Source organism: Chamaea fasciata, unplaced genomic scaffold (genome assembly GCF_029207755.1).
Source record: "Chamaea fasciata isolate MVZ Bird 193981 ecotype frontalis unplaced genomic scaffold, bChaFas1.0.hap1 SCAF_7, whole genome shotgun sequence".
NCBI classification, from domain to species: Eukaryota; Metazoa; Chordata; class Aves; order Passeriformes; family Sylviidae; genus Chamaea; species Chamaea fasciata.
In genome coordinates this window covers 5,871,850-6,128,921 of record NW_027094092.1, presented here as the reverse complement: position 1 = coordinate 6,128,921, position 257,072 = coordinate 5,871,850, and the positions used below count along the sequence as shown (strand labels likewise).

General features: G+C 39.2%; 8 protein-coding genes across 9 annotated transcripts; 6 read left to right on the top strand and 2 right to left on the bottom strand.

The window, feature by feature from the left end:
- The first annotated feature begins 3,866 nt into the window (after nt 1-3,866).
- On the top strand, nt 3,867-5,414 carry LOC136291610 (inositol 1,4,5-trisphosphate receptor-interacting protein-like 1). Its single transcript, XM_066186774.1, has one exon. It carries the CDS (start codon nt 3,882-3,884, stop codon nt 5,412-5,414), a length of 1,533 nt encoding a protein of 510 aa, XP_066042871.1. The 5' UTR covers nt 3,867-3,881.
- A 4,745-nt stretch (nt 5,415-10,159) lies between these two features.
- Nucleotides 10,160-11,707, top strand: LOC136291609 (inositol 1,4,5-trisphosphate receptor-interacting protein-like 1). Its single transcript, XM_066186773.1, has one exon. The coding sequence runs from the start codon at nt 10,175-10,177 to the stop codon at nt 11,705-11,707; it is 1,533 nt and encodes a 510-aa protein (XP_066042870.1). The 5' UTR covers nt 10,160-10,174.
- Nucleotides 11,708-16,446: 4,739 nt separating this feature from the next.
- Nucleotides 16,447-17,994, top strand: LOC136291608 (inositol 1,4,5-trisphosphate receptor-interacting protein-like 1). The gene has a single exon (XM_066186772.1). It carries the CDS (start codon nt 16,462-16,464, stop codon nt 17,992-17,994), a length of 1,533 nt encoding a protein of 510 aa, XP_066042869.1. The 5' UTR covers nt 16,447-16,461.
- A 4,745-nt stretch (nt 17,995-22,739) lies between these two features.
- Nucleotides 22,740-24,287, top strand: LOC136291607 (inositol 1,4,5-trisphosphate receptor-interacting protein-like 1). The gene has a single exon (XM_066186771.1). The coding sequence runs from the start codon at nt 22,755-22,757 to the stop codon at nt 24,285-24,287; it is 1,533 nt and encodes a 510-aa protein (XP_066042868.1). The 5' UTR covers nt 22,740-22,754.
- Nucleotides 24,288-29,013: 4,726 nt separating this feature from the next.
- On the top strand, nt 29,014-30,561 carry LOC136291606 (inositol 1,4,5-trisphosphate receptor-interacting protein-like 1). Its single transcript, XM_066186769.1, has one exon. It carries the CDS (start codon nt 29,029-29,031, stop codon nt 30,559-30,561), a length of 1,533 nt encoding a protein of 510 aa, XP_066042866.1. The 5' UTR covers nt 29,014-29,028.
- A 19,472-nt stretch (nt 30,562-50,033) lies between these two features.
- Nucleotides 50,034-221,290, top strand: ANO3 (anoctamin 3). 2 transcript variants are annotated; one of them, XM_066187291.1, is made up of 27 exons: nt 50,034-50,265; nt 135,601-135,813; nt 136,717-136,788; nt 149,787-149,923; nt 163,500-163,652; nt 165,338-165,438; nt 169,238-169,282; nt 174,865-174,996; nt 176,306-176,412; nt 177,802-177,857; nt 180,219-180,340; nt 181,563-181,697; nt 188,767-188,863; nt 195,680-195,740; nt 206,083-206,165; nt 207,097-207,237; nt 207,596-207,760; nt 209,098-209,134; nt 211,209-211,320; nt 212,541-212,598; nt 214,089-214,186; nt 215,667-215,812; nt 215,919-216,071; nt 216,712-216,859; nt 218,076-218,156; nt 218,986-219,091; nt 219,851-221,290. In XM_066187291.1, exons 1-27 carry the CDS (start codon nt 50,091-50,093, stop codon nt 220,031-220,033), a joined length of 3,117 nt encoding a protein of 1,038 aa, XP_066043388.1. In that variant the 5' UTR covers nt 50,034-50,090; the 3' UTR covers nt 220,034-221,290. The 2 variants fall into 2 exon arrangements, with proteins under 2 accessions (XP_066043388.1, XP_066043389.1); XM_066187292.1 differs by lacking the exons at nt 50,034-50,265; nt 135,601-135,813; nt 149,787-149,923 and having other exon boundaries at nt 136,757-136,788.
- Nucleotides 198,498-201,480, bottom strand: MUC15 (mucin 15, cell surface associated). The gene is given in 4 exon segments (XM_066188297.1): nt 198,498-198,658; nt 199,538-199,693; nt 200,879-201,247; nt 201,354-201,480. Coding segments are annotated over 4 exon segments (813 nt in total).
- A 7,684-nt stretch (nt 221,291-228,974) lies between the features above and the next one.
- On the bottom strand, nt 228,975-244,096 carry SLC5A12 (solute carrier family 5 member 12). The gene is made up of 15 exons (XM_066186823.1): nt 243,692-244,096; nt 241,704-241,769; nt 240,639-240,690; nt 239,288-239,355; nt 238,131-238,285; nt 236,817-236,957; nt 235,372-235,501; nt 234,941-235,029; nt 234,116-234,228; nt 232,933-233,000; nt 232,497-232,583; nt 231,692-231,870; nt 231,382-231,485; nt 230,989-231,110; nt 228,975-230,261 (listed from the first exon to the last, which is right to left on the bottom strand). The coding sequence occupies exons 1-15, from the start codon at nt 244,046-244,048 to the stop codon at nt 230,103-230,105; spliced, it is 1,890 nt and encodes a 629-aa protein (XP_066042920.1). The 5' UTR covers nt 244,049-244,096; the 3' UTR covers nt 228,975-230,102.
- Between the last annotated feature and the right edge of the window lie 12,976 nt (nt 244,097-257,072).

Below are 257,072 nucleotides of genomic sequence, written 5' to 3'. Positions count from 1 at the left end.
TCCTACCCCAGTTAAAACCCCTTGATTTATGTACTTGCTGGTTCTGGTTCCAACCCCAGTTCAAGTCCCAATTGATGTACTTACCCCTTTCCCCCAAAAGTTCATTGTTAAAGGGTTCTCCCCTGTTTTATATGCTTATTCTCCTACCTTTAGTCTTCTGTACCCCTTTGCCCCCTTCCAACTCGTCGGGTAATCCAGCCGCTGCTCCCTAGAAACCAACTCCCGGACTCCCAGGAGGCCTTGCGCAAATTTGCATATTGAAAATCATACTACGGCCCAAGAAAAACGACCCTTAAACAACGAGCCACGCCAAGAAGAATGAAAGACCCTCACACTATGGGAACAACCAAGACCCCAGGAGTCAGATTCAGCTTAAAGAGTGGGTCCCCGTAACTTAAACAGCACTCGAGCGAGAGGAACCCCCTAGACTACTGAGCCAACATTAGGTCTCTGGACGATCCCTGCGAGGATAGAGGCTTCAGTCCTGCCGGCAGCGACAGGCCTGCGTGATCCTCCTCCTGAGCGTCGACCATTGGAAGCAGCGGCGGCGGCGCGCACCCCGAACCCCCACCTCTAGGCCCTCCTCTAATAAAGGCATAAAGAAGGGAGCAGAAGGTCTCCTGGCCCTTTATTTACAACAGATGTATACATATTGTGTATACATATGATATACTCTAAAGCTTATCGATTACCATATCAAAAAGTAAAATCTAAAAAAGCCAAAATACTAATATAAATCATATATTAGTATAGATGGAAGTATATAAGTATATGTGGAAGTATGTAAATATTATATTAGTATATGTATCTCTTCATATAGAAGATACGAAATATGCTATTAGTATATCATGATCAAAATGATTCTTAAGGGTTGAATATGTAATTATGTTTAAACAACACAATACAGCACGTATTTAGTGTCGCTATCTCTTATGAAAGGTATGAATGCTCTTAGTGCATTTAGATCTGGAAAGATTTTTATGAAATAGATCTATTTCTACCATCTATAACATATGTATTACATATGTGTCATACATGTCTCTGTGTATATATATATATATATATATATATATATAAAATCTATGTTACATATAGGGTATTCTTTTTTTAAATTGAATTCAAGCCATAGATTGTGTCCCTGTCTGTTGAGGACACTTGATTATGTTCCATAGTTAGTGCATTTCTGAGTGGCAAGGCGGAAACGGCTTTGCCCTTGATTCAATAAACTACAATATTCCAGAATCTGGATCGTGCGAGACTTTCTTGATTTCAAGCCCACCTAGAGTATTGGTAAATCCCACAAGTTGTGAATGTGGGTTTGTGAACTCTGTCCTTGAAGTCAGCCAGACTGACAGTGCTGAACTGGTTGTACTGAGAAAGGAAGGCCAGCTGCCCCCGGCCCCTGTGATGACAGAGAATCACAGAACGGATTGGCTTGGAAGGCTCCTTAGAAATGATCTTGTTCCAGCCCTGCTGCCAAGGGCAGGGCCTCCTTCCACTGAGCCGCGTTGCTGCAGGCCCTGTCCAAGCCGGCCGCCCCAGCTGCTGTAGGCAGTGTGGGCCAGGGCCTCAGCAGCCTCAGAGGCAGGAATTTCTTCCACATCTGCAGCCTGACCCTGCCCTCTGTCAGTGGGAAGCCACTGGCCCTTGTGCTGTCAGTGAGGAGAAGGTTTAGAGTGAAAGTAGGTGAATGGAATGAAATCTAAATGCAAATGGAGTAGGGCAGGGCTGTTGATCTGCCTGAGGGTAGGAAGGCTCTGCTCAGGGGTCTGGTCAGGTGTCATTGATGGGTCAAGTGCACGTGTATGAGACACGAGAAGGCAAAGGGCTGGGTGCTGCGTTTGGCCTCTCCCAGCCCCTGCAGTGCTGTGGGCTGGGGGAAGAGGGGCTGGAAATTGGCAAGAAGCCAATGGCATCCCAGCTTCTGTCAGAAGCAGTGTGGCCTGCGGGAGCATAGCTGCGATTGTCCTCCCCCAGAGGGCAGCGGTGAGGCTGTACCTCGAATCCTGCCTTCTGTTTTGGTCCCCTGACAGGAAGAAAGACGTGCAGGTGCTTGAGTGTGTGCACAGAAGGGGAATGGAGCTGGGGAATGGAGCTGGGGAATGGCCTGGAGCACAAGTCTGATGAAGAAGGGCTGAGGGAGTTGTGGGTGTTTAGCAAAGTGGAAAAGTGCCTCACGGGGGACCTTATAGTTCTCCACAGCTCTCTGAAGGGAGGTTGTGGCCAGGTCAGGGTCATTATATCTGCCCGTGGAACAAGCCATATGACCAGAGGAAATGACCACAAGTTGTGCCACAGGAGCACAAGATTGGAGCCTTTCAGCAAAAGGATATCAGGCTCAGGAACAGGCTGCTCAGGGAAATGACTGAGTCAGCACCCCCAGAGGGATTTGAAAGTCATGTGGATGTGGCATTTGGGGGTGCGGCAGGTTGGTGGAGTAGGCAGCATTGAGTTGGCAGCTGCACCGTGTGATCTTCAGGGTCTTTTCCAAGCTGGACGAGTCAGAGATTTAACTGTAGCTCTGCATGGGGTCAAGTCTTGGACCCAATGATCCTCAAGGCTGCCTTGCAACATGGATATGTATGAGATTGCCAAGGGAGGGCAGCAGATGAGAAAGACAAAGGGAAGAGCAAGAGAAGTTCTTTGAAGAAGATTCACTCAAAGGCTGCCTTAAGCAGTCCACCAGGGCCACTGTGAGTGGCTGAGCTGGGGTGGGGACAAAGGGCGTGGCTGGCCTGGCTGTGGTTTACTGTGACACCTGTGACATCTCGGGGGACATGTCACAGTGGGAGCAGCTATTAAAGGCCCCAGCATGTAAGGCTGGCCCTGTATTGCTCGGGCAAGCGGTGAGTGCACACATGGCGGGGAGGCTGGGCTGGGGACAAGTCAGAGAGGCTGCAGCCGGGCTTGGGTTTTTCCCCTGCATGCAGGGACAGCCCCTCATGGCAGAGCCTTGGGCAGAGCACCGTGCCGTGTGGCGGTGCAAGAAGTTTATGTAAAGTTAACGTATTGCAGTTGTTCTATGTACTTTGGTTCCATGTATTTCAGTTCAGTTCACTGTACCCCAGTTCTATTTTTAGTCTCCCTCATGGCACAACCTCCCCCTCTGCCTCTCCCTGTCTCCCCAGTTACAGCATCCTATTGGCTACCCTTTCCCACCTTGGTTGCCTGTCTATCATCCCTCAGGGAGATTCCTCCTCCCTGCCAGTCACCCAGGGCCTGTCCCCCAGGTCTGGAAGCTTCGATAGGAGCTTCCAGGTGACTGGCTGGCTGGAGGGTTCTCCCCTCCCAGTCTTTTGCTACTGGTTTTTGTCAATGTCCGTTTTGCTAATGAATCCCCTCCTCCCTTTCCCCATTGGACCTGTGTAAACCCACCCTGAGTCTCACCTCTCGTTTAAAACCCCCTGTTGTCGGAGGCTCAAGGTCTCTCTGAGGCTCTGGGCTGAAGGCGAGGATCCCCTCAATAAAGCCAAAACCCAGTTGAATCCTCTGAAAGTCCCGCCTCTCATTGTCTCCACCACAGTTCAGTGGCAGAGCGGCTGGCATAAAGAGCCCACCGATACCCTGTGGGGGCGTGTCAGGGGCTAGCCTGGCACAGGAGGACACGCACCGCCGCAGTGCTGCTGCTGCTTGGGCAGTGGGACGTGCCCCGCTGCTTGCCTGCTGTCTGGGACCCTGTCCTTTGTGCCCCCAGATCCCTGGCATTGCCATCCCTGCATATCCCCACTGCCAGCTGCATCCCTGGCAGTGCCACTGAAGGCCTTCTGTCCCTCCTCCTGCAGGCCATGGATACCCGGGTACTGTGGTTCTTGCTCTTGCAAAGAGTGCTCCAGTACCCACAGCCCGTGGGTGACGGCTTGGACGAGGTTATATGTCTGCAGATGGAGGCGCGTGCAAAGCTGCAGGAAGAGGAGAAAATTCGTCTGGAGCGCGAGGTGGAGCAGCTGGTCCTGAGGCAAGGTGCTGGGGCCTGGGGAGACCTGCTCTGGCCTGCCTTGCAGCACGGGCAGGTTTGGGCTCTTGCTGGGCTCCTGCTCCTTCTCTTGGCCCTGTGGTCCATCTGGAGGAAAAGGAGCCTGAGGAGAGAGGAGCATGCAGAAGAAAATGGGGGTGCAAATGAAGAGGAAGGCAGAAACGTGGATGCAAACGAAGAAGCTGCTGGAAATGAAGAAGGCAATGATGAGAATGGGGAGGAAAACAATGATGATGGCAATGCCCAGGAAGGCAATGATGTTGCTGCAAATGCAGAAGGTGTTGTTGGAAATGAATTTGATAATCGTGATCCTTACGATGACATGGGAAGAAGGGTACTGGAGCACATTCGGTGGCCTGTACAGAACCTGAAGAAAGGATGCAAGTGGACAAGTGCCCTGATGGAAAACTATGCAATTTACTTTCGACTCGTCTTGTCCAATAGTTTCTTCCCAGTCCTGGAGCCAGCCATTGGGGTGGGCAGTGCCTTCGAAGGTTGGAGTCCCCGTGAGCAGGATGTTGTGTACCAGGTGCTGATCCCCATGACTTCTCCGCGAGGGCACAGCTTCCACGTGGAGCTGGACACTGCAGGGCAGACGCACGTGAGGAACTTCCGCATCCGCGTGCAGCGGGAGTGCACCTGCTCGAGGGAGCAGCGGGGAAAGAAGATGCAGTGCTTCCTGCACCCGCCCGAGGAGGAGCTGAGGAGCAATCAGGATTCCAGCCTCCTGGACACCCTGTGCACGGACTCCTACCTGGACGTGCAGAAAACTGCCCGCTGGTTCTGCCAGCTGGTGAGGGCGATCTGGCCGGCTTTGCCTCAGTCACACAATTGGCATTTAATGCTGCTGCCCTCCACACGCTCCTGCCAATTCAAGGTGAGCAACGGCAGAGAAAGCTACCGCATTGAGATGCTGTTTGGGGTGCGGCAAGGCTACTCTGACGTCTTTGTAAGCAGCCAGCCTAGGCATTACCACACCTCAAGCACAATCTGGACGGAGAGCTATGCCGTGGCTGAGATGAAGTTCTTCAAGTACATCGCCAGGCAGGCCCCCCCTGACAGCTTGCACCTGAAATGCCTTCAGTTCTTCATCCGTCTTCAGGTGGGCTTAGGTTTTTCTACCTATACCGCAAAGACTGTTTTCATGCACCTCCTGAATATCTTGCCCCCGTCATGGTGGAGGAGGAGACATTTTATGAGCAGACTATTAGATATGAGCAAGAGCCTGCGAGCATGTGTGCAAATGAGACAGCTCAACCACTTCATTGTGGGCAACCGGAGGCTTCCCGCGGGGATCAGTTTGCCCCCAGACGTCCTAACGGCCGGGAACTACAATCTCTTCCACGACCTGGTGATGGATCCGGTTGCCCACTCCCAGGCAATGAGTCAGTCCGTGGATCTGCACCGGTGGCTCATGCGAATCATTGACAATGAAGAGTGAACACAGAGCTGTGCTTGTGAGTCTGACACCTGGTGGCAGAGAAGCACCTGACAGTACATGGGAAAAGAGGGCCGAATGTGGGATACAGAGAAGGAAGGGAAAACGCTGCCTAGCTGCTCGAAGCCGTCAGCAGCAGCAGCAGCAGTGGCAGTGCCGTCTCAACGGTCTCCCCAGCACTGCATCCAGCGATGACAAGGTTGGCTCCAAAGATCAAGGACCACGCAAGAGGAAACACTGGTATTCCTCTTTTGGCTCTCTGGGCTCTGTGTGGAGAACCTACAGCCGGGGGAGAAGCTGACACAGACCTGAGTGTGCAGGACATGGAGAAGGAAGGCACTGCTCCATCGGGAGTGTCAGTTGCTGCCACACCTTTCATCCGGAGCAAAAGCACGCTCGGGGAGTCCAAGCTGATGGAGCTGAGGAGGCCGTGGCCAGGGCACTTGTGAGACAGAGTCCCATCACCACCAGAAGTGGGAGTGCCCCCACCTCCTTCTTCGAGTCCATTTTCCCTCCGAGAGCTTCACCTTGCGCAAAGATGCCGATGTCATAAGCCCAGACGAGTGAATGTTGGAAAGGAGCAGCGGTGGCATCATCTGGTTCAGGGCTGCTCCAGCAGGGTCTTCCTGATGTGCGTTGCAAAGGATCGCATCCACGTGGGTGTTGATGATCTCTGCTGAGGGAGACTCCACAATCTCTGGGCACTGCCCGAGATCAGTCAGTGGACGGTGTTTCTCCTCGTCCCTGGAAGGGAAACCTTTAGGCCAGCGTTGTACCAACTGTGTCGCAGCTGACCTGAAATTTTGTATAGATAAGGATCTAGGTCTTCATTTCATATAGCATTTCATATAGATATGTTATGAATAAAATTAATGTTCCTACCCCAGTTAAAACCCCTTGATTTATGTACTTGCTGGTTCTGGTTCCAACCCCAGTTCAAGTCCCAATTGATGTACTTACCCCTTTCCCCCAAAAGTTCATTGTTAAAGGGTTCTCCCCTGTTTTATATGCTTATTCTCCTACCTTTAGTCTTCTGTACCCCTTTGCCCCCTTCCAACTCGTCGGGTAATCCAGCCGCTGCTCCCTAGAAACCAACTCCCGGACTCCCAGGAGGCCTTGCGCAAATTTGCATATTGAAAATCATACTACGGCCCAAGAAAAACGACCCTTAAACAACGAGCCACGCCAAGAAGAATGAAAGACCCTCACACTATGGGAACAACCAAGACCCCAGGAGTCAGATTCAGCTTAAAGAGTGGGTCCCCGTAACTTAAACAGCACTCGAGCGAGAGGAACCCCCTAGACTACTGAGCCAACATTAGGTCTCTGGACGATCCCTGCGAGGATAGAGGCTTCAGTCCTGCCGGCAGCGACAGGCCTGCGTGATCCTCCTCCTGAGCGTCGACCATTGGAAGCAGCGGCGGCGGCGCGCACCCCGAACCCCCACCTCTAGGCCCTCCTCTAATAAAGGCATAAAGAAGGGAGCAGAAGGTCTCCTGGCCCTTTATTTACAACAGATGTATACATATTGTGTATACATATGATATACTCTAAAGCTTATCGATTACCATATCAAAAAGTAAAATCTAAAAAAGCCAAAATACTAATATAAATCATATATTAGTATAGATGGAAGTATATAAGTATATGTGGAAGTATGTAAATATTATATTAGTATATGTATCTCTTCATATAGAAGATACGAAATATGCTATTAGTATATCATGATCAAAATGATTCTTAAGGGTTGAATATGTAATTATGTTTAAACAACACAATACAGCACGTATTTAGTGTCGCTATCTCTTATGAAAGGTATGAATGCTCTTAGTGCATTTAGATCTGGAAAGATTTTTATGAAATAGATCTATTTCTACCATCTATAACATATGTATTACATATGTGTCATACATGTCTCTGTGTATATATATATATATATATATATATATATATATATAAAATCTATGTTACATATAGGGTATTCTTTTTTTAAATTGAATTCAAGCCATAGATTGTGTCCCTGTCTGTTGAGGACACTTGATTATGTTCCATAGTTAGTGCATTTCTGAGTGGCAAGGCGGAAACGGCTTTGCCCTTGATTCAATAAACTACAATATTCCAGAATCTGGATCGTGCGAGACTTTCTTGATTTCAAGCCCACCTAGAGTATTGGTAAATCCCACAAGTTGTGAATGTGGGTTTGTGAACTCTGTCCTTGAAGTCAGCCAGACTGACAGTGCTGAACTGGTTGTACTGAGAAAGGAAGGCCAGCTGCCCCCGGCCCCTGTGATGACAGAGAATCACAGAACGGATTGGCTTGGAAGGCTCCTTAGAAATGATCTTGTTCCAGCCCTGCTGCCAAGGGCAGGGCCTCCTTCCACTGAGCCGCGTTGCTGCAGGCCCTGTCCAAGCCGGCCGCCCCAGCTGCTGTAGGCAGTGTGGGCCAGGGCCTCAGCAGCCTCAGAGGCAGGAATTTCTTCCACATCTGCAGCCTGACCCTGCCCTCTGTCAGTGGGAAGCCACTGGCCCTTGTGCTGTCAGTGAGGAGAAGGTTTAGAGTGAAAGTAGGTGAATGGAATGAAATCTAAATGCAAATGGAGTAGGGCAGGGCTGTTGATCTGCCTGAGGGTAGGAAGGCTCTGCTCAGGGGTCTGGTCAGGTGTCATCGATGGGTCAAGTGCACGTGTATGAGACACGAGAAGGCAAAGGGCTGGGTGCTGCGTTTGGCCTCTCCCAGCCCCTGCAGTGCTGTGGGCTGGGGGAAGAGGGGCTGGAAATTGGCAAGAAGCCAATGGCATCCCAGCTTCTGTCAGAAGCAGTGTGGCCTGCGGGAGCATAGCTGCGATTGTCCTCCCCCAGAGGGCAGCGGTGAGGCTGTACCTCGAATCCTGCCTTCTGTTTTGGTCCCCTGACAGGAAGAAAGACGTGCAGGTGCTTGAGTGTGTGCACAGAAGGGGAATGGAGCTGGGGAATGGAGCTGGGGAATGGCCTGGAGCACAAGTCTGATGAAGAAGGGCTGAGGGAGTTGTGGGTGTTTAGCAAAGTGGAAAAGTGCCTCACGGGGGACCTTATAGTTCTCCACAGCTCTCTGAAGGGAGGTTGTGGCCAGGTCAGGGTCATTATATCTGCCCGTGGAACAAGCCATATGACCAGAGGAAATGACCACAAGTTGTGCCACAGGAGCACAAGATTGGAGCCTTTCAGCAAAAGGATATCAGGCTCAGGAACAGGCTGCTCAGGGAAATGACTGAGTCAGCACCCCCAGAGGGATTTGAAAGTCATGTGGATGTGGCATTTGGGGGTGCGGCAGGTTGGTGGAGTAGGCAGCATTGAGTTGGCAGCTGCACCGTGTGATCTTCAGGGTCTTTTCCAAGCTGGACGAGTCAGAGATTTAACTGTAGCTCTGCATGGGGTCAAGTCTTGGACCCAATGATCCTCAAGGCTGCCTTGCAACATGGATATGTATGAGATTGCCAAGGGAGGGCAGCAGATGAGAAAGACAAAGGGAAGAGCAAGAGAAGTTCTTTGAAGAAGATTCACTCAAAGGCTGCCTTAAGCAGTCCACCAGGGCCACTGTGAGTGGCTGAGCTGGGGTGGGGACAAAGGGCGTGGCTGGCCTGGCTGTGGTTTACTGTGACACCTGTGACATCTCGGGGGACATGTCACAGTGGGAGCAGCTATTAAAGGCCCCAGCATGTAAGGCTGGCCCTGTATTGCTCGGGCAAGCGGTGAGTGCACACATGGCGGGGAGGCTGGGCTGGGGACAAGTCAGAGAGGCTGCAGCCGGGCTTGGGTTTTTCCCCTGCATGCAGGGACAGCCCCTCATGGCAGAGCCTTGGGCAGAGCACCGTGCCGTGTGGCGGTGCAAGAAGTTTATGTAAAGTTAACGTATTGCAGTTGTTCTATGTACTTTGGTTCCATGTATTTCAGTTCAGTTCACTGTACCCCAGTTCTATTTTTAGTCTCCCTCATGGCACAACCTCCCCCTCTGCCTCTCCCTGTCTCCCCAGTTACAGCATCCTATTGGCTACCCTTTCCCACCTTGGTTGCCTGTCTATCATCCCTCAGGGAGATTCCTCCTCCCTGCCAGTCACCCAGGGCCTGTCCCCCAGGTCTGGAAGCTTCAATAGGAGCTTCCAGGTGACTGGCTGGCTGGAGGGTTCTCCCCTCCCAGTCTTTTGCTACTGGTTTTTGTCAATGTCCGTTTTGCTAATGAATCCCCTCCTCCCTTTCCCCATTGGACCTGTGTAAACCCACCCTGAGTCTCACCTCTCGTTTAAAACCCCCTGTTGTCGGAGGCTCAAGGTCTCTCTGAGGCTCTGGGCTGAAGGCGAGGATCCCCTCAATAAAGCCAAAACCCAGTTGAATCCTCTGAAAGTCCCGCCTCTCATTGTCTCCACCACAGTTCAGTGGCAGAGCGGCTGGCATAAAGAGCCCACCGATACCCTGTGGGGGCGTGTCAGGGGCTAGCCTGGCACAGGAGGACACGCACCGCCGCAGTGCTGCTGCTGCTTGGGCAGTGGGACGTGCCCCGCTGCTTGCCTGCTGTCTGGGACCCTGTCCTTTGTGCCCCCAGATCCCTGGCATTGCCATCCCTGCATATCCCCACTGCCAGCTGCATCCCTGGCAGTGCCACTGAAGGCCTTCTGTCCCTCCTCCTGCAGGCCATGGATACCCGGGTACTGTGGTTCTTGCTCTTGCAAAGAGTGCTCCAGTACCCACAGCCCGTGGGTGACGGCTTGGACGAGGTTATATGTCTGCAGATGGAGGCGCGTGCAAAGCTGCAGGAAGAGGAGAAAATTCGTCTGGAGCGCGAGGTGGAGCAGCTGGTCCTGAGGCAAGGTGCTGGGGCCTGGGGAGACCTGCTCTGGCCTGCCTTGCAGCACGGGCAGGTTTGGGCTCTTGCTGGGCTCCTGCTCCTTCTCTTGGCCCTGTGGTCCATCTGGAGGAAAAGGAGCCTGAGGAGAGAGGAGCATGCAGAAGAAAATGGGGGTGCAAATGAAGAGGAAGGCAGAAACGTGGATGCAAACGAAGAAGCTGCTGGAAATGAAGAAGGCAATGATGAGAATGGGGAGGAAAACAATGATGATGGCAATGCCCAGGAAGGCAATGATGTTGCTGCAAATGCAGAAGGTGTTGTTGGAAATGAATTTGATAATCGTGATCCTTACGATGACATGGGAAGAAGGGTACTGGAGCACATTCGGTGGCCTGTACAGAACCTGAAGAAAGGATGCAAGTGGACAAGTGCCCTGATGGAAAACTATGCAATTTACTTTCGACTCGTCTTGTCCAATAGTTTCTTCCCAGTCCTGGAGCCAGCCATTGGGGTGGGCAGTGCCTTCGAAGGTTGGAGTCCCCGTGAGCAGGATGTTGTGTACCAGGTGCTGATCCCCATGACTTCTCCGCGAGGGCACAGCTTCCACGTGGAGCTGGACACTGCAGGGCAGACGCACGTGAGGAACTTCCGCATCCGCGTGCAGCGGGAGTGCACCTGCTCGAGGGAGCAGCGGGGAAAGAAGATGCAGTGCTTCCTGCACCCGCCCGAGGAGGAGCTGAGGAGCAATCAGGATTCCAGCCTCCTGGACACCCTGTGCACGGACTCCTACCTGGACGTGCAGAAAACTGCCCGCTGGTTCTGCCAGCTGGTGAGGGCGATCTGGCCGGCTTTGCCTCAGTCACACAATTGGCATTTAATGCTGCTGCCCTCCACACGCTCCTGCCAATTCAAGGTGAGCAACGGCAGAGAAAGCTACCGCATTGAGATGCTGTTTGGGGTGCGGCAAGGCTACTCTGACGTCTTTGTAAGCAGCCAGCCTAGGCATTACCACACCTCAAGCACAATCTGGACGGAGAGCTATGCCGTGGCTGAGATGAAGTTCTTCAAGTACATCGCCAGGCAGGCCCCCCCTGACAGCTTGCACCTGAAATGCCTTCAGTTCTTCATCCGTCTTCAGGTGGGCTTAGGTTTTTCTACCTATACCGCAAAGACTGTTTTCATGCACCTCCTGAATATCTTGCCCCCGTCATGGTGGAGGAGGAGACATTTTATGAGCAGACTATTAGATATGAGCAAGAGCCTGCGAGCATGTGTGCAAATGAGACAGCTCAACCACTTCATTGTGGGCAACCGGAGGCTTCCCGCGGGGATCAGTTTGCCCCCAGACGTCCTAACGGCCGGGAACTACAATCTCTTCCACGACCTGGTGATGGATCCGGTTGCCCACTCCCAGGCAATGAGTCAGTCCGTGGATCTGCACCGGTGGCTCATGCGAATCATTGACAATGAAGAGTGAACACAGAGCTGTGCTTGTGAGTCTGACACCTGGTGGCAGAGAAGCACCTGACAGTACATGGGAAAAGAGGGCCGAATGTGGGATACAGAGAAGGAAGGGAAAACGCTGCCTAGCTGCTCGAAGCCGTCAGCAGCAGCAGCAGCAGTGGCAGTGCCGTCTCAACGGTCTCCCCAGCACTGCATCCAGCGATGACAAGGTTGGCTCCAAAGATCAAGGACCACGCAAGAGGAAACACTGGTATTCCTCTTTTGGCTCTCTGGGCTCTGTGTGGAGAACCTACAGCCGGGGGAGAAGCTGACACAGACCTGAGTGTGCAGGACATGGAGAAGGAAGGCACTGCTCCATCGGGAGTGTCAGTTGCTGCCACACCTTTCATCCGGAGCAAAAGCACGCTCGGGGAGTCCAAGCTGATGGAGCTGAGGAGGCCGTGGCCAGGGCACTTGTGAGACAGAGTCCCATCACCACCAGAAGTGGGAGTGCCCCCACCTCCTTCTTCGAGTCCATTTTCCCTCCGAGAGCTTCACCTTGCGCAAAGATGCCGATGTCATAAGCCCAGACGAGTGAATGTTGGAAAGGAGCAGCGGTGGCATCATCTGGTTCAGGGCTGCTCCAGCAGGGTCTTCCTGATGTGCGTTGCAAAGGATCGCATCCACGTGGGTGTTGATGATCTCTGCTGAGGGAGACTCCACAATCTCTGGGCACTGCCCGAGATCAGTCAGTGGACGGTGTTTCTCCTCGTCCCTGGAAGGGAAACCTTTAGGCCAGCGTTGTACCAACTGTGTCGCAGCTGACCTGAAATTTTGTATAGATAAGGATCTAGGTCTTCATTTCATATAGCATTTCATATAGATATGTTATGAATAAAATTAATGTTCCTACCCCAGTTAAAACCCCTTGATTTATGTACTTGCTGGTTCTGGTTCCAACCCCAGTTCAAGTCCCAATTGATGTACTTACCCCTTTCCCCCAAAAGTTCATTGTTAAAGGGTTCTCCCCTGTTTTATATGCTTATTCTCCTACCTTTAGTCTTCTGTACCCCTTTGCCCCCTTCCAACTCGTCGGGTAATCCAGCCGCTGCTCCCTAGAAACCAACTCCCGGACTCCCAGGAGGCCTTGCGCAAATTTGCATATTGAAAATCATACTACGGCCCAAGAAAAACGACCCTTAAACAACGAGCCACGCCAAGAAGAATGAAAGACCCTCACACTATGGGAACAACCAAGACCCCAGGAGTCAGATTCAGCTTAAAGAGTGGGTCCCCGTAACTTAAACAGCACTCGAGCGAGAGGAACCCCCTAGACTACTGAGCCAACATTAGGTCTCTGGACGATCCCTGCGAGGATAGAGGCTTCAGTCCTGCCGGCAGCGACAGGCCTGCGTGATCCTCCTCCTGAGCGTCGACCATTGGAAGCAGCGGCGGCGGCGCGCACCCCGAACCCCCACCTCTAGGCCCTCCTCTAATAAAGGCATAAAGAAGGGAGCAGAAGGTCTCCTGGCCCTTTATTTACAACAGATGTATACATATTGTGTATACATATGATATACTCTAAAGCTTATCGATTACCATATCAAAAAGTAAAATCTAAAAAAGCCAAAATACTAATATAAATCATATATTAGTATAGATGGAAGTATATAAGTATATGTGGAAGTATGTAAATATTATATTAGTATATGTATCTCTTCATATAGAAGATACGAAATATGCTATTAGTATATCATGATCAAAATGATTCTTAAGGGTTGAATATGTAATTATGTTTAAACAACACAATACAGCACGTATTTAGTGTCGCTATCTCTTATGAAAGGTATGAATGCTCTTAGTGCATTTAGATCTGGAAAGATTTTTATGAAATAGATCTATTTCTACCATCTATAACATATGTATTACATATGTGTCATACATGTCTCTGTGTATATATATATATATATATATATATATATAAAATCTATGTTACATATAGGGTATTCTTTTTTTAAATTGAATTCAAGCCATAGATTGTGTCCCTGTCTGTTGAGGACACTTGATTATGTTCCATAGTTAGTGCATTTCTGAGTGGCAAGGCGGAAACGGCTTTGCCCTTGATTCAATAAACTACAATATTCCAGAATCTGGATCGTGCGAGACTTTCTTGATTTCAAGCCCACCTAGAGTATTGGTAAATCCCACAAGTTGTGAATGTGGGTTTGTGAACTCTGTCCTTGAAGTCAGCCAGACTGACAGTGCTGAACTGGTTGTACTGAGAAAGGAAGGCCAGCTGCCCCCGGCCCCTGTGATGACAGAGAATCACAGAACGGATTGGCTTGGAAGGCTCCTTAGAAATGATCTTGTTCCAGCCCTGCTGCCAAGGGCAGGGCCTCCTTCCACTGAGCCGCGTTGCTGCAGGCCCTGTCCAAGCCGGCCGCCCCAGCTGCTGTAGGCAGTGTGGGCCAGGGCCTCAGCAGCCTCAGAGGCAGGAATTTCTTCCACATCTGCAGCCTGACCCTGCCCTCTGTCAGTGGGAAGCCACTGGCCCTTGTGCTGTCAGTGAGGAGAAGGTTTAGAGTGAAAGTAGGTGAATGGAATGAAATCTAAATGCAAATGGAGTAGGGCAGGGCTGTTGATCTGCCTGAGGGTAGGAAGGCTCTGCTCAGGGGTCTGGTCAGGTGTCATCGATGGGTCAAGTGCACGTGTATGAGACACGAGAAGGCAAAGGGCTGGGTGCTGCGTTTGGCCTCTCCCAGCCCCTGCAGTGCTGTGGGCTGGGGGAAGAGGGGCTGGAAATTGGCAAGAAGCCAATGGCATCCCAGCTTCTGTCAGAAGCAGTGTGGCCTGCGGGAGCATAGCTGCGATTGTCCTCCCCCAGAGGGCAGCGGTGAGGCTGTACCTCGAATCCTGCCTTCTGTTTTGGTCCCCTGACAGGAAGAAAGACGTGCAGGTGCTTGAGTGTGTGCACAGAAGGGGAATGGAGCTGGGGAATGGAGCTGGGGAATGGCCTGGAGCACAAGTCTGATGAAGAAGGGCTGAGGGAGTTGTGGGTGTTTAGCAAAGTGGAAAAGTGCCTCACGGGGGACCTTATAGTTCTCCACAGCTCTCTGAAGGGAGGTTGTGGCCAGGTCAGGGTCATTATATCTGCCCGTGGAACAAGCCATATGACCAGAGGAAATGACCACAAGTTGTGCCACAGGAGCACAAGATTGGAGCCTTTCAGCAAAAGGATATCAGGCTCAGGAACAGGCTGCTCAGGGAAATGACTGAGTCAGCACCCCCAGAGGGATTTGAAAGTCATGTGGATGTGGCATTTGGGGGTGCGGCAGGTTGGTGGAGTAGGCAGCATTGAGTTGGCAGCTGCACCGTGTGATCTTCAGGGTCTTTTCCAAGCTGGACGAGTCAGAGATTTAACTGTAGCTCTGCATGGGGTCAAGTCTTGGACCCAATGATCCTCAAGGCTGCCTTGCAACATGGATATGTATGAGATTGCCAAGGGAGGGCAGCAGATGAGAAAGACAAAGGGAAGAGCAAGAGAAGTTCTTTGAAGAAGATTCACTCAAAGGCTGCCTTAAGCAGTCCACCAGGGCCACTGTGAGTGGCTGAGCTGGGGTGGGGACAAAGGGCGTGGCTGGCCTGGCTGTGGTTTACTGTGACACCTGTGACATCTCGGGGGACATGTCACAGTGGGAGCAGCTATTAAAGGCCCCAGCATGTAAGGCTGGCCCTGTATTGCTCGGGCAAGCGGTGAGTGCACACATGGCGGGGAGGCTGGGCTGGGGACAAGTCAGAGAGGCTGCAGCCGGGCTTGGGTTTTTCCCCTGCATGCAGGGACAGCCCCTCATGGCAGAGCCTTGGGCAGAGCACCGTGCCGTGTGGCGGTGCAAGAAGTTTATGTAAAGTTAACGTATTGCAGTTGTTCTATGTACTTTGGTTCCATGTATTTCAGTTCAGTTCACTGTACCCCAGTTCTATTTTTAGTCTCCCTCATGGCACAACCTCCCCCTCTGCCTCTCCCTGTCTCCCCAGTTACAGCATCCTATTGGCTACCCTTTCCCACCTTGGTTGCCTGTCTATCATCCCTCAGGGAGATTCCTCCTCCCTGCCAGTCACCCAGGGCCTGTCCCCCAGGTCTGGAAGCTTCAATAGGAGCTTCCAGGTGACTGGCTGGCTGGAGGGTTCTCCCCTCCCAGTCTTTTGCTACTGGTTTTTGTCAATGTCCGTTTTGCTAATGAATCCCCTCCTCCCTTTCCCCATTGGACCTGTGTAAACCCACCCTGAGTCTCACCTCTCGTTTAAAACCCCCTGTTGTCGGAGGCTCAAGGTCTCTCTGAGGCTCTGGGCTGAAGGCGAGGATCCCCTCAATAAAGCCAAAACCCAGTTGAATCCTCTGAAAGTCCCGCCTCTCATTGTCTCCACCACAGTTCAGTGGCAGAGCGGCTGGCATAAAGAGCCCACCGATACCCTGTGGGGGCGTGTCAGGGGCTAGCCTGGCACAGGAGGACACGCACCGCCGCAGTGCTGCTGCTGCTTGGGCAGTGGGACGTGCCCCGCTGCTTGCCTGCTGTCTGGGACCCTGTCCTTTGTGCCCCCAGATCCCTGGCATTGCCATCCCTGCATATCCCCACTGCCAGCTGCATCCCTGGCAGTGCCACTGAAGGCCTTCTGTCCCTCCTCCTGCAGGCCATGGATACCCGGGTACTGTGGTTCTTGCTCTTGCAAAGAGTGCTCCAGTACCCACAGCCCGTGGGTGACGGCTTGGACGAGGTTATATGTCTGCAGATGGAGGCGCGTGCAAAGCTGCAGGAAGAGGAGAAAATTCGTCTGGAGCGCGAGGTGGAGCAGCTGGTCCTGAGGCAAGGTGCTGGGGCCTGGGGAGACCTGCTCTGGCCTGCCTTGCAGCACGGGCAGGTTTGGGCTCTTGCTGGGCTCCTGCTCCTTCTCTTGGCCCTGTGGTCCATCTGGAGGAAAAGGAGCCTGAGGAGAGAGGAGCATGCAGAAGAAAATGGGGGTGCAAATGAAGAGGAAGGCAGAAACGTGGATGCAAACGAAGAAGCTGCTGGAAATGAAGAAGGCAATGATGAGAATGGGGAGGAAAACAATGATGATGGCAATGCCCAGGAAGGCAATGATGTTGCTGCAAATGCAGAAGGTGTTGTTGGAAATGAATTTGATAATCGTGATCCTTACGATGACATGGGAAGAAGGGTACTGGAGCACATTCGGTGGCCTGTACAGAACCTGAAGAAAGGATGCAAGTGGACAAGTGCCCTGATGGAAAACTATGCAATTTACTTTCGACTCGTCTTGTCCAATAGTTTCTTCCCAGTCCTGGAGCCAGCCATTGGGGTGGGCAGTGCCTTCGAAGGTTGGAGTCCCCGTGAGCAGGATGTTGTGTACCAGGTGCTGATCCCCATGACTTCTCCGCGAGGGCACAGCTTCCACGTGGAGCTGGACACTGCAGGGCAGACGCACGTGAGGAACTTCCGCATCCGCGTGCAGCGGGAGTGCACCTGCTCGAGGGAGCAGCGGGGAAAGAAGATGCAGTGCTTCCTGCACCCGCCCGAGGAGGAGCTGAGGAGCAATCAGGATTCCAGCCTCCTGGACACCCTGTGCACGGACTCCTACCTGGACGTGCAGAAAACTGCCCGCTGGTTCTGCCAGCTGGTGAGGGCGATCTGGCCGGCTTTGCCTCAGTCACACAATTGGCATTTAATGCTGCTGCCCTCCACACGCTCCTGCCAATTCAAGGTGAGCAACGGCAGAGAAAGCTACCGCATTGAGATGCTGTTTGGGGTGCGGCAAGGCTACTCTGACGTCTTTGTAAGCAGCCAGCCTAGGCATTACCACACCTCAAGCACAATCTGGACGGAGAGCTATGCCGTGGCTGAGATGAAGTTCTTCAAGTACATCGCCAGGCAGGCCCCCCCTGACAGCTTGCACCTGAAATGCCTTCAGTTCTTCATCCGTCTTCAGGTGGGCTTAGGTTTTTCTACCTATACCGCAAAGACTGTTTTCATGCACCTCCTGAATATCTTGCCCCTGTCATGGTGGAGGAGGAGACATTTTGTGACCAGACTATTAGATATGAGCAAGAGCCTGCGAGCATGTGTGCAAATGAGACAGCTCAACCACTTCATTGTGGGCAACCGGAGGCTTCCCGCGGGGATCAGTTTGCCCCCAGACGTCCTAACGGCCGGGAACTACAATCTCTTCCACGACCTGGTGATGGATCCGGTTGCCCACTCCCAGGCAATGAGTCAGTCCGTGGATCTGCACCGGTGGCTCATGCGAATCATTGACAATGAAGAGTGAACACAGAGCTGTGCTTGTGAGTCTGACACCTGGTGGCAGAGAAGCACCTGACAGTACATGGGAAAAGAGGGCCGAATGTGGGATACAGAGAAGGAAGGGAAAACGCTGCCTAGCTGCTCGAAGCCGTCAGCAGCAGCAGCAGCAGTGGCAGTGCCGTCTCAACGGTCTCCCCAGCACTGCATCCAGCGATGACAAGGTTGGCTCCAAAGATCAAGGACCACGCAAGAGGAAACACTGGTATTCCTCTTTTGGCTCTCTGGGCTCTGTGTGGAGAACCTACAGCCGGGGGAGAAGCTGACACAGACCTGAGTGTGCAGGACATGGAGAAGGAAGGCACTGCTCCATCGGGAGTGTCAGTTGCTGCCACACCTTTCATCCGGAGCAAAAGCACGCTCGGGGAGTCCAAGCTGATGGAGCTGAGGAGGCCGTGGCCAGGGCACTTGTGAGACAGAGTCCCATCACCACCAGAAGTGGGAGTGCCCCCACCTCCTTCTTCGAGTCCATTTTCCCTCCGAGAGCTTCACCTTGCGCAAAGATGCCGATGTCATAAGCCCAGACGAGTGAATGTTGGAAAGGAGCAGCGGTGGCATCATCTGGTTCAGGGCTGCTCCAGCAGGGTCTTCCTGATGTGCGTTGCAAAGGATCGCATCCACGTGGGTGTTGATGATCTCTGCTGAGGGAGACTCCACAATCTCTGGGCACTGCCCGAGATCAGTCAGTGGACGGTGTTTCTCCTCGTCCCTGGAAGGGAAACCTTTAGGCCAGCGTTGTACCAACTGTGTCGCAGCTGACCTGAAATTTTGTATAGATAAGGATCTAGGTCTTCATTTCATATAGCATTTCATATAGATATGTTATGAATAAAATTAATGTTCCTACCCCAGTTAAAACCCCTTGATTTATGTACTTGCTGGTTCTGGTTCCAACCCCAGTTCAAGTCCCAATTGATGTACTTACCCCTTTCCCCCAAAAGTTCATTGTTAAAGGGTTCTCCCCTGTTTTATATGCTTATTCTCCTACCTTTAGTCTTCTGTACCCCTTTGCCCCCTTCCAACTCGTCGGGTAATCCAGCCGCTGCTCCCTAGAAACCAACTCCCGGACTCCCAGGAGGCCTTGCGCAAATTTGCATATTGAAAATCATACTACGGCCCAAGAAAAACGACCCTTAAACAACGAGCCACGCCAAGAAGAATGAAAGACCCTCACACTATGGGAACAACCAAGACCCCAGGAGTCAGATTCAGCTTAAAGAGTGGGTCCCCGTAACTTAAACAGCACTCGAGCGAGAGGAACCCCCTAGACTACTGAGCCAACATTAGGTCTCTGGACGATCCCTGCGAGGATAGAGGCTTCAGTCCTGCCGGCAGCGACAGGCCTGCGTGATCCTCCTCCTGAGCGTCGACCATTGGAAGCAGCGGCGGCGGCGCGCACCCCGAACCCCCACCTCTAGGCCCTCCTCTAATAAAGGCATAAAGAAGGGAGCAGAAGGTCTCCTGGCCCTTTATTTACAACAGATGTATACATATTGTGTATACATATGATATACTCTAAAGCTTATCGATTACCATATCAAAAAGTAAAATCTAAAAAAGCCAAAATACTAATATAAATCATATATTAGTATAGATGGAAGTATATAAGTATATGTGGAAGTATGTAAATATTATATTAGTATATGTATCTCTTCATATAGAAGATACGAAATATGCTATTAGTATATCATGATCAAAATGATTCTTAAGGGTTGAATATGTAATTATGTTTAAACAACACAATACAGCACGTATTTAGTGTCGCTATCTCTTATGAAAGGTATGAATGCTCTTAGTGCATTTAGATCTGGAAAGATTTTTATGAAATAGATCTATTTCTACCATCTATAACATATGTATTACATATGTGTCATACATGTCTCTGTGTATATATATATATATATATATATATATATATATATAAAATCTATGTTACATATAGGGTATTCTTTTTTTAAATTGAATTCAAGCCATAGATTGTGTCCCTGTCTGTTGAGGACACTTGATTATGTTCCATAGTTAGTGCATTTCTGAGTGGCAAGGCGGAAACGGCTTTGCCCTTGATTCAATAAACTACAATATTCCAGAATCTGGATCGTGCGAGACTTTCTTGATTTCAAGCCCACCTAGAGTATTGGTAAATCCCACAAGTTGTGAATGTGGGTTTGTGAACTCTGTCCTTGAAGTCAGCCAGACTGACAGTGCTGAACTGGTTGTACTGAGAAAGGAAGGCCAGCTGCCCCCGGCCCCTGTGATGACAGAGAATCACAGAACGGATTGGCTTGGAAGGCTCCTTAGAAATGATCTTGTTCCAGCCCTGCTGCCAAGGGCAGGGCCTCCTTCCACTGAGCCGCGTTGCTGCAGGCCCTGTCCAAGCCGGCCGCCCCAGCTGCTGTAGGCAGTGTGGGCCAGGGCCTCAGCAGCCTCAGAGGCAGGAATTTCTTCCACATCTGCAGCCTGACCCTGCCCTCTGTCAGTGGGAAGCCACTGGCCCTTGTGCTGTCAGTGAGGAGAAGGTTTAGAGTGAAAGTAGGTGAATGGAATGAAATCTAAATGCAAATGGAGTAGGGCAGGGCTGTTGATCTGCCTGAGGGTAGGAAGGCTCTGCTCAGGGGTCTGGTCAGGTGTCATCGATGGGTCAAGTGCACGTGTATGAGACACGAGAAGGCAAAGGGCTGGGTGCTGCGTTTGGCCTCTCCCAGCCCCTGCAGTGCTGTGGGCTGGGGGAAGAGGGGCTGGAAATTGGCAAGAAGCCAATGGCATCCCAGCTTCTGTCAGAAGCAGTGTGGCCTGCGGGAGCATAGCTGCGATTGTCCTCCCCCAGAGGGCAGCGGTGAGGCTGTACCTCGAATCCTGCCTTCTGTTTTGGTCCCCTGACAGGAAGAAAGACGTGCAGGTGCTTGAGTGTGTGCACAGAAGGGGAATGGAGCTGGGGAATGGAGCTGGGGAATGGCCTGGAGCACAAGTCTGATGAAGAAGGGCTGAGGGAGTTGTGGGTGTTTAGCAAAGTGGAAAAGTGCCTCACGGGGGACCTTATAGTTCTCCACAGCTCTCTGAAGGGAGGTTGTGGCCAGGTCAGGGTCATTATATCTGCCCGTGGAACAAGCCATATGACCAGAGGAAATGACCACAAGTTGTGCCACAGGAGCACAAGATTGGAGCCTTTCAGCAAAAGGATATCAGGCTCAGGAACAGGCTGCTCAGGGAAATGACTGAGTCAGCACCCCCAGAGGGATTTGAAAGTCATGTGGATGTGGCATTTGGGGGTGCGGCAGGTTGGTGGAGTAGGCAGCATTGAGTTGGCAGCTGCACCGTGTGATCTTCAGGGTCTTTTCCAAGCTGGACGAGTCAGAGATTTAACTGTAGCTCTGCATGGGGTCAAGTCTTGGACCCAATGATCCTCAAGGCTGCCTTGCAACATGGATATGTATGAGATTGCCAAGGGAGGGCAGCAGATGAGAAAGACAAAGGGAAGAGCAAGAGAAGTTCTTTGAAGAAGATTCACTCAAAGGCTGCCTTAAGCAGTCCACCAGGGCCACTGTGAGTGGCTGAGCTGGGGTGGGGACAAAGGGCGTGGCTGGCCTGGCTGTGGTTTACTGTGACACCTGTGACATCACGGGGGACATGTCACAGTGGGAGCAGCTATTAAAGGCCCCAGCATGTAAGGCTGGCCCTGTATTGCTCGGGCAAGCGGTGAGTGCACACATGGCGGGGAGGCTGGGCTGGGGACAAGTCAGAGAGGCTGCAGCCGGGCTTGGGTTTTTCCCCTGCATGCAGGGACAGCCCCTCATGGCAGAGCCTTGGGCAGAGCACCGTGCCGTGTGGCGGTGCAAGAAGTTTATGTAAAGTTAACGTATTGCAGTTGTTCTATGTACTTTGGTTCCATGTATTTCAGTTCAGTTCACTGTACCCCAGTTCTATTTTTAGTCTCCCTCATGGCACAACCTCCCCCTCTGCCTCTCCCTGTCTCCCCAGTTACAGCATCCTATTGGCTACCCTTTCCCACCTTGGTTGCCTGTCTATCATCCCTCAGGGAGATTCCTCCTCCCTGCCAGTCACCCAGGGCCTGTCCCCCAGGTCTGGAAGCTTCAATAGGAGCTTCCAGGTGACTGGCTGGCTGGAGGGTTCTCCCCTCCCAGTCTTTTGCTACTGGTTTTTGTCAATGTCCGTTTTGCTAATGAATCCCCTCCTCCCTTTCCCCATTGGACCTGTGTAAACCCACCCTGAGTCTCACCTCTCGTTTAAAACCCCCTGTTGTCGGAGGCTCAAGGTCTCTCTGAGGCTCTGGGCTGAAGGCGAGGATCCCCTCAATAAAGCCAAAACCCAGCTGAATCCTCCGAGAGTCCCGCCTCTCATTGTCTCCACCACAGTTCAGTGGCAGAGCGGCTGGCATAAAGAGCCCACCGATACCCTGTGGGGGCGTGTCAGGGGCTAGCCTGGCACAGGAGGACACGCACCGCCGCAGTGCTGCTGCTGCTTGGGCAGTGGGACGTGCCCCGCTGCTTGCCTGCTGTCTGGGACCCTGTCCTTTGTGCCCCCAGATCCCTGGCATTGCCATCCCTGCATATCCCCACTGCCAGCTGCATCCCTGGCAGTGCCACTGAAGGCCTTCTGTCCCTCCTCCTGCAGGCCATGGATATCCGGGTACTGTGGTTCTTGCTCTTGCAAAGAGTACTCCAGTACCCACAGCCCGTGGGTGACGGCTTGGACGAGGTTATATGTCTGCGGATGGAGGCGCGTGCAAAGCTGCAGGAAGAGGAGAAAATTCGTCTGGAGCGCGAGGTGGAGCAGCTGGTCCTGAGGCAAGGTGCTGGGGCCTGGGGAGACCTGCTCTGGCCTGCCTTGCAGCACGGGCAGGTTTGGGCTCTTGCTGGGCTCCTGCTCCTTCTCTTGGCCCTGTGGTCCATCTGGAGGAAAAGGAGCCTGAGGAGAGAGGAGCATGCAGAAGAAAATGAGGGTGCAAATGAAGAGGAAGGCAGAAACGTGGATGCAAACGAAGAAGCTGCTGGAAACGAAGAAGGCAATGATGAGAATGGGGAGGAAAACAATGATGATGGCAATGCCCAGGAAGGCAATGATGTTGCTGCAAATGCAGAAGGTGTTGTTGGAAATGAATTTGATAATCGTGATCCTTACGATGACATGGGAAGAAGGGTACTGGAGCGCATTCGGTGGCCTGTACAGAACCTGAAGAAAGGATGCAAGTGGACAAGTGCCCTGATGGAAAACTATGCAATTTACTTTCGACTCGTCTTGTCCAATAGTTTCTACCCAGTCCTGGAGCAAGCCATTGGGGTGGGCAGTGCCTTCGAAGGTTGGAGTCCCCGTGAGCAGGATGTTGTGTACCAGGTGCTGATCCCCATGACTTCTCCGCGAGGGCACAGCTTCCACGTGGAGCTGGACACTGCAGGGCAGACGCACGTGAGGAACTTCCGCATCCGCGTGCAGCGGGAGTGCACCTGCTCGAGGGAGCAGTGGGGAAAGAAGATGCAGTGCTTCCTGCACCCGCCCGAGGAGGAGCTGAGGAGCAATCAGGATTCCAGCCTCCTGGACACCCTGTGCACGGACTCCTACCTGGACGTGCAGAAAACTGCCCGCTGGTTCTGCCAGCTGGTGAGGGCGATCTGGCCGGCTTTGCCTCAGTCACACAATTGGCATTTAATGCTGCTGCCCTCCACACGCTCCTGCCAATTCAAGGTGAGCAACGGCAGAGAAAGCTACCGCATTGAGATGCTGTTTGGGGTGCGGCAAGGCTACTCTGACGTCTTTGTAAGCAGCCAGCCTAGGCATTACCACACCTCAAGCACAATCTGGACGGAGAGCTATGCCGTGGCTGAGATGAAGTTCTTCAAGTACATCGCCAGGCAGGCCCCCCCTGACAGCTTGCACCTGAAATGCCTTCAGTTCTTCATCCGTCTTCAGGTGGGCTTAGGTTTTTCTACCTATACCACAAAGACCATTGTCATGCACCTCCTGAACATCTTGCCCCTGTCATGGTGGAGGAGGAGACATTTTGTGACCAGACTAATAGGTATCAGCGAGAGCCTGCGAGCATGTGTGCAAATGAGACAGCTCAACCACTTCATTGTGGGCAACCGGAGGCTTCCTGCGGGGATCAGTTTGCCCCCAGACGTCCTAACGGCCGGGAACTACAATCTCTTCCACGACCTGGTGATGGATCCGGTTGCCCACTCCCAGGCAACGAGTCAGTATGTGGATCTGCACCGGTGGCTCATGCGAATCATTGACAATGAAGAGTGAACACAGAGCTGTGCTTGTGAGTCTGACACCTGGTGGCAGAGAAGCACCTGACAGTACATGGGAAAAGAGGGCAGAATGTGGGATACAGAGAAGGAAGGGAAAACGCTGCCTAGCTGCTCGAAGCCGTCAGCAGCAGCAGCAGCAGTGGCAGTGCCGTCTCAACGGTCTCCCCAGCACTGCATCCAGCGATGACAAGGTTGGCTCCAAAGATCAAGGACCACGCAAGAGGAAACACTGGTATTCCTCTTTTGGCTCTCTGGGCTCTGTGTGGAGAACCTACAGCCGGGGGAGAAGCTGACACAGACCTGAGTGTGCAGGACATGGAGAAGGAAGGCACTGCTCCATCGGGAGTGTCAGTTGCTGCCACACCTTTCATCCGGAGCAAAAGCACGCTCGGGGAGTCCAAGCTGATGGAGCTGAGGAGGCCGTGGCCAGGGCACTTGTGAGACAGAGTCCCATCACCACCAGAAGTGGGAGTGCCCCCACCTCCTTCTTCGAGTCCATTTTCCCTCCGAGAGCTTCACCTTGCGCAAAGATGCCGATGTCATAAGCCCAGACGAGTGAATGTTGGAAAGGAGCAGCGGTGGCATCATCTGGTTCAGGGCTGCTCCAGCAGGGTCTTCCTGATGTGCGTTGCAAAGGATCGCATCCACGTGGGTGTTGATGATCTCTGCTGAGGGAGACTCCACAATCTCTGGGCACTGCCCGAGATCAGTCAGTGGACGGTGTTTCTCCTCGTCCCTGGAAGGGAAACCTTTAGGCCAGCGTTGTACCAACTGTGTCGCAGCTGACCTGAAATTTTGTATAGATAAGGATCTAGGTCTTCATTTCATATAGCATTTCATATAGATATGTTATGAATAAAATTAATGTTCCTACCCCAGTTAAAACCCCTTGATTTATGTACTTGCTGGTTCTGGTTCCAACCCCAGTTCAAGTCCCAATTGATGTACTTACCCCTTTCCCCCAAAAGTTCATTGTTAAAGGGTTCTCCCCTGTTTTATATGCTTATTCTCCTACCTTTAGTCTTCTGTACCCCTTTGCCCCCTTCCAACTCGTCGGGTAATCCAGCCGCTGCTCCCTAGAAACCAACTCCCGGACTCCCAGGAGGCCTTGCGCAAATTTGCATATTGAAAATCATACTACGGCCCAAGAAAAACGACCCTTAAACAACGAGCCACGCCAAGAAGAATGAAAGACCCTCACACTATGGGAACAACCAAGACCCCAGGAGTCAGATTCAGCTTAAAGAGTGGGTCCCCGTAACTTAAACAGCACTCGAGCGAGAGGAACCCCCTAGACTACTGAGCCAACATTAGGTCTCTGGACGATCCCTGCGAGGATAGAGGCTTCAGTCCTGCCGGCAGCGACAGGCCTGCGTGATCCTCCTCCTGAGCGTCGACCATTGGAAGCAGCGGCGGCGGCGCGCACCCCGAACCCCCACCTCTAGGCCCTCCTCTAATAAAGGCATAAAGAAGGGAGCAGAAGGTCTCCTGGCCCTTTATTTACAACAGATGTATACATATTGTGTATACATATGATATACTCTAAAGCTTATCGATTACCATATCAAAAAGTAAAATCTAAAAAAGCCAAAATACTAATATAAATCATATATTAGTATAGATGGAAGTATATAAGTATATGTGGAAGTATGTAAATATTATATTAGTATATGTATCTCTTCATATAGAAGATACGAAATATGCTATTAGTATATCATGATCAAAATGATTCTTAAGGGTTGAATATGTAATTATGTTTAAACAACACAATACAGCACGTATTTAGTGTCGCTATCTCTTATGAAAGGTATGAATGCTCTTAGTGCATTTAGATCTGGAAAGATTTTTATGAAATAGATCTATTTCTACCATCTATAACATATGTATTACATATGTGTCATACATGTCTCTGTGTATATATATATATATATATATATATATAAAATCTATGTTACATATAGGGTATTCTTTTTTTAAATTGAATTCAAGCCATAGATTGTGTCCCTGTCTGTTGAGGACACTTGATTATGTTCCATAGTTAGTGCATTTCTGAGTGGCAAGGCGGAAACGGCTTTGCCCTTGATTCAATAAACTACAATATTCCAGAATCTGGATCGTGCGAGACTTTCTTGATTTCAAGCCCACCTAGAGTATTGGTAAATCCCACAAGTTGTGAATGTGGGTTTGTGAACTCTGTCCTTGAAGTCAGCCAGACTGACAGTGCTGAACTGGTTGTACTGAGAAAGGAAGGCCAGCTGCCCCCGGCCCCTGTGATGACAGAGAATCACAGAACGGATTGGCTTGGAAGGCTCCTTAGAAATGATCTTGTTCCAGCCCTGCTGCCAAGGGCAGGGCCTCCTTCCACTGAGCCGCGTTGCTGCAGGCCCTGTCCAAGCCGGCCGCCCCAGCTGCTGTAGGCAGTGTGGGCCAGGGCCTCAGCAGCCTCAGAGGCAGGAATTTCTTCCACATCTGCAGCCTGACCCTGCCCTCTGTCAGTGGGAAGCCACTGGCCCTTGTGCTGTCAGTGAGGAGAAGGTTTAGAGTGAAAGTAGGTGAATGGAATGAAATCTAAATGCAAATGGAGTAGGGCAGGGCTGTTGATCTGCCTGAGGGTAGGAAGGCTCTGCTCAGGGGTCTGGTCAGGTGTCATTGATGGGTCAAGTGCACGTGTATGAGACACGAGAAGGCAAAGGGCTGGGTGCTGCGTTTGGCCTCTCCCAGCCCCTGCAGTGCTGTGGGCTGGGGGAAGAGGGGCTGGAAATTGGCAAGAAGCCAATGGCATCCCAGCTTCTGTCAGAAGCAGTGTGGCCTGCGGGAGCATAGCTGCGATTGTCCTCCCCCAGAGGGCAGCGGTGAGGCTGTACCTCGAATCCTGCCTTCTGTTTTGGTCCCCTGACAGGAAGAAAGACGTGCAGGTGCTTGAGTGTGTGCACAGAAGGGGAATGGAGCTGGGGAATGGAGCTGGGGAATGGCCTGGAGCACAAGTCTGATGAAGAAGGGCTGAGGGAGTTGTGGGTGTTTAGCAAAGTGGAAAAGTGCCTCACGGGGGACCTTATAGTTCTCCACAGCTCTCTGAAGGGAGGTTGTGGCCAGGTCAGGGTCATTATATCTGCCCGTGGAACAAGCCATATGACCAGAGGAAATGACCACAAGTTGTGCCACAGGAGCACAAGATTGGAGCCTTTCAGCAAAAGGATATCAGGCTCAGGAAGAGGCTGCTCAGGGAAATGACTGAGTCAGCACCCCCAGAGGGATTTGAAAGTCATGTGGATGTGGCATTTGGGGGTGCGGCAGGTTGGTGGAGTAGGCAGCATTGAGTTGGCAGCTGCACCGTGTGATCTTCAGGGTCTTTTCCAAGCTGGACGAGTCAGAGATTTAACTGTAGCTCTGCATGGGGTCAAGTCTTGGACCCAATGATCCTCAAGGCTGCCTTGCAACATGGATATGTATGAGATTGCCAAGGGAGGGCAGGACAAAGGGAAGAGCAAGAGAAGTTCTTTGAAGAAGATTCACTCAAAGGCTGCCTTAAGCAGTCCACCAGGGCCACTGTGAGTGGCTGAGCTGGGGTGGGGACAAAGGGCGTGGCTGGCCTGGCTATGGTTTACTGTGACACCTGTGACATCATGGGGGACATGTCACAGTGGGAGCAGCTATTAAAGGCCCCAGCATGTAAGGCTGGCCCTGTATTGCTCGGGCAAGCGGTGAGTGCACACATGGCGGGGAGGCTGGGCTGGGGACAAGTCAGAGAGGCTGCAGCCGGGCTTGGGTTTTTCCCCTGCATGCAGGGACAGCCCCTCATGGCAGAGCCTTGGGCAGAGCACCGTGCCGTGTGGCGGTGCAAGAAGTTTATGTAAAGTTAACGTATTGCAGTTGTTCTATGTACTTTGGTTCCATGTATTTCAGTTCAGTTCACTGTACCCCAGTTCTATTTTTAGTCTCCCTCATGGCACAACCTCCCCCTCTGCCTCTCCCTGTCTCCCCAGTTACAGCATCCTATTGGCTACCCTTTCCCACCTTGGTTGCCTGTCTATCATCCCTCAGGGAGATTCCTCCTCCCTGCCAGTCACCCAGGGCCTGTCCCCCAGGTCTGGAAGCTTCAATAGGAGCTTCCAGGTGACTGGCTGGCTGGAGGGTTCTCCCCTCCCAGTCTTTTGCTACTGGTTTTTGTCAATGTCCGTTTTGCTAATGAATCCCCTCCTCCCTTTCCCCATTGGACCTGTGTAAACCCACCCTGAGTCTCACCTCTCGTTTAAAACCCCCTGTTGTCGGAGGCTCAAGGTCTCTCTGAGGCGCTGGGCTGAAGGCGAGGATCCCCTCAATAAAGCCAAAACCCAGTTGAATCCTCCGAGAGTCCCGCCTCTCATTGTCTCCACCACAGTTCAGTGGCAGAGCGGCTGGCATAAAGAGCCCACCGATACCCTGTGGGGGCGTGTCAGGGGCTAGCCTGGCACAGGAGGACACGCACCGCCGCAGTGCTGCTGCTGCTTGGGCAGTGGGACGTGCCCCGCTGCTTGCCTGCTGTCTGGGACCCTGTCCTTTGTGCCCCCAGATCCCTGGCATTGCCATCCCTGCATATCCCCACTGCCAGCTGCATCCCTGGCAGTGCCACTGAAGGCCTTCTGTCCCTCCTCCTGCAGGCCATGGATATCCGGGTACTGTGGTTCTTGCTCTTGCAAAAAGTACTCCAGTACCCACAGCCCGTGGGTGACGGCTTGGACGAGGTTATATGTCTGCGGATGGAGGCGCGTGCAAAGCTGCAGGAAGAGGAGAAAATTCGTCTGGAGCGCGAGGTGGAGCAGCTGGTCCTGAGGCAAGGTGCTGGGGCCTGGGGAGACCTGCTCTGGCCTGCCTTGCAGCACGGGCAGGGTTGGGCTCTTGCTGGGCTCCTGCTCCTTCTCTTGGCCCTGTGGTCCATCTGGAGGAAAAGGAGCCTGAGGAGAGAGGAGCATGCAGAAGAAAATGGGGGTGCAAATGAAGAGGAAGGCAGAAACGTGGATGCAAACGAAGAAGCTGCTGGAAATGAAGAAGGCAATGATGAGAATGGGGAGGAAAACAATGATGATGGCAATGCCCAGGAAGGCAATGATGTTGCTGCAAATGCAGAAGGTGTTGTTGGAAATGAATTTGATAATCGTGATCCTTACGATGACATGGGAAGAAGGGTACTGGAGCGCATTCGGTGGCCTGTACAGAACCTGAAGAAAGGATGCAAGTGGACAAGTGCCCTGATGGAAAACTATGCAATTTACTTTCGACTCGTCTTGTCCAACAGTTTCTTCCCAGTCCTGGAGCCAGCCATTGGGGTGGGCAGTGCCTTCGAAGGTTGGAGTCCCCGTGAGCAGGATGTTGTGTACCAGGTGCTGATCCCCATGACTTCTCCGCGAGGGCACAGCTTCCATGTGGAGCTGGACACTGCAGGGCAGACGCACGTGAGGAACTTCCGCATCCGCGTGCAGCGGGAGTGCACCTGCTCGAGGGAGCAGCGGGGAAAGAAGATGCAGTGCTTCCTGCACCCGCCCGAGGAGGAGCTGAGGAGCAATCAGGATTCCAGCCTCCTGGACACCCTGTGCACGGACTCCTACCTGGACCTGCAGAAAACTGCCCGCTGGTTCTGCCAGCTGGTGAGGGCGATCTGGCCGGCTTTGCCTCAGTCACACAATTGGCATTTAATGCTGCTGCCCTCCACACGCTCCTGCCAATTCAAGGTGAGCAACGGCAGAGAAAGCTACCGCATTGAGATGCTGTTTGGGGTGCAGCAAGGCTACTCTGTCGTCTTTGTAAGCAGCCAGCCTAGGCATTACCACACCTCAAGCACAATCTGGACGGAGAGCTATGCCGTGGCTGAGATGAAGTTCTTCAAGTACATCGCCAGGCAGGCCCCCCCTGACAGCTTGCACCTGAAATGCCTTCAGTTCTTCATCCGTCTTCAGGTGGGCTTAGGTTTTTCTACCTATACCGCAAAGACTGTTTTCATGCACCTCCTGAATATCTTGCCCCCGTCATGGTGGAGGAGGAGACATTTTGTGACCAGACTATTAGATATGAGCAAGAGCCTGCGAGCATGTGTGCAAATGAGACAGCTCAACCACTTCATTGTGGGCAACCGGAGGCTTCCCGCGGGGATCAGTTTGCCCCCAGACGTCCTAACGGCCGGGAACTACAATCTCTTCCACGACCTGGTGATGGATCCGGTTGCCCACTCCCAGGCAATGAGTCAGTCCGTGGTTCTGCACGGGTGGCTCATGCGAATCATTGACAATGAAGAGTGAACACAGAGCTGTGCTTGTGAGTCTGACACCTGGTGGCAGAGAAGCACCTGACAGTACATGGGAAAAGAGGGCAGAATGTGGGATACAGAGAAGGAAGGGAAAACGCTGCCTAGCTGCTCGAAGCCGTCAGCAGCAGCAGCAGCAGTGGCAGTGCCGTCTCAACGGTCTCCCCAGCACTGCATCCAGCGATGACAAGGTTGGCTCCAAAGATCAAGGACCACGCAAGAGGAAACACTGGTATTCCTCTTTTGGCTCTCTGGGCTCTGTGTGGAGAACCTACAGCCGGGGGAGAAGCTGACACAGACCTGAGTGTGCAGGACATGGAGAAGGAAGGCACTGCTCCATCGGGAGTGTCAGTTGCTGCCACACCTTTCATCCGGAGCAAAAGCACGCTCGGGGAGTCCAAGCTGATGGAGCTGAGGAGGCCGTGGCCAGGGCACTTGTGAGACAGAGTCCCATCACCACCAGAAGTGGGAGTGCCCCCACCTCCTTCTTCGAGTCCATTTTCCCTCCGAGAGCTTCACCTTGCGCAAAGATGCCGATGTCATAAGCCCAGACGAGTGAATGTTGGAAAGGAGCAGCGGTGGCATCATCTGGTTCAGGGCTGCTCCAGCAGGGTCTTCCTGATGTGCGTTGCAAAGGATCGCATCCACGTGGGTGTTGATGATCTCTGCTGAGGGAGACTCCACAATCTCTGGGCACTGCCCGAGATCAGTCAGTGGACGGTGTTTCTCCTCGTCCCTGGAAGGGAAACCTTTAGGCCAGCGTTGTACCAACTGTGTCGCAGCTGACCTGAAATTTTGTATAGATAAGGATCTAGGTCTTCATTTCATATAGCATTTCATATAGATATGTTATGAATAAAATTAATGTTCCTACCCCAGTTAAAACCCCTTGATTTATGTACTTGCTGGTTCTGGTTCCAACCCCAGTTCAAGTCCCAATTGATGTACTTACCCCTTTCCCCCAAAAGTTCATTGTTAAAGGGTTCTCCCCTGTTTTATATGCTTATTCTCCTACCTTTAGTCTTCTGTACCCCTTTGCCCCCTTCCAACTCGTCGGGTAATCCAGCCGCTGCTCCCTAGAAACCAACTCCCGGACTCCCAGGAGGCCTTGCGCAAATTTGCATATTGAAAATCATACTACGGCCCAAGAAAAACGACCCTTAAACAACGAGCCACGCCAAGAAGAATGAAAGACCCTCACACTATGGGAACAACCAAGACCCCAGGAGTCAGATTCAGCTTAAAGAGTGGGTCCCCGTAACTTAAACAGCACTCGAGCGAGAGGAACCCCCTAGACTACTGAGCCAACATTAGGTCTCTGGACGATCCCTGCGAGGATAGAGGCTTCAGTCCTGCCGGCAGCGACAGGCCTGCGTGATCCTCCTCCTGAGCGTCGACCATTGGAAGCAGCGGCGGCGGCGCGCACCCCGAACCCCCACCTCTAGGCCCTCCTCTAATAAAGGCATAAAGAAGGGAGCAGAAGGTCTCCTGGCCCTTTATTTACAACAGATGTATACATATTGTGTATACATATGATATACTCTAAAGCTTATCGATTACCATATCAAAAAGTAAAATCTAAAAAAGCCAAAATACTAATATAAATCATATATTAGTATAGATGGAAGTATATAAGTATATGTGGAAGTATGTAAATATTATATTAGTATATGTATCTCTTCATATAGAAGATACGAAATATGCTATTAGTATATCATGATCAAAATGATTCTTAAGGGTTGAATATGTAATTATGTTTAAACAACACAATACAGCACGTATTTAGTGTCGCTATCTCTTATGAAAGGTATGAATGCTCTTAGTGCATTTAGATCTGGAAAGATTTTTATGAAATAGATCTATTTCTACCATCTATAACATATGTATTACATATGTGTCATACATGTCTCTGTGTATATATATATATATATATATATATATATAAAATCTATGTTACATATAGGGTATTCTTTTTTTAAATTGAATTCAAGCCGTAGATTGTGTCCCTGTCTGTTGAGGACACTTGATTATGTTCCATAGTTAGTGCATTTCTGAGTGGCAAGGCGGAAACGGCTTTGCCCTTGATTCAATAAACTACAATATTCCAGAATCTGGATCGTGCGAGACTTTCTTGATTTCAAGCCCACCTAGAGTATTGGTAAATCCCACAAGTTGTGAATGTGGGTTTGTGAACTCTGTCCTTGAAGTCAGCCAGACTGACAGTGCTGAACTGGTTGTACTGAGAAAGGAAGGCCAGCTGCCCCCGGCCCCTGTGATGACAGAGAATCACAGAACGGATTGGCTTGGAAGGCTCCTTAGAAATGATCTTGTTCCAGCCCTGCTGCCAAGGGCAGGGCCTCCTTCCACTGAGCCGCGTTGCTGCAGGCCCTGTCCAAGCCGGCCGCCCCAGCTGCTGTAGGCAGTGTGGGCCAGGGCCTCAGCAGCCTCAGAGGCAGGAATTTCTTCCACATCTGCAGCCTGACCCTGCCCTCTGTCAGTGGGAAGCCACTGGCCCTTGTGCTGTCAGTGAGGAGAAGGTTTAGAGTGAAAGTAGGTGAATGGAATGAAATCTAAATGCCAATGGAGTAGGGCAGGGCTGTTGATCTGCCTGAGGGTAGGAAGGCTCTGCTCAGGGGTCTGGTCAGGTGTCATTGATGGGTCAAGTGCACGTGTATGAGACACGAGAAGGCAAAGGGCTGGGTGCTGCGTTTGGCCTCTCCCAGCCCCTGCAGTGCTGTGGGCTGGGGGAAGAGGGGCTGGAAATTGGCAAGAAGCCAATGGCATCCCAGCTTCTGTCAGAAGCAGTGTGGCCTGCGGGAGCATAGCTGCGATTGTCCTCCCCCAGAGGGCAGCGGTGAGGCTGTACCTTGAATCCTGCCTTCTGTTTTGGCCCCCTGACAAGAAGAAAGACGTGCAGGTGCTTGAGTGTGTGCACAGAAGGGGAATGGAGCTGGGGAATGGAGCTGGGGAATGGCCTGGAGCACAAGTCTGATGAAGAAGGGCTGAGGGAGTTGTGGGTGTTTAGCAAAGTGGAAAAGTGCCTCACGGGGGACCTTATAGTTCTCCACAGCTCTCTGAAGGGAGGTTGTGGCCAGGTCAGGGTCATTATATCTGCCCGTGGAACAAGCCATATGACCAGAGGAAATGACCACAAGTTGTGCCACAGGAGCACAAGATTGGAGCCTTTCAGCAAAAGGATATCAGGCTCAGGAACAGGCTGCTCAGGGAAATGACTGAGTCAGCACCCCCAGAGGGATTTGAAAGTCATGTGGATGTGGCATTTGGGGGTGCGGCAGGTTGGTGGAGTAGGCAGCATTGAGTTGGCAGCTGCACCGTGTGATCTTCAGGGTCTTTTCCAAGCTGGACGAGTCAGAGATTTAACTGTAGCTCTGCATGGGGTCAAGTCTTGGACTCAATGATCCTCAAGGCTGCCTTGCAACATGGATATGTATGAGATTGCCAAGGGAGGGCAGCAGATGAGAAAGACAAAGGGAAGAGCAAGAGAAGTTCTTTGAAGAGGATGTGTTATAGCAAAGCCTTTTCAACTGCAATTCAGGCAGCAACGTGTCATTGCTGAAGGCATTTGCTGCCCTACACTCTTCCCTGTGAATCCCGATATCTGCAGCTCACTTTCACACACCTTCTGCATTGCTGTGTCCAGGAAGCTAGAAATCACACAGATGGAAGTAACAGGACAGAAGTCGTTCTTCAGGTACCTCCTTCTCTTAGTAGCATTTAAGTGGTGGACTGTGGCTCTGTATCTTCTTTTGTAGATAGACCTGCTGTCAGTTGTTTTACTGTCACATCCTTGTAGCCAACTTCCAGAAGCTGCACTTATAGATAAAGTATGGAAGTAAAAGCCTGTGCAGAGCTTACATGGGCCTTGCCTCACATAAGCCACATCAAACTCGCTTGTGCACTTTCAGTTATTTATGCTGCATCTACCACTGTGTTATTTAGATCTTGGAGCCTCTAATGTTAGCACAATTGTTCCCACAGAAGGAAGGAAGGGGAGAAGGTAGCAGCACAAGTAACTCTCACTGAACTTCCTCCTTATGACTACCACCGTGAAAGCAGCTGGCAGGCCAGTGGTAGTCAAGCATGCTTTCCACCCAGTTGGCTGTGCGCACCAGCCTTTTACTCTGTGGCTTTGTTCTTTGCCTTTTGTATCCTGTTGCACTTTCATTGTCCTGGAGGTGAATCGTCGTCTACTTCTCGCACAAAACACTGTGATAGTAGCGAAGAGCTTGTATAGCTCTGAGTCGTGCATTTTTCCACTAAAAGCAAAGGAGGCCCATATTCTTCCTGTCTTCTGTTCTGAATCTACATGGAAAGCTTCTTGGCTACATCTGGCGCAGAGAACTGTGACAGGATGGCTGCACACACAAGCTGGGTGCTCTGCTGCTTCTTTCTTTGCCTTATGCAATTCATACAGAACTGAATCCCAGAAATGGTACTCAGCTTTGAAACTTTAAAGCACGCATGCTATACAGAACTACTGTTCTGTTTTGTGCAGAATTTTTTCTCAGTGTTAGGTACATTCAAATCCTTTCTGTTCCGCAGAGTCCAAACTGTCCATGTAGCTCTCGCTCAACTAAAGCAGAGGGAAACACTTGCTGGATTAATCATTCTGTGTCCAAGATGTTCAACACAGCACCAAAATCTAGGCAATGAGAAGGAGACATGAAGGACATGTTTGTGTCCTGGCACATTGTCCTGTGCACGACATCTCCCTGGATCTTTAGTCCTTGCAAGGCTGTAATGTGTGCGGTGGTACTTCAAGCTGAGAAGACCTGTGCAGAGAGAGTTGCCATCTGGAGTCACTTTGCAGGTTGTACAAGAAAGAGGACTGCCCTGTAAATGTGGTTCAACTACAAATTTCAATGGCTTTTTGGGGCAAGCTTCAGGCAACCTTGTTGTCCTGGTGCACTTCTCTGCTTGAGATGTCACCAAAAAGCTTTCCATTTAGATTCAGATGGTAAGAGAAGCAGAATAGGGGTATAGGTATTTCTAACTTTAAGTACATGGCCCAAGTGACTTTTGGGAACAGCGGTTCGCTTGAGCTCCTCACTGGCAGCAGAGTGTTCTGTGCATGAAGTAGAGGACGATTCGCTTCTGTGAGAATGTAAGCGCGACATGTTACAGAAGGCGAAGAACAAAGTCGCAGAGCTCAGCATACCAAGTTGCAAAAGTTCAGCAGCAACTCGTTCACAATTGGAGTCAGCTGGGAATGCTCTTTCTGCTTGAAAAAGTAGAGCACAGTTGTTGTTTTCATTACAAAACGGGAACTCCTGCGGGATATTTTCACCATGCAGTGATCGGAGCTGAAGGGGTCCCTTACACAGTTTTGATGATCAGTCCCTTTTGGTGGAGGCCAGCATTGGGAGACTGATTGGGCATCTGATATAGTCAACTCAAAACAGATGAATGGCGGACCAGGCGGTCAATGAAGAGTTTGCAGGGAAGGACAATTGAAAATCTCACCAGTCAATGGGATTTTCGGGGAGTAAACTTGAGAGGATACGCATGGAGGGTAGCCCAGGTAAAGCCAGATCCTGGCAAGAGGGATGACTTTTCTGAAATATCTCCAAAAAATCCCTTGTGAGAATGTTGAGGTAGTTTGCATTTTCTCCCAGAGGTATTTAAAGACAATCCATGCCAGGAGAGGCAATAAAGGGAGTCAAGAAGGGATCTCACTAATAGATGGTGTTGGTTTGTTGAGAAAGGATTGGTTGAAGCTGAATGTGGAGCAATATGGTTAAGGCAAGTAGCAGCAGAAGGCGTTTATCCTCAAGATTTGCCAGCTGATCCAGTGCCAGTTGCAGGGGGCTGCATTTAGACACTGTGGCAGGATGGGGACTGGCTCTAGTATATAGTGCATGGTGAAAAGGGTGAGCACCAAGAGGAGGAGCAAGGAATATCTGGGAAATTAGGATTATACATGGAAGGATTAGGATTTTCTTTTAAGGCTTTTGTTTGTGTCACTGGAGATACAAACGATTTTGAGCTGTGCAAGAATGGGCACCAACAGTAGTCAGGGTGGGAGCTAGAGAAAGGGCAGAATAAGCCCCTGGATGAACTAGTTAGAAAGATACAGCAAGTGTATGTAAGGAGGGATGAGGAAAAGGTGAAGGCAAAGGTGATGGCAGAGCTCTTACTGCCACGGAGGTATAAACCACACGGCCCAAGGGGGCCCCCAGGACAGAACAGACGGGATTGGCCACAAGGATGTGGCAGAGTCATTCCCTCCTCAGCAGGGGAGAACTGACCGCACAGTGTCTTTGGAAGGAATCTATCTGCAGGGACTATCTGCAGTATTCTATCTGCAGGGACACTGAAAGTGATATTGTCTGCAGAAACCACTGCATCTTCGGGAGGAGGAAGTGCAGCGATTAATGGAGATGGATTGTTAGGGGTGTCAGGGCTTCCTATTATACCAGAGACCCCCCACACTGGAGCCCTTGATAACATTTAGGGTGGGCCTGGACTGGGAGGAGGTGTTTCCTGATAGACACAGGGGCCTCTTGATCCACTTTGAATTTTATCCCTAAAGGGAAAAATTTCACCCACGAGGGATGATTTCAGATGATTGGCTTTAAGGCATTAACAGCATTGTGTGGCAAAAGCTAGTGTCTTCAAATGTGAAATAAGTTTATATTACATACGACTGGAGAGGAATTAATATTGCCCCTTGGTTGTTGTGCAAATTAAGTCTTTCAAATGGGCAGTGAAGTGCTTATGCAGATTCCTTCTCAGTTCAGTAACTGCTGCTGCCATTAAAAAAAGTCCTAGAACAAAAACCACAGTGCTGGGCATCTCTTTTCCCCTACAGTCTTAAACTGCACAACACACATTGTTGCTATGCTTTTTACTTTCAGCTGTATGTACTCATATTTTTTCCCTCTCACTGAGCCCAGCTCTATAATTTTAGTCTGGCCACAAAAAGTGACAGAGACAAACAGTTTTTGGGTTTAATATACACATCAAAGAATATCAACAATAGCACACCACCAGGGCTTTGAGTTTTCCTATCCTACCATATGTACTACCAATTTCTTTCTAACACACGGGTTTTAGAACAAACAGCTCTGGCAGCTTTCTTGTAAACTGCACTACACACACACTAGTGCTGTGTTGTTTCCAGCTCTATATATCTTTACATTTTTTCCCTTTTACAGAGTCCAGCCACAAAATTGAAAACATCTGGCAAAAATCTTGATCACAAAAAGACATCAGAAAAGTTTTGCCAGCTCCCCTTTTTACTTGCATCCTCTGAATTGTAAGACACATTAGGAGTTATGCAGTTTCCTACTGGACTGGATGTACTATTGTAGAGCTCAACTTCAGAACTTAACAGATTTAGTAAATTGTTATCATACAAAATATCTTAGAACAAAAAGCCAGAGTTTTTCACTTTCTTCTTTCAGCTTATAAACTGCACCACACACAGTTCTATGTGTTTTCTTCCTCAGCCCTAAATACAAACCTACATTTTCAGTCTTGCAGAGACTAGTTGCAAAATTAAAAACAAAAACATCCAGCAGCTAATGCCACAGAAAAATGTCCTGAATAAAGAGTGAGTGCTGGATCGAAATTTCCTTTTTCCACCTATAAACTGCACTGCCGACAATAAGACCATTCTCTTTTCTTCCCAGATATATTCAGGATCTCGTTCGGTCAGTCTTGCAGAGCCAGGATCCAAAAACACACACTTCCACTTACTGCTCCCAAACCAAAGTGCTAGGAGAAAAAGTTTTTGGCTTTTACCCTGCCTCTGTTGCCGTTCAACAGTTCCACTAGATGGTAGTGTTTAGTTGCAAAAAAGTAAATGGGCAATGGCTAACTAAGCAACTCGTAGTGCTGATCCAAAGCTGAAAAGGTCATTACTCAAACACAGTATGTCAGGACAGAAAGATGCTTGGTTTCAATTTCTGGATTCAACAAACAAAATTTATAGCTGAGTTCACCTATTGAATACAATCCAGGGCTTGCTTCCACAAAACAAGTGCCAGGTTAGAAAGCTGTAGCAGCCCTTCACCTACCATTGACAGCCAGAAGAGAACCAGAAACACTAGGGTTGGATACTTTCCCTCCCATGGAAAAGCACTTTCAAGCATGTTCAAGAGCACACCACCAAAATTTGAATAATATATCTAATAATGAATGTGTCCAAGGATTGCTCCAACACAACATTTTCAGGACAGAAAGATCTTAATGGCCTTTGCTTCCAATGGGCAGCGGCAGTAGACTAGTTGTTTCTTTTCCTAAGGAAAGGGACACCCAGTTTCGATATTTAGTGTACAGCTAACATTGAATATTTCCACTGTATTACTTCCATATAGAAAGTCCCTGGACATAAATGGTCTTGCTGGCCTTTACTTCCAATGAGCCTATTTTATCATCTACACCTGTGTTGAGGAATACATGAAGAGACACAACAGGAGCCATGTACTACCCTATGTTTGGATAGCAAAGGGCATGAAGACCAGTGGTGCCACCTAGATGGATGGACACTGGAGGTCTCAGGGGAAAGAGTTGAATCTGTGCACAGGTGGACTGCAAAGGTTTAAAACCCAAGGGGTTCCTCTGCTTGGGATCCCTTGTCAGAGGCACCCAGCTCGAACTGTTTCTGTGTTTCTTAATGGAACAGTTTGACACTATATTATAGAAAATCTAGTGTTAAACAGGTAAGGAGACCTGGTCTGTCTTGGGGGGGGTGGGGGGGAAAGGTGTAGGGAGTCAAACAAGGTACCCACAAGGCTCACTGGCATTGCCCACTACAAAGAGGCTCTTCTTCAGTCCCACCAGTTAAAGTATCTGGTAGTGGGAGGGTGACTACCAGAGGACTTCCGGAATAGCCTGAAAGGGAAGCTCCCTAACATAGAAATGTAGGAAATATGAGAAAACACTGAAATTCTTGAGATACTAGCCCACCTGTTCTTTTTCAAAAGTATTTCAATCATAGCTAAATTTGATAGCTCTTATACAAATCTAAATTCACAAGTTTGTATTTGTAAGAGACCAGAGAAAAGTCTGAGTGGCTCAAAACAACAAGGTGGGAAAGCAGTAGGGGAAAAGGGTGAGCTCTGCGTAGGTGGGACAGTTTGCTGGCCTCCTTTTCCCACTCCTGTCCTGGATCTTTGAGCTTTCTTGCACTTGGCTGCATAGAGATTGCTCATTTGGGAAGTCACCAGTAGGCGAGCACTGTAATGGGTGTAGCCGAACACATGGGACCTTTGTAAGCCCCAAAATGTTGCCAGAAATTTTGGCACTGTGTAATGCCCAAGGCACAAGATTTTGCAGCCAAAATTGACATTGACCTGCCTGGGACAGGGCCTTAGGGATCTGAAACTTAAAGAGCAGCAAGATGTGTGTCCTGTAGCTCACTCTCCAGCCTTGAATTTAAAGCAATTGACACAACACTGGATCTCTCTCTCTCCCCTCTCCCTTACCCTTACATTCTTCTTCTCGAAATGTATTTTAAGCCTGACAGAAAAAAAAATCAAAACATCAAAGATTCAAAACCTTGCCAAGTGTCTGATTCTATCTGGATATTCCAAAGTTGTCAAGTGCCTTATCCTGTCTGGATGTTCCAAAGTCTGCAAGCAAAAGTTCTTTATGTTGAAAACTCTGAGAACTTTTATTTTTCCTTCCTCACACCACCTACAGTATATCCAACTACCTTCCCCTAAATCCTCTGAAAAAGACCAAATATTTCCCTTACTAGAAGTCTTTCCTGAGGGAATTTCAGAAAGATTAAAATCTTGTCAAAATTAAATCAGGATTTAAAATATTGAAACCATTAAAGATGACCTTGAACTCTTTTTTTACCCATGCTGGAGCTGCCTAGATTTAACCCACACCTGTGAAAGAAAAATAACACTGATCATGCACTACACAGAACAGATTTCTTTTCATTTGAGAGAAAAAACGAATATAAGTACATAGAGAATGGTTGTCTATAATTATGACTTAAGCACCATTGTTATTGTTTGAAATTAAAAATTCTGCCTAAAAGTTTGCTTAGAATCATAACTTTCCTTTGGATATCAACAAGCTAATATTCTTGGAGATATGAAAGTAGATGTTTGCCCTTTATTTTAGTCAAGCAATGGTGTGTGTTATTGAATTATTGTATGGAATATTTGTAGAATAATTAATGGAGGTATTGAATAATACACGTTTGATTAACTAACCAGTCATTCAGTCCTTTCTCTTGAATGAGCTCCTGTTGTTGGGGATACTGTTGTACTATTTATTTTGTAGACATTCATTTACCAGAAGATATCACAGTGCAGACTGCAAGGAAAATGAAGTATGAAAGAAAGGGATGAAAAAAGGCAGAATTGTTGCCACTGCAATAGCTTTTTCAAGTTAAAGGGCTACAAGGAAAAAAAATAAAAAAGGGAATTGTGGATGGGTCCATCCTAAGCTAAAATTGATGTGCGACAATTTTCGTAAATTCTTACAAAAATTCTATGCATGTAGCTTTATCTGTTCTATCTAGGAATTTCTAGCAAGGCTGCCTTGTTTTTGTTATGGCTAGAGTTTAACAAACTTTGCAAAAGGCAATGCCACTAAACTGTAAACTAGATCTTAGGTCCTTTTCTTATTAACTAACTCAGTCTCTTCTTTGCTAAAGTACTTAAAAATTCTTTACTTATTTTAAAACTAACTTGCATTTCTACCTCATGTCTGTGTAGATTTATGTATTTTAGTTTTTCTGAAGGCTCTAATTCAATTCTCACATTTCTGGGCACTCCTGGGTCTGTGTGGATTTGGCCCAGGGGGATTCATACTCCAACACAGGGATAGCTGGTGGTTATAGACTGCCTTTCTTGTGTTCCTGGTTTTCAAAAATATTTTTTTATATAACCCTGAAAAAATCTTGTCAGAAGAATATTGCTTGTGTTAAAGCAGTTGTTCTGTGTATACTTTTAGAAGGTCGTAATGTACTTTGTGCCCTTTTGTACTTTTGAAAAAAAAATTAAAGGAATGTGTTTCTGAATAAAATAATACAGAATTGGTGTTTTCTTATTGAGATTTCTGTGATGTCAAGTACCTAATGTTAAATCCCTGTGCTATTAACAAACTGCTTGAACATTTCCCTGCATGAATGAAAAATAAAGTACAGTTTGAAGAGTATAGATGTTACTTGCAGACAAAATAAAAATGAGGAGAGCCCTAAGCCAAAAAATTATATTTTAAACACTTAGGATTATAAACCTTGTTTCTTTGCACTGCAATGACAGAGTATGTTCTGGTTCAATATTGTTTGTGTGCATAAATACACAATGGTAAGCTACATATATTGAAAATGTATATTGGTTTAAATTATCTTTAGACAATATATTCAGAAACCAGAAAGTCTAAAGATTGAACACCTTCGAGTTTGGGGTTTTTTTTTGACTGCAGATCATTAAATCTCCCTCTAGTAATTGAGTTTTCCCAAATTATTTTCCTATCTCACTTGGAAAATTTGGTGACTGTGTGTGCCATCTGTTTACTTAATGGTTTTGGTTTTAAGTCCACAGAGAGAATGATTATTGCTGTCTTATTCTAAGATAAAAGCTTACTAAATTATGCAAGTAATGTTGAGATCAAGAAACATTTTGCAGTAAATTTAAAGGGAATCGAAACTTGTTACCTGACAGTTAATTCAAAATTAAAACCTACTCTTTCCTCTCAGGAACACTAAATAAGAAAATGAAAGCCATAAAACTACACTTCCAAGATGGATTATTCAGTATTGCTTGGAAAGATATTTGCAAAATATACTCAAGTTAATTCTTCATCAGAATGTAGCCAAAATTACGTCACTTTTCTACCAGCTTAAAAATGATGGAGATTATGTAGTAAAATAATCACATTCCTGTAGTGCCTACATTGATTCAGCAGACTGTTCCTGGATTACTTATAGAAGATAGACAGTGTTTTCTTTCCTACCTCTTTATGTAATATGATTAACTGCTTCTGTCAGAATCCAAATTGTTAACTCTTCAATTAATAAAATAGGATCATCAAAAAGTCTGCTAAAGGAGAAATATTTTAAGAACTATCTTGGTTTTTAACATCATAATATCTTTATAGTCTCTTTTTCTATTTGGTACAAGAGGAATTGCTGATTTCTTATATGTAAATCAAATTAGTTCTCTATACATTGAGGTTGGGTTCAATAAGATTTCTTACTTCTTTCTTGCAGAATAATATTCATGTTTTTGAAATTACAGATGCTCGCATGCACCTTAGATTTTGTTTTAGAGTACCCACTGTCTTATTGTGGAACAAGGAAGTCTGCATTTTAAGTTGGTAATTGATTATTTAGATAGTGTATATAAATTTAGAAAGGTTAATTAGTCTTGGAGAATAAAGTAAATCAACATGATGGTTAGATTTCTCTGTGAGAAGAGGAAATACCTTTTTCTGAAAATGTCACTCTTTTGCTGAGTAACAAAGCATTTAACAATCGAAGCCCTACAGTGTAGCTGGGTGTTCAGGAAAATCCTGATCTTAATAGCCAACCAGTAAGTGCTGCTTTGTGTTATCTCTTATGAAGAAAGAACCCTAGAAAAATTATTGCATAACCTTTGCAGCAAATGAAATCCTGTATATGGTGTGGGGAACTGTCCCAAATGGGTGTACTTGAGATCACCCAAAAAATCACCAACAAGGGTATGAGCAAAAGTCAGATTTAGTATTAAATGACAAAGCACAACAGATTAGTTGGCCAGATTCACTCCACTTACAAAGGACAACTAAGGCATGACAAGGGAAGTGTTGTATTTCTCTGGGGAATGGTTTTTCCCCCCAAGACCCCTAATGTCTGTAACCATATGGTTTGACCTTTCCTTCCTTTCTTGACCTAATTGGCTGAGTGCCAGCCATCCTCCCTGAGTGAGAGACTAGATAAGACCCCTGTACTTCCTTGTTCTTTCTCTTGCCCCCTGGAACCCTTCAAGAATAAACGCCTTGGAATAATCCTGGGGTAAGAGCCTCCTTTGGAATCTTTTGTCCTGTCCCTCTGAGATATCCCTCCAAAGCCTCTCAAGAGCTAGTCCCGGAGGGGGCTGTGGGGGGATATTTACAGGGAAAGCAAGTAACAACAAAACCAAACAAAATCCAGGCAATCAGAACAGAAATTAGTTTAAAACTACCTAGGAGTGTGTGTGTGTGTGTGTGTGTGTGTGTATAAAGACAGTGTAAACAAGGATGAAAAGGAATGTGGCATAAAGCTTAACAACACTTAGACTTAACAGTACTTTAACTTAACTTATACCTTAATTTATAGCTTAACCTTTACAATATAACAGAGAAATAACACTTAACAGCATTTAGCCTAAGTTATAACTTTACCTAACTTCCAGATTTGTTGTAGTATATGCCCAAAGGGTATGCAGACAGACAGACACAGTCAGTGCAAGATAAAGTGCCTGTGGAAAAATCTCCCTCAGAGGTCAGTGAAAATACTCACTTCAGATGCTTTTGCATCTCCTGATGGGTGAAGAATCAGGCCTTGAGGAGTGAGAGTACCAGACCAGGACACATCGTGTTTCAGGGATCCTCCAGGTATAGCAAACCTGAGGGTTTGCTGGCTCTCAGAGGTGTCCCACTCAGAAGGACATTGCTGGCTGCAGGCCTGCTGCGGTCCAGGAGAACTCATCTTGGATTGCCATTAAAAGGTGGCAAGAGAGTGGGCTTTGGTTGTAACATCCTCGCCACAGTTTGGGTTGGCACTTTGTTTGAAAGTGTGAGATGTGTGAATGTTATTCCATTCAGGCCAGAGAAGCATTTTCCAAAGCTGGTCATGAGAAAAACAGAAGCTTGTTAGGAGTTCCTGGGAGCAGACAGTGTTTTGATAAACTCAGAAAGAGCTGAGCTAGGTGGTGTTTTCAAGAAGAAGGCCTAACAAGCTTTCCTCACATCACACTGCAGCCTGGAAAGGAGTGTGTGTGTGGGGGAATACAACACCACAGGAACCTACTTGCACATTCTTCATAATGGCTGCTTAGGGTCACACTGAGTTACACAGGTTCTTCAGTGAGTATTAAGACAACTATTTTTGTGCCTTCCTTACCTATATTCATTCACTTTTCTGTTTCTCTTGGAGTTCTTAGCAAGAACTCTGGGAAGGAGACCACTGGGCAAAGGGATTTTGTGTCAACTCTTTCTTTTCTCTTCTGCAGAGTGCTGTCCAGAAAGGGTATCTGACCCGTGATGTGGGGTGTCATTATTGTTTGTGTGTTGATGAGAATGATGGATGCATAAACTAGGAACAAGGTTTGCTCAAGAAATGCTCCAACAGAGTATGAGTAACAGCCTATAGATTTTGTCACAGAGCATCTGCTCAAAAAAGCTGTATCTTCCTATGTATACATATCCGGCACAGGGGAGGAAGTAAATATGGAATTTCTCACTTCTCATACAACAGTTATTCATAACTCATCATATTTTTCAACACACAAATTCAGCAAGGCCTTAGCAGTGAGGACAAACTTGATTAAGGTAAACCAGAAAAAGAGCTGAGGCTTCAATGCGCTCAGTGGTAGGAGCTAGATCTGCTTGCATGGTCTCAGGAAGGAAGAAACAAGGTGTGCTAGAGAAATATTAAGACATGCCTTTGTTGATGAGCTCCATGAATGTCTGTCTTATTCCTGAACATGGTTATGACAAGAGAGGATCAGCATGTCGCATCCATTCACCATTAAGGCTATAGTATTTTAGAGCAATCATTGTGAATGAACAGAACTCTGTCCAAGCAAAGTAGTCATGAATCTTGCCCCTTCCATTACACCAATTCCTGAACTCTGATGTGTTGGTCAAAATGAATGTAATATTAACACTTCTTGCTTGGAAGTATAAACAGTCAGTTCCCTTGTAATAAGTGAGCAAGCCCCACAAAAACACCTCAAAAAACAAAACTGAAAACAAGATTCTACTTTTTCATGCAAGCTGGAAAAATAATTTTGACATTATGTTATTTTTTTTTTATTTTGAGAAAAAAGTAGTTACAATGACTGAACTCTACAAATTAAATTATAAATTAAATTAAGTAACTTGGTTTGGTATAATAAAAGTTGAATGGCTTAGAATATTTACAATTACTTATCTCTGAAAAACATTGCCAGTGGCAAATAAATGTTGAGTTACACTTCACAACATGCAACTATTGAAATTTTGCAGGGTCAGCCGTATTATTTGAAAATGTGGCAGATATTTAGAAGCATGATACAACTGAAGAATAAGAAAACAATGTACACATGTGTCTAATGACCAGATTTATTAAATATCATTATTGTTTATAGAGCAACCTTATAAAAGTAAAGCAGCTTAGACAGAATTTGGACGAATAGCGTGTTCTAGTGCTTTTGGTTTGGTGAAGTATTTGTATATGTGCCTTTAAGTATGGAAATAAAGTCCTGAAAATGACTTCTGTTTCCATGATACTTAAAATACTTTTATATTCTATTTATATGAGGTATATTGAGATCTATATTTGTAAAACTAATATTTTTTAATTGCCTAAAGTGACAAGTCTTGGACAGTGCAGGGAGGAAGAAACAGAACAACTGAAAATTACTCGACAAATAAAAAAGAATTTAACCCAAGTAAGTTTTTGACATCAATTTGAGGAGAGGAAAGAGGGCATAGAAAGAAAAGCAAATATGCCAGAGGAAATGGGGCTTCACCTGCTCCCAGACTAGATTAGCTGTGCAAGATGAAAGTGGATGAGTAGTGTTGGTTCCTGAACCTCTGGTTTGCTTTAGTGTGAGAGAAAGATCTATAGTCATGTGCTGTCTTTCAGGTCTTCTACTGACCACTAACAAAATGCATTGTTTTTATATCACCACAAGGAAATTGAGTTCCACAGACATGGAACTAAAAATAAATTTAAAGTAATTGTTCTTGACAATACCTAATCATCTTCTCCATTTAAGAATGTCTCTTACCCTGCAGTAGAATTGTTTGATATTTCACAGGGTTTGCATATGCTGCATAGTGTGTATAGAGAATAGAACTCTTTGGGCACTATCTAGATTGCCAAAGGAACAGTACCCTCTCTATTGTTGTGTGCACAAATGTGTAGAATCGAAGAGAAAAAGCCCTGTGCAAATTAAGAAACAGTCTGCCAGAGACTGGAAGAAGTGATCTGTTTTAAAACACCCTTGGAGCTTGGGGTGGGTCGGGCCTTGCTCTGGCGAGGTAGTGCCCAGCCCCATGCCTCCCAGAACCACAGTGTCTGTCAGTCATGGCTCGCTGGAGGCAGCTCCCCAGTGTCACCTAACCCACTCCTGAGTGGCCAGGAGACCAGAAGTCCCACTTGGAAAGAAGTCCCAGGGTGGGCTTTAAGAAGCCTAGCCACAAGGCAAACACATTGTCCTTTAAACCCGCTTTCATCTTAGAGCCTTTCATCACTGGAACCCAAGATTTGTGTCTGTCTGTTTTTCTGTATCTTTCCTGCCTTTCTGTTTTTCTTCCTTTTTACTTTTTCTAACTCTCCTCTCATGGAATAAAACATCAAATGAGTTTAAAGGTTTTCTGTGCTCAATGGGCAGAAGTCTATGCTGTGATCAGTGATGTAATGTTGTATTTAGTCTTTTGACAGTGTTCCTTAATTTTTTATAAACCTTTGTGTAAACCTGTCGCCCTGATCTTTTTCAGCCTTCTAATGTTTGCATATTTGTAGTAGAGTTTTTCACAAATTTTCATGTAAACAAAGAGATTGTCTATCATTCCTCTCTTGAGGAGAGACAATTGATGAACTTCTAGTTTGACTAGTGGGATTGGAGAGGTGACAACCTCATCCTCCAATCTGTGGTCATTGTCCAAAATCTATATAAGTCAAAGTAAAAAAAATAAACTTCCTTCTTTTTGCCCTGACAACTTAACTGTGTGCATGTCGTTCTTTTCGTGTCCTATAGCGACATAAACCTTTGTGTAGTTTTTTACCTCTTATCTGAGTGGAATTTTCTCCTTTGCACCTACCCAGAGCAAAACAACCTTGGTTTAGCCCGAGGTTTGAGTGACTTGGGTGTAATGCAGTCACAGACTGCTGAGATGTAACATGCTCTTAATTGATTAACATGTTCAGAGTTACATGGGAAACTTAACAGCAGCACAGTAATGAGAGAAAAAAAAATTAAATCGCATAGACATTAATGTAACTGGAGAAACATTAACCCTTCAGATAAGGGTTTGTACAGGAAGTAAAATTGCTTGCATATCCCTGAAAAGTTACAAGAACCCAGAAAAAGCTAAGAAAAAATTCTTGGGACACTGAATATTGAAGAAATTATCCACTCTCTGGGCATTTGTGGTGTTCTACCTTTAGAGAATTAAGCTGCTTCTTTTTTTTACAAGTTACACTACACTGGACTCATTTATGTAGCACCTCTGTGTAAAATACATGTTTTAAATTTTTAGAAGCAAAAGTACAAGTACAATTTAAGCTATGAATTTTTATTTCTTTTTTAATGTAAATTGATAGAGCTCTTGTCTCCTGTAAAATGTCTGAAAAGTTTAGCAGCTACCATTTTCATTTGGGGAAGTTTCTTTCAGAAGACAAAGTAAGATTGCTTCAGCCAGCATAAATGACATAAGTAGAATTTCCATTTTTAAGAGGAACTGGAATAGAAGGCTATTTAAAAAAAAGATGCATTTTTCTTTTCAGATATTTTTGCCTTTTCCCTTTCTTGATGTAAGCCGTGCTGGGTTTGCCTTCCAAAACCCACATTTGTTTGTTTTTTTCCTGTTATATAACCCCTTATAAAGTTTTGTTCAGTGTTGTGACACTTGCGTCAAGCTTTTCCTGTCCCTGATGTGCATTAATTGAAGTGAAATGAAAGCAAAACTGTCACATATTTCTGGTCTCCTTGGAAAGCTTCCCCTCTGATGGATATTTACAATCCCATTTCCCTGTTTCTCTACTTATTAGTATTAGCCTTTTTTCCTCAGTTGGGTTCCTATCTGCAATCATATCCCATCTAGATATTATCGCATAGAAATTCCCTTAACCTAAATATTTAAAGCAATTTCCCACTGGTAAATTGATCTATTTATTTCTTTTAAAATATAACTGGGTCCCGTTTGAGGATATGTTTCCACTGCAAGCACATGGAACCTCCACCAGCTCCCTGCTTGCATTGAGATTATTGAGGATACCACCATCAGCAGCTCAGTTTCAAACCTGACATGTTTAAACCTGACGTTTCAACATTTTTCTGGTTGAGTTTAGGATTTTGGATCTGTCCTGCTTTTGCAGGACAAGGGAATGTTTAGTAAAATCTGCATGACTGCATAGATCTTTTGTTTTCCTTTGAATTATTTTCTTCTCTTTCTCACTGTGCAAAGAGAAAATAAGAAAGGGATAGCAAACTAATAGCTGGCGAATTGTACATCACCTTTTCTGTAGCTCAGGTTTGGCAATTTTTCTCATAGGGCCTGTTTTAATAACTAATTCATGCTTTATGTCCCCTGCTATTCTTAAGGGATTTAAGAGTTGGCAGTGTACTTCCAAGCCTCTTAATGCAGCGTTCCTTCCCCTGGAGCATCTCCTTGCCCCTGCCTGGCTGCTCTGCAATCTTCCAAGCATCTCCAAGAGGGTGACTCCTTCAGCACTGTTTGGAGTGCTCAGAGGTCTGCTGGCACAGGTTAGAAAGAGATGGATCATTTTCATCTCTTGAGTTCCGTTGATTTGCATTTAAGGAAACAAAAACAATATTTTAAAAGCTTGAAAGATTAAACCACTTTCCTTAATATTACTCTTGCTTAATATTTTCTTAGAAAGACACATTTTAATACTCAAGACTCTAAAATAATAAGCAGTGAAACTGTGAAGCATTTCTTACTCACTTTCAATGAATTAGATAGCTTTTGGTAATTTATTCTCCTACACACATCCCATACAACGACTTGAGTGTACACTAAGGAAACACAACTGTGGCACAAGTAACAAGGCACAGATGCCAGGATGGGTTGGGATGCACTCGGTCCCATTGGTCTTAGCCCCTCCCAGCTGGGGAACAAAGTGTGAGTTAGACTCTTAAAGTTAGGAAGTTCACAACTTAGCAGGCATACAAATGTCTCTGCTTATCCTTGCTATTTTCCTGGCAGCTATTTAGAAATGTCATAATGTGGTTGTCACTGCAAGAACAGAAGAGCTTTTTAAAGTAGTAGCTTCCTATTTTAAAGACAAGTTGCAATATTTAGCAGATGCTCCAGAGCTGGAAGAACAGCTTCATGGAAACAGTGTCTCTGTGACTGATTTAACAAAAAAACCCCAAACAAGCAACCAAAAAAAAACCAACCCCAACAACAAAAAAAAAACCCCAAACAACAACAACAACAACAACAAAAGCAACAAAAACCACCACCAAAACCAACCAAACAAACCTCTGAATGTTCTGCACTGTTGCAGTCTGTTTTTTTGTTTTTTCTTTGTGATAGGAAGTTATTTTTGGACTACAAGTTTGGGCAAGCTGAACTAAAACTAGCTTCTCCTTTTATTTGGATTTTGTTTTTAATTTGATGCCTACTGAAACTATCAAAATGTCAGCTGCTATAATTGAACTGGATAAGATTTCATCAGATGAGATTGAGAGCAAAAGGGATTCCAAGCCAGATTTTAAGCAAGGCAAATTCAGTCAATCCTGCGCTGATTATCATGGTTTTCAACTTCACTGCTCATCTTCTGCACCAGCTGGTAAGCATGCATTGATATAACTTTTTCCCTCAAATCTGTGTCTACTTACTCATGTAACATGTGGCAGATAAACTCTTAAGACTCAACAAGGAAAAACATAGGAATTGTTGCTATTCTGCCAGCGTTATAGAAATTAATTTTTAGTTCAGCTAAAGGGTAGAAAGAAATGATTATTTGAAAAGAATCTGTGTCTCCTGAACCCTCTAGCATATCGCAGGGGTAATCCAGGAGCTTTTTGCCTTAGTATTACAGGAAGATGAGCTTTGCATAGGAGATCATGTAGTTTTTGTATAAGTTAGAGCAGCCCGAGCTGCTGTGATAGGAGACTTTGCAAAGTGTGTCTATAAGCTGTGCTCTCTAGTGCCTATCACTGTGACTCCTTGACTGTTTTTTTTCTGGGTTTTTGTCATATGTAAAGAGGGAAATGCAAATTGCTTGTTTTTATATTGGGCAGGTGTCATGTATAGGTAGAATAGGTCCACAAAAATGTAGATTTTTGTGAGCATTGTGAAACTTGAATTTTTCAAAAAAATTCATAGTCATGAAAAATTCAGACTGTAGCTGCCATGGATTGTCTAATAGAACCAAGGAGACACATCTGAAGTTAATTAATGGAATCTCAGTTAATCCCTACAAGTCTTCTTAAGCATTGGATAGTTCTTCCCCTAGGAAATACCTTCTGAGAATGGCTACTCCTTTATCTTTTGGATTACATACGTATTAAGACTTTCACCACTCCCAAAGAATAATTTGATTTTTGTCATGTTTTCACTTGCCCAGAACAAAACACAGACTTGGCAAGTGGACAATATCTGAATGTAATTGACACTCTATATCCTGTGATAGGACAACTGAAGTGCAGTGGAAGTCTGCATATTTCAGATTGGCTGAAGTAGCTGAATATGTGAATAAAATGGTAATATTTTAAACTTTTTGACAAATGTTTGGAACATTTTCTAGTTATAAATTCAGTTCTTACACTTTAAAATGGTTGAATTGTTGGGATCATTCTTTAGCAAGAAAAGAAGATGGCCTGTGCTTTCCCTAATACAATTTTTCTAAGTTCTCTAAAGCCTTCAGTAACGTTTGTAAAACAGAATTTGCGTAGTCGATGCACTTCTGAAATTTTCTCTCATATGTCATCAGGGTTTGTAAGGTCAGGAATTAGGTGTCTGTCTGTTCTCCTGGGATCCTATTACATAATTTTTAAAATACCTCTCCTACCCCAAAGAAGTGTCACTAAGGAACTTGTGCATGTGCTAGGTGATTTGCTGAGCTATTTTCCTTAAATGACAAATGAACCTCTTTAGCCTATTTTGTTGGTAAAGAATTACGTGAACTTCCAGCATAAGCAACATACTATTGCTCAGAATTCTGCACAAAGGAGATAATAAAAAACCCACACTTCCTTGTTTGATTCTTTCATTCAGAAAAAATTATTATTTTCTTTTAAGAAAGATTTTGTCTTGCAAGTATTTGTTGCAAACACTATTTAATGTTCCTGAAACAGAAACAGTGCTAACAAACATCTCTGACAAATGTTTTGTCACAGTTTGGAGATTTTCTTGGTTTATATTTTTGCATCTTGAGCAGAATCAAATACTGATGTATTGTCTTAGCATTTTGGGGTGTTATAAATGATCACTTAAAGGAAATGCCATCTATTTTTTTTTTACCTTCTAAAATTTTCCTTGATATATTTATTTTAGCAGTCTTTTGGCAAGCCCTTTGTTGTTTCTAGTGTTATGCTGTGTTGGTTGAAGTCTGAATGGAGAAGTGTAAACAAGTCCTATTTGCCTTTCACATGTCTTTTCCTAAAAGGAACTTCTACTTGCTCAGCCATGGCTATTGATAAAAATAAACAACTCTTGGTTATAATACAATGACGGGCCCTATTTCTTCGAGTAGACTATTTACCGACAATGCTGTTTGTCAGGCAGAGGAAAATTTCAAGCTGTGGTAATTAACAGAATTTTCTCTCTTAGAATTTAGGTTTGGGTCGGTTTGGTTTGTTTGCTTGGATTTTTTCCAAATGGCAATATGAAAATGTCCAGGGAAATCAACATCCTACACCTGGGTGCTGCCCTGAGGTTTGCTAATGTTGGCTTCTCTGCCCCAGGGGATTCCAATTCCACAGCTGCAGCCTTGGGAACCTTATATTTAGTGTCAATGAACTTAAGATTTTCAAGTGGTTTTTTTAAAAAGATTTTTTTAAGGAGTCACATAAAATTGTTCGTATCAGCAACAAATGATTGGAAAAGGTATGTAAGCTATGAAAACATTAGGTACTCAGTGTTAACCTACAGAAAAGCCATAACAAAGAACACTTCCTTGTTCTTCTATCCACTTTGCTGTTCACAGTATTGTTTCTTTTGAGAGGCTTATTGTGTAGAATTTATTATGCAGTGCTTGTCATAAAATTCTCTTGGTATGTAAAGCAGAGAATTCAATATAGAGAGATTTCACTTAAGAAAAGCTTTCCATGTACTACAGAGGTGTTGCTAACTTTTAAACATAAGACCTACAAAAACTGAGTAAACTGGTATCCTGAAACACACTCTGATGTTCAAGAAATGTTGCTGGGACAGAAAAATATTAACCATATTTTTAATTCATTTAATTTTCAATTCTGATGCAGGTACCAATCCTGTGGTAATTTTTTTTGGGATCTGCACATACATCAAAATATACAGCATATTAATAACACTAAAATAAGAACAAAAGTATTGATAAGTTCTGAGTACAGCCTACAGATTTTTTTCCATGTAGAGCCTAATTGAAAACTTAAGGGGTTTATCACTTGCAGAAAAATAGTGGGACATTGGTTTAAGAAATGAAATACGTAACCAAGATCAGCTGATGAATACCCCAGGAACAGATCAGAGACTGTTGTTGGCTTCCAGGGTTCTTGGATTACCTGGACCCCAGGTGAAAACTTGAATGGGGCAGTGACACTTTAGACACAGCAGATAATGTGGGATTGGTAGGGATTGACATTTTAGAGATGTCAAGCAATCTTTAATAAATCAAGCTTACCTTGATTTTTAAGATACTTTCCCTGCAAAGAATTTTTAATGCAATATATAGCATTGAATGCAAGTGTCCCAGCCACAGCAGTTTTTCTTCACCAATGGAAAACAGTCTGTTCCTAATATAGAAATATAGAAAACCATTTATCTGCTGTACTGGCGAGAGTAGAATTTCCTCCAAGACCTGGTCTATTTGCTCTTCAGACTTCTTACTGTCAGCAAAGCTAATCTGAGTATTACAGATGGAAATATTTGTGCAGATTTAAACCCTATTATCCCAGATTTGGGATAATTTGCTTTTCTACTTCATCGCCTGTTCGTCTGGAAGAGGCTGAAAACACCTGACCTACAATCTTTATTGGCCAAGTCAGAGTACAGCATTCGAACTGTCCTGAAATTAGAAATGCATGAAATCATGTGGGTTTGCCTCTGTGACTTTTAGTAGAATGATACAATGCTAGAAAAACACCTGCTTGTTTTTGCCTTTCATGTGGCTCTTTCACTTGATGAGTTTTTTTGGGGCACCTTCTATGGTGAAGAGAAAGGAGGAAGAAGAGAATATTAGTTCATACAGCAATAGAGACTGGGGTGTAAATTTATTTAGTATGCCCTTGGTCTTCAGTGCTGGCAAGAGTCAATCTTTTTGCTACTGAGCTTAAAGATCCACCATGAGCTACAACTGGAAGATCTATTGCTCTTTGGCACTACCCTCTGAACTAAAATTTCATTAATAGTACACAATATGAGCCTTTATCTAAAGAATAATTCAGAGAGGCCTAACATACTCAGGCATTCAACTCTGCCCTGGGATTCACGACTTCAATCCTTACATGGCTTAGATAAATGGAAACTTAACTGAATATAAAAATTTAACTTTTCCCAGAGGCATAATTTCTCTTCTGTGTTCTTCCTTCATTTAATAGGCTATTTACTTTCAATGGAGAATGGGGTTGTTCAACAAACTCCAAGAAAAGATACTAGTGGTTTATAACAGATTTTATTTCCCAAACTATCTCAGTAGCAACAGAAGTATGTCTATATAAAGAATATGTTGACCTCACAGATCAAACTTTCCTTGATTTGAAGTGTGAGGTCAATACTTGCAAAACAGATGAGTGCAGGCTTGGTAACAACAGTGAAAAAATGGAACCAAGAGTGAAGTCTGAGCACTTCTCCTGTAGCACAGTGTATCTTACACTTGCAAAGCCTGAATACAATCATAAAATTCTAGTATCTTATGTTAGAAGTGGGTCTGTCTGCTTAAGTCCTTTTTTCTTGAATAATGAGCATAAATTGATAAGCAGGTGTCCAGTATATTAGAAGATACAAAATGACTCAATGTAGATGGGGAGGTCATTGAGGAATTTCATGTTTCTTAAAAGTTAAGTCTTGAGTTATGTGTTTATATGCAATTGTAACAACATGTTTAAAAAAAAAAAAACAAGTCTGAACCCTACGAGCATTTTAAGTAGAATGGACTGATGACCATGAATCAATAACTTTGGAAAGTAAAGGATTCTCCTCTGGTGATGCAGAATACAGTTGTATTTCATGTTTGAGCACTGAATTAACTGTAAATTCTGATGGCTGTGTCTAGAAAATATGCAGTCAGGAAACAAATTATGTCATTTATTACATTGTATGTAAGTTACTGCTTGCAGTGTTAGAAACCCTAAATATGGGTTGTTTCATTATTACATCACCAAAAATATATAGGAACTCTGGCAGACTATAAAGCCTTGTGATATTTGTATCAGCATTGTAATATTATCTACGTTAATCTGATTTAAAAAACCAAAACAGCAAACAAAGAAAAAACTTCCTGAAAACACAAGTCTGGTAAAATTTAGAAAGAACATCATGGGAGAGAAAGAATTCTATGGAGTTATCTATTCAGACAGCTGAATATTATAAATAGAAAGTTCTGAGTGGTTCTGGAAGACACAAGTGTCTTTTTCCAAAAGTACATAGTGAGAAAGGGTTAGGCTGCCTATTAGTCTCAGTCCTAAAATGTGCTGTTTTGCTGGTAAAATAATAAATTGGGAATGGTATCTTGAGGAATTATGTATCTCTATATGCAAAAGTTTTTGCAATCATTTAGATCTCTCTCATCTTTGTGCTCCTGCCTTTGGAGGGGAAGAGAGAAGGCATGTTGAATATTACTTATTTTAAGGTGTTGTTAGCAAGAAAGGTAATAAATTGTTTAACAAATTTGATTCAAAGGTAGATAATCATGTATGTTGAAGATGAACTGTTTCAGTCCTACCCGAGTGCTGAAATGCATGCTAATTTCTACAGCGCCTTCTCGATTTTTTTTCCTGATGCTTCCTTTTAGAAATTAAATTCTTTTATTAGCAATGTCTTCTCCTGGTAGGTATATTAACTGTTCCTTTCCCTAATTTGTTTTCCTCCCATTCTTTTCCTGATCTAATAAGGAATAACAGGCCAGTCATAGTGGGCATGGCACTGGAACTGTGAAAAGGAGGTCAAAACTGATTTTTGGTTTCCCTACTAGGCATTTAGAAAGAACTAAATATGAGAAATTCATAAAATCACTAAACTTGAGTCAGTCCACATTTAAGCTGTTTCTCATCTTATTTTGGTACACCGTTACCTTTTATATTCTAAAGGTTTTGATTCTGGCACTCAAAAAATATCCAAGGAAAACACGCTTGAAATATTAGTTTACTCAATCTTTCCTTCATCCAAAAAACATTGTGCTGAACCTGAAAAAGGGAACTAATGAATCACTTAAATGAACCATCAAAATCTCATGTTGCTACAGTCTAGATTCCTACTGTCTGATTCTCTTTTGTCCAAGGATGAGACATACAAGGTCTACATGCTTTCTCTTTCGGGATCCTGATTAAGGAAAGCTCTGTTAGTGTAGCTTTAAAGATAAAAATACTAATGAATAGAGGTTCTTGCCCTGTCAGCTTTGGCAAGACAAATTTTTTTTTTTTTTTAAACTCAATGCCAGTCTGACAGAATAAAGACTGGATTTAATAAAGCCAGACTTTCAGAAAAGCAGTTTCTGAAGTATATTAATCAAAGTACAATAATATTGGCCTGTGTGTTTCTTAGAAATGTCTGTCTTGAAAAATCCATGCACTCTGGAAGTTTTCTCCCATAAAATAAAAAAAAAAAATGGAAATAGAGAATATGAATTTGCTAGGATGGTTGGGTTTCCTGCTCTTTGAGACTCTATAGAACACCTAGTATGTGTTGCCAATTGTTGCTGCTCACTTCAATTGACTAAACTTTCTAGCAATACTAGATGGAAATTGGAGTAATTCAGGAATAAGGAACTCTGTGTCTGTATGTTTATACACCCTTTTATTTTTCTTTATAAAAACCTGAGGAGAGCATAATCTTCTCAATTCATAGGTAATCAAAATAAGTTGAATGAGGTTCATTCCAAATGTTGACATCTTATTCTTCTTGAGAGTGATTTTGGCTTGTCTTCTGACTAATTTAACTAAATGATGTAACCAATGCTCGGGGGGTTTTATCTTTTTTCTTCATTTCTAGAAGAACACAGTTTATACATTATTTTCACACAGGATATGACCGGCTTCTTCACTTACCTAAGGAAGGAAATAGTGAGGGCCACTCAAACAATACAAATTGTTTTTCCTAACTTATTTATAGACATTGTCATCCTCAAAATTCACAGAGGATGATAATACAATAGCTTTTTGGCATGTTCTCTTTCTGTTAATATTATTTGTTACAGTAGAATTAAGTGTGATGCCTATTACTTTCATTTTTATAAATTTTTCCTTCCTGCTTTTCTAATTTTGATTTCCATATGCTTTTCTTCTGAACTCCTTTGCTTTGCTGGGAAAAGCAAAGCACAGATAATGGGGAGGTGTGGGAGGGACTGTTATGTATTTTTGCCCTTCATAACCCAAAGGAATTCATATACAGAGTCAGGTCAAAATCACTTGTTTGAAATCCTGTTCTGGCAATGATCTCTATCCGCTATTTCAGAGGAAAAGAAAACAGGAAAGCATGTTGGTCAGGTTTCCAGGTTTCTATCTTCTAGGATATCCTACTACTTGATCCAACTTAGCGTGAGCACTGAGGTGTTGCAGGAGTTACGGCACTTATCTTGAGGAAAATCAGTTGCGCAAAATGCAGAGTTTAGGCACTTGAGGTAGATGTTCCTATATCACAGCCTTCACCTACTTCCAGCCTGGGGTTAAGGGGTACAAAATGAGTCTGGGGGAAAAAAAAGACTCTCTAGAGCTCATTGTCCTGTGATTATCCTAGAGAACCCTAATAACTAACACACGGAATTTAACTCATAATCTTGTTTTCCCATTTTGTCACCAATGTTGATTTGTTTCTTTCTGTATAGATCATATTTTTCAAAGTTTAGCAAGGTCTGTTACTCTCATTTTTCTTCACAACAAGAAGATATTCTCCTCTTCCTTTTGTTTTACTTGAAAAGTACTTTATAAAGCACTTGAAACAATCTTCCTCTCTGCTCAAATTCCTAACTTTTTTCCTGGCCTTTGCACAAAAGTAACTTTTCTCATCCGCCTCACCTGGCCATCAGTGTTTTTGGATTCAACTCATTTGGGACTTTTCACTTCACATTACTTTTTTGGTTAAATCAGTTTTCTCATTCCTTTCCACTTTCGAAGTGATAATTATTTGTAAGGATAGTGTATTTTAAACATGCATCTTTAGTAGCTTTCTTAAAACCAGTTGTTTATCTTTCAGTTCCTTTCAGTACCTTAACATTTATTATGCCACTTTTTTAATACTCTGACTTGTTTTTCATTTTGAGACTGCAGCTTTTTCTTGTGGTGCCACATGGATGAGTTTCCACAGAAACTATAAGGCTTTGTACTAACTTGGGCTAGAAAAAAATAACTGGACCTTAAGTTTTGACTTCCTTGTTTATTCTTCAGCCTTTCCCATTTGGCCCCTTTCATGCTGTTTCAGGGCTACCAGTAAGCTCTGTGTTTGTTACTATTTTCACATTTAAAAGAGGAAGAACATAATTGTGGAGACACTGTATTCAGTTTACAATCCCTCTGTCAACATTTGTAATTTTTCAATTCCTTTTAGATTATCTTTATATCTTAAAGGTTTAGTTCTTGTACTTCTTGCAGTCGGTACTGATATATTACAAGATGCCTTCTCACTGCAGGTTCTTTGGCATAATTTTAGGCATGATCTAGAATCAAAGAGGCAGAGTAATTGGAAGTGTTTGGCATAGTATTCAAACCAAGGATTGCTTGTAAAATTTCTACTAATCAAAAAATCAGACATGACCAGTATTGAGACTGGAGTTTCCAGTATTTTCTTAACATAGAAATTGTGGTCTGACAGTTGCACTGCAGATGAAGTTATTGAGGTGGTTTCTGTCTCTGCTTTATTTAGAAATAAGACTTGGAGCAAAAATTAACCTTTTAATATTTTCTTTTTTCTTATTACTGTGATTTAACCTCTGCAGGCAACCAAGTATCATGCAGCCATTTGTCACTCCTCCACCAATGGGATGGGGGGGAAAATCCAAAGGACAAAAATGAGAAAATTTGAGGGTTGAGATAAAGACAGTTTAATAGGTAAAACAAAAGCAGTGAATGCAAGAAAAGCAAAAAAAAGGAATTCATTCCCTGCTTTCCATAGGCAGGTGGTCAGCCATCTCTCAGAAAGCAGGGCTCCATCAGCTGTAATCATTACTTGGAGAAGACAGAAGCCATCACTCCAAATGTTCCCCATTTCTTCTTCCCCCTGCTTTATATACTGAGCATGATGTCATATGATATGGGATATCACTGGGTCAGTTGGGGTGAGCAGTCCTGGCTGTGTGCCTTCCCAACTCCTTGTGTGTCCCCATCCTACTCTCTGGTAAGAGAGGCAGAGGGAGCACCAGAAAAGTCATTTGCATTGTGTGAGCACTGCTCAGCAATAATGAAAACATCTCCATGTTATCAATCCTGTTTTCAGAGCAAATCCAGATGACAATCCCACACTAAGCAACATACTTATAAAACTGTAGTGAATTTACTCAAGAAGAATACAGAATTTTGGCTGGCAGAGCTTGGCAGCTCCATGTGGACGTTTTAGGACAAAAGCTGAAGAGTTGTGGAAAAGCTATTGTCTGTTGATGGTGAAGAAGCCCATCTCTAAGACTGAAAGCATGATTCAACAGTTTCTATAAAGAAATGAGCCTGGGATGTGCATGTGACTGATAGACTCTGTAATCAATCACTAAAAATAAATTAGCATTGTCTTACTTAGATAATGAAATATGTTGACATATTTTTTTTTAAATTTGATTTTTTAGGTTCTGGAAGCCCTCTTTGATTTACTTTACCAGAAATTACTATGTTAATATGATAGGTCTGAGAATTTGAGCCTCTGGTCTTAACATGCAATCTTTCTGCAGAACATAAAATTAATAGTTAGGCATAACTTCATGGCTAATTTATTTGTTTTGTGCATTCTCCTATCAATAAGCTTTCTGACTCCCTTTCTACTTAATTAACATGATGGGAGATTTGTACCTGGATATGTGACTGTACTGATCAATAGGTAATATGTGCTTTGGTTTTTTTACCTCTGTGTTCACAGAATCATTGATTCATTTCTTTGTATGAGTATTGTAAGAAACAAAAGCTCAGCCTGTGCTTCCTTGAAATCTTTGAGTTTCAAATTTGGACTATGTGATATCCAAGCCAGGTAGAATCTAATAGGATATCTAATATCCTCACTCTGAGATGATAAATTTTTGTATTAATGCAATAATAAAAAAAATTGAAATAATAAAAATAATATTGACATCAGCAACAGCAAAAACAACAGCAACAATAATAAATCAATCAATCAATCAATCAATCAATCAATCAAGTGTTCATTAGTGGTCCCTGCTGTTCAGTGGCTTCTTTGGAGTCCTTTGGCTTTCGTACATTTATTGAAGTATCTAAAGCTACTTCTAGTTTGCGTGGATTCTTTCTTTCTTCTTCTTTTTTTTTTTTTCCTGCCATAAACTGAACCCAGAGAAAGCTTGAGTAATCTGTCTCTATCAAAGAGAAAACTTTAAGCATTTTTTAATGCTTTCTCCTGCTAATATTACTTTTGCTGCCAATGTTCATATTCCTGTTTCTGTGCTATGATTCTCATCTTTCTTAATGAGAATTTGAAATAAATTTTGTGATTTATAGTTCAACACATCGTCTTTAATATGAGGAATGAAAAGAAACACATCCCTCTAAGGGTTAATGCATTTTCTTGAAAAAAAAATTTGTATGAATTCTAGATTTCTGCTGCAGTTGCATATAAGCTTTGTATAGCATTGTCAATAAGAAACCTCTAAATATATACAAACATGGTCTGTTTTGAGTTTAATTTAATCTACACAACCAGCAGCTCTCATCCATTAGGCTGATTTTCATATTGTTTCAATATTCAACTTAAATTAACATAAAATGGTGTGTAGGTGCTCCTGGGCTTTTGCATCTACGGGAATAGTGCTACAGGACCAACCTAGGAGGATGCTGGTGGCATGGTGCTGTTAGAACTCATGGTTAGTAGCCACTGACCTGTGTCAATTCTGAATCATACAGAGGATTTGTTTGGAGTGCCACATCGGGCATTTGGCGTAACAGAGATTGTTTAAATAACTCTGTTCCACGCTGTTAACAACATCATAGCCATCATGTGCTTGTGCCCACAATTGTTTAATTTGCTGGCAGATACATGACCTGAGAAGCTCAGCATGTTGAAGTTATGTGGAAAGTATTCTCATTCAATCGAAATTCCATTAACAGACATTCTTGTTTGCGGAGTTCCTTTTGTAGAAAGAATGGGGAAACAATTACAATGGCTGGGTTTTGCTAGTGGGAATTCACATGTTTTTTCTCATGTGTTAAACACTCTTTTATAGGCACCTCAGTCTGGGGGAGAGGGAGGGGAAGGAGATATTTTTGTACAGAAATAGCTGCTTTTAAAAATATAGACATGTTTATCTATGGCATGACAAATCAAGATGATCAAATGGGATTTCTTCCTGGAGGATTAACTACTTCTTTCTTTTCCCTATCCCCTTTTTTAAAGCTAAATGTTTAAACAGTCCAGGAAGTTTGATTTCTAAATCCCACTTCTTACTGAGTATTTTTATATTTGTCTTACACCAAAGTCTTGTTTAGGGCTAGTTCCATAATTACACCTGATTGAGGTTAGTCTTTTCATTTTCAGAATTTGGAATCTAATATTTGTGGTAATACATTCCTGCTACACGGTGGGTCAGATTCCAGAGGGATTGAGTTAGAACTTGTATTCAAATCATCTTTTCCAGATTAAAGCAGATTTACTTGTTTTCTCACTACTGACAGTTTCCAGTACACAAACTGAAAGACTTGTTTAACCTGAAGGAAGAATCTGTTGAAGGGAAAAAAACATAAATACATTGATGTTCAGTGATTATATGTTTTGATTATTACATTTCTTTGTTGGTTTTTAGTAAACGGAATAATTTTGGTTAATCTTGTTCTTATCATTAAAGATGTAGCTGCATTAAGTGTTTCAGGGAAAATCACAAGGTAGGTATATACTGTGTTATATCCTCTGTTAGCTGCTTTTTTCCTCTACACTACTACTGAAAATTAATCATCTTCTCTGATCTGAATGTGAGCACAAGCAGTTACCATTCTTCTGCACTACACTCTTTCTCATGTTGATTTTTTTCATAACACCAAAAAGTTTAAAAATCATCCCTGTTTTTTTCCTCCATCTTTTGATTTAAACAGCTATTTGTAATAATTTCTTGAAAACGGGAATGTTCATGTATCAGAGGAAGATTTATTTTTATCACTTAAATGCTTTTCAGAAGGATTTTAAAATTTGTTTCTTTTGTTTGGTTTGTGTGGAGGGTTTTGCCTTATTTTGAATTTATTTGATAGCATAGATATTAGCCCAAAGACTTGCAGGTATTGGCTGCATAGAAATTATTAATAGTCCTAGCTTATTTCCTTCTTTAAAACTCGAAGTCTCTCTTGATATATAATGATCACATGCTACATTCACACAATTTTGTGTAGCGTGGTAAAATTATAGACTTCTGTGCTTACATATTTATGTTCTTGCTTAAATCCACTTGAAGTGGGTCTGCATTTGATAAATTCTCCAAATCCTTCCTGCTCAGAAAAATTATCTGAATAGATTTCACATGACTTCAACTTTTTTGAAACACTCCTTGTTAAGGATAACATTCAATGGTCATGGTTTATCAAAAATTTCAACTGGCTGTGAGAAGTTAAAATTTTCATTATGTTGGTGTAATTTTTTCATTAGTTCTGCCCATTTTTATTCATGTGAGGTGTTGGTATATTTTGATCACACCCCACAAGGAAGCTTGAACAAAATTTATGTCCTGATTTTATCAAACAAATTAAATATCAAATAAACTCAAAAATTTTTGTGGCTTCACAACAATGTACAATATATTTTGCTTGACTTGATATAAATTATGTAAATCCTGGCAAAACAAGTTGCAGGCCTTACAAAGCTAATCAAATGAAGAAAAGCTACAATAATTTTTTCTTGTACTTAGATATAGGAATATCTAAAGTGTTAAAGAATGCCGTACAGATGGGAATAATTATTATTATGGAAATTTTAACTTTTTGGATATAGAACTGGAAATTAATACTGCCAAATATGTCAGGATTAATTGTAAACATTATACTGATTAGATTTTTTTTCCATCACTGGCTGACAAGCAAAAGGAGTATGATCTAGAAGAATAGAAAATAAAAACCTGTGGAAGTAACATATTATTTTTACCACAGTAATGTTGCTTTGATTTTTTTCAGCCTTCTGGTGTTTGTAGTGGAGTTTCTCACAAATTTTCATGTAAAGAAAAGTGATGCTTTAGAAACTGTTCTTGATGTTTACATACCTCTCAGGAGGAAGGAGAATTGATGGACTTCTGGTTTGACAAGTGTGGTTGGAGAGGTGGCAACCTTTATCCTCCAATCCTTGGTCATTGTTCAAAATCTATATAAACCCAAGTAAAAAATAAACCATCTTTTTTTTTTTTTTTTTTTTCCCCTGACGACTGACAGCATGCGTGTCCTTCATTTTGTGTCCTCTAGCAACCCAGTATTATGAAACACACATATGATATGGAGATACAGCAGTGAGAAGGTTTAATTCTTCACTTGGATAATATGTACCAAAATGTACACATATCTGAGGAAGAATTCAAAATAGAATCAAATTCGAAATGCTGCAGAATGCAAATGTTTTGTCTGTTGCAAATATGCCATTTAAAAAGAAAGTATTTATAAAGAGAAAACTGAAGCCTTAGAGGTAGCTGAAGAATTAAATGCAAAATATGGTTTCAGAAATGTAGATTATGTCAGGAAGAACTCTTAACTTCTGCTGTTTAAAATGAATTTCTTCACAAACATAATGTGAGCCAACTTGGGGAATAGAATATATATGAATTGGATGATCTCACTTAGCAGAAGAATTTTAAGTGCTAAGTTACAGTGAGAATGTAAGGAATGAATGTTGCCAAAATGGTATGTAATGTTGCAATATTAATCACATACTTTCCACTGAGCTTAAGCAAAGTGCAGAAAAGTAATGGAGTCTCCCCTTTGGGATTGTCAATGTTGGCAAACAAGAGAAAAAGGAAATACTTATTTGAAGCATGTATATCTGCTCTTGACTGTGCTATTGCACTCAGATACGTATGACTATGGGCTATCAGTGGCTAGAGGCAGTTCCTGTATTAAGGAAAATACATTTTATAATGTGTTTTTGGCCAGCTTGGTATCACTGGATCTTGATAGTTGGTCCCTGGAGACCCTTATGCTGTCCCATAGGAACATTACTGGCAAAGACAAAGTGGTGCCAAAAACTAAGATGCTGGAGGGACAGTGGTCCAAGAAGCAAAGCTTCCAGTTTAGATAGATTTGATCACATATATTTGATCATACCACTAATGTAAATTTTTTGTCTTCAATTTGGCCAGTAGTTCTTTGAATCACAGAGATTGTTTTCTCATTGGGAATTTCTCTGGCTCCCTTTTGTTGCCAGAGAGCAATACTTTGCACTGCAGAACCTCACCAGCCTTGACTGTGTTGTATTAATCAATTTAATTTATAATAGATAGTAGATAGTAAGTGTTGACTAAAATTTTGTCTTTTTTAACAGCCTTGTATCTAATGGTCCTAAATGGTGGCTTCCAGCATTTTGATATTGGACAAATGAGAACTCAAGAGGGTTTTTTTCTGTTTTTTTCCGCTCAACAGCCTTCCTATACAAAAGCTATAATTCCACGAATACCTTTGCAACTAAATTTAACTACGTACAAGTATGTCTCATGAAGCAATACTCAGATATTTTCAAATTTTTAAAAGTATTTGAGAAGTTCTGGTGGTGTTTGATTGATTTTCTTGATTGAAAACTAAATTGTCTTTGGAAATATTTTGGGTATCAGAAAAGCATTTTTCACTATTTTTACTAATGCAAACATTTTTTTTTCCTGTCCAGTCAGGTACAAGGCAGTTAAAGCTTATTCTTTTGCACCTATGCCTTTAAGTTCTGTATTTGCTTCATATAGTGTGAATTGTGATGTGTTTCTGCTTGCTGCTGTGTGGGGTTTTTGTTTGTTTTTTTAAATAGAGTTCAATATTTGAAAGAGGAGTTAGGTTGAAGGCTGTTTCTTTATTTGACTACCTTGAGGTTGTTCTTTTGGCTTTCCCTCTTCTCTTGCTTTGGAAACATGAAAGTGGTGTAAGAAAGGCTGACTGAATGACACCTCAGCTACTGCTCTAGTCCTTTTCCCAGGAGAGGCCCTGAGCAGATGTCACCAGCTATTTTCAGGTTTCTGGAGTCAATGGGGTAGTAGCCTGAAGGAACAAATGGTGGAACTAGTTGAAAAAGTGTCTTCCTCAAGTTTTTCCTGGCCTAAATGCCAGAATGGAATAAATAAGAATTGTTCATGCTGGGGTGTTGCTTAACTTGGCTTGATAGATGTCATATTTCAAAGGCCAGGCATGTCAACGGTTGATAAAATGCTCTCTACTTTTCAAATAAACAGAAACTCCTCTGTGTTTAGCTCTTGAAGGGAATTGAATAGAATACAATGAACAGTTTATGTAACATGTAAACCCCATGTTAGCCTTTTAAATCCAAGGTTGCTAACTGTGTAGAAAATGTCACAAAAAATTTATATACTTTCTCTCACATCATGTAGAATGCATGGATAATTTTATGAGGGCACGGTTTTCTTCTTGCCCGCTTGAGGCCTGAGCTCACAAACCGACTTCTGCTGTGGCTGCAAACACACAGGACTTTGCCTGTCAAAGCCACTGTCCCACTGTCACTTAGTGCTCCAGCAGCACTGTGTCCCAAGGACTAAGTCCTCTGCTGGGCTGGAACTTCTCTTTCTGGGGAGGTATGCTATCTGTTGGTGGCATGAGAATACTTGGGGTGAAAATATGTTTTGCTACAAACAATGCCCCAATGTATTCAAACCCTTCAGTGGATTTTGGAAGAGACTCAACATACATTAATAATGCAGCGGGGAATGACTGATGATGGAATGGAAAGCATTAAAGAAAACCCGTGCCATCTGGTATTGCTGGTACTTTGCAGGCACAATGACTTGCAGATTCCTGTACATGCTGCCTTTGAGAAGATGTGCAAATATTTCTCTCTGCCATTATCACTAAAAGCTGTAAATATGTTTGGGAGGAAGAGTATGGTCAAGATCAATCATGTACAGAGAAAAAAAAAAAAGAAAACCAAGATCTACTATGAAATAACCTGTAGCTGCTATCTACTTACAATTACAGCTTTGACAGTTTTTTTGCTGGCAATACTTGGTGTGTAGTACTTGCTTACTATTTTCCAAATGAGATCACATGAACTTCAATTTATATTATTACAATTTCAGCAAGTGCTGTTATGAGTTAATAAAAATGTCTGTAGTGTCTCTGGCTAAACCAAACATAGCTGTTTACACGATGGAACAACCAGGCATAGGAGATGGAGTTTCACAGTCCAGGGTGCAGGTCTTATGTTTTTGATTGTGATGATTTATGATCATCATAAATCATTATGATGATTTTACTAATTAATCAAAGATAAACAGGAAGATGTCTGATTCAGATAGAAAACATATTTCTGAATTCCAGTTTTATGATCTGTTGCTGCTTCATGCCCAGGCTTTTGTCTCAGTGTGCAAGTGCTCCTCAAGGCTTGGGGCTGGCATGGGGTGACGCTGCTCCCATGACACTTCTCTGGTCTTGGACTAGCAACTGGACTTCAGTTCACCTCAAACCAGCTGAAAGATTACTACTGCAGCTCTTTCAAGCCAGAGAAGGGAAAAAACTTTGTTGTGGTTTGACACTGGCCAAACTCCAGGCACCCATGAAAGCTGCTCACCCACCTGCCCCTGCTACAGCTGGGCAGAGGAGAGAAAATTTAACACAGGGTTCATGAGTTGAGATAAGGACCCGAAGAAAATGCTCCAAAGGCAAAACAGGCTGAACTTAGAGATACAAAGTGAATTTATTACTAACAAAATCAGAGCAGGATAATGAAAAGTAAAATAAGCCCTTAAAAACATATTTTTCCCCAACCGCTCCCTTCTTCCCACAGACAGGACAGGGAGACAGGGGGTGGGGTTTCGGTCAGTTCATCACCGAGGTTTTCTTTTGCTTGGTTAAGGTAGAGAATTTGTTCCCCTGTGAGACCATGGGGTCTCTCCCAGGAGAGACAGTTCTCCGCAAACCTCGCCAACGTGGTTCCAATCTTACAAGCAGCAGTCCTCCCAAAACTGCTGCAAGGTGAGTCCTTCCCACAGGCACACAATCCTCCCAAAACTGCTGCAATGTGGGTCACTCTTCCACGGGGTGCAGCCCTCCAAGGACAGGCTGCTCCAGCCTGGAAGCAGGGCCCTCTCTCCACCTGGTGATGTGCAAAAATTGCTCTTTAAGCAATTGCTTTAGAATGAAGACACAGCTAAAACAGATAGATTTCCTCAGACAAGGAGTAGTAATACTTTGCATCCTTCATTCAAGCATGAAGTGCCTGAAGCATCTCAAAGAGTATTAGAAATGTTAGTATGCATAATAGTGGTTAACTGAATATAAACCTAGGATTTTGCACAGCATCACAGAATAAGATGACAATGGTGAGGACAACTCAACTCTTTTAATTGCTCAATTAATTCAGGTGCAATAGTAGCAATATTAACAAAGATGTAAAATTAATGAAAGCTCTGTGTTCATTCATAAGGCATGATGAGTCTTTCATGGTTTCTATAGAGAAGAACAATGCTGCTTTATTTTGTTAACAATTCTGGGCAGGATTTTTCAACATTAAGTGTTTGCTTCTATCATTCAATGCTTTGCAGTGTCCTGTCCTTCAGGAATTTTTAGACTGCTGCCTCAAATTGTGCTGCTTCAGATATATGAAAGAAGAAACTGGGAAACAATGTAGTTTGAATCAAAGAGAGAATATCTCCAAAAACCTTTAATGTACATAGAAGTACTGTGAATTGTGAATACTTCTAAGACATTGCAAAGCTGTCAGGTAGAAAAATCAACCTGTTCTCTTTTTGGAAGTTTTCTTCAACTGAAGCATGTACTTCAAAAGAAACTTTCCCAATAACTTGCACAAAATCTTAGTATGAAGAAACACAATATTTAAAAAAATGTAATTGATGAAGACTCAGTACTTCCCTAGCAAAGGATCTCTTCCAAAGTTCTGGTCTCATTCCATGCTGTACCCTGTGGTGGGCTATATGCCATCTAATGACTTTTAAAAACAAAGATGTGATTTTAAAAAGCAAAATCAAATCACGAATACCAAAAGGAGTATTACCTTGAAAGTATCCACCATCTCTTGGTATTTGAAGGAACTTTTATTGTCTTGATATCCATAAATACCTTTGTCATTGAACACATAAGGGCATACACTTCAGCATTATTGTTCCACAGCTTTGGAAAACAGCTACTAGGTCAGCTGAGACTCCCTTGCCAACTTACCACATTCTGCTTCTTGAAAATGAGAGAGGCATGGGACTGTGGCAAGGGGCAGGGGGAACACCCAGGACTCTTCCTTTGGGTTTTTAAAATTCTGACTTGCAATGTATGGCACCTTGGGGTTAGGGGGCTTTTGGAACTAGCAATATTTTGAATTTTAACATATTCATGTCCTAATCTGTCACCATAAGGTACTGTTTCAGATCACTTGATTTTTAATGGCTTAACAAATTCCAATTCTCTTGTGATACAGGTGATACAGACTCACTGTTATCGAAGGTCAGCACTTTCCCCAGTCCAACCATTTGCAAACTGAATGGAAATGCCTATGTAACAGATGGCTGCTAGCCCCACTTCCATGATAAATAATCATGATTTCCTAGGATATTTCTTCATTTAAGTTAGTTCTTCTATATTTTTAAAAGAGAGCCATATGCCTGTTCCTGTGCTTAAACACTGATGTTTAAATGAATGTTAGTGTCCTCTCTCTGGTCTGGTTAGTGACATGAGCGTCATACACCATACTATTTTAAGTCATTAAATACTTGAAACAGGAATTAATGACCTAATTTTTCAGTGGTTGCTGGTTCTTTTCCTTATTTGAGTAACCAATATGTTCTTGCTGATATAGCTCAATTTTCAGAAGCCATTGCAGGGAGTTTGTGGCACTGGAATAGATTTCTGAGAACTGGTAAACACTGAAGCAAGAAGTTTGCATGAACTTGAACTGTAGGTGGCACATTATGAAAGGAAGGCAAATAGTCTAGCAATTACATCAAGGCATTAGGGTTTCCTGGTTCCCTTTTCCACTACTCTACAGTCCTGCTTGTGTGGCTTTGGGTAAATGAGGTGAGCTTTTAAAAGCTCAGTTTTCTCATACATGAACTGCTTTAGTACCCGTGGTCTCAGGATGCTGTGCGTCTCCTGCTTTTTAAGTTAAGAGTTTAATCTCTATGTATTTGTATATTGCTGCTATTGTTCATTATCAGTAGGTTCAAAAATGAGAGGGAATTGAATTACAAAAATGGACAATTGGTTGTAGAAAATACTACAAAATTTAATTGCAATTACAGATAATTTAGACAAGGAACAAATTCTGATACTAACTGCCAGAGGTGCAGAACTGAATGTTCAAATCAAGAGAAACTACTGGCCTATCTACAGAAAATATGTTTTATAGCTATTAATTATACTTTTTTTGCACCAGTAAAACTGGTGCTGAACTTACCATTTTTGGAGGTTTATTGTAATTCTGTATAAATGTATGTTAATTCATCTCAAGGGCCATGGCAAAATTCACTCTCATGAAATATATTTGGTTTTTATTGTTGAAATGAGACACTATTGACACAACTTGAAGCTGCTCAGCAAAAGATACACTGCATCTTCAAAATCTAGCAACCTATACAAAACAGTTTTGTTTATGCAAATATATTTTCTTCTGGCATTTTATGGGGGTTTTGGTTTTGCTTGTTTATTAGCTTGGGTTTTTTTCCATTTGATCTGCTTAGTAAAGTAATCAAATAAAGAGGATAATATTCATTCATTTAAACTGTACCAAAACAAATACTGAGATCCTTGCACGTGCTCCCTTTCCTAGCTATTAATAAACCTGGAGCTCCCTCTAGTGAGAGTTTAAACTACGATTTTTTTTTTTTTAAATAAGAATGTTTTAAAGTAAAATCAACTATTCCATTAGTCCATGAAGTAAAAACACATGAATGGATTGGACTGGGCCTCCCAATTTACAGTGTTAATTTCTGGTCAGCCAGAAGAGAAAGGGCTAGTCACCTGGGATCCCCTGATTTTAAGCCTGGGTTTTCCAGAGGAGTAACTGACTCTTTAATTGGTTAATCAAACTGTTAATATCTGCTATAACTTTTTTAGGGGAAAAAAACTTCACATCTGTGCTAAACTACCACACTCTGAAAGACTCTTATTTGAAAACCCTTTTCAAATAATCTTGTATAGGTAAAGTCTTTTGGGAAAGGTAAAAAAAATCTTAAATGCTTTCCATGTAGATGTCTGCATTTATAACACAGAGCCATCTGCTTCTTCTTTACCTTTGAACTGACTTTCCAGTGGGATTGATCCATGCAGTGAGTCAGTCCCTATCTCCTGGTTAGAAACCTGGGGCTTTTGTTTTTCCTTTTCGAACAGTTTAATGGCATGAAGTATAGGGGAAAAAGGGGCAGGGAGGGAGGAAACTGTGGAGGATTTTTTCTAATTGGATAGACCTTTGGAAGTCTGTCGAAAAGGAAATATTTTTGAGATAGTTAATTTTTGTGAGTTCCTAGTAGATACTGAGTTGATTTCGCATTTCCCAAGACTGTCTTCCTTCAACTTATGGACAAAGATCCAGTGTTTAGGTGCAGTTATTAAAATGTCCATTTCAGATTGTGTAACAATAGGATGGGCTGAAGTCCAATGGGAAAATTTAAATAATATGTTAACCTTTGTATTCATAATAAATTAAAAGAAATATGAATTTTATCATAATTTTATCATTTCTATGCACTGGTCCTGTAAATTTCATTACTTTTTAAAGATTTAGAGTTGGTGCAGTGGCATACTGGAACATATCAGGAAAAGAAATCTCTGGAATTGCTAAAAGAATTCTCCGTTATTTTTGGGTGAGAGAATTTGGACCGTAGTAAAGCTACTGTATCAGAAGGTATTTGCACTGTTACAAAAATGAAACATTTAATTTCAGAGACTGGAGAAAAACAGAATTAGGTCTCATAGTATTTTTAGGAACTGCATAAAAGTCTGATTTAAATGACTGACAGCATCACAGAAAAATTGTAAGGGAACTGAGGGACATATTCCAGGATGATATGTATTCACAGAATTAGTTTTTAGACCCTTTTTCTTTCTCTCACTTTCATTACTGTTCATAAATATGTAAAATGAAAAAAAAATAATAAAAGATAACTACTGTACAGTCCAAATTATGCTCTAGAGAAGATCAGGCTTAAGAATATGATGACAGTTCTCGACTACTAGTCTTTCACTCTCTGAATTGTGTATAATTACTTTTTTCTTTATTAGATTTTCCTGTGGGCTTGATATTTCTGGGTCTGAGAGATTTTAGCCTGCTAGCAGCTGCTAACTTTTTCCCAAGGAAAAATTTCTCAAGAAGGCTTTTTCTCAAAACAATCTTTCTCCAAGTGGTGTTTTGCTGTTTCTCTAGTTTAACCAATAAGACTAAAGAGGTGTCGTTCCTATTCCCCAGTCATGTTAAGTCTGTATTGGAACACCTTAAAAAAAGTAGTAACAACTAGACAATAAATACTTTTTCTATGCTCTTTGCCTTCTGAAATATTTAGAGTCTTTCATCTTTCCTTCGTGTCCTACAGCGACAGTCTTCCAAATTTTTTCTCTGGTGTGCTGGTTTAGCGCGGATGGTAAAAACCAGTTAGTGACTGACTTATTAAGACTGATGGCCAGATTGGCCAATTAAATATAGGTATACACCTCTGGGTCACACAGGTTTAAAATTTAAAATTTAATACTGCCTTTTTTTTTTTGCCCTTTATGATTGTTTAGATTTGTGGATTTTAGCCAAGGTGTTTGTGATGGACTGAGTAATATTGAATTAGAATCTATGATTCTTGTGATCCCATGAGATGATTGAACAGAGAGAGATGAGAAGCCCTCTGTGCCAGTGAAGAAGTGAGAAGACATCTCTGTTCCCTGAGATGAAGAATACTTTGCCTTTGGAGTTGTTCATCTTTAAAAAGTGACACCAGTATGCAGTATGCTTAAGTCCATGGCCCATAAGCAGCTTGGGAAACTGCTAAAGGGAGGGGAGTTCACAGAAGCAGGCTTTTTTCCCCCAAGCGGCTGTTTTTTGTTACAGTTGAAACCCACAAGAGAACTGCTCTAGGTGGTCAATGGGGGGAAGTTCCATGGTAAACTAAGAGAGATTCCTCTCCCTGAAGAACTGATGAAAGATTATTTTTAGATGGTGAAACTGACTGAAACTCCCAGGTTTTGTCTCTTTATGTTGTTCATGGGAAAGTGAACACTTTGTGCTACAAGGAAGAGTGTTTTGAAAGTTTCATTTTTTGGATTCTTATTTTCTTCTTTCAGTGTGTGTGTGTGTTAATAAATCTACCTTTATATCTTTAAGTTGGGCCTATTTTGCCTTTTTCTCCCAATCCTATCTCACAGCAGAATAGACACTTAAACCACCACACTAAATTTGGCAAACAGAGACAGGTGAATGTGAAACCACTACATCTGGATATTCACATTTAGATTCTAAAGTAGTTACATATAAACTCGGTGTTAACATTTGCCCCAATCCAATTTTTCCTTACTATCCTTCTTTGACAAGGAGTTTATGAATCCATTATTTATGAAAACTCCTTTCTATTTTCTTATAGCTCTAGTCTTTCAAGAGAGTTTAAACTTAATGTTCTCTTCACGAGGGACGAAGCTGTTTATAAATTTTGTTTTGAGGGTCATATTCCACCACATTTTCTAATTATTCAAAATATTAAGCATATAGCAGAAAATAGAAGTCTATAAAAACTTCTTACCTATCTTTCATTTGTGTATCTACATATATGTGTGTACATATTGCATCCCAACCTATTTTCCTAAGTATTTAGCTTCTTTTCCACGATTTTAAATATTTAATGTCCTATAATTTCCACTCTTTTTTCTTACCCGTTATAAACTACAGACTGTGTGTTTGGATCTTACTCAACTCTTCGGCCGTACAAAATGAAAGTAACTTGTATGTCAGTGAGTGCGTAATCAGCTTTTGCTTGTAACTATAAATGATATTCATGTAGATTAATTTTATTTTGCTCTCCAAATATGTCTTTCTTTTGGTAGACACTTACAGGAAAAATGGCATTGGAGAGATGCATGGGAGGTTTTTGCCAAGGTATTGCAGAAAACTTCAAAATTAGAAGTTAACTTCCTTTCTGATCTTCCAGCACCACATATGGTACCAATCCAGCCAAATTTCTTCTGTAAGCAGACACACCCAGATCAATCCCAGCCCTACCAGTGGGCATCCTCTTGTCTATTTGGCTGCTGGAGCCTAGTGCTGTGAGAATGCTTACACAAGCCCTCAGCTGAATGTAACTCACACTGAGCACAACTCCTCAGGAAAATTTCTGAATGTCTTTGGCATGTACATACCATTGCTTTTGCTTTAGCAAAGCAGCTGGGTGGGTCATGGCCAAGAATTGGAGAATGTAGAGGCTGCTGTAGCTGTCTGTGGTATTTGGAGTGCTATGTCTCATATAGTGTAGAGTAAACCTCTGGAATTCCATGTGTCTCCTATCTACCAGATGTTTCTTTTCCCCCCTCTCCTATAGAAGCAATTTTGGGAGCCACTGCTTTGTATAAATTATTAAATGTTTATCACAGCAATAATTTTCACTCAGCTGGAATAACATGACATCAAATACCTTCTCCTGTGGTCACATAAATATTCAATTGGTGTGAAATGGGCTTTGGGAGAGTGGAGATTTTAATTATTTCTTATACTTTCCGGAACCTTCACCATGGTACTTGCAGCTGTTTGGTACTGGTAGATGCAGTTCCATTAACAACCAAGGAAAAGGACAGGAAAACTGAATGCCCAGGTGTGGGTAGGGTACAGATAGATCCAAGACCAGGAAGGCTCAGAAAGGAAACATTTGAGGTTTTGTTGAAAATTATATTATCTCTAATATCTTGTCTCTCCCTTACTCCACTGATGTTAAAACAGGGCCTTTGTCCCTGGAGGACAAAACTCATGGATCATGACAGTATGCAGTTTTTAAATTGTTCCTTGCAATTACTTGTAACTGGATTATTTTCTGGTTTTAGTAGCTTCTGTTAAAAAGAAAAAAAAAAAAGTTGTAGTAAAATCTACATCCATGTTATTGTCATGTTACCTCTGTGGTATCTCTATTGTTCTCTCTATCCAGGCCTGTAAGGGAGGCTGCACTGATACACTTAATGGGTACTTCAACTCCTGTATCTTACCTTTTCTGAGAATAAATCCATTTCTGTGCATAAAACGCTCTAGGTGCTAGGCTGATAGAGTTCCAGAAGCATGGAGTTAATGTGAGCAGTCCCCTGGGAAAGAGGAAGGACAGTACTTGTGAGCTGTTCTCTGAGCCTTCAACTTTTTTTTTTTTAATTTCCATCAGGCATCCTTGAATATTCTTACACTGAAAGAAATACCCCATGGCATAAATAACTCAGATAAATTATTAGCTTATTTATCTAAAATAAATATAAAGCTCTGCAGGCAATTGCAGCATGCTTCTTTTTCCTGATGTGTCTCCCAAAATCTGCATCTCAAAGCATCAACATAAAACTGACAAGTGCCTCATATTCAAACAGAGTTATTGCACAGAGGTATCAGTGAGCATTTTCCTCCCACCACACTTGAGCGTTGTATTGCACATTTTATTTCTCCGGTACTGACAGAATGACAGAAATTAAAGAAAGAAAAAGGTTCAACCATCCAAGGCCACATTCCTTGTTTACCTCAGGTAAACCTGCTTGTTTACCTCACCTGCTGCTCCGTTCTGCGAACACAGACTCCTTTTGGCAGCAAATACACCTTCCTCATTGCATCTCCTTTCCTGCAGAACAATTCATCAGTGTCAAGATGAACTGATGTATGTTATTACCATTTTTCCTGCTACACGCCACCAGGGAAGTGGTCCAGATACATAATGCTTGTAGCAATAGGGATTGCTGCCTTTTTTTTTTGTGTACATTCCTAACAGGACAGGCAGTTTACAGAGGGTATGATGGGATTTTTCTTTAGGGATATGGAGAAGAAAAAAAGGGATGCCAGAGTCATGTAACTTTTAATGGAGCAGTGAAAAATTTTATCTCTGTGTAATTGTCAAGTTAGATTTGTTCTCTTACGGTTATTCAGACTTTGCTCAGAACCTGAATAGACTATGTATTGTTTTACAAGTAAGTTTTCTTTTTTCTTTTCTCCATTTGCATTGAATTACTCCATGAGCCATCAGCTAATAGGGAATGGATTTCTAATCTTTCTTTGCTCTAAATTTTACTTTTACCTAATTTCTCACATAATTTACTTCTACTTTTCTTAATGGGTATTTTTCTTGCAACCTCCTAAGCATAAAGCATCTTTAATGGGGTGCATTTCCTCTGTTTCTCACCCTCCATACAGCAGATATATGACGTGTTCTTACTGTTGCATATCATGCCAGCATTATTATATTGGTATGTGCTAGTATTATTGTTATGGTATGTTTATCACTGGAATAAATTTGCCCTAGTGAAAAGGGAATCTCTATTTTTGCAATATCCAGAATTCAGTTAAATTTTAAAATGCCAAGAAATTCTACTTGATTATTTTATTGGTGACTGAAAAGCAGATGTCTTCAGAATAATTAAGCATCTGCTTACCACTATTTTTTGTTAATATTTATTTCCAGATTAGTTTTTATTTGTTGCTATGTTAGATTTAGTTATATTATTGCCCTCTCTCCTTACCTGAGGAGACTAGGCCTAAATATAAAATGTGTGGTACCAAAGTACCATAGTCTTTAATATATCCAGTGTTTCACTGGACAATGAATAGTCAGATTTATTTACTTTATTCAGAAATATTTCTGTTTAGGCATTTAATAACCAAGTCCTATTCAGCCAAAAATAACCTGGTGCTATTTATATTGGCCAGAGATGTCAGTGTTACAGTGAAAATACATAGAAAAATAGTAACAGATAATTTTGGATAGTGGTATCAATGAAATAAAACAAACAAAATCCCCCCCCTCGTGTTTCTTAATAAGCCGTTATTTCTGTGAATTTTTACAGTTGGAGACCAGAAAACAATTGAGACAATTAACCTATTACTCCTGTTTGTTGGTGTTGAATTGATTGCTCTGACTGCGAGACATAAGGTGGAGACAGCCTGTAGCTGAGGGAGCAGCTCTGCCAATGTTTTTTTTAATAGCTCCATCATTATGATGTGACGGGAAGTAGTTTGTCATACACATCCAGTCATGTGATAGGAATCATCTTTTATTCAGAAGTTACATTTACATTTGAAAAATATGCATTGGATGCTATTATAAACTATTCCATAAACACTGGGCAATGAATTAGTTTGCTAGGGTGCAGCATACTAAATAATAAAATCAGCATGGAGTACCAGGCTTGCACAATTCCTTGACATATTTTTGCTGCCTTCTGTTAATTAACTCTTAATCACAAAATTGATGGCTTTTATTGTTATTGCCTTTACAATTTATTGTTAGTATGAACAGAATAATTGCTTGGAGGCATGACAAATCTCTCATACATATAAAATTTCATTTATATATATGAACACATCCTTATGTGTATATGTAAAAAATATGGTTTTGTCTGAAGTACCACTACACAATACAAAAATGTTATACTTGGAAATAGAAGACTGGCAGAGTGTTCAGAAAAAAAATTGTAAGGTGATTAACAGCATGAACACAAGGGTTTTAATAGCATCACAGAATTGTTGGGGTTGGAAAGGAAGTCTGGAAATCACCTAGTACAACCTTCCCCCAAAAGTAGGCTCGCCTCGAAAAAGTTGCACAGGATCACAACTAGGCAGGTTTTGAATATATTCAGAGGATGAGACTCCATAACTTTTCTAGCCAGCCTGTTCCACTGCTCTGTCACCCTCACAGTTAAGTGTTTTCCCTTATATTCTAATGGAGCCTCCTGTGTTTCAGTTTGTGACTGTTGCCCCTCGTCCTGTTGCTGGGCATCACTAAAAACAGTCTAGCCCCATCCTTTTGACACCTGCCTTAAGATATTTTGCATGCATTGATAAAATCCCTTCTTGTCCAACTCTTCTCCAGGCTAATGGTGGGCTCATGGTGAAATTGTTCTTTTGTGCTACCTCTTTGTTTCCTCTTTATAAGGACCTCACCATTTGTTAAGTTGCAGCATGTGTGGCTTCAGTTAGACCACTTAACTACACCCACGAAAACTTGGGCGCTACCAGTGGTCTGCAAAATATTTTTCTGAAGTAGTCAAAAACCCAACATTGCTTCTCTGAAGTTTGAAATAGATGGTAGATTGGCTAATACCTACCTACTTTCCCCATGAGCATGCTCGCTGGGTCAAGTGGTACATTTGCTGAGTTATTCTCTTTTCCTCTATGCATTTGGTGTTGGGGACATATCATTGAGTATTCTGCTCTACAGTTTTGGGGAACTGAAGGATCTGGTTCTAGTGACACAGTGTATACTTGCAACTGTGCAACTTACACAATATATCTGGAATATGGTTTACACTTCTAAAGGAATAAAACAGAGAAGAATGATAATTTTAAATAATATTTTAAAATAAATGTTTTGCCACCGTTCTTAAACCTCTGAACACTTATCATAAAGCCATCAAGCTCTTCTGTGGTGCTAACAGTATGTGCTTTTGAGATAAACAGCAAAACAAGAAGCATGTGATAGACTGATGTGAACAGGTATTTTCTTTTTGAGAAACTGCAGTCCTCGGATTTGAAAAACAGCTTTAAAAAGTACTATATATCTCTTGTTTTCAGTTCAGAGAGGGAAATAATATCTATTGATTTGAAGAGGAAAGCTTTTTTATAAATTTTAAATGCAAGACATTAAAATGATTATGTGAATTTGCTTTGGGTGCATTGAGATTGATAAATATCTTCCTGCTCTTGAGATATAGCATCTACATTGGTCAAAATTATGCAAAATAGGGTACAGTACAGTAAGTTTATGTTACTTCTGCAGCTGTAGTAGTCCAGAGCAACCCTCCCTCACAGAGCAGTACAAATGGTTGAACACTACTGAACAGTCTGTTGTAGCACTTTAGAACATGGGAAATCACAAAGCTACATACAAGCAAGAAGTAGGTATGAATTGATGTTTTTCTATTTTCTTTTTGTGACAAACATGGAAATAGAACTGATAACTAATGTCTCTTCATGCACTACCAGATCTATAATTTTCAGTGCATGCAAATAAATCGAAATAGCTGAAATTGCTACTTTCTTACACAAGACCATTTAAAATAATTTTTTAATTACAAGAACACATTCTCAGAGTAGCTGACATAACTTACTAAGAGCAATGAAGCATTGTGTAATTAATCAATATTAATCCACATTAACACAGTAATATTTACATTACAAAAATGCTGCTTTTTCTAAACATTTAGTATGGCTAGGATCCTACCTAATACAAAAGAAAAAGTAAACTCTGAAAGCTATGTCTGTAATATATGCTATTATTACTTTAATTTACATCCATCCTCTTCAGTACGACAAAAGCAAATCTAATTTGGCAGATTTGACACTTTCTTCAGGTTGTATAGAATCAGGTATTGACTAGCTGTTAAATTTATTTCACATGAAAGACTTTTAAAAATTGATTTGGAAATACAGAATTGTAAGTTGTCCTACCAATTTATAGGTAAATAACCTGTTATACTTAAATTGAAGATATCATATACTTCCAGCTTTTTGTTAATTTGGGTCTGCAAGGTTATATAAATTAATGTAGCCAGTGGGATGAGGTTAAGACTGAAAACCCAGCCTGAATTTAAACAGATGATAAAATCCAGTTGTTCAGTATTTGTATTTATGAATACCATATTCTGTTATTTGTGTCATATGTAATTAAGATAGTCAACTGTCCCTCATGAAGCAAGAAGAAAGTTTTATGAATTTTACCCTAATCTTGAGCTCCAATTCTCTTCCACATTTTTCACTTCTCTATTGAACCAATCTGAACTCAAAAACTAGTAACTATAAAGCAATAGAGTTACAAATTTCCCATTAGGCTGAGTAACACAAACTCTAGAAGGCAATTTTGGGAAGGAGCAACCATATTTCTCTGTTGAAATTGGATGGAATTTGAAAGTCTTTCTTCTTTGGGGTAGACCCTGGCAGCAAACTTGTTCCCTTTCCAATCCCCATGAACCTTAAGGATCATGCAGTACTGCAATTGCTTTGACTTTCTGGGTTGCAAATGCAACAAAACTATATTTACATTTTGAAACTTTTTTTTTTTCCTTAATTTACACAGAAACACATAAGCTTTTTAAAATTATTTGAAACTTTCAGAGATGTTGATAAATCATGGACCATGAACCAAATTAAAAGCAAATTGTGATTACAAATACATTACATTAGAAAATACTACCCCAGCTGTGTATTAGTCTCAAGTGTTTTGAAAATATACATAAAATACTCAGTTATGGAACAAAGCACTGTACTTTTGCCCTGCAATATTTTTTTTTTAAATATCATATTATTGCCCTTGGATGGGATGTTAGGGACACTCGTAGAAAACAATTTTATAAAACAGCATCTGCAATATTATTATTGCTTATTTTCTTGTTGTGCAATAGAATAGTTCTTTGCAGTTTAGCATATTGGCTTGCCAGGCCAGAAGGCACAATGCTAATTTTACTGCAAAACATAGTCTTCAGCATTAATGCTAGAAGGCATGAATCTTGTGGGAGTTTACCTTGCGTAGCCCAGCAGGTAAGTTCTGTGGTGGTGGAATTAAGAAGTCTGTGGGACAGGATAACCTTACCTCGGTATGTTTCTTCCAAAATGATGGGGAGGTGATTGATGCATGGTATGTACACATGTGGGCTTGCAGCTTGTTTGGCATTGATCCATGAGATGTCACTGTCAGAGCAAATACATTCCACATTTCTAACAGAAAGCTGGAATGAGAACATCGTACCCAGCATGGGATTTTGCAGTCATGAAGAAATGTCGTAATGCAACAGGAAGTAGGACCAAAGTTTTCTGTGAACATGACACTGAAAAGTTTCTGTGGATGCTAGTTAAAACACCCTGTTACAATTTCATTGATGATGCCGTAATAAAGAAACATTAATTATGAAAAATGAAGTAATTTTTAGCAACTCCTTTTGCTTTTGAAGATAACAGGTTGGCCAACAAAGAATGCAGGCATGTTGTGAGCTACATCCAAAGTTACCATATCTGAACTTCAGTGTTTCTTCAGCGTTTCATACCTGAACACAAGCTGGAAAGGAAAGGTTTGACATTGCTATGCAGCGACAATACATCACTGTGCTAAATGCTGCCCTGAGGATAGCCTAATGTTTCTGCTGAACAATTTTGATTGCATTATTGTAATCCTAAGACTTTCAGCTGTGGATTTTGACTTTGCTGTTCTGAGTTCTGGAAAAAAGTATAGCAGGAAGATTTGTCTTTCCTGAATGAATCATAACAATAAATTTCACTTCTTCTTGTGGAAGTAATGTGTTAAGCTCATATACTCTTGCCACACTTCTTCTGTCTTGATATGTGTGGGAGGTGTGGAAATAGATTAATGGCATACAGATAGGGGATTTCTTGCTGCTCCTTTTACTGGTGGTGGTGTTGATGATGCTGTTTTGTTTTGTGGGAGAGAGTAAAAAAAGGTAGTTGGGAAAAAGAGCAGATATGTGGCCAAAGAAATCCAAATAATAAGAACTAAGAGGTTCTACAAAGAATTAGCTTGAAGGTGATGAAAGACTTGGCTCTCAAAACTGCACTAAGTGGCAATAGAGGGTTAATCTCTAAACCAACAAGCTGACGACCCAGGAGACCAAATCTTCTGAGACAAGACAAGAAATTCTTCCTAAATCTAGGAAGAAATGCCTAAATGGTAGCTCTTTTTTTTTTCTTTTTTTTTTTTCTAATCTGTAATTTTAGAATATGCAGCTAAGGACTATGTCAACGTCTTGTTTCTAAAAGAATCTAGCACTGTAACTCTTGAAGCTCCTTGTACTAAGAACATGATACTCAAGAAACAATGAGCATGTTTGCAGAATAGGTTTACACAGTGGAAACAAATGAGATGATGGATAGTTTCATCACTGACAGTGATTTTTATTAGTACAGCTGATTGTTTTCTTCCTTACTTGAAAAATTAGGCTGTTAATCAGACACATGTTGCAGCAGTTTGATAGCTAGTACTGTAGAGTCCGAGGAGAATAATATTTCTTGCTGTTTGCTTCAGATAAAATGTGAAATAAGAAAACTGAGAAGTGTAATAGAAGAGAAAAATATCACAGTGTAGAAGTCTGCCTACCTGAAAAATTTGTATAAGTATGTAAATTGGATATTGCTATTAAAATTCTATTTTTCCTCTTCATCTGTTTCTTGACATTAGTATTTTCTTTATAATTTTTTTCCATTACAATGTAAGAGGTTTGTAGCAATGGACATTTCACTTGTTTTTCCACTTCTACATAGGTATGTTCCAAGGATTACAGTGTATACCAGGCCCAAGAATGAGGAACTCTTTAGAATTCTAGTTTAGCTTTTGACCCAGATATTTAACAACAGATTTGAGTTTCTTTGCTGAGGAAAAATAATTTTTATTAAACATATAGATTACAAGGTTTCTTTGTTTTTTTTCTTTCATGTTAGCTTGATAAATTAATCTCAAACTGCAGAAGTAACTCTGTTCAGGGAGATGACCAGGATGCAAACATGAATCTATAAAAGTAATCTATAAGCTTAAAAGTTAGCATGCATTTGCAGTGAGCTACAGAATTGAATCTCAAACACTTTAGATCACGCAGAAAACACAGTCAGTTCCATGGATATAAGAAAATTCTATCTATACCAAGAGAAAATATCTCTTAAATTACCATAGAAATGAAATATTAAAATATGGAAATCAGTGACTTTTCGACAGCTTGTGTCTTAGCAACACAAGGTAAAATCTTTATCAATACGTTGTTCATTAATCTACTACATACTTTAGCATGCTCCAAAATCTGCTTTCTAGACCTTCTCCATAGTAACTGAGAGCTTCATGAGAGATAATCATTGTGCTACTATCTATGACAAAATTCTCTCTGTTTTCAGTGAGATCAAAAAATTTGGAAACAACTTTATTGCAAATATTGAAGATGATTTTTTCATTGCAGAACTTTGAGTGGTACAGAACTGCTCTTCTTGAGAGGAGGACCAAACAATCCTGTAAACACTGATTTTTCATACTATTTAAATATATTACATAAAAATTGATAGCAAAATAAATAATTTTGGGTGCTGCTGTAAACATTTAATTCTCTTATTTGGACAACATTAACACTAAAGAATCACCCTATCTCAAAACCTTTCTTGCAAATTGATTACAAATTGTACTTCACAAGAGTTTTAGAAATTAGTATGTTTGAGAAAGGACATTTAATATCATCTTGCTATTTTGTCCTTTGAAAAGCTGCATAAGCATGTATTCAACAAAGTCCTTCACTGAATATATGAAAAATTAACTTTATGGTTTATTTTAATTACAATTTGAAATTGTGTGTCTACTTCTTGTTTTGAATCAATCTGGTTCCAGCTCCCTTGCATTTTATTTTTATTATATCCTTTATTATAGCCATTGCAGGCCCAACCTCCTGTTCCAAGCTTTACCATTGCCATCACCAGACTGGGTCAGACACTACTTTGTCAAGGCATATTTTGAAAACCTTCATGGAACGATGTTTCACCTCTTTTTGGGTTACACGTTCTGATGATGTATCACCAATGCTGTAAAAACTTGTTATTAGTGAGTGCTCAATCCGAACCTCTCATGCCATCATGTGTGGCTATTGTCACTAACCAGATCATTTAGCACTATAAAGAGTTTAGTACTGTAATCTTTGCAAGTGATTTCCCAGTAGTTATAGGCTCCTGGAACTCCTTAGTTTATTTTTCATATTAAATTAACCTACTTCATTCAACTTCTCACAATTTATTTATTGTAGACCCCTGACCCTCTTAAGCAGCATTTTATAGACCTATTCCAATTTTCTAACACCTTACCTGAATTGAGTGGGTGTGAAGTGGGAAAGCTAGACACAAAATTGTAGGTACAGCTACAGTGATGCCAATTAAAAGGCATTAATAACACTTTGATCTGCTGGCTACATTTCTCCAAAGGTTTCTTTATTTGTGATGCAAGTGCACAGTTGGCTGGTGTTCAAGGTAGTGCTTCCCATAATGTTCAAGTCCTTTCTACTAGAGCTGCTGCTCGGTTTGAATTGACGTATGGGGATTTTTCAGGTGTGGCATTTTGCACTTGCTGAACCTCATGAGTTTCTTTGGAGTAAGTTTCATTTTCTTTCTGAGCAATAGTTAACACTGGCCATAGTTAACTTTTGCGGTGGCTACATTTCTTAAGGGAATAATTGGCATAGGACACAACACAGGTGAATTAGGTTTTAATTTAGGGTTCTATTTCATCTGACTATCTGAAAAGCACTGTGGAAGTACAAAAATTACTTTAAAGCATTACGTTCTCAGCACCTGGTGTAGTGGCAAAACAACTCAGTCCTCCTGCTCTTATAATTTAAAAGTTTTACAGATCTCAAATAAGATTTCACAAGGCCAGATGTAATATGATGAAGCAAGACCAAATCTTATTTCCTTATCTCTTCTGACAAAGACTATCTCATGAAAAAGGATGTCTATCACAGAGAATTAATCTCACTGTCAAAACTAAACCCCTAAAACTCAAGTAAAAACTCAGTAAGATCAACCTTAAGCTTTAAAGTAATGATTTTGGTTCTGCTGATTGTCAAGGTAGAGGATTTTGATCTCGTTCTGTTTGATCCTGATCTCTCCATCTTTCATCTGTTTTAGAAAAGATTTATAAAAACTAACACAGAGATAAATGTGGGACATAGCATAATAAAACTAAATATTTCAGAAGAGAACATTCATTAGACAGTGCTTATGTAGGTAGATTTTTATTTCAATGAACTTCAGAGCCAATGTAGCCCGTGCATATGAAGCCTTAGAATGTGTGTGTTACCTACATATCTTAGCCATCGAGTCTTAATTGTTCTGTTATCTGCACTCAAAAAAGATCTTCAAACTCTCTTTATTTACCAAAGAACTATCTTTCAAGATCCTCATATGATCATATTTTACAATTATCAAGTTTAGTCAGTTGACAATGTGAAGCATTTAATTTAAAAATTACCATTGCAGAGGTATTTTTTCTTCTCTTTGCAGACCTTAATCCCAGCTGTCTTATCCATGGTTTCATGCATACATACCACCTACTGTTAGAAATAGAGCTTTATAATTACAATATATATATATAATTTTTCATTTTCTAGTCTCAGAATTTAATCCCTGTACAGGGTTTCTAAACACTGCCTTACCCTGGCTTTCTCTTCCCATCATTTTGTGTATTATTAGTGTCAGTGAAATCTACTTGAATCCAGGAGTTCTGTAAGTCCTTGTGGAGGATTGTGGACCAGAAATTAGAAGGATAGCCCTGAGTACCAGGCAGTTGACAGCTTCTTTTCCAAGAGTGAGCATGGTAATCTCTTTAATCTTTAATTTTAATTATGAGCCCCTCTTCTTTTCCTCTGCATTTTGTAATTATTATCATTGGAGAGCCAGTAATGGCCATCTTTTTTTTTGTGCTGGTAAGAGAAGTAGCATAATCTATACTGCTCTTCTACTTCATAGGTAATTCAAAAGGTGTCAGCCAAGGTTTCTCAAAGAAATAAATCTGCCCTAAAACCTGACAAAGGTTTAGACGATTACAGTGGAAGCACTACATTTGCTTTTTGCAGATTGCATATGTTTAGTAATGACTAAGTTCATAGTTTTTATTATACTCTCTTTTTTTTTCCTGGCTGACTTTCAGGGTATAGATTTGGTTTTAATCTCTATGAATCCACTCTGATGTCTACATTAAAGCTTGAAAGTAAACAACAAAGACTTTATTCTACCTCTTTTTTTAGCTTGTTTTTAATTTGCCAGAACTTGTTGATCAGCAAAAGCCTAAAAGACTAACTTATTTTGCCATCCAACATCTATAACGCTGTATCTCAGCAGGAAAAAGGTGCTGTCAGCAGCTTTTCTAATATTGCAGGAGTGCAGAGGAATGCCTCATCTATTACCTTCATTGTGCAGACAGCCACTGGAGACCAAAAAATGAGTAAGACACCCAGCACTACAGCTTCTGCATCTTTTCTTAAACTAACAGCAAACCTTCTGCAAATGTTGCAAACCAACCCAAAATGTGGTCAGCTATCCTAAGGAGGTAAGTTTATTTCTTCCCCTTATGGTATCAATTGGATGTGCCAACTGCATGTTATGTAGGACCAGTATCTATTATATTCTAAAAAAATGTGCTGGGGAATACCTCACCAGTTAGGATGCAATTTTTATTTTGCCTACCTTTTTACAAGAGCCCATGCATGGATGTATTGGTTTATATGGTTGGTTAATATGTTTTCATAGTGGAAAAATATTCTTACACACAAAAAACCCCCCTGTGTATCCATCTTGGTTGCTTAACTACACTGATATAGACAAAGAAGTACATACTATAAAATTGTACAGACTGGCCCGTAGTAAGGGGTGGAAATTATGTAATCTTTTAATCAGATGGTATACGACAAGCCCCAGTCAGCTATGTGGAAGTTCTGCCTTTACTGTCAGAAAAAAATCTGACAGCACACAAATGGAGCCACTAACTTTGAAGGAATGCTGTAGTAACCTGTGCTAGTTAGGTGATTGAATTAACTTCTGATGAGTAAATAATGTTTGCATTCCTAAATGGAGAAGAGGATACAGATGCTGCCAGATGCAGGCTAGAATGTGAACGAATTTAGGAGGACCAAAATCCCCAGATTATTGTGATAGGAAAAAAAAAAGTTAAAAATTAAACTCAAAACATTCTACAGGAATTGAATGATGCTATCATAAAATTTATTCAGAATCTAGAGAGAATAATGGGAGCAGAGAGCAACAAGGAAAGAAATAAAAACGTTTTAAGTTTGAATCTTCTGTTGTCTAGAATGAGCCACTTGGCATACACTATGGAGAAAGGGGAAATTATAACACAAATAACACAGAATTAGGCCACATCAGGCTTGAATGTGCAGTTTAATATCTTCTTGTAAAAAATTATCTGCAGTAAGTTCGAGACTCTTAAGTTGTATAAAATACATAGAAATAAAAAATGCCGGTGATGCAACTTAGGGACATGATGCAGGGACAGGGATGGAGGCGATGCAACCCGAACTCACAACGCTGAGATTTAAACGCAGCTGTAACTGCGCGAAGGAGGTGAAATTTTTATTTCGCCGCCCTCCACCTCAACAGGACCACCTGACGTCTCCTCATTGGAGACGAGGGTACAGGAGGGCGATAGGAGTAACACGGCCAAGACGTGACGGTGCTGTGGCCAGCTCGCCTCATTCGCGGGGTTTACACGCCCTGCCGCCGATTCCCGCGGACACAACTGGCATCCCCGGGGTCCGGGCGGAGGGACAGCCGCCCTCCCTTCGCCGCCCCGGGCCCGGCGTTACCGCCTCTCCCCACCCGCCGGCGCCACCCCCCGGCCTCCGCTGCGCGGCAGGCGGCCGGGCCCGGCCTCGCCGCTGGGTTCCCGCCCCCCCGCCGCAGCAGCCGGCGGGCTGGCAGCTCGGGGGCTGCCGTCCGCTAGGATGGTTCACCATTCGGGCTCCATCCAGTCCTTTCGCCAGCAGAAAGGTGAGTGTCCTCCCCTGGAGGCCATCGGGTGGCCATCCCCGCGCATCATTGCGCGCTGCGGGGAGGGTTGCACACAAACCCGCTCGTTTCTGGGGCTCCGTGCAGCGTCCCCCCGCGGGTGCCGGGTGTGTTCTGTGTGCCTGCCTGCTCGTGTCCGCGGCTGTCGGCATACGGGCTGCAGCCCGGGTCCTGCGCTGGAGGCGCACTGATGCTGTCGGATGCTCTGCTGGGCGCTGCGGTGGAGGGGCGGACGCCCGGCGGCGTGCAGTGGGCCGGGCCGAGCTGAGCCGGGCCGAGCCGAGCCGAGCCACAGAGCCGTCCCCGCCGCACCTGCCGGGGGCCGGAGGATCCCGGCCCGGCCTCGGCCCCACGTCGGCCCCGCCCCGCCTGAGTTTGTTCTTCCCGGACGGCGGTGCTGCTTTGGTTCTCAGGTGTTGTACGGGGGAATCCAAAGATGCCCGTGTGCGTGATACTGACAGGTCGTTCACCCTCTGGATACTCGAGGTCGTTCATCTGGTTGTTACTAGGTTTGGTTTAGTCTTCCTATCATCCTGTCATCCGAGTGGAAAAGCAGAGGAAGAATATTGGCTGTAACTGTGTGCAGGGCTCTGGTGATATAAGCAGATACAACTCAGGTTCAGTCGATGTGTTGGGTTGTTTTTTTTTTGTCTGGGAATTTAATTGTCAAACAAAAGCTCTTTGCCGATCAGCAAATATAAAGGTGAATTTCAGGTGGTGATTACCATCACTATAAAACTTGCATTGTGCTCATGTTAGAAAAAAAATAATTCTCTCAATGAACTTCATTTTTTCTTGATCATGGAGCCGATATTTTTACTATATTTTTTGTCTCTAATTCTACTTTGATGGATTAGATGAACCAAGATTTCTCTCCTTGTTCTCTTTCAGTCATTGACAAACTTTTTTTTTTTTTTTATTCTTATAATGCAGTATGCCAAAAATTATGATAGGAAATGGTATTCTTTATACATAAATCATGAGGTCACTTATTGAATTTTGCCTCATTCAAGTTCTTCTCTTTGACTGGTTAGTTTAAAATAAATAATTCAAAGCACTTTTTCCATTCTGGTAATCCCATAATAAATTTGCTTCCTTGCTGTAGAGGTTTTACATTTAATGCCAGTCTTGTGTGCAGTAATGAGTGGTGCTGTCTCAGACTGTAAAAAGTCTAGTTTAGTCAAGTTCAAAGGTAATTAATTAGTATAAATTTTTTTTTTCACCTGTCAAGTCTACATTTATAAAAGCATTAGAAGCCTTGAAGCCACAGTGTTAGTCCTTACTTTTTCAGAAGACAATATTTCTTACATTACTGCAATGATTAGCAAGCTCCAAAATCGTTGTCAAGACCCTTCAGAAAAAGTGCAGCTGTTCTATAATAATCTTTAAAAAAACCTACCCCAAAACTAACTTTTGGTGTTCTAGTTCAACTTGAACTGTGTTGAAGTTCTTGTAATTTTTAAAACTCTGTGTTTGCACAAGTCATAAAACTTTGTGAAAACGACGTGAGTTTTGCCAGTTACTTTTTGAGTAAGTTGTTATTCTCATGTCCTTATTGCTGAAGAAACCTTGACTGAGGTACCTTGCCAGTCTTTGCAAAAGAGAAGGTGCTTTTATGGAGCTGTGTGACCTGTACGGTATTGACTGACGTGACTGTCGCTTTCCCAAACTTCTCAAATGCAGCGTGCTTTGTACAAAAGGTACCCGAGTTCAGTCTGTTTTCCTCAGCCTAAAGCTCATAGGAATGGGGGAGGACCGTATGAAATCTTGATCAAAAGGCTACAGCAAAACTAAGCAAGCATAAATCGTAATCAAGAATTTGTCGTTTTATCGTGAGGTATTGAGAAGAAGCTGAACATCTGGTACTCTGAGGTTCACAGACACTGATCTCAGAAACAAAAAACATTGTGTCTTTTTTTTTTTTTGCTTTTAATTTAGTACTTTATATCAGTCTTTATTTAAAATTTAATATTTTGCTTACTGTTTGCTTACTGTTAACTTGCTGTTGCTGACATTTTGACTAAATGCATTGTTTGTTTTCCAGCTGCTCACAAAATAGTGCCCTAAATTCCCTTTCTTAACAGAATCAGTGGTAATCTTCATGAAATGGCCAAATGCCCATCACAGCTGTGTTTTGTATGCTTCACTTGCATTAAGACCAAGCTTCATTTTTTTTGGGGGGGGGGGGGGGCAGGGGAGGGGGGCATTGACAGGGCATTATTTTTATGTGGATTCTCAATCATATATGAAAAATATACATCAGGAAATCTCATAGTTCCTGAAAACATATAGAAAATAATTTTAAAGTCTTCAGAAACAGAACCTACCTATTGCCAGATAACATAATATTCAAACTCACTTGCTAAAGAGGAATAACTTTTAAAATGGGAGACAGAATGGGGTAGAGAGCATTTTTTCCCTCTTACCTACTCTGAGCACTTTGCTCTAGCTGAGAAGTTGTGGTTTCAGTACCAAAACTATTTTTACAAGATTTGGAGGAATAAGACTAAGTTGTCCGGTCTCTTGGGTGTCTAGGAGCCTTCAACAGGAAGGAGAAAAGAAAGAAAGAAAGAAAGAAAAAAAAATTATATCTCAAGGATTTGTTACTGTTTAGAATTTAGGTGTTGTTTTTCTTTAATTTATCTTTCCCTTCTTGGCAGAGTGAGGAGGTGTTCAGAGTAGGAGGCTGCTGCCATCGTTTTGTCTTGCTCTTTGTTCAAATTGTGTATGCAGAGTGAAACCCTCAGTTTCAAAGCCTGCAGCAGAGAGAGCTCAACATAGTGTTATAAAAAGGCACAAAAAGAGTTGAAAAAATGAATCTTATTCTTCTTCACCCCCACAACTCTTGTTCTTCTACTTGTATCCAAAGATAATGTCTATTAAGAAGAGCAGTGTCCTAGAGGTAGACCAGTCTGTGTCACTGCACAGCAGTGTGTTAGATCTGTTTAGCCATCTGTATAGTATTTTCTGGCTATTTTTAACCTCTGCTTTGGCAGAAGCTGTTATTTTCTGAAATTATTTCCCTCATTAATATTCTCAGATAAAAACCAAATTTATATATATATACCTTCATACTTTTTACTTTTTCGAAAGGTGATGCAACCTATGGCGTCTGAGGAATTATGTCAGAGGAAAGGGAAAGAAATGTTTATTATTTAGTAGCTTCTTCCTAACCATCCTTTACAAAAGAATAATGTCCTTCCTTAGAGATTAATATACAGATAATACATAGTGTATATTACTGTACATACTTCTTTAATATACAGGTTTGTTTAAAACTGGTAATTAATGAATAGTTATTCATAAAGGAGAAATAATATAGTGTTGATGAGGGCAAAGATAATCTCTACAGTAGTTTGTAGTTCAGTAATTCCAGGGAAAGACAACTAGTTAGGAATCATAATCTTTTACATGTAGGACATAAAAATATACTGCAGCCTTATGGTAGATCCTGTGTTTTCCATAGAAGATGCAGGGCAGGTGCTAAGCAGTTGCTTGTTTTATTAGGGGACTCTACTGAAAACTTATATTCTTCAGACAGAGAGGCAACCTAAATTTGCAAGAGGCTCTTGTAACAGATACTCAGTGGATGGGTTTGAATAAATCTGTGTTTAAGGTGCAGGTCAAGGCAATTACTATACTTTAAATTTTAAACATCTAGAACGTTTATCCTGATACACAGATTACAGTTTCTTGCATACTTTGCTGGATGCTTTTATTGACTAGTGTGACTTTTTAAATACCTCTATCAAAGCTTTTTAATGAAGGAGTTCAATGCTGGCAAAAAGAAAAGACGTTTGTGCTTTAAAGTTGAGTTGCTTTCATCTTGGTGTATGAGATTTAAGAATGTGGACTGCAGATTGAAATTCAGTGGCTAACTTGGGGTGCTTCCATGGTTCTAGTCAAGGAGTTCAATGAGGCAGGAAGGAGTTCTTTAACTTCAATACACATTAATTCTTTGAGAGTACTGATTTAGCCTCTCAAGGGATTTATCTTGGAATAGCTTGAATTGAGACTTCTGAAGAAATCGAGGATCTCCATAAAAGATGTGTTTCTAGATGTATTCCAGTTCTCATCTGTGCCACATATTTTGTTTCTTTTTATATATTGCCACTTGAAGTTGTAGTGTGATTTGGAGGGGTTGAGGAGTGGTTTGAGAATCTCTAATAGCTCTGCCTTCACAGGGTAGCTTGTTGATTCATTGACATTTTTGTTAAATCACTTTGAGCTACTTTGAGAACCATTGTTGTTGTAGAGTAGAGCTTTCTACTATGTTTGCTTTACTCTGATTTTAAGATCTTGATGACCTGCATTCTTTATAAAACAACCTGTGAAATTGATTTGCATTTCTTGTGAATTTAAATGAGAATTTGTAAACATCACATTTTATATTGCTCGAGAGTTTTAAGTATTCAGGAACTTGTACTTTTGATTAAGGATCTCATGGAGACTTCTCCAACGATGTTTGGTGCTTCTGTGGCATGAATAAACTTAATAATCTGAAGAGACTGCTGAAATTACAAAAGATGGAATTCTGTCACACAAAAATTTATGAGAGACTGTGACCCTTTGCCACTGTTCTCCAGAGCAGAAAGGCCAAGTTTTCATGTCACTGTGAATACAGCAATTTTTTTGGCCATAGCTCTTCAGTTTTCATTTCAAGGAGCACTAACATGTACAGAAAATTTCAAAGCTATACTCATTTTGACTCTGAAAGCTGAGAGCAATGCAATCCCTTAAAACAATACTATATTTAAACAGTGTTACTTAAAATGTTTTTTAGGGCACTGAAAGGCAAGGTCCAATGTTTAATAAGTCTTTATTTCCTTTTACTTCTTTTGCCTGATACTTCTCAACCTGGGATGCACTCCATCTTTTTCACTCAGGCACCTTTAAAGGGCACATAATATGTCTTTTTATGCCGGATTATACTGTTGTGGGTTGTAACTTCAAAAAATATAGAACTTTCTGAAAACAATCACTAAATGTGACATGTTAAACCTTGTATTATGCAACTGCATGAATGCTGTAGAAAAAAAAAGTAATTTTTTTTTTTTTTACTGAATGAATATTTTAAGTGAGAAAGCTAAGGATATCAGAAAATTTTGGGATGTCACATAACTCTGTCGGGCTACAGATGATGATGCTGTGATTAGATGTCTGTGCATTAACTTTCTACATTCTGTTTTAAGTATAGCTTGATAGAGTAGTATCTGTGGACAAACCTTGTACCTATTCCACAACTTTTCAAAATTTCCTGAATAAGGACCTGTGAAAATAGGCAACTCTTGTCACCACTCGTTTTCTTTAGAACCCTTGTGAGTTGTATTTCATTTGGTATCACCACAAAATTGAGAGTTCATGATCTGCCTTCATATTTTGGTGTATTTACTGTGCTTTTTGTCATTTTTGAAATCTGCTAAATGAGTAGGATAAATGAAACAGCCCTGTCAGTTTATATTCTGTTGTAGTAGTATTTTGAATTTATCAGTTTTTGTTGAAAAGTCTTGCAGCAAAATCTGCAGTAAGTCAACTTATTTTATGATTAGAGGTATTTTAAAGTTCCAACAACTGTGTGAAATTGAAACACTGTCTTAGCTAACAGTACCAAGAGCCTTGCTTTACAGTTAGTGCATATGAGTAAGTAGTAACTGGGAGAGTAATGAAAAAAATAGGCATCCATATTTTAGACATAGTGCGATGGCAGAAAGTGGATATGCTAAATTCACAAGTTTGCTGAGCAACAGGAAGATTACTTGTTTTCTGCTTCGCCTGTCTAAGCTGAAGAGAGTGTCTGTGTTGTCTTGAGCCAAACATGCAATGACATTTGCAGAAAGCATTGTATACGTGGTTACCTAGATTACAAATCGTTACCAAACATGTCTGGAGTTAGGTCAGTTCTGTATATTCTACAGCCTATGTTACAGTAGATTGTTTTTCAGAGACAGGTGAACTCAAAACCAAACTGCAGCGTACAGCAATTTGTTTTAACAACCCTGAGCTACAACAACTGCAAATTCATCACTGTTTTCTCAGAAAGAGATTCTGAGTCCGCCTCAGTTTGGATTATCATCTGTCATGTGAGGGCTTTTAGCCAGTGCAGTTACTTAAGGGAGGAGTTGTTCATTTGTCTGACTGGTAAGGTCACAGTTTAATTCACAGTATATTGGAGTATTTAAGTGAGGTGGTGAAGAAGGTGATACCTTAAGTTTTCCTTTTGGGTCATGTCTAATATTAATACATCAAGCAAATAGCAACATCTATTATGTAACTGTTTGATCTGCTTAAAGGTAGGATCTTCTGAGTGGGAAAAAAGATACTGTGAAAGCATGCTGAGTTAGATTCCATCTGCAACTCAGGAAAAGGAAGTGTGGTTTGAAGAGTATCTGCGGAAATACCTTTTGAACAACAAATTGCCACTATTCAAATGGTTTTCATTGATTTCTTTAGTAACAATGTAGGACAAAGCCCCACGTTTCTTGTTGCTTCTTGTCTGTTCTTCACACTGGATTCCTGTGTGGCCTCCTAGCGCAAGAAGGGTGTGCAAACAAAGGAATTTAGAGCTCACTCACATCTGCGTTGAGAAATTTTTAACTACATCACAGTTACACAAGAGTTGTAGCTAGTCACATATGCTCCAGATAGCTCCTGTGATGATGGCAAGCTCTGGAGTTAGAATATGTTTGAAATGTCATGTTCTGTTCTCTGCTTGTCTGGTTCAGTAGAATTACTCTTGCTCAAAAATTTCCTTACTCCTTACTGTTTAGTAGCTTCATCAATAGTATATCTTTATAATCCAGAAGGTCTAATGTATATAATGTTTGTTTTCTCTTACCTTTCTTGTTCATTAAACGCATGGAGTTAGTGCTTTTAATGAATTGATTTTCCTGAAGATTTAGTGGTGTTTTGTTTTGTTTTTGTTTTGGTTAGGTTTTGATTTTTTTTTTTTTTTTTTTTTGTGGGGGGAGGAAGTCTGTTTTTAGCTGTGGGCTATTTTGTTTTCTGTCCTGGGTTAAAGCACAGGTGTCTGCCAAGGAACGTGGGAACCTCCCTTGAAGTGGAAACCCTTCCCTCTAAACAATTACAACTTTTAAATCAAGGGGCTTTCAGGCAATGATATGGGAGAAGGAATAACAATTCTTTACTATATATTTATGTATAAGAAGGCGTACAAACAACAGCAGCAGCAACAACAAACAGAACCAGGCATGCGGTGACAGCGTCTCTCTGCTGTCAGGCGCTTTCCCCTTTGGTGCAGTTGCGGTCACGGCCAGCAGGGGCGCTGGTGGCGCCCGGCCGGGCAGGGCGGGGGCGGTGACTCCCCCGCGGTGGCAGCAGGGGGCGCTGTGGTGCATGCTGGGTAATGGTGGGAGGGATGGAAACGGGGCTTCCTGGAAATGGGCTGTAGCAGGAACCTCGGAGCAGCTGCTGGAATGGCAGAGGAGGGCACACCTGGGGTAGTGAACAGAAATGTAGCAGAAACTCTGCAGCCATAGCAGGAGCTGCAGGGTGTCCTGGTGGGCAGTGGTTGTTGCGTTAGTGTAGCGAGAAACCCAAAGCAGTGGCAGAAAACAGAGGGGCTGGGCGGCAGCAGCAGCTGGGCTCCCGCAAACAGCTGGGAGACAATCCCTCGGATCCCGCGGGGATTGGGGTCCTGAGTTTTCCCCTGAGGTACCTGAGTGAATGAAGAGGGTCCTTTCGAGTTTAATCGGGTGTTGAAAAAACGTTCCAGTTCAACAGCCACTCTTAGGAGCAAAGGCTCACCCATGATTGGAGAAGCAGTAAAGACGAATTCTCCCCATGGTAGTAACAACTGTTTCCCTCTGTCCCAAGAGTGAAAGAGAGCAAGGAGCTGAGCCCAGCCTCCTCACCCCCTAGCCAAAATCTCCTGGTATCTCTGCACTTCCCAAGAGAGAGCCCCCCAGCTAAGAGTGTAGCCAACTGCACCCTTTCTCTCCTCCTCCTCCCAGCCACATCCTTTACCTCTTAAGTACTGGTTGTTCCCATCTCTTAGGCAACAAATGGGGAACACTGAAGGAAAGGGAAAGGGAAAGGGAAAGGGAAAGGGAAAGGGAAAGGGAAAGGGAAAGGGAAAGGGAAAGGGAAAGGGAAAGGGAAAGGGAAAGGGAAAGGGAAAGGGAAAGGGAAAGGGAAGGGAGAGGGGAGGGGAGGGGAGGGGAGGGGAGGGGAGGGGAGGGGAGGGGAGGGGAGGGGAGGGGAGGGGAGGGGAGGGGAAGGGGAAGGGGAAGGGGAAGGGGAAGGGGAAGGGGAAGGGGAAGGGGAAGGGGAAGGGGAAGGGGAAGGGAAGGGAAGGGAAGGGAAGGGAAGGGAAGGGAAGGGAAGGGAAGGGAAGGGAAGGGAAGGGAAGGGAAGGAAAGGAAAGGAAAGGAAAGGAAAGGAAAGGAAAGGAAAGGAAAGGAAAGGAAAGGAAAGGAAAGGAAAGGAAAGGAAAGGAAAGGAAAGGAAAGGAAAGGAAAGGAAAGGAAAGGAAAGGAAAGGAAAGGAAAGGAAAGGAAAGGAAAGGAAAGGAAAGGAAAGGAAAGGAAAGGAAAGGCAAGGCTCTAACACTGTCCTTTAGCTTCCATTTTGGTGTGGTTGTTTTAAAACTTATCAAACAGTGAAAATGTTGGGAGAAGCAGGCAATCCTAGGAGTTTCCAGCATTTTTTGAATGAGCTGAGAGATCATAGGGAGGAACTTTTAAAATGTACGCACAAAAAGTTAAAAAATCCGGATATAGATGAGTGTATATTGATGAGTAGATCTGGAAATGGTCAGTGGGTGGATAAGTGGATAGATTTCACTGGATGTAGGGTTATCTACAAACTGAAGAGTATTTGAAGACTGTAAATGACTTGTTGGAAGAGGAATGACTTCAGGGAGAGAGAAATCAAGATGCTTGAGGATCATCAATTTACTACCACTACAAAAGATTCTTGTACTATGCAAAAGCAAGGAGTTTTCAGGTAGCATGTTTCTATTATATGCAGATGCTGTTCATTCAGCAAGCATCAATGCATGGCTCTTGCCATTGTGAGGTGCCTTGGTACACGGAGTTCACTAAAAAAAGTGGAAGAATTTTCAGAAAGATAAATAGTCTAGAGGAATGAATGAATGATAAAAAGATGCTTAAACATGTTCCTGTTAATAATTCATGCTGTGAGGATATGCAGGACTTTGAAGTTCCTGTTTCAGAAATCCAGCATCTAAATAAAATGAAAAAACAGAGTGGAAAAACAGCCCACCATAAAAGAGTAGTTCTCATTTCTGCTGTCCTTCCTGAAGTGTGGTTGGACTCAAAGGTATTTCACGGTGATAGATTTGATAATTATCTTGAGCATACTTGAACTTAAATAAACCTTTGCCATAAAGGTTTAGTCAGTATAGTCTGCACAGATGCCCCATATACCCTCACTGTTAACAGTAGGATTACAATAGATGTACTGGAGATTCTGATTGGATTTACTTTTATGGATTATGCTTTTATTAGTTACGAATAAGGAATGATGCCTCCTGTATCTCATTAGCAAGTGTAAATAGTGGATGAAGAGGAATTAATAAGATTACTTTAGCCATGCTCCAAAATAATGAGGAGAGCAGGCTATCAAGGTGAGTGAATAAGTACTTCCAAGTTTTTACCCTTGTGAAAAATGAGGTTCACTTTCTTAGTTAAATTTATAAAAAATAATTTAATTAAATAATAAGACAATTAAGAAACAGAAAGCAAAGGAATCTCGGCCGGGTGACTTGACATTCTGCCAGGAGCACACTTTACCGTTTCAGAACACTCCTTTAAAAGGATCAGCATGTTATATATTCAAAAGACCTCAATGCATTATTCAAACATTCCTTTGTGTTCAGATACCCTCCTGGTTTCAACTCCACCCAACCTGCCCCCAGTTTACTAATTTAGCATTTTATTACTCCTTGTAGATAAATTTCTTGGTGGCGCCTCTTGGTTGTCTCGTGTCCCATTCTCTGATAACAGAAGGATCAATAAATTCTTCCTTTGGAGCCTTGGGGGGGGGGGGGGTCTGTCTCAATTACCTTCATCCAGATAATTCCGGAATGTGGGAGGATTTTCTCTGTTCTCGCATTCAGCTGGTTTAGATGTTACAAAAACAGTCTTTACTTTAATATCATGCTATAGCCTAAGAAATATATATATATATATATATCACACTGCTTATTTCTAAGTGTTGTTAATAGCAGAAATAAAAGAAACTATATTAATACAATAAAACCTTTCCACATTATACATATAGCACTCATTTTATTATTTGTGAAAAGCCAACTTTATAACAGGCATTTATAATGCCCTGGTCTTTATCTCCTGGACTGTCAGAGGTTGTCCACATATGAGGCATGAAACAAACACCTTTTAGGATATTACTTTGAATTAAATATAATGTGTTGGTAGGGATTAATCAAAACTTCCTATTCTTTTGTAGTGTTGGAAAGGAGCATCTACAACTTTTTATATTGTAGGAAATTTGAAAGTAAACCTGAGATTGACTTGTATTTGAGCTGAGGCATTAAAAATATTTTGAAATATGCATTCATAAATGCTTATACTTTTAAATGAAGGGTTTTCTTTAGAGAGAAAAATGATTTTTCATGTCATGGTGACATTGATCTGTTTGTCAGTCTGACTGGGCTGCTTTCCATGGTTCCATGGTTCCTTGGTTGCCACTTGTAGCTTTTTGTTCAATTTTGGCATGTTGGTTCTGGAGTGTTATCGTAGAGGCCTACTTGTGCCATCATCTAGTTCATGTATAATCTATTTTACATTATTAATTTCATGCCTATGGCCATCATAGGTAATTGCTGTCAGTCTTTTCTGCCCAAGCAGAAGGAATCCAAATTTTTTGCGGCCTGGAATGGAAAAAAGGCAAAGCAAGGCATCAAGTAATGGATTAAACTGGTTATTCGGCATTTTTTCCCTTTAACAAGGGAAAAAAAAAAACAAACCAGAGAGAGGTGCTTTCAAAACAACTATCTCTTTAATTTTGCAAAGCATTTATACCAGTGGTAAACTGTCTGAGGCTTTCCAATTTCCTTTTCAACTTTCTAATATTTTGTGTAGAAGACTATGCTATTAGGAGCAGCATGTGACAGATATCTGTTATTTTGTGCTTCTTGGAGCCCTTTCATGGGCTTCTGAAGATGCAAGGTGGGAGTAAGTGACTAAAAAGAAGGTTAAATTTTTGTAAATTCAAATATGTGAATATGTTGAATATGTGAAGCTGTTTCTTCTACTGCACTCATCTGGTGATACTTTGCGTGACACTGGGACCTTAAAATAGCCCATTTCTACATGGTTATGAGATCTTTAGTTAATTTCCAGCATGCTTGTCAAGATGCCAAATGTCCATTTATATTTTATGTATCTGTCCATACTTCAGAAAAAGGAAGCAGTTGTCAGTGCGAAGATGCTAGCCTCAAGCCACCACTCTTACAATAATTATGTGAGCATTAATATGCAAAAATAAATTATTACAGCTGAATTAAAAGCAGAAGCTTTGTCCAGAACTTTTCAGAGATTTCATCAAGAATATCCTCAAAGTGTATACTTTCATGAAAAATACATTTAGTTAGACTTTTAGTTTAATTTAGCCTCTTCTGTCTTCATTGGGGTAATTTCCTCTTTCTTTTTTCTCTCTCCATTTGAAATACACTGTTTTCTGAAGGTGAAAGGCTGGCGGGGAGAGGGGCAACACCATTTTGTTGCTACTACTGTCATTATTTTTTTCCTGATTGTTAGGTGATTATTTAATACAGTTTCCACTAGAAATTGTGTAATAACATGGTTTTGGCTATGTGGTGTCCTTCCTATGCTGTTTTGCATTTGTCAGGAAAACTAATCCCTGATGTCAGAGGTTTGTGTCCAAAAAGGAGACAGAGGAGTTCTGTAACTTTATTCTAATAAAAGGTAGGGTCCTTTAAAGACCTTTAAAAGTCCTTTAAATAAAGACTCACATTACCTGTAGGGTCTCTCAAATTGTTAGAGGATGCAGCCTCCTTTTTATCCTAATTTCCTGGCCGCATTTCCCTCTCTCTTTCCCCATTGGCTGAGGTGCTTGAGAGGTACAGAATTCCTGAATCACCGAATACAGACCCCCGTCTAATGTGCATCCCTCTGCTTCTTTTTCTTTGTGTCTCTGTTCTTTTACTTTGAGTCCAGGAATTTAGTGTGACCTTGGGTGAGTAACAGTCTGTGTCAATTAGTGGAATTCCTGTGGAATTTGTATTTTCCCCCATTGCTTCTTTCACCCATCAGTATCTGGCTTTATCTACCAGCAGGTCCACAGTTTGTTTGTAAAAACACCTCCCTCTCATTCCTTTCACTTTTCATTTCATGTCTTTGTTTTTTTGGTCATGACCTACCTTTTGTACAAATAAGTTTTCCTCACTGATTCAGTTGAAATGTCATTTTCTACTTTGCTAAGTCACTACAAAATGCTTCTTCCTAAAAATGGAATATAAATATTGGATGACAGTACATTTTATGCCACACTATAATTGCTGAATGTCATGATTTGACATTGGGCAAACGCCAGATACCCATGAAAGTCGTTTGCTTACTTTCTTCTGCTACAGCTGGGGACAGGAGAGGGGAAAAAAAATTAATGGAAGGCTCATGAGTTGAGATAAGAACTGTGAGAAAACACTCTAAGGGCAAAATAGATTAAAATTTAAAGGTATAAGGTAAATTTATTATTAACAGAGTTATAGGAGGATAATGAGAAGTAAAATAAGCCTTTAAAACATCTTTTTTCCCTCTAGCCCCTCTTTCTTTCCTACTGATAGTGCAGGAAGACAGGGCATGGGGGTTTCGGTCAGTTCATCACTCAAAATCTTCTTCTCTTCACTCGGGGAGAGGAGTCTTCTCTCTGCTATGTCGTGGTGTCCCTCTCACGGCACACAGTCTTACCAAAACTGCTGTGGCGTGGGTCACTTGTCCACGGGGTGCAGTCTTTTTAGGCTAGGCTGCTCTAGTTTGGAAGGAAGGGCCCTCTCTCTCTGTGTCTGGAAGCAGGGGCTCTCTCTATTTGGGGCTCAGTAGATTACAGCTTTCTCTGGCACCCACCTGCTCCAGTGTGAGCACGTTTGTCATGGGCTGAGGATATTCTTGATGAAATCTATGAAATGTTGTGGACAAAGCAGCTGATTTGAATGCAACTGTCATAATTTCTGTCTGCACAGTAATGCTCACATAATTATTGTAAGTGGATCTCTGCATCCCCCGTGGACTTCATGCATTACAGCACGACAGTTTGTTTCACCATAGTCCTCATTACGGCTTGCAGAAGAATTTCGGCTCTGATGCTTGAAGCACCTCCTCCCTCTCTTTCATTTTCACTGACCTTGGTGCTGCCATGTTGTTTTTCCCTCACCTGTCCTCACTTCCTCCTCACATCAGTTAGCTTGACATCAGTAGACTGGTAAGGTAATGGAGCAGTTTATACTGAGTGCCATCATGCACCACTTACAGGATGGCCTGGGTATCAGACCCAGCCAGCATGGGTTTAGGAGGGGTAGGTCGTGTTTGACCAACCTGGTCTCCTTTTATGACCAGGTGACCCGCCTGGTGGATGCAGGAAAGGCTGTGGAGGTTGTCTGTTTGGACTTCAGCAAGGTCTTCAAGACTGTCTCCCACAGCACACTCCTGGAAAAGCTGGCAGCCCATGGCTTAGACAGGAGCACTCTTTGCTGGGTTAGGAACTGCCTGGATGGCTGGGCCCAGAGAGTGGTGGGGAACGGTGCTGCATCCAGCTGGCAGCCAGTCGCCAGTGGTGTCCCTTAGGGGTCTGTGCTGGGGCCAGTTCTGTTCAATATTTTTTACTGATGACATGGATGAGGGTATTGAATCTTTCATTAGTAGATTTTCAGATGACACTAAGCTGGGAGGGTGTGTCGATCTGTTGGAAGGTAGGAGGGCTCTGCAAGGAGACCTGGAACGATTGGATGGATGGGCAGAGTCCAGTAGAATGAAGTTTAGTAAGTCCAAGTGCTGAGTCCTGCATTTTTGCCACAATAACCCCCTGCAGTGCCACAGGCTGGGTACGGTGTGGCTGGACAGTGCCCAGGCAGAAAGAGACCTGGGGGCACTGGTGACAGTGACTGAACATGAGCCAGCGGAATTCCCTGGTGACCAAGAAGGCCAACGGCATCCTGGCCTGGATCAGGAATAGTGTGTCCAGCAGGAGCACGGAGGTCATTCTTCCCCTGTACTTGGCACTGGTGAGGCCACACCTTGAGTGTTGTGTCCAGTTTTGGCCCCTCAGATTAGGAAGGACGTTGAGACACTTGAGTGCATCCAGAGGAGGCAACGAGGCTGGTGAGGGGCTTGGAACACAAACCCTGTGAGGAACGACTTGAGGGAGCTGGGGTTGTTTAGCCTGGAGAAAAGGAGACTCAGAGGTGACCTTATCACTCTCTACAACCTCCTGGAAGGTGGCTGTAGTCAGGTGAGGATTAGTCTCTTTCTCCAGGCAGCAACTGACAGAATGAGAGGACAGTCTTAAGCTGCACCAAGGGAAGTACAGGTTGGATATTAGGAAAAAGTTTTTACAGAAAGGGTGATAAAAGTATTGGAATGGTCTGCCTGGGGAGGTGGTGGACCCTTTAAACACATCCCTGGATGTGTTTAAAGAAAGACTGGATGTGGCACTTGGTGCCATGGTTTAGTTGAGGTGTTAGGGCTGTGTTGAACTCAATGATCTTGGAGGTCTCTTCCAACCTAGTGATTCTGTGATTCTGTGATTCTTCTCTGACTAGAAAAATTGCTGCTCGTAAGTGTAATTTCCAACAAGTTCCACTAATTAAAAGACTCTTGCAGGATTCTGCAGCGCTGAGAGGTCCATTTCGTTCAGGTTCCCCATCAGGGAGTCACCCACCCGTTTTTGCCGTTGGCCACGTGGCCACCTCACAGGCACTGGTGGTTGCCGTGGTGTTGGTGCTGTTTAATGCTTCTCTTCATGCAGGACACTGGGAAGGAGAAGCTGCCACGGCCACCCCTGCCCTTTTGCTTGGGGTATGGCTAGCTACGGATGGCCAGGCAGGCAAAACTCGCTGTGTCCTGGTGCTGAGATGGCAGTGGCCATGGCAGTGTATTGCTGCAGGCCACGCCGGTGTGCTGGCAGCCTCAGAGGCAGCCACAATGCCTCCCACCCCTGGCAAAAAAATTGTGCATGGGTTGTTTTGATTTCCTTCTTAAATGTCACCACAGGGGCGTTGCCAACTTCTCTAATTGTGCCAGCAGCATGTCCATCTTCAGAGCCATCAGAGATTGGCTCTGTCGGACACGGTGGGAAGCTTCCAGCAGCTTCTCATAGAAGCCGCCTCTGTGGGACCTCCCACTGCTAAAAACCAGGCTGTGCCAAATCAACACACTGAGTTACCAATTCTGTGGATTTTTTTTTTTAATCCTTGCTAAAACTAGTCAGACAGCAGATCAACACTTGTATTACTATTGCAAGCTTTCTGCAAGTAATTCTGGATGTTGCTGGACAGGTGAGCTTCAACACTTACAGGTAAGTGTTGAAAAAAGCAGTTAATTATATCTTAGTAATAAGACTTTGCTTTTTAAATTTTTTTTTCGAAGAATTGGTATCAGGGATGCTGATAAGATTATAACTGCATATGAGGTCTTTGTATTCTAAGAAGTGAGCCAAAGTAATACATTTGATGAGAACAACTTTATTTTCTCTCCTTTTTGGGTGTTGTTTTGCCTGCAGATTGTCTGAATTTTAAAATTACTTAGCTGTGATGGTCCAGTTCTCTTCAGATTTGTAAAATACACTTCTATTTTTCATTTTTCACAATAAAAAATACCTAAGAATCTGACCAAAAATTACCATTATTGATAGTAGTGAAAAAGAATCTGAAAATACTGGTAATCTCCCTCTTTCCCTCTGTGGTTTTTTTTTCCCCCTTTTTTTGTATTAGTCCAACAATCTGGACATCCAATAGGTAAATACTCTATCACACTGCTTTGTAGAAGCAGATGGAGTCTGAAATATTGATGGTTCCTATCCAAGAGCCTGGACTGAAGGGAGGAAAGATCTGGGGGAAGAGAGGCTTCAGACACTGGGAAAGGGCAGAAGATCTAATCCTGCTAGTTATGTCTACGGCAACAATTTTTCCCAGTGCAGGAAAAAATACTACTCTTTGGAATAGGAAATAACATGTATAAAGGCCACATGTGAAGTTATTCTACAAAATATTATTGTTTTGTGATACTCTTCTTATTTTTCTCCCAGTTTAATGCAAATTTGCTTTGTCAATTTTTAAATAAAATTGTGTTGGAGGTTAGGATTTGCATCAATTTCAGTTCATGAAGAAGGAAGTCTTGAGGATGGCATTAGGGAGTATGTGACAGTTTCTTAAGGAACAGAGTTGTTTCACTGTCTCACGATTGTAGGTTCTGAATGAATATATGATGCAAAGTCAGTATGATGCAAAGCACAAATAGTGCTTTTTTCAGTAGTGGAAGTCATGCAGAAATTCAGTCCGTAATGGTGGGAAAGTGGTTGTTCTATAGGAAGTGCATTTTCTCTTCCTTGGTAAACAGGTGGTTTTTGCACTCAGTTGCTGTCTTGCTGTATTTGGAAGCTGTTGTTTCTTTGAGAGTAGTGGCAGTTGGCATATTGCATGCTTCTGTAACTGCAGAGGTCACACATCTTTTTCTATCGCCAAGTTTTCTGAAATGGGCATTCACATTTTTAATAAAAAAGGGCAGGAAAACCAGCACTTCTCAATAGATTACTTAGGTGAACCTAAGGTTGTAAGATGTAGAGAAACATCTCAGAGTTTCCATTTCTTCAGTCCTATAAAGCCTTTACATTTTTATGCCTAATCTTTAAAATAATTTTGCATATATACTATTAAACTCAAGAATTAGATACTTAAACAGTAAAATATCCCTTACAAACACTCTCAGTATAAAGAGACCATCTGCCTTATCAGCTTGCAGTATTAATCTTACAGATACAGGACGTTTAGCTTTGTAGTTTGAGAGGTGGAACTTCCAATATAAGCCACCTTGAATATCCTGGATGTCTGACTAGCAAAGGTAAGTTTCTTTGAGGAGGCTCTTTAAAAGTGGGTATGGCTGTCTCCATTCCTTTCCATATTCTATTTCCTTATTTCTTTCCTCTGCTAGTTTGCAGAATTTTTGAGATTCATATTTGACCATTTTTGACTTTTTATTGTTCCTTCTGTTTCCATATTTTGAAGCTTCATCATGAATGAATAAAAAATCTTCTGTCTTCATTCTGCTGTAGTTGCTGTATTAGCTTAACTCTTTACTCTTTCTTATGCTGAGGAAAGCTTCCAGAACTTTACGAGAAATTGGGTCAGAAAATGTCTCTGGAGGCATCTAGACTAAAGCTGCTCCAAACAGCCCAACTGTAACTAGGTCACATTGCTCAGGGCCTTATCCAGTCAGGTTTTGAAAATCTGTTCCACAATCCTCTGCATCCCTGTGTTTCATCACTCTCGCTGTGATGAATTGTTCCCTTATGACCAGTTGAAAATTTCTATGTTGGATCTTCTGACTGTTCTCAGTTGTCTTTTTCTTGGGCATCTATGTTGCTCTGCCTTCCCTACGTAATTCCCCTTTTAAGGTAGTGGAGTTACCTTCAGAGCGGCCATGATGTGCAGATAAGTTGTTTCTTAGACTGCTCTTCCTATTCTTTGCCCTCTAACTTCTTAAACATCTTTGGAACCCTTCACTGGACTGCCTTTAGTATCCTGTACAGAGGTGATACTGAAATTGACCAAAAAATCAATTTTCTAACACAATTTGTAGTGTTAAAAACCAGGCATTCTTTGTCAGTGCTGGACATGTTAGAAGGCTTTCTCCTTTAATCTAATGTGTATGACAAGACTTTCTGACAAGGTACTTATCCATCATAATCATACATATTCATTACAATGTACCTTCTAGCTAATACATAAACATCACTTCCCTAGAACTGATTTGCATGCATCTGCCTCCTGCTTGAAGTCCTTATATGGCCCTGGAGGATCCTCTAAAGGGGTCTCTGGTGGTTGTATTCAATGAAAGCTTCGATATTACAGGCAACCTTTCCTTGAACGTTTTGGGGGCGTGCGCTGCTGCTTCTTGTTACATAACTCACCAAAAAACCCACTGTAGTTCTCTTTATCTATTTCTCCACTGATTCCAGCTGTATTTATAATCCTTTGTGCATACCTTTGCATCCTTTTATCTCTTTTATTAGTTAGTCTTAAAGCTCTGTTTAGCAACTTCAGGGGAACTGAAAATTTATGTTCTCTATGTTATTTACCAGGAGCACCCCAAACCTGGATGCTGTTCGAGATGTGGCTGCAGGAGGGTCAACTAGAGAGGAGTAATGTCTTCCCTTGACCTCCTAGCTTTACACTTGTCAAAAAGTAGCTCAAGGAGGAATCAGCCTTTGTTTTTGCAAGTGCTCCACTGCCGACATCACTGGGAGCCAACCGGTTCAGAAGTGCAGTGCCAGTTATTATAGCTAATAGCCAGTGCCATGAATTTCTAAATTAAATTGTTTTGTTGGTTTCACCAGCAAAGTGAGGAGGAAGCCATTCAAAAGAAGTCTGTGTGGCTTTATCAGTTGCTGTGAATGATGAATGGTTTGGCTGCTGGAGCAGTTAATGTCTTGAGAAGCAAAAGCTTGTAAAGTATTTAAATAGGTAACAGGTCATCTATGAAACTTTGATTTCAAGGCTCCAAATACTGTATGCCTTCTAATTTGGAATTCTGGCTGTAATTGGAAGATCTTGTAGACATAGATGACTCAAAGAAGGGCAGATCACTACCTGTAGATGAGTTGTGGTGTTTTAATTTACTTTTAACCCAACACGCTGAATGAATTTGGCCTAAAAAGCTGCCATCAATAAAATAACTATCATTAAGTCATGTATCCTACTAGTAGCGAAACAAAGAGAGAGTAAATCCTCACCCTTCCTAAAGCAACTTTTCAAAGGTTTAGGGTTTCTGTTTGGCAGGAGTGAAAAAGACACTAGTGGAAGACTTTTCCATCAGTGTGACAATATGTCAGTCAAGAATAAGACTCTAGTGGTGATTTCAGTGCTTAAGAAAACTGAGTTCTTAGGACAAGTTGGCCACCTTCCTGGAGTGAAGTATAGAAATGTGCAGAGTTCACAGATAGAACTTTGGAAAAAGTTGAAGGCAACTGAATGCAGTAAAGAGGACTAGTTACACTGGACAAAAGCATTTGATGAGCCTCAAGACGTGTGAGATAGTGCCTGTAACCATTGTCAATTACCTTTGTGTGCAAACCAAGATGTTGTAGCTGTCTTTAGATGTAAGGCAAAATTGCAAACTAAAGCTTTTCCACAAGAAATCTGTTTTGTGGGCTTTTTTTCTTTTCCTCCAAATCTTTTCACTTGCTATGTTTTTGTTGTTGTTGTAGTTTTTGTTTTTTAAGTTCATCTTTTAAAATAATTAATTAAAAGCTGTAAGCACTACAAAACCATTCTATTACTGTCTATGAATCACACCCAGGATTCAAATAACTTAAAAGAGTATTAATGACTAAACCAGAAGTTGTAGTTATCTCTTTATTAATTATGTTTGAAAGAAAAGGAAAACTTTGTAATCAAAATGTTTTTAATGATTAATGTTAGTATTGATTCTATTGAACAGGCATCATTTTACTGGAACTTTACAAGAATTTTATTTTTGTATTTCAGTCAGATCAGGATTTCACTCGATCCATTTTTTTAATAAATCCAACATTTAATGTATGGAATGAGTTTCCAAATCACATGTGTAACATCCATTGTCATGACAGTGACTCAGTGAAGGCAGAGAATATCTTACATCTACTTTGAAGTTCTATTTATTAAGCATTCAAAAATAAATCTGCTTGCCTGCATTCAATGCCCATTCTGTCCTCTGGTCCTGACTGCAGATCTCCAAGAAAATTTCAGTTCTTTCAATGTGAGCTTTCTTGGCATTGCTTCTTTCAACCTTGTTTGACAAACTTAAAAGATGGGGAAGTGCAAATGATTTTTCATCCAGACAATTTTTTTTCTAGAAAAAAGGGAAGCTTTTAAGAAGTTAAAATGTTAGAGTAGCAGCACACTGAAGTTTTCTTTTATCCGATGTTTTCACTTCAGAGGTTCTTGTTCTCTAACTTGAAAATAGGAGCAATTTTTTTTTCAATTTAAATAAAATAATTTTCAGAGAAAAATGTGTGATTTCCATCACTCATGTCTATCAGAAAAAGCAGAGTTTAGATCAGTTGAAGGAAATATGTATATTTTTTTCAGACTAGTTGCTGTATGCAACATATGTAGTATTATGCATAGCCTAGTTCTAAATTGCATTGTCAGAGCTATTGGATAGAGAGCTGATCTTTTGCAACTGGCTCACTAAAATGTTGTATTAATATTGTGAGAAAGCGTGGTGCTTCTGGTTTAAGAAGATATTCCTGTAAGGTTGTTTTTCTTTTCTCTAGTGAGATAGGTAATATTTATTTTCATTGTCATCACTGTGTAAGCTTCAGCAACTAGTCTAGAAAGAAAAGAATTAAAATGCACAGTTCCTGTGATAGAGTGTTTCTGATGATAATGGGCAAAGGTTTTCTATCAGCAAAATGTAATTCCCTTAGTATCTTGAAACAACTTTCAAAATCCAGCGTAGGAAGATCGTGGAGACCGCTGGAATCACCGCAGCAGAAGATGTTTAATCTCTTGGCTTCTTTGCAAATATCAAGTGAGATTAATTTTTTATTTTATCTGAAGTTGAATCTAAGCAGTTAGTCAGATTAAGTGTTATGATGTTAATTCAGTATCAGGGTTAAAAATACATTTGGCGAATGGATTCATTTGGGAAATTTTGGGGTTTTTTTAATGGTGTAAGTAGAAATGTAGTTCTCATTGGAAGGCAGATTTACTTTTACAACCACCGTCTGAATTTCATATGGTAAGGAAAAATAATTATTTTACATAAAAGAAAGAAAAAAAGGACAAAGAATAGAGTTGAGATTCAATTTGGTTGTTTTTGTTTTTTTCTTTTCTTTTCTTTTCTTTTCTAGAATGTATTCCTATTTCTTTTGCTATTTTACCTGAAGGAATATGAAAGCAGAATTGTGGGTACAGCTGCAGAGCTTGCAGCTGACGCCAAGGAAAACTATGGAAGTTTTACAGTATCAAAGAGATGTTTCTATTGAATTGCCTCATAACATACACTTTATAAAAAGTTTATTTGTCCCTTTGGTAGTGGTCAAACTCTTGAACCCTTTTTTGAACAGAGAATATGTAAAAGTTATTCTCCAAACTCCTGTCATTCCTTTGTCTGTCCCTTGTGTAATAGCATCTTGTTCCTTCTTTTTTTTTCTTTATTTCCTTCTTTTTCCTCTTGTCTTTTAGGCTAAGAAAACTTACCTAGATGTCTTAGGCATTATTTGAAAAATAATCGTTCCATGGAACCAATTGCTGATTGATTTTTAATTGGTTGCTATTTAGTTTTGACTTATAGGCATGTAACTTTCCTTATCCTTTAGGATAACTATTTGTGTTGCATTCTTTTCATGCTTTTATTCAAGCAATATAAGTTAACAGAAAATCTCTCTTACAATTCAAACACTGAAATAGTTATCTATCCTTGTCTCCCCATTTGCTATTTGGAAATAGAGTTAAATCTTTACTGTGTTTGGAGAGGTTGTATTCTGTTTGTGTTTAGCATGTTGTCAGCACCATTACAAAGGCAAGAGGATTTTGTTTCTGCAAGTTTATAGTATAGTCTGTTTTTGTTAGAGCATATAAATATACAAAAAAATTATTTGTCGTGTCATATTTCCTCATGTTCCTCCCAAATTTTATGACTAATCTTCAAAATATTAGTTCTGAATATGTCAAAATGAAAGAAAACTTTAAGCACTATAATAATAATAATAATAATCATACTCATGTTTATGAGAATGAGCTGCTTTCTTGTCTGACACTTTAATTTCATATAATACTACAATTTAATAAAGATTTACAGATATTCCTTTGTAGTGAAATCCTCTTGATACGTTACTTCTAGAACGTAAATTTCCCCACCCTATTCTGTTTTTTACCTCTGAATACCAAAGAGAAACCATGCTTTAGCTTAACCTGATACCATGATTACCCTGTTCACATACATACTTTTTTGCTTCCCCATTAATTTACTTCTATTGAAATAGGAGAAAGATGCCTCACACATTGGGAAGGGTTTAATTTTCTGAAAGATGAAGCTCTGCTTTACTCCAGTAATGGATCTATATTCCCTGCCTTAACCATACTGGGTAACATGACTCTTCTATACCTTCCTCTGTCTCTCTCTCTATATAGATATATAAATTGCTGTTTAAATTGGTCAAACACTCGAACAGGCTTCCTAGAAAGGTGGGCAATGCCCCAGGCCTGTCAGTTTTTAAGAGGCATTTGGGCAGTGCCCTTCATGACATACTTCAGCTTTTGGTGAGCCCTGAAGTGGTCAGGTAGTGATCACACAAGATGATCGCTGTAGGCCCCTTCAAACTGAAATTATTCTATTTTTTTCCATTCCATTCAAATCTAATCTAAATTTCTTTTCTTCTGATGAGACTAGGGAGCTCTTCCCAGCTTGTTTTTCTCCGGCAGGGGCAGTTTTCTAGGTGTTTGAAGCTTAGAGTATTAACCAAGAATTTTGATGCTCTTTCATAATGCCCAAGGCATTGCACTTTCTCCTAATGCAGAAGCAGAATGTGCAAATCAGCCATCATCTTTAAACTGCTTTTATTTCACTGATGTCCTGGTGATACTGAAATCGTCCAAAGAATAAACTTTCTAACACAAATTGAATATTAGAAAGCAGGCATTCTTTATTACAGCACTGGACACATTCAAAGGATATCTCTTCCAATTGAATGTGTGTCATAAAGCCTTACAACAAGGTATTTACTCTATCATAATCATACATATTCATTACAATATGCTTCCTAGCTTATACATAAACATCACTTTTTCTAGAACCAGTTTACATGCCTCTGTCCCTTTACTGGAAGTCCTTTTATGGTTTTAGGGGTTCATCTAAAGAGGTTTCTGGTAGTCACATTGACTGAGATCCCACAAAATTGTAAGTGACCTTGCCTTAAACTTCTCCAAGGGCATGTGCTGTTGTTTCTTGTTATGTAACTTTGCCATAGAAACGACTTAGGTTCTTCATTATCTGTTTATCCACTGGTTCCAGCTATGTCCACTGCTGTGTCTCTACTTTTACATTCTTTTGTGTAATTTGTTAGTTAGTCTTCAAACTCTGTTTTGCAGCTGAAAATTTCTGTTCTTCCAGTTGTGTGTCACTGGGCAGCCCCAGGGAGATTCTCTTGTGGTACTTTAGATAATCTTGGAAACACAGTGATGGGTGTAAAGACAGCTCTGCAGCTGCCTTTTCATCAGTCTTCCATTTGCCTTCCTTCCCCTGCAAATGCTTCCGCCCCTCTGAAGGGCCTTTGAAGGCTTGGCATAATGTAATGACCTGACTGGGACAAAAGGCAGCCTGCAGCTTCTGTGGGTGGGGAGGACGGGAAAAGCAGAAAGGTCCATAGGTATGCCTCTGGTAGTCTAGCCAGGGCTGTGTCATTACAAATTATTCACAAACCTTCCAGGTATGGAAACAGAAATTAACATTGAAGGCAACTTTGTCATTTTACTTGGAAGACACTTATTTTCCTCCATTTGAAGTGTTCTTCATGGCTCATGAAGTGAAAGGAGGCATCTATAAATACAAATAATTAGAAAATAGTTGTGACGTCTCGTAAATCATAGTTTGTCATTGCTTTGTATGCTGATGCTCAGAAATGGTTGTCAACTGAACATTGCTGTCTTTATAATTAATATATCATCAGGATTTTTGTTCAAATGTACTTGAAAAGAGACTTTATACATTTTGTCTCTTTTCCTCTCTTTAAGGTTGTGTTTCTTTCAAATAGTTTATCAGCCCTGACAGTTTATTAAGAAGTTCTGTTCCTTTTCCTGCTATTTTCTTTATTTTGCTCTGATCTGTTATTTGTGATAGGAAAAAGGATTGCAGAGAAAGAAGGTCTACGACATAATTTTTTTACTTATGCTAATTTCATGTTAATGACAGTTGTTTACATATCTAACTATAAACAGTATGCTATATCCTGTAGAAGGACAAGAAGTTTTTTTATGAGGCTCAAATGCTAAGTAAATTTTGAATGAAATTAATTTTTATATATATGTAAAGGTCTTGTGAAAGTATTCCTGAAAAAAGATAATTATAGGGGTGTTCAGCCCCTTTATATTTTTATCTTTTTATCTTCAACCAAGATAAAAAAAATTATGGATGGTGGCAGCAAGAACTATTAGTGTTTAGTCTAGCTGACTAAACCTACACAATATAAACCCAGAAGAGCACTGTAGAATTTTGTCATAGCACCACATAAAATTTTAGACCCATTTTTTTTGTGGTCTTAATAAGTTTTTATAGAAAGGCAGATTTTAGCTGTCATTTTGATGTAACGATTTGCCTATGTGATAGAATGAGGAAAAGGATGGACAGTGAGAAATGGTTTGGAATTCTGTTAGCAACTGGTCTCATTGTCTTCTTCAGCATGACCCCTATTAGGGATAGGTGTTGGATTGAGAGCATTCCAGCGGGGAGAGCTGGAAGTGTATAGAAATGAAATGAAGTTCTTTAGTGGACGTTGTGTCTGCAGACCAATCTTCAGAAGATAACTCAAAATCAAAAAGACTTTAGACTAGCAAATCTCAAGGATTGATATATCCTTATTTCTGAAGTCCTGATATGGCTGATCCATCTACTGTGGTAGATGGATCAGAAATACCTTGTTATATTTCTTGGTTAGATGTTAGTCTGCTATTTAAGTAACTTTTTCCTGGGTCAGCGTCATTCTTGCACCTTCTTTGGTGCCTAGGTCCTCACGCTCTGCTGGGTGTTTAGAGTGGGCTTTTTAGTCAAGTTTCACTGTTCTGAATTGTGCTTCAGGAAAATTAGAAAAAAAAATAAATTGTTATATGAGTATTCATGTTAAATGAGTTAATTGCAAATTACAATTTTTGCAATCTCTTTAGTGCCAGCTATTCTTAATATTATATTCCCTTTTGGTTTACATCTTTAAAAAATTATCAATTTTTTCCCTCTTTTATGCATTAACATATACAGATATAGTTTTCAAATCCTTAAATGGAAGTAGTAATTTTAAAAATGTCAATAATCACTTCCAGAAAAAAGGTTTTCATGGATTTAACTTTGAGTCTGATTTTGTGCGGTATATGCTTCCTCTGTATTTAATTCCACAGAATTTATTATAATGTTAAATTCAGATAAGCTGCTTAGCATGTAAGAACTAATTGTAAATCTGAATTGAAAGCTGCAAATTTCAAATGTAAATTAAGAAATTCTTATGAGATTAATAACATCTATTAAACATGATTTTCTGTCTTTTCTTTCAGATGATCTAATTGATTTAACTGAATTTTAATTAATCAGGGTCATCTTGGTATTTCATAACTCTTATTAAAGTGTTTTAATATGCCTGATAAGTTCACTAGGATGCTTCATTTGAAAAAAGATAAGATCAATCTGTATACATTTATGCTGGGGATATGTGTTCAACGAAGGCATTATCAGGAAAGACCTTTTGTCACTCCTAATTTCTTGTGTGTGTATGTATTTAGTAAGACATGTATCCTGCAGGATGCATTGTTCTGCAATGTCTCATGAACCTATTGCAAATTAAATCTTTTTCCACCAAAGGTCAGAAGTGGTTGGAAGGATGTTCTATGTTTTTATGAAAGGAGATGCAGTGTATACTTTAAAAAGTGCCAGAATAATGGTTGAAATGTATTTGCATCAGGTGTGGAAAGAGAGAGATAAGAATTATGTTCTATATGACCAATTCTGTAATTTCATTAAGTTATAGAACATTAATAAAACACATTATGCATGCGAAGAAAAAGGATCTTCCAGTAATATTGAAATCTTTATCAGGTGCAAAGATGAACATAGAAGATTTGCATAGTTCTGTACATTTTGCTTAATTGTGTCTATTGAAAGGATATAATTTCCTCTTGAAATAATAAGCTTTGAAAGAGCATGGGTAACTTTTTTTTTTTTTCAAATATTTAACCATTAGAGTTTTGAAGTACTTTAGTAATAATCTCAACTTTCCCCGTGTAATTTAGGAAAACTATAAAATTACAGATTTTTAAAATGGCTCCGTACACCTCCATAGCATTGAGCTGCCTACGTGGGCCTAATCTTCAAGTAGCTGAGTTGAGTTTGGTCCAAAGGTTGCTGAAGGAGGTGAAAAAAAAGCTGTCTTTTTAACAGGCTTTACATTATATCTTGCTCCTTCCTTTAAGTGCCCTTTTTCACATGCTGACTCTCATCAGTCACTTAAAGCTACCATGAAACTGCACTGCAGCTTGAACAAGAAACAAAATGCTCAGTTCTTCAGGACTGGGAGCTCTAACAATCTGCAGACAAGTTCTCAGGTGAACAATAGTTGCACCACCATGAGCTGCCGACACACGATCAATGTGGCTTTCATATATGGCTATGAGCTACAAAATTGCATCTCAGTTTCTTTCAGTGTGAGCAAACAAATGTGCGAGAACAAAAACTGGACGTCACTTTCATGCGGCAAACTGGCATCTGAGGTTAAGGAGAATCCTCTCTTCTTCTAGGTATCCCAACTCATCAATTCTTCTGGGTCTCACATCAACATACTGTGTGCCTCTTTGTTAGCCTTTGTAACCTCAGATGTGAAGTCATCCAGATTTGTGTCTCACCCAAATGCATTTAGGAGAGAACTGTATATGGCTCTGCTTCTAGATAGTATTACTTTGCTTTGAGTTAGTTACCAGTTGACTTTATGTTAAAAATGTATCAATTTTAAAGCTTTTATTTTAAAAAGCTTGGAAGTTACGCTGGAGTTTTACAGTGATCTGTTAAATAAGCAAATTTAAAAATTGTGGTCCTAGGCTTCTGAGCTTGCTTCATCTTGTGAAAATTTAGAAAGTTTTTATCTTGGTCCAGATGGAGTTACAGTCTAGCTGATGGAACATAAACACTGTGTGTTTTGCAGTTTTGAAGGAATTTCTGTTCCTTGTTTTGTTCAAAGCAATTCCCCCACAACAAAAGCAGTGTTGTGTAGTTGCATTGTGCAGGATGGAGAAACACTGCTGCCTTCTCAAGGCGTCTCCTTCAGAAGCCGCTCAGAGCAGGCCACAGGAACACCCATTTCAAGTCCATGCACACACACACACACACGCCTCAGCAGAGGAAAGACAGGAAGGGCTTCCTGTATGGGATTTTCCAGCAAGGTTTATTTCAGCATGCTGAAGGGATCACGGGCAGAAAGCAGAGGACCGTGTGCTGCTCAGGGGTTAATTATGGGGTCAGTGGGCAATGGTCTGAGGGCACAGGGGCAGTACAAAGGGCAAGGCAGCCTACAGAGGGGTCTGAGGGGTGAACAACTGGGAAGGGCAGGCTTAAGTGGCCAATGGGAGAAACAATCCAAGGCAGTAGTTTTGCAAGGCACCATGAAGGAAATATTCTCTTTCAGCCTAATCAGGGAACTCTATGGTAAATCTTCCCAGGGCAAAGCCTGGAAGTTTCCCTGAGGTGGTTTTTAGGGTTCCCACAGTGTTGCCTATACTGAATAGAGGATACCAACGTCTCTGGCTGAGAAAACTGAAGTCTTACATGGCTGAGGCTCCTTAAGATAGGTTGTTTGTTCAGTAAACATTTTTAACCTTCTTCTGGTGTGCTGTGTTTTTTCAGTAATGGGATGACTGAAAAAAGTAAAAACTTTTTTAATTGACAACATTATTAATTAGGAGAAATAAATATTTGATACTTGATTGGTGTAGCCATTAGTAATGCCAGAGATTGTGGTCCCTTTCAGGCTTTTGATTCTTGAAACCCTATAGGGAGTGTTTTTAAAGTAGTAGTAAAATGCATGGACTTTTTCTGCGAAAGTTTGTCTAGACTTAAAAATAACCCTGTGACAGGGAAAAAAATATCACCATGGCAGTTGAAACCCAAACTATGAATATAGAGACTTCTTAGAAAAGAAATGTATTCAATTCCCTCAAGACTAGTCTTTGTTATTTATCTACAGTATAGGTGCTGCATACCTAGTAGTAGTTTCAGCTACCTAGCAGCACATAAACTGCAATCTGATGGAGATAATTATGTGAATCTGAGCTAATTGTGTCTGTTGAGTGAGTGTACCGAGTCTGTTTGGTGCATATTTCAATTTTTTTAGCCAAAAAAATTGAATACCAGTAGAAATAACTCAGCTTCAATTACTGAAGTAAAATTGTTACTTTTATAATAAAACGAACGATATTTTTGATGACACCCACAATCTCAAAAGATAGATGATTCAGAACCAGGGGATCCAAAATGTTTAGAAAGTACCAGCAAAGTAGGAAGTGTTAATGATTTACTTTGGAGCACTGTCTAATACTGTAAAACAGATGTATCTTACTTTACTCAGAAGTGTGCTTAGCATACAAAGTATTCCTGCCCAAACATCAGGCAGCAGTCTGTCACTACTTTAAATTAAAATACACAAAGGAATGATATACAATGACAAATACAGTCATCTCTACAGGTACTAAGGAATCTGAACACATGTGCTTCTCTTCAAGTTATCTGAAAATGTGAGAAGAGAGTAAGTTACATAACAGCTGCTATAATTCAGAGTAAAGGAAAAGTCTCTTCAGGGGTGATGTTAATGCTTGCAAGAGTGAAAACAAGCTTAAAGACAATCTGGCTGAGTACCAAATCCCATCTTCAATTGTCTTTCTCAACAGCATGGGTTCTGACCTCTTTTTCAAATAGAATAACTTGAAAAATGCATACATGCATAGTTGATTTTAAAATTGAGAATATGGGTTTTTTCAGGAAAAAATAGAGACCTTAAAGAGTAAATGGGATTACAGGATCTATCCAGTCTTGCATGTTACATCCAGGCATGCTGAATATTCCTTTGGGAATATTTGTCCTCCTTCTCTCACCTCAGCAATACTGAACCAAAAATAATACTACTGGAACACACTGAACCTGGAAACACATAAATAAGAAAAAATGTTTTCTTGAACAACTCTGTGTTGGCTTTCCATGTTTACTTCTAATGTCTCTGCAGTGGATAAGATGCCCTCAGCAGAGGGTCAAGACACAAGGGTAGGAATAGAATATCCCCTTTTGAAGGGGATACAGCTGATTTGCAGTATCTTCAGTTTGGAAAAGCACACTTAAGAATTAAGATATTTGATCTTAAGGTGGAAGGTGGATTAAGCTTTACACTTACCTGTAATCATGCATTTCTAAAATTGCTGATTTAGCTTTTAATGCAATTAGAAAGCAGGAGTAATAGCAATCATGGGGATATGAAGGGAAGAAAAACCCCATCATTTCTCTCTGTTTCATTTCGTTTTTTTTCAAATGTGAACTATGTTGCTGAGCGTATGCTCTAGGGACCTTTAACAGGTATTACCTCTAAATATTTTATAAAGGACATTGCAGATTGCCTTCCTGCTGCATGGTACTTAGTGTGCTTGTTTTTCAATAATTGATTTTTGGTGAAGAGGAAAAAAAATCAGCCATGGAAGTGATTCTCTGTGAGAAGCTGCTAGCAACTTCCTCTGTACCTGGTGGGACTGGTTGCTGGCTGGCTCTTAGAATTGGCATACTGCTAAGCCAATTAGAAAAGCTGGAAACTCCTCTCTGATAACATATTTAAGAGCAAAAAAATCTGTGAGAAGCTCTCTTGCTCCCTGCTCTCTATGGAGGAGTGGAGGGGCTGGCTGGGCCCCCCTTCCCAGCAGGGCTGGGGCCCCTTCCCAGTGACGGCCACTATGGGTTTTACCCACGCTTCTGAGGGCCAGCCTGGCAGAAACATGGCTAGTATTAATTAGCGAGACGGCATGATTGCCTGTGTCTTGAAAAATCAAAAAGGTTTTAATAATGAAGGAAAATGATACAAAAAACAAAAACTAAGCTGAACACAGTACAGAGACAAGTCTCCTACTTGCTACAACACCTCGAAAAGAGCGAAGCCTCTTTGTTCTCTCTCTTTAGTACTTAACAGCCTAGGTGGGTTTTTTGGTCCTTGGCCCAATGAGATGAACAACAGACTTTGAGTTACATTCTTGGAGTCCAATCCACACTTCTGTGCTGGCTCTGAGCCAATTACAATGAGAAACTCACAGAACTTCCCACCTAACTCCCTAAAATGTCTAAAGGTAAGGTGAGACTCTTTCCCTATTTGGAAGCACCTGCTGGAGGTGTAGGGATTGCATCACCACAGGCCGCTGGACCCCATCCTGGCAGAGCTGCTGAGCCAGAGTCCATCCCGGCGCTGCCCTTCAGCCAGGGTGGTGCCACGTGGCTGCGGTTGTTTTGGCATGGCTTGCAATGGACTTTATTTACTTATCTGCCTTTAACCAGCCGTGCTGCGGACAGAAAGACAAAAGCGGCAGTAGCGGCTTTTCTTTTTTCAGCGTCCCCCATGAAGAAAAGGTGCGGAGTGGAGCCTGGAGCTGTGTGGCTTGTGCAGTGCCAGCGGAGGCCACGCGACCTAGAGAAAAGCACAGTGAGCGAATTCCCTGATTGCAGAACCTGGACAAGGTCAACTTCTCAGTGCTGCAGAGCTCTATAAAAACTGTTTCAATTGATAGAACTTGAGAATAAACAAACCTACAAGCACCAATTCTCTCCCAAGTCAGAGAAAAGGAAAAGTGAGGACACGTGAGGAGAACAATATGGAGATACTAAGGTTGGTGCAAAAGAAGGAGGGAGAGCAGGAGGTGCTCCGAACGTCGAAGCTGAGATTCTTCTGCAAGCCATGGTGAGGACTATAATACAACAAACTTTTCTTGTAATGCATGAAGTGCATGGGGGGATGCAGCATTCAGCTGCAGCCCATGAGAAAAAGGCACTCATACTGGAGCATGTGGATGCTGAAAAACTGTAATCTGGTGAGAGGCTTGAACAGAAAGAGAGAAAGAACCCTCGCTTTCAGAAACAGAGAAAGAGGACCCTTGCTTTTATACTAGAACAGCTCATCCTTAAAAACTGCACCCCATAACTAAGTGGCCCATGAAAAGCAGTTGTGGAAAGACTGCAAGCCGGGGGAGGGAATTCATGTTGGAAGCAGGTTCTGGGTGGACTGTCAGCCATGAAAATTAAAACCACCTTAAACAAGTTCACAAAGAACTGTTTCCCAAAGGAAAGACTCCATGTATTGTTGTGGTTTAGGGCAGATATGGGAGGAAACCTCTGAATGGGGTTCCTCTGGAAAGCAAACCCAAATGGCACCTCCCTCCAGCTGGTCCAGGAAAAGAACTTCTTGAAGAAAAGTGGAAAAAACTATTTGTTTAACAGACAAAGTGCCCAAAAGCATAAAGCATGAATAATATGAAACAATAAAACTTTCTGTTATTCTGAAGTGAGATGGCAAATTCAGGAAGTCTTTGCTGTGGGTTGTAGCTCAGCTCCCTTGGTCTCTTATCAGCTCCTCTGGCGCTGGCAAATGCCGAGGTCCAGGCTCCCGTGGGCTGCAAGTGCCAGCTCTCGATGATCCTCTGGGTTTTTCAGTCCGGAGCAGGTTTAAACAGTCCCATGAAAAAGGGAAAAAAAAACCAAAACAGTCCAGGGAACTTCTCCACCCTACCTAGCTGAAACTAACTAAGAGCAAAGCAGATCTCTGTGCCGCAGTCTGTCCATGCCTCAGCTGAACACACCAGAGAAGGAATGCAGAGGAGTGAACGCCGTTTTCTCAAAACAGACTGTGCTCTTCGTCTTTCCCTGCTTCATCCTCAAAATGAGTCTTAAAGGTACAAAACACAACATGCAGCACAAACAGAAGAGATGACTGGGGATACAAGCATCATAAAGTCACCCTAGGACACACAGCAAAAGAGACTCCTCTCCTTAAGTGAACTGAAGGAAGATCTTATAAGTGGCAAACTGACTAAAAATCCCATATTTGTCTCCCTGCACTATCAGTGGGAAGGAAAGAAAGACTGGGGTGGGGAGGAAAGGTGTTCTGAAAGTTTATTTTAGTTCTCATTGTCCTCTTTTAATTCTGTTAATAAATCTTTTTATCTTTATACCTTTTAAAGTATTGGTCAGCGTCAACCCATCACTCTTAGATTCTAAATTATCTCACAATAAATCACTTATTATGTATCTAAATTTGAAGATTTTTAATTCCAGTCAGAACTGAATTCAACCATATTCTGTTACAATAATCGTAACCAAAATTTCTGAAGGCAAAATTGACGCTTTTGATAAAATGTACCTTAAACAACAAAAAATACATACCATATGAATGTGAGAATAGAATTGTATTTCACTTGTGCAATGAGCTAAGCCTTCCTATACACAGATTAGAAAAGAACAGGATAACTAAGGGTTTTAGTCCTTACTTTACTGAGCAGACAGCTAAATACAGTTGCCTTTGTTTTTCTCTGGTGAATACTTCTCAGTAGATGTAGGCTTTCAATCAGTTTTTCATACAGGAGAACTATGAAATTTCTCCATTCATCAGAGACTGTCAAGCTAGTGACAGACATGCAAGAAACCTAGTTTCTCTGATTCTGAGCTCTTATCTTCACATATCTGCACATAAGTAATGGGTGATGTAAGTTCATCTTACAAATTTGTTGAAAATAGTAAGAGGATTTCAATATGATTTACTGCTTTTGTTCTCCTGTAATGGATTCAAATTGATTTCCTTTACTCTTCATGCACTTGAAATGTTTTTCTTGCATTGCCATATAAAGCATAATGATTCTTGGTCTCAGCTGTACATACATTTTGTGTACTTTATGTTTTGTGTTCACCATCTTAGCAATATTTGGAGGCATTTTGAAATGCATATAACCACATAAATATATATTAGCAGTCTGAAGAAAAAGTTTTGAAGCCGCTAGTGTCACTTTTGTAGATAAGTACTTAAGGATTCTTAAATCTGGGATTGTTTGACTTACATGTTGAGCCATTAAATTCTCATGTAAAATGTGATATGAACATTTTCTTGATTATGGATTATTTTATCACAGAATTTAGCAGTAAACACATTTATTCTTACTGAAAGTGGAAGAGAACCAGTAAGTTGAGCATTGGGAAGGCTGGCTGTTCCTCAGCTTTGAAAGCACACAATAAAATAACGAAAGAACAAACCCCTCTAGGTGCTGAATTTCTGTTGTGTAATCAAGTTCTGAGAGGTTGGTCCATGATTTCCTTCTGAAAGAGTTAAAGCCTCTAACACAGTTTTGGTTCCTGAGAAAAAGCCTTCAAGTCCGTGAATTGTAGTGGAACTATTGTAAAAACTAGGCTATCTGCAGGCGTGGCTTTGTTTTTTTTAATCACACTCTTAAACCATGTGAGCACATCAGCAGGGACAGGTTCCTCCATTTTCTTCAGTCTTTTGTATTTCTCCTAATACTGTTGAATAGTGGTTTTGGTTTTTTGTGGGTTTTTTTGGTAGTTTTGGGTACCAGCGGCTGGAGAAAATCTTTACTGAGTTATCTGTTGAAGGCAACTTAAAAAAATAAACAAAAAACCATTATTTTAGCTTAACATTCAAGGTAAAGGGAGACTAGAACATGTGTGTTGAATTGAAACCAAGGAGCTTGTGGGCTTGTAGTGGTTTAAAACCGCTAGGAATTAAACACCAAATAAACCACTTCCTTTCCCTTTAGCCCTTCTGGTGAGAGAGGGACAAAAGCAGAGACTACGGGTTGAGATTGCACTTTACTGGCAATGAACAGCAATGGGAGAAGAAACAAACAGTAACAGCAACAATATTAATAATTAAAGTATACAAAAGAGAGGTTGATTTACAGACAAAAGGTGCTCACCATCTCAGTTTAATTTCACTTGTTGGCCGAGACAGAGGCATGATGGTGGATGTTTCCGCAGCTAGTGCCACATGGCCTCCCCAAAATAAAGGCAAGATGGTTAACACTCTCTGCAAACCAGCATTTCACTTCCCTGAGCCCAAGACAATGAAGAACAATCGTGGACAAATGCTGAAAAAAGGCAGTGTATGTTGCACTGCGCTGCTCACTTCCAGACCACTCTAGTACACAGTGTAGAAGATAACGTGTGTGTTATCTTTCATTACCCTGTGCAGAAGTTAAAACCCTGTACAAAAGTTAAAACTTCCCTGATTTTTTTTCTTATAATAATAAATTTCACATTTCTTCCTTTTGCTGGCAGAAGAAAAGAGTTGGTGAAAAGTGAAATTGAGTTCATAAGTAGTTTATAACTGAGGTAATAGCTATTAGGTTAAGTTTGATATTATATTAGTATTTTATATTATTGTATTAATATATTGTATATTATATTATTATAAATATTATAATAGTATTTAAGCGAATAGGTTAAGTTTAGTATTATTTCTGGAATTAGAATTTACAAAAAAAGGATGAAGAAAGAATTAAAAGGATGATGGTTCAAAGACTTGGCAGGAAAATGGGACTGATTCACACCTTTACAGTATATATTCTGTCAAAACTATGAACTGTGGAATCGATTATTTGTATTTCCTTTACTTTGTATTTGTACTCCGTCATACTTTTTCAGTGAGATATTGCCATACTGGCTTGGAGATTTTCTTCAGTCCTGTGGGTTGATTCTTTTTTGAGATTTTGGGGTGGTTTTCTTTGTTTTGACTGTGGGTTGGTTTTTTTGGATTTTTTTCTTTTTCCCCCGACTGATTTTTTTTTAATGAGGAGTTCCACTTGGAATGGGATGGCTTCTTTGGAGAACGAAGAAAGGCAGCTACACCTCTCCAGATTTCTTACTCACTAGTGTTTGTCTTACTAACTTAAAAAAAAAAAATCTTTATTTTAAGCAGTATTCTAATGCTATAAGATGCTTTCTTCTGACTGTCTCAACTCATTTTATTTAATTTGATTTTGCTCTTTAGGTTTTGTGCTGATTTTGCACTGTTTTTTACCTCTTCAATGAGAGATCTACATTCACAAAACTTGAAAATTCTTTTTTTCACATTAATTACAGAAATTATAATAAAGTACTATCTTATACCATGTTTTATGCTTCCTTCCGTAAAAGTTTGTATAAGTATTTTCAACCATTGAAACTGTGTTGTTTCAACTTGCATTTAAAAATGCAGCTTATTTTACACTGCAGTGTTTTACCCTCTGTGTTATGCATATGCCATAACCTGCCTGGCCACAAGCAGCACTACCCTGCTCAGCTTTGAAAGCATTGTTATAGGACTCCACTTTCTGCAGAGGGACTATCTATTCTGCACAATGCACAAAAATCTATCTTAAGCAATGTACAATGCTTTAAACTTCTGGTATGTTGTTCATCCATGCAAAACTGTGGGATCTCTCTTCATCTTAATATTTTTGATAAATGTGAAAATGTACACAGAGGGGTTTTTTATCACCAAAAATATTAAACTTTATTATTAATTTTTAATGATTTGTTTTCAAAGTTTATAATATTCTTATTTTTCCACCATCTCTTTAATTGCATCATTCCATCTATAAAGTATGTAGTAATTCTACTCAAAGAATACTGGGAGTTTTTTCTGAGGATACTTATTCTTCAGTACACTCAGATACAATTCATAGCAGAGTATTATCCCTCCAAAAATATTTCTGGCATGAATTCAGGTTTTAAATCAGTTTTACTGAAGCACTTTTCCCATGGAAATACTGTAAGCCTTAGCCAAGTAACTGTTCTGAGTACCTTCTGCCTACCTGCAATTCTCCACTGAAGTTTTGCAAGCATCAGGTTTTCAGTTGAATATAATCAACCTTATGGGAATTGAATAACAGGACCAAGAATTTGGCATTTGTTATAAACCACAGCTAGGTCTGTTTCTGTAAATGAAATCTAGGGACGGGGTTGGAGGAGAGGGAGGAGTGTTAGGGGTATTTTTTTCAGATCTGACTGGAAATATATGGAGCAGTATTGGTTATGACTGAAAATACAGTGACCAAAACAAGCAACTTCCCTTTTTATAAGTATATAAATGCCTAAGCACTCTTCAGGGCACAACCTCAAGCAGCACAATGAACATGATGTGTACCTAGTTAACTATCCATTCCTAATTTTGGATCAATTTTTGGAAGTGAAATACAAATTGAAGTAATCTGCAAGTTGCTTGTTTTGTCATCCAGTTCTCTTACAGAACTAAATTCCAGATAGATTTACACTCAAGTCTGAGAAATACTGTGTTTTAAGTTCTGATTTGCTCTGTTCAATGCATTATCCAATTAACCAAATGAAGACCTTATAAGGTTTTCTATATTGTTCTAAAAAGATATATAAAGGTGAGCAAAACCAGAACATTGTCTTTATATTCCTATTGACTCCTTCATTAAGTGCACAAAATAGCACAGCTTGGTAATGTACTTTGCCTTTTGTCTTACCTGATTATCTTCATTGTTACATGTTATAATCAGAATTAGGTCACCCACTTCTGATTTGTTGACTTCTAGTCTGATCAACCATGAGAGAATACAGAATGTGAGTAAAGACATTTCACAATTGATCTTTCCCACAGAGGAGCTGTTTGCTATCAGACCTTTAATCGCCTAAGGTGAAAAGGGAACGGAGCCACTTCGATATACAAATCAAAGAAACTCCTGCCATCCTGAGTTTTTTGTCTTTGTGGGCTGTCCACTTGATTTGCTTCGTCTTTTGCTTGGCTAACAAATAAGTATTAAAACCTAGATGAAAACCCTTGATGTCTATTCATTTTATGCTTGGTGCATTTAAGCTCTGTCTTGGTCTATTAAAAGGCAATATTGTGCATTCTTCCTTTTCTGTAATACCAGTGCCAGACTCCTGAGGCTGCTGTGAGAAAGCATTTTCTGAAGATTTCTGAGAATGAGGCCTGGGTGGTAGACTGCTTCAATGAGGATATTTAGCCTTCCAGAGATTTAATATGTTGTGGGGTTGAGGGGAGAAAATATAATGTTCTGTTGGTTTTCTAATGCTTTCTGGAAGATATGTTTATTGCAGCTTTTTAGATTTCCCAGACTAGTCAGCAGCCTTCTGAAGCCTTCTAATTCCCATGTTCAATTAAGGACAAAAATATATTACTTTATTTGCATGGAAGTATTATTGATTAGCCAGGCACCAATTTTATTTGGTTAAAGTTAGACTTTATTTTATGTAATACAAGATATTCATGGAGATAATCTTTATAAAAGGTATTGCACGAATCTTTAGAATTAAATCAATATTCAGAGCTATTTACTTTTCTTGATTATGCCTTTTATGGTAGGTAGACCCCCTTGGCAAAAAGCACCACTCTGCTTCTTCAAACTGTTCCTTTCTTTACAATGGTATTTCTCCCACTTTGTCAATAAAGATCCAAGGTATTGGTTGTTTTCTGTAAATCAAACACTTAAAAATGCTTAAAGTACATCTCACTTGCATGGATATTGTCAGGGAAGTGTATTATTTTGTTTGTTGGAGTGATCATGAGATAGTCTCATGTTTTGTACAAAATGAACAGTATTCTTTAATATTTTAATTTTTGTGTGAGTCCCCCTTTACTATGTGGTACTGAAAGCAACATTTTGTATTTAACTTCATTGCAGTTTTTGCAGACCAAAAAAAAAAAAAAAATAAGCATTTTTCCTTTACATTTTGATGCTTTTTAAAGTCCATAAACTAAAATTTGTTTCATTAAAAGTAATTTCCCTTTGGAGATGATGAGAGAATGAATTCTTAAAGCAGTTCTCGAACAGCTCTAAGGAAAGAATAGAATTGGGGCCCTTATTAGAAAATGAAGAAAATTGAATGAAGTAGTAAAAGTTGAGAATGTAAAAACTGCTATTTTCAAAATTTAGCTGAATCATATTGACTCTCAACTTGGTAATGTGATTGTTGTTGGATGGGAGTACTAACAGTTCTTATGTGCATACATGGCAAACCATGTCATACTGGGGGCCTAAAAGACTAAGAGCTATTGGGGCCAGCACATGGCCCCAGTGTGATAGAAGCCTTCATATTCTCCAAATTCTGTGTGCGTAACAGGATTCCTTAAAGACTTGATGAGCTAATGCCTTTATTTCCCCCCCAAACCCAAACTAGATTTTTAATTTTTTAATTGTCTTTCCATATAATGGACCTTAATTATCATAGAATCACAGAATGGTTTGGGTTGAAAGGTATCTTAAAGATAGTATCATTCCAACCTCTCTGCTGTGGGTAGAGATACCTTCCACTAGATCAGGTTGCTCAAACCCATCCAACCTTGAATGCTGCAAGGGATGGGGTATCCACAACTCCAGGCCATCTCTCCCAGTGTCTCATTACCTGCAGAGAAAAGAATTTCTTCCTGCCATCTAATCTAAATCTCTCATCTTTTAGTTTAAAACTGTTACCATTGTCCTATCACTTACCTGCCTGTATAAAATGTTGCTCTCCTTCAATTTGCAGTAACTTTTCTACAACTTGTAGATACATGAAATCATAGAATATTCTCAGTTGGAAGGGACCTATAAAGATCATCAAAGTCCAGCTCCAGGCCCTTCCTCAAAAATCACACCATGTGCCTGAGGGTATTGTACAAACACTTCTTGAACTCTGTCAGGCTGCAACCACTTCCTTGGGGAGCTTATTCCAGTGCCTAACTACCTCTGGATAAAGAACCTTTTCCTAATATCCAGCCTAAACCTCCCCTCACACAGTTTCAGTCCGTTCCCTTTAGGTCCTGTCACTGATCACCAGAAAGAAGAGATCAGAGTCTGCCCCTCCTCTTCCCCTAACAAGGAAGTTGTAGACTACAGTGACATCTCACCTCAGTCTTGTCCAGGCTGAACAGAACAAATGACCTCAGTCACTTCTGTGTGGCTTCCCGTAGGCCCTTTGCCATCTTCATAGCACTCCTTTGGATATTTTCTAGCAATGCGGCACCCGAAACTGCACATGGGGCTCAAGGTGAGGCTGCAGCAGCTCAAAGCAGAGTAGGAGAGTCACCTCCCTTGACTGCTTGGTGATGCTGTGCCTGATGCACCTCAGGACATGGTTGGCCCCTTCAGGCTGCCAGGGCACACTGTTAACTTATATTCAACTTGCCATTGTCCAGGACTTTCCCATGTCCCTTTCTACAGTGCTGTTGACTAGCCTCTCCTTTCCCAGTCTGTCCATACATCCAAGCTTGCCCCATCCCAGGTGCAGATTTTCCCTTGTTAAACTTCATGGAGTTGGTGATTGCTGATCTCTGTTCAAGTCTCTGCAAGGCTTCTCTACCTTCAAGGGAGTGAACAGCTCCTTCCAACTCAGTATCATTGGCAAACTTAGTATCCCTTCAATTTCTCTGCCCAAGTCCTTTACCAAGATGTTGAAGATCACAGAGCCAAAGATGGAGCCATGTGGAGCCCCACTATTGACCATTCACCAGCCTGATGTCACCCTATTCAGTATAGGTCCTTGTGCCCAACCTGTCAGCCTGTTGCTCACCCATTGCATGGTGAGTTTATCCGGCTGTGGAATGGACATTTTGTCCAGAAGGATACTGTGAGAGACAGTGTCAAAAGCTTTACTGAAATAAGAAAAGACTACAATAATGGTCTTCCCTTGATGAACCAGGTGAGTTACTTTGTCATAAAAAGAAATTAAGTGTGGCATGCAGGAGGTTCCCCTCATGAGAAGCCATGCTGGCTGTGACTGATTACTGCATTGTTCTTCAGGTGTTTTTCAGTAACTCCCTGAATAATCTTCTCCATATTTTTACCAGTGACTGAAGGGATACTGACAGGTCTGTAATTTCCAGGGTCATCCCTCTTGCCTTTGAAAATTGGGGCAAAACATTCCAGTCAACTCGAACCTCTCTTGATTCCCAAGATGGCTCAGAAATCATTGAGAGAGGCCTCACAATGATATTAGCTTGTCGTGACTATTCTCAGATGAATCTCATTAGGCCCCATACATGTATGGGGATCCAGCTGGAGCAGCAGATCCTGTGCAAGTCCAGGCTCAGCTGGGAGTTTATCATTCTCACAGCCATGGTCCTCCAGCTCAGGGTGCTGGGGGCCCCTTAGCATATCATTGGTGTTGAAGACAGAGGCAAAAAAGATGAGACATCTCTGCCTTTTCTGTGTCAATAAGAACATGTCTATACTTCTAAATTTTATTTCTCTAATCTTGTCAGTTAATGATGTAATTGCTATCAGAGAAAAGGTTTTTAAATTAATAGGCTTCAGTTTTTCATCTTAATTATCCTGATAGACACCACACGGGAGCAAGGCCAACCTTATTTTGTATTTAGAAGGAGAGTTTTGGGTACCTTTCAAGTGATTCTTTAATTCCGGCAGTTGAATTTTCTGCTGCTTCCACAAGGAGTTAGGTCTTTGCTCCATTGGCCTGAATTAGAGGTAATTAAAGGAAGTTCTGTAATTTCTCATCCTCCATGAAGGCACTGTAGAAGGTCTATGCCTGGGGGTTTTCTTGTTTGTTTGTTGTTTACTCCTTATTTGTTATAGTTATGACAAAAATAAGACCATGACTGTTGGAAAAAGATTTGCAATCCAAGTTGCAGAACATGAGAATTCTGTTTATAAACATAACTTAAATGGGAGAAATGTCTTCTGCATTCTTTAATTCTTAGATTTTGTTGCACTATTGGTTTGGTTCCCCTGGTGCAATTGAAATGCCTAGGTGAAAATGATGTCTGTAGAGAGTATGAAATAGAGTTCCAAATTAATGGGGATATCAAATGTCAACCCAAACACAAATATAAAATTCAGAAACTTAAACCCAGGAAAACAGTTATTCCTGAGTTTTCTTTTCTAGTAGAGTTCTCTAGAAATCACTTTCAACCATAGCTGGTATTTTTAGTAGTAACCTGGAAGTAACATCCAGAGGTCATGAGTACTGAATATCTCACCAAATGGAGAGCTGGCCAACAATAAGCATTTCAGAACAGAAGTTGGAGTCTTTCCCTGCAAAACAGTGTCTTGGGAATTTTTGTTTTTGCATGGGGCAACTGTTTATAAGTAAAAATTATTGTCCATGCAAGGCCTGTAGCCAAAACAGCTAATGGACTTCTAAGCTTTTGTCTTTGTGACTGTTACAGTGCTATTGGAAAGTTGAGTGCTGCTGTCTTGTCAACTCAAAGAAAAAAAGCTGAAATATTGATAGAGTTCAATTAAGCCTTCCTTATAGTGCTATACTGAAGTTCTTTCTAAATAGCTTATCAGAAAAATAAATTTAAAAAAAGAGGTGATCTCGTATAAAGACCTATGGACTATCAAAGTAATAGCTTTCTTTTAATCTAATGGATAAGGTATTGTCAAATAGAAGTTAGAAATTGAAGCTTGCACAAGATGTTAGTCCTGTTTACAAGATCTATGGGGAAAAATTCACCATCTCTGAAAACTATTACACCAGGTTGCAGTGTTTAAAATCATTAATTAAAGTAATAATGTATTTCTAAAGGTCCTGTTGTGTTTGTGTTTTCCTTGAGAACTTTCAGATAATTCCATCAGTTCCTTTGTGTTCCCCCAGCTCTGCTTCTAGATTGAAGGTTGTTTCTCGCATTTACAATTAATGGTATATGTTAATCTTTTTACTATACTTAAAACTGCAAAAGTTGAAGTGAATTATGGTATTTAATACAAGCAATCTTCAAAGGCATGATCGATTTATACAGGTGAGGCTTAATGCTATCATCAGTATTATTTGTGTAGAGGGATGGCATTGAAAAATACTATCATGATGACTTACTGTCATTCAGTTTGTAACTACTGGCCAGCCTTGAAGTTACACTCATCCAAATGGCTGTATTTAAAGCTTTCCTTAAGAGTAGTGTTGAACCTGATGATCTGTGGTTGCATTTGATCATCTTAAATGTCTTTTCCAACATAATGTAAAAGGCAGTTAAGATGATCTTAAAAGTGCACTTAAAATTTTGGATTCCAAAACTTTCATGAAATGCTGATAGTGTTGAAGAGAAACAGGGTTCATCTGTGTAGGTTTTTTCAGCCACATTTATAATGTGTCTCTTATTTTCTTTTTCTTCTGAAGAAAAAGATCAATTTTTTCCAACCATGATAAGATTTTTAAAGAGTGCTAGTATAATAACAATACTGCTGTAGTATTTTTTTCTCTGTAGGAATATAAAAGGAAGATAGAGTTTATCCAGTTTGATTCTACCTTTTATATTAAAAAAGGGAAGTATAGATGACTTACTCAGATGTAGGTCTAACACATTAAACCGAATATCCTTTATATGTGGGGAAATAGATAAGAAAACTTTTGCTGTTACTGAAATAAATTGTTATTATTCCTTATAAAGTATCTCTTGGTTATGGTTTTTCAGAATTTGACCAATTATTTGTCTTGGTTTAGGAAGACAGGTAGCTGCCAGGGAAAACTGGAGTTTTCCTTGGAATGGAGAATGTAAACCCCCTCCCTCCAAATTATTATCATTTTGCAATTAAGGGCTTTCAGGCAAAGATTTGGGAATAGGAATAACAGTTCTTTACTAGGAATATTAAGAATACAAATGTAATAGTACAAAAAACAAACAAAAAACTCCCCAAGCAAACAAACAAACAAACAAACAATCCTAGAAACCCTGACAGAGTCAGAAATACGACCTGACAGCCTGTTCGTCAGGGTGCTGGAAGCAGTCCAAAATAAGCTCTCCGGGAGTGGCAGATGTGGTTCTGTTGGAGCAGAGATTATCCTGTAGAAAAGGGTCCAGTGATGGCGAGATGGGTCCAGTCTTCCTCTGGGAATCCAGTGGAAAACCAGGATACCTGGTGTTCCTGGGCCTCAGTTTTTATCTAGGTAGGAAGGGTTGGCTCCCCCCACTGGGTGGAGCATCTCACAGTGGGATGATGTAATGTTTTCAGTCATGTGGTGAGCCTTAATGGCCCATTACAAGAAGATATCCCCCAGAGAGTGGACAGTTTGTGGAAGAGATAAGGAACACTGTCCCACCCGGTTTTAATAGCTGGCCCGTTAATAGAAGACACCCACCCCCTCCCCACTGGAGTTATGAGGAATGGGTTATGCAAGAAATAAAGAAAACATCTCCCTAACCAGTTTCAACAGATGGAAAAATAGAATAAACATTTTTCTGGTTACATAACCCCAAGACATTATCCTACATTTAAGTTTCGTTTGTAGAATGCAGCTACCACTCCGAGTAAGCTTATTCTTTAACAGTACCTATTACATCCACTGAGTATTGAAAAACGACATGATCTTAGAAACTGAGTTTTCACACTTGGCACTGTAAAAATGCTTTCACATTTAAAAGTAATGAAAAATGCTACAAGCTTTTCTTCATAATTTATGTGATTAAAAATTCTAATTGTAATGATGCCATTGACAACCATTTGAGATTTATCAGGTTCTCAGTCTGGTTAATGTGTTTTATGAATGACATTTAATTTTAATTAGTGATGTACAGTATATAAAAGCAAAGGCTTTATACAAATTTTTTACCATTAGGAAGGCATTTTTTTCAGACTTGTGATCACATGAATGTAGAAGCATGGAAGAAAAGGGGCTAATGTGTATGGCTCAAATACCAAAAGTCAGATGAATGTGGAGCCAGTCAAGAACTGTTGGTAAGAACAAGCTGTGAAAAGAACAGGAGGTAGCTGCTGAAGGGGGCCATACAGAGGTAGGCCATCTCTGGGACAAATGTCCTTGACCTGGAGATAAGCACGACACAGTAGGGCACAACAATGAGATTGTGAAGTGGATGTGATCTGTTGACCTAAGGTTGACTCAGTAGGGGAGGATAAAGATCACCAAAGACCCTTGAAGCCCTCCAAGCCCTTTCCAAAAAAGTCTAGAACAACAAGCTGCACTTGATAACTACTTTGCACAGAAAGTGAGAAATTTAGCTCCAGGGCAGGGGAGAACTTAAATGGGACCCTGCGCCGTGCTTCTAGGACCCTGGACACCCCATCAGTTTAATCAGCACTGGAGCCAGGATTGGTGATCTTTAAATTCTTCCTTTCTTTCTTTTTCCCTCTCCCTCTCTTTAAGCTCTCCCTCTCTCTCTTTTCTTTTACCCTACTTCTTACTCAACATCCACCGCTATGTGTTTATACTAGGAGATGAGGGACTAACGTAATGACTTCCATGCCAAGTGTGTAATTCACTAATAGAACTTCGTAAGATTTTGAAGACCCTCTGAGTTTTGCTGTTCCTTTTTAGCCATGAGCATCCGTGCATTTGCGTGTTCCCTTCCCTTTAGGGGTGGGGTGTCACAATAAGTAGTTGGTAAGGCTTGCATGCTGTTGAAATAGATTATAGATATTATTATATAGCATATCTGTAAAGCTGATATTATCTATTTGACTTGTATAGTCAAACTACTCCTTTTTTATGCTAAGATTTCTGCTGGATTAAATGGGGAATAGTTACTGGGCTGTTCTTTGTGAGGTTAGCACTGATCCAGACTTGCTTCCAGCACTGAGTTAACCATTAATGTGGACTAGCTTTCCTTAAACTTTCCTCATCTAAAATTAAGAGCAAATGAAAGACAATTTTTTTTTTCTTAATAGTACAAAAATTATCATCTGAGCTTGTATTTCACAGAATGAGGCATAGCAAAATTTTTCCTTTAGGTTTCTAATGGCAAAACCTGAAAGTGTCTTGAGAGGTTGCTTCATTTGGAGTCTCTCTAGATTGGCATAATATTGAGCATGCATTAAATTGTGCATACTAATTTGAAAACCAGAAAAGCTTATAATATTCTAGCTCCATCTTTCCTGGCCTATCAGACTGCTATGAGACATAATACAGCTCTCTGTCCTGGCTTTGAGCCATGTAGAGATTTGCCTCTGTAACAGGAATCCCCTTGGAAAAAGACTTTCCTAGGCAGAAGTGCTAAAATAAAAAAGGCAGGGTCTAATTAAACCATAAACATTAATCACTTTTTTCACCAACATGAGAAATTTTTACACTCATGCTATAATCATTTCCATGCTCATGCTAGCTGGCAGAGGAATGTTTTGTAGGGAAAGAACAAATAAATGGAGTTGTAATAGAAAAACAAGTCTAATGTTATTTTTGTGCTAGATGCATACATGTCTACTACTGCAGGTTAAAAGATCCCTGAACAAGCAAAGACTGTGTAACAAAATTCTAGTTGGAAAGATATAGTCTAGAAAATGATTTTATGAAAAAGAGAGGAAGGAATGAAAATAATTTCAGTAAATCAATTTAGTGACCCACTTGATGATGTCAGCTACACACTATTTGTGCTGGGTAAGCATTTGCATGCAACAGCAAGTGCCATCAAAACTAGCATGTCACAGTACTGGACTCTGACACAGTAGCAGAGTATGAATTAACTTTTCAAAATTTTAAGGTGGCTCATACCACTAGCATAACAGCAAATCTGCTATGAGATTACTTTGCTGTGACTCACTTTCTCCAAGCAGAAGCAGCATGGTATTAAGGAATCTGTTTGAAATGACATGGAGGAGTATAGAGTAAGAGAGACTAAAAGGGAATAATTTTCTTCTGATTTGAGGCATTACCTCATAAAACAATTATATTCTATTTTTTATACATATCACTTAAATTTGGGTTAAAATTAAATGCCAGTATGTGTTATTTGCCTTATCATAAATTTCTTTGGTTAGTAGTAATTCATCTTGCTACACTTCCTGACTCCAGTATAGATGAAAGAAACATTTCTCTTTGGCAACAGTAATAATTATGCAGTGGGGTCCATAGTTACTGGCAGCCTATCCCTGTTTAAGAAATCGATCATTAAAGCCATCCAGAGCAATTACAAGTATATGTCTTTATATATTATTCTTTATTACCCATTGCTGTGTCTAATTACTGTAGATTTTTGTCTAATAAACATGTCCATTTAAGAAGAACTATAAAGGAGATTGCATAGAAACCTTCAAAGTAGCACAACAAATGTGTGTGGCGTTGCTCTGCTCTGAACAAGGCATTGTCAAGGGTGCAACCAAGTGTCCGCTGTGTTCTCTGCTGGCATACAGCATCCTTTTATTAAGAAGCAGAGTTCTTTTCTGCATATACTTATTTAAAGACCTATGGCACCTTCTGGGGTAACAGAATCTTACCTGGTACTAAATATCTACCTTTACCTGGAACTACAAACTTAATTTGTCTGACCAAGAGCACTTGTGCTGTGCTGCAGAGCTGGAAAGAGTTATCCTAAGTCTAACGAAGTTCTGCATTTCTTGGTAAGCGAAACACACAGAACAAAAGCCTGTTCTGTGAGCTCAATGGAAGTTTTTAAAGGAAAGGCCCTTTTTAACCTTAGCTATTACAGTTAAATATGGGGGTGTCATGGGTTGAAACAGTGTCTCCTTGCTAGGACCTTAGAATTCTCTGGGAAGGACAGGGACCTATGGAGGGGGGCAGGTTTTGGGTTGACATGCAGTTCTGACCATTCTGAAAACGGAAGGCGACTTTTGGTAACACCCATATAAAAGCTGAAGCTGGGTTGGAGATTGCTCTCTTTGTCCCTTGTCTGGTGATCAGGTGACACGTGGGCAGCTGAGGAGAGCACTGCTCAGGTCCTGGCTGCCCCCAGGGTGGCTGGGCCTGGCTGGGACTCCGGGAGCTGCTGCCTGCAGAGGAGGCAGGGCCAGCTGAGCCCTTTTACCCCCTGGCTGCAGTGCAGCTCAGCAGGGCTGGCCGCGTGACTGGGGCTGTACCTCGGTTCCCTGAGTTGAGAAAGATCTTTTGTTTTTTTGTTTTGAAACAGCTAATTTTTAAAAAGTGCCACCCCAGTCTATGGGTCTATGGCCCATAGGTAGTCGTGGGAAAGGCTACGTGGTATGGGAAGTTCCGCAACTGCAGAAGTCCCTTGGGCAGGCTGCTTTTGTGTGAAAGATACTAAACCACAGGAATGACTTCTCTCTCTCAAAGACTGAATGAAAGACTGTTTTATAAGTGGCACTGACCTGGAGTTCTGACTTTTGCCTCTTTACATTGTTTGTAGAAAATGGACAGTTTATAGTGAGAGAAATGGTTGGTTTTAGAAATTAATTTGTGTGTTGTTTTCTTTTTTTTTCTTTTCCTATTTTCCTCTCTTAGCGTGTTTTAATAAAATCTATCTGGTTTTCCTTCTAAATTGAGCCTGCTTTTGCCTTTTTCTCCCAAAATCCTATCTCCCAGTTAGCAAACAAATTCGGCAAACATAAAACCACCACACAAATGGTGCCGAAACCCGGGATAAGCAAACCTAAACCACAACAGGGGGGTATCCTGCTAATCAAAGGATCTTCTTTGTAGACTCTGATGTTGAGGACCACATTTAGTGCAGGCAGCTGGATGTGGAGCTGCAGGACAGCTGCAGATTGAACTCGGGCTGTTGGGATCCCGAGAGTAGAGGCAGTGAACTAGTGACCCTGTGGGTAACAAAGGGCCCGGGGGACCTGTGGCTCCGGGCAGGTGGCACTCGGGACTCTCAGAAACAAGGAAGAAGCCGATGGCCTTGGCCCCAGGCTTTCGAGTGCTTGGACAGTGAGAGTATAAAACCTCAGCGTTTCCTTTTCTCCTCCTTGGAGGCACCCAGCTCGATCTGTTATTTGTTGCCACACAGTTAAATTATTTTAAGGACCCAGACCTCTGAGACTCTGCTATGAGAAACCTGGTGTTGAGCTGGTAGGGAAACCTTGTTCTGACCATATGACATTTAAACCGGGGGGCAGAGGAGGTGGGGCAGGTAGGTGATTTGCCCCAGGTTAACAAAGGGGCAGGGTCAGGAGAGGGGAGAAAGGGACAGGGGAGGGGAAAACCTGGGGTAAAAACCAAAATGAACCAGACACTGGGTGGGGTAACAGGAGCAAACCACAACTTATCAAAAACCCATCACCACAGGCCTTAGTCCCAGCTCAGGTGGTGCAGGTATGGCTTCCACAGTGGCTCTTGGGTGGTCACAGGAAACTTTAACACTTGCATTGAGTTTACATAAGAAAGAGACTTGCTGGGTCTGATGTCCTTCTTCAAGTGGCACAGATTTTGATGGGGAAAGTTCCTTGGAAGTTCCTGGCTCTCCAAGAAAGAGAAATGTTTAGATTACTTAATTATTTCTAGCCCAGCTGAGAGGTAAAATATATCACTGAGAAACTAAGATTTATAAAAATGTGCTGTAAAGTAAATTGTTCTGTCAAGCAGAGAAATAGTATAGTGAAAGAGACTAACTACTCTAGTGGACGTTGATTTTGCTCAGTGTTGAATTAATTTTTACAAGGATTGCGTGTGTCAATGCTCTTTATTGAATCAGGAGGGGTCTGTATCAGGAGTTTTTCTTCCATGTAAACTTAGGAAAGCAACCTAATTTGTGTGTCTCTCAGAAACAACTCTTAAGAGTAAAATCATTGTCACAGCTGCCTTGTTCTAACTGACCCTGGAATATCTGGGGTCTTTTTTGCCACATTTGTTTGTTGTTCTACGACGTTTTTTTCACAAAGGTTATCCAATAGGTGAAAGGATTAAGAGCACTGATCTATTTCCATAATGGTGAATGGGAAATTTTTGTAGCTTTGAAAAGAAAATGTAACTATTTACAGAATGGAATACTATTAGCATCTGGATTTTAGTTCATTAGGTTGGTTTTTGATAACTTCAAACCTTATAGCGTGATATTTTTGTTTATTTGAGGAGTTGCTTATGAAGTGATTTCATAATTAGCCATTTTTCTTTGTCATGGCCTAATATGGTAAAGCTTATTATTTTTCTTTTGTCTATTTCAGGTATGAATACAAGCAAGAGCGAGACAGTGAAAGAGCACCCATTAAAACCTTCTAGAAGATCTATGCCATGCCTCGCCCAGAGCCAAACACATCCTCAGAGCCTGAGCAAGCATTCATCATTTCTGCAGCCAAATCGTGTGCAGCCACAGCTCCAGCCCCAGCCTTTAAGTGCAGGGACATCAGCAGCTGCAGTGGATGTAGTGTCAGAACGAGGTAGGAGGTTCTTCTCTATCAGGAGTTTGTGCCAGCACTGATAAACTCTGATTTATTTTGATATCTTCGGTTTGTTGAAGAAATGTTTTTGCACAAAACATCTACACATACCGTATTAAAAGGTTCTTGAGTGGAACTTCATAGTGTTTGAAGTGAGTTTTAAATTAATTTTTATTTTTTTTCAATGATGATATTATTTCCGTCTCACTGGTAATAGGACAGGTCTTGGTCATTTGTGCTGGAGAAAAGTATGAAGGTTTCTGTTGTCTGTCCTAGAGAAACAAAGAATAAATATTAGTTTTTTGGCAAAAAAGTCTTTATATATGAACATGTAGGAGGAGATGCATTCATTCATGAGCAATAGAATCAGGGAAGAGTGGCATGGAAAGAATGAGAACAAACGGAGAAAATCCCTACAAATTTTAGCTTGTGTGGAATAAGGAGCTACTTTTATTTTAGGATTTCTAATTTAACAGATACACATGCCTTGTCAGAGAAACTAGTCTAGTTGGAATCCCAATCACTGGGGAGTGTCACAGATATGTCACCTGTTGCCAGCTATTGCCATCCTCTATTGCAGGATGTGTGTGAACCTTTGTAGAATAAATTAACTCATCTGGTAGTAGATTTTGGTAAGTGTTTCCTTAATGTTGATAGGCACTAGGCACCAATTATTGTTCTAGTGAGTTATTTGATTGAGTTAAACTTCTCTCAGGAGTAGACTGAAAGTCTTCATTAAATTTATCTTGCTTTTTTCTATTGATAGAAAGTGCTCTTCAAAATTTTAGTCCAAAGTTTTTTATTTGAACTACTGACACCTTTAAAAAAGTGATTTTTACAGTAAAGATTTTTTAACTTAAAAAATACTTGTGAATGCTGATACAGATACTGCATTTATTCCAGCTAAAGTGGTGGAGACTTTGGAAAACAACTTGTTTAAGCTGTCTAATACAGAATATGGTGATCCATTTTTAGGTAAGTTGTTGTCTGAAATGAAATAATGACATATTAATGATTCTTTGATTATACTCACAGTATTTAAGTGCAGAAAGGCCATACTTACTCTGAGCTTCCATTTTTTTGAAAGAGGAGACTAAGTGTGACTAAAGAAATGTGTGCTGTCATAGATTTGCTGATACTGTCCCACCTTTTAGACTAAAAGTAGGGACTAAAGACAGAGAAGTGTTGTACATTCAGTGTATCCTTTTCCAATAACAGTCCTTCATAAAACAAAAATTTTGAACAGTGTACTTGAAATTCCTTTGAAGTTGTTATTATTCACCTATTTTCCCTGTACATTATCTATTATCTATGCTGTATATTAACTGTTATCCTGGCTGCAGTTCTACTGTTGTTTTTGGTTTTAGATATTTTGTATATTTGCTTTAGACATTTACTTATAAAGAGCATTTCAATTTGGAAAGTAAAAAAAAAAAAAGAAGTAATGCAGAAAATATTTGTACTGCTTTACTATCATTTTGATATTATAATCAAATGAGAGTGAGGAGGAAAGAAGTTATTGTTAGAATAATCCCATCCTTGTAACTACAAATTGAACCTGTAAATACACACATGGGTAGTAATTTACCAGTTCCAAGATGAAGTAGTTTTGAAATTCCCTGGCCATCTATTTTACCCATACAGACACAAAGATATTGCTGCACCTTGCACAACTACTATGAAAGATATTTTTGCTCACAAAAAATAAACAAAATAGTGCATGAAGCATCAAGCTAGAAATCATGTCTTCATGCTGAATAAAAGATATCTGCTTTCAGAAAGCTGAATCTGCTCACCTCTCACATGATTTAGCATTGACTTTTCTTGATGCCTAAAACATATGATACATAAAAGGCTTCTCAAGGTTTCCTGAATAGGTAACTACTGGAAATAGTGATATTAATACTTCTTCAAAATCAGATATTCCAAAATCATGGCACAAACCAAAAATTTATCATGAAGATTATATAAGAAAATGGTGTCTTGGTAAGATTCCAGTTAAAGCTGCTGCATTTTCCTAGTGCGATTGGTTGGCAAGCATGGATACTAGATTTTTCCCTTATAATTTCTTTTTTTTTTTTTTAATATATCCTACTCTATTTCACTGAATGGCTTACACATACACATGGTGATGCTGTTGTGTATTTATATATGTTGGCAGTAATTCTTTCTCATAATTAATGGTGCTGTTTTTCGTTCACATTACTTAGCTTTAACCTGAAAAGGTACATGGAGGGCTCAGCAACTGAGGAAAAGATAGATTGATTCTTTTCAGTTCAAAATTGTATTAAACTTTGATATGGATGTTTCCTCTCTTCTGACTACAGCTGTGCTCGTGGAAGAAAAAATATTTAAATAGTTGTCCTTTACTAACTTGGTTAATGAATTTGCCCATGTTGAGTCTATCCCAAATTAGATAAGTGACATCTGTGAAGTTATTCTGTATTTATAGAAATGTGACTGATTGGGTTATTCAGCTACAAGCAAGAAAGAAAACAGTATTTAAAAATAAATTCCAGAGGTCAGTATTAAGAATTGCCTTATTTTATATCCGCATTATCTGTTAGATTTGTGAAGAGAAATAAGGGACAGTTAAAAAGTGCATGTAACAAAATGGCCCGTGTACATTCAAAATACATTTTTTGGTGTTTTAGTATTGTGTTTCAGTGTTTGTGTGGGTAAGAATTTGTCTCAAAGTCCAAAATTTTCAATTTTATCCTGAATCTGGATATAGGTGGGGAGGGGAAGTAAAAAAAAAAAACAGGAAAAGGAATATTGCAGCTTCAACTTTGATCACCAGATAGGTTAAAACAATGCTTTTGTAGGTAGTCTGGCAGTTTCACGGAGTTTGAAAAGCAGGCTGATTAATGGGTATCATCATCTTAGTGAACATTTTCAAACTGCTCTCCTGAGAACATGAAAGAAAGCTGAATTAAGTGAATGTGGTGAATTTTTAATTAGGCAGTGTTGTAGAAATGTAGGCCAAATGACTTTCTCCTCTTCCTGAGTTGTTTGTTGACAAAATTATCTTGTGTGAAGGAGATTAACAGACATCAAACAAAGGAGTTCAGTGGAAAGCTTCTCTTTTATTTCAGTTGGCTATAGATGAGGCCATAAATCTGTTGGACAAATTTAGTTAATGATGTTAATGGATTTATGAAGTAAAAAGATAATATATATTGCACCTTTGTTAATTACACAGATAAATGGGATCAAGGACATTATGGATTTGTGTTATTTTTCCTCTGTCAGTTTTAGGTGTTAAGTAGCGTTTGTAATATGAGGAATTGATACATTCAACCAAAGTGATAGGCATTGAGCTTCTGTAACATATAACATGAACTTTGAGGTTTCAGCATACTAGAATGCCCCTCTTCCTGACCCGCTCACTCCCCTCCCACCTCTGGTGGGAGACACGGGAGGTGGAGATTACTGGGTTGAAATAAGAACAAAAGTAATACTCTATAGCAAGTAAAACATTAGTGACTAATTTATTCTTTTTACAATTCTGTTTTTTCCCCCTAACTTAGATTAGCTATGAGGATTTGTGCATAATAACTCATCTTTCTTAGAAGGACATGAAATCCTTCCTAGCTAATTAACAATTTTGCTGTGACAGATACCTTGCATTCTGAAGGTATCCTCAATCCAATTACTACAAAGTTTATATATAAAAAGTTCCATATTTATGTGCCATTGCTGCAATACAGTGAAGTGATAAATGAAGAGCTGAACCAAAATTAACAATCCAACAAAGAATCATAATAACTGCATGATTAAAACTTTTTTTGGTGCTCAATTTTAGAAGTGTTTGTTAGTCAATTTTGTATGTTATGATAAATTGAAATGAAAAAATGTATATATATATGTATAACCTGTGCAATACATACAAAGTTTACATAAAAAGAGGGACTGAAAGTTCACAGAAGATATGATTCAAGAAAACCAGGTTCAGTTTTGGCTTCAACAGAAATGTGGTGTTTCCATTATGCCTTCTAGAATAATTCTTTTGCATGTTCATGGTCAGTGCCTGCAAAGATAAGGGCTGTGATGTCTGTTCTGATTGTGTAGTGAGGTGGCTGAAAAGCTGCATTAGAACTGTTTGTCCTATACCCAGAGTTGTCCAGCTCTCATGTTAGAGCTGATTCACGCCTGGAGAGCTGGCAGTATGGATGAAGAAGCTGTGTAATCTATCCAGTGCTCACTGGAACATAATAAGGATTAGTCTTTGGACTTAGTGTTGCAGTTCAAAATATTGATGTGCTTTAAATCTGCCTCTACCAGTTCTGTACGCCATCTTAATTTCTTTAAAAAGCAGTAATGTATGACTGGCTCCTTTTCTAAAAAATGAAAAATATTCTGTGTAACAGTTACCAGTGTCTGAAAGTTCATAAGAAATTGTACATTAAGAAAAGTCTGTGTTTGTCTGTTATGATAGTTTTTCATGTCTCAATATACATACACAGGTAGATGAAAACCTTTCTGTTAACTGTATAATATAGTATTCCAGGTACACAGCAAAATAAACTAAGACCTAAATCTACCACAGTGTCATTTATCTAGCTTTCTAGTGATGTTCTTCTCCAAGTCACTTGCTTTTTTCTAGGATTTAAATTAGGACAAAAGGGGATTATTTACCTGACCAATAATCTCTTTCTTCCTAAAGCTTTGCAAAGCCTATCCTTAAATATGTAAAGGCTCAAAGGATTGAGTAAAGAGTCATCATATCAACATTTGTGAAACAGAAACTTAGGAATATTTATATTAATTTTCCTTTCCATAACTATGCCACATTTCAATTGAAAAACATTTGCCACCATACATTACTGTGTATATATAAAATATGGCACTGGATTGCGTGTTACATAGGAATCAGGACAAGTGCTTTTTATCCCCTGTCTTAAAATTGAAATGCACTCCTGGCCCTTTGGAAAAGTGTGATGGTAAGAAAGATAGCCAAGCAGTTAAGAAAACTCAAAAAGAAAGATTCGAAATGTGGACTTAGCTATCTATTTCTAAACTAAATACTTCTGCATTTTTGTGTAAAGGATTTCCAGAAATGAAATTGTATTCCATGTTTTAACATGTAAGTGACCTTATAGAGTAAATCTTATTGTTATGCATTTTGTGTTGCCAAATTATATGTCAGGAAGTGTTGATAGGTTTTGTGAAGTGTTAAGACTGAAGTTATTCATCCTCTCTATATAGAACAATATAGCAAAACAAACCAAAACAAAACACTGTGTAGTGGTTTTCGTTTGCCAATTTTTTGTTTCCTGGCCAATGCACTGAATAATATGGTGGGCTGAGCACCCACTAGAATTATTTACTCTTTTTCTGAGATAGGATTAGGAGAAGAGCAAAGCAGGCTTAAACTTTAAAGGGTATAAAGAAAGCTTTATTAACAAAACTACAAGAGAGAGAAAAAAATTAATAAGAATCAGAATAAAACTTTTAGAACACTTCTCCTTCCCCCACAACCTTTTCTTCTTTCTTACTGACAATGTACAGAGACAAAACCTGAGACTTGTATCAGTTGACCACTTCTAAAATAGTCTTTCATCAGTTCTCTTAGGGAGAGGAGTCTCTTTTGCTATGTCATGGAGACTTCTCTAGAAGAAAAGAGTTTTCTTTTGGGCTTCAATTCTCACAAATAGCAGTCGCCCAGGAATCTGTATTCCTGAAATCCCTCCCATTTCATGCAGCCTTCCCACAGCGGCTTTTTGGGCCATTTAAACTCATGGGGTATTACTTTAAGGATGAGCTGCTAAAAAGCAAAGGTTCTCTTCATCTACTTTTGCGATCATCTTCATCTCTGGGAACAGAGATCTTTTTCTCCCCCTAGGGGCAGGTCTTCATCTTGTCTCTCTCTGTGTTTAAGATTTTTATGAGATCACAGCTACTTCAACATTTCCTTAATTCAGCACAAGTGCCTTTGCTCATGTCTACAATTTTGAATACTTCATCTCCCCACATACTGTTTCTACAAATTAAAGGGATATTCTAGTACATCACCGTCCATCACCATGGCCTTACAAAAGAATTTCAACCTAAGACTAAGACATCTTCTCATTCTCCTCCCATCTAGGACTTGACTAGTGGTTTAACAAGGTGTCAGTATTCAAAACTAGCCACTCATTGGTTTTGTCAGGCACAGAGGAAGCTGTTAGCAACTTCTCTTAGAAAATCACTTCTGTGACTGGCTTCTTCCCTCCTTACTAAATGTTAATCAATGCAAAACTAGCCCAAACTGCTAGGATGAAGAGATCTGTTATCTGCTTAATTAATGCTTGAATCTTTTTCAAATCACTTTTAACCTTGACTGTGGATCTCAGGTGACATTATTTAGTTAAATGTTCCGTTGTTTTAACAATTATATCGGTGTATCTGCTTTAAATTCATACTTAATTAAAGTGAAGTCTTTGACATACTGAATTGAATACTGAAATTCCCACTGATTTTATTGAGATAAGATTTGGATTCTACATGTAGAATTAGAAGCTTAGAATCCTTTTCTCTGATTTAATATCCTTCTCCTTATTTGCAATTCAGCCTTTTTTTTCTGTCTTATTTTTATAGTGTTAGTACAAGCTAAACCTTTTCATACAGAAATTTTTCTGACTCAGAGTCATAATAGCATACTAATTTTCCCTTCTGTAACAGGTCACTTGGGAATTAAAAACTATACATAATTTTAATAATTTTTTCATAAAACTTTTTATGTGACAACAGTTCCAAAAGCTTTCAACCACCACATAAGTTTTCATTGACATAATTGAGTAAGTCAAATACCTCAGCAAGATGCTGTTAATTGGCTACACTAATTTTAAAAATGCACTGCAGTTGCTTTGTATTGTACTGCAAGCACATAGTCTTTTAAATGTAAGATTTTGTAAAAAGACTGATGTTTAAATCTTTCTCCTGCTAGTAGATGCTCTGAAAACTAAAGAGGTCTTGTAAGGGGTCATGCATGTACTGTTTGCATTAGTGAGAATATTTTACCTGAACAGCTGTATTGGGACTGTGTGGTGTTAGGTAGCTGGGTGGGGCTTGAGGGGTGGCTTCTATGAGAAGCTGCTGGAAGCTTCCCCTGTGTCTGGTAGAGCCAAAGGCAGCTGGCTCCAACCTACTGCCTGGCAAGGCTGAACTCATCAGTGACAGTGGAAGCACCTGTGGAATAATAGATGTAAGCAGTGAGAAGAAAATACGCAAGGGCAACTTCAGCTGGAACAGAGTTTCTCTTGCAGCCTCTGGTGAAGACCATGGTGAGGCAGACTGTGCCCCTGCAGCCTGTGGAGGACTCCATGCTGGAGCAGGTTACACCCCCAAGGGGCTGTGACCCTGTGGGAAGCCCATGCTGGAGTAGGCTCATGGTAGGACAAGCGCAGAGAGGAGCCCGTACTGGAGTAGGTTGGTTGGCAGGACTTGTGATCCCATGCTAGGGCAGACTTTTACTTAGGGACTGCACCTGTGTAAGGAACCCACACAGAAGCAGCTCATGAAGGGCTGCAGCCTGTGAGAAGGACTCATGTTGGAGCAGTTTATGGAGGACTGTTCTCAATGGAGGAACCTCAAGCTGGAGCAGGAGAGGACTATGAGGCATTCCCCCTTGAGGAGGATGGAGAAGCAAGTGTGTGATAAATTGGCCAAAACTCCCATTGCCCATCCTCTTGTGCTGCTCCTGCAAGAGGAGATCAAAAACTCAGGAATAAATTTTAAGTCCAGGAGGGGAGGGCTAATGGGAAGGTTTAGCTTTATTTGTCATTATTCTCCTCTGAACTTACTGGTAATAAATTGAATTTATTTTCCTCAAGGAGTGTCTTTTGACCATGACTGTAATTGGTAAGTGATCTCTCGTTGTCCTTACCTCTACTCAGGAGCCTTTTGTTATGTTTTTCCCTTCCCAGTTCTGCTGAGGTGTGGAGTGACAGTGTCTTTGGTGGGTACCTGGGCTAGGGTCAATCCACCACAGCAGACATGAAAAAAAAAATCTTCAAGGTGCTCAGAACTTAAATGTGCGAGTGGTTAAGAATGAAGGCAAATGTCATTTTGATGTCCTTGTTGGTTTGAGGACATGGGCATGAATATACATGAGTTCCATCCTCCATTTGCAGGTCCCCAGTGCAGCAAACTTTTTTTTTTTCCCAACCAGTTACACTTCTCCATCTCTCTTTTCCTTTATTCTTTATATTTCTTGAGGTTTTGCACAATCTCAAAGTTTTTAAGGTAACTCAAGATCTTGCATTTATTTGAGCATTAATGTAGGGAGATTTTCAGCCAGGTGTCTCCCAACTGGTCAGATTTTTTCTTTTTTTTTTTTCTTTTTTTTTTATTTTGCTTTTTGGTCCTGCAGTAGAGAAGAAATGAAAAAATGCTTTGTAAACAATTATTACAGTTTTTTTCTGATTTTAGCATATTTTTTCATTGGCTAAAGGTTTTTTGCTCTACTGAATTATTAACTCCAGTGTGGATTAACTAGAAGCTAAATTCAGCACATCTGCTTAGCTGACATATTTCAATATTTAGACATTGATCAATGGACATTTTGATAGAGTAGTATTTTAGTGATTAGACTCACACAGTTTGAATCAGATCAACTCTTTTTAGCTCTGTAAAGAGGAAAATTAATGAAATCCAACTAAATATGCTCAATAAAAAAATTATAAGGGTTTGCAAGTCCACTGGTGTATAGAAATGGGACACTCCTAACTCTTGTCTTTCAGCTGTGCCCAGCTGTAAAACACAAATGCGTTTATTAACAGCAGCAAAGGAAACAGAATCATACAGTGGTTAGGGTTGGGAAGGACCTCAATTATGATCTGGTTCCAACTCCTCTGCCATGGACAGGGACACCTCTTACTAGACCAGGCTGCTGAGAGCCCCATCCAACTTGGCCTTGAACACCTCCAGGGGTGGGGAGTCCACAGACCTTCTGAGCTTGGGCAGGTCAGTAACACCTGAGGCCTATTCAGGATTTGTCTTTCTGTCAATTAGTGTAAAAAGCCTGAGCTTCTACAACAGTATTAACTGGATTCTTTTTTCATCCTCATGCTAGTTTGAAAGTAAACCTGCAGGAGAAATTAACCCCACACAAATACCTTGAGAGAGATTTCAGGTCAGAGTTACAATTCAATGGAAGGATTATGAAAAATGCAATGATACAGAAAAGCTGGCTTTAACCCACAAATTCAGAGTACAACCTGGCACCCTGTGGGTCAGGGTGGTGGTTGCAGTCAAATTAAATGGTGGTTGCAGTCCTGTGGAAGTGATGGCTGCAGTCTTGCCAGAAGCAGTGATCCTTGTGGAAGTTCTGGTCCAGCCCTCGCTCTCTCGAGTCATGGTGCTGGCAATGTCCTGAGTCTCCAGTTATAGATACTCAGGTGCCAGCAGGAATGCTCAGTACCTCCCCTGGGGCAGTGACCTTCACAATGGAATGATGTAATCCTGTAGGATATTTTTTGGAGTCCTTGATAGTCATTGCAGCTGCCTATTCTGCTGATGCTATCGAGTCCACTATGGCTCATTAGCACACATGACCCCCTCAGGATGGGTGGGACTGTGCTGCTGCTTGTCTGGAGGGAGTGTTCAGGGCTGACCCACTATTGTGAAGAAAAAGAAACACCCTGCCTTGCCCAGTTACCTCTTTTACCTTATTTAACACCTAGTTTGTAGCCTGAGGGATTGGGTAAGCACTGGGCATCTACTGTGAACAACACATCTTAAACATTTTGTCAGAAATGTTGTATAAGGGAGTAAAATATGCAGTTTGGTTACATCCCACATTGACACCCTCCTTCTGTAACCCAGGACACTCCTTTGCCTTCTTTCCTATCCAGTCTTGATTCCAAAGTCAAGGAGACTAATTGTGATGGTTGGCATTAGAGCTTATCCAAGAAGTACAAGAATAGAGAGCACTGGCAGCTGATCTTGACAGTAACAACCAAATGGGTTGTCATAGGCCAGGGAAGACATGATGGAAAATACAAATGGAGTAACCAATAGCTTTCCCACATTCCTGAGGGAGAGAACTTCAGGCAGTCAAGCTTTTCTCAATATGTTTTTGGAGCTACAGCAAAATTAAGAATCATGTTTTAATTTAAAGATGAATGCTTATACTGCAAATCAGATAGAAAGACTGTTAGTCCATATCATTGATTTTGGGGTAAGTTACATTAAAAACATCCCTGAGAAGTACTACTTGAGACACAAGATTCAGGGATGCTATCTTGGTTTGCATTGTGGCAATCCCACATGGAAGATGAAATACACAATCAAATAATAGAGATTGTGGAGGAAAGGATGACAGAAAATTGTGTTACTTTATAGTCAAAGATGATATAAAGATGTCATAGAAGCTAAGAAATTGCAGTTATTGAAGAAAATCTCAAGTACTAAAGTCATTGCACATTTAGTATGCATGTTATCTTTAAGGAAATGTAATTTTGGCTTTGTGGGTGGGAAAATACAGAAAAAAGACTTCCATTTTTAATAAAAGTAGTGGATACCTTATAACAGAAAAAGCACCTGGTCATAAAAAATAGAAAAGCAGTCAATGCTACTAGTAGCAAAGTTTAGCTGCTGTCATATTCTCTTATTCTTTATTCTGTAAAAACATTAAAAATAATCAAAAGAAATTTGCTAAAAGTTCAGCTTAAGAAATGAAATTAGCTTCCCAAAACACGTTATGATTTTTCTTTCTAGCCTGCTCTGGTATAGAAATATTATGCATTCCATTGAACTTTGAGTATAATTATTTATACGAACAATTTTCTTTTAATATATGTGACAAAAGAGGTAAATGGGAATGTTAGTATTTACAAACTCTATTTTAGGTGTTTTGTTGACATTAGTGTCCAAAACTACATGAATGGTAAGAACAATGCACACTTTTGAATATACTTCTGAAATACACATTGTATGGTATATGTCTCAGTCTTAAATTTTTTCAGACAGCTGTAACAAATGCTTCTTCATGTAGAATGTTTAAGTGCTAAATATTCTTCCACTTTTTACTAATATTCTTTCCACTTTTACCAATAACTAATTAATATCATTACATAGTGGGACAGTGCTTTATGTGTATAAAATAAGTCATCAACTGCTGGAATATACAATAGGAAGTATCTTTGAATTTTATATAAGGTTTCTTTATAATTGTATATTTCTTTAATTTTAAGCATTGTTTTTTGGGGTTTTTTTGGCTAAAACAAATTTTGACTACATTTCAGGCAAGATAGGAGGTATCTCTAGGTGTAAGATTTTTTTTTACAGAACTGAGATGCTGCAATTTAAAATGTGTCCTTGAAATCATAAAAAATGTAAAGTGTGTTGAGCACAGAGGGAAAACTTATTCATAACTTCAAATTATTTAAATAGAAAAAGTTGAAAATGTTTTTCAAAAGGTTTTTTTTTGGTTTTTAGTACTACGTGTACTCATAATGTCTAATCCTCTATAACTTCCCTCATAGAAATAGACTTCTTAATGTAAGTGTAGCCTTTTTTCAGCTCAAATGACCTAGTTTAGGTTTCACAGGCCTGTCTCTTCATTTTACTGGCTCCTATTACAAACTCTTGATCTTTAGTAAAACTAAGAGCTCATCAAACCCAGGCGTAAGTCAAATCTGCAGGGCTGCTAAGTACCGTTTTCTGCTTTATATATCTACCACCTGAAAGCTTCTTTTAACTATATTCATTTTTGTTGAGCAGAGATTAAGTTGTATATTAAGTTAAAACATTGTTTAAAATAAATAAAACCCCTGAGTTTGGCTCACTGATAATTAAAATGAGCTGTTTAGTACGTCAAGAAATCCCATCACAGATTTACCATGGTTATTATCAATGTTAGAAATTATCAAGGGAACATTTTGTATAATAACTATGTAGTAACTAAATTGAAGAAAAAATAGTGCTCAGTAAATGTTCTGGTTTTTAATATTCCATCTCAAAAACGTGAAATGTTTAGGGTGTGTGAGATAATTGTGGTCAGGTTTTTTTTTTTTTTTAAATTTCTGTAGTACTTAGTGTAGAGAATTTAACTGAACCACTTAATGAAAAATACTTAAATGTTGCCGATGAACTTTTATGAATTCAAAATCCATGAAATTTAAGGTTGTGGTTCCCCCAGCAAGCACTACTTTTTTTTCTTGGCATCTATTTAGGCTTTAGAATTAATGAAGTATGATGTTCCTAAATGCTGTTCCTAGTCTACCTGACTTTTCCCATGTTGATGTGAAAGCTGAGATGGGAACTTGACTCAGGATTTATACATGATTTTTTTTTTCTGAATATGTTTATTTTTCCAATTTGTCCAAGATAATATTGTGTGGCAATGATGTCTTGGTTTGGGAAGACAGGTATCTGCCAGGTAATTAAAAAAAACAACTGGAGTTTCCTTTGGAATGGAGAGTGTGAACCCCCCCCCCCCCGTTTTTTTTATTTTTTAATTATAAATTTGCAATCAGAGGCTCTTAGGCAAAGATTTGGGAAATAGGAATAGCAGTTCTTTACTAGTATGTATTACAAAGCAAACAAACACAAAAAAACAAACCAAAAAAACCCACAAACCCACCAAACAACTACAGCGTTAATAACAAACGAAAACAGTACTAAGAACCTTGAGGGCTTTGTTTCACAAAACCCAGGGCAGTTTGGTTTCGGTGTCTTTGCAGAATCCTCAGAGCACCAAGCTGAAACAGTGGAAAAGTCCCGGGCTGGTAGCTGGGATGGCAGGGTGTCCCGGCAGGCAGGGGCAGGATGTCCCGGCAGCGCAGGGAGTGCAGGGTCACACTGTAGCAAGAGGAGCAGCGCCAAAGAAGTTGAAGGCGAGGCAGGGCCGGCCCAGCTCCCGCGGGTGGCAGGGAAAACTCAGGATTCAGGCCAAACCGGTGATAGTTGATTTCCCAGGTCTGGATCCTTTTGGCCACAGTGAAACTCTTCCAGTCAGCAACAGCCGTTCTCTCTCTCTCCGAACGCCAAAAAAAGAAAAGCCCGCAGCTGCCTCAAGCTCTGTCTTTTACCTGCCATATCTCCTCCTTCCACCTTTGTCCACCTCTTTGTTTTGGTTAAGTACTCTCAAGTATCCAACACTTGGTCTCCTTGGTAACTTATGGGGAAAAAATTCTTTGGAGAAAGAAGGAACAAACCTAACCCCCAACACAATGATTATTCCATCTTTTTAATCTTTAACATGTTTTTTCAAGACTAGCCATTTTCCAAGATTTATTAAAACTTTACAGTCCAACACTGTACAGGCATTGCCCTTCATTTTACTCCTGCTGGGTGTATAGGGCAAGTATTGTCATCATTCTTTGATGGACAATATGGGTGAGCTCTGAGGGAGGTCTTCAGTTTCCTGCAGCTCTCTTAGGGTACTCAACTAAGTTCATAAAAACTCCAGTTGAGCAATTAAAACTAAATCCTATGACAACATGAACACTTCCTTTGTGAAGGCCTTCTACCCTCTACCACCATGAGGTACACTTATTAAAATGTGTTCTGAAGCACTTACTGCAATATCTTAATGTGCAAAATTTCAAATGCTATATCTGCATGCGTGTAGGGGAATCGGGCATTTCAATTGCTTGTTTAAATTTAAAACACGAGATGCTACTCTGGTCTCAAGGCTGTGCTGCCTATTTGGTGAAACATCTTGAGCCTCAACAACTGTGAGTCAAGCAGTTGAATATTCATATTACTTTGTTTTTTAAAACTACTGTAAAGGAGGTTATGGACTTTTTAATTTGAATGTTAATAAAAAAGCTATTTCTACAGACTTTCTACTAAAAATAGCAGTCACTTCTAGTTTACGATAAACATGATAACATTTCAAGTATAAAGCTTTAACAGGAAAATAAATATGTTATTAAAAAGTGTATACATAAAATGAATATTCAACTGTGGCTGTAATAATGCTGTTTATTTCTATCCAGTATAATCTAAAATCAGCCCGTTGTTTTCTTCTGGTTTTCCTTCAGATGTAGGAAAGGACAAAGATACATATACAGATGATTCAGAACATGGGAATTATGATGCTCGTACAGATCAGTCATTGCTTATTCAAAATAAGCTCACCAGACAGAAAACAGAACTTCGAACTAAATCATCTATAAAGGTAATTGTCACAAAATTCTATTAAATTGTATCAACTGTCAGAATGTGCTTAAATATTTTTAAAATGCAATTTTTAAAGACCTACATATGTTGCAGCCTAAGTAAATGGGCGTCTTATGGTAAGAAATTTAGGTGGCTCCCAAGTTCTTGGAAATGATAAAACTTCTAAAATAATTTTAGTTAATGACTTTAATTAACTATTAATTAATTTTTAATTAATCATAAGCAGTGTTGTAAGTCTTAAATCACTTTTAGTTAGCATTTAGCAAAGCTGTCACGAGCCACTATTGTGGAAACACAACTGTGTAAAATTACTGAAATTAGTTTTGTTAAACTAAACTTCGTATGCTTCAATGAAGAAAGCCTGGGAGAAGAGAGGTGTATTGTTGAAATTGGATACAATGAGTGCAGAATTTATGGATCACAAGGTCTTTTTGCAGAAACCAGAAGATAAAGAAGAGACTAAGTACTTTTGCTGGAAAGTCCCTACTGGAGGAAAGAGATACTAAAAATATTAAAAATATGGACTAATTAGGATGTGCAAAGAGAACTAAATAATCAATAGAGGATAGAATATTAGTTAATGAAAGAGAATTATATAATTTAGAACTAATGAGCACTAATTTCTTTGTTTTCTAAAAATGTATAAATAGGTTAAGAAGTTTTGTATCAATTTTTATTTGGAGGCTAGAATTTTGTTGGCCACATACACACCTCCTCACCAAGAATAAAGTAATGCCTTGCTTGCTGACACTAAGAAGACAGTGTTAGAGGATTTTGTTTATCCTGATGATTTTGGAGGGTGTTAATAACAATATTATAGTTTGAGTGGCAGTGAATGGAATTCCCTGTGCTAAAATCCAGCAAAATAATATAAAGTCAAAGAGTCTTATGTTTTTGTTGACTCATCTAAGAGGCAGGAGCCTTCTTTCAATAAATTTGTATTGCACAGAATTTAGAATATAGGATTCTGAGCATGGAGTGGAATTCACATTATCTGGGAGGCCTCAGAAATTCTGAGAGCGTAGAAGAACTATGTTCATGTAGCAAATGGTCAGTCAAGAGCGATCTAGATAGAGTATAAGATCCTTCTTCTAAGCAGGATCAAAGTGATACCTAGACAGATTGAATGAAAGATAAAACTCACTTATGTATAGGTGAGTGTAGGGGTATTTTCAGGAACCTCAACTAAAGCAGTGGAAGAGCCATCTCATCTCACCAGATAAATCTGACATGCTATTTTGCTTAGTAATTGCATAATTATACTATTCATCACAATGCATTTTCTCCAGCAGTTAATCCACTATAATGTCAAAGAATTATGATGGATTTTCTGTTCAAAATATGTGTCTTTTTTTTAGTCATACTTTCAACTGGGAGACCCTTAATTCTCGTTTCCATTAAGCATAATTGCTTGCATACATGTGACAAGTGAGTTAACCTCAAGAAGTTCTGAGTAATTTTCTTCTTCGTGCACTGGAAATAGTGAATTCTGCAGCACAGGTTTTTTTTACCAGTGATTCTGTGATTTTTGATACACGCCTGTAGGCATCAGTAATCCTGTATCACAAATGTAGTAATGGTTGAGTTACTGTAAGCTTCTGCGCTGTACTCACAGCACATACAGTATGCTCTTTGGGAGACCATTGTGGAGTTCTTTTGTGGCTTGTACCTGTGGCATTTTCTGATTTTAGCACTGAATGCATTCTTCATGAGTCGTGTAACAGTTCCAGTGCTCATCGCACTCACCATTACTACTAGAGTATTCTGGAACATAGGTAGATGTGACCTCTGATACTTCATTTCATAGGATACTTCTAGAAAAAACTTTTATAGTAGCTATCTAATAATTTTTAAGGCTTAGAGGTAATTTTGAGGCTTAGAGGTAATTGTATTTACAGACTGGAAATCTGTGGCTTGAAAATGAAACTTCAGGAATGACATATATTATATACATATATATGTCATATATATAATTTCCTGGGTTACATTTTCATTTAAATCATTAAAATGAGTACTTTTTGTATTCGAAGAATTTTTTTGCCTGTTTCTATAAGACTAGCTGAACTAAGACAAATAATAATGAATGTTCTTGTTTGATTTTGTTGATTAAGTAGACTAAGCCTCTTATGTTAATTGTGGCCAAAAAGGCAGAAAATCCATGTGGAGTCTGTAGAATTTAGATCATGTTACTGAGCACTAAATATTTTAAATAACAGGTAAAGCTTCTGCCAAAACAATCTAGTAACAGATGCAATACTGTCTGTCTAGTAACAGGGATTTCACTGTGCTAAAGCAAAATACTTCTTTTCATATTTCCATGTGAAATTTAAAATAACCACTAGTTGTATTTTCCCAAGCCCTGCATTCAGGATGGTTATGAAGTTCATAGTCAGACAGTAGGCTTACTTTCTTTCAAAGTTTAAAGAGGAGTTTTATATTTGTATTAAGTTTGAACAAAAATATGCTTTTTATGTCTCAGTCTTTGTATGTACTGATCTACTGAACAAATTGGTTCAGGGTTTAAAAACAGTCTTCTCTAGGTGCATCTGGCTTTCAACTTTGACAATTTCTTTTATCACAGCAACTACTCGGGAAACTTCCTTCTGCATTTAGAAGGACTGTTTTTGCAAATGAGATGTCTTGGTTTAACCTCAGCTGGGTTAAACCCAAAATTCAAAACACAGCCCTGTACCAATTACTGTGAAGAAAATGAACTCTATCCCAGCCAAAGCCAGCACCTGATGCAACCAAGCAGGATTTTCTTCCCTTTACCTTTGCCTGCTTCCACAGGAAAAAGGCAAAGGAAAAAGACTATAAATTAGTCTTGTATTAGAATGGAGCGCTGCTGTTCTGCCTTTGGATTAATGTAGAAGTCATTGCAGCAGTTAGTTTAAAAAAACCTTAGTGAAGCTTCATCCCAAAATGGATATAAAACTAGCAAAAGAAGGCTTCTAATCCTTTCAGAGACTGCTGAAAGCACAGAATACTGCAGCAAAGCTTTACAGCTGGTAAGTACTCTAACGTATTTGAAATGTAAACTGATCTGTCACAATAAAAAATCTCCTCAGTCTGACTAGATAATGAGAAACACTGCATTGGCCAGGAGTGCAAGGATAAAAGCATATTTTCCTTCTCTTCTTTTTAATGTTTCTAATTTTGGCTTGTTTTGAAAGGGTGGTTGTATACTTGAGAGACTCAGGAAAATCGCTAAAAAATTTATTTGCAATTACTTCTTGGTGCCATGATCTTTCTCAGCAATAAGCTGCTTGAATATTTCAGCTGTAGTGAACATGTCTTGTGGACAGGATGAAAGCCAATACATATTTTTTTCGGGAATTGTTTAGGTTTTCAGACTACATGCATGATACCTCCATAAATCTCATTCTTGTTGCTGCATTTTAAAGCTTTGGAAAATCAGGTAATTTTCTTATGGCAACCAGATGCCAATGTATTAATCTACTTTTCTTATTTCCATGATTATGGTTTATAACTGCTGGTTTCCTATAGTGTAGGTTGGTATTTCAGAATCCACAGATTTCATATTGAAAAATTGTGAGTCACTCAGACCTATGAAAAAGCTGTCGTCGTTATCCTTCTCTGCCAACTTTTCATCACCAGCTGCTCTTGAAATTGCATAGAAAATACAACTTCACGTATGTGATTCTGCCAAGGGGTCTGACAAGTATCTGTTGAGCAAAAATGAGTAGTATCTGCTTTGGAAGGGAAATGTGGAAAATGAGATGGTCCCTGAGTGGAAAGTTGATACTTTCCTTAGGAAAGGGAAGAAGGCTTAAACAGACTTTATCACTTGAGTGGAAGGCAATATTTTTGCAGAGAAGTGGCAAAATCAGTAGCAGCCAATTCTTTACCTATTGCTATTACATGTATAGTAGCAAGGTAGAAACATTTGAGAAATTACACTTCCATTTCCTTCCATTCACTACATCACTGTTACTCTCTTTGATCTAATAACTTTTTTTATCTAGGTAGTGCATTTTGCTGTCTGGCAAGGTAAAGAAAGGATTTTTAGAAAAAGGTTCTCATTATTATCACTGTGCATTCAGGAACTATGAAGAAATGCTGCCTAATTTACTGCCTTTTTCTGGTAGTCCAAAAATGCCATCTAATAACATAGAAGTAAATAAAGTCTAAAAGCAATGGTAACAGATAAAATAATTATCCCAAAATGGAAGGATATGGTAAAGTGCAACAGAAGTTGACTTCATGTTGGTGCTTTTAGTGCTTGGTTCTCATCTTCTGTGAGATTTTGTTTAAAAAAAAAATCAGAAAATATTTCAGGAAATGCAGCATAAGTAGCAAGTAATTTTAACCTAAAAATGAAAATGTTTGAAAATAAACATGTAAAGAAAAATTTTCAGTGGTCATATTAGTATGCTTCTTAAGACCTCCCTATTAGACCTCAAGAGCAAATAGAAGAGGTTAAATATTAAAAAGCCTTCTTATGTCTCCAAACATCCTCTACTGCTGCTCCCTCGTATGGTAATATTGAACAGACGTCCTTTAAATTTTTTGCATACCACCTAACCCACTCCTTTCCTGAAGTCAAATATGTTTTTCATAATATATACAAATGCATTTTTCATGCTTACTCTATAAATCTGAGTAGAATATAAATGGAATAAATGTCCTCTTTGAAGACGCTAAAATAATTGCTTATCCTTTAGTTTACTCTTAAAAAGTTTAACTGTAGTTTAATTAGGAAGGTCAGATATTTCTGGAAGTCTTTGTCTCCATAGAAGAAAGCTTTGTTCTGCACAGCAGTGTAGTCTTACAGAAATATGATAGCGTGGGTAATTATGGCAGCCTGTCATGTTGTCTTTGATGCCCAAGATAGTTTGGATGTCTTTGCATATGCAAATATGTCCCCAATTTTCTTTCCTAGGTTATTTGCACAAGAACACTAAACCAATATACACTTAAAATCAACAATCTATTTTTGAATTTAAGTAATTGAAAGAATGATTCTAATAAATATGTTTATGGTTTATCCATTCCTACAAACACAAAAAGATGAAGTCTAACTTAGATATGTGCTTAGAAAATTTCACATAAAGCACGCCTCAGATTATTCTTCATTAGAGTATGTTCTTAAAATGTAAAAAATGGGTCTAGTACTATTTAAAAACACTTCTCAGCTAATTCCATATAACTTAAGAAATCTATAAACTTATTGAGGTCCCAGCCTTGATTTTTAAGCATCCTGAAACAAAGCAAGCATTATTTAGATATCCCACTTTTGTTCATGGGAATAAATCCACTGCAGTTAGCATCAGAGTTGTATTTATTTCCAGAAAATACTTGAAGTATAAGTTGAATCATAAGCTCTGAATATGGACACTAACCACTTGCATGGTGGTGGCATTCTTTGGTGTGAATATTACTGAAGATGTTAATGTGGTGTTCATGGTAACAGTATTAGGGAGAATTAGTAATCTAAATAAATAAGGTGGTTTCCATGAATCAGTCAGTGATCTTTCAACCTATTAGCATCTTATGGCAAACAATAAATTATATTGGAAGAAAGTTTTCTGTGATTAGAGAGAACCATTCTACTCAGAGAGAGAACAGGAAAGCTGTTCATGTAGATTTTTCAGTTTCGGTTTACTTGCCATGCTGAAGAAATTAATGGATCAGACTTTACCCCTGCCAAAATTCCAGTGCTAGTTCTTCAAATTGTTTCCATGGCTACTTTTGCTTACACATGATTTAATAGCTTTGAATTAATCTGTTATTATCTCTGAAAGATCTCTTAAAAGCATGAGGAGGTACAGAAGACTGCTTTTCCTTGACCCACCTTTGGTAACCAGTGTGATTTTGCATTTTTAGTGTCTTTCTGGTCTTTTTATTCCTCTGTTCCAAGATGATTTTCCTTACAAGTGTACAGAGTGATAGTTTATATGCATGTATACATAACTGTGTGTTTGAGAGTATAGATAAACATATACATATACATAGTATAAATATACATATATTTACATACACACACACACATATATATACACATATGACAATCCATACTGTCCTTATTGGCCTCCAAGATCCCATACCAACATATAAACATCATTTTATGGTGGTTTTTGCAGATTTCTAAGTGTCAGCAGTATGTCAGTGTTTCCATGAGGAAGCAAATACTTTTCAAAGTCTGCTTAATTGTCTTTGCTTCTTCCTCCTCTGTTTTCTGGTTCTACAACTTTTCCCTGTGTATCTGTCTCTAAAAAAATGCTACTGGTGAGGTGGTGCAATTATGGAGTGGTGAAGTTGAGACTCAGTACTTGGATTCAGTACCTGCGTTTCCAGTGGTTGCACCACTTTTTCTGCTGGTGAATTCTTCCCTTCCCTTCTCAGAGTTTCCTTGGGAAAAAAACTGAGACCCTTGAGTAAGTCTCTCTTTAGTATGTTACGTCATTATTGATAAGGGTTTAGTAAAATTAATTTTCGCTAGCACATTTAGCATCAGAATTCATGAGCTGTCTTAGGAAGGAAATTAATTGTTCCAAACACCATCACCATGTCATAAAAAAAAAAAAATTGGGGTGAGAAATTTAGCAAATTTAGGGTGCAATTATAAAAGAAGACTCTGAGGCTCAGCTGTGTGTACCCATCTATCTTTTAGGTCCCAGGCCTGTTGGTATATTAACTCTCCTTTATGTAATTTTACTAATGTAATCCAAACGACACCACCCACACAGAGCAAAGCTAAACTTCATTCTCTGTATTGCAGAGATGAAATAAGCATATTTTGCTGTGGGAGCTGAATTCTTGTGTACTGTATGAGTTGACGCTTGTTTAAGTGAATGCTCCTATTGCTGGTTATGACTGACAATTGATGTTTTCTATGTTCGTATAAAATGCGAAACTTTTTAATATTCATTTTGCTAAGTGAACAACATTCCTTGAAGTCAGAAGCTGAATAAGACTCTTCACTGCCTGAGCTACACCCCAGTGTAAGGGTTGTTTCTCCCTGTTCTGGATATGTTCTGTCAGAACAACCTGCTCTGGCCTGAGTCTCACGGGCTCTGTGCCTCTTGCCAGACTAGCACTAATGTGCTTTTATTGAGGTTTCATTTTTAACTACTGAATATGAGGGTAGTAGATGAAAATATTTTTTAGATATACTCTAAAGCAACTAACAAAGTAAACCTGCAGCAGACTACTGAGATGTTGGGAAAATACAATCGTCAGTCTCTGTGTTTATGTGTACAGATACATAAAATATGTAGAAATCATGCTCATTTTTAATTGCCTTATCTGAAAAATTCCAGGAAACTGTTAAGCAAATGATAAAATATAATGATTAAAAGTCTTATTCCCAGATTTTCATTTAACATTTATGTGTGAAATAATGATTATGAAAGTTTTGTACGTGAGACGAACGAGTTACACTGTTACTTTGATGTCAGACTTGATTTACTGGATCTTGATAGTAAATTAGAATAAATTCATTTATTAAAATAAAGACATGTATAATCTAATAATAAAATGATTCCAAGGCTAAATTCTTTCTGAAGTACTTTAATTATTTTTCCTGAATAAAAATACCCTTTGTCACTATTTCAGCCACAGTCAATAGTGACATGCATTTAAGCAGACATCAAGCTGATCAATCAAATGGGTTGAAGTAAAGAATCACAGGGTAGAATCTTAGTTGCCTATAGTTTTCACTGTACAAAACAATGCCAACAAAATTCAAGATTCTTCAAATGGCTATTTAACTCCTCCCCTAGGATAAATAATGCAACAAAAACTGCTAAAGTCTATTTCCAAAAATTGGTCAGTGGTCAGAAAAGTAGGGATTAACACTGCAAGCTTGAAAGGACAAAGGGTGTCTTTTTATTGTGAAGGTGAACGTATTGGAGTTTATCTTTTTGCTTTGACTTGAATGCTGTTAAATGTGGCTGAATATTGAAATCTGACTTCAGTCTACAAAATAGTCAATATTTTATATTATTATTAAAATAAAATATTATAGTATCCTATTGCAATATATAGCATATGCATAGTAGAATATTAGTGTATTTTTACATAATATTTCATCTACATTGATAGTTTATGTTAATAGTCATGTCTAACTAGCTAATTGTCAAGTTTAGTAAAAAAGCCTGTTGTAAGAATAGGAGTGTACATGTTTGGGGAAGGAGGAATAGTGTTTGCTTTAAACACAGTGATTTTTCATTTATATAATATACCTTAGGGGTAGAGTAAATTTAAGGGGATGTTAGAGTCAAAAAAATTTCATCAATTGTATTAGAGCGATGATAAGTTTCTACACAGCTTAAGGTGCTATACATATTTCATTGTAAAATTACAGCCACGAAGCATCAAATAAAGCAAATTTGTCCCGAATTCAAAACAAAGAAGAGGTAGCAATTCTCCCAGAAATGAGCCGTAGAAATCTTTATCAGAGGTCTTCTGGGTCTTAAAAGATTATTTGGATTTGGGGGCTGCTGGACAATGTTATAGAAAGTTATTGAAGACATAAAAATCTGAGCTGACATTGTCTGAACACTGGGCAGGTGGTAGAGGGAAGTATCTCTTAGTTACGTGCTCTCTCCTGTGCAGTACCTTTAATGTATAAACGAATTAGAACCTTTCATAGTGGTTTGAGTGTACTTGATATCTAGCTGTTGCACAGTTTAAGCTGCAAATATTTGAACAAGTGAATGGGAACTTTCTTAAAATTCATTAAAATGTAGACACCTACAGAGATTTTGTCAGCCTTTAAGACTTGCTGTTATGTTAGTTTTAGGAGAGTTGTCAGTGGTGGAATGAAGGTGAAATAAATGGTTACAACATATATGTTGTACCTATGTGTGGTTCTCATTAAGCTCTAAATTTACCTGGGTTGTGTGTATTATTCACTATCTTAAACTTTTTAGCAGTATAAGGTCGAAAACAAAGAAAACATACTACTAAATTAGGATACAGTGAATACTATCATGTAATTTACTCTTACATGATTCTAAAATTTGCTCCTGTTTTGAGAATGGTTTCAACTCACTCTTTAAAAATATTTGTTTCTATGTATGGAGTGAAAAAATGATAAAAGTTTAATTTCCAGGTCAGAACAGTAGTGAGACATAAATGAAGTTGAAATAGTTACAATTACTGTCAACTGTGCTACTTAAAGTAACTGGGGAGAGAAAGATCCAGTAAACCAGATGTTCCCACTTAGTAAAAAGGGCATTACTAATTAATTAGAATCTGAAAAGTAGTTTACTGAAAAATCCCTCCATGTTGGCTAAATCCAAGGAAGTTCTTTTTGTACGTTTGAATGGAAATATAAACTCTTTATTTTACAGCTTTGGTAAATATTTGCATTCTATGGCACTCCCACCTTTTTTTATGCTTCAGCCAAAACTCATTTTTCTAGGATAAATTGATCAATGTGTTTTGCCTTGTGTAAACTTCAGTTGAATGATAGTGGCAATATTTTGAATTTTACACTTTCAGACTTCAAAGCAGCCTGTCATGTGATTTGTTATACTAACCACACGCTATGAAGCAACCAAAACTGTTGACACATAATAAAAACAAGAAACTGCAGCAGATCTATAGTATCAAAGCCTCGGGTAATAGTTTACTGTGATGCAAACCAGTGTACTATGATTCTGCATAATGAACAAGATTGTGTGAAATGGTACCTCACAGCCTTGCAGTTGAAGTTCTTCTATTTCTTTAAAAGTAATAGAATTACTTTAAAAGTCTATAGACTTTAAAAGATCAAGGTTAAGTTAAATTGTTGGGTTTACTATCTGAACTATATTGCAATACTCTAAAAGGAGTTTTTCAAAACAAATGAGTTTTCATATGTGTATAAATGTAAGAAAACTTAACAGATGGATACTGTTTCAGAAAATCTCGAGGAGTAAGGTGGTGGAGAGGACAAGAGAGTGTTGATTAGTCCTTTTGTACACATTTTTCAGGTGAAACAGGAAGTCTTAAGCAGAATAGAGGAGAGTAAGGTCTTTGCACAAAATATTTCTTCTGATGTTTTTCTCCTTTTCCAATCCTTTTCTCTGTTGAAAAAGGTAAAAGAATGAATTCATGTGTTGGTCCAAACCAGCAGATAAATAATAAATGATCTGTGTTTGAATGCCCACTGTACCAACAGCTGATTCCTTGTGCTAGGTATAGATAATACACCCTGACTTATGTATTTAATTGAAATTACTGCTCCCTGTTGTCCTTTCATGTTATGGAACTCCTTCAGATCATCTGAAAAAACACAACTAAATCATCCATACAAATAAACGATATAAATTCTTTTACTGATTAATTACTTAAGTAATTAATCAGTAAAAGAATTTATATGGTTACTTAATTATTTAAGTAATTACTATATTTCTGCTGATATATGTGGCCATCATTACTTGTGCATAGCACAAAAGGGAAACTGATGGTGCCAGTAGCATCAAAGTGAATCAGTCATGAAATCAGTGTAGTATAGGCCAGGTTCACTGCCATGACTGTGGTAAGCAGCTTTACTATTGCACTTCTCCACCTGTGGGGGTTGCTCTCTGAAAGTGGTCTGGGATAAACAGGGATGGAAGATTTTTTTTCCTACTGTCTTCGGTGCTCATTATGTCTTTAACATTGTCCCCAAATAATTCTGTTTGATGTTGTTGAATCTGAGGTCATGTTTTGCTACTGTCATTAATTGGTGAAATAAAGAAGGTTTTTCTAAGACTGAAGAAAATCAGATGTTTCAGAAATGAGGAAAAAAAGACTAGAAATAATAATCCAAAGAAAGGCAATAGAAGTGTACTACAAAAGGTAGATGTAATTTGCAGCATGCCTGTACGGAAATTGAATGAGCAGAAGATATGTTAGAGAAGTTCCAGATCTCCCCTTTAAGGGAGTTTTGGCCAGGCTTTTTGTATCTGGTTCTGCCTGCTTCATGAACCGTAAAAGCAGCCCTGGTCTGGTTTTAAAAAATACTGGTACAGGAATCCTTCATTGTTGAAGAGCAGATTCATTGCTTATGTCTTCAACCTGAAAATGTGTGTGTTTTAAAAACTTGCTTATTCAAACTTGCACTTTTGAACCTTCAGTCTATTATGTCACCTTCAAACCTCTGCATCTTATAGATTTAGATCATTAAATCTATAACATTATAAAAAATAATGTTTTTCTACCATTCCCATTCAGAATTCTTAGAAGGGGTGACAGCCCCTATATTCAGTGCATTAAGTGTCTTGGTTGACTACCTTAATTGGGATTTCAGATATTATTTATTGGAATATGAGGAAAGATATTGAGGTGCTGGAGTGTATTCTAAGAGGGATCCAGGGCACAAGTCTTATATGGAGTGGCTGAGGAAGCTGGAGTTACAAGTTTGGAGAGAGGGAAGGTCAAGGCAGAGTGTTACTGCTCATTACAGCTACCTGAAAGGAGGTTTTAGCCACATGAGGGTCAGCCTCTTCCAAGTAACAAGTGACAGGGCAAGATAAAACATCCTCAAGTTAAACTAGGATGTATTTGGATTGGCTATTAGGGAAAATTTCTTCACTGAAAGGGTGGTCAAGCATTGGAACAGGCTGCACAGGGAAGTGGTGGAATCACCATCCCTAGAGGTATTTAAAAGATGTGTAATGTGACCCTTGGGGACATGGTATAGTGGTGGGTTTGGTGGTGCTGGGTTAATGGTTGGACTCAATGATCTTAAAGGTCTACGATTCTAAATTGAAGCTTAATGTACTTAAATAATGTTCCCTGGTGTAAGATGATGAACTCCTTTGTAACGTTAGATGGTCTGAGACAGACTGTTGTTGTTTTCCATTTTGGGAGTTAAAAAAGCAGAGAAAGAGCTTTAGGTTTTGCAGACTGAGGAGTTCTCAGAAGTGCTAAATGTGTAGAAAGCTGGCAGTGAGAGATGTGGGCGTAAGAAAAACATCTCACATAGAAACAAGTGAGCTGGTATCCAGTATTTATAATGCTGATATCATGCACTGATACATAGTTCTATTTATGAATAGAGAGTGTCCCTATTGGGTATATATATATATATATGAGTATTATAAATTTCATATCTAAATAAATAGGATTAATTTCTAAAACCAGCATCCCATTGCTCAGAAAATGCAGCATTCATAAACATTTGGTCCCATGTATGACGGGTGTAAAGTATACTACTTGAAACTACCATTCTTCTGGATGGTTTGTATTTAAATGACTGCTGCATTCTCCAGAAGATGATGATGGTTTCTCAGTTTACCTTTTCAGATTTTAAAGTTTTCAGGACCTGGGTGTGCTGGTCAGCAGCTTGCTGAACATGAGCCGGCAGTGTGCCCAGTTGGCCAAGAAGGCCAATGGCATCCTGGCCTGTATCAGAAATACAGCAGGGCTGTGATTGTCCCTCTGTGCTCTGCATGGCTGAGGGCACACACTGAGTATTGTATCCAGTTCTAGGCCCCTCATTTGAAGAGAGACATTGATACTGGAGTGTGTTCAGAGAAGGGCAGTGGAGCTCATGAGGGGTCTAGAGAGATTAAGTCTTATGAGGAGTGGCTAGGGGTACTGGAGTTGTTTAGTCAGAAGAGGAGCCTCAGAAGAGTCCTGCTCTCTAAAGCTACCTGAAATGAGATTTTAGCAAGATGGGGGTCAGCCTCTTCTACCAGTCAACAGGACAAGAGGAAATGGCCTCAAATTGTACCAGCGGACACTCAGATTGGACATCAGGAAGAATTTTTTCACTGAAAGGATGATTAAGCATTAGAACAGGCTGCCCTGGGAGGTGGTAGAGTCACCATCTGTGGAAGTGTTCAAGACATGACTGGATGTGGCACTTAGTACTGTAAATTAGTTGTCACAAGGTGATGTTTGGGTTGGACTCAAGGATCTTGGAGGTCCATCCTAACCTAATGATTCTGTGTTTCTATAGTCTGTCACCAGATGGTTTGGTCTCTGTTCTGAATCATGCAAAACACAGAATGCAAAAATAGCTTGCATTAGCAGCAGCAGCATGTAAAGTGGGGTTTTCCATATGAAAGTCAGGTAATTCCTTGTGTTTGCAAGCATGGTGGGAAGGAACTAGGCAAGATTTAAACATTGCTAACATGGCATTGAAGAAGCACTTCAACTAGACTATCCATGCAAACATTCCAATCAATAGCACTTCTTTTTTAATTTTTTAGATTCATTTCTGTCTTGGAGAAAATACAAGTATGTTTGTTCTATAAAATTTGCACAGGTACAAAGCTGAGAAAAATTGCTTTAATTGACTTGCCTTTATTTTTTCTTTTTAATTCCCACTTGAAAAAGTTCATATCAATACACACCTGACAATAATTTTAAGGTTTTTGCACAGCTGAAATAAGTGGAATATGGGGTTTGTGAAGCTATTTTATTTTGTTTTGTTCTGTTCTAATTAATTTGAAATCCTGAGCAACTGATGCATATCAATTTTTTGTTCTTATGAGTTTGTTGTGTATTCATCCTTCAGATATACGGATATTTCCATGGTTTAGGAAGTGCTGTGTTATATACAGTTCATGATGGGGCTTGTCACCTTTATAGATGCCATATTTAAAGTATTTTTCTTTTATGTTTGCTAGAGTGATGCCATGGCATCATCGGGACTCTTCTTCAAAGATGGCAAAAAGCGCATTGACTACATCTTGGTCTACAAGAAGTCAAGTCCACAGGTAGAAAAAAGAAGCACATTTGAGAAGAATTTGAGAGCAGAAGGATTGATGTTAGAGCGGGAGGTGAGTTCTGTAGCTTATGTGGCATCAAAAACCCTCTTGTAAGACTGTCATACTTTACTGAGCTGATAAAAGATTCCAGATGAAATTACAAGCCTTTCCAGTCAGGCTGTTCCCATCATCTGCTTAACCATATTAAACTAATAAGAAGAATAGTTTGATAGTGTGTGTTTAAAATGATTTGGGGATACATGCTTGTACATAGAAGTGTAGTGCAGTACAAAGGGGAAAGTTCCAGCTTCTTATGCCTGCAGAACCGAAGAAGCTTCAGTAGTCCATGTTGTTGCTTTATTGTATAACATCTACGTGTTTCAGCAGAATGCCTGATGTTAAAAGTCTCACTGTTTTTCAAGAGGTGAAGGTTGTAACGATTCTGGTTACTCCATGGCTAGTAATAGTAGTATTAATATAAAAATGAAAGAAAATGGAGCCAGGGAAACAGCCTTGGATTTTTGCTGTCTCATAAATTACCTAGAGAACAGGTATATATTTAGTCTATTCTGATGTAAGCTCCTATTGTTCATGTATCTTTTGTCTTGATTTTTCATCTCAGAAGAATTCTATTATATGGTCTCTGTTTAAGCAATGAGCTTGCAAGATGTAGCTCACAATATAACATGTTGAATATTCATAAGCAACTAACCTGACTAAAACTCGATTTTAATAATAAAATAATAAAAATAACTGCTTTTTTTTTCCAATTTAAATAAATAGTAGAATCTTAGCTTTTGTCAGTTCAGAATTATTGTCATTCAGAAACAAATGGTTTTATAAGATCTGAAATGTTTTGTTTTCCACTAGTATTTTATTTTATCCACATCTTTAAAGAAAGTAAAATATTTGAGGTAGCAGTATGGAACTGTGGTATGACTTTATGGAGCTGGTGGGCAAACTTGTAAACATTTTAAGTGTTATTACTCCTTTAACTGCATTTTCTCTTACCTTTACTTACCAAACATTGCAAACTCAAATTTTTGGAGGCTTTAATCAGACTCAACTCAAATATCAAAATATCTAGTTATAAAATCTCAGGCAAATACATGTGGGAGAAGGATGGAGAGCTGAAGTGTTCATAAGAGAAGGTGAATGTAGAAATCTGTAAGGCTGAAATTTTTATGTACAAATAAATTAGTGATGCAGAATATTTGTGTATAGTACACATTGTAATTTTAACAAAAAATCATCTCAGTTCATACGCATTTAACAGTTCCCAGCAGGTAATTCAATGACTGAACCATCCCCTTGAGTTGCCATTTTGGCAGAATACAACCTGGAGCCTTCTGTCTTCTGTTCTCATGTCTCTAGCAGCTGACCATGCTTCTCCTTTAATGGGAGACACACAGAATGGTCTTCAATCTGCTTATCTAAGGTGATTTTTTTGAGGTTTAAAATTAATTCCATGTAAAATTTATTCCCATGTAAAAAGGTGCTGTATAAAGACTTTACTAATGCTCATGACCAAAAATCTTTCCCTGCAGATTCCTTTTCTCCCACTAGTCTACACACACTGCAGTCTGTAAGTGAAAAAGGTCACTGATTTTCCTTTGTCTAGAAGAACGCTTATTTTCAGAGTTGCATACCCAATTCAGGCCTAAAATCAGAGTTTGACCCTGAAGAATGCTTCTAGAAGGGTGGTTGCTATAGGTTTAAATTATTAATATGTATTTGTGTATTACTGCTCTTTACAGCCAGCTGTTACCAACAGTGATATCATGTTTGTTAAAATTCACTGTCCGTGGGAGACACTGTGCAAATATGCAGAAAGAATGAACATCAGGATGCCTTTCAGGTATTGTGGAAACTCTTTTAAGAAACCTGTAATTTAGTGCTTAATACTAAAAGTTCATCACTTACTTAAGTCTAAAATGCAGTCTTTGCTGCTCTGTAGCCAGGCATGCTCATATTTATTTTAATGATGTGATAGGGAGAGAGGAGAAACAAATAAGTCCTGTTGTTTCCTCATTTTTACACGGCACTGTATTACTTGTTTTCAAACTTGCCTTCTAAATCAAATTGAGCATATGTCTTTTAGAAAACAGTAGTTCACACATTGTTTTGGATGTTCTTGGCAGAGTTTCAGATATTCTCCGTATGAGCTTGATTAGATAATAAAATCCTCCATGATTTTAGGGTTTTTCTGAAGTGTTACTGAAAGGCAAGTGAAATGACAGAAAAATCTAGTGTCTTCCATGACTCCAGTGTAACACATATTGTCACAATTTGAGTACAATGAGGTCCTGTAGATTTCTTTAGGCAGAATAATGGACTGAACTGAGTTTCTTGTCTGAATGCAAAACAAGTTCTTGCTGTATGTTTTTGCAATAAATATTTGTTATTAATTTGTGGGACAAGTAAATATTTCCTGCAACAATACATAAGTCTTTAAAGGAGAAAATGTGCCTTTTCAAATTGATTAATAATGTTCTTAGAGAGAAGAGCATGTAGTGTGCTGTGAACCTCTCCATGACTTAAAGCGGTAACTGGATGCCAGTTGTGTGACTCATGGAAAATGCCCTTGCGGCACTCCTTTCTCACTCTAACTGCCAGGTGCTCAGTCTTCTATGCTGTGGTGGTGTGGCTCTCTTGCTTTGGACCTAAGGCAGAAACAGTGATTGTGAAGCATCCATTGCTCATATCTTGCTCCACATACCCAGTTCTGTAATGAGTTTTCACATCATCCCATTAAGTGTTCAAAGGCCTTCCCAAAAAAAATGTTTTCTGTAACAGTCATCTTCGATATGTTTAAGGATATTATTAAAGTCCTATTTGAGTTTATCTAGTTCAAAAAATACTTGTCAGTATATTAAATATAGAAGTGTTTATGTATGGGTACACATACATACATCCCTACAATCTAAATTCCAATTAAAATTATTTTTTCTTACATTTAATACATCAATTAATAAAATTGTGTTTTAGCAATGGTTTGAATTCTTCATAATTTTAGTTACTTCATAGATCCATAGTGCTCTCAGAACAAAAACATCTGACTTTTGCAATCCTGATTTATTTGGAAGACATTCTAGGTGATGTTTGTTTGTTTGTTATAATAAATGACATGTAAATATATTCTCTTTAGTATTTCCCCAGTGTCTTTATTCCTGGACTGTTGCTTTAGCTTCTTTTTATACAATTCATTTCAGTAAAGCAGAAGTAGATAAAATACTAAATTTTGCAATTTCACCTTTTTGATGGTTTAGCTGTATAGTGAAATACATATATTTTGGAAGAAATTTTTCCACCTCGAACTCCATAATAGAACTGTGAGAAATAGTAAATTTTTCAACATTTCTGTTATGTTTAAAAGATTATAATGGGAATTTAAATGAAATTGCAATCTAAAACTTGTGTGAATATTTCAGTATATTTCTTTAATTTCTATACCTTTTAAAACAGAAGACTCAACACAATTCTGTTATAAACACAAACTGGATGTAGCAGGTTGAAGAACCTGCCCTGCTTTGCCAGCAGCCTTTCTAAAGTGTCCCTTGTAGGAGATGAACAGTTTTTCATTATACCTTCACTATTTATAGAAGGCTGTGCTTCAGAAACTTGCTGAGGCAGAGTTCAAGTCTTCATCTTTGTTCTTATTTACCTGGATGGCTTTTTCATGGGTGCAAAAATATAAATCTGCACTCCTGTAACAAAACATCCTGTGACCACACATTTTATAATTTAACTACATATTCTGTTAAAAACACTTGTGTTTGAAGTGTTGAATTTGCTTTCTTTTGAGGAAACGTTTCCTACCTGGATGTTGTATATTGTTTTCCTAAGGTAACCATTCAGGGGACACAGGAACCTCAAATGATACAATTCTTCCACAGTTAGTGATTACTCAGTGAACTAGAGTATCTTCCTCCCAAAAAGTTTTAAGTCATCCTTAGGTAGATTTAAGTAGGCCTAAGAGGAGAAGAGAATTGGACTTAATGATCTTTGTGAATCCTTCTTACTTGAGCTATTCTGTAATTCTAAAAAACAAATTATTTCTCTTAGACTTTATCTGTTTTATCAGTGGTTTCTGTCTGGTTCTAGTATATAGTTAAAGACTACAGATAACCTTCCCTGCAGTATTTTAATGCAGTATACCCGTTTGCTCTTTCAGAGTCTTGCAAAATTTTGACTTTTAGTTGTGTCAATATAATACATGTATAACACATGAAGAATTAAATCCATACCTTTTAGTTTCAATTTGCTCAATCCAGGAATCTAAACAAAATCAAGAGAATTATTATCACACAGGTTACTTCTCTCTGTTTCTGAAAAGAAAAAGTACTGAGATTCACCCACATCCCCAGATCTATTTTAGCATGGCATTATACAAAATGTGTTGGCAGATATATAATATGCATCATATATGTAATATAGATGGAATCTCAGTCTTTCAATTGCAGAAGGAATTTTTTTCTAAAATTTCAATAGACAGTGTGTAATAATCATTATTGTCTTGTATCTAAGGCTGACTTTGCAGTGTGGGAACCCTAAAAACCATTTCTCCATCCTGCCCAATGCTACACAACACTACTTTATTTGGAAGCATGTGTATGGTTTCAAACAGGGTTTGTGTCAAAGTTAGATCATGACTGAATTACAATTTTTTAACTTTTATAGGTGTTTTAGTTAATTATATGGTCTGTCAGTAGAAATGCAACTACTGTATGTTTCCAGAACTGAGAAAAAGCTTTAATTTTATTTGTCTACAAGTATCTTATGACACATAATTATTATTTGTAATTAATAAGTTATTTATATCTGTAACTTAGCTGAACTCCATCATCTCCATCCATGCAAAACAACTAAGGGGAGCTAAAGGGAATTAAACAAGAGTTTTGTTTAAAAAAAGTCTGAAAACCCTTTAATAACTCTTCTTTGGTTCATTTACAGTTCTGCCTAGCAGTACCAAGAGTCAGGTTGCCAACAGTCTGCAGACTGGTACATACATAGTTTTCCAATGGCCATGTATTTTCCAGACAAGGTGCCTTTCACCGTCTTTTTAATGTAGAAATTTCAGTGGGTCTTCAGTGAAAGTAATGTGCTTTAGTAAATCTCAAATACTGCTCAGGTGTGCAGTTGCAGATCTTGCTAACTCCTGAGGAATCTGCAATATCAAGGTTTTTCTGTGGTTGAAATGTGATGTGAAATTATAGGAGGAGGTCAGAAAAAAAGCCTGAAAAACTGAAACTAGATATGGAAAATGTAACCATGCAGCAAATATGTCTCCAATTAGTTTAGAAACAACTGTTCTCAGAAGGCTTTACTGGGAATTTCTGGTCTTGTTTCTCTAAGTGTCTATGACTGGTGAAGGGTGGAGCGAAAAGAACTGTTGAATGACTTATTGATTAACTGTCATTCTTGTCAGTAGCTACAAATCTAAAATGTAATTTTAGAACAAAGGTAAAACTTGAAAAATGTGAAACTGTGTTATTATAATGACTTTTTCTATTTAAATTGCCTTTTTAAAGTGTTTTCCCCCTTTTTGCCTATGAAATTGCATGTTTTAAAGTGTCTAGCATTCTTTTGTAACGTATATATCTTTTTCAACTTTCTTCTACTCGATTAATCTCAGCTGATTTTTGCTGTTCTTTCAGGAAAAAATGTTATTACACTGACTGGAGGAGCAAAACCATGGGCAGGTTGGTGGGTGATATGTAGCTTCTAATTTTGTCAGATAGTCACCCTGCTAAAGAAAACCCATTCGCAGTTGTAAATTTATCCATGAAACTTGGAAAAGATTATTTTCCTGAAAACTCAAAATATGTCAGCTCAAAGTGTTAAAATATTCGTCTGTAACAAGGTGCAGTACTTTAAAGCTTTGCCAGTTCTCATTTTAGAAATGTAAAAATGTTTATGCCAAGGGGAAAAAAAAAAAAAAGAGACCTTATCCGCACAGCAAAGATTTAATACTGTATCTATCTCTGCCATTATATCTGCTGACATGAAGCCATACTTCTTCGGCATGAAGGATACTTTTGAGATGTGTGTCGCAGATTCTGGCAGTCAGCTACTTCCTTAGATACACAAACATACTTCCTCTCATGTGTGTCCTTGTGATCAAGAACAAATCAGTCACATGCTGAAGGCTGCTTTGAATTTTTATTTGCTGGCTGCGAGAATAACTTGCAAAACTCACTTGTAGGTAGCTGCTGCTACTGTTAGTGTGTTTGTCAGCCAGAAGAAGGGTACAAGAGGCCATAGGAGCAGGTGGAAGGAGCCTGGGAGTGCTAGCAAGTGAGAATGGGAGACACTGAGCTGTAGCTACTCCCCATCACTTTAGTCAGAGATAATTATCACTTGTAAATCCTAATCCCCAGTGGAAAAGATACATGAAAATATTTCACATGAGGGAGATCTCCTGAAAGAGTTCCCTATCACAGGTTTTCTTGAGATGGATCTTGAGATTAGATTGCTTTTGATTTAGGTTCTCTTATTGTTACTTTAGACGGTAAGGAGCTCTCATTTCTCTGGAACTATTTAGGGAGTCTCATGATTACAGTTTCCAAGACAATCAGCTAACAACAACAGAATGTTGAATGGTAAAGTGAGAAAACTTGAAACATACAAGCTGATAAAATATGTTGAAATAAACCAATTTATAACATAGATTTACAACTGCGTTTTGTCCTCTTCCCAGTTCACATGCTTGCTCCATTTTAGCATGCATTATGAAAAGTCTAAGTGATATGCTTTTAATAAAAGGCACAATCAACAAGCTTTACTTCAAAATTGTCTCATTTCATCTATAATCCATCTGGTGAGTCCTGGATATTACATGAATTTTGTTTTCCTTATTTAGAAGGACAGATGTCTGAAAGATGCACAGTACCTGTGAATCAAGTAATAAATAATTCCCATGCCAGATTGATTTTATATTTGAGATAAATACTTTAACCTGTGCTTTACTTTGTGAGAATTTGGGTATGAATATTTTTATGCATATATTTTCTGGGACTTTATGTAATTCAATGCACAAAGGGATTGTGTGAAACAAAAGAAATAAAGAAGCTATATTTAATATCGAAAGCTAGCTCTAACATTGCTGACATATACATCGCATGCATACTTCTACAACTGTCATTGTTACCTTGCATCTTACAACTTTTCAAACTTAACTGCATCTCTGTCATTTATTTAATATCTTGTTAAAATTTCTAAGTAGAGTTTTTATGAGCTACAATGAGGAACTATATTAAAATCCTTGTATATCAAAATATTAAGGTTTAAAAGTTTCTATAATTTAAGAATACAAAGTAATATTAGTATATTAGACCTGCTGTGACATGTACATTTCACAGCATTGACACGGTTATATGATAGATCTATCTATAAATGTTCTTTAAAAGGTCTGCAAAAGATTATTAGGTGGATGAAGGAAAGGACAAGAAAAATGTAATACTTAATTTCTTTTATGTGGTATCTGTGTGGTGTCTCTCTATTTATATGTCTTTAAAAAGCCCTTTACATAGTATTTAATTCTATGAAGCTTGATTTCTATCTGTAGAATCACACTATAGAAATAAATTTATCATATTCATGAGAAATATTTGGAAAGCCTTCTTCTCAAAGGAAAGAAATATACATGTAAATAGGGCAGGTATCAAAAATAATCTAAATTCTCAGATCGTTCACTGAATAATTTAGTAAAACTGTCTTGTAATTGTCATGTTGGACCAGCTGACTTCACACTGGTAAATGATGGCATCAAGGAAAAGAAAATTAAAACATAGTTGTCTTAGGATGCAGCTTCACTCTGCCCACCGCAATGTTAAAATCACTTAATACTTTCAAGGCTAGAGAACCAAAAATCCCTTTGTTTAGCACCTGACCCACAGTAAGTTTGCTTTGCAAAAGGACTTTTAAAATCTTTTGGATTTCAGTCTCCACATGGAAGTGATATGTTGATATGATTCCATTAAACAAAGGTATCATAATTTTCTATTTTTAGTGATAATTGGGTCTATATGTTGAATCTGTCAACCCTAACGTGTTTCCCATAACAGTACATGGAAACTCACCAAACTATATGCCCATGTGACTTGCTGGCACATAGTTGACGCTTCTGGCAAGTCTTGAGAGACACAAACACCAAGCAAACTACTGGGTGATGATTGCTGTCAAAACTACCTAACATGACTGGTGAAGTTGCATAATTCTGGTATCTCATTCCATGAGTTTGATCAGATAATGCTAAGGTCATCTATATACTGTGTTCCTTTGCATTGCAGTCTGTTGAGTAAATGTAATCTGCAAGGATTTTTGGATGAACTTGTTCTGCAAAAAAAGATTAACCAACCAAATAAATAAGAATGGTACAATTGAGAATGGAAGTTGAACAAAGCTGAAATTACAAGTATCTTCATAAAATATTAAATTGTGTAGCCAAGAATGAAATGCAAATGCATTTCAGAGTACTACCCCTTGGTCCAAAGTGCATAGTGTTCCAGTAGCACCAGCTGGATTGGTTTCAATAAAAGCATACCTGGAGCAGTGTCCCATAACTTTGCAGCACCATTCCACCGGGACATTTTTAACTCGTCGCCTGAACTACTGACTTCCCCAGACTACCTCTCTCTTCTTTTACTGTTGCTAAATAGGCTACATTGAATAGATTAAGTCAGGAATTTGTTTAAACTGCTACTTTTAACCTAGAAAGCTGTCGCTGTTGAGACGGCTAGGACACACAGAATGACTTAATAAAACTTCAGAATGTTTAGCTGGTTTGTTATGGCTGCATGTTGTCTTTTATACATTCCTTAACAGAGTTTACATTTTATTAATTGGTTACAATAAATCAACCCAGTGTTCATTGGTACAGAGCAGTCTCCACCTCTGTTTTCAGCTAGCATTCACGAAACTTTTCTAAAAATAGTTCCTGTAGGTGCAGGTTTCTTTTGTTTATCTTCTCCTTCTTTTCTTCTCGGTTTCCATGCTAACGACCTTGGTAAAATTCCTTTCAGGGGTAAACACGAATCTTATCAGCTACTCTTTTAGCTAACTTGCACTTCAGGCTCAAAGGCCAGCTGTCAACCTCTACTGCAGAAAGCCACTCTGAGTAAAAATGCTAATACTTAGTCGTATGATTTAGGCAAAATTTTGTAATTAAAGGCAAGCTCCATGAAAATTCAATTTCTTCTTCAGCAGCAAAATAACATAATAAAAATATCTCCCTTGTTGGATCTTTTTTATACATTCTATGCTATCTAGCACTAAAGGCGCTACATTTTGTCTCAGGAGAGAAACTGCATATGTAATGTAGATACAAGCATTAATCTATTCCAATGCTGCTTTTTGTGTTAAAAGAAGCAGCTATGAATTTTAAACGAGAGCTGTCTTCTTTAACATAATATTTATCTACTTCTTTTTAGCTTTTTGTATGGGAGAAATGATCAAGACTTTTCCCATTACCAATTTTAAAGTACTTTCATAATAAAAAAAAAAATCTGAAATTAGAGGCATTGTTTTCCTCTTCTTCCTGATGCATTTGCATCTTTTTCTTATTAAAAAAGAATTCTGGATTTTGACTAAAAAGTCAGCAAGTGTCCAACAGAAAAAAGAGTTCAAAAGAGTAAAGGGGAAACTCCACTTATATATAAGAGAACTTCCACTGGAACTAATAAAGATAATCAACTCACTTACTAAGGTATTATTAAGGAGACACTTAAGGAATCCACCTGCCTGTGAACTGTGTTTCAGTTTCATGAATGTGTTATGTTCTTTGTCTTATAATGGTTGATGTTGAATACAAGTGGTGTCCCTCAAGTGCAGTATCAGTTACAACAGAATGTGCACCAATATCTTGCAATATATAGCCAGAAGAAAATTTTGAGAATTTTAAATTTAACTGTAAAATCCTTCTCCCACATTTGACTAAAGTTTCTATCTGATACTGGGTGAAATAGGGGTAGAATGTTTTTGCTGATGTTGATAATAAGAAGTGCATTTTCACAAGGGTCACTTTGTTGCCTGAGAGCAATTTACCATGTCATCATTTACTGGTCTTTACTATGAACATTAGGAAATTGTGTTCATTCACATTATGAAGTATTATTAACATTATGAAATATGACTTTTTACTATGGACATTATGAAATGTGTAGCTGTGCTTCTGCTTAGCAAAGACAATGAAGTATTCACTTCAGAGAAAAAAAATTGTTGCTTAGCTTTACACTTCTTGTGGATATAAAATATATATGCTTTATATATCATGCATACATATTAATTGAGTAGAACCCAAATTCCACTGAAAAAAATACTATTTAAGGAATGGTTTTCTCAAATTTAGAGTTTTTTCTGAATCTCTGATTTGCTTATTGTGTCATGATATAGCATGTTTAATTTGAGATCTACTCCTTAAATAACCATGTTGCATTGCAGTTGAATATGAAAAAGTATAGGTGAGCAAGGAGCGCAAAATTGAAGCGAGCATTTGCTTGAAAATTAACTGCACTTGACTAGATTTACCTGTGCATAAATGATGTCCTGCGACATCATTGAGGCAAGGTGCCAGTAGAGAAAAAAAATTTATGTTGTCAGAATACAATTTAATTGAAGGTACAACATTGATGTTCTGTTTGTGTTTCGTAATACCAATTTTTAGGGATCTGCAGGAAGCCATGTCTAGGGGTTTTTTGCCTAAATACTACATAACCATTTTGGTGTAACATATCCTTTATTTTATTTGATATTTAGGTATGCTGTTTCATAAGGCAATATCAGCTCTTGGATTTTTAAGAAAATTTTCAGGGGAAAGCTTTGTTGCAATCAGAAAACCATAATCTGATCCTCAGCACTCTCAAATATACTTAAAAATTTTATGATTTTTAGTGTCCACATTGCCCGGAAAGAGAGTGGGGAGGAGTTTCACTTGCTTTGTTCAGTGCAACTAGGTATGATCTTGACTAAGGCATAAGCATCCGTTCTGCCAGATGAACTACCTTGAAAAATTAACTTCTCCAGACTCAATACTGCAGTCCCATTTAGAGCCATAATCCCAATAATTTTAGGATGAGTTTTACTCAAGTAAAGGGTTCAAGATGGATTGCAAATAAATATTGTTCATTTTGCTTTTTAACTCCTTATTTTCTTTTATATACCTAATGTGGAAGTTTCCTGCTTTCATTTAATTTCATTTCTAGTATGATGTCACTAAATATGCAATGCTGGAGATAGAAATAGCAAGGAATTGGGAGCCTGTAAATCTGACTTCCTTTTGTCTCAGTTTGCAGAGGAATATTAGAGAGCTGAAAAGTTGGTTGCCAAGAAACCCAATGAAGCTTGATAAGGAGGCCCTGCCTGATCTAGAAGAAACAGATTGCTACACAGCACCCTTTAGCCGTGCACGCATACACCAGTAAGTGCTGGGATCGGAAAAGCAGTGCCAGAGACCACAAGGATTTTCTGTTTTCTCACTTCTAAGCAAGTGATAGAGGTAGCTCCTAACAGATGGTCAGTGGCAATCCCAAGCATCATATTTCATATTATTCTCTTAAAGTGAAAATTTGCTCTGTGTTACTTGCTATCTGATGGTCAGTCAGTAACATAATCTGAAATCTGACTGAAAAATGAATGTTGCCTTATTAGTTTAGAAGTTTTTTGCTATTTTTTCCTTTACATTACAAAATGCAAATACTTGCTCAAGTTTTCAGTGCTTATTACTTATTTGACTTAGGCAAAACCTGATGCAGCTGTTGAAATTTGGAACACCGGAAGCAAGCTAAAACCAGTGATGATTTTTTTTCTCTCTTATCATATCTGCATTTAAAAAGGTCTTTTGCCTCTGAAAATACAAATATATATACAACAAAACAATATGTGTTCAAATCAGCATATTGACTATGCTGTAATTAAACTGTGACATAAATTTTTTCAGTACCTAAAAAGTTGAGTTTTAAAATCCTGTTTCTTAAAGTTATTTTGTGAAAACTGTTTTAGGAGGGAAAAGTTAAAGTAGAAATGTGAATGAGGATAAACAGGATTTTTCTGCTCAGTAAAGAAGCGAAATGGTGGTGAACTGACTTGACCCCAGAAAACCAGAGTAATTGCATTATAGACTCAATTCTTTTTTTCCCATCAACTTATGATGCTGCACTGGATCAATCCCCTGCTTTTGGTGTTTTCTTCTCAATCGGCTCAGTTGTTGTAATTAATTGTAATAATATCACTTTTGGCACAGCTGAGCAGGAAGAAGCTCCTGCATATCACATTTCTGGTGTCCAGAATGGAGTCATCTGGCCAAGGATGCTTTACTTGGTTCCATCCTAGGATCCTCTAAGGGAAAATGATTGTGGAGCTGCTACCCAAGTCTCCAGTGCATGGATTTTTTTTTTTTTTAAATAGTAGTATAGTTCACTACATAGACAACTGTCAACTCATAAGTAATTTGAATTTAAGGTCACCACTGCAATTGAAGATCTTTATTTAATTAATTATATCTAGAACCAAAATTAACTAGATAGTAGGATATTTTTGGTTTTAGTTTTGTTTTCCTAAAAATAATCTGTGATAAGGTTAACTTTACCGGACCTGCTGTAAGGGTGTAAAATCTTATGCCTAAGGAATGTAAATATCCAGTAAATCATTGTAAAAAGAAAACACTTGAACAGCTATGTTTCAACATGTGTGCATTGTTTTGAATATTAAGACATTAATTGTTTTAATAGTTTTACGATAAACAACAAAGACAGCTTCTTCAGCAATTCCACAAGAAGTAGAATTGTGCATCATGTGCTACAGAGAACTAAGTATGAAGATGGGAAATCCAAAATGGGTGAGAATGCTGTATTTTTTACCTAACCCAAAGCTATAAAATTTTTCATCTTTAATTGCCTGAAAAAATATTATTTGAATAAACTCAGTTAATTTTTTCCTGTTCTTGGAATCTTTTCATTCACACAGTAACAGAGTTGAAACAATGTCCAGTCATTTTCTACCTAAATACCTCTGTGAAAATCTGCAGTATTTTTAACTTAATTATTCATTAAAATAAGATGGAGGGGTAATTGTAACATTACATTATTGAGAGCCACGGTAAGGGTTACATATACCTCAGAAAGCTGACCGTGTTTTCACGGACTGATCCTAGTATTTCAGCTATTATCCATCCATTTCAGTTCAGCAGAATCAATGTGTGCTACACTTGATTTATTTGGGGTCTCTGTGTAGCTCAGAGACAGTTGATCTGAAGACTGAATTCAGTTTATATGAACAGTGTTAGTTTTTAGAAGGTCTAACTATCCATTTTCATTTTCAGTGACCAGGGTATGTATGCATGATTTTCTATTTTTTCTGCAGGAGTTAAATAAAGGATTAAATATGCAGAGGCTTGGATGATACCAATTACAGAAAGTTGTTGCTTGAACAACTGAACAAAAGCAGTAGTAAGAAAAGCAGGGAGAGTGTTCATATGTAACACTTTTACAGCTGACAATGGCAAATTTCATTATGAGATTAGTTTAGTATAATTTCTTTATTTGAAGAGGCAGATCTGTATTCCATCATACGTACCTGTTTCTTGGGGAAACTTTTGGCTACAGATCTGCTCCTAAAGGCTATTGAATCTTTTTGTTGTACCTATCAATGGTTATTTATTTTTTTCATTTTTTTATAATGTGCTGTGCTAGTACAACAAACCTGGTTTTAGGAAGACTCCAGGAACTGATCCAAAATGCAGTAGTCAGTCTGGCACAGAGCACTGCTCTGATATGAAGTTGTCAGCTGGCTTATATTTAAAAATACCACATGAGCTTTTAACCCTGCAGGGCTTTCACTGCCTCAAGGTATGGTCTATCCATACCACTGTCTGTGTATATCAGATCATCTGGTCACCCATAAAATCTGTATTACATGCTCTGAGGAATACAGTGTGAATGAAACTAACTTCTCACACTCAATCTGGTACAAGCACTCAGCCCTGAGAGAAAGGTTGCAGACTTTGGCGCTTTGGCAAGTTGCTGCCTAGTTTGACAAACCCAGAAATCTTGAAGGATCCACGATACCTGCTGAAGTAGTTGGTGGGATTGTTGATTGTCATCTTTAGCAGCATTCTTATCATTTCACACTAGGTTACATTCTCCAAATGTAACTTGAAAATTCACACTACTTGAAAAAATGTATAAAAATTGATATTCAGAACTAATTCTTTTTTGGGTTTTTTTAGGTATTAATAGGTTACTAAATAATGGAACATATGAAGCAGCATTTCCACCACATGAGGTAACCTAGTTAATTTGATTTTTAGTTTCATATTTAGATTAAAGCTTGCACTAGTGGTTTGGGATCTTACTTTAATTTTGTCCTGCAGACTTTTAATTTCATATTGTAATTTGTTGATGCTTCTTTTATTTGTAACTTTTACTTTAATATTGGCTTTTAAAATTCTGTATTTAGAAAATTTGGATATTATAATAGCATCCTGGAACATTTTCTTGTTGGACTAGGATATTATTATTCTTCTCTGATTTTTTATGAACTAGACATTGCCTATTAAGTTCTTAAGGAGAGTATCACTTCCAAATTGTTCCAGTTAGTTGTATTAAATTATTTTTGCTTGCCACCTACAAAAGGTTTTGTTTTTCTAATAGCTTGGCCACTTGATCACAGTTAGGGAGACTGCTTAATTATTTCCTGTTTAGTATTTTCAGAATAGTTCTGGATAATTCCTACTTGACAATACTTTTTCCAGTAGTTTAAAGTTGGCTAAGGACTGTAAATCCACAAAATAAACAAAAATCTGTGTATGACTTAAGAGGGTTTTTTGAAAATCTTTTGATGTTGAAGAAGCAAGCCACACATCTTCAGTCTTTGAAATGCTCTCAGGAACATGGTAATTGCACCTCTGAACTCTGGGTGTTTCAGCTGAATATTGTGACTTGGTTTCGTGTTTCAAAGGGTTTAGAAATGGCTGAGAGTAATTTTTTAATTTTTAAGTACTAGGAATACAGAGAAGGAATATTTTAGATAAATAATGTAACATCACTGCTAATACTACAGCTATGCATTTTTGACTTCAGGGAAAAGCTGGCTGTACCAGCAGAAAAGCCTGTGAAGCTTTCTCTGGCATCAAAGCCATGCTGTCATATCCATTTGATAAGTTCCTTTGTTATGGCATAAGCTACTGTTTCTACATCTCAGTTAAAATTAGTGAAATCATATTTTTAAGCCACTCTTACCTTAATTGCTGCTTGACTGATGCTAAGGACTAGTAGTGGAACACTCAATTAATTTTTTTAAATTTCTTTTCTTTCCCACATGAACAAATAAGAGTGAAAATTCAGTCCCAGCGGGAATGCTGAGAGTTGAACTCTTTTATGGATGACAGTGCAGAAAGATGCAGGAAAAAAAAAATTAAAACATGTAATACTGGGTAATGCTTTGCAGTCATTTATCCAGCCTACTGTGAGAATAAGTTGATGTTCTCTTCCTAGGTGTTCCTAGATGCTGCAAAGGTCACACTCGGTGTTAACATCTTTGGTATGCTGCTTTGCTGACTGTAAGGAGAAAGGAGTAGACTTGGACTCTTTGCTATGTTTAGCTTTGGTTCTAACTCATAACTCTTAAGTCAGAGAATCAGCAGATTGCAACAAGTAAATGGTGTTCTTTGAATTGTGGGGAGTGCTCAAGATTTTAATTACATGATAAAAATCTAAATGACTTCGTTACCTAGATCTACCAGGGTCAAGAATCTGTCCGATCACTAACTGAAGTATGGCACTGGAGAACTCTGCTCTCCTCACAAGAAATGACTTGGCTCACTTGCAGTCAATTGATGAAATGTTTTCTTTACCACAGCTGTGTGATGGAAGGTTTTTGGGGAAAAAGTTCAACTATGAAATATGTCTGACTTCAGCATTGGAGCAAAATTACAAATGCAAGAGATTCTGCTCAAGACTGTTCTAGCAAATCTGTCTTTTACCTTTTGACTGCCAGGCATGAGGCTATTCTTTTAGTCTGTTAGGTGGTCTGTAAATGTCATACATGGCCTGGAAGGACTCCTTTTGGATCAGACTGACTGTTTTGCTTTTAATGCCTCAAGAGTCCTATGTAGCTTCAAAATAATGCCAATTCTGTTTCCTTCATCTTAGGAAGTATATACCACAGAAAAAATATATTTCTCTATGCCTTCAACAGTAGTGAAAGAAATTCATAGAAAATGTCAAGGAGAAGAGAGCTGACACACTAGAAATTTCTAAAATTTCATAGAAGAAATAAAAATATGTCAAAAGAATTTCTTGAAAAATTTATATAGGCAAAAGCATACAAGTAGGTATCTATTAGTAAAATAGAAACAAAAGGTCCCATAAAGAGTTGAGTACTTCTTTAAAGTCTTTGATTAATATGTTTCAGTCATTAATTACTAGAGAAACTGGCCATTTCAAAAGTGTATGCGACCCTGTCTCTTATGTCAGGCTTACATTAGCTCCTGATGACATGTTCCAGATGTGCCTAGAATAAGAGACCTATTTATTAAATATAAAGAACATTTCTATTAAAATTATAAGAAAAAATACCTAAGAAACTTATACATTTTCCATAGAGCCTAGTAATGTACTTACATTTCTTTGTGGTTTTTTTCAGGGAAGTCACAAAAGCAGACATCCCATCAAAACACATGGAGCACAGAATCACAGACACCTCTTGTATGAGCGTTGGGCACGATGGGGAATGTGGTACAAATACCAGCCTCTCGATTTAATCAGGTATTCATACTTTGAAGATTTTCTCTGATGCAAAAAGCCTGGCAACTGTGTGCTAATTATATTCATAAATTCCTCATGCTTTCCTATGACATTTAGATATTCCCTATTATTGGATAAGGCTGGGGTTCTCTTGAGTTGCCTCTTTTGGGTGTCTTTTGTAGGTTAATTCCAAATGAGTCTGCATAAAGTACATGTAGTTCAAACTGATCAGGAATTTGCAGTGTTAAACTTAAAATACAAACCCATGATGTGGTCTGCTGATCAGAGACACTTGGTACTTGTGAGAGCACCTTTGAGAGTGGACTCTGATCCACATGGACAGTCAGAGTTATCAGATGCAGAGGGCTTCAAATGCAACCCCATTTTAACCTTTCCATGTGGATTTAAATAAACTCCTATTTATATGTCTTAAACTTAGTGTCACAGGTTACCAAATGTAAAATAGAGAAATATATATAATTTAAGTTACATAATGGTGGTATTTGGATTTCATAGTTTCCTCCTCTGCATTGAATACCAATAGTTCATTTTTCTTGCTGTAAGTTTTTATTCCTGATCTGAGTCATAACCAATTATTGGTGGAGCTAAGCATGTGCCATGGGACAATTTTATGCTGTACCTTGACTGACTTTCTGATCGCTGCTATTTCATCTGTTCTAGCAACTGATACCCAAATTTTGAAGAATTAAAGTTCAGTCTTCAGCTTGTGTTTTCAGCGCATTGTTTTCACTAATAGTAGTTTGAAATATGTCATGGTAGATTTATGATAGATAGTCATACATGTCATGTATGATTATCTACCATAAATTAGATAATTAGATAACAGTTAAAAAAAATTAGTGGGTTTTTTTTAAATTGAATACTTAGATCATACTAACTTACTTTATCCCTTTCCAGATTTTTTGTGTCTGTGTACATCTGTATCTATTTATCTATCTATCAATCCTATGTTCAATAATGTTGCTACTAGTCCATCTACTTAGTCATTGCAAGGACACGAAAATTACAGAAGCAGTACAGTTATATCCTTTCTCTCATAAATCTGCAATTAGTGTCACTAAAATGTTATGCTAACCTGTCTGTTTTCTAAAGAGACAATTTTGCCATGAACTTGTTATGGTAGCTCCTTGTTAGAATTATTCTACTACTGTGACAGTAGAGATAGATAGAGGTCACCATAAAATTTAGTTTTAAACAATATATGTGTTTCCTTTTCATGTAGGCGATACTTTGGTGAAAAAATTGGACTGTATTTTGCCTGGCTGGGATGGTATACTGGAATGCTTATTCCTGCTGCCCTGGTTGGGCTCTTTGTTTTCCTCTATGGATTATTTACTATGGATTCCAGCCAAGTAAGGTAAAATTCTATTTAATAATATGTAATAGCCTGTTAAAATTTGAGAACGGTCTGGCACAACTTAGATTACTATACTTTAAAATGTTCTGCAGATATGGTAATAATGTAAAAATAGCCAAAATAGAATATTGGGTGTTTGAGTCAAGTATTTACACTTTGTGTATTTGTTTTGCATCAAGCCAGATGTGAACTGCTGGCAGTGGGCACTCTTATCACTGCATCTGCAGTGATTCCCATTAAGGAGAAACAGACCAGTCTGTAAGGACCAATTCTCATGTTGGAGATACTGCAATAGTTGTTCATCTAATTAAGGCTAATGGGTGAAAAAACAGACATATTCCCTCATTACCTCCAACTTGCTATAACCTCCAGAGCGTAGTACAGCTACTAAACTTCAACTTTTGTCTATGTCTTTTATTCCTTCTTCATTAAAAGGGGTAAACTTGGAGTCTAACAAAATTCTTATCTGTGTCAATGTAACTTGCAGCCAGGAGACTTCGCTTCAGGGAGGTTACAACCACATGAAATGAACCAAGTTTTCGTTTCCCCCGTTTGTGATTTTGCTCTGAGAAGAGTTTATGTCAATTTACGGGTTGTGATGAGGGTGCTTAAGTGCTGACTGTACTTCTAGGAACTCTCTGGGCATCCACCCTGTTGCAAAGTATTCCTTTAGATGTTATCAGACAGTATAAGTATCAGTGCTCTTAAAATTGCAGCTGTTGCTCCAAGCAGTTTGGGTGCTTAGGCTGTGTGGATACTTGGAGTCAGATTTCACAGAAAATGTTTCTCTGGCTTAGAGCAAGACTATATCCAAGTTTTATATAAGGAGGTTTTTTTAACTTCTATTTCACAGTGAGTTATTATATTCTACAGTGCTGTAATGAACACTTTTTTTTAAAGCTTGCTTTCTACGGCGTACTCCTGAGAAACTGTACAAATTCAAACCGCATTAAATACAGTTAAATGCAATAAACTTAACAGCCAGGAAATGATGCTATCTTGAAGATATTTCTCTCTGAATTAGGATTGTTTTTCACCATAATGTCTTCGAAATGCAGTGGATCTAAAGTCAAGGATCAGCGTCTTCTTAGAGCACAGGGACCACAGCTGTTGAACTGTCAGTCTTGTATTTGTCACGTGTACAATGGCACAGTTCCAACAAAGAGGGAACAAGGGGCCATAATCTACTATTATCCAGGTATAGCTTAGTATTTCTTCCTTGCGGAAGAGAAAGGTGTGTCATTGGCAACTCCCCGAGAGAAGGAACAGAATTTCTTGCCATTTCATTCTTTCAAACTGTAACCTATTATGTGCTATTATATCATAGAATCATAGAATATCCTGGGTTGGAAGGGATTCACAAGGATCATTGAAGTTCAACTCCTGGGCCTGCATAGGGCAGCCCCAAGAATCCCACCATGTGCCTGAGATCATTGTCCAAATACTTTTTGAACTCTGTTGTTCTTGGTACTGTGACTACCTTCCTGGTTCCAGTTCCCAGCTGCCCTGTGACTGAAAAACATTTTTCTAACATCTAACCTAAGCCTCCTCTGACACAGCTTCACACGTTCCCTCTGGTCCTGTCACTGGTCACCAGAAAGAAGAGGAAGCTCTGAGCTATTAGATTGCTATGAGATCTCCCCTCAGCCTCCTATCCTGGCTGAACAAGCCATGTGATTTCAGCTGCTCCTCAAATGGCTTCCCCTCTAGGCCCTTAACCATCTTTGTGGCCTTCTTTTGGGCACTCTCTAAGAGCTTTATATCTTTCTTATATTGTGGCTCCCAAAACTGCACACCATATTCGAGGGGAGGCTGCACCAGCACAGAATAGAAAAGGACAACCACCTCCTATGTGTTATATGCTTCTCCCAGGAAGACTTGAAGGTACAACTCCTGTTTAACAGAAGAATGCAGTTATCTTCCTTGCTGAAGGTTGCAGGGTGTTGTAAATCACGTGGGCACAGAGGCAGGCTAGCTTTTGAGGGTTTCTGTCCTCAGTCTTCTCCCTTGGCTGTTGCTGAATAGCTGCAGACAAAACACAGACAAAGCACATTTGAGTTTGTCCCTGTGGAGGCTGGTTGTCTTGGGTCTCATCCTGAGGCACCTCATTGTCATGCTGTGCTGCACAGACTGCCAGTGTGCCCCAGGCAAGAGACTGAAAGTTAGGTAAACCCCCATACGAGCCTTATATGCCTACAGGGGAAGGTGAATATTCATGTATTTATTATAACTATCGTTAGCCAGCGTTCATTTCAAAACACAGCCTGGAAGGTGTTAGTAAGGATTAGACAGAAACTTCCTACCTAGAGCAGAGAGGAATCATCCATTAGTCCATTAGTAGATGGACTGCACAGCTATTCTTATTCTTGCTTTTATCTGGGACGGAGAGAATATTTATCTGGCGTTTCTGCATTCTGTTTAAGAAAATTCTAGATAAGCATTTGTAAGAGTTTTAAAATCTATCGTTTGATTTTAAGCCCTGCATCTACCACCATACACAAATGCAGTGTTCAGCAGCGATCTGGAAGAAACAGAATTGGATATGTTACTTAAAAAAAATCTAGACACAGGAAACCCAGTGGAAATTAGAAATTTAAGCAGAATGTTAGGGCATTATGGCAGTGTCAGAACTGGCATGTTGTGCCAGATTCATTATTATTTGGTGAACACTGTTTCATGTGAAACAGGTTTATTGCACCTGTTATGAGGAATCCATGGCTATTAGAAAGTGTTGATTTCAGTATGATAAATTCCATCAAAAAGCCCTTTTTTAAAATCTGTCTTGTGAACTACAAAATCTGAACTTAACAAATGATCAAATCAGTTTTGCAGAAGGATACTTTGCTCTGTGATGTGCCTTTACCTGTGAGGTGCAGGAAGCTGCCATCAGCCCACCTCTAGTGGCTGCAGGCAGGAAATGATAATTTTCTTTTTTTTTCCAGATATCCAGCACCATTTCATTAGAGAAGTAATGAGCAAATAAAGGAATATGTGCTGCCATAGAACCAAACATTGCTTACCATGCCAGCCATAGGTTTTGTGCAGCAGTAATTTGAGGGTGATGCAGAATGATGTCTAAGAATTAATTTGTCTTGTTTATGACTTGTCCTAGTGCCTGCCTCTGCTCTATGCTCAGGGCCTGCTAGCAGTTGGCACTTTATATATACATATTAAATTATTACATAAATATATAGTACATGTGTGATATAGATAGAGAGAGAGAGAGAGATGTATCAGCCTATGTCAAGAGCCCATCTCAGCTCAGCACAGGGCCATGCGTCTCTGCCTTCTGTGTAAGGATTCTCTCTGGAGTTCATCTCTGGTTGCCATGGGGGTGTTGGAAATGGAAAAGAAGGAAGGGTACCACCAAAAGGGAGCAAATACCCCCTCTGTAGAGATTTCAGGTTTGCCAATTTCTATTTTCCCAAAATTAGAGTTGTGGTTTGAGTGCCCACTAGAATTATTTACTCTTTTATGCTGTGAGATAGGATTAGGAGAAAAGTGAAGCAGGTTCAAATTTTAAAAGATATAAAGAAATGTTTATTAACAAAACTACAAGAGATAAAATCAATAAGAATCAGAATAAAATTTTCAAAATACTCCCTTCTCCCACAACAGTTTCTTTTCTTTCTTACTGAGAACTTAGAGATAAAACTTGAACTTTAGGTCAGTTTATCACCTATAAAATAGTCTTTCATCAGTTCTTTTAGAGAGAGAGAAATCTCTTTTGGTCTGCCATGGAAACTTCCCCACAAGGCAAACTGTCCTCTTGTGGCTTTTAATTCTCACAAAAGCAGCTGCCCAGGAATCTGCATTTGTGAAGTCCCTCCCATATCACGCAGCCTTCCCACAGCTGCATTATGGGCCATGTAAACACATGGGGTACCATCTTAAAGATGAGCGGTTCAAAAGCAAAGGTTCTTTTCATCTCTCTTTGGGGTAATTTTTTATCTCTGGGAGCAGAGGTCTTCTTCTCTTCCAGGGGGGCCAGATCTTCATCTCATCTCTCTCTCTCTGTTCAAACTTCTCAGAAGACCACAGCTACTTCAATATTTTCTTAGTCCACCACAAATACCTTCACTCATATCTGCAGTCTGAACACTCTCATCTCCCCGTCCATGTCTTCCATGACTTCAAGGGATATTCTAGTATATCACAGTCCATTACCATGGCTTACAAAAGAACTTCAGCCTAAAACTAAGGCATCTTCTTGTTCTCTTTCAATTTAGGCCTTGACTCTTCCTTTACGAACTTTTCTCCTCCCTTTCCCTGGCACAGCCCCGCCAGGGCTGCACACCAGGCCCGGGGGACATGCGGCAGAGTGGGGCTGACCCCGCTGGCACCCAGTTACCTCTTCCCAGCTGGAAGAAAAGAGAGCTTCTGGGGATTTTTCCCTATTTTTAACCTGTGTAGTCCCAGAGACATATTCAGCTCTTTAATTGGTTCCACAGGTTGTCAAAATTCAAAGCTAGTCACAGTTTGGCTTTGCCACAGGTTTTCTTCAATCAGTGCAAAACCAACATGCCCTCTCATACTGACTTTTGCCTCTTGTCATAGTATCTCTCTTCTTTGGTCAGTTACAGTTTCAGAGAAACAATAAACTTTCAGGTCTGATTGAATAATTTGATTATTTAAATGTATTGTACAGTAAGGAGGAACACGAAATGAGGTGGGAAGACAAAAACCCTAAACACTGTGGTATCAGAGACTAGACACTAGGATAAGAAAATATGCAAGTCTGTCCATGTTTAGAAGCTGAAGTTTCTCCATTCTACGCATTTCTCTTTCCTGACACAAAATAATTGCATAAGCTAGGCAGTGTTAGTGAAATGAACATTAAAATGGAAGATGATCTTTGTCTTGCATGGGTTTGGAATCAAGCTTAGTAATATTGTGGTTTCCGTAAGGCAGCACTGAGATCCCTGGGGTACTGAGTTTATAGTGTTGGCAGCTCATTGCAGGATTCCATTGTGAAAAGAAGGTAGCCAGGAGAAAAATCCAGAGAATTTTTTTTGGAGAAACTCAATAGCAGCTTCCAGGACATTTGGATTATATTAATAGAATTGGGTTGTGCAGAAACAAAAATTGAGAATGTGAATTGTACTTGTTTCATATGATTTTGAATAGATTTTGATCCAAGTGCCCTCCTTGAGCGAAACTGGAGGGAATATGAAGTTATAGTCAAGCAGAAGGGCTTAAATAGTCCTATAGCAATCCCATCATTTGGATTCTATGAACAAATTAGGTGCAATATCTATTACCTGTCTTTATTCTCGAGTTAGATGTCAAGTTGGTTAGTCTCTATAAAAGTAAATCTGATGTTTTGAAAGAGTTTTGTTTAGAATGTGTTTATAGATACTGTTAATTATCACTGTTATAAATTGTTCCTTTATTGTCAGTCAAATAGAAATGCCAGGCATGAACACAGCATAGCTTGAGCTGTCTTTGCACCATGTGCTTTAGACGGATTTCAGATATATAGGTGAAAACAGCACAAAACAGCTTATTTTGCTCTTCTACTGAAGATTCAAGTTGCAATAACAATTAACATGGCACCTGTCACAAACGCTTGTATAACAAATGTTATTGCTTTTGCAAAGTAGTGCCAAAGCATGTGACCTATCACTGTCAGTATAATTTTGTGAAACTTTGTGTGTTATTGAAAACAAAGCAGCACTTTAACTCAGGATATATAGCAAAGCAGCACTTTAACTCAGAGAAAGTGTAGTATTTATCATCTTGAAATTAAATTCAAAGTACAGTACATTTTGGCTTTATAATTGATAGAAATTTCCATTATTGCCAAACCATTAAACCACGGTTAAAATGTGATTTTTCGCACTTAATAATTTGAATGAAAAAAAAAGCAAGAAAATTCTCTAATGTGACACACACTAAAATTTCTGTTACTCTGCAACTCTGAAATGACTGGGTGTGCTCATTCTGGCTTGATAGTTATTCGGGACAATTTCTTTGTCAGGTTCATGTTTTGTTTAGAGTTTCAGTGAACTACTGATTCTGGTGTTGCGTGAAATATGACCAATGATTAATACCTACATTTAATCTTTTATTTATGTCTACTGTTATGCCAGAAAGTATTTAATAGGTGCACTCATTTGGAAATAAGCATGATCTTCCAAGCAGTATTAGAAGTTTAAATACAGCTTTTATAAGAAGGAGAGATGAAAGTGCCATGTTTATTAAAACAAATTAGGTGGGCTTTCCTGGCACTTGTTTTATGCCGCTACTTCCCTAGTGTGTCAGGATCATTTTCAGGCATGTCATCGTTGCCAAAGGATAGAGAAAGGTGTTTGCTGAGGTTCTGCGGGAAGCTTACTCACTGCAGTTAAAATTTGATTTAAAATTAATTTTTGCATTTCTGTTTTGCCTTTTTTGAGACACTTAGCTATGTACTATGCTTTGAATACAAATGGTCCCAGTGAAAACGGTGACTTCATCTTCTTCAGTCTTAGGATTCTTAAACACCAGAATGGGGATTGAAGATATTGACCCCTAAAATAGGGGGGGGTCAATAATAAAATAAATAAAAATGCAGAGACTTGAAATATTACTGCCAGAAATCCTCATCAGTGGGTTTTTACATGTGACTCATCTACGTGTGTATGCTGTTGTCCTGTGGAACAAGCATTCAGCTTACATTAATGGCGTAATTTGATTGAAATCAATGTAGATGTATCAGTGTTGGCCATCTTCTGAATATTTGTTATAGTCTACATAATTTAGAAAAATAGGCTACAAATGCATTTGAAGGGTACCAAGCAATTTTTTGTTTTTCAGTTTATGATATTTGGGAGACAATTTGGTAGTGTAAGAAGTGTATTATGATGCCCAAAAGTATTGTATACTGCTCTATGGCCCATAGTGTTCTGGTTCCTGATTTGGGATTAAGCTTTCCAAGCCAAATATTCACTTGTAATGTATTTTATTCGTCCAGTTTTGTGGTGCACACACTGTTAACAAACAGAGAACATAAATGGCATAACCTCAGAAAATCTTGGGAATGCTAGAATTGTTTTTATAACCTTTATTTTCCTATCTCATACTAAAGCAAAGAGATCTGCGAGGCAAATGAAACCATTATGTGCCCTATGTGTGAACGCAATTGCACACTACAAAAACTCAACGAAAGCTGCATATATGCAAAGGTAATTATTGTGTTATAATCAAGATAATTTTGATTGTATAATGTCTGCCCCTGTTTCAACCAACTTTCCTGAAAAACATGTTGTTTCCCTACAAATGTTTTCAGCCTTCGTAATTCATCTTTCTAATAAGATGAAATTATCTGGGGTTTTTCTAAAATTGCTTTCTGTGAGCATTTCCTTATTAATAATTAATTATTACTTTCATTAATTTATTAAGTCTCCTGTGAGGTCTTCATAATAAAACTTCTTGTAAGGTTTTTCCTGCTTTCCTCTATAACTATCTTATTACTCTGTTTCCCTTGCTTACTTTGTATTTGAATTTTTGCTCCTGCTTTGCTCTGTCAGACTAATGCAAAGATTTTATACAATTAAATATTTTGCTACAAGAAGCTATTCTTCAAACTTAAATAATCATAAAGACCTCTGTGTACATGCAGTGTTTGCAGGTGAGCAGTATATTTTGATATGTGGTATGTTCATAATTCTGTAAAAGCAGCCTTGGCTTTTATCTCTGTATTCTTTATCCCATAGAATAAATCTTTCTCAGAAGCCTGTACTTACAAAACATGATTATCTCTTTGCCATGGCATTACAACAAAACTGCAGAAGTGTCAAAGAGAAAATGGATTTTGTAGTAGATGTCAAAATTTCTTCCAGATAGTACCAGTGCTTAGTAAAACTCAACATTTCAAACCTATCTGTGAAAATATTTTTTTAAATTATTAATGTTTACCATTTACAAATTTAATTTGCTTTATTACAATGCAAAAGTTAGGACGTTGGTTTGTAACAACAGCAATAAATACCACTGGAAATGTACTTAAAGAAAAAGTGGTTTTTGTTTTAAAATACTGCTATAACTATATAACAGAAAATAGCTCCGTGAGCGGGTTTTGTAACTTCTTTTTTACTAATTTCTTTTTTCTGAAATGTGTACTTAAAGTAAAAGCTTTCAATTGAAACAAGATTATGCAAGCTATACAACCCATCCCAGATACGCCTCTTTTTAGAAGATGCTTCTTCAGCAGTCCACTGCAGTTTTAACAGGAAATTAATATATTTGAAATTGCGTTATGCATTTAACTGTAGATCCTCCTTTTTTAACATCCACAGTTAACAAGAAACAGGCTTTGTGTCTTATTTATATTTACACTGACATCATGTGCTTAAATCATGCAAATTTCACATTTAATGTCTGTCGTGGTTTCACACTGGCCAAATGCCAGGTACCCACTAAGGTTGTTCACTTGCCTTCTCCTGCTTCAGTTGGGCAGAGGAGAGGGGAAAAAATTGACACAGGGCTCACAAGTTAATGACTAAGAGAAAAACATTCTAAGGGCAAAATAAGTTCAAATTTAACAGAATAAAGTAAATTCATTATTAACAGAGTCAGAGGAGGATAATGAGAAGTAAAATAAACCTTTAAAACACCTTTTTTCCCCCTCCAGCCCCTCCCTCTTTTCCACTGATAGCACTGGGAGACAGGGCATGGGGGTTTTGGTCAGTTCGTTGCCAAGATCATCTTTTGTTTGCTCAGAGAGAGGAGTCTTCTCTCTGCTATGGTGTGGAGTCCCTGGCATGGGCAAACAGTCTTCCCAAAACTGTTGTGCTGTGGGTCACTTGTCCATGGGGTGCAGACTTTCAAGGCTAGGCTGCTCTGGTTTGGAAGGAAGGGCCCTCTCTCTCTGTGCCTGGAAGCAGGGGCTCTCTCTCTCTATTCAGGTCTCCCACTGGATCACAGCTTTCTCTGGCATCCACCCACTCCAGTGAGAACACTTTTCCCACAGGCTGAGAATGGATCTTTGCATCCCATGTGGACTTCATGCATTACAGCAGGACAGTTTGTTTCACCATAGTCCTCACCACAGCCTGCAGAGGAATCTTGGCTCTGACGCTTGGAGCACCTTCTCCCCCTCTTTAGAGGTTTCAGTTCACCAATTTCTGTTTCCCAACATTAGTGTAGTGATTTAAGTACCCACTAGAATTATTTACTCTTTTTTTGTTGTGAGGTAGGATTAGGAGAGAAGCAAAGCACGCTCAAAACTTAAAAGGGTATAAAGACAGTTTATTAACAAAATTACAAGAGTGAGAAAAAAATTAATAAGAATCAGAATACAACCTTTCAAACACTTCCCCTCCCCCACAAGATTCTTTTCCCTTCTCAAGGACAATGTATAGAGACAAAACTTGGAATTCTAGGTCCGTTTACCACATATAAAACAATCTTTCATCAGTTCATTTAGAGACAGAAGTCTCTTTTGATATGTTATGGTGACTTCCCACAAGAAAGAACAGTCCTCTTATGGCCTTTAACTCTCACAAAAGCAGCCACCCGGGAATCGGCAGTTGTGAAGTCCCTTCCATGTCACACAGCCTCCCACAGCTGCATATGGGTCATGGGCTCATGGGGCAGGCCAGAAAGAAAAGAGAACTTTTCCTGGAATTCTCTGATTTTTTAACCTTGTGTGTTCACAGAGGCATGTCACCTTTCTAGTGGTTACACCAGATGTCAATATTCAAACCTAGTCACTGATTGGCTTTCCTGTAACTTCCTTGAAAAAACCACTTGCGTGCCAAACCAGCACACCCTCCTTTTCTTCTACTGACCTTGGTGTCACCATGTTGTTTTACCCCTCACGTAATCCTTACTTCCTCCTCTTCTCTGACTAGAAGAAAAATTGCCGCTTGTAGGTACCATGGTCAACAAGTTCCGCCAATTCAAAGATTCCTCCAAGATCCTGCAACACCGAGAAGTTGATCTCGTCTGGATTCCTCATCGGGGTATTGGTCATGATGGTGGACATGGTGGGAGCTTCTAGTATCTTCTTACAGAAGCTACCCCTGTGCCCCTACTGCCCCACCACCCTCAGCTACCCGAAAATCAGGCCATGCCAAATCCACATAATGTCACATTGGGAATAATTCATTGCAGTGGAAAAAATGTGGCAGTCCATCCATGCTTCATTTGTTTTCAAATCAATCCTTTAAAAAAAAAATTGGATGACGACCAGGGAAGACAAGGAATAATAACCACTCATATTCCATCGTCACAGGCATTCTTTTCTTGTGTCTACAATTATGGAAATTCATGTAAGCTCCCAGCTTTTCCTGACAGTGCTCTTGTTCTGAAAAACTAATCAACCTTGCATTAGAACACAGAAAACAAAAATTGTCTCCTTTTGGGATTTGTCTGTTCTGGATCTCCCCCAGCTGGAGGAGAGAGTGAATTCTCTTTGGGGGGGAATAGGATTATCATCTGGGCACTCAAATGGCAAAGAAAAATAAAAACCAAAAAATAGCTTTATGAAGCTTTTTCTTAAGGTTATACTGCCTTCACTCGCTGTGATGTCTCTAAACAAAACTTCACAGCAGCTTCACTCATTACCTCTTGCTATGAACTGCCTGGTTTCTGACAGGGATTGTGATTCTGCTGGTTACCACAGTGTTGCTCAAGTTGAGCAACAAATACCTAAACATGTGTCAGTGCTTCCACTGTGTTTGCACCTGAATTAGTAAATGAAAACAATTTGTAATGTTAGAAAACTACAGTCTGATTTCAAGTCAATGGTATTTTCTGAAGTACTGTTAGTGCTATAAGTAAATGGAACTAACATATTTAAAAATAAGCCATAGGATATGCCCTCTGGTAAAGAAAATGCCGTTTCCTGCTTCTTTCTTGTTCCTGAGATGGAGCTTGTAAGCATTTTCCTCTGGTTTTCTCATTGTGGGAATACAATTTCCTTCTCTGGCTACCTTATACGTAACCAAAGAACTAATAGGCAAGGGAAACTATTCATGAATAATTTTAGGAATCAGCACCCTTATTCTGGAACAAGTGTTTTAATCCTTACTCATTCAGGTAGCTCATTGTAGAGTACATAAACATTGAGTTAATTAGTAACAGTGAGTTTCTCTAAGTGATATTTATCTCCCCAAATTTGCTTATATCCTGAGTTCTGCCTTATTTATGTAAAGCATGTGCTCATGTTTCAGGTCATTAAACCTGCTGTCAGGGGTTCTTTGTTAAATATCTGCCAAGTTTCCCTACAGAGGATCACTTTGGACAGAACAAATTAATGCTGGAAAAGATCATATACTTCAAATACTTTTTCTGCCAAGGTTTTGCAAAGCTAGAGACAAAATACAGAAGATGCTTTTTACCTTGTTGTTTCTGCCCATTTCTTTCATCTCCTCCCACTCCCATTTAAAAATGCTACACTGAAGTGATGTTTATAATTTCAGGAAAAGGCAGGTAATACCTGAATAGAAGCTGAATGGCTGAATGATCAGGCTGTTATTTTCATCCACCTTAAGTGGACTCTCTGATCCCTGGTGATTCACATGGTCTTGGGGCTGGTCCTGCACGCAGTAAACCTTGGCCTTGACTTGGCGCAAGATGTTGGTTCAAGGTGGATTTGAAGTGCCTGAAATCTTACCTGATGATGACAACATTAGTCAAGTATGCTGACTAAGCAGGACAGAGTTCTACAATATTTCACCTCTGCTTAGAGGCCTTCTTGGTCAACAGAGTCTCAGACTATGCATTTAGCCTTTAAGAGAGGCAAGTCTTAGTTTTGAGTGTGGTGCTATTAAACTCACCCAAACACTCTATAACAAGACTGTGCCAAGTCGGGAGCCAAGTATTTATTTTCTGCTCTTAGCAACATTAATTTCACTGGGTTAGGTTTGGTAGGTTGGTTCATTTTGTATTTTCTTGGAAAGATGCACTCTGTCCTGAGCAGAATATTCAAGATCACATCCTCACACAGGTCTACATTCAAAACCAATAATGTTCATCAGATTCACTGTGCTGCTTTTGTTCACCTCTCACATTTTCAGTCTCATACCCATTATGTTTGTGTTCTCCTTTATGGAAGCAAAAGGAAAAAAACCCAAAAGACATTAATTGATTGACAGTTGATCCCCCTGTATGATCCTGGCAGGGAACATATTGAATTTATTCATCTCCAGTACCAAATAGTCAATTCCATTTAAGAACCTTAAACAAAAAAAAAACCCCAAAAAACAGAAGAGAAAAACATAACTGGCATACAGAGGAATACATGTTTTTAATTAAATTCTCTCAATATTACAATAATTTAACTCCATAAGAAATAAAATAGAGGAAAGAAGCACAATTTCTATTAACTTTCTCTGCATTCATGGGTCAGTTTTCTTGATTTCTGAGGCAGAAGTAGTAATGCCAGCCTTTTCTAGAAGAATGAAGGTATGTCTACAGGATGAGTTCTTGCAGCGTGCAGCTCTCGAAGGAGCAGATTAGGTAACCTGCCTGAGGCAGGCTGTCAGATCCAGAATCCTGGCACACCTGTACAGAACATTCCTGCTGGCTAGTGTAGCTTCAGGTGTAAGAGAAGATCACAGTACAGCAAAACACAGTCTGGTTACCTGCACCCTTCCATTGGCATAAGGACAGACTTATTTTCATGATAAAAGCTTAAAAATCGGTTCTTAAGTCAGCAAGAAAGTCAACATCAATGAAGTCTTTTCAATGATATTCCATCTCAAGATATTCTCTTCTTATTTCAGATAGTGGGAAATCACCATGACTTTTTTGTATGGTTTAGAACAATACATATCAGAGCCACATTTTCATTCCTTTTCTCTCTCTCTCTTCAGGTCCTCTTTTTACATATGCCTATTGATGATAAGTTAATTTGCTCTAGTATTTTGTAGTGATCTGTGCTTTTTTATTTTTTTCGAATAGGAATTTTAAACCTCTGCACTGCTTAATAATTGCCAGCAACATCTTAAACCACCTTTTTATTAGAATAAATGTAGGTCCATTATCCTTGGATAAATTACATTGCTCTAAATTTGGAACCTTAAATTTACTGAAAAGACATTGATCTTATCAGCTTCCTGAATACTGTTTGAAATTATGGGTAGAACATTAGAAATTTCAGATTTTTGTAACATAAATTATGGTGTTGTCATAAGTGAGACCTCAAGTTCACCCACTCAGGTGTTTAAAAGGCATGCAAAATCTAATTTTCAATCAATACTTGTTTTCAGTAAGTATGAACGAATAAATAGAACTAAGTATAAATAAATAAGTACTTTCTGTTTCAAAACTTATTTTCAATCAGCAAGCCTTAGACTTTGCAGCTGAATTGCTGTTCTGACCAAAAAACCTTATAACAAAGACTAAGAAAAGAGGTAAATCTAACGGAGAGATTCATGGAAGAAATTAACTTCACAGTTTAGAATTATGGAGACTTCTGCGGAGTGATATTTAGAAACAATTTCGTATTTGTTGGAGTCTAGGTGCACAAGCCTTTTAAGAAGGAGAACGTCAACAATTTGAGAGGCTGAGGTGTCTCAATAAAAAGAAATACATGCTATTTTTACCTGCAAAGAAATTGCAAAATACCTAGGTAGAAGAACAAAATGGAATCAAGACACAGTAAGTATGTAGAGGGAGAAAAGTGAAGAGGTTTTGTTAGCTCATAAAAACCTTAAAATAGAAATGGTTGAGATTGAGTTTGACCTACCATATGACACGAATTTTGGATGAAATTTTAGCCTGTCTGGACATGGACAGAACAGCTCAGTGTCTGTGAAACAAAATGACTGGTGATTCATGAAGTGATAGTCTATAACAGCAGATGTCAAATTCTACTGGAAGTCAGAGTGTGACTTTGACAAATCTAGGTAGAAGAATCGTGCTAATAGGGCTACTTACAAGAATGATTAGCTTTTAGTTTCTGCCACCAGTTATCTACACTGGGAGTATTTGAGGCAAAAGATGAGGTGGCAGTACTATTTTTTTCCTGATGCATTTATTTTTTTATTCAGGTTACACATTTGTTTGATAACGGAGGGACTGTCTTCTTTGCAATTTTCATGGCAATTTGGGGTAAGTACATTTTTACTTTTTTTTTTTTTGTTTGTTTGTTTGTTTTTTGGTGTGTTTTTTTTTAAATTTTATTTTTAGTTCACCCGACCCTTTTATATGGTTACTTGACAAAGGGAGATTATAGCTCTTGATAAAAGTTAAAGAAGGATTATGATTTTGCCACACAAACTATTTTTTTTCATTTTCATTAACTTAAATTTCTATGCCAGTAATGGTTAACACCTTTTATGGATAATGTAAGGATTTTCTTCAGGGTCCTAAGTGCCTTTAAAAGCCTGAATTTTGTATTATTCAGGCCAAAGTCCTTTCAGAGGAAAACACATAGGTTAAGTTACTGATCTCGAGCCAATATAAAAATCACATCTTGTAGAGGATTCCTATAGAATAAATGAGAATGGTTTCATGGGAGCTAATTAGAGGAAAGTATAGAAAGGGTTTGACTTTAAGTGCTTACTGCAGTTAAGGTATTTACATTCCAATTTTTAGTCTGAATCTCTCATGTTCACACTCACATCACACACATCATGTTATGGGGCTCAAAGTAAAGCAAGGGGATATCCACAGAGGACACAGTTGAGCAGAAGTTACCAAGAACAGTCTTGCCTCTTGTAGAAGGTCAGTGTAATAGTGCCATAAAATATTTAATGGTTCCAGTATGAAATTCTCAGTAGAATTAGCTTTCACTACAGCTAGTAGGATTTTGCTGCTGGGAAATAGGGAAGAATAGAACCAGAGATAATTGATTCTACCAATGTACAGGTTTGTGTAAACGCTGAGAAAGTTACACTAGTTCACATACATAGAGCTGTCTTGATTCAAGCCAGAGTTTTACAGTTTTGAATGAAATGGTACACAACAGCTTTATTTATCAAATGTATATGAATAAGTTATAATGATTCTAACTTAAAGTGAAGTAAGAACAAATGTCACAAATTTTGGAGGCTGGCAAAGTAACAATATGCAAACAACAGCAGAACACCAAAAAGTTACATGGATTACAGAAGCACATCCCCATACATGCAAAAATTATGTTTGGATTATTAAAAATTAACATGGTATAACTAAAGAGTACACTTTGATTACTTGCCTCATTGATATTTCTTCATTTACTGCTAATCTTGCTAGTACTGCCTTCCAATTACTAATTATTACTTTCAAAAATTCCCAAAAATACAGCGCAGTTAATTATATAGTTACCAGTGCAGACAACACAGGTAGCTTCTTAGCATCTCTTCATCTCTGTCTTCAAGTTCTCCTTCAAGAGAGCTCTTTCCATTCTCATCTGAGGCTGAGATTCAAGTGTAAGAAGGAATTTGCATGTATGACAGTGCTTTTACCACAGGAAAGGTAGCATTATATGAGCTAAGGAAGGTGAAAGCTGAGCATTACATTTTTCTTCATTTCAAGCATCAGAGTGATATTCTCATGTAATATAGGTGAATCTGTCTGAGATTTTCAGTCTGCTACCAAACATGCTGGAGACAATGTTAGAAATCAGGTTCTGGTATTAATGGGACATACACTGTTTTTATGACTGAACTCGGAAAAAATTGCAAAACTGCATATACAGATTGAAATCTTTAATATTTTAAATAAATACCTGTTTTACCCATATTCAGTGTGACTGACATAGTTTCTCTCTGGGGTGTATGTGGATGTAATTTACTCACATAATGAATAAAACCTGATTGCAACATTCACAGACAGTGAGATAATTCCATTCCGTCAATATGATCCACAGTCTCCACACTGATTAAAGCATTTTACCAGAGCATAATAACAAGAACATATCCCACATGTGTAGTTTTCTCTGCACTTTATTTTGTTTATTCCATGCTTTTACAATTGTTTAACATATTCTTTCTTTCTATTTAGACATGTCTGGTAATCGCAAACATATATACTATGCAATTATTTGCTTTTTACTGCCATGATTCTACTCTTTAGCTTGACAGAACTGGACCATGCTTTTTAGGATACCTATATGCATATCAGAGATAATTCCTTTCCTCTCATGTTAAGTATTTCTTCTATCTAATCTATACTGAAACATTTTAAATAATTTCTACAGATCTAGCCTGCAATTCAAACAACAGATCCGTTTGACAGAGGAATAGAAGATTGTCATCTTTTTTTCCTGTTGATAGTGTTATTAAATCGGTGTCATTTAGTCAAAGGTTAGATGTAGCTCCTTTTACTCAGTAATTCCATTCTCCTCAGCAAACTTCAAGTAATTCAAATTAAATAATCCAAGTAAACCTAATCACTCTTGTCATATTCACTGAAGAAGGTACAAATGTAAATTTGGGAAAATAATGACTTGAGTCATTTATCAGATAGAAATTATATTTGAATAGAATAGTTTCACTTCCAAGTAGTTAAGTTGAGGATTTTTTTTGTATTGGTACAAAAATATCATTGTAATCCTAGTCAAATTTTTCTCTGTTACATTGTTGACCAAAGTTACACAAAGCAGAATCTTACCTGGGTGCTATTTATCTATATTATTTCTACGAAAGCAAGTATAATATCCTTCCAGGAAACCCATAGGTTGATCATTTAATTACAAAGTAGAGGAGTGATGCTCTGCTACTGAACACTGCCTGTTGTCTATTGGCGTTTCTTTTGTTGTTTTCTTACTTTTCAATACATTGTTTACACAGCAATGGCTGTAAGGTAACAACTGCCAGGTAAGGTTGTTTCAGAAAAAATGAAAGGGGTGTAGATAACAGGCACGAATATAATCTGAAGCAAGCATTACAATGATGGATGGGATGGTGTGATGTCAGCCATTGGAATGCCCTCAGATGGGCACTCTGCACTGTCTTCCTCTGTCTTGTCTGCTGTGCTGGTTTTGTCATCTGATGCACCTCTGAAACTCGTATCATGTACTTCAAGAGAGTTGTCTTAGTGAAGGACTGAAGGAATAACATAATAATTTTTTTATATATGTCTTGAGAGATTTGAATCACTGTATACTGAGTACGTCATGGTTTACTTCAGCAGTGCCTCACACGTAAGTCCAGGTAACTGCTTTCTGACATATAGGAGAACAAAAGATGAGGGCCCCGATTCATGATTTTCTGAAGATGACTCATGTCCTCCCAGCAACACCCATTCAGCACCCACATAGGTGGTCAACTTTCAAAGCTGATTCTTAATCTGTTCTGGCAGGTTTCAGCTCTTGCATTTAAGCTGGAAAGGGCATATTGCCAGAATTTATTTTGATTTTATTTTCTATGAGAAGAAGGTGTGTGGCCTCTCAGTATTTGTTTAAACATTTAAAAATTAGGTCCAGGACCATGATATAGATATTTGGACTGTGATTGTACTTCAATACCAGTTTTTACATATTCATGGAGAAGACAAAATCAGTCATCTTTTTAAACCTCTTAAAAATATGTTTACTTCTGAAAACAGATGTAGCTTCATCCTTAATTTTGTAATTGACATTGGATGGCTAAAGAGTCTAGCTTTTTTTTTCAGTTAATCAAGGTTTGGCAGAGCTTTTGAGCTATAGTTTTGAACTTGCCCACAATCCTTTGAATAGGTCCACTGATACTAGATATGATTTTTCCTGATATTCAGAGGTTAAAAAATTACTTGTAAGGGGGAGATACAGAGATAAGAGGCATATTGGTTAAGCTAAAATTTAAAAATAATAAATTAATGTCAGTTAAAAGCTAGTTTGACTGGAATCAATGGTATCCTACTAGTTCAGTAAGACAAGACTATTTAAGCAACCCTGCACAGAAATTAGGTATGTTCCTGTGCAAAACACTTGTACTCTTCCTTACCTGGATCACTCCTTGTATCATCATAAAGCCATCTGTGGGAAGACGACTCAGGCCTCTTTGTAGCACATATAAAATATCCCACCAGGCCAATTAATACAGATCCCAAAATGGCTCCGACAATGATGCCAACTATTACTTCTTCATGGTTGTTTTTGTCTAGGAGAAAAAGAAACAAAGATGAAGCAGTTGAGTGTAAATAATAAATCTGTAAAACCAGTGAGTGAGACTTTTAAGCAGGGATCTGAAACACTTTGCAAACTATGAGTAAACCAGCCTCTCTGTAGAAACTTTCTGCCTCTGTAAAAGAAAACAGACGTCTCCATCCCCGAGGTTTGGGGGAATAATGGGTGTTTAGGAAAAACAAAGAGGCAGCTAAATAAGTTTTTTAGTCAAATAAAAAGCTTTCAGGTTTAAGTAGTGAGTCAACCACTATTTTTTAATTAAATAAAAAAGCAGTAATCATTCTTTAAGTGCAATTATTTGTAAGCATTTAAGCCAGCAGTGAAAATTGCGGCCTCTGAATTTCAATTTTTGTGTGTGCAAAGTTAAAAATTCAGTAATGCTTCTTGCACCTGTTCAATTAGCAGAATAAATGCATTTCTTCAAGATTTTCCCACAAACTTCATAAAACTTTTCTTCAAGGTATTCAGTTTTTCTTGGAAAAAACTTGCCCTCCAACTCTCCTTCCTTTTCAATGTTACCTAAAAATCACGTACATTGCAATTATTAGCTATGTATTAACTATGATGGGAAACATGAAAGTCTGATGATCCTTCAGTTCTTAGTACAAATTGTACTTTCAGTCCTGCGTTAAAAGCTTGAAAGCTAATTAATGCAAAAAATTACTGTGCCTTCTAATCTTTTCTTTTCCTGAAGACCTGATTCAGAATAGCAGGATAGAAAAGTGCCGTGACAGTTTTATGTTCTGTTGTTTTCCCACGCATACTTAACTTGATAATTAAATGCACAATGAGTAATTCTTTTGGAAGTATTTATAAGAAGTCATCTTTGGCAACAAAAGTTTCTGAACTTTAATAAGTTGATGTGCTGTATGTTTTAAGTCTAATTTCTACACGTCTGCTTTTGAAGGTCCATTCCAGTGTAAATAGGTAATACCTGTCACTAGGTTCTCCCACTCTGGGAAGTGTTAAATCATGAATTAAAGAGTAAATAATTGGAAAAATACATGTTTTATTTTGGGTGAGCTTTAGTTTTAGTCTATTCTAGGTCACTATGCCTCATAAAGCCTCCAGTTCAATTTTTAAAAAGAGGGGGTTTCAGCATTATAATTTTATTAAGCCAGTTCAATAAACTTTAGTTAGACTTTAGTTAGATTCTTACCTTCATTGGCGTCTTTTGGATTGGGTGATGCAGTAGTAGCGTTGCTGGAATTATGATTTAGCTTTGTTTTCTGCCGAATGGGGTTGAAATTTGGGGTAGGACTGTCCTGCTTCACCATAAGTGATGTCAGAATGACACTGATGGGGAGCAACGTGGTGGGTTTGATTGAAGAGTTATCACTGGGAAGCACTAAAACCCCAAGAGTAGTATAGATGACTGTGGAATGACTTGGTGTCACTGTGGAAGTAGATGTAGCTGCAGTACTTTTGGCCACTTCAGAAAAGTCACCTGTTGTTCTGAATGTTGCTAAAGACATTGGGCTTCTGTGGATGTTTGTTGCTGAGTTATTTCTGTTCTTTTCATTACATTCTCTTTGGCATTGGCAACTGCTGGTGCAGCATGACTTATGGTAGAAGAACTTACTCTGGTAGTCATATGCAGAACAAATCTCGGTGAAGTTAGTTGCATTGGAGACTGATTTTTTTTGTAATTGAGCTATTTCCTTTACTTGTTTCTTGTACTTCTCCAGCTTCAGTATTGCTTCTGTTCCATTGCAGTCTTACAAGCAGAAAAATGAGAGTCATTCCACAGGAGGGCTGCATGGTGTTGAGTTCAAAGTTTGTTTTATACAGAACCTGCAAGAAATTCACTTTTGTTTATGATTTTATTTAACCAAATCAAGTTATTCAGTGAAGACCCAAATGAGTTGGTAAAAGAAGTTAGTGTTATACAATGGAAATCTCACTGATTTACTGTTGAGCTATTAATGGGTTTAGGGTCTTAAAAAGCCAAGAGTATTTTCTGGTTATTACAAAGTTGTTTATTATATAAATGCATCAGTCTTGAAGGCAAAGACTTCTAAGTATGTGGTCTTACTAAAAGTTATAAGGCTTAAGGTTCCAGTGGGGCATAAAAGCAGATTGACAGAGGGAAAGGAAAGGAAAGGAAAGGAAAGGAAAGGAAAGGAAAGGAAAGGAAAGGAAAGGAAAGGAAAGGAAAGGAAAGGAAAGGAAAGGAAAGGAAAGGAAAGGAAAGGAAAGGAAAGGAAAGGAAAGGAAAGGAAAGGAAAGGAAAGGAAAGGAAAGGAAAGGAAAGGAAAGGAAAGGAAAGGAAAGGAAAGGAAAGGAAAGGGGAAAGGGGAAAGGGGGAAAGGGGAAAGGGGAAAGGGGATCTAAACTTCTATTTCATGTTTATGTGGCTTAATGTATTTTAATTTCTCTAAAGTCTTTAATTCAATCCCTGCATTTTCCTCTCTCCCTGGGGAATCCAGGAAGACATATACTCCAACAATTTACGATGTTTTGATGCTGGAAATGTTATGTCCCTAAGTGTAATGACATAAGAATCACCTAAAATAATACTGATGATCAACAAAATTGATCTCGTCTTGATCAATATCAATTGCAATATTGATCTCAGCGTGCTTATGGATATGGTGTAGGATAGCTCGCATGACTGGAATGTTGTCAAGGGGGTCTACACACTGTTTAGGAGAGACAGACCAGGAAGGGCATGGTGTCAGTTGCCCTGTGTGAGGCAAGACCTGGAATGTATTCAGCTCTGACTTGGGGTAAATGAGGAGTAAGTCCAGAGCTTATGGGTCAGGATAAAGGGGGTTACTCGTACGGGTGACACTGTTGTGGGTGTTTGCTACAGGCCAGCTGATCAGGAAAAAAAAAATGGATGAGGTCTTCTGTAAGACAGCTTGAAGCAGCCTCAAAGTCACAGCACTGGTTCTTGTGAGGGAGTTTAACTACCTAGACATCTGCTGGAGAAGCAAACACAGTGGAGCACAAACAGTCCAGGAGGTTCCTGGAAAGCATTGATTACAACTTTCTGAAACAGGTAGTAGAGGATTACACAAAGAATGGCATGTTGCTTGACCTCATACTAACAAACAGGGACGTCTTCTTGGAAATGCAAAGGTTGGAAGTAGCCTTGGCTGCAGGAATAATGTGATTTTGGAGTTCTGTAGTGGATAAAGAGGAAGCAAGGCAGCAAGTAAAATTACAACCATGATATTCAGGCGAGCTAACATTACCCACTTCAGGGAATCTCTTGAGAATAGGCCCTGCAGGGAAGAGGGGTCTAAGAGAGCTGCTTGATATTCAAGGACCACTCTCTCCAGGCTCAAGAATTATGCATCCCTCTCTCAAGAATTATGAGACAGGAATTAGGCAAAGTAGTCAAGAGACCTATGTGACTGAATAAAGAATTCCTGTCAAGCATAAGCAGGAAATACTCAGGACATTGAAGCAGAGTCAGGTCACTTAGAATGCATTTAGAGAGGTTATCAGAGTAAATAGAAATGAAACAAGGAAGGCTAAAGCCCATCTGGAATTAAATCTGGCAAGGATGTCAACAAGGCTTATTCAAAGGCTTATCCATAACAAAAGGAAAACTAAGGATCATGTGGCCCATTACTAAATGGAGGGGGGCCCTTGTAGCTGAAGACAAAGAAGAGGTGGAGCTACTGAGCATCTTCTTTGCATTGGTCTTCACTGACATGACGACCCCTCAGGAATCTCTGTCCCAGGTGCCCAGGGTAAAAGAAGGTCAGTTTCCTTGTTCAAGTATGATTTGGGTTAGAGAAGCCTTAGACAAACCCAGCATCCACGAGTATACGTGCCTTGACAGGATGCATCTGTGAGTGCTGAGGGAATTGGCAGACACCATAGCTAGGCTGTTCACAAACATCTTTGAAAGGTCTTGGTGATCAGGAGAGGTGCCTAAAGACTGAAAGAAAGCGTCATCCCAATCTTCAAGCAAGGGAAAGAAGGAGGACCCAGGAAACTATTTACCAGTCATCCTTACCTTAATCCCAGAGAACTGTAATCAGTGGCAGAGTCTAGTTGGAGGCCTGTCGCTGGTGGTGTCCCCAGGTTTCAATACTGGTCCCAGTATTGTTTAACTTACTCATCAATGGCCTGAACAAAGGGGCAGATGCCCCCTCAGCAAGTTTGCTGATGACACAAAGATGGGAGAAATGGCCAGTACCCCAGAGTGCTGAGCATCCCTTCAGAGGGACCTCGACAGGTTGGAGAGATGCACAGAGAAGAACCGTCTCAAATCCAACAAAGGGTAAGAACAGAATTACACCTGCACCTGTGGAGGAATGACCCCATGCACCAGGACAGGCTGATGACTGACCTGCTGGAAAGCAGCTTTGTGGAAAAGGAGTTGGGGGTCCTGGTGGATGACAAATTGTCCATGAGCCAGCAGTGTGCCCTGTGGGCAGAAAGGCCAAAGGTATCCTGTGGTGCATTAGGATGAACATTGCCAGCAGGTCAAGGCTGGTGATCCTGTCCCTCTACTCAGCCCTTGGGAGGCACATCTGGAGTGCTATGTCCTGTTCTGGGCTCCTCATTTCAAGAAAGACAAGGAGCTCCTGGAGTGGTTCTAGTGGTGGGCTATGAAGAGGATTAAGGGGCTGGAGAATGTCTCTTAACAGGAAAGGCTGGGGGAGCTGGGCCTATTCATCTTTGAGAGGTGACTGAGGGGATCTCATCAATATAAGTATCTGAAGGGAGGGTATTGAGAGGATGGAGCCAGTATCTGCTCAGTGCCAAACAATAGGACCAGATGCAATGAGCAGAAACTAATGCACAGTGATTTTCACCTGAATGTGTGGAAGGACTTCTCACCTGCTCGATCTGGAAGAGGTTGCTCTGAGAGGTTGTGGAGTCTCCCTCATTGGAGATATACAAGAACTGCCTGGATGCAATCCTGTGTCATGTGCTCTTGGATGACCCTCCTTGAGCGGGAAGGTTAGACCAGATGATCTAACTCCCTTCCAATCTTACCCATCCCATGATTCTGGAACGAAAGCTTATTTGCATAAGAAAATTCCATGGTTCTATAAACAGACCTTGTGCTAAGAAGGGAATAATTCAAAACCACTTTGCTATGGAGTGAGGTAATGCAACATATATGGATGGTATTCTCAAGGCAATGTGTTCTGGGCAGACAGTAATTCTAAGAGCATGATAAAAAGTTATGCTTCATTGTGAAGAATTAGAATTTTTTCAGTTAACCTGGAAAGTTGATGCATAAAGTTTTGTGACCTTGAGCAGTGAGTGCCATATGAATGCTGCCAGGAGCAAATTGAAAACTAAATCAGTCCAGAAGTTATGAATGAGGTTGAATTTGTGTGCAGACTTCTTTTGCAATACGAAACTGGAAACTGTGTATTAGGCATTAATTTTTCAAATGTTAGATTGAGAAGAAGGAGAAAAACTCACCTCAAAGTCACATGATTGTAGTAGATCTGCTGTTTCAGCATATGTTGTTCAGTGAGGTTTTGGTGAGGGGTATTTTTTCTATATATGAAACAGATTAGGATCATCCAGTTTGTTTTTGTTTTTTTTTCATCCACTCCCACACATGAGCTCTTATATAACAGCACAGTCAATTCAGTAAATAAGTTATTCTTCAGTATCATTATTTAATTGAATGTCCATGTATGTGGGTACTTCACCACCTGAAGGAAGGAGATTTATACCTGGAAAAAGTAACTATTTCTTTTGTCTTCAAGCCTCTCCTACTTTCTTATGCTTTTTCCTATGGGTGGTTTTTTTAGAGGATTTGTGTTTTGTTTTTTGTTTTGAGGTGGGTTTTTTTTAGATGGGGGGGCAGAGAGAATAAGGGCTGGTTTTGTTAATTTGTTGGTTTGGGTTTTTTTATTGAGCTGTGTGTTTTTCCCAGCTTAGCTTCTTTGTATGTATAACACTGTTACGAACAATGCGAATGTCTAAAGAATTATTCTAGGAGCAAAACTGCTGCTGTATAAAACTGGGAAAGAAATAAGGTTGTCTTACTTGAACTGAATAAAATGAGTTAGCTGTTAGCTCTTTATTAATAGATACCATTGTGTATGTATCTCCTTGTTTCTTCAAGAGAAGATTTCACGTTTTGAATAAAATGAAAAGCAAAATGATGAATTTAAAGGGATGGCAATATCTCATATTGACAGGTACCTATCTCTGTACAGTTACTGCAGACAACAAAGGTATGATTCTTAGATAAACATTGTCAAATAGTATTTTAACTTTAACAGGGATTATCCTGAAGCTGCTTTGAGTTTTCAGATTCTATGGGTAAAACTGTCAGAAAGTGGCTAATGATGCATGTTACATTGTTGATTTTTTTAAGATCTGCATAGGCCTTTTTTTCCCCCTGTAATAAAGTACAGTTGTTTTCCACAGCAACAGTCTTTCTAGAGTTTTGGAAAAGACGGAGAGCTGTATTAACTTATGATTGGGACCTCATAGACTGGGAAGATGAAGAGGTAAGAGGAAATGCAAGTAAACATGTAAAGCCTTACTGTCAGCATGGTTAAAGTCTCAGTATCAATCTATATTGTATGTCAGTCATCTGAGCTTGTCATTCAGATCATATTTGTATTTATAGCACTAGTTGCAGAATACAAAGGTGTGCTTGAGATTGTACAAGGATGCTTTGCCTTTTGCAACTAACACTATGGTTCCAAATATAATTCTACATTTATTAAAAGTATCCTTGGAAAAACTGAGTGGAAATACTTCCCATGCAGAGGACAGGAGCTACCTCTGACGTCAGCAGAGATGCCTTTCAGTTCCGTGGTTTCTTGTTCTGGAAATTCCTGATCCTGCATAAAAATAGGACCAAGACAAGCAACAAGACAGAAACTAGATTTTCTATTCTTTGGAGAGGCAAAACTTATCCTTGAACATTCTGCTATCAGCTTCAGCATTAATAAAATTTTGTTACTCCATAAATCACTAGTGAACATAGCTATAATTTCCCTGTATTGGTGATTTAATTGCAATTTAAGTCAATTAATAAACTTCATTTGTTTTACAGCTTTCCATAGATAAGTAGGTAGAAGATGGTAACTTTTAAAAAATGCTCATAACAGAAAAAGAGTCATTATAATTGGCCCTAATTTATAGTTTTCTGATCAATTTTTGCAGACAATCTAGTGTCTAAGTCAGCAATATGGCCCATGATTCTTTTTAACACCCTCACATAGTGGCAAAGGCTCCTATGGTCTCTGTTCCTTGCTGGTCTCTGGCACTGCTTCCAAGGATTTTCAAAAGACAAAATTATTTACGTATTTGAGTTGAAGTGTTATAAAAAATCATTTGTATCAGTATAATGTTCTACTTTATAGCACATGTATGTCTGATTCTTGAGAGAAATAAGTAATACAACAAATGGAATCCCCCCTGTCATTCCAGGAAGAGCTGCGTCCTCAGTTTGAAGCTAAATATTCCCAAGTGGAAAGAGTAAACCCCATCACAGGAAAACCTGAGCCTTTTCAGCCTTTCCCTGATAAGCTCAGTCGACTGATGGTGTCTGTCTCAGGAATATTCTTCATGGTGATGTTTAATAATATTAGAATTATTGTATTGTAATTCATTTTATTCTGATGTAAATAGTCACTCGGCATGAGTCCATTCATTAAGATTAGTGGATTTACATAATATAGCCAAAACTGATTGTCTGTCTTACTGCTTGTTCAGGGATCTCTTTGTTTCTCAAGATGGAGTATAGCTATATTGTAAAAGAACAGTAAAGAATTGTTTTAACTCATCTAGTTATTTTGTTCTCTCAAATTCTGTTCTCCAAAATGAATATCAATCTTTAAAACACTTGTTTTATTATTTCAGTGTGGATATTATTTCAGATGTGATTTCTTTTGTTCTAATACCTCTGCTCATAAATACATACCTGTAGATTTCACTGGTCCTTACTGCAGTGTTTGCAGTCGTGGTATATCGTCTGGTAGCCATGGAGCAGTTTGCTTCTTTCAAGTGGTATTTCATCAAGAAGTACTGGCAGTTTGCAACGTCTGGCACTGGAGTCTGTATCAATTTTATGATCATCATGTCACTCAATGTTGTAAGTCTTCTGTTCTTTTAAAGGAGCAGTTAATTTAAAAAAGTATTCTTTTATAAACTTACCGAGTTAATCATGTTTTAGATATATGCATGTTCGTGCTTATTCATGTACCAGTGTCTGAAGGTAGTATTGCAGTGGATTTTTCTCTTCTGAAACAATGTTTGTTAATGTTTTTCTCTAATTCCTCCGTAATTTGTCACTGCGCATCTTTGCTTATGTCACCAAGTTACAGGGGTACAAATTGCTGCTTTTTATATTTGTATTTTTTTAATATTACCTTTTGCAATAGATCTCTAAGTGGAACTGCATTCTTTTCTTGACTGAGAATTTGGTTTCTGTGTTGTTTTTGATTAATGACTTCAGATTCTTCCCTTTCTTATTAAAATGCAGCTGTGATATCAGTGTTGCAAAATCCTAAAATCACTGTGATACATGATTTTGGTATTAAGTTGTTTCTGTCACGTAACAGCACAGGTTTAATCATTTGCTGTTACAGTGTTACACTGACAGAAACTCTATTCTTCCAGCTGCATTATTATTATTCGTCTTTGTGTTCCCATGTAAGCACAAACAGATAAAAAGGAATAATAACCCAGCAAACATTAACTTTTAATTCTCTTAAGGAATTGTACTCACTGCAATAAGAAATAATTCTTCCAATCAGAGTCCTGTAGTTATTTCTGTTATTATATATGATCACTCCACATCACAAAACATATATTCAAGTGAACAAGCAAAGCTATCAAAAATAACTTGCTACTTATAGTTTATTCAAGGAAATATATTTCAGAGTTGGCATCTGTCTGGGGCTAAGTGCCATTTAAAATAAAGACTGGAGATAGTCAATATATAGAGAGATAAATTTTCAGTACAAGGCTGATATCCTCAACCAGTATCCATATTCATGCAAAGGAAAACTGTACTGTGTCAAGACTTTTTGCCTAGTTTTAGATTACATAAGTCTTTCCTTGAAATTAAAGGATAAACATTTAACTGTTGATTAAGAAAACTGTTGATATCTGAATATTTCTCTTGATCTATTTGTTTGTTTTATCTTTATTTTATATTTAATGTACATTTATACATGCTTATATACATTTACATGGATAAAGAGAATGGGACTGGAGGAGTTCAATGAAGTCTTTATAGGAAACTATACACATCACATAACTACAGCATCACTCTCCCTTATCTGTCCAGATACCTTGGTGCTGTAGAGCATCAATTTTCAAATTGTATTCATTGTCAAATATGCTTTTGATGCTTGTTCTCATTCTGGATTTGTTATCACAACAGCCATGATGTCCTATACTTACAACATTTAATTTCTGTTTTAGGTATATGAAAAGGTTGCCTATCTCCTGACAGACTTAGGTATGTAGGTCTTTACTAATGGTATGGTTCTTGCTGGCTGTGGCATATACCTTCATAGTATACTTTATTTACCTTTAAAAAATTGTTTTGAAAATTTCCTCTATCTAATCTAAAGTACGTTTCTGGCATTTCCCTAAGCAAGTGAGGAATATCACAGAAAAAATTGGTTATTATTTCACTGAGGAAATAAAATAAAATTAAGGAATTTATTCTTCTACTTTTAATGTTTCATAGTATGCATTGAAAAACAGTAATCTTATTTTGGAGCAAAAGTCAAAACATATTTTCTTAGCACGCTAAAGGATTTTTTTCCATTTTTCCCAAATGCTTAGTTTATTTTTTATTAATTTTTAATTTGATCTTTCAGATGGAAAAAAAAATGGGTTAAGATAAAATTAAGTTGTCCTGGATAAAAATGTTAAGTCATGAATTTTAAAGTAGCTCCAGTTCGGTAACATTAAAATTTTTACTGAAGCCTCTAGTCATGATTCAATCACAGACATAAAGCTTTCTAGCTTATAAAAAAACAAGGAAGCAAAGACAGAATTTAAGAACTCTGGCTGTGTCAATGTGTTACTGTTTAGTGTTTTGTTTTACATGCTCACTTTTAGCCCACGTAAAAATATGCAAATGTTCTTGTCTTGGTTAAATGCCAGCTGGCTGCTCAAATTCCACAGCTCCCTCTTCTGGCTAAAGTATTAAACGAGGTGCTCAAAACCTTATAGTGCTTCAGGTAACAGGCAGTAGAACAGGCTAGAAAATTCAGATTTTATAGTCAAATTATGCAAATTATTAAAATATTTAAAGGAATTTTTCGTATCAGACTTACGTTTATTCCTTTTAAGATATTTTGCATTGTTACAGGTCATAGAATGGGAAAGAAAATAGTTAAGTGTGTAAGAAGTTTTTTCCCAAAATACATGAAAGAATTTTCTTTAAAAAAGATTTTTGAATTAAACATGATGAAGCATTAGATGTTTGAGCTTAGATAGCTCATTCTTCTTCCTAACATGTGAGCATAAGTTGTTTCAGATAGGTAACTTATTCTTCTTGCTAAGGTGTTTTACATCAGAAAAGGACACCCTTCTGGGAACAACTGTCCATATGTAAAGCTGGTGTCCTGTATATCTCTATCCCAACTTAGTCATCATTAGACCAGAGAAGTTAAGTAATGCAAATGTGAATAGACAAATCCAGGCAGTTTAGGCTTACAACTCATATGCTTGAAAACTCATATGCTTTCTAACTTTTACCAGTGTACTATATTCCAAGTTTGATATGTCCATCAAAGATGGATTTTGTAAAAACAAATTTGTAAACATTATCACCAAGTTCTAATTCAGATGTAAATAATGTTCGACAAACTTTAAGGAAAGATATCTGAGACAGTGCAGACTCACACAGAACACTTGTAGCCCTAGTATTCTACATTTCTTTCCAAAAGAAACCAAGAAAGAACCTCTGTCCTTTCCTCATTGATTTATAAACTGTTTGGCACTCCACGTGCATTATGAAAGGGAAGTCTTGAGGATGAAATAATGGTTTTACAGAAGTATTTAGAAGGTGAGAAGCTTATATGGGAAATGAACTGGGTTTTAGTTGACGCTTTCACCTCTGTTTCCCTTGACAACCCCCATCTATTGCTCCACAGATTCCAAGTGCTTTCAGGGTTTTTGGGGGGTTGGGTTTTGTTTGTTTGTTTTGGGGTTTTGTTGTTGTTTGGTTGAGTTTTGTGGTGGGGTTTTTTTGTTGAGTTTTTTTCTTTCATTCAACATACCTTTAATCTTAAGATAAAAAATTCACACTGGACTCCAAATTTTTTCATGAAAGTGAAACAGGTTTCTTCCCATAGTATTCTAATATATTCTGAACCAAGGGGCTCCTATCTTCTGTTTGCACATAGAAACAACACAGTCTGAGCTGGGGCAATGATAAGGAATCAATTGCAACATGATGGGGCACCATAACTTAAAATCATCAATTGCTTTATTAGTGTGGATTGATTTGTGAGCAAACTTAGGCATAACTCAGTTTCATTTTTTGTATGTATAATATATATTTTGTCTTTCTGAAGAGCACCCTAGAACAGAATCTGAGTGGGAAAACAGCTTTGCTTTGAAAATGTTCCTCTTCCAGTTTGTCAACTTGAACAGCTCCATCTTCTACATTGCCTTTTTTCTTGGCAGGTAAGTTACCTTTGCCAATTGCGCTTAAAAGAAAACTTGCACAGAACTCAAAATCTTCACTTATTGTATAGATTTGAAGAAAATACAGTGACAGTTTGAACTGTAAGGTTTAGGTTTTTGGGCATAATTCAAAGTTGGTTTAAAGTAAAAAGTAAAAGTTGGTTTTTCGGCATAATTAAAACACTAAATATTTCTAAATATATGAAAGGGTTGGACTCTTGAAATGTTTACTTATGAAACTAGAGAGTAAAAATTCTACTTTTTTATAGGGGTGTACGTGACTTTTATACTAAATAAGAACTCAGAACTTTTAAAAATGCAACCACTTCATAGATGTGGGTCTGTTTTTAGCCCTGTGTTAATAAGTTTTATTAATCTTTTCTTGTTTATTCCCCTTGAGTTACATTTCCAATAATGCATTTCTGTAAATAGTAAATATTATCTGGCAAATCTTATACAAGAGTAGGAAGCAGAAATTCTGGCTTCAGTTTTTGTGTGTATCTTTAGCTTAGAGCATGAGATACAACACAGATCTAACCTTGCTTCATCTTCAGTTCAATTTTGTTATGGTCACACTTACCTTTCCCACAGAACCTACAGAATATTCCAGGGTATCTTCTATAACATTTTATAGTATAATTTCAGTTCAAGATTGTTTTAAAACACCTAACAAAACCAAGGAAATAAACAAAGAAGCCTAGTAAAGACTGTTGGTGATAATCTGTTTGTTGCATTCGGTGGTGTATTTGCCATACAGTATCAGAATTTCTTTGTGTCTTGCTGTCTCCTGTGTCTAGTAGGACCAGGCATGGGTTTCTTTCTCTCTTTTATAACTTTCATTGAGGTTGTCAGGAACTGGGATTTGTTTTGCAAATCAAGCTTACACTTCACATGGGCAAGCAGTTCCCTGTGCTGCAGTTATTTCCTGTTAATTGTAAGAGCTTGTTTATCTTCTTAGAAGTAGGTTAGAGTTTGAATATCTACCACCTAAAATCTCTGAAGCTAGGATTTTTATTCAGGACATAATAAAAGTTTAGGATCACTTGCAAAATGATGGTCTTTGTTTGCATTCTGAAACTTCCATATCCTACAGACACCAGATTTAAGCCTGTGTGATTTATTCTGTTGATATTTCCTAAATTCAGTGGATGTTATGAAACAACTACTGATACAGGATGTTCCTGGAATGTCTACTGAGAAACAGAAATTTTATTTTCCAGATTTGCAGGCCGCCCAGGAAAGTACAACAAGCTTTTCAACAGATGGAGGCTGGAAGAGGTAAACAATCCTGTTCTGTGTTCCTGTGATATTTCCATGAATAAAAAGGAAATGGTTGAGGCCTAGTTTAAAGATTTTATATTTCCAAGTGCAGCAAATACTAAACTCTTATTTATAACAAAGGGTAGGATACAGGAGATGGGTTTTTCCTTCTGTGTTCTCCAGTGTGCTGAGTGACTCTGTCCAAGACACACAAGTTCTTCCTGCCTCATAGGGAAAAACCATCAGTAATACCCCCTTACCTCACAAGCACTATGAGTCCTACAAGATTGGAATCTCCTGGTACTTGGAATTTTTGGATAGAGGACATATATATATAAAGCCATCAGCTTTTTAATCAACTTTATAAATTTCTGTCAGTACAGAAAAAACATGGATCTGTTCAATGGGTCCAGAGGAGGGCCACAAAATGAGTCAGAGGACTGGAGCATCTCTCTTATGAAGACAGGCTGAGTTGGAAATATTCAGCTTGGAGAAGAGAAGCCTCCAAGGAGAGATTTTTACTGCCTTTTAGTACTTAAAGGTGCTTATAAGAAAGAAGGGGACAAACTTTTAGTAGGGTCTGTTGAGACAGGGCAAGGGTTAATGATTTTAAACTGAGAGGCTAGATTTAGACCAGGTGTAAGGAAGAGATATTATTACTACTACTGTTACTATTACTATTACTATTACTATTACTATTACTATTACTATTACTATTACTATTACTATTACTATTACTATTACTAATGTGGTGAAACACTGGGACAGGTTAACTAGAGAGGTGATGGATCTTATCCGTGGAAATATTCAGTCAGGTTGAATGGGACTCATCTAGTTGAAAATGGCCATATTTATTGCAGGAGTTTGGACTAGATCATCTTAAGGGGTCCTTTCCAACCCGAACTAATCTATAATTCTACAGAATTGTAAAAGAAGAAAAATAATATTTTCAAAATTTAACTGGAATGTTAGAATTATTCACAACTATGCTGAACTTTCCTCTTTTCTCTGAAAAATAGACTTCTTCTATTGAAACTTGGTAGCCACAGAGTAAAATATCATAACTTTGTAGTCCATGTTACTTAACACTTTAATACAACAGTACATATATATATATGTTTTTATGTTATTTATGTTTTATGTTAACATACCAGTACCAGAAGTTCAGCTAGTAAATCTCTCTTTAGACTTAGTTTATTGCAAATGAAATATTGCTCCATTTTCTTTAAATAAGTACTTATTGTTCTAAGTGAAATAGTCTATATAACTTACCATATATCTAGCACAAATACCTTTAAATTAGGAATATGATCTAGTATCTAACAATATGTCTAAAGGTTGTTCAGCTGAAGTCTGTTTATTTTATTAACATTTCTTTTAATATTTCTGCAGATAGAGCTTAGTTTTTCTCAACACACATACTTTATATTTTTATTTACACTCTGAACAAATAAAAAAAAAAAGGAATTCTCTGATTTTAGCTATTGATCTCTTCCACTTCATTTCAGTGTCATCCTAGTGGCTGCTTGATAGATCTCTGCTTACAAATGGGAGTTATTATGGTTTTAAAACAAATGTGGAACAACTTCATGGAACTAGGCTATCCGTAAGTTCAGATGTTAAAGTTCATTTTAAAAATAGTAAATACATGTTAGCATGATTCAGTGATAGGGAGAAATGGTTATATGTTTGGAGATTGTTTTCACTCGCTGCACCTCACATATTGTCACTTTATTCCCAAGGAAAGCATTCACTTCTGCTCTAAGATAAAGCTTCTCAGGGTATGTTACGCATCTAAACTGTTTATTGTGATTTCATTTTCCATAATACAGAGATGCTCAGCCTCTGAAATGACTAATGAACTAAGAGTCTTACACTTCTCTTGAAATTGTAATAATGTATTTCCAGTAAAATGCTGATTGTCAAATAGCGATCTAATTGAAGTCTCAGCCTTGAAAATATGTTAAGAAAGGATTTTTCTCACAACATGCAATTGCAATTGTTCTGCAAATGAGGGACTGTGTACTGTATGTTGTGAAATGAGGATTTTTGAAAAGTCTCAAAAATTTTGAGAAATCTACTGGAACTGCCAGGCTTCCTGTCCTGTCAGCCAAGCACGATGTTAACTTTGTCTCAAATTTATTTTAGAACATGGTATATTTTACTACAGAAAGAAATGTTTTGTTTTGACAAAACCAATGTTTGCAACATAGGCAAAAGTTTGCCTTTTGGTAAGAAGAGAGATCAAGAGCCAAACCCTAAATTAGACTGAGAAAAAAGAGCAGCCTTTTTTTATAAAAATACTTACAAGAAAGCTATTTCCCATCTTTAATGTCTTTTCCATAATATCTAGAAACAAACAGTAGTCTTCAGTTGGTCCATATCTCAGCACTGGATAATATTTTTCATTTAAATAGCAGTTTAACTCATGAGCCTACTATCTCCTTAATATTTATAACTACTTGGTGAAAAGATCTCTGCACAGCTTTATGAAGAATATTATGAAGTCATAAACATTTCTGCCTTCAGCCTTCAGCATCACCTTTTAAAATGTTTTTTTCTGCTTTAAGAAAATAAACATTCTGTAGAGCATCTAGATCTTTAGGTTTGTTCAAAAATATATGTGTTCTACTATTCAGTGTATTTTAGTATGGCATTCTTACTGAATTCCACTGAATTGGTTTGTCTTTTACAGGATTGAAGAGAAAGCATTATTTACCTTTTAGTGCTTGTGCTATGCATGATTTTTTTTTCTTAATCTTTTTTTAATTTTTATTTAGTCACTCAGGAAAATCCTACCAAAAAAAAAAGTCTATGCAAGCATGTTCTGTATTCTGAAAAGCTTATTTGTACAATGCTGCACATACTGCATTGAAGACATAATTAAAATTATAATGCAGAATTTTGAGATCTTATATAAGTTCTTTGCGTTGTATCTAAGATGATATTGTAAAATATTCCGTAAAATACCTAAGTAATCATCCAGGTGCTGTTCAAAATATGTCCACTTACTTCAAAACAGTACCAGAACATATTTTAAATCTCTGAGCAGATACAGTCATTAATACTTTCTTTATCTAATAAAGTTTATTACAGAATTGGTGGTCACGACGCAAAATGAAGAGAAGAGGGCAATCAATGGAGACTAAAATTTCTCTACCTCAGTGGGAAAAAGATTGGAATCTGCAACCTATGAATCTCCATGGTTTAATGGACGAATATTTAGAGATGGGTGAGCAAATTTGGGAGGTGTTGCTTTTCTTCAGGAAGTAGAACTATGTTGCATGTTAAAAAATCTTTTGAATTTCCAGTTTCTAACCACAGAAATGCCTGTCTAGTTTTACAGTTTGGCTTTACCACCATCTTTGTTGCTGCCTTCCCACTGGCACCTCTCCTGGCCCTGCTTAACAATATCATAGAAATCAGGTTAGATGCATACAAGTTTGTCACTCAGTGGCGAAGACCTATGCCTGCAAGAGCAACAGATATAGGTGAGAGAAGCTAATGGCTGTCACTGTCAGGTGTCATCTCTTTGTATTTTCCTCTTGGAAGCAGCTTAACCCCTGAAGTATTTAATGTGTCAAGGTGGTAATGTGGACAACAGATTTCAGTGACAACTTTCCTTTTAGGCAACAAAAGGATAGTTGCTTGCTCTGCTAAGGGGATTCCTCAGGTTTGTTTTCCATATACAACAAGCAGTCATATTAGTTTGGATATTGAAAACAGGCCTCTGATTTGTGGAACTCTAGGTTTAAAATCAATTGAATTTAGAAATTAAATAAAAGGACTGAATTAAATTTTAATTTAAAATTGAATTAAATAAGAAATCTCTTTCCAGAATCTCCTATTTGGCCTTTATAACAAAAAATTATGGTTATGCTTTTGTTGCTTAGCTGTATCTTCTCAGCAGGATGTGCCCTATTGTAAGATTTCTTTTGGGTGGCATGGGTGGTGTCTGGAATGTGGGGACATGGGTTAGTCTTGGCTAGCTTTTCTATCTCATAATTCATTCTCAAAAAGAAAGGAAAACTGTATGACCAATAGTGACTTTATTATTACTAGTATGACTTTATATGACTTAATAAGACTATAAAAAACTGACCACTTTGTTGACATTTCTCTTGTTTCTAGGTATTTGGTATGGAATTCTGGAAGGAATTGGAGTTCTGGCGGTCATCACCAATGCCTTTGTTATTGCCATTACTTCTGATTACATTCCACGTTTTGTCTATGCATACAAATACGGTCCCTGTACAGATCAAGGGTACAGACAAGAAAAGTAATTAGGACATTCTTTAAATATACATGTATTTTTCAGTAGAAGTACAATTTACCACTGTATTTCTATGATAACATATATCAAGTACCTTTCTTTTACATCTGTGCAAACCTTCACAGATCTGAAGTGCAAATAAGTCAGCCATTCCAAAGATTTTGCAAAGTAGCTAGTTATATAAGTGAAAAAAAATCACGTCTTCCTTTTTAAATGCAAACAAAAAAGTTTGTACATTGTATCAATTTTCAGATCTTTTCTAGATATGCTTTTCTTCATATCTGCAGTAGTTCTATACTGCCTTCTCCCAGTACACTCCCAAACACATGTATTTGCTCCCAAAAACAGAGATCTATTCTTCCTTGGCTGTCACAGGAAAAGAGAGTTTAAGAGTAAAAATAATGAGGTGGGATAGGATTAAAAGAGACAGTATCAGAAAAATGTTAGTGCCTAATACACACTACCCATTTAAGAGAGGATTATGTAAATCTATTTCTTCTTTTGCCACTAGTGATTTGAGGTACTGCAGCAAACCTGAAGATCCAGATTATAAAAGGATTCCTCATGCATCTCTTCTTGAATTTTGTTTGACTTTCAAATGTGCTGTAGTTAAGTTACTAGACAGATTTCAAAGAAGATAGGATGTCTTACATGTCTGTGGTTTTCAAGAAACAGCAAAAATCCACTCCTACAGCCATTAATCAGTATACTTGTATGATTTCTGTAATTAATAGTAATAAATTTTTGCCTTTATTATAATTGTTTGGTATATATGCACTGTTCTTTTTACTATTGGTGAAAACTCATAAAACCTGGGTTTTTTTGTATATGCTGCGTTATTGCTGGCCAATTCTGCAAGGGTGTTAAATTATTCTGCTCTCTGCCTTTCTATCCATCTTTCAAAGTCCAGTTATTTTAGGAAACAGTTAAAAACACTGTAGCAGCAATTTTTGGTTTTTATTTCCCAGTAGATAAGAAGCAAAAACCATAAGAAGTGCTGAAAATAGACTTGTTAACAGTGCTATACCTGAAACAGATGTTAGTCTTTTTTTCCCAATAAATTTTGTTTCTCTGCATGAAATTTTAGAATTACCTTTTTCCTGCTCAGCAAATAAAGTATTATGCTCACAGTATCTGATAGTAGAATATGTTTACATACAGGATGATTATTGTATAACCACTTTATGAAGAAAGTGCTGCCCATGTGGCTTTTTTTTTTCAGATGCTTAAAAGGATATGTCAACAGCAGTTTATCAGTATTTGATTTGAGTGAACTTGGGATGGGATACTCAGGATATTGTCGGTACGTTTTGTTGCTCTCACTTATTGTAATACAGGCATGGACATTAATGCAGACAGTAAATTTAAAGTGCTTAAATTGCTGGCATTTCTTTTTTTGCCTGTCAAAGTACTGGAGTTCATCTTTGTTCAACACCAAAGCCTCAGATGCAAAGTGTGTGGTAGGATACACTACTAACATATTGGAAATCTGTGTGTGAAGTTTTTGCAGGATTCTCGCAAGCCATTATCTTTCATGTCTCTATGTGTTACTAAATTTAAAAGTTTTACCAGCTGCCAAGAAGGGTAAAAATCCTCATTTCAATTTTGTTAGGCATTCTGAAATCAATTAATTAAAATGCACAATTAAAATTTTTGTTACTTCTCTAAGCCAGGTTGAGATTGCAAACAGTTATACAAGATGAATAAAAAAAATACAGCATAAAAATAAAATATGACATGAGTGCACTCCTGTTTTCAGACTTAGTTTTTCAGTGAGTGTTAGTTTAAATTAGAATCACATTTCATTTATGCGAACTTTGTCTGGAGAATCTCAAATGCTTATAAGCAAAGACAGGAATCAATTTAGAATCAACACACTTAACACTCCGGCTTTGTAATAATAAAAGTATCTGTTTGCTCTGGATTTTTGGAAGCAAAAAGTACTGTCTCATAAACAGCTTTATTTAATAGCCTGTATTCTGGACAGTTGCTCTCCTTTTCTGTTTAATTCCTCTTGAAGTCTGCTTTTATTTCAATTTCTCTCCTTTTAGCCAGGTCTGGGATGAACTGGAGACCACTTGACCATGGTTTTGATCACAGGGTAACTTACTGGGTTTCTCTTTGCTTTGCAGGTATAGAGACTACAGAGCCCCACCATGGAGTTCAACTCCATATGAATTCACTTTGCAGTTTTGGCATGTCCTGGCAGCACGGCTGGCCTTCATAATAGTATTTGAGGTTAGTTGTGGAAGGGAACAATTCCTTTCTACCTCTTAGAAGTCTGAGTTGTTTCTTTACAGTAGTCCTATAAGTAAATTGTCATTTTGATCAATTGTTTGTTCATTACAGTCAAGAGAGGGGAAGAATCTTCCCCAAACTGTTGCCTATCAGCTGCTTCAAACAGAATTGACAGAGCATGCACTTACTTTAGAGCTCCTCTAAAATCATATTTCCTTAACAGTCATCTTGTACATCATGTTGGTTCCCTGCCAAACCTTTCCTATTTTATTGAAAAATAAGAAATGCAAGTTTTGTGCATATTAGGAATAGTTATTACAAGATAGAATCTGTGTCAGGAAAATGAGACATAATTCTCATCTAATATAAAAGTAGAAACGTATATACTAAGTTTGAAGAACATACTACCCAGGAATCTGATTACCCATTTCCATTATAAGCCTTTAACAAAGATGGCTTGTAAGAAGCATTTGCATTTGTTGAACAAGCTAGCATATCCTGTAGTCACATCTTTGTTTAAGTCACTAACTATACCCTTTGTTTTACTTCTTAGAAAACTTCAGCATTTGCCCATTTCTTTTAGATTGCTCATTTACTTCCATATGAGTGTTTTTATTAAAAAAAAACAAAGGAGTTGCCTTTCAGTCACTAATTGAATCTCAGTTCCAATTTTACCACTGACTTTTAGGCTCTAAAGTATAGTCCTACAAAGGAATACTTACTGATATGTTAAGCAATTATTTTTGTTTTTCTTTTCAGCACCTTGTTTTTGGAATAAAGTCTTTCATTGCCTACCTAATTCCAGACGTACCCAAAGACTTGTGTGACAGAATGAGAAGAGAGAAATACTTAGTCCAGGAAATGATGTATGAGGCTGAACTGGAACATTTGCAAAGGGAAAGGAAAAAGAATGGGAAACAGTATCACCATGAATGGCCTTAGTTACTACCATGCTACAACAAAAACACTGTTAGAAATTGGAGAGTGAAGTTACAAAATGAAGTCAGTCTGACATCAACGTGAGATTTGGTGGTGGTGTATATATGTTCTTGCTAGGCAGTACAGTTGCATACTTTGGTGGGCACTGAAAAATAGATGTTTCCAATGATGACATTGAAAAGCCTTACCTGTAACTGGTCTGTGATGAGCTCCAATGACTATTGGCATTCAGAAATGTGCAGGCAGATTAAAAGTCTGGACCCTGTTTTTAAAAAAGGCGAAGGATTTTCATGCTGTTTATGAAGATACTATCAGCGTGATGAAAACAGAAAATTACCTGTGAATCTATAGAGTCAGGGCATGACTTTAACTTATGTGATAGCGACTACTTCTACAGCTTCTGATTGCTCAGCTCCATCTGTAATGCCTCTAAAGAAAAGAGCAGTTGTTGCCTTTGTGGCCATGACTTGAACTTTCAGGCTTACTGTTTTGTCAGGTTTGTCCTAGTCTCTTGTTGAGATTGTGGATGTAGTCCTACCCTAAAAAAGGGGTCTGTGGCTGCTAAATATATACTATGCAGTTTAAGATTTGCACATCAGTGTCATTAATTTATCCATCTAGTTGAAAACCAAAAAGTTCAAATTCAGAAAGAAAACAGCAGCGCTAGGAGAGTGTAATTTTCTGTTTGAAAATTATACAGCTGTTGAGTTGTCTTTCCACTTTTGTGTGTGGAAAGGCCATCTCCACATGCTCCCAGGATGAAAGAACTGTCATTTTCATGCTAAATGTGTTACTGTTCCTCTTGATCTGTCTGGGCAACGATTCCATGACTTCACAGAATGCTAACTTGAAATGCTCCCATGCAGTGCAAATTACTTTCTCTTCAAAATGCAATTATATCTTTATAGTATGCAAGCTTCTGCAGATATATATGAGACATGCAGTATAACATTGTGGCTTGCTTGTTCAGGGAAGGAGAAGAAGAGAAACTTGTAATAATGTTCTTCTTATTGTAATAGTAAATGTTGCAGTAATGTATACTTCTTTTATTGGCCTCAATATGTCATAACATTGGAGCTGGATACAGGCAAACATGTATACAGATTATGTATAAATGCATACACACACGGTGGTTACTCTTAGATTTACTATTATTATTATTATTATTACTATTATTATTATTATTATTATTATTATTATTATTAGTATACCTTCTTACACTTCGGGGGGGATTTTTTCAATAAAATCACTAAAAAAGTAGATGTTCATTGAAGAATCAAATTTCAGTTTTTATGTGGAAACAGCATACTGCAGTGTTGCTTGTGATTAATAGTCACATTTTGGTGATGAAATTGTCTGTTACTAACACTTCATAATACAGGAAAAGTACTTAATGTTTAAAAAAGTTTGAAGGGATACCTTGCAGGGAAGGAAATGGATAAACAGAGTTACTGTTCTGTTTATCTTGTGCAATTTTAAATAATGCTTCTCTATTTTGGATGAAAAAAAATCAAAAGAACAAAGGGTCAGCAAAGCACAGTAACTACACAGTCTATAAATTTTGACATCATTTTTAGGGATAAAGCTGCAGCAGAATCACTATGAATATGAAAAGACCTGAATTTTTGCCATTTACATCATTCTGTTGAATTTAAAAGTGTGATTCCAGTATTCACTTGCATTTATTAGCACAATAATTTTATTTTATTTCACTGAAATTAATTTCAAGCGTCAAGAGCCCATCAAAGTAGGTAAATAGGATCTGTTGCATCCAGAGAGCCTAACATCAGACTTCTAAGTTCTTCAGTTGTTTCACCACATTCATGAGATTTTTTGGTTAATTTCAGCTCTGTTACCAGACAAGACACTTGTAGGAGTATCTATAGTACTGCATGAGAGAAGGAAATAAATTTGAAGATCTGGTCCAATCAGATACATTTCCCATTCATTCTGTGATAAAGGGTTGATGGAACTCAGCTTGCCATATTTTGGAAAGGCTGTTTTGTTCCTTCATATTCTGGGTTGTGCATTAAATTCCTCAGGAGTCATTATCAGAAAAAAAAAAAATTACTGCACTCTACTCAGTGCTAATAGAATCACAACATTTGTTTTATTCTATTGTCTTTCTTTCTGTGTCTCATTCTATGGATTATCAAGCACTGTTTGACAGCATTAACCCTGTGTCACAGTTTTTGTTTCTGTGCCACCTAGTGATAATATTTCAATGCTTCAGAAAGTCACAGATGAGGTCTTTTTAATTTTTCTTGAAAAACAAAATGTCTTGGCTGGCCCAAGTTATAAAGATGCAGGGTAAAATCAAGCAAAAATCAGAAATATTATTTTGTAATTTCTTGTTTGTGCTAATGATATTGGCATGTGTCAATACATACCTATTCAAATTCCAATTGGACTTGAAAAACCACATTAAAAATCTGTTTGTATTTGAGATTTACGTATGTATATATTATGAATTTTTTTCAACACTGGAATATAGGAGAATATGAAAGACAAGTATATGGATCTGACATGGTGCATTTTATGCACTGGAAAAGCACAAGAAGTTTGGATAAACGCTCTGTGAGTCCTTTACTTTTGGAGGACATCAGCAGTGTGTAAATGTCTTGCCACTGTCTAGCCATTTGCTTAAGCTGAGAAACCTTTCTGCTAGATTTTGCTTATGCTGTTTTCATTGACTGCACGTTATTTTCCTAAAGAATAAGGCACACGCTCTTCTCAGGAATAATGTATTTTTTGAATGGTGAATGAGCTTTTCATATTCTAAATATTGTCTTTTCAAACAAATGACTAGTATGACTAGACTGTGCATGCAGGCTGCATTTGTGAAATTTGACAAAGCTTTAGAACCTCAATTTGTGCAAAAATGCTTTAGATCATTGCAGATCTAATCTATGAAAACTTTCCTCTATGCATGTGCCCTTAGAGAGACTGCATGAGCAACTGGGTTTTTTAATATAAAAAGTATTTGTTCAAAATGTGTTAATTATTCTTAACCAAATTCTGCATCTTGATTCAGACAAAAGAAGTTTCAATTTCAGGAATGGCGCAAAGTCCAGATACATGATATACACCTCATTTCTTACAACTTTTTATTCTAAATTTGTGCCTAATGTGTGAGATCTGAATTTTGGTGAATAAAAAAAAAGGAAAATAAGAATTCTGTTTTATTGGCTATCCTAGTGAGACGTTCCCTGAAGTTTGTCTCTGCAAAGAGGGAGGCATTAAGAGTATTCACAACTGAGTGCTAAGGCTTGCCTGAATGTTGAGCTCAGGCTCCCACAGTACACTGATTGAGCATCCTTCAGTGGATATTTGGAAACAAGGCAAACCTCATGATGAGTTCAGTGAAGCCTTTGAAACTGTCACCCATGGCATTCTCCTGGAGATGGTGGCAGCAGGTACACTCTTAGCTGGATTAAAGCTGACTGGATGGCCATGCCCAGAGGGTGGCAGTGAGTGTTGTTTATCCAGTTGGCAGCTGGTCAGTAGTGTGGTTCCCCAAGGTTCAGTACTGGGGCCAGTTCCGTTAAATGTCTTCAGCAATGATCTGAACAAGGGAATCAGGGACATCCTCAGTGAGTTTGCAGACAGTACTAAGTTGGGTGGGATTGTTGATCTGTTGGAGGGCAGGAAGGCTCTGCAGGTGGATATGGACAGGCTGGATCAATGGACCAAGGTCTGTGGCGTGTTCAGTATGGCGGAGTGCCAAGTCTTATCCCTGAATCACAACAACCCACTGCAATGCTACCAGCTGAGGGCAGAGTGGAAAGCTGCCCTGTGGAAAAGGGCTGCAGGGGGGTCCTAGTCAACAGCAGCTGAACATGAATCAGTGTCTGCCCTGGTAGACAAAAAAGACAATGGCATCCTGTCCTGTGTCAGAAACAGTGTGGCCAGCAGGACCAGGGAGGTGATTGTCCATCTGTACATAGCACTGGTGAGGCCACATGTAGAGACCTGTGTCCAGTTCTGGGCCCCTCATTCCAAGCAGATATTGAGGTGCCTGGAGCATGTCCAGAGAAGGGCAATGAAGCTGGTGAGGCATCTAGAGAGATTAAGTTATAGGAGGAGTGGCTGAAGGAGCTGTGGCTGTTTAGTTAGATGAAGAGGCTCAGAGGAGTCTTATCACTCTCCACAACTACCTGAAGAGATTGTAGCAAGGTGGGAGTCAGCATCTTCTACCAGGCAACTAGTAACAAGACAAGGGAACATAACCTCAGGCTACACACAGTAAGGTTCAGGTTGGACATCAGGAAGAATTTTTTTCATTGAAAGCATTGGAACAGGCTGCCCTGGAGGGTGGTGGAGTCATCATCTTTGGAAGTGTTCAAGAAATGACTAGACATGACACTTAGTAATGTGATTTATTTGTTGTGGTGATATTTGGTCAAAGATTGGACCTAATAATTGTGGAGGTGTTTTCCAAGATTAATGATTCATTTCTTTCCTAACCTTTTTCATTAAAGGATTTATAGAGAAAATAGTGACAGGGCTAAAATTTCAATGGTGATGATGGGTGATAAGTAAGCTTTTGTTTTTTGGGGTTTTTTTTGTTTGTTTGTTTTATTGCCCTTTTCCAATTTCTTGTTGTAAATTATGTTCTGAGGCACAGTTAGGCTCAATTGTGTCCTGTAGAAAGCTCAGAAAGGAAAATGTCTAGACAGAGTAGTAAAAATACATTAGTAGATAAATACCTTAATGGAAAAATTAGTAAATTTCCAGAAGTTTCCTTCATAAAAAGTTCTACAGAAGGAAAAATACCTTGGGAAACATAGCTTCAGGGTGAGTATTAATATGGGGAAAGGCAAGGGTCTTGGTGATGTTTTATTCTTAATGTGCCATTAAGATGATCAGTCTAATCATAGGTGTAATGCAAATCTGCTTTTTCCTTGATGCGGCTTCCTCCACTGCAAACTCCAACTGGGAGTGTTGCCAGAATTTCTGGAGCCATGGAATCCATTGGAGTTACCTGCCAAGTCCTACATGGCATTGTGGGACTTAGCAAACTTTTGCATTATGTCACAGTTTGTTTGGAGGCAAATTAGCATAGTTAGTCTGTAAATGTCACCAATTTTCATTAAAATTATTATAAACTAGATTTTTTATATATATACTGGGCAATAGCCTTATCAATAAAACTAATTTTATACAAACACCTACTTATGAATGCGATAAAGTTGATGGAATTTTTTTTAAAAAAACACATTTTTTATTTAGTTTCTATGTCTATTAAGAAAATAGAGATAAAAATAGCGGTGTCAGTAATCACTTACAATGCAGTAGTACTTCCAGAAGCATTATATTTTTTGGAATCCTCATAAAGTGCTGATGGGGCAGAGTTTGGGGGCAGAGTTTGAAACAAATATAAGGGCAGCATTTCCTAATAATTATTTGATGTTGACTAATTCTAGAATTCAAACAGAAGTCCACTTCTAGGCAGACCTGTTATTTTGTTTCAATGCATACTTTTTCTGACTAAAATGCATACAGTGACACTTTTTGAAAATGTTTAAGTGAATTCTAACCTATATTCCTGTAGTGGAAAATCTGGAAGCTTAAAAAAATTCCCCAAGTCTTTTCATACTCAACCTCATGCTCGCAAACCCCATGTGCTTCTGAGGTAAAATTCAGCAACCAGTATGTGGAGAGTGAGAATGAGCAGAAGGCAGCAAAGGGCTCATGTTCACTTCAGCAAGTTTTGCTCCAGAATTGCAACAGGCTCTGAAAAATAAGGGCTTGAGGATGAAGCATGGGGACAGGCCTCCTGATCTTTTTTTTTCTCCTCTGGCTTATTTTTTACTTATCCTCAGTGTTTCATTACATACTGCCTTCTGGGTGACAGTCCAATTTCCAGGGCAGTTCAGTAACAGGGGATTATTTTACAGGCTGTTTTTGGATGTCCCTTACTGAGATGCCAAAGCAGAAAGTACACAAATACTAGTCTGTCTGGTGCTTTTTAGAAAATCAGTATGCATTGATTGGATGAAGCAGTGTGAGACAGTATGGGGTACCTCTACCTGTGCCATTTCTGTCCTTTCAGTCACTTCCCCAAGCACCACAGTTTTTTATCCTTATATTCCTTCCTACACATACACGTACGTCCTAAATACCCTACACAGTTGTATAATTTTTAAATTTCTATAATGGATACGTTTTGACAATTTTTATCTGATATTGCCTTTTCAAACATTGACTAGAAATTTGGATTGGCATAACCATAATAGCACAATGTTACCACAGCAGCACAATGTTCTAATGGCACAACAACAAACAGAAGGGAATCACTTCACTATTCCATAGTATACAGGAACTTTTTAAATCCAGGACTTGGATTTAGCCTTGATATGGTAATGGTGTATTACTGCTTCAGTGTGCTTGAAATGACCTTGTGTTAGTTCTGTTGGCTCATTCTATCTTGATTCAACCTCTGTATTGCTAGTTGTTCTCCGTAGTTTGCATTCTTATTGACATGAGCTACTTGTTAGGATGCAACAGAGTGAGAAATTAGGATTAAACCCAATGGAGTCTTAAACTAGTGAAATTTTAACCCCTGAGAACACAATGATTTTTCTGGTAATAATGGGAAAAAATCAGATCGCATTTTCTTTTCATGTTCTATTTAAATTACTTGGAGTTTCGTACTGAAAAATCTTCCAAACTGTTTGCTCTAATTTTTACCTAGAGTAGTATCACTGAAATTTCAGTTCTTTGAAATAATCTCATGTAAAATGTAACTGAATAAGATAGTTCAGTCATTTTTTTACTCTGATAGTCCTGGCTAACTTGCAATATCATGACCGTAAGAGATTTCTTAAAATGTGTATATATTTGAAATTTATGTAATGTTTAAATACAACTTGATTTCTAAGTAAGGAGTAAGAATAAAATTTCTGCTATTTTTTCTACTCATGAATCTACACTTTGTAAGTAATATTTAAAACAAGTTTACAGTTTCAGAAAGCGTTTTGGAGAAATCTACTTTTCTGTGCAAAAGGTGTAAGTTCCTCCAGCATGTCAGCTTTCAGTACCTTTTGTGTTTTAAGATTGCTTTTACAAGCAGCTGTGTACCCCCAAAGTAAAAGAATTCACTGAGGAAAAAGTTGTAAATCTGATTAACTATTGTAAGACTCTTTTGTCATAAATTTGTCTTTGGGATGCTGTTTACTTTATTAAGGTTTACATATACGAATGCAACTACTTGCTGTATCATGCACATTTGATTATTACATTTTCTTTTTCAGTAATAAACTTGGATATCTTTGAAAAAGGCTGTGAGCTTTATTATTCCAAATATTCAAATATAATTAAAAGCAATTGTATACTTGAAAAGTGAGTGCTCATGAGCATTCAAACCATAGTCTTGTAAGAAAGTAATTTCAGGGTCATACTTGGCATACTCAGTCATTTTTAGCAATTAAATATCTGATTATTTGCCCTCAAGGCACAACTAGACTGAGTTTTCAAATTTTCAGTCATTTATGTTGTACTGCTTTCTCTAGTGACTAATAATTTCTTATATTTAGGCTCTTCTAGGATTTATCTGTTCCTAGTTTCATAATCTCAATTTTTCAACCAAAGTGAACATGCTGGATCTGCCTGTGGAAGGATCAGTGGCTCAGGATGTAGAGGAAATGAGAAGATAACAACATTGGCATGAATATTTAAACAGAATGGGAATATCTCTGAGTTCCACTTTTGCTAGGGCTTATCCTTAAATCTTCCTAGAAGGCTGAAGCTACTGATTTTAGCCATTATGTGTTGTCATGGATGATTCACATGTTGGAATTAGTATAACCCTGTGGCTGGCTCCATTACAAATACAGAAAACACTTGAGCTCAATGAGCAGCTTTAGTTGTAACAAAACTAGTCTGGAAATAGTTGAAGAAAAATCCTTCAGGATATTTCTTCAAAAGCGTTTGGAGAGAATGCAATTCTAGCCAAACTAACTCACTTTTTCTGATTTTAAATGGATAAATTAAGATTCTCTTTTGTGGCAAGTGACTTCAAAAGATGTTAGGTCTGTAGTGCATCCAGTGCTGCCAAACTTGTGAAATGCATGCAGAGCATAATGATACTGTTTTAAATTCCTTAAGAAATACTCAGAGGAGACTTGGTTGTCTTCAGAGTTTGTAGCAATGTAGCTGTGTAACAGGCCATTCTGATGCACCAGCCAAACTGGTTGTGAGTAATACTATCAAACCACCAGCAGTTCTGTTGTTACAGCTCGCAGGAATTCATCAAGGTTACTGAGAAAACAACAGGATCAAAAATAAGAAGAGAGCCTGAGAAAATGTCTGTAAAAAATGTAAACCCTAGATAGGAGAAGCACAACATGAGGACGGACCCTTGACCAACTGGGTATGTGTAAGGATGTGTGCCTGCCACGTGAAGAAGCAGCTTAGCCAACCCAGAGATGCATGCCCACGTGGACAGTAGACCTAGAATCTGATATGTAAACAATGAAGAGCTTCTGCTGAAATCATATTGATTCATTTATTCAGTGGCCCATCTCCCTCCTGCAAGAGTTACAGATCTCTGAATCAGATATCCTCCAACTATGACTAGAGAGGGTTTTATCATCCTCCATCTGACTATATAGCTACATACTGGTGTTTTGAACCACTTTCAGTCAGGAATTATGTTACATCCTTAGGCATGGTAGTTAGACTTTCTTAATACAACCTGATCAGTAATGTGTGTGGCCACGAGATATAAATGATCAAGTACTATTTACTAAGTTTCCATCTTTGCCTTGCTAACTATCCCAAGTACAGAAGCAGGAAGGGAAAGCATGCCACATGAGACAGCAAGCAGCTAGCCACACTCAGCTATAAGCTTTAATGAGATAATAAAAGCAGTGTAAAAGGGATTAACACAAATATTCCATGCAAGCAAGGGAGTGTCATTTACAGACTGCTATTTCTGCTCTCTAATAAAAGTCCTGGGACCACTTCCAGCGGTAGGGCATGAACACAGACAGGGGAAGTAACTTCAAGGACCAGGCTGACATGCATCTCCATGATAAAGATGGTCACTGATAAAGCAGGGCAGCAGGGCTCTTCAAAGAAATACAAGCTAAATGTATCAGCTGGGTCCATGAACTGTCATTGATGTTTTCATTCAGTCTGTTTCATTCAATTGTGAATTTTGTTTAAAAACAAATATATTTACTGAAAAAACTGTATCCAGAAGTTTATCAAGGTGAGAGGTGATCTGTTGACTTTGATTTACAACCAGCAAGATTTAGAAGAAATGTGTTTCATTGAAAGAGAGCACCGAGTGGGCTCTGCTTCCAAGACATTGTACAGACAGATTATTTTGCCTAAATATGTGTCTTTCTTTTCAAAATTCAGCATGAATTGTCAATTAGGAGGCATGATCATCATTAAATGTTGGTTTATGTTCTTTATTGAATAAAAATGGATCCTTTTGAGGTCAAAACTAACACAGAAAAAGAAATATCCTGAATTCAAAGTAAAATTTGTTGCTCTGTTCTATAGCTTTTACAATGAGAAGTTGTAAAGAAAACTTGAATTCCCCAGAGGAAGCGAACAGTTATCTCTGTGACTGAAAGACCAGTCTGGTCTATACAAGGTTCCTGTGAGGAGAATTTTTGTGATAGTTTGGGTGTAGGCTCAACCTGACCTCTCTTCTCTCTGTCCATCAGAGGGCAGCTCACAGATTCACCTTAGTGAGATATTTCACAAACTTCTCCCAAGTCTTAATTTATCTTAAGTTCACCTTTGCACATTTCCCTCAACGATGAGTGGCTGAATAGAGTGTGTGATGCAGATGTATTGCAGCTGCATCTGAATGGGAGCTTCCAAAAAATTCACGGAACAATTCTTCTGAAATAGCAGTGCTTCCAAAACCCCATTTTCTGATCATTTCCTAGGTCTGCCAAGAAATTCATGAGTAAAAATCTGGCCTTTATTGCTATAGAGAGCAATTGTTCCCTCTTAGTCACCTACAAGTTGGTAAATGCAGTACAAGAAGTTATTAATTTCCGAAGCTGAAGAACTAAAGTTTAATTAAATGTCCCTTATCTCTCAGCTTCTAGAGGCGAGATTCTTTGCTTCTGTTTGTATATGAATTTTCCTCAGAATTGTAACCACGGATCTGGAGATTATTTTCTTTGTTGGTATTATTCTTGAAGGTGTTATCTGTTCTACTTTTATTTGCAGAAACTTTAGGCAGTTTTTTCTCAAAGTCCATCTGGAAAAAAAAGGAAAGTCTGTAGTTTGAATCCCATATTCACTGCCTTTTCCCTTTGATTAAAGGAAAATTGTTAAAACAGTGCAAGAAAAAAGGTGTTCATTCTGTATGCCTGTTTAATGAGCTACAAAGCCTTGAGACACCTGGAGAATAGCTGCCCATGTTGCTGTGGAGGAGGTGGAGGTGGGAAAGAGTGGCACAGATGCTGGTGAGTGCAGCACCCCCTGATTGTTACTCTCTGGTGCTGCTCTGGAGGGCAGAAGCCTCATAGGCTCTGATGATGAGGATGCCAGCAGCAAGAGACCTTCATAAGCACTTGAGTTCTAAAGTCTTTTTTCTCTGAGCTTGATGGAAGGCAAAAGCTTGGTCTAGTGTGTGAGGTGCAGTTTTGTTCCCACTTGGCTGCTGGAGCAGGGAGGGCAGGGAGAGGGAGGTCAGACCCTGTTTTGTGAGCTCCTGGCATTCCCAAGGGCTGTTTGTTTTCAGAGAACCTGAGTCCCCATATTTGATGAAAATGGGAAAAATAGGTGACTCATTACTAGCCAGGGTTTGGCTGATGTCATTTCCAGTCTGTGGTGCTTATGCAGCCTCCCTTGCATAAGATCAAAAGCAACTGTTGAAAGCTGGTTAGTTCTCTGCTCAGCACATGGCCTCATGAAGGCACATGCACATGTTCCTTCTGCTCCTGGGCCACAGCAGGGCTGAGCTGAGGGGTTCAGGTACTCACCTCCAGGCTGTCATGCTGCACACCACACCAGAGGAATATTTTGAGTCTTTTGGACCAAAAGCAAAACAGGTTGCAGACTGGCTTAATTAACACTGGTGGGATGTCTTCTCCTTTACTAGGTCCTGCGAAAAGAAAATAATAATAATAATAATAATAATACATTGAGTCTATGGATAGCTGGGTATGAGCCTTGGGAGCCTCAGACCATGAGGTGGGGGAGCAGGATCAGAGCCCACTGCCCTCTTATGAGTCTGTCTCTCGAGTCACCTGCTGGGCTTTTTAAAAGCTTTTTTAACAGCTGAGCCAGCTTCTGCAAAAGTGTGTTTGTTTCTATATGTGTGTATATATATATACACATATATATATGTGTCTATGTGTGTTTAGAACACCAACCTGTTATAAAGCTTATCAACAACCCTGTGATGGCACAGCCCAGGCAGCCGATGGCACTGAAGTACAGGTAGGACAGGGAGTACCAGGTGTCTGCCAGCAAAGGCCTGTGAAGAGGTGACAAAAGCAGCTAGTGATGAGCAACTGCTGTGTTTAAGTTGTTGCCTGACTGTGCCAGCAAAATGCAGCTCATGCTGCAGCTCGGGTGTCATCTGGCATCCCAAAGTGCGCTACCAACCTGCTCTTTGGGCTGCAGGCTGGGGTAGCACACTTGGCAAAACACAGGCTTACGTAGTAACAATAGGAAAAATACCTCTCTGGAGCCTCCGTGGGAGCTGCAGGTGCCAGTGCCTCGGTGCTGTTAGCCAGTGTGCAATTGAGGGTAGACAGGTGCAGGGGGATGGACTTTGTTGGTGGTGCAGGGTAAATGAAAGAGCCAGTACCAGCCCAAAACGCCAAGCTGATCCCAGATAAGAGGCCGCCGAGAGCACCCTTGGCAAGAACAGAAAGATACTGTTAAAGATGACATCTGGAAAGTGCTTTTCTGTGAATGTGAATTAGGCAGGAGTAGGTAATGATGGATTACAGCGTAAATAAATTCTGTTCTCTCTCAACTAAGGTGTGAAACATGGTGTTTTAGTGCCCTTTATTTATAAAAGTTGAAGCAGAAGTGTGATTAAAGCTGTGGTACAGATTTTAGTTTTACTTCTGCCAGCCATGACGGGAACCCCGATGGGGCAATATGGAACAACCTCATGTTGTGTTTTGAGGGAAAGAATGAAGGCAAAGCTTTTGCAATCATTCTGTGCATCCCAAGGATGGTGAAAGTATTGAATAATTTTTTCTTCTTAATGAAACTCAGAAACAAACAAACAAAAAAATTAAGAAAACCCTCATGTGAATCTAATCACCAATTATTCCACAGTTGAGTAGACTTAAATTCAGCACGATAAATTTAGGCAGGGAAAAAGCATATATAAATAGATCTTAGATCCTCAGGTGCTATTCAGATTCAAATCTGAAAAGCAGCTCAAAGACCCAAACAATTTTCAAAATGGAGTTTTGACCCAAAAAACACCAAGAGGTTTTCTTTTAGATCAGGATTTTTGTTTCCTTACCTTCCAGTTGGCACAGGGAAACACAATTCCCAGGGTAAATAATCCCAGCATCGGCCCCCCACACATCCCGTGTATGGAGAGGGAGGCCTGTGGGTGCAGAGAACAAAGAGGAGTTCAGGGCAGCAGCTGAGGTGAAACATGCCCAATTCTGACTTTGGTCAGTAATTTTCAGTGGGAAAATGGTGAGGGAGAAGGGATAAGTAGTGATTTCAAGGCACAGTTAACGAGAGAATCACGCTCAGTATTGTTTCCTAGCAGTGAGTCAATAGTGAGGCAGTTAGGGGATTTTTTTTCCTACTATTCCTCTCAGCAAAATGTCCACAGAAATGGTTTAGGTAATCTAGCAGTCAGCAGAGCTGTCAGCATTATTTGCTCAGTTCATGACATTTTCTGTTCATTCTTATCCTATTAATTACATTTCTGAAGCAAGAAATACCTGCACAACTCCTCCCAGCAGCGATGCTGCTGCAGCCATTGAAGTGCACAGGACACCATATAATATACCTGGAAAAGAGAAGGTAGCAAGGTTCTCAATGCTGGTTAATTGTGGAAATAGTTCCTAGCTCAGTAGTGCCTGAGGTGACCAGCCAGCATGGAGGAATCTGCACTTCTTACTGGATGTTTAGTGTAGACCATTACACACCCAGGAGCGCCTTGTGTGAAGTCTCGTTGAATTTTTGGTTGATTGTTATTGCTTACAAAGTAGAAAAATAGCAATGAAGTTCATTTAGAAGTTATGCCTCATGTAGAAATATTTCTGTTGCCTTTAAATATCACTTTAAAAATAATCTAATAAATGAGCTGCAAAATGATAAAACAGCATGGCCTTCTTCCCTTGGCACCAGTTTTCACTTCATGGTAGGTGAAACCCTGTATGCAGCAGTCTTGAGTAAAGCCAACCAAAACTTCTTTGCTAGCACAACTTGGTTTTGGACATAAAAAATTATCTTTCTAGGTCCAGAGTGATTAAAAAAAAAAAGTAGCAAGTGGAAAAACAAGAATGAAGAAGACTAAAACAGTAGCAAAGATAGAAAATATATGGGTTTGGCTCTTTCATTATATTTATGAACTTTAATAGAATTCTTATGGTATTATCATGGTATTCATAAAAGGGTTATGATTTTACTGCAATAATTGTAACAAATACCCTAAAAATTAAAATAATGTTGGATCCTTGATATATTGATGATATTTTGTGGGGTTTTTTACTTTTTTGTTTTCATACTTTTTCTCTGAAAAGCTGAATAACCCGCTTTTGCAATATTCTAAGTTTGAATAGAAATTAATTACTGTATTAATCTAAATAAATACTACTATAATGTGGTAATAACTACATTGATATTTTTTTCTGTATTATGAAGAGTGTTTTCCAATATTTTCAGCAGAAAAAACTTCTCCAAGGATTCTGAGTAGTGGTTGTTAAAGCCAGTCTACATTTGTTTCTCTGCCAAATGGTGCTGATACTTCATGCCACTGAAGCATCAGGCTGATGTTCACCTTGAGGGTTTATAAAGTGCTACATTCCTGTGGAGGTTTCCAAAGCACAAGTTTTTCTGAGGGAGTCTCTCTATGCAGTGCCCTTTGCTGCTAAAGAAATGGGTCTCATCTAGAGTACTCACATAAGCCTTTGCTGATCCACGTGCTCATCTTCTCGGGGAGGTTTGGGAAACCTTTCTTGACCAAGTCTTCAAAGGTAACAGTTGCTAAAGCATTAATGCTGGCAGCTACCGTGCTGTAGAAAGGGAAAAGAATCGTAAGTAAATAGGAAGAAATACAATCTGAAATCAGGTTGCACTTATAAAGAAATGCTTCTTCTTTTTCAGCACGAATGCTCTCTAAGAACTGTATGATTCATAGTATTTTTCATATGTGGTACTTTAACTGGGGAAGTTTCTGCTACTTCTGCAATTGCTGGGGGCTCTGCTTCATGCTGGCATAGAGCAAGATAGAAACGCATCCTAAATGACCCTTCCATTTACAAGTTTGCAAAGACCTTAAATACGGACATGTTCCAGAATTAAAAGTTTACTCCCTTAAAAAAGGAAGGATGTGCAGTCACTACTGTGCCACCCTGGCTCTCTGTATCGATAACATTATTTTAAAATGTATTTGGGATAAAAAGATTCTGGAGGTGTGGAGCCAGACTTTATCATAAACATAATCATAGAATAATTTAGGTTGGAAAAGACCTCTATGATAACAGAGTCCAGCTGTTTACCCAGAACAGTCAAGTCCACCACTAAACCAAGTCCCTAAGTGCCACATCCACATGTCTTTTAAATATCTCCAGAGGTGTACCATAATTTAATAAAGAACTACTGCTACATCCTAGAATGTTCTAAGAAAAAGAGCTGGGCTTTTCTTAGGGTTTCATACTTTGACCTCATTCTGGATCCTCAAGAAATTATCATAAACAGCTAAAATGTCAATTCAGATTCACAAACCTTAGTGTTCCACTGAATGCACAGGCAACAAACAGTCCTGGGACTCCTGGCATCGAAGAAAAAATGTCCATAACAAAGTATGGCATGAGCTGGGATAGAAGGAGCACAAGAGCAACACAAGAAAGTAATTAAGAGTTTCCTAGGTAATGGAAGAGAAGCATTTTATGTTTATGAGAACGTTGCTAAATTCTGGTGTTGTCCCAAATAATATGGTTTCAGATTTTGAGCAAAAAGGATGACTTCTGGCAAAAATGCCCAATTGAATTGGTACTGCACAAGTGCCAGAACAGTTATTATTGTAGCCCTGATCTGGAACTCACCATAGCCCCGAGTGCTGAAAGGACACAGGAATTGCGCATAATTAAATTGTCCTGATATGTCCTATATATGAGCCCAAAGCAGCTCCTAATTATTGTAATGGACATCTGTACCTGATCAGGAGCTGAAATGAAAGCAGCAGTCCAAGGATCACAACTCTTGTAATGAGAGTACATCACCAATCCACAAAATACTGCACACACTAGGACTGTCCAAAGTCCCAATAAATTCAGGTAAAGTGCCCTAGAGCAAAAGAGAGAAACTGTTTAATGCAAGGTAAATAAAAAAGTAGTTACAAGATATTTATTCTGAACTTTTTTGGGAGATCCCTTTATCCCAATGTTTATATAATTCAGACTGGGTGTGTAATTCAAAGCAAGATTAAGAAATAAAGAAAGATTACACCATTATTATGCTACAGGGCAAGGATAAAGTTTTTGAGCAACCCCATAGAGCTGGAAGAGTCAAGTAACCTCTATGCAGAATGGGCTGCACTGGGTGCTGGGTCTGTCATTCCTGTCCCTTGTAAGAACAGATTTTTGCCTGTTGGGAGATGTTGATGCTGTCTTCCCTTTAGAGCACACGGAATACCATTTCCAGTGCTACCATGCAAAGTAACAGTATTCCATGACATGGATGCGGGTGGCAGCATCTGCTAGGAAGATGTGTCAGCAGTCCTGTAGGTTCTGAGTGCTGCCAGATTTTAAAGAGCTCACACTGTGTTTGGACATCACCTCGTGCAAAATCTACTGCTAAGACCAGTTCGGAGTGTGCTACCAGGAAACAAAGGTTAACCCAGCTTGTTAGTAGTGATGTTCTCACTGGTGTGACTTCTAAATGTTTTTCAGACACTGCATTTTCTACAGGATAAATTCATATAGACAGTATGACCTTCAGAAAAATTAATATGTTTACAGACAGCAAAAAAGCTAACTGAAAAGGAAATAATCATCACCTTTATTCTTTAGCCACATGTGCAGGCAATTAGCCCTAGGTGTGTGAAAAAAATCTGATTGTTTAGTAAAATACGTCTATCTATGCCTACACTACTGCTGAAGTTGAGGCAGGTAGCAAGCTGGAAACCTGTATATCCATATTGTGAAGATTCACTTTGTTCTTCATTGATTCGGATTATTCTGATGCTGCAGAATTTTAAGAAATTATTATGATTTAATTTTATTTAGGTATTACCATATTCTGTAGTGCCCCACTAAATCAATAACAACTTTAAATCCAGTATAACATAAAAAACAGTTCCAATAGATACATTTTTACAATGGGGCTGTAGATAGCACAACTTCTGTGTTGGCATCTTTGCCATACTCTCCTTCTGAGGATTAGTTTATCAACCTGACCATAAATTGATAATCTGCAAGAGATGGATTTTTCTTTTTCCTCTGCATATACTTAAGTCATTTTGAGCCAGAGGTAGTAAGACTGTCAGAGCAAAACTAGCTTTTTACCACTTAATGGGATCCCAATATTTATTTAGTATAGTTGACAAACGTAGTGTGATTCTTGATTGATTGCAGGAATAAGTTAATGACAGGTAGCTTACAGTTTAGCATGCTTTTCTGATTTGCAGGAAATGCATCTCTGTATTGTAGACTGATTGACTCCATAGAGCCCTAGCCATGTAAATGTTCCCCCAATAACTATTGTCCAGAAGGTATGTCGTCTCAAAGGATCAACATCAAAGCTGGAAGAAAGAAAGAAAGAAGTGATTTAGTTTTTTTATTTAAACAAGAGGTAGGTGATTTTTTTTTCAGAACTATCTGGCATGTCCTACCATCCGAATCAAAAATTCTGCATTGGTAACACTGTTTTCCAGAACAGACAACATCTGATGTGCTCAGGTTTGGAAGTTTTTTTACTTTTATATTGAAACACGTTGTTTTCAAGTCAGGATAAACAAATATCATTCAGGCCTAGTCAGAGGATCACTTAATTGAGATTAATCAAATTTATAAGGATGCTTATTCTCAGGCATCAGACCTGTGTCGTATTGCAGCAGACCTACAAGTCATCCTGCCTGGGACCCTGTCTTCTGTAAGGAGCAAGGTTGTTTACCAAACTCTAAAAAAAATCCTGTAAACTTTTAATAACACATCATTATGATGTACCTTCCTTTACAAGAAATTTCTTCAGATGCTGTGTTATCTTTTGTACAACAAAATTCTGTTTCTCAGCAAATCTAACTCATACAGGTGTATCTTTCTGTCTGGAATGTGTCATCTTAGCAGTTCTCTTTATCTTGGTCAGGACAGCAGATAACATTTGACCTTGCTGTTGGATTCTGTCACTGCCTTGCCTTGATTAACCAAAAAATGCCTCAAACAGCCAAAGGAAAATCAGATTTCTTCCCCAGTGCACTGGTGCACTATTGCTAGCTGCTGTGGTGAGTGCAAGTAAAACACAGTGTCAGTTTTATGAACAGAAAATGAAACATATATACCATTAGGCACTAAGATTAGCTCAGTTGATTTGAACACGGTGCTAACTGCATCAAGGTTTTATATTTGATCCCTGTATGGGCCATTTACTTAAGAGCTGGACTTGTTGATCCTTGTGGATCCCTTCCTACTCAGAATATTCTGTGTGTGAAATTGGAAGGGATAATTGGGCTGATTTGTAGCTACACGTGGAAAAAATGGCAAATCTCCCTGTCAGTTCAGCAAACCTTTGATTTCTTGAAAGAGTTAAGCTTTCCTAAAGGTCAAATGCATTGCAATAGCTGAAGAGATGAGGAATGGACTTCTCTGAGTCACCAGTGTTGTTTAAAACCAAGTCTGTGTATTTTTGGCTTACTGAGGGTAGGGTTTCTAAACATTAAATACGCATAAAGGAGTAGTTTGCATAATTTGTTTCTTACTCAAATATGTTTAGCCGAGATCCTTCATGGGCATCTTCCCAGACTTTGGTTGATCCACCATTCAGACTAGTTCCTCGAACCAAAACCGTCAAGAAGCCAGCCACCATAACAATCATTTGAAATGCATCTGTCCAGACAACTGCTTTTAATCCCCCCTAAAACGAAGAGAAACTGTATACCATCAATCTTCTTTCTTGTTGCTCAAATACTGAAAAATGTAAGAAGACTCCTTATTTAGACAGCTCATGAGCTGTATGTTCAGCACCTAGCAAATCAGGGCTCTGCATTCTTCCACAAAGTGTGTATTCCTGCAGGTCGCAAAATTTCACAGCCTAAATAGTTTGTCTATGGGCACAGGAGAATATTTGACTTTCAGTTAAATGCTTTTTTTCTGCCTCCTTTATATGCATTTGACGCATGCATTTGAACATACCATGGTGTGGAACAAAAGCTTAGGGAGTTTTGGCCTGTTCCTACATCCCATTGGACTCCATACATCCTCAGAGCCCAGTGGTCCACAATTAGCCTAACACAGAAAAGTAGCTGCAGAAAATTTGCCATTCCCCTTTCTTCCATAGCTACTTTTATATTTGATCACATCAGTACTAGAGCATATAATAAGTGTTTTCAACAAGAGTGGAGTGTAATATTGAAAAAATCATTAGTGGTGATGAGAGTGGCAATTTGTGTCCTGAGCCCCAGGGCTCTGCTGCTTCACTGCAAATATCTGTACAACACATGTATTTTGGAATTTGGAGTCTCATGTTTCTTCCACTCAAAAGTAAAGTTCTCTGACCTGTTGATTATCCTTCCCAGGTTTTAGTGCTTTGTTCTTGAGCACAATTTTCGTTACAGTGTTTTTCAGCCTATAATTTGTAAAAGGTAAGAATCATCTTCTCAAAAGATCACAGGGGAAGCTTATGGCATCCTTATCTGGACCCTGTCTCAGGATGGCTGTTTTAAACATGGAGACACGCAGCAGAGAATTAGAGAGGAATTTTTTTCCTCCAAATAGACTTCCTTATAAGACAGAGTGTAGAAGAAATTTATCTGTATGTTCTCCACAGGAGCCATCCTTCTCTGATAGTCTGTCATGTTTAAATGATGGTTGAATTAACCATCTGTGTTCCAACCATTCAGTTATGCCTGTTACGTACCAGGGTGCAATAGAAAGTGCAGACAATTCCTGTTGCAGCTACAGAGCCCCAGAGATCAAATCCAGTGACTGCAAAACCAATGAAAACAAAACTGTTAGAGAAATGGATGTAAGTCATCTGGAAGGTAGCAGAAGATCTGTAATCCTTTAGCTTTAGAAGGATAGGAGTAATTATTAATTTTAATCTTTTGTATCAATTAGGAGCTTTGCCAGATTTTCCAAGTTTTGTAGAACACTGTATTGCATTCTTGTTTTCTTTCAAATTGAAATTAACTAACTTTCAAGCAAAAGTAACACTTAGGAATACTTGTATAAAGCAATAATAACATTCTGATGGGAGAGACCTTTAAAGGAATGCCTCACTTCTGCTTTAGTTCAGAACTATTTCTTGAGAAACCAAGTTCTTCAGAGATTCCCCAAAATCCTAAGACAAAAAAACCCCAACCTCTAAGTAAATTCCATTACCTGCATCTAAGAATGACTTAATGCTAAAATGTCCTTCATTAAAACAACTTTCTGTGTTCATTTTGCTTCGTAGTTTCTTTGCACAAGACGAACAGATTTTGTTTTGGCTGATACTGAAATCTCACCCACCAGTCATAGTCTGTGAGGGCAAAGCTATTTGTAAAGGTCCTCTTATTAGCAAAGTTAGAATGGTATAATAATGAATGAGAACTTCCAGAAGAAATTCAGCTGCATGACAGAGGAAGAAAACTTGGCATTGTGTAAGTGGTGGGATCAAACAGACTGAATGCAACTCAGATAATGAACAATGAGAAGAGCCTCACAATCTCTTCTGAATCAGTTTTGGTAAAATCAGGATTTGGGCCATGTGGATTCCTTGTGCTCTATAAGAGTAAAATTACAAATCCCATCTCTGGTGATGGATGCTCTATGCCTAGTTTGCAAATATTAATTGAAGGAGTCTGAGGACGGACAACAGAACAGCATTCATCTCCGGCTATGGGGAAAAGAGTTATGCCCATGGAAACCTGAATACAAAAGACAGGGACGGGAGGAATCAAAGTGCATAGTATGGTCTTGGATCATCAGCTTGTACTGTGAACTTTGTCAGGATGTTGGGAAATTGTTTACTTCAAATCTCTTCAGGTGGTTCTGACTGGAAAGGATAGCAGAAGACCAGTCATGAGGCTCCTGCTAATGTTTGGGTGTGAGAGGAACCTGGGGAGTCAGAAATGCAGAGCTACAAGGTGAAGGCGAAAACATTCCTATAGCACCTTGGAGAAGGGTTGGGTTTTTGTCTTTATCTATGTTTTTTCACTTCATTTACTCAGACAGTCCTTCTGGTGTGGTTATTCGGGGTAGCAGTGAAGTGCAGCATAAGAACTCACCTTGGTTGAGTGCCAGTGATGGAGCATAGACCACTATTCCTGTATAAAGGATCTGAAGGAGAAAAATTATGTATTTGAATGCTTAGTGATAAAACTTATATGTAGAGTAGGGCTCTGAGCAAAATACCAGATCTAGGGGTTTCTTTAGATCAGCTTGTATTGTATTTGGCTTTCTGTTTCAGCCCTTAAAAATTAAAATCTTGTGTCTAATTCCTTTCTGAGGAAAGGATCATTATCTCTCTGTATTACTTTTTTCTCTACTGCTAAGACAAATAGATGACAAAATATCCTCATGAAATAGAAAAAGGGTGCCTCCAGAAAACACAAATAGTGATACAGAAAAAAAGTTGCATTGATCTTAGAAACTAAATTTTCACTTTCCCATTCAATTCCTTTCAAAGTAAATGACTCAATACCCTTTACATGTAAGGCCTGAGAGAACTGATGGAGAAACAAAGCATCAAAGTCATTAAGCATTCATATCTATTGCCAAAGGTTTGGGAATTATTTAAAATTGAATTAATGCAGAAGGAAATGCCTCCTAATCTCCCATCAAATCCTATCTTTCCATTAAATACACAACTAATGTGACCTTTCAAGATGGTCACAGGAGTGACCATCATTGGACCACAGCTATCAGGGCATTTGCCCAGGATACCTTGTGCAACAGTTTCCAAATAGGATAGTTCACCTCAATTTCATAAATGGGTAATGAAACATACCCAGTAAAGCTTGACCATCTTCTCAAGAAAGACAGAATTCACTTGTTTGGGAAGAGAGAGGCTTCAAGTGAACAGAATTAGACCACGAATGAGTACAGCATAGATATGTTAAAGTGTTAAAGACAACTAAAATTGCCTTCCTGATACTAAAGGAGAAAAGTTAGGAAGTTAGACAGTTAAAAATATAATCATACTTTCTTTTCAGCATTCATAGTTCAAGTGAAAAAACTGAGAGAAAAAGATTACTTATTAAAACGTCATTATAAAAAAATGTGCTGTGTGAGACTAGTCTGTGAAAATGAACGTTGAGTGAAATTAGCATTAAAAAAGGAGTCAGTCTTACCGTCTGTAGGATGTAAATCAGTGTTGCAGCAAGACGGACAATCTTGTTAAATCTTAACTCCAAATACTAGGAAAAAACCATAATCTCAGTAAAGTACACATGTAGCATCTGTGACATCCCTTCTGTTTGCCCTAAGTAACATCTTACTGTGCAAGTAAACTTACTGGCAGCTGGCATTGCTTTTATGAATAGTTAATGAGGAGAGCAGGATTGCCATTAGACATAACAATAATTACATTTAAGAAATCTTCTCATCTGTACCTTGTACTTGAAGTTCTATATTGGGTTGCAGTAATCAATACCTGATTTGTACCAGGAATAACTGGAAGATCCCAAGAATTGTGAAGAAATTTAAACTTCAACTGAAAGTATATTCCAACTATACATTGAGGAAACTTGAGCTCATCTCTAGCAGATATAGAATTGACTCCAGTAGTGACAAAGTAGAGATGGAGCAAATGGGGAAGCAGCTACATGGATGCCTAGTGCAGGAGCTAAGCTGGCTTTCCCACTTGTCCTGTCTCAGTCTAAAGCCCAATCTGCACATCGCCAATATGAAGAGGCAAGAAGGGGGATCTTATGGACTTCCAGGTTCAAGGATGTAGAGAGGTGTTGCCACCTTCAAAGGAACTACAGAGGTGAGTGGGTCTCTAGACTCAGAAGCCCAGGTTTTAAGCCTGAATCACCATCTGGGGTCTCTCCAGAGTCTCTCAGCTCTCCCTCCATGCAGGGAGGCTCTTCCTGGACCACAGTCCCATGCGCCCCCCTGCAGACACCAGGCATGGGCTGTCCAAGTTTTCCCTCTTTTACAAGTCTCTAGGCTGTGCACTTTGTTCTGCCAATGCATCTTTTTTCTTCATTTTGCTCATGCTGATCTTGGGTTTCTTGCATAATGAACCCCACAGCCTGCCACCTAAATACATAGCTAATTTATGTAACTTGACCTATTTCTAAAAATAATTCATGAAGCCAACAGTCACCTTTCCAGCACGCTTGAAGGGTCTCTCTGTCTACAATGACACTTTAGGTGGTTCAGATGACAAAAGTAATTATTTCTCTGATATTGGATCAAAACCAACTAGAAAATGCAACTACTTGCAGCAATGGTCAATTTTACGCTTCACTGACCTGAAAATATTTCCAAATACCCAGGCAGATCTGTTTGACCAAAGTGCTACCTTGGGTCTGGGGTCAGTGGGCATGAGCAGCCTTTCTATTACCAGAAAGTTCTTTGTGAACTAACCCAGTTTCATCATCCAATTCTTGCTTAGTTGAAACTGCCCAAACTTGCAGGAGTTGACTGAAGTGAGTAAGAGGCCATCCCAAATGGTCAGTAGCTGTCCTGTGGATGTGCAGGTTATAAGGGCTGCTACTGAACTGCATTATGAAGGAAAAAATGTGTTCCAGGGAAAATGCCAGGCAAAATTTCTACGGAATACAGAAGTCATTAATTTCATTTCCTAGAGAATGCTTGTATTCATTCCTCAGCCCTGACTCTTCTTTTCTGCTTTAATTTTTATTTTTTGAACAGGTCTGCCACCTACTTTCTCTTCCTACAACCTCAGCTATTTAGATATAGAAGCTTGGTCAAAATTACCATATCTAGACTAAGTTTGAATTCAATAGTATTGAATGTTGTTCTTAAAGTCTGTCTCTCTAAACCAGAGCAGAATACTCAAAAGACCAGAAGCATTTGGGTACGCTTTAATATTTTCCAACTGTAATTTAATACGGTGCTGTGTGTAAACCCACATCCTGTCTGTGCTGTATGTGCATAAAAGAAGCTCTGACCCTTAGATTGCGATTTCAACTTATGCAATATAAATAACTAGTTTGAGCAATGCAAATGATTTCTAAAAGTAATTAATATATCAATATATTTGTCCTGTAAAACACTGCAGAAAGCTTTCTGTCAACGATCTTAAAAAATATATGCATGATACTTAGTTATGCTAGAATAGTGCCTTTATTTTATGATTTTTACTTACCTCATAAGTGCTTGTGATGCCAGATCTATAAAAAACAGGTAGATAAAGTTCAGCAGTAAAAATTATGACAAGTGTATACGAAAGAAAGAAGAGCACAAAGGATGCTCCATAGCGATAAACTTCGGAGGGTGTCCCCAGGACTGTTACTGCTGACATGAAGCTTGATGTAAGAGAAAAAGCTATGGGTCCACATGTCATCTGCTTACCACCCACCAAAAATTCTTTTGAAGTTTTCTTTTTCCTCTCTTTGACTGCAAAAAAGACTCCAATGCTGGCAGAGACTAAAAATAGCGCTGCAAAAACAACATAGTCCCAAGCCACAAATTTTTTGACTTCTGGAGCTACAAAGTTTGGCATTGCACTGATTGTATAATTCTCTGACGGAAGATTCTGATTTACTATGTCTGGTGCTAATCTGGTGCTGTCTGGTGCACCAGATTAACTCTGTTGACAGCAAAGCTGAAGCTTATCTGTAGCTCAGCAATAAAAAACAATAAACTGGAAGAATGTTCAGCCAGAAGACTTTTTCTAATCCAGTTCAGTTCTAAGGAGTTGAAAAAAAGCTAGCTAAGGATGAGTTAAGGAAGAATGTACTTAGACCCTAGTACTATGGGTTCTTCTGCACAGCAAGCTGAAATAAGGGACTTAGCTGTGAAATTTGTAGTACATTCCCTTTTTATCTGTGATGTGTAAATTTAAGGTTAAACATTAGCCTGGCACAATGACTTGATCTAACTCTTTTCTAACATCTCAGCATTTTTAAATAATAAAATGAGAGCAATAGAGAAAAAAATTAAGGAGAGAGAAAGGAAGGAAAGCTCAGTGTACAAACCTGTTGTCTCACTAGTGAGTCTCTTTTCATAGAAGCAATTTCCTCATGTGGTTAAAAACTGATCTTGAATGCCAGCAATAGGCTTTACAGTTGTCCTTTGATATGCTAAACGTGGTCCTTGTTAGAATCCCTGAAACTTAAGGTGGCCATAAGAAACTGAAGTGTTTAATGGTTAAAACTAACTATGGTGCTTCTCCCCACCTGCTGTATTCCAGCCTTGGTGTGTTTGGAAACCCAGATGAACAGATGAACCTCCAGATGAACAGAAGTGTGGTTTGTGCTGCACTGTCTCAGGATGAATTTCAGTTAGAAACTAATTTTTAACTGACTTCTACTAACGGCAATATAGCTTGTACGGGTTCCTGTCAGAAGTGATATTTTATTTATCCATATACAACTTTGTTGGACTTACAGGACTAGAGAATCATAGAAAACCAGATTGACCAGCACCATTTATCTTAACTGTGGCATAATTCTGTAAATTCAATTATTAGGTTTTCCTTTTGTGTTTTTGTTTTAAATAATTGAATAATCGTTTTATCTCCATTAGTGCCGTAAGAATACATTTTTGAAAGAAGCAGGAAATTATCTGTCATCCTGAAGGATTACCTTGTACAGAGAGGTAGTGTGTGTAGTCACAACCCTGAAAGAAGGGTGGAGTGTATATCGTGAAGAAAATTTTTAAAAAAGAAATCAGGTAACCTGGGAGAGCTTTAAATAGCAGAATTCCTTTTCTTCAGCATGGTTAGGGATGGATCCCCACATCTCCTTCTTAAGTCATTGGTAAGTGGAGGTAGTTTCGCTGTGTCAGTAGCAACTCAGTGTCCAGACTGGAAGTCTTGCCTGTTCCCATCCATTGCTTAGAAGAAGGACTTCTTCTGTCCATGTGTGCAGTAGAGATTGTGCAATGTTATAGTTGATTTTTGGTGAGACTGAGTGTAAAAGGGGGAGTTGAAAGTCCTCTTTTATTGCCAAATGTGAATTGAAAAAGACAAACAAACAAAAACCGCAAACCAATAAAGTTACTTCTTTAAGGGTACTGCTTCATCTATAGAGAAAACAGTTTTAGTCCACATAAAAATATGAAGTTCAGGTTTGGGATCTGTGACCCAGACCTCGATGAAATCCAGGATATGGATATAGCAGTTGCCATAGCACATCATTGTGTCCTGTAACCCATGGGTAGTGAGATGGAGGGACCAGATGAGACAACAATGAACCACTTTCCACTATGCAAATCAGTCAAAGTGAGTCAGTATAGGTAACATTCTGAGAGCTTTCATACAACTGTATCCAAGTATACAACTATCACTAGTTAATAACTCTCTTTTGCACAGATCAAATGCCTTTAAGTGTTACACTCTCAAAAAAGCAGCCAAGCATTCCTCTGCTTTAGAGAAAGTGGTTTTTTTGCCTTTTTCCCCTTTTTCTCTTCTCTCCCTATAAGTGTGGATATGGATATGAATATTTTCTGCATGTTTTGTTTCATACCCACAGGGTCTTATCAATAAATGTCTCTGTCAACGGCAAAAGCTACGCCATTACAACAGGGAGTTTCTGGAGTCAATCATCAATCCAGTCTGGCAGGAAGATAATTCAATGGTGTTTGTATGCAGCTTGTAAGACTGACCAGGAAAACCATAGATTGATCTAGTTTGATCACACAGACATCAAGTGAATTCACAAAATATGCAAGACCCTCAAACTTGAGGGTATTTATCCTTAAATGTGAGCTGCTGAACTGCGTTATCTAAATAAGATATTATCAGTCTTACAATGCTGAGAGAGCAGAGAACTGTTTATAAAGCCTGGGATAAAAAATGAAAATAAAAAGAAAATGAAAAAAATAATGATCGGAGTCAGAAGGTTTCTCTCCTAGTCATGTTACCAAAGAAACTGTAAGTGGAAGATCCCTGAAATATTCATTCTAGGAAAAAAAAGTGTAGTGTAAAAAAACCCTATTTGCCTAAATATATGCCTGCAGCAATTTCTCTAAAATTATGAATATTTTTTCTAGGAGAAAAGTGGGGATTTTTTGGATGATAGTATTTTACACAAGTAGGAAAAAACCAGTGGAATAACAAATTGAATATCAAGGTAGAAGTGTAAATTTGTGTATTTATCATGCCATAGTCTTCTGACACATTTGCAGCATCATGCCATGGGGTTGTTCAGAATAACCATTTTGGCTAAATCTCACAGAGAAAAAATAACATAACTTAGAAATACAGTTTCTGGAAAAAATTTTTAAATAGTATGGAAACATTTGTTATTCTGTCATGATGTTATTCTGTAGGCGGGAATAATTGGTATTTGTATTTCTCTTAAATAATAATATTTTTAAAAATTTATTTATGCAAACTCTCGTGAAATTTTTAGCCAGGGTAACCCAAGGAAGAGCCTTCACTTTTGGAAGATACAATACCTCTTTCAATATCTGACCAAGAATCTGACCAGAAATTCCAAGTTTTGTGTTTCACTTTTCCACTCCAGTCTGTATGCACCTGAGGTTCTATTTCAGGCCCCATTTCAACATCTAAAAAAAGTACTTGAGCATAGCAAAGTTAAGGGTGTGACTAATGAGCTGCAGCCTGACTTGCTGCAGTCAGGCAGGAAAACTTGCAAGGAATGCTCTTTTCCATGAACTGCTGTACCTTTTTGCCCCTGATTGTGCAGAACATGAGAATAGCCTTTTAAGGGGGAGAGGATACCTAGTTTGAGTGAATGGATATATATCATTGCATCTTTCAGTTTGAGATTAGGAAAAAGACAAACCACAATTTAGCATTCTATTAGCTTGAGGGTTGAGCATTTCTTCTAGCTTGCAAGATGCACCTGCCTTATCCTAACACGCAGAAAGGTGATGCTGTATGTGCCACACCTTACATATTTACAAGCAGTTCCCTAGGAGGAAGCGGAAGGTACTTCTGCCTGCTGCTCTCACGACCACACCTGTATTTTCCACTCTTGCTTTCCTTTTTTTTCTTCTTTTTTTCCTTGCAATGAGAGCTTTCCATTTGGAATAAATGCCAGTTTGAGATGATAGAAGTCATCAGCCCAGATGAGCCCAGACCAGAATCATGTAGTCTGATGCTCAGTGATCAGATCATGAACGTTTTTCCTGGCTTCAGCTGAGTAAATCTGCTAGATATCCTTTGTCATGTGTAAGGGATCCAGGACCTGACTCTCGATCCAAGACCAACTGATCATGAGTACAGAGAAGAAGAAAAATGTGTTTTGAATTCTGAAATTACTTAAAATTTTTGCATCTTCTGCACTTATTTTGATGCTAAAGGCCAGTATTTGAGTCTGAGATCTGTCCACTGTTATAAACATAAGTGTCATTCTGTAACATAGTATCAAGTCACATGTAAAATTTTATATCCATTTGTTGATATCTATTTGTTGGTGCCACTCTAAATTCTTAGATCTATACATAGAAAATACACTTGATTTAACTTAAAAAATTAAGATCTCACAGGTTGCATACTTTGCATAGTATCCATAAACAGCAACATCCTCTAAATAGCATTATAAAAATTAAACATTACATGTATTTCTCTAAGGAAAGAATTTCTAACACCTAGGTCAGAAAGTTTCTCTATTTATTATATTGATTTCCACTAGAAATCATTTAAAGTGCAACAATCAGTTAAATAAATACCTCTGCAGTACTGAAGGATATTTTTTCTCCTTCTAAAAATGAAGATAACAGAAAAAATTCTGTGAATAATTTATTTTGCTAAATACTAAACAACTCTTTTGCTGTATCCTAATACATGACTGAAATATTTTCTTATTCCTTTTCAATATTTTTCAATATCAAACTGTGAAAAAAATCATAGAAATGGAGGATTTAAGTCACGTTTGATTGGATAGATGAAAAAGAAGTGAAAACTAGTTTATTGAGGAAAAGTAAATTTCTGGAGCAAAAAAACGCACTGAAATACTGTGTCTTCCAGAAATCCTGTTAAACTTAGGGGTTATTATCTTCCCTTGACAGTGGACTTTGGTTTTTCTTAAGAGGCTCTTCTTTAATGATTACTCTTTCCTCAGAAAGTCATGCTCATTTATCTATAAAAAGATCATTATAGTCCAGTAGTATGAGGAACTGGAATTACAGCTTTGGGTTTCAAAACAGATCATTCTCTGGGGACACAGAGTCCTCCCCATGGATTATTCTTCCCTGAAGTGCCAGGTCACATCAGGACACCCGGTGGCCTCTGTGGCCAGTGGTCAAGACCCATCCAGTCCTGCTTCCCTCTATTGTCATTGTAGGATGAAAAGTTTGTGGAGTTGCTTGCAAACACAATTGTGCCCTTTGTGAGCATTTTTCAGGAGAAAAATGCATGGTTTACATTGAGAATTGGATTTTCTTCTGCAAAACACCTAGAAAGTTGCATAGGAAGAAGGAATCTGAAACACTGTGTTTTGAACAGTCATATTTTCAAGAAAAAATAAACAGCCTAAAATTATATGTCAGTTATCATTTACCCCTCCACTACTGCAGTGGATGAGGGTCCCTCTGTGGCTGCAGTTTCCCAAGGCCCTGAGCCATCCTCACATCTTCCCAGCTGCCTCTTCACTGTGCCCCTCCACAGGTCCATGCCAGTCACCCACCAGTCTTTCACTTCCCCTGAATTTTACTGTAGAGGGAAAAGTAGGATACAAGAAAGTACTTTGCTGCTCATCTGCCCAGGGTGTATCTTCCTCTGAAATCTGTAAATCTGTCCACCAGCAGACAGACATCCAAGCAGAGCAAGTATGAGACATCACGTCCTGACAGGATAGCTGGGGAGTGATCCAACTGCAGGGAAGAGTAGAACACAACTCTTGACTAATAGCTAATGGATAAATATAACTAATTTCTAAGAAAACATAACTTATTTTCTGTTTGGCTTACAGATTTGCAGACTAAGGCTGTTAAATTGGGTTTCTCTTTTTATTTAATGAACAAGTTAAGAGGTTGTAAAACTTGTGGACTGTCGGAAGGATCAGCTGTGCATTTCAGTGTACCTCAGCAAAAGATGGCAGTCAAGGACTGAACAAAATAGCAGCATTACAATTTTACTTTGTTTTAAAAGGAAGAAAAGGCACAGTAAAAGTAAGGCACTTCATACATGAATCAAAAAGCACTTTAGGGAGAAAATAGTACCACCTGGGAAGGAAAGAGGGGATTGAGATCTCACTGCAGATAATTTAAGAATAAAGAAGCAGAACATACTTTAAGAGAATGAAAAAGTAATGTGCACTTCAGTATTTCTGTGCTGTTAAAATCTTCAGAAACCAAAGTCATCTGATTAGGTCTTCAACTGTTAATAAGTTATAGACTTTCCACCTTAACTGTGCAAAAGAAGCGTTTGGAAACAGTCAAGCAGCAATCCTAGGGATAGATAGATAATTTGTACATCACAGGATTGCTGTTAAGGGTCCACACAGAAGGTCTGTGCTGTTCATGAGCAGTTTATTGAGCATCCCAACTTACAATAAAGCTGAGGATCACAAATGTTCACTCACTGGTGTGTTACCCTACTAAATATAAAGGGGAAATTTAGGCACTTCCTGAGGGATGAAGATGTTTAACACTAAAGAGGTGTGACACCTTCCCCCAAATAAGATGGTTCATGCACTCCAATGAACTTATGTTATAAAAAGTATGTTTTCCCACACCACAGAAAATCTAAACTAAAGGGTCACCTTCTTTTGGACGACTAGGAGATTAATCATCTTTAATCATTATTATCTTGCCTCTAATATGAGTGAGGTGGCAAGAGGTGAAGAAGAAAGGAACTGGGCCATTGATTTTCCATAGGTCTTTGCCCTGACAGACCTTCCTGTCCGTCATACATATGAGAGCCTAAATTTTAATGCTTTGCTAAAATCTCATGACTAATTTAAATTCGGGTATAAAAGCTTTTGTTTGGACCTTTATTTCGGCTGCCCTTTTAGAAAGCAGAGATGCCCTGCCGAGAGACCTCAACAAATTAGATAGGCAATCACCAATTGTATGAAGTTTAACAAGGAAAAGTGCACCTGGGGGGGTGGGGCAGCCCTGGCTGTGTGTACAGACTGGGGAAGGAGAGGCTGGAGAGCAGCTCTGTGGAAAGTGACCTGGGGGCCCTGGTCCATGGCAAGTTGGACATGAAACAGCAGTGCCCTGACAGCTGGGAGGGCCAGACCTGTCCTGGGGGGCATCAGGCACAGCATCACCAGCTGGGCAAGGGAGGGGATTGTCCTGCTCTGCTCTGAGCTGGGGTGGCCTCACCTCGAGTCCTGAGGCAGTTTTGGGTGCCACAATATAAAAAAGGCATTAGACCATTAGAGAACATCCAAAGGAGGCCATGAGGAAGGTGAAGGGCCTTGAGGGGAAGCCGTGTGAGGAGTGGCTGAGGGCACTTGGTTTGTTCAGCCTGGAGGAGACTGAGGTCAGACCTCATTGTGGTTTTCAAAATCCTCACAAGGGCAAGAGGAGCATCAGATACTGAACTGTTTATCCTGGTGACCAAGGACAGAACTTGAGGAAATAGCATGAAGATGAGACAGGGAAGGTTTAGGTTGGATATCAGGAAAAGGTTTTTCACCCAAAGAGTGATTGAGCACTGGAACAGGCTACCCAGGGAAGTGGCCATGACACCAAGCCTGACAGAGTTCAAGAAGTGTTTGGACAATGCTCTCAGGTACATGATGGATTTCTTGGGGTGTCCTGTGCAGGTGCTTGATGATCCTGATGTGTCCCTTTCAACTCAGAATTTTCTAGGATTCTGTTATTCTGTTTTTATCCTCCCTGAAGGATAAGATTCTCTTCTTATCTTTCCTGAAGGGGGATGAGAAGTGGTAAAAAGAAGAAGAGGTGGTGAAAACTTTCAAAGGGTGCCAAAAAATACTATTACATAAAGTGAGCATTAGGAATCAGAGAAAATATATTTGGCAAACAGCCCTTGTCCCTAGACAGTGGTTAGTGGGGGAGTTCACGTGCAATGCCATGTTGTCTTGTTTCATAAGAGTTGAGTATGTGCTCTGCATCTCATGTAAAGCTGGACGTATTATCTGCTGCCACAGTAATTGCTTTGAAATCAGGTAAAGGGATATCGTAACAGTGTGGATGGCTATAAAAAAGTCTCTGGAATTTGCTTATGCGATATATTACTCCCACATCTGTTGATTCTGTTTGATGAACCGGTCAGGTTTCTTCATGTTCGTGTGCTGTTGACTCCAGGATATCAGGACACTTTTGTTATACTTGTTTAGGGAAAGCAAGGGTGTAACTCAGGCATAACTGAAGGAAGTTTGTGCCCTGCTTGTCTGGGGACAGACAAAGGAAGCAGATAACTTTTCGGACACAGGCTCAAGAAAGCATCCCTGCACAGGTGCCATAGGGGCTCTAGCTCTCAGCATTACCTTCTGATTTTGACAGAAAAAGCTAAAGTAATACCTCAGGGTCACCCCCAACTATCAGGAACCATAATGAAGAAAACAAAACCTCAGCTGGAGACATACATCAGGAACTCTTTTTATTTCCTTCAGGAGATATAAATAATTGGTCTCTGCTCCAAAGTGAATGCCTTCCTGATGCCCACGGAAAACATTTGCAGGGCACTGTGACTGTGCTTGCAGCCTGTTGTCTGTCACCCAGTCTATAGGAACATGGATGGGGTCAGCTTGGGAGCTCATAATTCCACCAGCGAGGGCTTTGACTGTGAACACTCAGTATGTGAAAAATCATAATTTAAATTGAAGGCATTTATAGCAACATTTAGAGTATCTTTGTGCTGTTAAGTTCCCTTCCTGCTGCCTGCTGAAGCTTTTCTCTCACAAGTGACAGAAAAAGCAGATAAATCTTGATGGTGTCTAGGTGACATTTTCAGCCACAGAAGTTTTTGTTTCATTGTTTATTTTAAATCAGTTTCTTAAATGCTGGCAAATATCCCAAATTTCTTCACTGAAAGGGTTGTAAGGCATTGGAATAGGCTGCCTAGGGAAGTGATGGAATCACCACCATTGGCATGTTCAAAAAGCATAGGGATGAGGACATAGTTTAGGGGTGGACATGGCAGTGCTGGGTTAATGCTTGGACTTGATAATCTTAGAGGTTGTTTCCGACTTTAATGACTCCCTAGGTCTATGAAATATCACATTTTGTGTGATTGTGTCTGCTTCCTATTATATAAAATGTGATTGCTTCATGGCTGCCTGGCTGTCCTTTCATTTTTTTGTGCTTTTGTTTTTGTGTGCACATGTATGTACTAAAGTAAAAATCACAGAATATTCTGAGTTGGGAGGGACCCACAAGGATCATCAAGTCCATCTCCTAAGTGAATGGCTTGTACAGGGATTGAGCCCACAGCCTTGGTTTTATTATCACCCTATGCATGTTCATGAAGTATGGGGATCGTGGAACTTTCATGTATATTATTCCTACTTCTATTAGTCATGCTCGTTTTGTTTGGGATTTTGCTTTTTTTTCTTGTATATCAAAATATTTTGGGGTGGTTCTCTGTTTAAGCCAGAGGGAATTTAGTGTTATTTTTCTGCAGTCTGAGTCATTCACCCATTTAGAATATTGACTCTAAGTACCCACATTGAACCGTTTTGGAAAGCTGACCCCTGAAATTATACATGTAAAAGAAAAATATTATGATAGTAAAGTGCTATCTTGGAATGGTAGTAACTAACACATCGAAATTAAGGACATTGCAAATGAACATCCATTTAGCAATAATTTCAAAACCAAGATTTTTGCTGTATGTGAAGGCCTATGGTGGAAAACTGCATTTTGATGCAGTATATATTGTTGAGGACAGATGAGGGTTTTCTCCTCACATGACACATGAAACTCTTTAAACACATCTCTCTAAGATGAAAACCTTCTCTTTTTTTTTTTTAAATTTTATTGTATTTTATTTTATTTTAATTTTATGTAAATATGAATGTAAATGTAAATGTAAACAGGCCTCCTCTCCATTTCATCTTTATTCAGTGCTGCCTTGATGGAATGAAAACTCAGAAGTGAAACAAATCTTGCCTGTCCCCTGCAGGCTTGAGAATAGATCAGTTATTTTTGCTTCTATTTTAGCTTCCTTTTAAATCTGTGGCAGGGCAACTGAAAAATTCAGGGTAAATCACTTGCTGTTGACAGTCAACATCACAGTGAAAGAACTTTCGACATGAAGATGAAAGGAATTGCTTTTCAGCATTCTGGCTTCCACAACTGATCTTCTTGCTTCTCCTTCTTATACATAGCACACCCAGTGCAGAGTAGTAGCTTGCTGAATTTTTGGATAATCTTTTTAGGACTGTATGAGTTTCCCCTGTTTGCGTTAAAATCTGGGATTGTTTTGGTTAGGGGATTTTCTGTTTTGGCTTTTTGTTGGATGTTTTCGAATTAGCATATTTTTGTTTTATCTTTGGTGTTGTTTTGCCCTGTAACATCTGTGGAACATTAAGTTTTGCTTTCTAGTTAGAGGGGAGAAGGGAAAACTGAAAGGCAGCAGTCTTTTTTAGATTTACTTTTTTGAGTAGGTTTTGTGGGTGAAGACTTGGAAACGGGACTTCTGATAGGATGTCTAGCTCCTGGCAACTGGCTGCATGGCTCTGGATTAGTAATTCACAGTGTTATATTCTTTTTCCATAGGAAAGAAAATTAAAAAAAAAAAAAAAAAGATGCTGAACTGGAGCTATTGGAAAAGAGGTGGCTAATCAGCTTGTTAAGAGGTAGCCAAAAGTTGCTGCATCTAGTGGTGCTGCATGGGGAAACACTTTCAGATCCCACTTGCAAATGCAAAACTACTCGTGCTGCCATATCCCTATGCCTTGCCTCAGCTCCATCAGCATAATTTGGCAAGTGTTTGTAGGTATGACCTAAATGCTCTTTACAGGCTGTAATCTTTAATTTGTAACTAGGACAAGTTTATGGACACTTCGTTCTCAAAACGTTAGCTAACCTGGTAATTTAATTATGCTAACACAAAGGAGTCCTCACTGGTACTGGAGTGTACATTAAATGCCTGTGAATTCATTTTGCAATATGCATAGTTCTTTACAATTTTTGTTCCTAAGACATGATAACTAGGAACAGCTCCATGACACAGAAACCGCTGAAAACTGACAAGTCTGGAGAAGAAATGAGATAGAAATAAACTGGAAATAATAATAAAGAATTTGGAACACAACTGTATATAAAGCTTGGACTAATATTGTTTTGAAAACAAGTGGTTTGGAAGGAGTCAGGTTTTTTTTTTCTTTGGAACTATGAGTGAAACTTGTAGTACAGGGTTTGATCTGCGTTTATATTGATGAAGACATAGGCAGTGTGATTAAACATCTTGCTTACAAATGAGTAGTAGTAAAAATCATAGGAAGAGTACTTACACTTTACTTTCTTAGGAGTTGACTAATTTAGAAAAAAGACATAAGGACTATATATAATTTATTGAGTAAACACCTTTATAATTGGGGTAAAACTCCTATACCAACACAGTTTGTTGTTTGTGTTCTAGTGACTATTATTTCTGGACTTTGTGTGGGTTTAGATGGTGTCAAAATAATAACTAAACAGAAAATACTGAACTCAAAACCACATGAAGCTTTGACATTGGTTCCTGTGTTTTTTGGAATAATTCAAGGTAGGCATAAGTTGAATGGCAAATTCAGCAGCTTCCCACATTATTAAGGAGAATGAATCAACATTAAGGAAATACCTCTTTGTTATTTTTAAAGGTTCGCAATCTACTTGACACATGGTATAATTATACTGATGTTTAGTATAAAATTATTTTTATATTTTTATTTATAGGGTATTATATATTGTTCCATATGAAATTATAATATATTTGTATTATTTAAGACTTAGTATAATTATACTTATTCCCATGCCGAAATCCAATATAATTCTTGCTCTCCATGTTTTTAACTCCCCAATTTTGCTTAAACAGGTGTGGCAACTATCTCATTAAGACAGTTCTGAACAAAGAAAGCTGAAAAAGATGGGCCTTGGACTTTTTCCAAGAATGGAATCCACAAAGCTTTCCTAATATTAAATTATAATTAATAATTATTATTAAATTATATTCTAGTAATTAATATGTAAATATTAAAGTAAATCCTAAGATAATGTAAAGTAAAACATGCTTTTGATGCTTAGTGAAAGATTTTATGTGGTTGTTGCTGTTCTGTAGAGTTTCCTGGAAGAGGGCAGGTGATGCTCCACATCCTACCACTCATCAAACAGAAATCAGAATATGTCAAGAGATTGTTTTCCTTCCAGGGAATCAACTGTCTGGATTTACCACACGATGATGTGAAATGAAAGAAAAATTATTTCCAAAGCCAACTTTAGATGATGTTCAGAGGAAATAATAATTCCATATATTAATTTTCTATTGCATCACAGTTTGAAAAAAGTGGGAACATTATCCTCAGGATAACTCAAAATTAGAGACTGCTAATCTCATAAACCTTTTCACATGAAACATCACCCAATCTCATAAATTCCTCACAGTTTTAGTTCAAATTCCGTTTTAATTGAAACTCCATGTAAATCAGTGGGAAACATTTGGAAAACAATGCAATTGCTTTTTAATTGCATGGGCTAGTGTGTAATTCTACTCAGTGCCACAATATCTGTCATGATACATTGTTTTGACTCATAAACAATGGTATTTTAATTAATTACATGGTTTTATATATATAAATAACTCATAAATTGAGAATTTATCTCACTTTTTGCTAAATGAATAGCCAAAAATCCAGTGGCATTACCCACAAGAGCAAGTTGACAGTGGTATCACCATGTTTTGAAGATTTTGCAGCTGAGATACATTCACACAAATGCATGCTTTTCTCATGTTTAATTTTTCAGTGGATGAAAACTCCTGGTACTAAATCTCATATTAATGAAGAAAATCAAACCCTGATGGAAGTCCTCGGAGCCAATGAAAAAGGTTCTACATCTTACAACATTTTCTTTATTCTCCTACTTCTTCATTATATCTCCTGCTTCTCCTGCTTGTCTCCACTCTTTTCTTTGCCTTCATAAAAGTTGTAAATTCTCTGGGAAAAAGGAGTAGTGCTATTTCTCACAGAAGAAAGGCTTCACTCCTGACTATAGCTGTTATATTCAAGCACAATCTTAGAATCATAGAATGGTTTGGATTGGAAGGGACCTTAAAGATCACCTGCCATGGGCAGGGACGCTTCCCATTACGCAAGGTTTCTCGAGGCTCCATCCAGCCTCCCTTGAACACTTCCAGGGATAGAGCATCCACAACTTCTCTGGGCAGAAGGATTTCCCTCTGAGAGTGTGCATATGTCATTTTTGTGAATATAAATAACCTGTGTGAAGCCATTTGTAAGGCACGGAAGGAGGTGGATCAAGACAAGAGCAGATATCTGAGAGGTATGATAAATAAAGGCTAGTGTATGGTGAAAAATAGAAGGCTGATCAGGTGCTTAAAGAACTGAGACATTACTGGGTCTTGATCTATGTGGTGTAGTTTTTAATTTTTGAAGGTTACTAAGTTTTAGAGCAATTTCATTAAAAAATGAATGGAT

Bases quoted from the DNA above. Each gene is read 5' to 3' on its own strand.
- LOC136291610 (XM_066186774.1), top strand. From the start codon at position 3,882: ATGGAGGCGCGTGCAAAGCTGCAGGAAGAGGAGAAAATTCGTCTGGAG.
- LOC136291609 (XM_066186773.1), top strand. From the start codon at position 10,175: ATGGAGGCGCGTGCAAAGCTGCAGGAAGAGGAGAAAATTCGTCTGGAG.
- LOC136291608 (XM_066186772.1), top strand. From the start codon at position 16,462: ATGGAGGCGCGTGCAAAGCTGCAGGAAGAGGAGAAAATTCGTCTGGAG.
- LOC136291607 (XM_066186771.1), top strand. From the start codon at position 22,755: ATGGAGGCGCGTGCAAAGCTGCAGGAAGAGGAGAAAATTCGTCTGGAG.
- LOC136291606 (XM_066186769.1), top strand. From the start codon at position 29,029: ATGGAGGCGCGTGCAAAGCTGCAGGAAGAGGAGAAAATTCGTCTGGAG.
- ANO3 (XM_066187291.1), top strand. From the start codon at position 50,091: ATGCCTACTGAAACTATCAAAATGTCAGCTGCTATAATTGAACTGGAT. The intron at 188,864-195,679 runs GTAATTATTGTG...TTTTTTATTCAG, and splicing joins AAAGCTGCATATATGCAAAG to GTTACACATTTGTTTGATAA. The intron at 207,761-209,097 runs GTAAGTCTTCTG...TTTCTGTTTTAG, and splicing joins TCATCATGTCACTCAATGTT to GTATATGAAAAGGTTGCCTA.
- SLC5A12 (XM_066186823.1), bottom strand. From the start codon at position 244,048: ATGCCAAACTTTGTAGCTCCAGAAGTCAAAAAATTTGTGGCTTGGGAC. The intron at 236,958-238,130 runs GTAAGAAACAAA...TCTTTCTTCCAG, and splicing joins TCTCGGCTAAACATATTTGA to CTTTGATGTTGATCCTTTGA. The intron at 232,584-232,932 runs GTATTTCTTGCT...CTGCACCCACAG, and splicing joins TGCTGGGAGGAGTTGTGCAG to GCCTCCCTCTCCATACACGG.